This window comes from Ammospiza nelsoni, chromosome 16, assembly GCF_027579445.1.
Source record: "Ammospiza nelsoni isolate bAmmNel1 chromosome 16, bAmmNel1.pri, whole genome shotgun sequence".
NCBI classification, from domain to species: Eukaryota; Metazoa; Chordata; class Aves; order Passeriformes; family Passerellidae; genus Ammospiza; species Ammospiza nelsoni.
This window is the reverse complement of record NC_080648.1, coordinates 12506355-12786647: the sequence shown is the minus strand read 5'-3', so window position 1 is coordinate 12786647 and position 280293 is coordinate 12506355. Positions and strand designations below refer to the sequence as shown.

The window sequence follows — 280293 nt, the reverse complement described above, 5'->3', positions numbered from 1 at the left end:
TTAAGTGGCTGCAGATGTGTGGGAAAGTCTGGGGCGAGCGGAGGCACCGCTATTAGTATTCACCCAGGAGCTGCCGCTGCCTCCCGGGGCTCTGCCGAGCACATTTCATACCAAGGTTCGTGCTGGGGGTGAGGAGGAGTGCGTGGGACGGGGTCGGAATGGCCCCGAGGTGGGGAAAGGCAGCGGGATAACATCGTCCTCTGGCTGCTGCCTCCCCCAAGTGCCCCAGGAGTGTAGGGAAGGGGCCAGCCCCATAGGGACACAGCACCACACATGTGTACAGCCCAGAGTTACCTCCTGGCACCACTGGCACCCTGTGGTGTCCATGACTGTCCAGCACTGGGGTTTCCAGTGCTGCAGGAATGTTCCCACTGGTGGGGAATGCTGCAGGATAGTCCCCAGGATGCTCCCCATCATGTTATGGGCGTACACTCACTTTGGAAGAAGCCCAAAGTCTGCCTCCCCTTCCTCCCTGGGCACTGGTGTCACCCACCCAGTCCCAGCAGGACCACACACACACAGGGTACAGGCTCCTCTGAACACCAGGGCACAGCTTTAGAGATGCTGGATGAATCCCCAGTGCAGCTCCCTGCAGGAGCTGGATGCAACCAGGAGCATGTGCTGGCAGCTGCCACGCCAGATGTGCTGCCCAGATGTGGGGCTGTGCTCCCTGGCACCCACCACTCCTCTCTTGTGGTCTGTGGCTTGACACCACTTCAGAGCAATGCTGGAATTCCTGGGCTGACTTGGAATTGATAGAGACTCTGAAAAACTGAAGCTGTAGCAAATCTGGCCCTCATCAAACCTTCAGAGAAGTGGGGTAGGCCAACATCTGCTGCTCCTGTACCTGCCTGTCACCAGCTGGTGCACAGTACCTGTTGCTGGCTCCAGCATGGCTATTTCCACCATTGTCTTGGGTACCTGGTCTCTCTCCTTTATGCCAGGGTTGGGATATGGGCTTTTCTCTGGGTCCCAGCTCTGCCTGGGATGGGGCAGGAGTCTGGAGAGCTGCTTTGATCCATGTGATGCCAGAGCAGACCTTGGAATGTCCTGTCTCAGTGGCTGGTTTCCCTACCAGAGATGCTGCTCTACATGACCCCAAGCCCCCATTATCACTTAACAATGCTCACTGAAGCTGGAATTCTCAGCTGAGAGGGGTCTGGCATCCCACACCGCAGCTGTCCCAGCCCCAGGGGGACCACTGGGTCCTGCAGCACCACGAAGCACCAAAAATAGAGGTGAGCAGTGAAGGGCTGATGAGGCCAAAGCAGCAGAGCTGCTGCCCTCCACCCACACACTTGCACAGGCGAGTTCCTCTGGCTTTGGTGCTTCCTCTGAGCTGGCCTTTCCCAGGAGCTGCCGTAACCCCAGCGTGCTGTTCCTAAACAAAGTGTGCGCCTGTGGCTGCTCCCTGGGGATGCTCAGAGTGGGCTGACGTGTGCTTGCCGGGATGCTTTGGGCTCCCCAGGGCTCTCTCAGCATCCCCAAACAATGAATCCTGCCCTTTGCAGACTGGGAGGTTTTGTTTGCCAGATTCTTCCTGGTCCCAGGCTGGAGTGGGTATTGGGGCCATCTGTTTGCGAAGGACAGAGTGGGAAATATGTCCCACTTCAGGCTCAGGATGCTCTGCCCTCAAGCATGGTCTGTGTCAGCTTTTCCATGCCCTGCTCATCCCAGGTAGCCCATCCCCAGTTCAAGGGGCCCAGCAGGATTGCACCAGGGGGTTTCTCCCTCTCTCACTCTGCCTGGAGCAGTCACGTCCTCAGAGCAAGGACACTGCCAGGAAACAACTCTGCTGAACAATTCCCAGCAGCCCTTAGGTCCCCACACATGGACCCACCAGACACATCTTTTTGTCCCTTGGGAGAAGCCCTGGGAAGAGCCATGTGCACAGCACGTCCCCTCTGCCTCCTGCTCCCCACATGAGCTGCTCTCAGGCTCGCTGGCTCCATTTCTGCACAGGGGGGTGACAGGGCCCCTGACACAGGGCCACCACCAGGCCTGGAGCTGGGGGAATCCATCCAAGCCAGGCCTGCATCCCTCCTGCAGCTGTCCTGCTGCCAGGCATGGAGCTGGCACTCCAGCCCCATGCCATGAGTGGCACACAGGGATAACCTGGGTGCTGCAGCCTGGCTCTCCTCAGCCTCCACAGCTGCCCAGAATGAACACCTCCCCTCTGGTTTTCCATAGATACAAAGAAAACATGGAGATAATGTCAGATAAGCAGCAAATCTCTCGGGCTGGCCCAGCCAGGGAATCATTCCCTGTGGAATTGTGTAGGCATTTACTAGCTTGGCAGGAGGGAATGAGTCCGCCTTGCAAAAAAGGCAGAAACACAGATTTCAGCAGTGTTGTCATTATGGCGAGGGCTTTTTAATTCTTAAAAAGGAAAATTAAAGAAAGATGGGCAGGTATATTTTCAGGATAGCCAGTGCAGTTTTGCACTATTTCTTGTTTGGATCAGAGAGAAACAGAGAATGGTTAAGGTCTGTAAGATCATAGATTCCAACCCACCACTGCCATCTTCACCACTAAACCATGCCCCCAATGCCACATCTTTTTTTAACAGTTCCAGGGATAGTGATTCCACCACTCCCCTTTGCAGCCTGTTCCAATGCCTGACCACCCTTTAGCATCCAAAAGATGAAAATGGTGGCAAGAGCTGATGGATCAAAGGGCAGTTTTCATCCTGTCCCTTGTTACAGTGCTAAAACAAATTGAAAAAAAAAATGCCTTCTGGACACATGATAATGTTCTGCCTACTGAAAGTTTCTCAGAAACTTGATTTGAACTCGTTAAGATGCTGGGAGGATTTATAGCTGGTTCATCACCTGGATTCCATCCCCCCCGGGCAGTAGGGGTGTAGGACATCTGAGATGATGCCACCTCTCCAGCTCTGTGCCCTCAGCAGCCCCAACAGCCCCAAATCCCCAGCCAAACCCACCCTCTGCTGCAGCATCAGTTGCAGAAGACCTTTTATCCCCCTTTCCAAAAATGAAGAAGAGTTGCAAGGGTGAGTTGGTGGCCCCCAAGGGGCAGTGGCCAGTCGGGGCCAGGGGCCAGGAGCTGCAGGACCAGCAGAGCCCAGCACAGGGAGGATCTGGGGGAGCACACGGAGTCAGTTCACTGCAGGCCTTCTTTAATAAAAACATGAGTCAGCTGCTGGCGTGGGCAGTGGATTTTCTAAACATCCCCTCATATCCTGAGAAAGGGAAAAAAAAAAAAAAGAAAACGGGAGGGGGGGCTTGAGGGGAAAAAAGAGAAAGAAAATAAAAGAAAAAGAAAACAGGGGGAAAGGCCAGAATTGAAAGCAGACACAGGGAGAGAGCAGCTCCTTCCCTGCGGTTTAAGGAGGCGATAGTCGGGCTGCTCCGGGCTCCTTTTGTTCGCTGTTCTGGGCCCTCAGCGCTCGCCCCATCTCAGCCCGCAGCACAGCTCCCCTCTCCTTGCAGCCACTTTGGCTTTTCCTCCTTTTAATTTTTTTTTTTCACCCATCACCCTCGTCCGGCGGGCGTTAATCGCGAGTTGCGCTCCGCAAAGGGTCCCCACACAGGGTGGAGGGAGGAAGTCGGAGGAGCTCCGCTCCTCATTGGCGAAGCAGCCTCCCCCCTTCTCCTCCTCCCGAGGTCTCTTTTATTTATACACGCACGCACACACGCGTGCACATCCTCGGCCCCGGCTCCGAGCAGGCAGAGCCCCCTCCCAGCTGGGCCGGGGGCTGCTCAGGGCGCTGTGAGATGCACTAGAGCAGCAGAGCAGGGGCTTGGCTGCAGCCCAGCCTTGGCACAGCCTCGCCTCTCCTTTTGATTTTATTTGATTTTATTTTTTTTTTTCACTCCCCTCCTCCCTTCCACTTCATTTCTTTCTTTCCCTCTCTTTCGCCTTTAAGTGGAGAAGCCTTGCCAGCTGGGCAGGCTGGGAGGGCAGGGACAGCCTGAGCAGGCAGCAGATAGAGTTTGGAGGAGGAGAAGGAGGAATTTCGGAGCCTTCCCTTGGGACGTGCGGCGCTCACTCGGCTGGAGGGACCCTGCTCAAGGTAAGCTCTCATGTCGCCCACTCGGGGCTGACTCGCTTTCTCTGCCTCTCCAGATGGGACACGCCGTGCTGGAGCTGGTACAGCCCCAAAGGAGCCTGCCCTCCTGTCCCTGAGCCAGCCCGGCTGCTGGGAAGGGGCTTTGCTCCCCTCCAAGGGGCTGGCAGCCCAAAACACCCACCAGGCTCTGGGGAGATGGTGTGTGCTGGGAAACAGCTGAATTCTGCGGCATCCCATAGGAAAGAACATGGCATTAACTCTCACTGAGTCCTGGATTGGGACAGCTGAGAGGAGCACAGGGATGCTGTGGCTGTAGGACAGGGAGCAGGGACCCAGTGCAGCAGGAGTGGGGCCCGGGTGACCTCTGCTTCTCCCTGGATCAGGGGCTTGCCCTGGCTGGTGGGAGGGCTGGAGGGTGCACAGGGAAGAGGCTGCCCACCATGTCAGTGAGAAATCCTCAGAATGTGAGTGCAGAGCAGTGTCACCCCACTGCCAGCCTGTCCACACACACCCATGGTCATCCCTGACTGCAGGCTGCTCCAGGGACCCTGTCACCTCTGTTGTGCGCCATGGGGAGGGACACCTGCCAGCCCTGCCCAGGGTCTGTGCCTGCGAGTGCTGGGCACTGGAGAGGGCAGAGATTGGTAAAACCCTATTAGGCAGGGATGTGGGCAACTATGCTGTCCTCAAAGCACAAGAGCTGAGAGCCTCCAGCAGGGCAGAGCTGGTCTGCAGTGAGGCTCTGATAGCCCAGGGACAGGGGTGAGCATGACCTGCAGGGCTTTGGTGCTCACAGTGGGCTCAGAACATCCAGCTCCTGCACTCACCTGCCAACTGGGAGTCATTCATTGTGGTGGACAAGGATGTTGTGCTTCTCCATCCTGGTCCCAGAGCAAGTGGGGTTTATGCTAAAGCATGGGCAAATAGCTTAAAGTAGTTGGTCTGGTGTGCAAACCCTGTGCTGGCAGAGGCTTGGCATTCCCAAATCTTTTCAGGTCTCACATTGATGACAAGGATTAGCAATGTTGAGACCCAGTGCTTCCCAGAGGGCATTGAGGGGTGGCTGGGAGGTCATTTCCCCCTAAGCACCCTGCAGGACAAGATACTTGCTCTCCCATGACTCTTGGGAAATAAGTGAGTTTCATGTGGTCACCGTGATCTGGTGTCAAGGACGTGGCCAGGCTGGCTTGGAGGGGGAGCTGCCAGGCAGCTGCCCTGGTTGGCAGCCCTGACATGAAGCTTGGAGTCACTCCTTGACAGGGACGTCACCCAAGCTTGGGTGTGCTCTGGCTGCTGTGGCAGCCACCAGCCCTGGGCAGTGTCCCTGAGCCCAGGAACCACCCCTGAATCAGTCAGTGCATCAGGAGGGATCAGTGTTTGGGGCAAGCACCAAGTCACAGCAACCCCACTGCAGCATGCACAGGGCTCTTCTCTCTTCCTAAAGCTGCTGTCCCTTCCTCCAGCTCAGGAGCACGGAGGGAGAGCAGGCCAGGAGACAACAGACACCCAACTCCCAGTCCCTGGATCACCTCCTGCATTCCTGCCCAGGACTGGGAGTGGGGGGTGCCATGGTCAGTGTGCAGCAAGCATGGCCAGCTGTAGTTGTGCAGGCTGGGAGAAGTTAACCATGGCTTATTGTCCAGTCCTGGGCACATCTTGTGTGTTCTGCAGGGCTCTGGCCTGGGCTTGGTCCTGTACAATCCCTGCATGAACCACCTGGTTGGTGGCTGAGCACACATTCTCACCCTGGGGTAGCACCAAGCTGGGCGTGCATGGCAGTGTGGGAGGATCCCAGGAGCTGCAGCAGAGCCCAGAACCAACCAGAGTGGCTGTAGGGGACACAAACCAGGCTGCAGCAGGGTGCCAGGAAAGCCAAGGTGTTCCTGAGGGATGTGCTGGAAGATGCATGGCTGGAGGCAGCTTAGAGAGGCAGGGTGGAGGGAGCAGCTCCTCCCCAGCTCCAGGTGCTTCAGCAGGGACAGACATGGAGTGGATGGGCTCAGGGACAGCAGTGAGGATGATGAGAAGTCCAGAAGAAGCTGCAAAGGACTGGGAGAGGGGTTGAGGTGGGTTGTTGGTCACTGGGTGTTGTGGGAAGGTGACACACAGTCTTCATGCACAGGAAAAGTCATCACAGAGGGAAAAGAGCTTTTAGGGGAAATATCTGTAGGCTTAAAGACAGAAAGCTGAGTTCCTTCAGCCTCACAAGTCTCAAAGCACACGTCAGGGAAAGCTCTGGCTGGGAAGAATGGGCACAGGACAATGACACCATGATCTCTTTCAGCCTCATTTTTGATGGGTCTGGGACAGGATTTCCAAGGCATTCAGAACAACACCTTCAGGAAGAGGAGAGCACTGAGCCTGTCTGCAGGAGCACAGCAAGACAGGATTGTGGCATTGAACACCAGAGTAAAGCTGAGATTGAGAAATGCTCTCCAGCTGTGGGAGTGATGCCACGCAAAAAGAGACCATGGTGGCTGGATGTGGCTTTGGCCAAATGTCCAGCTGCTGCCAGAGGCTCCAGGCAGGGACTTCTCTGCCTGGTCCTCAAGGTTCCTTTGGCCTTGGTGTGTGATGGGAAGTGTGATGGGGTTGCAGTGCTGCCCACAGTGTCAGGCTCCAGCAAAGCCCCTTCCTGGGATATGGTGGCAGAGGTCAGGGAGCAGAGGGGCCGTGCTGAGCCCCAGGGGAGCCCTGGCAGCTGGGGCTGCCTTTGACCCAGAGCTGTAAGGAGCTGGGACCATGTGGGCTTGGCTGGGTCTGTCCTATCCCTGCAAGGCAGGATTGGAGCTGAACCCTTCGTGGAGTTTGTTTGTTTGTACTTTAACCAAGGGAAAGAAATCCCCTGGAGAGGAGCTGCAGGGGGAGGGTCCAGGCTGGGCATTGTTTCCTGAGGGGCTGGAGCAGCTCCAGGAGGCTCCTTCCGCTCCGCCAGGCAAATTGGACATAACGAGGCTGGGTTTAGGGGTCGTGCTCCCCCTCCTCCTCCTCCTCTCCCCCATTGCCTGATTAGGGTTCCCAAGCTCAGCTCACCTCTGTCCTGTTCTGCTGCCACTCAGACACCTCCTCCTGGAAGGGCAGCACGTTCCAGCACCACGGGGAGCCCAGAGCAGCCCCAGCTGTGACAGGGACACAGAGGGGTGCTGGCAAGGCCCATGTGCTGAGCAAGGGGGTCCCTTGGGCCCAGTGTCCCCCTGTGTGGTCACAGGAGCTGTGCAGTGATGGATGCCCCTCACACCCTGCTGTTCCAACATCCCTGGGTGCACACCAGGCTGTGGCACACCCTGGTCTGTGTGTGCAACCTTCCCTGGCAACCACAACCTGCAGAACCAGAGGACCATGGTGTGTGGAGCCTGTGCAGGGAGCTCACAGAACTCCCACAGAAAGACTGATGCCAGCAGAGCCAGGGCAGGGCAGTGTGTGGTGTTTGTCCTGCACCCATGGATGGACTTATCCTCCCCAGGCCATGCCTGCAGGGTCACCTGCTTATCCATCCAGCAATTGACTCACACTCTTCCTGAGGCTCAGCAGGAGCCAGTGTGTGATGGAGCTGGTGGGAAGCTGTGGGGTGCAGGAGCTGGGGCAGTAAGGGGTTGGAGAATGCAGGGATGTATCAGGGCACTGCACTAATTGCTAAACCCTGGAAATGCACCAGGAAACAGATGGAGCACCTTCTCCAGCCCCTTCTCCCTGCTGTGGAAGGGCAGGTTGGGCAGCACAGGGGTGATGCTCCTGAAGCAGCAGGGGATGGCCGGTGCTGCTCCTCAGCCCCTCTGCCTTCCCCCTTCCAGCCCAGCTCCCATGTGAAAGAGGCTGTGACTGAAATCTTAATGCTACCAAGAGCCAGCAATTGGCACCAATTAAATTGCTACATTCATGTTTGAATTGCTTTAACTGGCGAGACACACTGTCTTATTTATACAAAAAATATGTTTGCTTGTGGGTTTGTCTGAACCAGTGCCAGCAGAAAATGCACCATTTCAAGGCCTGTGCTCTGCAAGCTCATTCTCCTCTTCCAAACTGGAAGTCACCTTGGTTTCAGCCTTTGCCAGTCAATGGTGGCAGAACAGAAACACTGCTTTGCTCGGGGCTGGGCACTGCAGGCACCACGAGAGGGTCCCCTCCTCTCTGCCCACAGGCAGTGCCAAGTTTCCTTCTCCAGCCTGGGAGCTGTTTGGGAGAATATGGTCTGATTCAGGAGCAGGACTCGCTGCCCAGTTAAAAGCTGCACTCAGGGGGAGGGCAGGGGGTTCTGGCAGCTGCTGGTGCCAAGTCCTGCCTCAGCTTCTCCTCTGGAGGTTCTGTCAGGTTTTGGGGGTAGGGGCTGTTAGCAGAGCATGGGGGCAGAGGGGAGCTGATTTCTGATTTGTGACTGAGAGGGGAAGTTATAAAGAACCCTGCCTGCAGGTTGGCAAAAATGGTTTACCCTGCCTGGGCAGAGCATGCAGGATGGGATTATCTGTCTCTGCAGTCCTGGTGCCAATGCCACCATCCTGATCTTCCTGCCCCATGCAGGAGGGGTCAGAATCAGCTCACAGCACCCAGAGCTGCACCACAAGTTGCATTTTGCTCCCTCTCAGAAATCCAGAAAAAGGCCAGACAAAAAATCCCTCTGAAAGCAGCCTCTGCCCTTCACACCCAGCACTGGCTGCCTCCATCCTTTCCCACCCTGGCTACAGTGCCAGGCTCCTCTGCAGCTCCTGCAGACAGGCACAGGGTGCCCTGACCACAGACATGGTGAGTGCATAATCCCAGCCACGAGAGCCTAAACCCCCAGAACAAAGCAATTTAGCTCGGGTCCCTGGGAGGCAGCTGGGAGGAGCTGGTGCAGCCACGGAGATTATCTCCTCCTTCTCCACAGATCTCAGGGAAATGCTCACAAGAGGATCAGGTTGCTCAGCCTTTGCTGGGGTGTTGGACTGGTAAGACCTCAACACTCTGCCTGCTCCTGGGGCTTTGCAAAGCCCCTACATCCAACTGGGACTTTGGATGGTTCTTTTTCTCATCCTGCCTCCGTTGCTCTCCCCTCACAGCTTATTAATGGTTAATTAGAGCCAGCTGGGAGCTTTGGCTCCAGCCCTGGCCCCACCAGAGCAGCCCCCCTGGGTCAGTGGCTGTGAGCAGGTGATGGAGGTGCTGACTGGCTGGGGGCTGCTCTCCTCCCTGTGCAGACACCAGCAGAGAGCTTCCCTTGAATCACCATGGGAAGGCAGTCAGGGATTTCTGGCAGCCCCTGGGGATGCCAGGACAAGGGATAAGAAGCCAAGATAATCCCTGATCTTGGTTCCATGTTCCCTGCTTCCCTCATTCTCTGCTCTGGTGGGGAGAAGCAGCAAACAGCCCCTATCCAATCTGACATGCCCAGGAGCTGGGACCCCTAAATGTGCCAGTTTGGGGGTGGAGGGGTAGGAGAGCTGAGTCACTCAGCCAGCCCCAAGGCTTTGCTGTCCAGTTGGAGCAGCCAGGAGGAGGCAGGGAGATGTGTGGGTCCTGGTTTGGGTCCCTGCAGCAATGTTCATAACTGACATTGCTCACATGCCTGTGAAGCAGCGTGGTGTGTTCTCCCAAAAATGTCTTTGCTGTCACGAGTAATAGAAAAATTATGGGATTGTCATGGACGGCCCTGTGCTGGGTATTTTAAAACATATATTGGAAAAGAGCACTGGGAAGGGCTGAAATGCTCCCAAGGGCCACACTGCACTACAAGGGGTGAGCCCTGAGTCTGCACAGGGCTGCTCCCCCACCCGAGAGCATCCCCAGACATGCACAATGCCAGACTTAGGGCTGTGCTCCAAAACACTGCCCAGCCTCCAGCAGCACCCCAGAGCAGTCCCAGCCCCACCACGGCCCTGGTACACATTGTCTGCCCCAGGGACACTGAAGTGGGCAGGATTTGATCCGGGTGAGAAGCAGGGGGTGCACCAAGGGACAGCTGGGCATTGCCTGGCGCGTGGCAGGGGCAACCCCTCCCTCCTTGCCCAGGCCCAGGTGAAGCCTGGTCCTCACCCAGGGCTTTCCCACAGTCCAGGCCAGGCTTGCAGGCCCTGGGGAGCAGCCCACGGGGTCTGGCCTTTCCTCTGACAGCGGAAGCAGGGGAGCATGCGCAGCTGAAAGGGCCATGGATACCATCCCTGGGGCTAGGGGATTATTTATAACACTGGCACCTCTCCAAACAGATGTTTCTTTTTATTCTGAACTTGCACTAAATGGGTCACTCGTTTCCTCCGTCTCCCATGGGTTTAGAGCAGAGGGGGAGAGAGGAGGGGATATGGGTGAGAGTGCAGGGCTCGCCCTGCTCCCACGTCCCTCTGTGCTGGCTCCTCACAGTGTCGTGGAGAGCCCGTGGCTGGAGATTTGCTGGGTTCTGTGCGTGGACATTGTGGTCCCCCCTTGCTCAGAGCGGGAGGATGGCTGTGGTCAGACAGGGCTCCGTGGGGCTCCCCATCCCATTCCTCACGTGGCTGACCCCAGGGCAGCTGAATCACTCTGCTGGGGCTCAGTGTGGACTTGTCATCCCCCCTGGCAGCCTCCCTCCCCTGCTTCAGGGTCACAGTCCTCGTTTTCAGCTTTCTGTCAAAGCCTGTGTCAGGGCAGGGTGCCCTGGAGGAGGCTGGGTGTGCCACCTCGTGTGCTGGCATCTGCTGCATGCAGGACCCTCATGACAACACAGCCACGTTCTCCAGATGACACTGAGGCTGGGGGGTCCTGGGCAGGGGCTTTGGTCATGTCAGATCTGCTCCCTGATGCAGAGGTCATCAGGAGAGCCAACCCCTCCTGTGGGCACAGTGTCCCTGGGCTCATCCCTCAGCTCATCCCCAGAGGTGGCATCTGCCCATGCTTCTCCTGTCTCCTGGAGAGCTCAGTCCCTACCAAGGCTGGGCTTTAATCACATCTTCACAGCCAAGGAGCTCTCACAAAACCACTCAGAGGGTTTTGGCATAGTGACACTCCCTGTGCTTGCAAAACTTCACCTCTCCCATCCTGAAACACGCCCAGATCCAGCACACTGCCAGCAGGTACCCAGGCTCTCAGCATCCCCCGGTCTCACAGTGTCTGAGGAAAGCTTTGGGGCCCGCTGGGCACTGGCAGGTGGCCAGGTGAGGAGGGGTTTGCCCCCAGGTGTTCATCCTGGGGCAGGGATGGTCTGTGGGATGCAGGGACTCCCCAGCCCTGCTGCTCCTCAGTCTGGTTTCAGATTTCCTACCCCTGTGTTTTATCAGCAGCCGTTTATGGGCCTTGGGATGACAAGCTCCCCATGTGTGTGCCCTGCCTAATTCCAGCCTTTTGCTGGGAAAAAGAAAAAGGGCTCTGTGATGATAATCTGGCCTGTGAGTAAACATGGTGTCATGGGAGCCAAGGGACCCCAGAGGAGAGATGTTGCAACTCTGGACAATTCCAGCCAAGGGAAAAAAAAAGCCAACAACCACTCAGTTTTATTTAGATTAAAGGGTGGGAAAGAAGCAGTTGCAGAGGCCAGAGGGAGGGTGGCAGAGGAAAACAGGACAAGCCAAGGAGTTTCACTGCAGGACAAGCAGGGTTTGGGTTTCAGGGGTCATCAGCCTTTGCTCGGGGAGCTTTTTGCCTTCAGAAGCGGGGGATGGTGTCCATGGTGTCCCCCCTCCTCCTGCCAGGAATGCCTTTGCTCCCTGGCTGTGAGTGGTATTGATCATAGGATCCATGGAGGGAATTTTTTATTGCATATGGGCACCCATGATCTCACTTAATGACTCAGATGTGATTAGACAGAGAAGAAATAAAGTATATTTGACTTCCCGCTAATTTGCACCAGATGTCCCTTGCCTGTTTGGCAGGACAGCGGGCCATCAAGCATTGTGGGAGCGCCTGGAAGCGCAGCCCTGCAAGAAAAGGGGCTAGAAATAGAAATCCAGAGGAAGGGAAAGGATTGGCAGCTGTGTGAGAGCTCCTTCCCAGTCAGACCAGATGCCCTCGTGGGCAGGGCCAGCATCCAGCACCCCTGCCCAGCACCACAGGAGCAGCAGTGAGGGCAAGGAGAGCAGAGGGAAGAGCGACGTGGGCAATGGATGCAGGAATTGCCCCTGGAAAGAAAAAATAGAGTTTGCTGAGGGGGGGCTGTGCACCCTGATTTCCAGCACACAGTGCATTCCACACAGTCACACTGGTGACTAATGGTCAGTAGGGAGCAGAGCTCCTGCCAAGGTGGCTCTCAGGGTGACTGTGGCTGCTCTCCCTCTCCCCAGCATGCTGAGCCATCCCTTTGCCTGTGCACCAGCTCTGCAGGCTGGTTCTCAGCTCCCTCAGCTCTGGGGGTGCTTGTGGGATCCCCACACACACACACTGGTTCTGCACAGGGCACTGGCTGTGGAGAGGCAAGAAACATGGGCTGGGTGGGCTGGGAGGAGGGCAGTGGACTGGGAGAACACCCTTGTGTTCCTAACCCATCCTTGTGTTCCTAACCCATCCTTGGTGTTCCTAACCCATCCTCTTCCATGGTTTATGATGTTTACAGGACTGGAAACACCCCTGCCCTACATGATCCATGCTTGGGGATGGGCCGTGCCATGCAGTGGCTGCCATGTGTGCTCTGACAGGTGCTGGGAGACACTCAGCGAGCAACTGCACAAAAAAGGGGGTTCAGAGTATGGCAGGGCACACAGAGCAAAGTCAGAGGAAATTCTTGCCTTGTAACCCAAGAATAGTGAAGATTGAACCCACACAGCATATTTTGGGCATTAGCAAAGGCATTTTAGGCTTACTAGCATTCTTAAGCAAGAGAGAGGTCTGGAGTAGGGGAACATTATGAATCAGCAAGGTCTGGTGATGCTTGAGCTGCTTAGCAGGGCACTCTGAGGTGCAAGGAGCAGTAGAGGTGGCTCTCTAAATTCAGGTGGTACCATCCCCAGCAGAGGCTGGATGCAGCAATCCTTGTATCCACACTCCTGGGTGTTGCCCTGCTCCTGCTGCAGAAATTCCTGTCTCAGTTCATCAGCCACAGAGGCATCAGCCCCAGCCCTGAGCTGAGGAGGGACTGCGAGAGGAGGCAGAGGAGAAAGCTCAGCTGTCATCAGAGCTGGGATGCAGGAGAAACGGGAGCAGGCTGCTCTGGGAAAGCTGTGCAGTCATGGGATGGGGAATCATGAGACTTGAATCTGGTCCTGGTGTGGCGTGGCCCTGGCCGTGCTGCTTGACCTTTGCTCTGGCCCTGTCACCCGTGTCCTGTCTGTGGGGTCACAGGGCTCTGATGGCCTGTGCTCAGTGCTGCTCTGGGGTGTTGGGGTGACCCCTTTTATTCCATCCCCCCTGCAAGAGCACAAGGCTAGAGATGCTCAAGCAGGATTCCAGCAGTGCCTGACCTCAGCCAGCCCTGGGACACTCCTTTGCCAGCTGGGGAAGCCAGCAGCCCCAGGGTTGGCTCAGCTCTCCTCATCTCTGCTGCAAACTCCGCTCTGCTCTGCCAGGCTGCTGTGATTACAGAGGGGAGATAAGGACAGGCAGTGTCTGTGTCACCAGGCAGGGACAGTTGCCTGTATCTGTGTCTTGTTTGGACTCCAGACCCTCCCAGACGCTCTCAGTCCAGCAGTGCCCAGCTCTGGCCTCACTGGGGGTGAGCAGGGACATGCCAGCTGCTGGGACCAGCCTCCCCCACGGCACTTGGCCAGGCCCCAGCGTGGCCCCAGGACCTGAGCCCTGGTGGAGCTGAGCCCCTGGGGACACAGCCACCCCACAGGCATGTGGGGCTGCGTGTGCTGTGGGGCTGTGTTACCCCATTGCCCTGCTCCTGCTGCAGCCAGCCCCGCCAGCCAGCCGACCTCCTGTCTCCTCTCCCAGCCAAATTCCTCCTTTAGAATAATAAACAGTGTGGCTCAAGAGAAAGGCTCCTTTCCCTGCCTGGCTAGGACTGGTTTGCCTTCACATGGAGGAGCTGGAGAGGGGCAGAGGGAAGGACTGTACCAGTGCTGGCAGGGAGGGAGCTCTGTGGTGATGGGGATGGAGAGCTGGGACAGCACCTTGGTGGCTCTGCAGGTTGGGAGGCTGCCACAGAGCTGCAGGGCTGAGTGAAGGTGCTGGACCTGGCATTGCTGCAGGAGCTCCCTGGCCTTCGTGATTGTGCCTGGATGGGTGAAGGCAAAGGATCCCATGGCTTGGAAATACTCATGTCCTGGCTTGTGGGAAGGATGTAGGAGTCTGAGGAGTCTGTGGCACCCTGCTAACCCACAGAGGTGAGAGGAGGTCACCCAAGGCCACTGAGCATTGTGTAGGTGCCTGTGTTTAGGTCCCTGGGTGGGATAATGTCTGGGTGCCTGCTTCTGCACCACTGAGTGGGATTGCTCCTCCTCGTCTGGCACTCACAGTTCCTGCTAAGAACAAAAGCTGGGACTGAGGAGAGAAACAAGTGCTCTCAAAGCTGGCAGTGAGCTGGGTGCATTTGCATCCCTTGTGAGACGCCTGTGCTCACCCACATGTGCAAGCACACGTGTCCCCGTGCCAGGGAGGGACAGCCTTGTCCCTCTGTTCCTGCAGGACCGAGCTCAGCCAGTGGCTCTGAGTGTGCCTCTGCCCCGGCCGCAGCACACAAACAAGGGAGAGGTCAGCGCTCTCTGCGAGACGCTGCCACCCTCCCACTCTGCTTGGGAAGCATCTCCAAGAGAAACGCCTTTCTGCAAAAGCAGCAGCTTTATTAAAACCAGCTCTGAGCACAGCGCAGGCGGCCAGGGGCAGCAGGCGGAGGCTACGGGGCTCACAGAGCTCGCTGCAGCAGCACCCCTGCTAGCCCAGCACACCCCAGCTAGGCCAGGAACAGCATCTCTGCTAGCCCAGCACCCTGCTAGCCCAACACCAGCACCCCTGCTAGCCCAGCACACCCCAGCTAGGCTAGGAGCAGCAGCAGCACCCCTGCTAGCCCAGCGCTAGCCCAGCACTCTGCTAGCCCAGCACCCCTGCCACCCCAGCACTCCTGCTAGGCCAGGACCAGCACCCCTGCTAGCCCAGCACCCCTGCTAGCCCAGCACCTCTGCTAGCCCAGCTCCATCACCTCTACCAGCCCATCTCCATCACCCCTGCTAGCCCAGCCCCAGCCCCAGCACCCCTGTCAGCCCAGCCCCAGCACACACAGCAGTGCCAGCCCATCTCCATCACCCCTTCTAACCCGGCCCCAGCTCCATCACCCTGCCAGCCCAGCCCCAGCACACACAGCCCTGCCCATCTCACTGCTCCAGCAGGCAGGGTTTGCCCGTCAGTGACCCTGCAGAGATCGCTGCTGCAGGTTGGAAGCTGTCTGTCTGTCTGTCTGTCTGTGTGGGATGCCCGGCTGCAGCAGGACTGGCAGTGACAGCCAGGGAGCTGCACAGGCAGATAAAAGCTGGGCATGAGCTTGGGAGGATCTTAGGGCTCACAGGCAGGTATCTGGGGGCTGAGGTGGTGAATGCAACCTGGCTTGGGCAGGCAGGCAGGGAGGGGTCAAAGGAGAGGATCCCAGTTGTCCTTACAACCTTGAACATTGAATAATGGATGAATCACACACCTCTGTAAAGGAGAATGGGGAAAGGAAGGTGATTGTTCTCATGGCAGTGCCTTGGGGGGCAGAGATTAGATTGTCCTCCTTCACTCTTCTGCAGCTCGGTGCTCTGAGGGTGGGTGCAGAGAGGTCACATTCATTTACAGCCTGAATTTCACCTCGGTCCTTTCATCCTACCCACCCCCATCTCTTGCCCTAAGTGCTCTTATCCCCTCTGGCAAACGAAGAGAGAGAAAGAGTTACAGGGATTTTTTCAGGAGGAGGGAGACGGACGCTGCTGAATAAGCTGGAGACCTGGAAGGATTTGTGGTAGATCAGACTTCTGTTGAGCCAAAGCAAGAGAATAATAAAAACATCTGACAAGCGCTCGTCATTTAAAAACCATTTCCTCCTTAACATCAAGCAGGCCGGGAGGCCGCTCCAGGGCCAAGGCAGAGCTCAGTGAGAGCCTGGGGCTGCCTCAGCAGGTCCAGATTGCCACTACCCCTGCTCCAGCCTGGCAAGAGCTCCCCAGAGCCCTGCCAGCATCTCAGGGGGCTTCTCCTGGGGTCTGCCCTGGGAGGGGGCCCATGGCAGGGCAGCAGCTCAGCCTGGGCAGAGGTGGGAGGTTCAGCCCCATGCAGGAGCATCCCCGAGATCCCCAGTGAACTCATCTCCCCCAGGCACAGAGAAGCCTTTTCCTTTACTCTTCCTCTTGTCTGTGTGTTCATTTTGCTTTTCAGAAATGCTCCTTCCCACCCCTGCAGCACCACGGGGAGGGGTATCTGTCACCCCAATGCACAGGAGACACCCCTGCTCTTAGGGAGCTCTGGCCTCGTCTCCTTTGGCTCCCGCTTTGCATCAGGGAGGGCTTGAAAAGCTCTGTAGAAAGAACATTTCTTGAGAAATGTTGATTAGAAGAACTTTAAACTTTAAACTTTAAAAAACCCTCATAGATATTCTGTTAAATTTATGTATTTAAAAGTTAAATACAAGAAACTCGTTTTTTGGTGAAGTTTCTTCAGGCTTGTTGTGGTTTAACCCCAGCCAGCAACCAAATGCCATGACAAGGCTTCTTTTCTTTCATTGGAAGGAGCAAACAATGTGGGAGGGTTGCAAGGGGATCTGTTTTCTAGCAAGTTTTATCTCACAGTGACTGAGGGAAGAAAAACTAAGGAAAAAAGGCAAGTGGTAAAGCAGAGGAAGGGAGGGAGGGAGGAAGGCAGGGCTCTGCCGAGGGGGAGAGGCATTTCCAGCTGAGATGAGCAAAAGTTGACACAACTGCTGGAGCCTCCAGCAAAATCCCTGTTTACCAGTGGGAGAAGCCTTAGAAACTGCAGATCCAGCATGAGGGGGAAGCACCACTCCCCCAGGAGGGAAAGGCTGAAAACTGGAGAGATTGAAGGTTTCTGAGGTGGAGAAGTGAGGCCAGGGACCCCTGCCCAGGAGAGCCGAGGGACCCCTCCTGTGCTGAGTGCTGTGCTCATGTCACTTTGCTCCTGACAGGACTCGGACACCAAGCCCAGGGCCCAGCATGCCGTGCCCCGCTCTCAGGACGTGTCTCTGCCTCCTCATCCTCACTGGTGAGTGCTGTGCTGGGCAGGGTGTGTGATCCTGGGGGCTCACCTCGGGGTGAGGGGAGGGAAGGGGCAGTGCCATGGGGAGGCACTGGGGTGCACAGCGTGCCCCAGGCACATCTGTCCCTGCTCAGATCCCTGGGCTGACTCAGTCCTGTGCTGGGGTGGATGTGAGGTGCCCTCCTGCTTCATGGTGGGAGGAGGAGACCTCTCCACAGGCAGCAGTGCCAGGTGTGCTCAGACCTTCTTTAGCAGACACCTGAGAACCCACATTAGCTGGACACCCCACAGGGGGCATTTGGTCAGATCCCAAATATCCAACAGCCCCCCAGCAAGGCACCAGGGCTCCTGGCTGCACCTGGGCTATTCATATTCCTGCAAGTCCCTGGAGCTGTCCCCAGCTGTCCTGCCCATCTGTGGGGACACCAGAGGGGAATATGTCACAGCCCCATTGGGACATCTGGGCAGATGGTGAAGCAAGGAAGCTGGGAGAGACATGGGGAACCATACAGGAAGACCTTGCCTGCTCTATTGCTTCCAAAGGATTTCCTGCAAGTTTTTGCTTTCATTCCTTTTTCACTCTCTTGTAAACTGTCATTGTTTCAGCCTCATCTGGTCCTGTTTGACACTGTCTGTGTGGACAGGCAGCCAGAAGAACAAGGAATTGCCTCCTATCCTCCTTGGGGGTTCTCCACCCAATATTGCCACAGACAGCATGGGCTGCTTTGAACACTGCTGAATCCTGTCATGTCTGATTTGCTCTCCAGGCGGGGTTGTAGGAGGTACAGGGAATGAAGGTGACCCACCAAGGTCTGGACTGGCAGGACATTTTTGAGGAGACCGTAGGTTTGTCAGTGCTGATTACACTAGGGAAGGCAAACCCAGGAGAGTTATTTTTCAGTGTAAAGGCTGACACTGCAAAGCAAAGCCATCGCCATGAGGTGTGCTTCTCTGTGGATTGCAGAGCAATTCAGTTTGGTCTCACTTCTCTCTCAGGTCTGCTGGAGGTGACGTCTGGGGACCACAGGCTGCACATCGAACCCGGGGACACGGAGCTTGTCCTCAGCCTCCACAGCACCTTCTCCCTCCTGTGCTATGGGGACAGAGAGCTGCTCTGGGAACGGGAGGGGCAGCCCCTCAGTGCCTCGCTGGAGCACAGGGACGGTGTGTTTGTCAGCAATCTCACCCTCAGGAACGTGACAGGCCATCACACCGGGGAGTACACCTGCACCTACAGCCCTGAGCAGGCTCCAGAGCCAGCAGAGAGGAGAGCCCTCTACATCTATGTTCCAGGTAGGGGACAGCATGTCCTTGACTGTGGGTTTCCATGGAGTTTAGCAACCAGGAAAAAAAGGGCTTTGACTTATTGTTCTGTCTCCAAGCATCTGGAATCCCCAGATCCCTTCTCCAATAGCAGGAGAGCCCTCATGGTGGGTCTCTCTGGCTGTGGCATGTCTCTGGTGTGCCAGCTCATGGAGAGTGTGGTGTGCTGGGACAAGTGGTGTGGGAGCAGTGGTGCTCAGTGGTGCTGGGTCTCTCTCACCCTCAGATGACATTTGACAAGCACACAACAGCTCTACTTTCCCCAGGGAAGGATGGGAAGAAGCAGCCCACTGGCATGGAGTCAGGGCCCTGTGGTGGAGTACTCCTGGAGGAGCACAAAACAGCCCTGGTTAAGCTTCCAAACAGCATTCTCTAACCAGAGTTCCCTCTCTCCCACAGATCCCTCCCTGGTTTTCCTCCCTGCAGTCACCTCTGAAGAGGTCTTCATCTTCATCACGGGCTACACAGAGGCTGTCATCCCATGCCGTGTGACCAACCCACAGATGCAGGTCACCCTCTATGAGAAGAAGGTGGAGAACCCCATCCCAGCTACATATGATCCACAACAGGGATTTAAAGGCTTCTTTGAGGATAAAACCTATTTCTGCCGGACATTTGTGGATGACCAGGAGGTGGATTCAGACACTTTCTATGTCTACAGGATCCAGGGTGAGCTGACATTGTCTTAGCACACTTGCGCACCTGCTGTGGCTGTTTCTTCAGGCCAGTGGCAGGAGCATCAAAGTTCCCTCCCTGTCTCCTCAGTGATGATCAGTTTGGAGGCTGATGATCAATATTTAGTTCTCTATTAGAGAATGGGTTTTGCCTACAAGCCAGCTCCATCCCTCAGGGAAGACAGTTCCCAGTGGACCAGTTCACCCAGGGTAAATGGACTGGGTGCCCACTTATGTGGTATTCACATGCCCTCTGAATGGAGAGAAGCAGAGAAAAGAATGATCAAAACAATTCTTCTCTCATTTGCTGCTCCTGTGTTTTTGAATATGTGGAATGTGTTGGAAAATTGTTTACCCAAGGTGATTGCTTGATTGGATTCTGGTGTTCTGATTCATGGATCAGTTGGATCCACGTGTGGGTGTTAGGTCTGTTGGCTGACAGTCTTGAGTTTTCAGCGGTAGTTAGAAGTAAGTATGATGTAGTATAGTTACAGGATAGTATAATGTAATATAATATAGTTTTAATAAAGTGAGCGTTCAGCATTCTAAAGCCATGGAACCAGATGACAGTAATTTCCTTCTTTGGGGGTCCTACTTTTACAATACACTTATCCCTCCATAATTCCTTCCTCTCTTCCACCTCTCCACAGTGTCATCTGTGAACGTGTCCATCAGTGCAGTGCAGACCATGGTGCGCCAGGGGGAAAACGTCACCGTCATGTGCACCGTGAGCGGCAACGAGCTGGTCAACTTCAACTGGGACTATCCCCGCAAGCAGGTGAGTGCTCCACACCCACAGGCTGGGGCAGCAGCTCCAGCCTTCACCCACATGCGCCATGGCAATCACTCAGTGATATCCCATGGCAGAAGTTATGGGATGCTGCTGCTGCTGCCACACAGGGAGGTTTGATGGGGATATGCTTGGGTTAAGACTGTCTGTCTCAGGGGTCTCTCACTGGTGTGTGTTCCCTGTCCTGTGGCAGCCAGACTGGGGTACTCTACCACTTTATCCCCCCTCCCTGTGAGCCCAGTGGCCAAACATGGTTTTGGCTCCTCATACCATGTGTCCTGTCCCCATTTTGCAGGCAGGGAAGGCTGTGGAGCCAGTGACTGACTTTCTGCCTGGGTCCACTCATGAGATCCGCTCCATCCTCATCATCCAGAATGCAGAGCTGGAGGACAGTGGGACCTATGTCTGCAATGTCTCTGAGGGCTACCATGAGAAGACAGACAGGAAGGACATCACTGTCCAAGTGATCGGTGCGTGGCTGCCCACACACCCAGAGCCACCAAACCGTGTGGGCGTCCAGGCAGGATGTCCCAGAGTGACCCCACTCCTCTCTCACAGCCTCCAGCTTTATCCCCTCCTCACTTCTGCTCAAAGTAACCATGACAACAAGCCAAACCTCGCCCCATGTCACCCCTGCCTGCTTCTTGGCTTCAAAACATCCCAAATTTCCCTTCATGGCTTTTGTGATCCTTTAGGACTCTTGAGGGTATTGGTAAGAGCTCCTCTGCACTGTGCAGTGCCAGGGTGATGTTAAGACATGTTGTCTTCCATCTGCATCATGACCTTCTTTCATCTAGTTTGAGGGAAACTGCCCCATCTCCATTATCTCCACAAGATAACAGCCACATGCTTCTGCCCTGAGAGCTCCTCTGCTCCAGTGTGGCTCTGCATCCACATCCCCTCAGACACAAGCCTGAAGTCCTGAAGGATGGATCTGGAGCTGCCCCACCACTTCTGGGTGTTCAGAGAGTTTTGTTCCAGATCCATGTTTATCCAAAGGGCCAGGGAGGGGCTGTTCCCCTTTCTGACCACCCTCTTCCTCTTGCCTCAGAGCATGGCTTTGTGCAGTTCCACACCCACCTGCCCAGCACGGTGTATGCTGAGGTCCACAAGAGCCACACTATCCAGGTGGAAGTGGAGGCTTATCCCCAACCCAGCATTGTGTGGCTGAAGAACAACAAGACACTGACCATGGAGAGCAGCAGCGAGTTCACCATCACCAGCAGGAACCTGTCAGAAACCAGGTACGGGCCCATCATTCCTCACTAGGATGCAGAGATTGGGTAATTCACAAAGGAATCTCCAAACTGCTGGTTGGGCACACTTGGTGATTGAATAGCTTTCTGTGAGTGGATTTTGAGCACTCCTCAGGTGGGTGGGAGCATTACCAGTCCCCGGGACCTTCCCACAGCCATCACTCTGGGACTGTGTCTCCCCAGGTACCAGACAGCTCTGGTGCTGGTGCGGGTGAAGCAGGAAGAAGGAGGATTTTACACCATTCGGGCTTCCAATGAGGATGATGAGCAGGAGATCTCCTTCCATCTGCAGATAAATGGTGAGGATGGGCATGCACACACATGGCTGAAGAGAACAGGAGCAGCCTCAAGGGGTGGCACCATCCTTTGCTGCAGAACCCTCAGAACAAAGCCCTTACTCCTGTGGCTGCAGCTCCAGAGTGGTCTTGCTTAAAGAAAGAGTGTTCAAGCAACAAAAACACTTGGGTGAAATATCTCACACTTAGCCTCAGAGCAAGGGGGACAGGGAGGCAGCACAGACACCATCAGCTTGGCCCAAGGTAGTAGATGTAGAGATGACTTTACAGCTGTGATGTCCTGGGCTTTCCCCCATGCTCACCGTGCTCTCCAGTCAGGCTGTGTGGGGGCAGATCTCCTTCATAACCCCCTCAAACCTTACTCTTTTTGCTGTTCCCTTTCAAAAATAAACCACAATGGATGTGATGAGTCCCACCTCATCCCTAGGCTATGCCAGGGATACAGTAGACTCACATTCCCCAGTGAGTGTTCCCCTTCCATCCTGCAGTAAGGAAGGAAGATTAATTCCCACCACTGTCTTTTGGTTTCAGTGCCAGCTAAAGTGGTGGAGCTCAAGGAGAACAGCAGTGCCAGCAGTGGGGAGCAGACTGTAACATGCTCTGCTGAAGGCATGCCCCAGCCAGAGATCAGCTGGTCTACTTGCAGCGACATCAAATGGTGAGTGAGGGATGGAGGCCATGAGAACAGCCACACTTTTATTTGTTAGAATAGCAGGCTGTTATTTAATTGCATTCTGCTGGCACACTCACCTGGGCATCCCCTGGTGGTGTGTGGTGCCTGCTGGCTCTCAGGTGCCTTTGTCCTCTCTGGAGCAGGTGCAGCACCAAGGGCCAGCCCACGCGGCTGCTGGGGAACGAGTCGGCCGAGCTGGGCGTGCAGACCAACGCCTCGTACCACGCCGAGCGGCAGCTCTACCGCGTCAACAGCACCCTGCAGCTGCACAGGGTGCACGAGCCCCTGCTCCTCAGGTGCACCGTGCACAACTTCCTGGGCACCAGCTCCCAGGACATCACTCTGGTGCCACACGGTGAGGGCTGAGACGAGTTTTGGGCCAGTAGTGGGGAGACAGACCTTTCTGTGCCGCCAGCCTGGAAACCTGGGTGCTTCTGTCCCAAATGAAGCTTCCTTTGGGTTGAACAGAAAAGATTGTTCCAGTGAGAGTGTGGAGCCCTTATGTCCAATGGCCATGGATATGCTCTTCCCCCTACTGGCAGGGTCATCTCTCCAGGGAGGCAGGACAGGAGTGCCTGAGCAGGTCCCCAGTGCCTTGTTGTTAGCCCACAGGTCACTAGATGGTGCCACGGACTTGAACATCCCAAATATGAGGAAGGATGGTCTCAGCCCAGGCCCATGGCTGACAGCTCTCCCCCAAGCAAAACAGCCCCTCTAGATCTTTTCACGCTCCCATGGCCATACCTCTCCTGAGGCAGTAACAACCCATCACCCCATCATCCCTGGGGGCTGCAGGTGCTGGGAAAGTGTGCCCAGGAGGAGACTGTCCCTACCCAGAGAACAGCTCAGGGTCAATGTCTGGGGGAGGAGTGTGTGGGGACCTCTCTGCACTCCTCTCCCCTCCTTTGCCTGTCTGCTCAGGTCATGCAGGAGTGGAAGGGTCTGACTGCTGTCCCTGTTCTCTTTGTAGCCTTGCCGTTCAAGGTGGTCATCATTTCTGTCATCCTGGCCCTGCTGGTCCTCACTGTGATCTCTCTGATCATCCTGATTGTGCTGTGGCAGAAGGTAAGAGAGGAGAGTGTTCCCAGGCTGACACAGTGGTACCCCAGGGTTGGGGTGGCTGGGCCTGATGATGTCCCAGCTCACCGGGATCTATGGGCCTCCATCAGTTCCTGTGTGGCCGTGGCATCTCTGGGGTAGATAGGGAATGAGACAATGGCTGTAGGGACCAAAGGCTCCAGACACATCCCTCACACCCTCTCTGACTCCCAGCCTCTCAGATGACTCATTTTCCTCTGCTCCCTTTTCCAGAAACCTCGTTATGAAATCCGCTGGAAGGTGATTGAGTCGGTCAGCTCTGATGGGCACGAGTACATCTATGTGGATCCCATGCAGCTCCCTTATGACTCCACCTGGGAGGTGCCCAGGGACAAGCTGGTGTTAGGTAAAGGTTTTGCAGTCCCCCTGATGGATTCCTGAGGTCCTGGCTGTCTGGGGGTGATAATCCAAAAGGGACCTACCCAGAATCCAAGAGACCCCTGGAGATATGATGTGGTCCTGGGACAGGGGGATCATCTAGGACCATGGTGGGAGGCCAGCTTCCCCCTTTGGCATTAAGCATGTTATTATTCCTGGCTATTCCACCTTGAAGCTGGCAGTTCTGGGAACCAGCCCCAAACCCAAACACCATAGCTCGTGGCCTTGTCCATGCCCACCAAAATGACTGCAGCAATGCTGGTGTGGTTTCAGACAAGAAGCTGTATTTTCCAGGCTCCTCTCCTCACCTCTCCTCTAGAGCATTGCCAACTTTTCCTCCTGGCTGTCTCCTTGCAGGACGCACTCTCGGCTCTGGTGCCTTTGGTCGTGTGGTGGAGGCAACAGCCCATGGCCTGAGCCATTCCCGGTCCACCATGAAGGTGGCAGTCAAAATGCTCAAGTGTGAGTTCTCCTCCTTTCCCCACCCTAAAGCTACAGGAGCAGTCAGTGCCACACTGTCCCCTCCTTGCCCTGCTGCTCACGCTGGCTCCCCCCTACAGCCACAGCCCGCAGCAGTGAGAAGCAAGCCCTCATGTCCGAGCTGAAGATCATGAGCCACCTGGGACCTCACCTCAACATCGTCAACTTGCTGGGGGCCTGCACCAAAGGAGGTACATGAGCCCTGAGCACCCTGTCTCTGCTTCTCTGGGCTGTGCTTAGGAGGACAACTGTCCTTAGATAGAGTAATTCCTGTTTTTTGGTTCCAAATGATTCAACCTTCTCCTAAGAAAGCCATGTAGGACACTGAACAACTTTCTTCCAACCTGATTGAAACTGGGAAGGCCCAGTTAACCCTCATCTCCCTCCACAAACACAAATTTCAAATGCCAAAAAATGCTCAGTACCAGACAGGTGGCTTTTCCCTTTGGCCCTGCCTTGACACCGTGCAGTCTGGTAATATCCTTGTGCAGTGAAATTCACGGCCAGGGTGGCCAAGGCACGGCTGATGCAGGCGTTGTGTCCCACCAGGACCCATCTACATCATCACGGAGTACTGCCGCTACGGGGACCTGGTGGATTACCTGCACCGCAACAAGCACACCTTCCTGCAGGCCTGCGGGGACAAGGCGCGGCGGGAGGCGGAGCTCTACGGGAACACCCCCAAGGAGGACCCTGTGCACAGGTACGGGAAAGCGGCTCTCTCCTCCTCCCTGCTGCCTGCACAGGTACGGGAAAGCGGCTCTCTCCTCCTCCCTGCTGCCTGCCCCGTCCTAGCCCCATCACGGAAGGAGGCTGGTACTCTCAGGAAGGATCCTGCATTTCTCCGGAGCAGTGAAATAAACGCTGGCCCAGCACTGGGACACAGCTGGCTCCTCTGTTACCTTGTTAGACATGTGCCGACCAGTGACCTCCAAGCAGCTCCTGACAGCAAGGAGTTAGCAAACTGGAGCCTGAGTTTGCTAGCACACCTGCCAGCTGCTCCGTGCCAGTTGGGAATATTTCCTGGCATCATTAACTTTATTTGCATAACCATAGCCACGCACTGAGTGCAGAGACACAGGGTTTTCCAGCATGTCTTAACCGCTGGAGATCTCAGCTCTGCATTTCCAGGGCAGGTTGAGTTGCTACTGAGCCTAAGGGAGAAATGCTACAAGGAGGGCAATTGCACAAGAGGTGTCACAAGGAAAGGGAAATGGTCCTTTGTCCTTTATCTGGTTGCCAGCTGTAAGGGATGCAGGCACAGCAGTGCAGAGCAATGTTCCCCTGGGAAGTTAGAAAGCAGCACTTCCAACATACCAAAACAATAGTGAAATAGAGCAGTGTTACAGCTCCCCCCTGCCCTTTCTGCCTGAAGGCAGCTGAGATCTTCCTAAGCACTATTCCATTTGCACAGCATTTCATCCATGGTGCAGGGCTTCTCTGCCAGCTATGTGGGGCATTTCAGTGCTGGGGCTGAGGGTTTGGGAGTTTCAGACTCACAAATCATTGCCCCCAGCCCTCATGTCTCCTCCTCTCCTCTGGGTCTGAGCAGCCTCTTTGCTTCCCCCCACAGCCACCTCTCCATGTCTGTCGAGAGTGACGGGGGCTACATGGACATGAGCAAGGATGACTCCCTGGACTATGTGCCCATGTCTGACATGAAGGGTGAAGTCAAGTACGCTGACATCGAATCTTCTAACTATGGCACCCCCTATGAGCTGGACAGCTACTCCCCCTCAGGTAATAGCCTGGCCACAGCAGGAGGGAGAGGTGCTTGTGCTTTGGGTGCTGGATGCCTTTGCTTGCAAAAGTCACTTCTGGAACTTGTCCAGAAGCAGTGCTAAATGTCCTCACAATGAGAGCTCCCAGCTGTGTCCCTTTGTTTCTGGAGGCAGAGCATTCCCCGATGTGTCCTTCCACTACTGGGAGGCTCACCAGTGTGCTGGGTGACACCAACATCCATCTCTGATGTTGGTAACACCAACGTCCATCTCTGCTTGCCCTCCAGCTCCTGAAAGGACAGACCGGGTGACACTGATAAATGAGTCTCCACTCCTCAGCTATATGGACTTGGTGGGCTTCAGCTTCCAGGTGGCCAATGGGATGGAGTTCCTGGCTTCCAAAAATGTATGTATTCTGGCTGGTCTGTAGTGGTGGTGGCCAGCAGTGTGTTTTCTGCCATGTCCTGTGGTCAGCTTCCTCCCACTGTCCCTCTGTCCGTGCCAAACTCCTTGTGGGATAAGTGGCTGTGCAATTGAAGAGCTGCTGACCACTTCCCTTTGGAAACACAGTCCTGGAGATCAGCATGACTATATTTGCATGTGACAGCTAACCCTGGCTCACACTGAGCTTCAGACCTCAAATTCCCTGACTCTGTGCTCCTCCTGAGCCGTATTCAGCACAGCTGTGGCATTATATCATCCCTGTTTACTTGGATGGCCTAACAGCCTGCAGGCAGCTAAAGCACCAGACACTCTGCAGCACAGCAACTACTCTTCCTAGACACCCTTATTGCATTGCATGCTCTGAGCACCCCAGGGCTCAGCAGAAATGCTTGTTCAGTGGAAATTAAGCCACCATGGAGGACTAGATTCTGGAGTTTCCTAAGGTCTGGCTTAGCTCAGGGCAGGCAGTAATATAGCTGGATTGTGTGAAGCATCACACAGGGCAGGGCTAACAGAAGGAGTCAATGGCATCAATGCAGAGAGAAGTTCCTGGCTCTGTGCCCCCAGCCAGACAGTCTGATCCCTAAAAGTGCATGGTCAGTGCTCCCACAGCAAAAGTCAGGGCTGCTCATAGAGAAAACATCCAACATGCTGGCAGACTAGGAGGCACAAGCCAGCCTGGTGTAACTCTGATGTGTTCTGGCTGCTGGGCTGGGTTGTCCAAACAGAGATGGAGACACCCCCTCCTCCCAGCCCACCACATCCCCTCGCTGGGTCCAGCCCTGGCAATCCCCTCTTTGCTGGGGTGGTCAGGTTCCCCTGCTGGATCTGCATGGCTGATGCTGTCATGGAGGAAGCAGTCCAGGCAAACAGCAAAAATGTGTCAGCTCTGCTGGTGGTGGAGCCATGATTGTCCCTAGAGGTGAAGGAGACACCTGAAATGATGTGAGGTGACTCCTGCAGCCCCAGCTGTGGGCTGGTGCTGGAGCTGGGCTGTGTTCTCAGGCTGTGAGAAGGCTCCTCACAGTGACAGTGCTCTGTGTCCCCCCTGCAGTGTGTGCACCGTGACCTGGCTGCCAGGAATGTCCTCATCTGTGAGGGGAAGCTGGTGAAGATCTGTGACTTTGGCCTGGCGAGGGACATCATGAGGGATTCCAACTATATCTCCAAAGGCAGTGTGAGTACCAGTGTGAGCCTTGCAAGCTCCTTCTTCCCAGGGCTCTGGGTCTGGCACCCCCTCCATAGTCCCTCTGTGAGCCACCTGTCCACCAGTGTGCCCAGAGGTGGTGACAGGGCAGGACTCTCAGGAGATGATGTCAACAGCCAACCATCCTTCACTTTGTTGGCTCTGCACACTGTCAAGTAGCAGAATTGCTTGCTCACATCTCTTGGCTCTTTACAGAAGAACCTGAAGTAGCAAAACTCAGGATTGTCCCCTGTACTCTGTCCTGATCACAGCAGCAGTGCTGCACCCTGCCAGCTCTGAGTGTGGTCCTGAGCCTCAGGCAGGAGGAGGGCAAGGTTGGACAGCTTGGTAGGGCTGTAGTGACTCACTGACCACTCTGGGAAGAGATTCACAGGATTCTGCTCTAACCACCAGACCACAAGTTAAGAAGAAGTGTCTTCTTGCAAGCAGCTACTTTCCAGAGAGATGTCTCCAATCTTTCATGCAGGAGAGGACAAGGCTGTAATTGAGCTTTGCCAGAAAGCATTTCCTTGTGATTTTAACAACAACCTCTCCACTCCAGCCCTGAGGCATTCGTGAATCTCCAATCCCAAGGAAAACAGGCCATGTAATTCCCAGAGAAACTGAGGCTGAGAATGCAGACACGTGCCTTAAACCCAACCTTTATCTAATCTGCAAAGTTCTGCAAAGCTCTCTCATGCTTTCTCCCACGTGCTGTCAAACAGGTACTCAGAGCTTGGTCAGGGAGACCCCCCCAAAGAGGGGTTGGGGTTTTCAGTCCAGCCTTGACATAGCTGGTTTCCTGTCCAAAATGGGAAATGAAACTGAGCCCCTTTGCAATCCTTCCTGGAGATTATTTTGGTATTCATTGTGCAAGCAAATCCCAGGAGCAGCAGCCAGTTCTGCATACAAGCTGGACAAGTGAGGCTTTCGTTTTTATTACTCTGAGTGAGTAAGAACAGAAAATAAGCTGGATGTTATCTTTTCTGGTCATCCCTTATCCTCCTCCAGCCTGGCCTCAGGTTTCCAAAGTCAGGAGTCTTTGGTCAGATTGTGCAAGCCAGTGGCCTCCTTGAGAGTGAGGGAACAGAGAACACACACTGTGACATGTGTGCATTCATCACGGCAGGCTGGGATGGAAATGGACACAGCACATCCCTTCTTTCCTCCTGCCTGCTGGGTCTGTTCTGCACAAAGAAAGAAGCCACTGGTCCCTCCCAGAACTGACTGACAGCAGATGTCAACAGATGTGTTGGACTCACAGGCAGATCTGAAGGGTCTTCTTTGCTTGTAATTTCGGTGTCAGGCTCTTATCTGTTTAAACAACTGCTGTGGATACAGCTGAATCTCTTCTTGTTTCATTTTTGATTCTCTCTTAGACCTTCCTGCCCCTTAAGTGGATGGCTCCAGAGAGCATCTTCAACAACCTCTACACTACCCTGAGTGATGTGTGGTCTTTTGGGATTCTTCTTTGGGAGATATTCACCCTAGGTGAGTGCCCTGGAGATCATGGTGGTGTCTGTAGTTCTGATAGCATGTTAGCAGGATCCCTTCTAAAACAACAAAAATGCATTTCTAACCCCAAGTCCCTACTTTACCAGTCAGAGTAGCACTTAATTCCCTGTCTCCTTCTTCCCCATGCTCACATTGCATTTGGAAGTGAAATGAAACAAGAAAGGTAAAGAAATAAGAAAACCTTAGTGTGAAATGCATGTTGGCTGGAGAGTGGCAGGCAATCCTGCAGCCTAATTCCTGCTCTCCCTTTACCCCCAGGAGGGACTCCATACCCTGAGCTGCCCATGAATGAACAGTTCTACAATGCCATCAAACGTGGCTATCGGATGTCCAAACCCACCCACGCCTCTGATGAGATGTAAGTGCTGTCAGCATGTGTTTCCCCTGGATGTGCTCTACATGCCACAGCAGCAATTCTACCTGTTTTCCTCACCTGCTAACTCAGTGCTCTCCCTTCCCTCTTGGCAGCTACAGCATCATGCAGAAGTGCTGGGAGGAGAAGTTTGAGATCAGGCCGTCCTTCTCACAGCTGGTGGTGCTTATGGGAAACCTCCTGGTGGATTGCTACAGGAAGGTATGTCCAAAGGACCCTGTGCTGGAGGGACAGAAGAGGAACAGTGCCTTGGTGAGGGCCCTCAGTCAGGCTTTGGAGACCAGTGTTTAGTCTGGTCTGGACTTTCTTCGGGAGTCTTTGGTCAGGTTGTGCAAGTCAGCAGCCTCATGGAGAGTGAGGGAACAGGGAACACACACTGTGACATGTGTGCATTCATCATGGCAGAGGGTTTTGCTGTGACCAAGGCTGCAGTAGTTGGAGCAGCCAGTGAAGAGGGTTTGGGCATCCCAGGAACATTGCTGAGACAACTGCATTGCCAGACAGCAGCTGGTAACTCAGCAACTGCAGAAACCAGAACTGGGAGGAGATCAAAATCCTGCCCCCAACCATGTGGTATTTTGGAGCTGTGAAGTTGTGCCACTGATCTCTCCCTTAAGAAAGGTTCATGGTTTCTCTTTGTTGGAGTAAGGAAAGCTGAACCCAGCTAGGAGATGCCAGCCCCTCTAGAAAAACCTGGCAGGCAGGGAAAGGAAACCCATCACAAGTGCATTCTCCCTACTCACAAGACCTCTCCCTTTCTTTGGTCCCCTCCTGTGGGAGCAGAGGTACCAGCAGGTGGATGAGGAGTTCATGAAGAGCGACCACCCCGCGGTCGTGCGCACCAGGCCCGCGGTTCCCGTGCTGAACAACGCCCGCCTGGCTGCCAGCTCCCCCAGCAGCCACATCCTGTACACAGCCGTGCACCAGCACGGGGGCGAGAACGACTACATCATCCCCCTTCCCGACCCCAAACCCGAGGGGACCCCTGACCTCCCCCAGGAGGCCTCCATCAGCAGGGCCAGGTGAGAACATTGCTCCTGAGCGTTGTCCTTTCCCCCAGCTGTCCAAATCTGAAACGGGGACCTCAAGAGAAAATGGGGATGCTCTGTTGAAGCACAGACTATGGGTGGATGTACTGGGAGAGAAGGAGGGCAGTGTCACCCCATCTGAGGTGCTGTGACCTGCATGAGCCCACAAGGATGGGGATAAACCAGACGAGCTGGGACATGAGCTAAGATAGGGCACAGTGTCACATCCCTGCACATCAGCCAGCACAGCTGAGGACAAGCAACCTGACTCATAGGGAGGGGAGCAGGCAGGGAACCATGTTCTGTAGAACCCAGCCAGCCATGTGTTGTGTTTGAAGGCTGGATAGACCCACCTGGTATGGTCTGTTCCATTGGGGGAAGCTACTCAGAGTGGGGCTGCTGGGAACTCAGCACACTTCCCAGTTTCTGGGAATCCTCTCCCACCAGGACAGACAAGACACTCATTTCTCTCTCCCTCTTGTCTCCCTTCAGCTCTATGCTGAACGAGGCCAACACATCATCTACAATATCCTGTGACAGCCCTCTGGGCCTCCAGCAGGACGAGGAGCAGGAATCTGACCCACAGCCAGGCTGCCAGGAGCCAACCACAGCACACCAAGAGGTGGAGGAAAGTTTCCTGTAGTCAGAGCTGGGCTGACTTTGCATCTCCTTATGGAGAGGCCAGCTGAGGGGGCTGACCCAGATGTCACAGAGAGCCATGCTTGTGCTTGTACATCAGGACATCCCCTCCTGTCCCAGCATTCCTCCTTCCCTCCTGTCTCTCAGTGCTGGTTGGGGAATTAAAGACTTCTCCCCGTTGTCATCCCCTTCCCCCTTAAAAAGAGGTGGCTCAATGCCAGACACCCTCTACATCACTGCCACATCCTCCTCAGTGACCAAACCACTGCAGGAGGGAGACATCTCACAGACCAACACCTTTTCAAGTGGAAGACGTGGTTGGATCTCCACAAGAGGCCACTTTGTGCATTGCTAAGATGACATTCCAGCCTCTTCCTCCTCCATGGCACAGAGTTTCGTCTCCTCTGCACCAGCACTTCTCTGATGGTCTCAGCACCAGCCACACTGTGGTTCTGTGAAATGCCACTGGGACAGATCATCCACCTGGAGCCCATTGCTGGGCTGTAGAGAACCTGCAGCACCAACCTTCAGCTGCTGGAGGCCAGGAGCACATTGGATTCTCCTCCAAGCCTGAAGAGGCCAGCCAGTGTCTGGGAGGTACAGAATTCCCATTTTCCTCTCTTGGCAGTGCTTCCATGGTGGATGGAGCATCACAAGCACTACAGGTGTTCACAGCTCTGGGGCACAGCTCTGCACCCACCTGGAGGCTGTCACACCCTTCTGTGCCCAATGTGGCACCAGGAGCCCCAGGGACGTGCCAGGAGCTCCAAATGCCCTCACAATGACTTGGTTATAAAGCAAAGAGGGCAGTCACTGTTGTTAGTGTTGTCTGTGTGGACACTAAGCTAATTATTCTCCATTGAAGATTTAAAGGGAACAAATATATTAATCCACTAGCCAGGGCCAGTATAAGGAAGCAATATGGTTATTCATTAATCTACTGCCACTACAGCCAGCTCATCTGCTGGGAAATCATATAACCACGCCAGCTGCAGAATCCTTGTGCCTTATCTTTGGGAAGCAAAGGCTCACCTTTGATAAACTGTTCACCCAAACACCCCTTCTCAGGATGGGAGGGCTCACCCTTCCCTCCTGAGTCACAGCAAGATTATGGGCAGCAATAAGGATACCAGAACACCAACCCAGGCATAGCTCCAAAGAAGGAGAGGGAGAGTGGCTGGGAAGCTCCTTGGTCACAGCTGAACTGTATCTCACACCCTGGCACCTTCTGGGGTCAGTCAGAGCCACTTGCAGCCTGCCAGGGCTGTGAAATGTCACAGAGAACCAAGCAGGGCAAGAGGAATTGGGGAGGATTCCCCTCTCTTGGAGAGTGTTTTGAAAACTAAACGGGCCCAGACCTTCTCCCTGCTTCTGCCCTCCTTCCCCACTTCTCACCAATGGGTCAGGGGCTTCTTGTGCTCTCAGTTGGCACTGAATGAGCAGACCCAAGGCAGGAGGAACACCAGGCTTTGGAAATCAGTTGTGAGCCCCACCTCTGCAGAGATGAAAGCTGGACCCCCCAAACCACAGCTCTGACACCACAGAAGACAGAAGGTTTTTCTCTGAAATGAGTTTCACTTCACACAGAGCTCTGGTTCACTGCATGTCCCCTGCTCCCATTAACTCTTCCTTGCCCTACTCATGCACATCTCTCTGTGCATCCTACAGGAACTGCACAGGCAGGTTTACAAATTCAGAAATTCAGTCAGCATCTTGCTGGGCTTCTGCCACCTCAGAGTCACTAAGAATTTAATTTTCTTTTCAAAATATGGAACTTCTGTCAGAAATCCCCAGTAGAACAGCTTCTGTTTAAAGTTTTCTACCATTCCGGTTCTGCCATTTATGCAGCTAAAGGAGGAGTAGGTGTTTTGTGGGCTGATGTCCTTGGTAAAATGTGAACATAAGAAATAGCACTTTTATTGGCAGCCAGCAGAGGATATTTTCAGCCTATGTGGTCAGATTCCCCACCATCCATAGGAAACATACTGTGAATGACAACTGTTTTTCCATCCTCTGTTCCTCCTGCTTGTAATGAAGGAGCCATCTCCTGTGGCCACAGTTCATTAAATAATCCTCACTGCAGAGGAGCAGTAATTTATGAGATCCTTTGGGTCAGATCACTTGATTTTTTTTTTTTTTTTGACATGTAAGGTGCTTGGTAGGATCTGTGTTACTGCAACTTGAGCCCAGAGGATGGCACATCAGATTATCCTAATAGCCCCTGTCTGCACCAGCTCCATTTTTAATTCACCCTTCTCTACCAAAGGTGACCAGAAGTACCCAGTACTCCAGGTGAGGTCAAACCTAGACCTCACACAGCTCTGGCCTGTGCTGGTCTCAGCTTGCCTGGTGTAGCTTTGGATAATTTTGGCTTTTTCCCAGCCACAACATACTGAGAGCTTGGAGTCATCCTCTGACCCATCTAGGCACCTACGTCTTTCTACACTTGCAGCATTTCTAACCAAGCTACTCCCTCATGTTCCAGACATTGGGTCATCAGCAAATTTTGTTAACAAACTGTTATTTTTGGGCTGGACTGACTAATAAAAATATTAGATACTTCTAGCAACCAGAACAGTCTGAGAGAGCTACTTTTACTACCTACCTTCAGCCCAAAGATTTCTCTGTCTATTAACACCTTCTCACTTTCCCTTTGGCATTTCCTTATTTCAAAAATCCTGTTCTAAACTTCATCTTGTACAGATTTAATTGCTAATTAAATTACTGATTTCCCGCTATCAAATAGTTTCCAGAGTTCTGAAAGGGGAGATCTCCCTGCTGGGAGAGCTCAGGTGTCCTGTCCCATTAGCTGGGCATTAGCAACATTTGAATGCCTCTTGCATTTTGTCCTATTTGTAGATTTACTGCAATTATGATTTGCATCAAAATCTGTTCTGGCTGCTGATGGGATGCTACTCCCACCTCCCTATTCCTTCTTAAAGTAAGTATGCCAGACTTTGCAAAATGGTACATTCTGCACTCCAGAGGAATGTGACCAAATACTTGCCCTTGGCCCGTGATTTTAAGGGCTGAGTCTTGCACTTTGTGGTATTTTCCTGTCCTTACTCAACCTTTCACAGCACCTTTAGCAAGTTGCAGTGACCAGACCTTCTCAGCCAGGGACAAGCTGGCAGCTGGACAAAGCCAACATATTTTCCTAAGCATCTCTCCAAGAGAGGGCTTGGCAGAGCTAGGGATGACAGATCCAGCCCCACGCTCCCTCTCTCTCTAATCCAGTCCCTGCATGGCCTGGCAGGTGAGGGCCAGGAGAAAGGTTTGCCTGTTCTGGGCCCATCAGTTTTGTAGCCATAATTTCTCCAGTGAGACTCTGAAGGGAATTGATCCCACTGGGTTTTTTGTTTTGATAATCAGTATTTTTGTTTGGGTGTGTTTTTTGTGTTTAGAGGTTGGCCCAAACTGAGCCCCCCATGAAGGAACACATGCCACAGCTTGGGCCCATCTCTAGTGCAATATCTTTTTATTTGTAGATTATATTTTACTCTACAGCTGTTACATTGTTATCAGAACCAGTATATGCATAATCCTACTGCCAGTCACTATTTCATATGTGTATCCCAGAAACTAATGCAGCACTCTGGTGTCTCTTTCCACATTTAGGTGTTCCTCAGACTGATGTGTGCACAGGTTTTAATCCTTTTGTCCCTCTCAGTTTGTGTGTTATTCCCTTAAGTGCGAGTGTCACGTTTCATGTTTGTTTGTGTTGTGTGAAATCTAGAGCACAGTGGACTTTACTTGTGACTAAATTGTCTCTGTTCACCTGCCAAGGGGGCTGTGCCAGGGTCCCACGGGGATGGGGCAGAAGTGCAGTGCAGATGTGCGGCCAGGGGAAGTCAGCCAGAAGTGAGAAGCAGCTCTTCTCTTTCTTCCCAGCCAGGGCTCTGGGCTGTGGGGAGACAGCACCACAAATGAAGGGCACTGAGCACTCAGGGCTTGCCTGTGAGGAAGCCCAAGGTCTGTGCAGAGCTGGCAGATCTGAAATAAGGGGATTTCACAGAGTGCTAAGGAGACAAAGCCCCTGTTCCAACACACATGTGCAAGGAGGAGCCCTGGCTGGGCTCAGTGCCTGGCTCAGGTTCCAAAATGATCAGGGAGCCTGGATGCAGCCTGGATGTGCTCCCACTTGGAGAGCACAGAGGTTGCCCTTTGGTGGCCCTCAGTACCCTTTTGGCATCCTTTGCCTTGGGTGGTTGCCAGGCAGAGAGCATCCAGGGTAGCTCCAGGGCCACACAGGGCATTGCTGCAGCACATCCCAGCCCTGCCTGCATGCTGAGTGTGACACTGGAGGCACCATGGCATCTGCAGCACCTGCCCAAAGCAGGCCAGATATTGCTAAGAATACCTTTTCATAGCCCAGCAGATGGGTTGTTGGGCTACCAGCATCATTCCCATGTTTCACCTGGAGACCTGAACCCTCTGGGACAGGCCAGGGTGGATTTGGTTGGCTTTGGCAAAGGCAGGGGATCTGCTCCAGCAGCACTTTGGAGAGAGAACTCTTGCCTGGGGTGGGAGGCCTTCAGTGTCCCGTCATTCCTCTTCTTTCCTCCTTCATGGACTGATTGCACCAGAACTGCCAATCTTGCCCAAAGTGTGCCCTCTCCCCATCTGCTGTGCTGGCTTGCTGGCATCACACTGTTCCTCTGCAGCCTTTCTGAACAGCAGCAGCACCTATCTCCATGCTCTCTGTCAAAGTCACCATGAGGACAAAGGGAAAAACAGAGTTCAGACTAAGGTACCAAAGAGTTAACACTTTTCTAGGTTTACAGTTGTATTTGTAGGATTTGTACTATGTCACATTTATAGCCATGAGATATTATTTTTATGCTGTAAACTTTTACAAATACGTTTTTAAAGAAAGAGTTTAAAAATAAAGGTGTTTTTCATTTTGCAAAGTCCCATCTCTTCCTTTATTTGCCTGCTTTTGGTTGCTCCCACTCAGATGGGGCTGGGAACACAGCTTAACCCTGTGGTGGGTGAAAGATAAGTATGTTAATACCCTGTGCATGACCCCAGTGCTTAGTGAAAGCCCAGCTGGGAGCCAGGCGGGGAGAAGCACTGCAGGGAGCAGCTGAGCCCAGAGACAGGGTAAGGAAAAGGGGCAGGATCTGCCCCATCTCTGGTGGCTGTGCAGCTTGTGGGTCATGGGGATGGAGGGAAGGATACCAGGAGTTGTTCCCATGTGTATGGGGAATTGTTCCCAGGGTTGTTCCCATGTGTATCCCCACTAACTGGGGTTTGGGCCAGCTGTCCCTGCCAAGGACTTGGCCCCTTGGAGCATTGCTGGGTCTGTGCTCAGATCAGGGTGGGCGTGCAGGAGAAATGACAAACTGAGCAGTGGCTGGGCTGAAGGAGATGCAGATACCACAGCACTGATTTTCTCACCTAGTTTGATAGCTCAGGGCAGTGGGAGGGCCTGGAGGCAGCAACAGGGCAGGGCACCAGAGGAGCCACCCTGCAGCACACAGGGCCCCCTGCCCAGCTCTTCTCCCTTCCCTCTAGCATGAGGAATTTGCTGATGCCCTCAAAAGTTGCAACTCCAAAATCCTGGCTCCCCACACCACCACTCCCTCAGATCCACGTGCTCTCTGCTCCTGTCACCTTTCAGGGGCACTGAGGTCCCCCAGCCATGAGAGACAGGCACCCTGTCTCTCTTGCCCAAAGTTTTCTCCTCTCTAGCTCAAATGTAGCTGCTTCATCTCAAGCTGCAGAGCAGAGATGTTTGCACCTTCTCTGAGCCACGTGCTTGCTGCAAAGAGGGGTTTTGGTTAAATCATATCAGTGCTGACCCTGTTTTCTGGCTTCATGATGAAGCCCCACTGGTATCAGTTGTGCCTCCCTTAGCTCCTGGAAGCTCCCTGTGTACCCAGAGGTCCAAGGCATGGAGAGCAGCAGCAAGGAGGTCCAGGTTCCAGCAAGGCTCCCTTTCCAGCCTTTCCTGGGTTCCTGCCTGTCCTGGGTTGCTGCCTTTGCTCATTTTTCCAGAGTGGAGGTTTGCAGCCTTCCCTGACCAGGCTGCATTCTCCCCAGATATGCTCTGAGTCACCTGGCATGGCTCAGTCAGGGCATTTTTCTCCAGGAGCTGAATCAGCAGGGAGAAAAAGAATCCCCTTCTGTCCAGAGAGCTGCATCAAAGGCCTGGGGGGAAGCAGAGAGGGGGAATTGGCAGAGCTCAGCCCTGAACCCTGCAGGCTCCCACTGATCCCTACCCAGCAGACTTTTGCGTGTCAGCCTGTGCTGGAGTGGAGTCCTGGGGCTGGAAACGAGCAGGCCAACATGGGGACCCCCAGCAGGACATTTTCCCCACCCCAAAACAAGTCTCCTCTGCAGTGATGAGACAGACACCCCATGGAGGAGCTCAGGGAAGCAGAGAGACTGCAGTGACAAACCCAGGAGCTGTGGGGCACCAACAGGACACAGGTGTCCCACATGTGTCCCCAAACTGCTGCAGGGCAGTTCAGGCAGGGATGGCACTGTGGCCAGCTGTGCTCAGTGCTGGGGTCCCACAGGGAAACAACTGAGCTCCCAGTGCTCCCAGCCAGGGCTCACAGCAGCCTCCATTCCCCCTTCCCCAGCCAGTCTACCATGCACTGAGCACGTCTCATCCCATCTTGCACAACCAGCAGGGCCTCCACAGATACTCCTGAGCTTCAAGTTGTTCCAAGTAAGGTTGCAGCTTCTCTGAGAGCCTCCCTGCCCTGTGCTCAGAGCTGCAGTTCCAGCAGCACTCCTGTGGCTGAGCTGCTGCTTGCACATTAGATTTGGGGTGCAGGAGGAAGAGAGGGACACAAAAGAGGGAGGGACCCCAAGTTTGTCCCAGTGAGCATCCCCAGGTGTGCCCAATCCAGGCTGTCACCTGGGGGTCACTGCCAGCAGAGATGCTGTACAAGGGGCCCCCTCAAAGAGAAGAAGCAAGGCTGAGAGATTGTTTCCCTTCTCTCTATTAAACCTGTCTGGTTTAATACTTATTCACATTGGTGAGTCAGTTCTCTCTGAGCTGGCATTTGTTCCTGGAAAAAAAAAAAAAGCCTTAAAAAGAAGAAGGAGGGAAACAAACATCCTTTAAAAAGCCCCTTTGGCTCGAAAGGAGGAAAGAATAATCAAGCAGACATCTCCTGTGGCCCAGCTGCCTGACAACCCCCAGCTCTGGGCAGGAGCCCCCCAGAGCACCATGCTGCCTCTAATTCATGTTCTTCTTCCCTGCACCCTGCCAGGAAAAACTGCTGAGGGGAAATGTTCTTTGGCCAAAAGCTGCCTTTCCTTCTCTCTGGACTCCCTCACAGTCTCCAGCCATCCTTCTGGCCAAACCCAAGAGCTCTCCATGTTCCCATGACTCTTAGTCATCCCCAGCACAGTCAGCCATGCTCTCATCTCTTGGCCCCAGGGCCTTGTCCTGCTGGTGCCTCTCTAAATGCCCCCTTTGGAGCAGCCCATTCCCCTCCAGGCTCTGGAGGCTTTCAGGGCACTGCAGGTGCACATTCAACAGCCACCTCTGTGCAGATATTTTGGCACAACCAACCCATCTCTTTCTGCCCATGGTTTGTCAGGGGGTTCCTGTCCCCTCCCTGCTGTTGGGGCCGCAGCAGGGGCAGCTGGCAGAGCCTGGACCTTCCTCCCCAGCACTGTCAGGTGATGGCTGTCACTTCCCACCCCAGAGCTGCTGTGGACAGCCCTGAACTTCTGCTGCAGCCTGAGGTTATCCAGAGACAGAGCAGAGAGCAAGGGACTCCCTGTGTCTGACAGGAGCTGCTAATCCTGCTGGCTTGGGTGGCCCTGGGAGAACTGGCTGGCTTCAAGCCTTCCCTCACACCTGTTTTGGAATACCCACAGCCCAGTGGAGGGTTAACAAAGTATCTGATTTATTAATTACCAACACTGCTAACTGGCTAATTAGTGTAATAACTTCAAGGTGCCTGCCAGGCTGCCAATTACAGAACAGCTCCCAGCAGCCTCCCCACCAGCAGGGCAGGATGGGCTCTGGGGGAGGAAGGGTCTGTGCTTGAGCCCTGCAACTACCTGGGGGTGTCAGGGTCACTCTGAGCCCCAGGACTGGAGGTTACAGGAAAGACCAGGGGTCCCCAAGTGCCCCCAGCCTAGCCTGGGGTCTGCATGCTGGACTCCAACACCCTCCCTGCCAGGGAGGGGGTGAAGCTGGCATGGGCCTTGGGGGTGATTCTGCATGGCCGCAGGACCCCTCTCTGCACCAGGGATCACACTTTTGGTAAACACAAAATAATTTGGCATCTTCGCAGGTATTTTCCCACCTGGGAGATGCCCTGGGCTGAATTGCCTTTGTGGGCCTGTTGTGAGGAGTCTGCCATGTCCTGTGAGGGTCCTCTGGTCCCAAAGCCAGCTGGGCCTGAGGTGAGACTTGTCCTGCTGAAATAAAATGGAATCCACTGCCTGCAAGTGTGGGGACACTTTGTGTCCCCATGCGAGGCAAAAGTGTATAAATGTCCCTGGGGATTGGAGTGGCAGAAGCCAGAGAACACCAGGGTTCTCCCAAACCCCAGCATGGTGCAGTGGCCCCTGCCAGTGTGGGGATGGGCTCCTCTCTGGGAGCTGAGGGGACCCTGCAGCAGGGTGTGCACATGGCCCCACCTCTGCCATGGCGTTGTCACTGGTGACGTGACAAGGCATGGCCTGGTTTTTTTCCCCCTGTTTCAAAAACAAACAAAATAGGGAATTTGTTAACTTGTGGTCAGCCCAGAAAGGAGAAGCTCCTGAGAGGGGAGTGCTGGGGACGGTGCCCACGAGAAGAGGCACCCACTACTGGAGAGGATCCTGCAGCAGCATCGGCTCCGCGCTGGGGACACCTGGGGACACCCCGGGCCTGGGGACATGGGGCCTGCTCTCCTCCTGCTGCTTACCACAGCTGGCTTCTGGCATGGTGAGTACTCCCAAAGCCCCAGGTCCCTCCAGGGGAGCTGTGGGATGTGGTGAGGGTTTCCTGGGTGTCTGGTGTAAGTGCTCCATTCCTTCTCTGCTGAGGAGGCCTTGGTGGGGATGGGGCTGTGCTGGAGCTGGACTCACGGACACCTGGCAGCTCCTGCAGGTGGAGGGTGAAGCTGGGCTGGGTCCCAAAAGGCTGCTGTGGGTTGGGATGGTCCCTGTTTGCTGCTGCATGGAGTGGGCACTGCTGTGAGCAGGACCCTTGGCATGGCTGGGCAGAAGGTGTGTGTGCTCTGTGGCACTGCAGGGAAGAGACACCAGTGCTGGAATTCACTGCAGGCTTGGCTGTAGCAGCTTTCTGAAGGTCATCCAGAGCTGGCTGCAGTTATAGAGGGAGGCCAGTGGTGGAAAGAGGGTGTGTTGCTGGTCTGTGTTGGCTCTGGAGCTTGGCTTGCCCTTGGCTGCCTGCAGCCCTGCCAAGGCAAGGCCAAGGAGGATGGAGAGGTGCACAAAGCATAGGAGAGCCTTGGGGAGATAGGAAAGGGAAACTTCCCACTCTTTGGGTCTGGACAGGGTTTAAGATGAAGGAATGGTTCAGCAGAAACTGTGTCCTGAGGGAAGCTCTTTCTAAAATAACACTTTGCTCAAATGGGGAAGGAGCTGGAAATGTTTGGTCTGCAGGTGGAGAGATTGGGAATATCAGCTGCACTGGCACCTTCCAAAGCACCTCATGCCCAGCTGGAGTGTCTGAGGATTGCTGGTTTGCAGGGCTGTAGAGCCAGGGTGTGATGGAAACAACTCAGCCAGCCAAGAAGGGAAAGGTGAACACGCCTGTTTTTGAGGCTGCAGAGATGGCCAAGGAGCGACAACCCACCAACCTCAAAAAATAGTCTCTAAGCCTGTTTTGAGGTTTACAACCAAAGAGGTGGAAACCAGTATTACTCATATTGCGTTTTGAAGTGCAGGGAACCTCTCAGGTCCTGTGTGGCGCTCACCTTAATATTCCTTTTGAGCATGCTTGGGGACACAGTGAGACTGTGGTGGGGACAGCATTTAGCATGTGACAGGCAGCAAATCCTTCTTGGGCCACTGCAGGGCTCATCTCGTCAGCCCATGACATTTGCATCCTCCTCACTTGTTGTTTCACTTCAAGTGACATTTGCAACATGTTGAGCATCATTTTCTAGGTCTGCTGTGCTGGGAACTGGGTTGTAAAGGCTTCAGGGTTTTTAATTTCTTGTGGATTTTACAATAATAGGGACTAGGCAGGTTTAATGCAGATCTGTGAGAGATCATAACAACAGCTTTTAGGATCTCCCCAAAGGTTCCCTGAGCCACTGGCCAGTGCCAGATCATGAGCTGTGACACTTTCATGAGGCACTCTCTGCCATGCCAGGCTGTAGGACACACATTTGGGTGGGTACCAGCACTGCTGGCCATTTGTAGCACAGAGATGCACCAGGCCAAGGTTCTGCAAAGCAATAGCCTCCAGCTGGAGCCAGAGCCTGACTTCCTTCTCCTGCCTCTTGGATTGCAAGGGCATCTTCTGTGAGCACCCAGGGCTGATGTAATGTGATTGTTGTGACTGGGCTCTTGCTGAGGGAGGGTAAGGGGCTCAGATCAAGCAGAGGAAATGTTTTAAACCTGATCATCTTGCATCTGTGTTCTTGGCCATCTTGAGATGTATTCCTGGGAGGTTTGTTTTCTTATTGTGGGTAACCTAAACCTCTGAGGTAGAAGCCCCAAGCAGAGCTGTGATGAACATACTTTTCTCCATCCAGATACTGTAGGTGACTCTGGGGCCCTCAGAAATCAAACTTTTCCTTGCTGTCTCTGAGGGTGGGACAAAGGGAGCTCAGGTCTGGTATGGATCCCTTTGAGGACCAGACCTTAGCCTAGTTACTCCCCAGAACTAACCCAAAATCCTGGTGGCTGGCTCCTGTGGTAAGGATCCTGGGCACTTCTGTCATACCAGCCTTCACTTCTCCTTCCTCACCAAATGCTCAGCAGGGGAAAGCAGTGTTTTGGCTGGCATGGGAGAGGCAGGGACAGTCTGCAGCTGTGAGGAGAGGTCATGGTTACACAACCCAAGTGTGGTAAAACCTCTGGCCAGCAGTTACTGGCAGCGCTGCGGAAGCTGCTGGAGAGCAGAACAGAGACATCCTTGGGCTTCGTGCAAGATTGCACAGTGGTCAGCAGGGACAGAGCCTCCCCCAGCAGCCCTGCTTCCCCATTCTGGAAAAGGACCCACTGCTCTGACTCATCCCCAGCACACATGAAGGAGTGGGTGCTCAGTGACCTGCAGCTCGCCTTGTCCTGCATTTGGTGTCTCTGTCTTGTCTGTCCTCACTCCACCTATGTGGTGCTTCCAATGTGGATGTGAGGCTCTAGTGACAGCCTGAAGGCTTTTTCCTCACTGTTCTGGAGAGCACCTGCCCAGAGCCTTTTCTGGCCCCAGCACCTCTGTAATACCTGTGAGCTGATGACAACAAGGGTGCACAGTGAGATGACTCCTGTTTGTTTTGTTTTCTTTCCTTGTCCTCCTGCAAAAAGAGTCATTTTCCCCATGAAATGGTGCCAAAGCCTTGGCTGTGGATGGATAGCCAAAGCAGAGAGTAAGTGAGGGAAAAGGATCCAGTGACAAAGAGTTAAAGCAACAGAAATATCAAAGCCCACTAGAAAACACAGCTTAGCAAAAAGGGAGGAATATTTTGCCTCAGATATGTGGAAAATGTAGCTTTGCAAATTATTCTGGGATATGTTTTTCTCCACTCTGGGCTTCTCCTCTTTCCACAGAAAGATAAAAGTATTTTAAAAAAGGGGGAACAGGGAGATAAAATGTCAAATTTTCCATGCTCCAAAGATTCTTCCTCTCTGCTTCTCCCTTCAGGGCCAGTGAGTTTAATCTATGCCTTGTCTGAGCTTCCCCATGGCCACTGTGTCATTGACACATGCCAGCAACGCTCTCCAGGGTCTTCTCAACCCTTTGTTGCATGGAGGGAGTCATCAGCCCAGGATGGCTTAAATGCTGCTCCTTGGGCTCTGGAGAGCACAGCCCTGAGCGCAGCTGGCAGCCCAGCACACACATCTGTACCCTGGGCATTGCCTTCCTCCCCTAAAGAGCCGTGATCAGGGGTGGATGAGGATAGGGCTGTGCTCTGCTGGCTCTTACAGGGCCAGTGTCCATGGCAGGGGATCACTGCCTGCAGAGCAATGAATTGATGAATTGCACAGCTCCCTTTATGGTTAGTATTATTTGAATGAGGGTGTGTGTCCCTTTAAATGTGAGGTTGGGTGAGCGACTGGGAAAGAAAGCAGAAGTGGGAGAATAGCCCTGGACAGGGGCTGGGAGGGGGTGCAGAGCCCCCCAGGCACAGATAGCCATTTGCAATGTGTTTCCTGTCCTCCCTGAGGGCCTGGAGCGGGGTGGCTGCACCACTTCTTCCCCAGCCCTGTGGCACTGATTCATTTTGCACTTCCCCCCACCCTAAATATAGGAGGTGACTCAAAGAACTCGCTGACAGGGCAAAACTGGGAAAAAATATTTCCCTCTCACACTAAGGCTGGAGTAGGACCCTGGTTCCCCTTTATTCAGCCAGCAGAGCAGGCGTCTTCAAAGCAGAGATGCTTCAGAACTCTGGCTGGTTGTGATGTTCCTCTCTGCAGGACTGGTGTGTTGTATGAACAAATGCAGCTATCGGCTGTCATCAGCTCTTTAGGTTTTCCATGCCTCAGTTTCCTCTCCCAAATAGGAATAATAATGTTGTGTCATTTCATAATGCTTTGTTGGTGTCTGTGAGGAGAATGCAGCGTGTGACTCCATGATACGCATGAGGAGGTGTCCTTCAAAATCCAGTACTTGGCAACAAAAAGCCAAATTATATGCACTGACCTGCTCTGCAGGAGCCTTCCAGGTCTCTTCTAGCTCACCTCAGCCCCAATGCAATAAAGAGCTCCATCCACCAAACTTGGCTTTAACTCCCCCAAATGATGCTATGGGCTAACCCAGTCCATAGAGCGGCTCCAGCTCTGCCACAAAAGGAAAACTATTATAAGAAGAGGCAAAAAATCAGCAGGAACAATTGCCAAACTGGCATTTGCCCTAATCAGCTCCAGATGATTGCTTTTCCCGTCCCAGTTGTCTAAATGTTCAAATGGCAGGGAAGCGTGAAGGGTGGTGTTTCTTCCCTGAAATTCATTCCTTGGAGTATCAGGCCATATGTGTCTGGTGGGACAGAGAATGATGGAGTGATATGAGCCAAAAAGCCAGTCTGAATCCCAAGCTCAGCCTTTTCCTGATGCTGAGCTACTCCATTCTCAGCAGTGTGAACTCCAACAGAGGATCTTTAGGGATCATTTTTGCATTCTCACTCTCTCTTTCCCTTGCAGGCTCAGCATCTCCAGTGATCAGCCCTGACCTCCCTGCTCTGGTTGTCAACACGGGTGATCCAGTCCTCTTGCACTGCTCAGGAGAGTCTGAAGTTGCATGGAATAGCAAAGAGGTTACATTCAGAAACCGCACCAGCAGCACCCTCAGTATTCCCAATGCCACTTACATGAACACAGGCACCTATAGCTGTGCTTATGTCAACAGCAATGACAAGGGCATTGCAGCCATCCACCTGTTTGTGAGAGGTAATAACCCTGCTTGTCTCTTCCCGCAGCCACTGGCAGAGCAGCCTCCCTGCAGGGAGCCCTGCACAGGTGCTTTGTGCTGTGTTTGTGTGTGTGTGTGTGTGTGCCTGTGCCTGGGGAGCAGTGCAGGCTCCTGGTGGAGCCATACAAAATGGGGTCCATGGTTAAAGCACTGGGTTAAAGTATAGAGCTACATCTCATGTATTTGTGGAGCTCTCCCTCCTTCTGCTGTGGCTTCCCTTCCTGAAAAACAGTCTGTTCAGTGTTGTAATGAGCAGTGAGAAAATCAGAGAACTCTATTGCCAGTACCTCAGATAAGGGAGAGCCTCGCATGAATTACATCCTCCCAACATGACCTGAACCCCAAATATTCATTTATCTCAAAAGAAGCTGTGCTGTGGTAGCTCTGCCACTTGCCTTCACCCCTTCCCTTGTACCACAAGTGCTGCCCTGAGCAGGGAAGCCAGAGATCTCATAAGTAAAACTTTCACCATGGTGAAAAGTTTAATTAGAGGTATACATACTTTTCAGCCTCTCTTATCCATGGCCATTAGTGAGCTGGTTGCTGTGATCCCCTCAAATGCCTCAGCTGGAGCTGGGTTTGTCATGTGAGTGTTTGGAGGCTGAGTCAGGCAGGCTGAGCAGGGCTGCCCCAGCATCGAACTCCCACTGGGCAGCAGTGCTGGAGGCTTGCCTTGCTGGAATGTGTTTCTCACTTCAGTGCATTTTCTGACCCCTCTCACAAGGCTGTCCTGTCTCCTCTGCAGACCCCAATAACACGTGGTACACCCCCTCTTTCCGGGTCTGGGGGATCAAAGGTGGGAATGTTGATTTCCCCTGTTTCATCACGGCTCCCGAGTACGGATCCAGTGTGACTCTGATAAGGGATGATGGCTCTCCTCTCCTACCTGGGACCAACTACTCCTTCAGTGCTGAGAGAGGAGTAACACTCTACAATGTGCAGACCAAGCATAAGGGCCCTTACCGATGCCAAGCACAGATAAATGGAAAAATAAATAATTCACCAAGAATAAGACTGGTTGTGGAAGAAGGTAAAGAACAGGGGTTGTTGCTGTCCTAAGGGCCAAAAATAGCTAAGCTGGCACACTAGATAGTTAGGGAAAGACCTTCTGAACCTGCAGTTTCAAAAGGTTATTTAATGGAGGCCAAATTCCATCAGCCTCTGGCAATTTGGTTCCTTGAGATGGGTTTGCATGGGTTCAGCAGTCTTCAAATCTTTGCAGGCGCTGTCACAGACCATACAAAAATGTCCACCAATCTGTCCAAAGTTCTGCAAGTTCTCAGTCCCTGATGCTCCATTTGTAACCATGGCAAAAGCTTCTCCTTCCCTTTCAACCCACAGTCCTGACTGCTGTGCTCTCCCTGCCTGTACTGCTTCCCACAGACACGTGCTCAAAAGGGAGTGGTGATCTCTAGGGAAGGGAAGGCAGGGGGTAAAGAGGATGGAAAGGAGGAGGTAGAATCATAGAATAGAGTAATAAAATAGTTTGGGTGGGAAGAGACTTTGAAAATCATCTAGTTCCAACCTGCTAGATCAGATTGTTCAGCTCCCACCTAACCTGGCCTTGAACACTTGAGGATGGGGCATCCACAACTTCTCTGGGCAATCTGTGCCTCACCACCCAAGGTAGCCAGGTCCTGGGGAGTCCCCAGAGCACTTGGGCTCACTGGACAAGCTGACATGGATCTTTCTCTGCTTGCCTTTGTGCAGCACTGGAGAAGCCTGTCTATGTGGAGATGGACCCTGTGGACCATGTGCGGATCGTGGGAGAACCTTTCCAAGTCACCTGCAGGGTGACTGCTCCTTCCCACAAGTATGACATCAGATGGGACACAGCAGCAAAGAAAGTAAGCTGGAGGGTGGGGCTTTCCTGGAAAATGGGAGACACGGGGTGGTAAGAACTGCCCAGACCCACAGCAAAACCTTGAACCACCCAACCAATGCAGCTAGTCAAGCTGTAGAAATTTGAATATCCTTTCTTTGGGATGACACAGGATAAAGAAACACCTGCCTGTTGTCAAAACAGTCTGCAATGGATGAGAATGTGTGGTTTCAGCTGAGTTTATTGGACAGGAGCCACAGTACCTATTAAAGCAACATTTCTTCTCCCAGCCCTGCCAGGGCTTATAAAGCAGCAAGCATTTTCAGGACAGAGTTCTCCAGAGAAAAGATATGTCTGAAGAAAAGGAATCTATAATGCTGACTTCTAACTGCTAAATGGTTAGATGAGGTTTGCTAGAAGTCCTTATTATAACTGATGCCTTTATTAAGGAGATGAAACCACACACAAGGTATGTTTGGATCACACAGTGTAAGGCCAGGTTGCAGTCAGAAGGCTGACAATAGCTATAACCTGACTGCTGTGCAATATCTGCCCTGGATCCTTGGGGTTAATGTGCCTCTGGGTCTGCACACAGGTTGCTCTCAGGGACGAGCTCTCTAGCCCTTAGCAGGTGAAATGTGTTTGTTTTGCCCTCCCAATGTGTGCTGTTCCCTGCTCTCTGCCTGACAGGTCAACAGAACTAAAAGGTCTGACTTTGAAAATGGTAACTACTTCATCAATGACACCCTGTCCATTGCAGCTGTGACCATGGAGGACAGTGGCAAGTACATCTGCATAGCTAACAATTCAGTAGGATCCAAGAATGCCTCAACAATGCTTCAGGTAGTAGGTGAGTCCTTCCTCAAAAGCCTAGTAGGGCTGAATTATGTGCAGCCTGGAGTATTTGCTGCTTCTGCCTCCATTCTCTTCCTAGATTTGTTGTTGAAAACATTATTCTCACTTGTGCCCAAGGGCTTACATGGGAACTATGGAGCTGCTGGGAAAGGAACTGGTGTTCCCTTAGTATTTGAAGGAGCCAGAGGATGTTTTGGGTTCTGGATGAAAAATTGGAGTGCTAGTCTCAGTCTCTGTGCATTTATAAACAGCTTTGAAACAGTAAAAAGGGAGTGGGCAAGGTTGTGCTGGCAGACCAGGAAAGGCTGGTTAGAAGGAAGGGTGAGCCACATGAGCAGAGTATGGATCTGGTCTCTTCCAGCCACAGATCCACCAAAGGGGATTCAGGTCTGTTACACACTTGTTTGTATCTCAAGATGGAAAATTCATCCCTACAGCTCACAGGCTGGAGTTTGCTGGTGGTCCAAAGCCACAGCTCAGAAAGAAGGCTCTGTCTGTTATCTCCCAGTGAGAAGCCAGGATTTTAGCTAAAGGGCCTGTATTTTCTAAACAATTAGGAGATACTGTTTAGCCTGGTCACTTCCTAGGACACAGCATGTACAACTTCATTCCTCAGAGACTTCACTAAGATTTCCTAGCTCTCTTCAGGCAGTGCCATGACAAAGAAATAATTTAAAAGCACTCCTTTGGGAACATAACCTGTGTAATGTTTCACTCCCTCCTGCAGTCTCCCAGCTGAGGCTGCTCTTTCCAATAATGATCCATTTATGGCGCTGGTGTAGGGTTATTCCAGGTCTCTGGACCTGCCTTCTGACAGTCATGCTCTCCTCCACCCTGCAGAGAGAGGTTACGTGCACCTGACCCCAGGGCAAGCCACCAGCCTGGAGGTGGCTCTGGGAGACAATGTGGAGCTGCAGGTCCACATTAAGGCTTACCCAAAACTTCTCCACTGGGCCTGGGAACACAGGAATCCCTTGAAGCACTCTAAACCCACCATATTCAAGGGTGAAATGATCTCTGGAAACAACTGGTACGTGCTCTTTGTCTTCTACCCTTCTATGGCATGTTTCCAAGAGAGCTTTCCTTGAAACAGGCAGGCCCCATTCTACAGAAAACTCTCTGGTTTTAAAGAGGGAAACTGTTCTGCATTTCTGTTTTCTCTTTCCAGTATTATTAGCAAACCACAGTGTGATCACAGGGAGGACACCACCCTTCTCTAACTTGGTGGCCTTCTCCTTAGAAAGCCTTGTGGGAGTCAGTATCACATTTGTGATCTGCTTGTTCAATTCTGCACTCTCCTTGCCAGAAGAAATTGCAGGAGTGGATGAATAGTACAAAAACCTTAATTTCCTCACTGGCCCTTGGACGTATCCCCTGCTCTGAGGTTGAAAGAGTGTGCACTGAGAGGCACTGGGAACATATTGTTATGTGAATATGTTCTAACAGAGGGTACAGATCTGCTCTTCCAAAGCCTGCAGCCAACTGAGACCAAGGGGAAGAAAATAGTTCCATTTGTTGGGGTTTTGGGCAATTCCCCTTTCATTTTCTTAAAAACAAAAAACAATCCAGAAGAGGAACTGTGCCAGTTGGCAAAATTATGGCTTTGGGGTGAACTCTTTCTTGCACTGGGAGCTGAGCAATCGGCTGGGGGCAGAAGGGAGTGGCACTAGGGAGCAAAGATTCAAGGAGAAACTAATTTTGCCAAAGGCAGGAGGACCAGCATCCCCTGACCCTTGAAAGGCAATGATTTAGATGTTAAATTATTTCTGAGCATTCACCCACCTGTAGCCTTTCAGAAGTGCTGAAGTGCTCTTGGTGGCAAAAGGTATTTCCCCTGAGGAAGATCAGTTCCTCCCTAGTTCCCCCACAGAAGCAACTGGCAGGTTCCCTGATGGGCTGGGATCAGTGCTGGAAGTGTTCCAGAGCACAGAAGCAGCAGCATCTCACTGAGCAAGGCCTGTGTGCTCCTCACAGTGTTTCTCTCTGTGAGCAGGTACAACAACACACTCTCCCTGAAACGCCTGAAGGAGGGAGAGGGAGGCCTCTACACCTTTTATGCCTCCCACAGTGCGACCAATGAGTCAGTTACCTTCAGCATCTCTCTGAAATGTAAGTGCTTGTCTATTCTTTCACCCTGTTTGCCTCTGGGACTGCTTCCCAGTGGGAAAAAATAGTTGGTTGGGGTACCAGGGTGTCACAAATATCTTTTATGGAAAATCCTTTCCTTAGGATTTTTCCTCCTGAGAAGCTGAGAGGCCTCAGGAACAAAATGTAAACAATGGTTATCTGCTGCTGTGGAATGCAACAGGTGCATCTGTGATTGGTTTCATGTGGTTGTTTCTAATTAATGGCCAATCACAGTCAGCTGGCTCTCTGTCCAAGACAGAAGCCTTTGTTATTCATTCTTTCTTTTTCTATCCTTAGCTAGCCTTCTGATGAAATCCTTTCTTCTATTCTTTTAGTATAGTTTTAATACAATATATATCATAAAATAATAAACCAAAACTTCTGAAACAGGGAGTCAGATCCCTGTGAGCACGGTCACACCAGGCTGCTTCCAGCTTAGCACCCACAGGACTCACAGACCCACCCCAAAGCTGCCTGTGTGTAGCACAGGGGTTCCTCTGGTTTATTGTTGCATGCATGGAAAGGAAACCAGAGCATGGGGGTGTCGGTTTCTCGGCTGTTTAGGTGGCCTGGAAAGGTTCAGGGATGGCTTTGAAGAGCTGACGCTTCAAAGGACGAGAAGAGACTTCTGATCTTTTCTCGGTCTCGGTGTTTATTAATTGTTTATCTAAAAGATTTTCTTTTAGCTCAACAGAGGTCTGCACAGCAAGCTAGCTATGAGCACACTGCGAGCTCTCGGGGCGGTCACTTATCTTTATACTTGAAGTTACGTATACAATATTTATAATTTTTCTCTAATACTTTCTACTTTTATTAACCAGTGCACTTTTAGTAATAACTAATCTCAAAGTGCCACTATCACTACAGAAGATGGAGGCTAAGAAGAAGAAGAAGAAGGACAGGACACGCTTCAATTCTTCTATCTTACTTCTTTAGACTCTCCTGTACAGAAATCTTAAACTTTGTGTTTTACACTCTAATTAACTTATCTTTTCACTATTCACCTAGTGAAACTTTCTCAGTCTTCATACAGGTGTCGTCTTTTGTGTCGGATCAAAGTTTAGCTACCAGACACTTTTGGCAACATTCTAGGACTTCTGAGCTCCTCAAGGGTGTTCTCGGCCACTCTGCACCTCTATCTTGAGGTGCTGAGATCTCACATGGGGGTGTGCTCTTCCTCTGGTCACAGCATTCACTGTTTCTGTGGCTTCCCCAACAGCTTCTCCAAGGGTCTGCAAAATCAAGGTGCCAGCTGAGGACTCCAGCCTGCTGCAGTGCGTGGCCATCGGGTACCCTGCCCCACGCATCGAGTGGTACCAGTGCCCCGTGCACTCTGACAGGTGAGGCTGCCCAGGGCACTGAGCCCTGCAAGCTGTGCCCCTGCCCTGCCTGGCATTCACTGAGCAGCAGCACCACGTGGGCTCCTGGGCAGGCAATACAGCAATCCAGCCCAGTAACAGCAGCAGGGATGCTGCTGTGCTGGAAAAAAGAGGTTCTTGGGGTCTGCCTGACAAGAGGGAGCACTTTCTGTTCCTAAAGTCCTGAGTTTGAAGAGATTGTCCACCTGTGATTTATGCTCTCCCCAAGATTTTTCAAGGAATATATGGATCATTTGGAGAGGTGCCCTGGTGTATGCTGCTGTAGAGGTACATCCTGGCTGGCCCAGTCATCTTTTTGGGACTTCCACAGGTCTGAGGCTCTGCAGAGCATGGGTTTACTGAGCTACAGAGTCATGGGAAGCAACTGCAGCTGCCTGTTGTGTCTCAGAACCAGCCCCACTGAAGGGACTGATGGCAGAACACATAAAGTGTTAATTATGAGTGCTGAGCCACATAAAGGCACTCATGGCTCTGTCTAAGCAGGGCTGTGGCTGGTTTTGCTCTGGTCCCCACAAATCCATGGACTGAATTAAGGGAGAGAAAAATACTGCTGTATTCAGGGGGAGATCTTTAATTGGGCATAGAGTAACACATCTCACAGAGCTGCAAGCCTAATTCCCTGTGTCTTCTCTCTATTCTGACACAGCCCTCCACCTTCCCCAGCTGTGAGCTGCTGTGCTGCAGAGCAGCCCTCACTGTCCCCTCTTGCCATCCCTGCAGGTACAGCGAGGAGTACAGACTGATAAGCAATGACTCCAGACCCCAGGTGGTGAATGTGTTGCCCTTCCAAGAGGTGGAGGTGGAGAGCAGCATCCTCTTTGAGGAGCTGGGCGACAATTTCACCTTCTGCTGCGTGGCCATTAACGGGGAAGGGAACGCCTCTGACATGTTCCACTCCTTCACCATCACCAGTAAGATACAAACCATCAGCTGGGCAGAGTGGGGGAGGATCTGGGGGCTTGGAGATTACATCCTTTATGTATTATATCCCCACTGTCTGGCAAGAGAGCTGGGGCAGATTGCACAAGCCCTTTACCCTCACAGGTGTTGGGCTTTGGCATTTGCCAGTCCTGAGAAACCTGTGGGAATTTCTGGCTGGGTTATAGCCTGGAGCCACATCATGAGCATCTTATAACTGTAGCACTCAGCTCCAGGGCATGGTGCAGCCAGCAGCTTCTCAGCCCATGAAAATACAGGAGCTGCCTCTTTTGGTGGGGCTGTTCTTGCTGCACAGGTCTTAGTCCCCAGTCAGTTTGAGCTGCATCTGGTGCTGTTTGTGTGGAAATAGGAGGGTATGAGAACTAGCCTAGAGTTTGGCATCAAGACCTTTCCTCAGCTCCCAAAAGGGTGTACTGAGGGCTGTGCTGGGTGTGTGGCATACAGAGGAATCCAAAGTGAATAGCAGGGCAAAATGCTCCCAGAGTTGGGATTGAACTAAGAGTGTTTACTCATTCTCCTTCTTTTTCCTCTTCCAGGGAGTATCGTGGCCCTTCCAAACAAGCTCTTCAGCCCTGTTCTCTCCACCTGCATTGGGGCATTGGTGCTGCTGCTCCTCCTCTTCCTCTTCCTGCTCTACAAGTACAACCAGGTGAGATTCCCTGTTCAGGCTGCGAGGGCTGCCCAGCCTCAGGGGCACACAGCCTCTGCTGGCAGCCAGGCCAGGGACCATCCAGCTTGGAGGGACCAGGCAAGCTGCCTCCTTCACCTCCTCAGCCTCCCAGATTCCATCTGCAGTTTCCTGCTGCAGGGCCAAGCTCATGCACCCAACCCAGTGTGCTAAAACCTCCCCTGCCCTGCTCCTTCAGCCTTGCAGCCCACAGGTCAGTGTGGTTATTGTTTGGTGCCAGAAGAAGGTGCTCAGTCTGTGCTGTCAGCTGCAGCTGGTTTTGCTCTGGTACCCACAAAGCCATGGACGGAATTAAGGGAGAAAAAAAAAGGAGTGGTTTGCAGTTTGCATCTACTTTTTATTCTGCTCACTGCTTTATAAAAAACTGTTTTTATGGAGTAACAGGATGGTGTTAGAAGAAGTTTGTTTCCAGGAAGACTTGGTCACTATTTTTATATAAGAACTTGCCCCATTTTCTCTGCAAGGCTCATTTCCAGCATTTGGATTCCTTCTCTGTTTTTTCCACAAACTGAACCAATCAGTAGCACCTCTGCCTCATCAGTGGGTGAAAATCTCCTGTTTTTCATCTCTCCCTTTTGGCACCCTTCCTTTGACAGCCTATCAAGGCTGAAGATTTTGCAGCAAAGTTCTGGTGCTGGTTGTCAGAAGATCCATCAGAGCCCTCTCTCAGACAAGCACCCACAGCTCAGCAGGCAGAGCTGCCTTTGGACAGTGGTCCAGAGACAGACAAAGATGGATCAATGTGGAAGAACAGATCTGAAATAAATAGCTTTTTGGAAGGGCTTGCAAGCCCAAGAGAAGCAGGACATGTCTATAAATAACATGGTTACCTCTCTCAGTCAAGTCCCAGCCTTCTCTGCTCAAGGACTCCAGCTCTGCTGCTCTGCCTTGCCCTGTTACTTCTGCCATGACATTCTTGGAAAAGAGAAATTCTTACTTCTCTTTCTCCTTTTTTGTTTTACCCCTGTAAGGAAGTGGGGGTGGGCCAGCCCCACTGTTGTGCTGTGCTCAGCAAGCAGGGGTCCAAGGAAGGAGACACAGTGGAGACATCTCCCTCCAGCCCCAGCTGGGCACTGTCAGCCACTGCCCTGGTGGGACAGGCTGCATCTCCCAGCTCTGCCATCCCCAGTGATGGCAACAGGCTGCTTCCAGTGGCAGGAGAGCCTCCCTCAGTCACAGGTGATGACCTCTCCATAACTGCAAAGAGTCCAGGCTGTCCAGAAAAAGCCTCCCTCACTCAGCCAAGATTCTAAAGATATTTGATGGGCTGAAAGCTGTATCTTCCCTGTGCACCTGCAGAGTGAGCTTGAGGGGATGCTGGGGCTGGGGAGCCCTCCCAGCTTGGGGAACACTGAGTGACTGGAGCCCCTTCCTTGCAGAAACCCAAGTACCAGGTGAGGTGGAAGATCATCGAGGCCTGTGAGGGCAATAATTACATCTTCATTGATCCCACCCAGCTGCCATACAATGAAAAGTGGGAGTTTCCAAGGAACAACCTCCAGTTTGGTAAGAAAACCTTCCCTGATGCTTCCCTGGTAGCATGAAGCTCATCAGAGAGCTGAAACGCTTCAAGAGTCAGAGCCAAAGCTCTGGGGGATATCCAAAGCTGCATCCAGACATTCCAGCAGCATCCTTAACCAGCCCTTGCTGCTCTCTTCCATATGGGATGGCAAGTGGCAGGGTGTAGCCTGCCTGTCCCCGCTTTGCTCCAAGGAAGGCTGCAGGGGTCATGTCCCTCCTCTTGCACATGGGGTCATTCCTAAGGCACAGCCTTGGTGAGGCAAAGTTTGGAGATGGCCTCTTTCACACCACCTTTTCTCACTGTAGAGCTCCCCACAGATGTTTGCCAGCTCCTGACTGAGGGATGTGTCCTCTTGTGTGAGCCCAGCAGGCATCCTCCTCAAGGCTGTGTGCAGGACAGCTGCTCAATCTTGCTCTATCAAATGTCTTAAAAGTCCATTTTTTCTCTCTGCAGGAAAAACTCTTGGAGCAGGAGCCTTTGGAAAAGTGGTGGAAGCCACAGCTTTTGGGCTGGGCAAAGAAGATTCGGTGCTCAAAGTGGCTGTGAAGATGCTAAAGTGTGAGCACAGAGCAACTTGCAAGGGCTGAAATCCCCCAAGCTCCTCTGGGCAGGATGTAGAGTGTGTTCACCACATGTTGGTGCTCACAGGCTGCAACGGCTACTTTTTGAAGTTGTTTCTGTGCCAAGTACCAGATGTTGGAATCACACTACTGCCTTTTTTGTGGACAGGGGAGGCCAGAGGCACAGTTAGAGAACATAGTTTTCACTTTAAGTGTGTTTCCTCCTTTTGTTCCATAACTCTGTCTGCACCTTTTTCTGTCCTCTCCCTTAACCTCCCCTTTGTCCCTCCCTCACTCCTTGACACCATGCTTCTCGCCCCACAGCATCAGCAGACAGGGATGAGCAGGAGGCCCTCATGTCTGAGCTGAAGATCATGAGTCACTTGGGACACCACGAGAACATTGTTAACCTGCTGGGGGCATGCACCTGTGGAGGTAGGATCCCACAGCCCCCTGACAGGGCCCCTCCTCTTGGCACAGCTGAGCTGCTGAGCTGTGTGGGTTCTGCTGCCCTCCCGGGAAAGCAGTCCTCAGGGCAGGACACAGCAACAGCATTCCTTAATGGACCCTCTCTGCTGCTCTCCCAGGCCCAATCCTTGTCATCACCGAGTACTGTCGCTATGGAGACCTGCTGAACTTCCTCAGGAAGAAGACTGAATCCATAATTATCCAGGATTCTGCCCTGGACACCTCTTTGGACAGTGCTGCTGATTACAAGAACATTGAGCTAGAGAAAAAATACATCCGCAGGTAGGAGCAGAGCTTGGGGCCTGCAGGGCTGAGCAGCACAGGGCTGGGTGCTCACTGGGAGAAGTGTGAGGAGCACTGTGCTGGGGAGAGATCAAATCCTGCCTGGGGACAGGCAGGATATCAGGATGTAAAAGCCACAGGGGTTGCATGTATTCAGACCTGGTTATAATTCCAAGTTTTTCAAGGACTTTGACAGCAGTCATTGGATATCCCACAATAAATGCAGGTTTCAGCCCTGTCTGACCTTCCACAATTCAGAAACAAAACCTTTTGGTTTCTTGCACTATTGGGCACATGCATTTGGTAGGATGGAGCTGACTGCTCCCCATTACCCTTAAAAAAGGGGCCCAGGTCCCCTCTCTATCAGTTTCTAGTTTGCCTTTGCCCTCAAGCCCTTGCCTAAGTCACCTTCTGCAGGCAGGCATGTGGCTTCTGCTCCTGGTGGATATGGAGCAGGGCAGAAGGTGCTGCTGGAGGGTTCTGACAGCCTGCCCCCCTCTCTGCTGCTTCTTACTCAGTGACAGTGGCTTTTCCAGCCAGGGTTTGGAAACTTATGTTGAAATGAGGCCTGTGTCATCATCATCATCTTCAGCAGCATCAGATTCTGCGCAAGTCAGGGGTGAGTCAAAGGCTCATTTCTGTCATTTGTGATTTCTTTCTTTTGGCCATCCTGTCTGGTTTAGCTCTGGGAACCACAACGTGCCACAGTTGGCATTACTCACCAGCTTTGCAGCAAATCTAAATCTCTGCTCTGAATTTCAGGGAGAAGCTCGGAGGAGGATGAAACCAGGGAGGATCTCCGTCCCCTCAATCTCTCTGACCTGCTGCAGTTCTCCAGCCAGGTGGCCCAGGGCATGGCATTCCTGGCATCAAAGAACGTGAGTGCCAAGAGGAGCACTGCCCCCAGCACATCCAGTGGGCAACACCAGTCCAGCCAAGCAAGAGCCACCCAATCCTGGCTGCAGAAGGCTTGGGATGTCTTTGGATGGGGATGCCAAGCTCAAGCAAGCTGCTGCTGGACATGGGCCTCTCTGCTGTGTCTGTTGGGTTCAGACAGGCTGGGCCCTGGTGTCTGGTGTTCCCTCCAGAGCCTTTGCATGGAGGGCAATGTTACAGGGGGAACCCAGGGCTGTGCATCATGCTGGTCTCAACAGTTTCTCCCCTGCTTTTACACGAGGTCAGGAGCTTTGTTTTGAAGCTTTCTCACTTTGGCAGTGTCCTTGCTACCCCAGGGACAGGGAACTGAAAGTGGCTGTTGAGCTGACTGCCAGAGCTGGCTCAGAGTGTGACAGTCACCCTGTGACTGTTTCAGGGATGAGGACAGTGTCAACAGCCCCTGGTTCTGACCCTCCCCTTATGGGGAAGATGACAGCCCCATGAGTGATTAAAGAACTGAGCATGACATGGCATAATGTCTTAACACTGCAAATGAAGTGATTGAAAGAGAGCTACAAACACAGAGTTGACATGGTTCCTCAGATGGGGCTCTTCAAGCAATACATGCTTCCCTTGCCCCTACAAGCATTGTTTTGGTGGCAGGTCCAGGCTGTAGGGAATTTTTTGGGACTGCTGGGGGCCAGTGCCTGGATCTCAGTTGTGGTCTGTTGTCCCCAGTGCATCCACCGTGACCTAGCAGCCAGGAATGTGCTCATATCAGACGGACGAGTAGCCAAGATCTGTGACTTTGGCCTGGCCCGGGACATCATGAATGACTCCAACTATGTTGTGAAAGGCAATGTAAGTAATTGAAATGGGCACAAGAGAAGGCACAAGGGTAGGAGGGGCTGGAAAGGACAGACAGGGTGTAGCATAAGCTGCCAGCTTGTCCCAGTCTGCAGGACTCTCTGCTCTTCCAGGCCCGCCTGCCCGTGAAATGGATGGCCCCAGAGAGCATCTTTGACTGCATTTACACGGTGCAGAGTGATGTGTGGTCTTATGGCATCCTGCTCTGGGAGATCTTCTCCCTTGGTAAGAAAGCAAGCTTGCAAACCCCTTTTGTTTTCTGTGGCTCACTACTGCCCTAATGTATCTGCAGAAAAATTTCCAAGAAAGGAGGAAGGTTGACAAAAATCTATTTTATCAGGGCCGTAAAACACTGTGTTATGTTTCCAGAGGGACCATTCAAAACAAAGAATCCCACATCATTTCCTCTAACTCAGACCTCCCTGGTGATGCTCCAGGCCGCCTCTTTCCACCCCTCAAGGCTGGAGTGTTGAACCCTGTGGTCTGAGAGCCACCTCTGCTCCTTTTTCTGTCACAGGGAAGAGCCCCTATCCTGGCATGGTGGTGAACAGCAAGTTCTACAGCATGGTGAAGCAGGGATACCAGATGGCCAGGCCCGACTTTGCTCCCTTGGAAATGTGAGTGGATGCACTGAGATTCACACAGCAGTGACAGGGGGGCTGGCAACAGGCAGGGACAGGGGACAAGGCACAGGGACCTTGTCCACAGCTCTGCCTGCTCTTCCCGGTGTCTGCCTTGGGGTGAAGGATGGATCCTACCAGGCTGCTCCTTGCTCCTGTAGAAAACAAGGCCTGGGGCAGTCTATCCAGCATCTCCTGTTTAGGGACAGGAGAATGGGAACACTCACATTACATATCTACATTTCTGAACTTGGTGGGGGTTTCTTTTTTTAGTCAGCTTTTTTTGACTGTATGATTATGAGAGGATGAGCCTGAGTAGGCTACAGGAGGTAATGAGAGTAAGCCTGAAGTCTTGATGGCATAAAGCTTCTTGTTGATTAGTTTGCTCCATCCACTGCAGTGCTCATCATTCCCTGCAGCACTGCACTCACCATGGGTTTTTTGGAAGAAGGGACTGCTCAGTTCTGTGTCCCTGACATGCAGAGTGCTGCAGGGAAAGCCTGGGGTTGCAGATCCCTCCAGCAGCACCATGCCACCTCCCTGTCCCTGTGTGGCCCTGCAGGTACAGCATCATGCAGGCATGTTGGAGCCTGGAACCCACACGGAGACCCACCTTCGACCAGATCAGCTGCTTCATCCAGAAAGAGCTGGAGGTGCATAAGGAGCAGGTGAGGACCTCTGGAGAGAAGGGGGAGGATCTTTCCCCCTATATGAACACAGCCTCTGGACACATTTTGTGTGATATCCCCTACCATAAGCTGATGGGAGCAGTGTAGTGTTGGTGGGAAGTGCAGAGGCATCCAGCTGAAGGGTTAAGTCAAAGAGGGCTGCACAAGGAAGCACAGCTTCTTGGCAGAAACCTCAATGTGACAGCCATTCATGCACTGCCAGCACAGCACCCTGCCCCATTCCCCTGGACCTGCAGTGAACTCTCTCAGGACTAGCTGTTCACAAAAGCACAGGCACATGCCTGCCCTAGCTGTGAGCCCTGCCCCGTGGGCACAGCAAAGGGTGGTAATTCAGAGTGAGCACATCCCCAGCTGGTCACCTGCATGGGAACGTGTGTCAGACATCAAAGGGACCAAAACACACTCAGGGTGTTGTGTTTCTTCCTTTTCTTTCAAGGACTACACCAACCTCCCCTCCAGTGCAGAGGAAGACAGTGGCTGTGACACCTCTGGCTGCTGTGAGGAGTCCTGCGAGCAAGAGGAGAGTGGGCAGCCACTGCTCAAGGGCAACAACTACCAGTTCTGTTAGGTGGGACCTTCACCCTGGGGCTGATCCTTGTCCTGGCTCGACAGAGCTCACCCTAGGACACAGACACCTTCTGCTTTGGCCTTCTCTGTGCTTGCTGAAGTGTGGGTGTTATGAACTCTCTCACCAAAAGGAGAGCAAAGACACCTTGGTGTTCCAGAGTCTTATCCCACACATGGCATAGAGCTGTCAGGATGGTAACAGGCTCCATCTCTACAAGGTACACAGAGGTCCCCAGCAGCCACCTCCCCATGCCCCAGAGAAGGCTGTGGGAGTTTGGGTTTTGTAGTTTTTAAAAAAATACTAGTCACAGCCAAGTAAGACATTTCCAAGTGTCACTCACATTACTGAACCCTTGAGTTTTATAAGAACATCTTGAATTATGTCTTAGCACTGGAACTGCTCCATACACTCCCTTTTTTGATGGTTCTGCTCTCTTCCCTTTGTCAGTCTGACCCTGGACATTGCAGTGTTTAGAAATAGGTAAAGCTTCTACATAGCATTAAATATGCATTAACCCTACACTTCCTTGTGCAAATCCACCTCTCTGCAGCTGATGCTTCTGCAGGGAGTGTTTGGGTGAAGTGAGCCACAGAACCAACCCCAGGGTTATGTGAACTTGTGCCTCACTAACAGGACAGGACAGCTCTTTCTCAGGTAAAAGACAGCAGAAAACAGTGCTCTTCCATGAGAGCCCTGAACACAACCCCAATCCAGGAAATAATGGCAGCTTAAAGAGGTCTAGAAATGATCAGCATTACACATATCCTACAGAACTTCTGAGTTACTGAGCATGTAGCAATCACTGCCTTTGTCACTATGACAGACTTATACTAAATTTCCTTAATGTACTTTTAATAGTACAGCTGAGGTGATTTTTTTTCATAAGCTAGGGCCTAATACACTTCAACCTATTCCTCAGCTAGCTCTTGCTCAGGGTTACTACTGCCCTGGCCACCCAGTCCTGTGCACCTACCAGAAGCAGCTAAAGAACCTTCTCAGCTTCACCTGACTCGGTGGGTAAAGGATTCCTATTCCAGGTACTGGGAAACTGCAACTGACAGGGCTCAGGGAAACTACAACTGCACTGCAGGTGGCCTTTGTCACACTGAGCAATTTCACTGTGGGCCATTTCTGATTCTATTAAACCTGGTTTTATGCTAACACAAAGTGATTCATTCTTCCTTACTAAATGAAAAGCTAATGTAACTCTGTCAGCATTATAAAAAATAAAATATGTTTAACAAAATGAGTCTCTCCTAGGGCTCTAAGGACTGTTCTCAGAGGGGAACAGCTCAGAGCAGGGGTGATGCACTGGCCTACCCACTCACCCTGCAACTCTGTTCCTCAGTACCAGTTCTCAAAACCACTCATTCTTGTGTAACAAAAAAAACCGATTAAAAGCAAGGTTTTAAAGCTCTGAAGTAGTCCCTGTGCATGGATATAATGGAATGTAATTTCAGTTGTGATAATGGAACATCTGACAAGTCACCATGTGGCACATGGCAGCAGTCTCTGGGGCAAGTGCAATGGCAAAGGCAGGGCAAATGCAGAAGAGATTCAGCAGTGTTTGTGCCTTTTCTCCTGAAGCCATCCCGGTCTTGTACACACACACACAAAAAAAAAACCAAAAAAAACAACCCAAGTCACTTGACCACAGTTTCACCCCCAAAATTGGAGATAATTTATTAAACTTTCTCACTGACTGAAAAAAGTCACTAATGTCTCTTATAATAAGTTAATGTTCTTAACAGAAAAACCCCAAGCCATGATTACTGCATTTGCTCAGACTCAATACATTTACTTTAACAGTACGGTACTCAATAGGTTCCCCTTCACAGAAGGGAGTTTTCAACCACACTGCAAGCCTCAGAATCTTCCCCACTGCTCACTCAGACAAAATAAACTCCCAAGATGGCAACTTTGCAGTCTGGCATCCTACTTGTTTCCTATGTGTGTCACAGCAAACACCTTCACCACCAGCCATGGGCAAAGGGAGCTGCAGCAGCCACAGCACAGCTTTGCACCCACAGCCCCAGGTGTTCCTCAGGTGTGCTGCACAGGCAGAGGTCTCATACTGACTCCTCTCAAGGGGCTGACAAAGCAACCTGGGCAGCAGGAGACTCCTCTAACCCCCAGAGTGCTGTGGGAACACGGGCAGGGCAGGTGTGACACCTGACAAAGTGATGGCTGCAGCTCTCCCAGCACGTCCGTGAGGGTGGAATACAGAACCCTGCTCGCTCTGGTGACACTGCATTCATCATTCCTCCTTGACCCCTCAGACAGTGTTTGGATGTCCCTCCCCTCTCCACAGCCACCCCCTGCATAGCACTTAAACCATCCTCCAACCCCTCAGCTGCCCTGGGGCTCAGTTCTTACCTTACTATACAGAACACTCTCCTCTCACTGTACCTTTTGGCTTCTAAATTATTAGTGCTCATGTGAAGGGACAAACAATTCTAGAAACTCCCTGCAGCCAAAGCATTCACAATCCTGGACCAAGAGTGCAGCCTCCAGGGAAGCTCCCCAGATACAGCATGTTAAAGCAGCACAGCTCCTCCTCCTCACGACTCCTTGCAGCCAATGCCTGTGAGAGCTCTGCAAGTTTACCAAGCAGGAGTCAGTATCCTAAATTACCTATTCAGAATGTTTTGGGGGAAATCGTTGTAGCCATCTACCGTTTACGCCTGGTCCCACACCCCCAGCCCTGCCACCAATAAGCACAAAGAAGTCAGCAAGCAAGATTCAGAATTAAATGACCTGTGTGTGCTTGACCACGCACACTCCCTGCTACCAGCAACTCCTCTGCAGGGAGGGCAACATCCTACAGCCCTGAACAGCAGGCCCATCACATGCCTTGGAGGCAGCTGCAGCCTTCTGCAAGGGGGTGACAGACCCGTGTGCAGAGCAGCTATCACGATCCTATGGAAGCACAGAGCTCTTTGGTCAGTAACAGCAGTCAAAGCCACCAGCATCACATCTCCAACCTGTGGAGGTTGATAAAATAAAATAAAAAATAAACTCTCAAACCAGACAGCTGCAAAAGCTGGCTCAGCCCACCCATCCACACGACCAGAGAGAGAAACCAACTCAGCAACCTCCATCCTCCTCCTGCTTCCCCTCTTCCTCCTCCTCCGTCTCCGTTTTGATCTGGGCCACGCCGAGCCGGTAGAGCGCGTCACGGATCACCACCTCCCCGGGCTGGCAGCTCTGCACGATCTCCTGGATCTGCCTGTTGACGATTTCCCTGCTGGTGAGGAAGTCCATGAGGCGGTTGTAGAGGTAATAGTGCGTGGGGTTCTCGAAGGTGATGGGCCGCTGGCGCACGGTGCTGGTCCTGCTGTCGCCGATGGCGGCGGCGATGGCGCCGTAGGGCTCCAGCTCGCGGCACAGGGCGATGCAGCGGTGCCGCGCCGTGGCGTCCCAGGGGCTGCTCTGCTCCGCGCCCGCCTGCACGATGCGGCGCGCGCACGACTTGGTGATGGGGTGCTGCAGGGAGGGCTCGGCCACCGTCACGTCTACGCTGTAGTGCTGGTCCAGCAGCTCGGGGCAGGACACGTACTGGGGGAGACACACAGCAGGTGGAACAACAACTTCCCCACAGCTGAGGAGATAAAAGTACTGGCTGGCCAAACTCCAAGCAACACTATGACCCAGGACAGATGGAAAGCCTAATGATCCAGGCTTCCCCTACATGCCACAAGGATGGTATGTACACTCCCTCCTCACTTGTGTGCCCTCAGATAATCCCAAGGGACTGGGAGCCATCTTTCTCTCCTACTTGTCAAGGAATAGCAGTAGTCTGAAAGAAGTGAGTTGCTCTGTCAAAATAAGTGATGTGCTCCAAAATTCATGATCTGAGCTGTTACAATGCACTCCCAGCACAGCTCTTCCTATTCTAAGGACAATTAATCAAACACAATCTCCAGGCAACACCTAATACATTCTGCTATGCTTAGGACTGATGCCCTGGCAAAGCTTAAATCAGGAGATACTTATCAGGTCAAATTCACTCGTGGCAGTGCTCAAAACCAGGCTGGATGGGCCTGTGAGCAACCTGACCTAGTGGAAGGTGACCCTGCCTATGGCAGGAGGGTGAAATGGATGAGCTTTAAGGGCCCTTCCAACCCAAATCATTGTGTGATTCTACAAAATTATCTCAAGCCACAATGCAGATTACATATGGGGAGAGGGTGTTAACTTTAATCTCCCTTGGTCTCCCAGCAGCTTTTCCATGCTGGACTGGCACAGCAGAGAGATAAGACATAACTAACCGTTGGAGGTTCCATGGGGTCAGAGAAGCAGCCCTGGTTCTTCCCCCACATCTGGGAAGTCAGACCAGGCCAGCAGAGGTCTGCACACAGTGCCACTGAAGAGGCTGAATCAACAACATACACTGGAGGCCAGTGACGTGAGGATACCAACAAGTCCACGTGATCCCGAGCATTTTCTCCTCTTACTATGTACTTGGAGCCACACACAACCTAGAACAAAGAAAGGATTGACATCAGCAGCACAATAAAATTAAAAACTTACAGAAAAACAATCTAGTCTTAAAAAAAATCCAGCTGCCTTTCACCAAGCAGACAACTACTTTCTCTAAAGGTACTCTGTTTCCTCCTCACACACATTCACCTTGTCATGGGGAATTTTCCAAGCCCTGAGGAACAGGTTTCATTCCCAAGGCTCAGAGAAGCCCATTCCATTGCTTCTATTCAATAAGGAAGTTCCATGCTGTTAAGTCAAATAATGAATAGCCAAGGAAGAAAAAATCCACTGTGGCTCCAGTCTTCCCTACCTGATGTGGACACACTTTGTAGATTTTCCCTCCTGTGTGATGAGCAGAAGATGGTGTAATGCTTGTCCCATTCTGTACAAACTCATAGAGAGCCAGGAGGGAGTAGCAGAGCTCATCCTAAAAAAGACAGGCCCCAAAGAAAATTACTAGAATTAACAGACTCCTGCAGAGAGGGAAAAGGCAGCATGCAAGGTCTCCTAAATCCTAATTTGCACTTCATCCAATAACTTCCTAATCCCACACTCAGCACAGTGAGGATGACAACCAATTACACAATGCTGAGCCGGTGACAAGGTAATTACAGGCTTCCTTTCTTCTAGCCCACAAAGGTTCAATTTATTTCACCATGTGTAAATTATCCTATAACCTGCTGGCACCCATCCCTGCCCTTAGTGCAGTCAGATGAGAAATTAATTGTCTAGGATGGCAAGAGTGGATGAGGGGAAGACAGTGAAGAACAGCTCCACTCCTGCAGGCTTGTCTGTGGGCAAACAAGCCATTACCTTGGTATGTGATGCCTCCCAGGGGATGTCACACTGTGTCAGAAAGCTCTGCAGCTCTTCCTCACTGTAAGAGTTTATCAGCTCAGGCCTGAAGACTTCTTCCTGAAGGAGCCTCACCAAGGCACTCCCGTTACCTGCAAAGGCAGGAAACAGCACTCAGCAGTCTCAGCACTCATTCTCAGGAAGGGAACTTACCAAAATAATTTCTTAAGAAGATGACAGAAGCAGAGATTGCACAACCCACAGCCAGCAAGAGAGAGCTGTGAACAGTCCTACGTGCAGAGCACATCACAGAGCACTTGTCTTGAGCCGTTCACGGCTGAGGTCACCAGACTGAGCCCAGCATAGCTGCAGACCCCATAAGCACTCATCTATCCTGTCATTTGTAACCTTTAAATGACTGATGGGAGGACAACCAAGTGAAGAAGAGCAGAGATAAATGTCACTGCAGCCCTTGGGCTGAACAGCTCCAGGCTCAGCCTTCACATTTCCCTGGCTCTTTCTCAGGAACTCCACTTCCACAAGAGCCCACACAGCTCTTCTGCAGCCCAGCTCTGAAGCAGCTGCAGCCCTGTCTGCAAAGCCAACTCACACACTTGCTAAGCCTGGAAAGCCAGTCTTCCTTCCTATACACAACATCTAAATTCTTAAGGGAACCAGGTGCTAACTGATCTTAGCTCTCAGATCTGAGATTATTCCTCTCACTGCTTCTTGTTCCATGCAGTCAATATGACAACTCTGATCAGGACTACCACACCACTCTCCTAGTTTTTTCTCAAGTTCTGCAAAAACTTATTCACCCTTTATTGAGATTGTAACACTGTGATACCAAGCACTACCAGCAACTTCCACACTCCAAGTATCAGTCTAACATGAAACAAACACTGACTGGCATTCAAGATGTGCATGCATCCCTCTGCAACCAGACTCTATCTCACCTGGGGTGCAATGCTCTCATGTCCCCCATGTCTCAAATGCATCAGAGCCCACCACTGCATCCAAACTTCACAGGAAAAGCCAAGCCTCAAGTAATAAAGTAGCCTGAGAACAGCTGAAATCACTTCAATGTTCCTGTCTTTTCTCAGCACACATGACTTTTAAAGTGTCATGCAATCAGCTATTCTTAATGTTAAACATCACCAAGACTGAAGTCACCAACGCATCAAGCACTCCCTTAATGGGCACAACCTGAGCCATTACCTGGCACTGGCTGTGCATGCAGGTTCTTGTCCTTCTCTGTATTGATCACCACTGCTCCTCTCATCAGTGGAGGGAAGAAAGGAGCAACAATAGAGGCATCAAACTTTGTGATGGGGATGCTAGAAGGAAAAGCCACCTGCTCAATCACCTCTGTCTCCATCGTGGACCAAAAGTCTTCCACATTCACTTCACTTGATGGCAAGTATTCTGGCCAAGTAAACTACAGAGAGAAAGAAAGAGTGGTCAAATACAAAACCCACAGTTCATTTGATAGCTCTGTGTCAGTCTCACTCATGGCATGAGGACTATCCAGGAGAGTGCTTAGCTCAAATATAACAAGATGATTTCAGTCTCCTAAAGCTTCCCACAACCACTTTGCATTGGGTAAGACTCAAAATTTACATATTTGACATAAAAGTCAGACATGCTACATTCTCCTACTAGGGCTTTTTTCCCCATTAGAGAAGACAGCACCTCAGGGAAACTTGAGGAAAAAAAGAATGTGTTCATGTCAAAGGAAGACCAAATTCAACAACTTCCATCCAAGGTTCCTCCTACCCAAGGCTGCTGGACAAAAGCTGTGGTCCAGGGACAAAGGATCTCATTTTCCCTGAACTACACATCAACACCTCTAAGAGGAAGCACAGACATTGCTGCTCCAGCCACATCCTCTTGTCAGGCATCAGCAGAAAACCACTCACAAAGGTCTCATGTACTTATTGTGCACCATGAAGACCAGAGTCAGCAAAAAATCATTATGATCTGCTTTGAACACAAACAGGATGTGAGCTGTGGGAAAAACCTACCTCTATATTTTTCAGTGCTAGGACATTTTCCGTATTCCTCTGGGCTATTTCCACCTTGGGGGTTATACCACAGATTCCACAGATCATATCATTGTAATCCCGGACTGTCAGGCATTCAAAAGCCCAGTAGCCATTGCACAGCAGCTCCTGGAGCTGAGCCTGCTCATCAGGGCTCAGGCTTTTATCTGAAAAGAGAACATGCCACTGTTACAGTTTTCACATCCTGAAGCCACTGCAGAGGTAGTAGGGCTCTCCTACACAGGTTAAAACCAAACCTGCCCTCCAGAGAATTGTTATAAAGGACTGGTCAGAGAGGTACTGTTTGGTTTAGGAAGTTATTTAATAGAAACATACACTAAAATAGGTGAGGTTTGCCTTTTTATAACCTAGCAATCATCATCAGGTCACAGTTTGGTATGTTATGGTAAAAAGCAAGAAGGAAAACTCACCAGTTTGCTCCTGAACAGAGTCAAGGATATTGCCAACAGCCACTCTGGGATCCTCTCCAAGTTTAATATGGTTTCGGATTGCAAACAGAAGATCCAAGCTCACTAACAATTTGTTACCCACATTGAAAAGGCCTGCAGTTAAAACAAGATAGTTATTGTCTGTAGAGTTCCAGATCTTCCTCACAAGGAAATTTATTCCTTACTGATACACAACACACTCATGAGTACAGTTTAGAGGATAATGGGAACACCAACAGTGCTTCTGCACCTCTGAAATGCAGAGTTCCCTGCTGAAACATCAGCTCCTTTCACAGACTTGTCTGTTGTTAAAAAGCTACAAGGAACAGCTGTCAATCTATCTCACTAGCCAATGCCACCAAACAGCATTCTCCAGAGATGTCTCTGACCATGATCTCAGGGGCTGCCTTGCAGAACTCAACATTCACAGAGGCCTACACCAGGGAATCAAGGCAAGGTCTTCCTCACCAGAGCATTCATGTGTTTTCACTCACAAATATAGATTTACTTGCAGAATAAGCAGAAGTGATTAAAAATATTTAAAATTTAGTACACTGGGGAAGGGAATAAGCTTTTCTAGTGCCTGAACAATGCTCTGATACAATCCCAAGGCTTCAAAAGGGTTCAGACTGTAGTCATGCTGTATGTTCACATTTCTCCTACCTGTGTAAATGTCAGTGAAGCTATGGAGGGCCAGACACTGCAGGTTCAAGCACACTTTGACCTGAGCTGTAACCACCTGTAACCTATTGGCTGTCAGCAGCCAGCACTCCTGAGGACCAGCAAGGGAACTGCAACACACAACAAAAAAACCACTCTGAGTGAAGCCAATGGGTTTTTTAGTCCAACCCTGCAGTAACTTCACACAGTCTAGTTGACATGAGTTCATTATTATGTAAATCTAAGCCAGCTCACTACATCGTATCACACCAGAAGAAGTTACATTTTAAAACAGATTTCCCAGGCAGACGCAGGTCATAGCTCACATTCTTTTAAACAGCACTAGAGCATCCCTTCAGCTCCATACACTGGGAACCTACTATTGCAGAGGTGGAGAAAACCCATGGCCCCAGCTGCCCTGGGAGAAGTGGCTGTACCATTGCTGTGGTGATCAGTAATACATCCCACCAGCCTGTCCTGCACACAGACTCAGAGAGATCTGCTCCTCTGCAATGTAACTGACAAGGGGGAAGTTCAGACAGGAGAGTGCCAGTGGCTGAAATACTGCTGTCCACCTGGGAAAACAGGAACCAAAGCCAAAGTCTCCTCCTTCCCACCGGCAGGGCTTCAATTAGAGCCTGTGCAGACACATGGGAGAGTCCCACATGCAGAGCACTGCAAAGCAGCCAGGCACAGACAAGGATTTACAATGCACAGGCTGGTAAGACCCATGGTGAGAGACAGGGTGTGAGACTCCTCTGTTCTGAAAAAAATACAGAACATAAAAAGCAACTCTTCTGGAAAGATCTCAATTAGTGCTAGCCTGACCAAAGCAAATATCCATCCTTCATATCAATAATTTATTTGTGGAAGAATGAAACAACATTAAACTCCCTGACATTTTGTTGTAGGAAAAATCTTAGATCATATTTTCAGCAACAGGAGAATGTCTGGCAGACTAAGGGAAGAGATATCCTACAGGCTTTCATTCAAATCTAGTTAAGGCAATCTAGCTTATTTACTAAAAGTTTCTTAAAGTCTTTCAGGTTTCAATTTGGGTATTTGTTCCAAAAAGCATTCACTCAAGCACATGTTAAGAAATGAAAGGAATGAAAATATCATAAGCAAAAAGACCCACAGAGGAAATACTCAGACCAGGGAGACAGAGAAAAAGGAAATCACACAATGCACATCTGTAAACACACAAGTTTTCCTCTCTTAGCCTCAAAGCATCAGAATGGAAAACAAAGAGGGGATGACTAATGAAAATACTGTTTCAATAAGAAAAAAGTTACATCTGGACTTTGCAGTCACTCTTTGATCCTGCCAAACCCTTTCCAACACATCTAACTTACTCAGTGTCACTTTCACCAGCTTCACTACCAGGGGCCAAAGCAAATATTATTTCAGGCAGACTCAGAACAAAGAAAATCAGCATGAGTTTGAAAGAGTCAAAATGCAAAGCGGCATCTTACTTGTGTCCCCCTTTGAACAAGGGGCTGTTACAGAGGAGGCACTGCACGCACGGAGACTCGTAGTAGTTGGACCAGGAGGTCTGCTCGATGGTCACAGTCTCCTCACTCACGTTGGACAGGATGAGCCTGGAGCTGTTGAGCTCGTGGATGAGGGTGAAGATCTCAGCCAGCTCGGACTCGTTCTCGGGGATCTGCATCACCTTGCGCAGCAGCTGCAGCGTGGACTGACGCTGCGTCTCCTTCTGTGCCGGCGTCAGCGGCTCGCTGGTGTTCAGCACGCCCGGCTGGCCTGCACTCACCTCCTGGGGAGCAACACAGCCCAACAGGCAAGCATGGGGATGAAATATTAGGCCCAAAAAAGTCATAAAAGGCAGCAGAAACACAGCAGCCTTTGCTCTCAGTAAACCTGACTTCTACACTACTGCTGAATCATTGATGCCACTTCAAGCTCAAATTAACAAAAATAGTTTATTACAGTCCAACTCCTCCAGTGCCAAACCATCACAGATTGGCCATTAAACTCTTGAGTGCAGGGATTGGGGATCCAGAAGATGAGGATAACCACCAACAGGTACACTTCAATAACCCTCATCACTTGAACCTCCAGTTATCACTGTCTTTCTCCACAGGTTATCAGGCACAGGCTCAGGGCAGGCTGCACAGCTCTCCAGAAGCTGGAGGAACCAACTAACAGAGAACTGGGCGCTGTGATACACAGAACACACTAATCAGTAACAATTGATCAGTCTACAATCTACCCTTCTCCAACACATACTACCACAACAAAATGCCCAAAGACAGGAGAACCAAACTCCAGGTTGTGCCAGGAGAACAAAGAGAACCCAAACAAGCTCATTTGTTTAATCCCTGAAACTCTTGTGTCAACATTTCAACCTGGTTTTCTGACTAGTCCAGCAATGAGATAAATGATCAGTCAAAAGCCCAGAGACAACAATTAACTGTGTGACAGGAATGTTAAACTGATCTACAACCAGAAAAAAAGAAAAAACCTAAATGAGGAAGAGACAAGCTACATGCCTCTCAGAATGGAAGCTGAGCTAAGCACACTGCTGTTCCTTACACAGCTGTTTGTGTGAGTTTCACACAGGCCATTTCTGTTTGCTTGCATCTTTAAAGCAAAAACAAAATCACTAAACAAAGTTGTGTTCTTCAAAATAAAAAAAAAAGGCAAGTGGATGAGTCATTACTCCACAGACTAAAATTCTGTCTATTTGCTGAGTAGGCATTTCAGCTAAGAGCAAGAAGGCTCCTTTTTTTCATTTATTGTTTTAAAAACATTACTATTCAGTATGAGAAAAGCTAAGATCTGAGGCTGCAAAGGGAAAAAAACCCTCCAGAATTAATTACATCCACATAGTACAGCAGACAACTGAAAACATATTTATACATCAGAAAAAAACCCCTACATCCAGAAATAAATTCAGGTTGGAAGTAAAATTGCTCTACAAACCCTTAAAAAAAGGAAGCTCTAATACAAGATGTACCAACTTAACTGACACCAGCCCCAAACTGCTCACAAAGCAGAGAGACTTGGGAGTTTCTTGATGAAGTCTGAAGTTCAACAAAGCTGACACAGCAATGTGGTGACTTCAGGGTCGATTTTCCCAGCATGTACTGACACAATAGAAGGATTTTTAAGTTCAGGAGACACCCAGTGGTAGAATTGGGTGTGCTCATATTCTATCAGCCTGAAGCACCACTGCTACAGGAATTCAACAAACATCATCACAGATATTTTAAATAGGAACCATTCTGTCAGAAAAGTTTATCATAATGAAAAAAAAAGCAAAGCCCAAACCATGCTTCCATAGGGACTTGCAAAGTTCCCTGCCCAGCTCACAACAGACATGTGATGAAACAAGCCAGCTTGAACCTTACCAGGGATTTTGCTGTTTTCTCAGTCCTGTCTTTGGCAAGGTTGTAACCACAGCTTGGGCAGATGCGTGGCTTGTGCCTGTTTGTATACACATAACTGCAGGAGGGGTTCTTGCATTTCCCTCTGCCACGTGAGGTTGCCAATCCCAAATCCTGAATGACACAAAAGAGATGCTTGCTTGTTGGAGAATTTTGCTCAGAAATGGCTTATAGAGTTTTGTTCAGACATGCCATAATCATATACAGCTGATGGAAAAGTAAAAGGCAGCTGTGAGGAGCAAATTCTCACAGCCTGTTTCTGTAAACAACAAAGTTCTCAGGCTGTTTTTTCATAACAGGTAAACATTCTGTCCTTGGCTGGTATGGGAAAGCAAAAGTTGACAAACATGGAGGCCTTGAGAACTTTCATAACAGGGTGAGAAAATAAACCTTGGTTTCAATAACAAACGACAGGTACTGAAAACAAAAGGAGGGGTTAATGTTTAATCTGTAACCGATGATGAGCTCGGGTTTTGCAATATGTATGAACTTAATTAACACTATTATAAAATGTGCTTGGTGGATCAATAAATAGGAGTTCGATGCTGATCAGAGGATGGGTTGTCTCCCTTCACTTTCTACAAATGGTGACCTTGACTTTTAATAGTTGGACTCCATTATCTTAAAGGTCTTTTCCAACCTGAATGACTCTATGATTCTAAGCCAACAAGATTCTAAAAGATATTCTTATATGTTTTACCTCCACTTTATAACATCTTGTTCAAACATCAATAGCAAGCCCTGTCACTTTGCACAGAATCCTGTAAGTAGTACTTAATCATTCTGGGGCCAGTTCTCCAGATCAGAAGCGCATTAAAAATTCATTCAGAAACCCCTGATCCTCCCTGCTGGGCATGAGGATTCTGCATGGGGACATGAGTTAAAATCCATCTCTTAACAAGGCCCTGCACAGCCATCCTGGACTAGGTCTAGAGATGACATAAAGCACAGATTATTTAATGTTAAAAATGAAATGTATTTGTGCCAGTCAGTAAAACAGAAGTCCCACATAATTCTCACCCCAGAGAGGACACTCCCTGTGGCAGAAGTGAAATAGTTTTTCACACGATTTGAAAAATTCTCACCAAAGTTACGGTGCAACTGTACTTGTAGGAAGGGAACATGTCTGGTTTGACCTCCACAACTTTAACCTGAGATGCCCTGCTTGTCACAGAACTGTGGAGCTAGAGATTGAAAGCAGAAAAAACAACACACATCAGACACCTATTACTAAATACATACATGCACCAATATCAATATCTATTAGCATTACTGCCCCTAAGTGATTGATTAAAGTTCATTTAATATCCCAAATACCATAAGACACCATCTTGCATGCAAAGGCATTACAATTCACAGATTCAGCCCCTTGGCATACTGAGTCATATTTTACAGGTGAAAAGCTCAATATTCAATATTGCATGTCAGATTATCAAAGCACCAGCAGATCCTTAAAGCATCTTCTGGAAGTAGCTGGGAGGTTCCCAAAGTAACCAACAGCAGGATTGTCCAACAGCATCTCTCAGCTCAGTTCCCACACTCAGCCACCAAGAAGTCATTCTGCTATCCAGCCATATCATAAAAACAGCCACTCACAGATCTCATCATCATAAGGCAGATACATTTTTTGTTCTATTTCTCACTCAGGTCATATGACTCCTTGGGAGAAAAAAAGAAAAAAACAACAAACCAAAACCCTCCCCCCCCCCCCAAAATCCAGGAAAATAGTTTGCATTTGAAGAACAACCTTTTGTTCCTCAGCAGTTGGTGGCTGCAGAACTGACTGGCCCAACTGTTTCAGTGTACTGGGCTTCAAGCCTGATGTTCTCACAGGAGAATGCTTGTCTAGAAGGAGGAAAGAGATGCATCAGGTTAAATGTGAGAAAACAGGTTCTGTTTCTTTCTGACATCTTTGTTAAATGCCACTATAGTCATGTGAGATCTTTCCTCTGAGCTTGAAATAACCCAAGCAGGTGTTTCATGGCCCATTTACTCCACTCAGGCAGAGACAAACTGGTTTTTTCCTAGCATTAGTAACCACCTCCCCTGAAACCTATCTTATTATTGGCAGACACCACTTCAGCAAGGTGAGGAAAGACAACAGCTCCCAAAGCACACAGAGATGCTGCTTTTACCAGCACTTGCAAAGGCCTGCCTGCTGCTCAGCTGCTCTGTGCTGGCTTCTCTCCCCACAATGAATGGAGCAGGCAGAATGGCTCGCATGGGTCTGGCTGCAGCCAGCAAGGAGGGCTTGGGTCTTGGTTTGCTCTTTGCTTCTTGTCCCTTGTGTGTAGCAGCTGTTGCATCAGTTCTGAAAAATAAGAGCTACAAGTGGAAAAATATTCCATCTATTTCCCCTCAGCTTCAGTTTTCCTCTTTTCCCTGAATTGTGCTTTGTTAGCACACTAACCACAGCTATTGCAATAGAAAGAGAGACAGTGCTAAGGCTGCATCTGCCCTGTGACTACAATCTGTCACTTAAAGAAAAATATTAGTTCTGATGGACAAAGACTCAAAGGAACAATCCTGAACTGGCACAAAACAGACAGCAAACACAGTAAGTTTTACAGGAAGCACTGCCAACAGCCTTCAACTTCTTGGACTAGTCCCATGAGCACACAATAGACATCATATGCTCCCATAACACACGGAAAAGTGACTCACCCCACCACTGGCTTTTTCACAGAGGCATTTGGACTCAACACCTCAGAAGATGTGGGCATCCCCTGCCCTATGCTTCCTTTCTCTGCCTGCTCTGAAGAGGCGTCCGCTTGCTGCTGGGCACTGCTCCTGTCTTCAGCAAGCACATTATTTGGGAGAAAGTGGCCCTCAGAGATGATCACTTCCTCCCACTCCATCTCAGGCATCTGCCCTCCACCAGGCACAGCACTCAGCAGCTGGCTGACAGCTTCAGAGCTCTCCAAGGCAGACTTGGAGGAACTCTCACTGGCGGCTGTGGGTTCTGTGAGGGCTGACTGCTGACCTCTTTTAGCTGCTGGAGTTTTGAGAGAGGTGCCTGAATTTGGCTCAGATTTGCTTTTTGGTTGCTTTTCCTGGAAACAAGGAGAGAGTCACATTTCAGAGCTTTCAGCTTTCACAGATAAGCAAGTCCCCTGCATATGCCATGTTTCCTGTGGCCTATTTAATGCTGGAACAAAACAGCAGAATTCGAAGTGTTTAAGCAGTGAATTGTATGGGAGTAGACAGACAGCATCTCCTACAACAGCAAAAGCCCTGCTAACATTGTATCTGGCCTCTTGGCCCTTCATGTATTATTTTTAGATGCTGTTTACTTTGAAGAATCAATCTTTCTTAAACATCCTTATATATCACCATTAGCATCAACAGTACAAAGTCACCCACCACCCTCTGTAGCAAGGGCCCACCTCCTACGCTCCCCTTTCATGGCTTCAGCTCTCTGATGCTGTCTGCTCTTCCACATTATTGAGCCATCAAAGGGAGTTAAGACAGAGAATCTGCATCTTTTGGATATAAGCTTTCAGAAAAGCAAGCATGTGAGCCAAGCAGAAAACAGGATTACTTAGGAAGATTTTCTGACTTTAGGAAAAATGTTAGTTCCAAGACTAAGGCTACAAAAATCATTGTACTGGATTCAACAAAGATGCAATGAACACTGAACTGGAATATGGAAAAAGATATCAGAAATGGAATCCGGCAGACCAAAGTCTGAAAGACAAAAAGGAAAGCTCCCTCTAAAACCTTTCAGTTCTAACCAGAGTAAGGTTGAACAGCAGCACACATGCCCTGCTCAGGCAGAATCCAGAAATACTCTTTGCATTCAGCCATCTCTCTACCTCAGCAAGTTTACCAAACAAAAGTGAAGATGTCACCATCACTATTTGTACCCTACCACACAGGAAGCTCAGCCTTCAGCTCAGACACCACAGAGTCTGCAGGCTGCCCAAAAGAGTTCTCATCCCTGAATGTTTAATGGATCCAGACACAAAACAAAGGAGGTTCAGAACAAATCCACATAAACCCACTGAATGCCAATGCCAATTTTCACACTGAGAGCATCCTTTAAATTGTGCCTGAGGAGTCTTGCTTCAGACAGAAATGCACATCTGTTCAGAGCTGACTAATTACCAGGATAGTGCCAAGGTTTAAGGATCAAGTGTGTTTTTCTGTACACAGCTAGCAGAGATGCCAATAACTTAAGAAGAAGAGGCATCATGTGGAGAAAGACTTTTCCACTCAGGCTTTACAACTCTACCAACACCTGGAAACTTCCTTCCAGTCAGTAGTGAGAATATCATGATCAGACACATGGCCATGAGACAACAATACCCAACAGCACTTCAGCCTCCACTAAATCAAATTTATTAACAAGCTCCTAAAGGATCATACACCTCCTCTAGTTAAGAGTTATTTCTCCTCTCTGTTAAAAAAACAATGTTGAAAGACCACAGAAAACTAAATTTGTGGAAAAACTTCATATGTTGATATTAATTACCACAAAACAACTTCCCAAGCTTAGTTGGGGCTGTAGCAGGAGGAACAGGCAATGCCTTCCAGTCACAGGAGCTGTGCAGACAGAGGGCCAGAAGCATGTGTATCCTCTCAATGAGAGATATTTTAGCAAATGCAGCCCCACGTATTCTAACAGATATGAGCAGCATCTTTACCCAAGCTGTGGTGATTTCAGGTCTCACCTTAGCCAAGTGTCCTCTGCAACAGTGACTTGCTCCAGCACATGCACTGGAACACGAGTGCAGAGATCATTTCTGGTGTATCTGACCTCCTGTGCTAGATCTACAGGTCTAGAAGTATCACAGGCATTCACAAAACCAGCACTTTTCGTCTCAAATTCAGGAAAAGACAGACAAATTTACCTTTGGAATCCACTTCCCTCCCAGGAAGTTCCCACATGTTGGGCATTTTGGTGGCTTATGCCTGGTGACATAAGTGAAGGAACAGCCAGGATTGGTGCAATTTCCATGTCCCCTGCGAGTATAGGTGGTTGTCTGAAACAAGAATTGTCAAGAATTTGTCTACAGACCTGGAAACCACCACAAAGCTGTGCTGATCACTTCTTTTTCCTCATAAGCACCTTACAAATGCTATTTGGCAAATCACCAGCATTCCACTATTATTCATTTTACTGAACAAACACCACACAGCTGGGTCAGCACCAGGCGAGTCAGCACCACAACTGTGACTCTGAATGCTCAGTCTACACAATAGCCTCTGGTATTACCTGAATTTAGATCAACCTGCAGAGCAGGGATGAACAATGCACATAACCTTCTGGAGAAACTAATCTTGCATTTACAGTGATGTGAAAGTTCTTTTTGAACATGAAAAAGTCACAGTAAGATGGCATTAAAATGCTTCTAACAGCAATCTACAGTAAGACAAGATGTGATTAACACTCATGGCAACACAGCAAAAAGACTTGAAGAGAAGCACTCATGATGCAAAGGCAGTTTTGTCAGTAGCTTTCTGCTGTATGGGGTGGTCAAGTGTTCCCTGGTCCTTCACTGTAACTTGCTATGAATTACTGAAACACAAGCAGCATCACCAGGCACTATTTATACAGACAACTAAAGTAGGACATGTCATCTGTGCCAGGACAACTGCAGCAACACACTTGAGTTTTTGTCAGCACAGCACTTCCAATATCCTGTTCCCAACACTCCCAAGAGAGCTGTTGTACTGTAACTCCCTAACTAGGTACAGATTTTTTTCTAGAACTGCAAGTGCTGCTGTCAAGGAAATGAGTCAATTTTAACCAGATCCTTCTCAGGCATAAAAACCTGAGGTATTTCCATTCTCCCCAGGACAACTGGAAGAGCACCACACTATGCACCACTATAAATATCTGCAGTGTTCCACCAGCTGGAAGCATAGAGAACCTGGAAAAAAGGATTGGATGCTAGCTTACATAACACAAGGAGCCGCAGTACTGACTGTACAACGAACTCCCAAAATGGCTACAAAAACAGAGGTGGCTGGAGTGGTTAGATCAGTGAAATAATACTATTCTTCCTCATGCAATAGGCCACAGCCTTTAATATGGTTTCTCAAAACCTCAGGTCATTGCTCCCCTCCTGCCAAAGCAAGAGCTTTGGAGTTCATGTTTTCCTGCCATAAGAGCAGATATGCTCTTGTCCATCCTCAAAGGGATGGACACTGCTTTTTATGAAGAGAAATATGCATTCAACTCGTGGAAGGCTACACAGGAACTGCTGTTGGCCAGATGTGTTGTGATAGCTTTATCTATTCCACCTGTTTCCAAGAATTCCCTGAGGAAGAAGGCAGAAGAAATAGGCCCTGTAAGACACTGTAGAAGTCAGAGACCCTCTTAGCCTATTCAAGACATAACACAAGAGACAAGAAATACATCGAGTGATACGGCAACTCCAAATTGGATTATCTTTAAAAACTGAACCATGAGCAAATCCTTCCCTCTAATATCTTTAAGACAAATCTATGACAATAGATCCAAACTTTAACTACCATACAAGACTCTGAATTTCTTACCAATTTAATTGACGCTGGGTTCTCCACAACAGAGTGAGCTGGCAAAGGTAACATGATAAACTGCGTTGCAGGTGTGGAGGAGCTACTCTCTTCAGTATCCTAAAATGAAATCAAAGGGAAAATGCATGCAGAAAACAAGACACGGTGACCCATATTCCTCCCTCTCATGAACATTAATGTGTCTTAAGGAGCAATGAGAGCAGAATACAGGATAGAGCAGCAATCATTTCAAAAGCAACCTTACCAGATGTACTCTGGAAATTACCAAACTCCTCAAACAAAACAGAGAATCCAACTCTTCACAGACTAAGGTTTCTATGACTGATCCCTAAAACTCCAGCTTAAAAGGACTCCCTTCTACCTCTCTACAATCAGGAAAACAGCTATCAGGAGCACAGCAGTAGCATTTTTTCTTGCCAAAATCTTGCAGTGCAACTGCAGAACCCAATTACTGGCACTGCAATACCTCAAATATTGTTATAACAAACAATTAAAAGAACTCAGTCACGATAAGACAATTGATATCACCACAGGGCTGAGTCAATCTGCAAGCAGAGACAACTCAGTCAAGGAGTTACTTTTATATCATTCGTTACAAAAAAGAGGTTTTGTTCCTCTCAGCATTGAGCATCAGCAAGTTGGGCAATCACAGGATCTCAAGTAAAATGGGGGAAATAGCACTCAGATGTTTCAGGTGAGATCTGGCAGGAGCCTGAGTGGCACCGGACCAACTTACCCTCCCAGTGACCACGGTCACCACAGACAGCCCATCGGGCACCTGGGGCCGGGCCACAGCGATGCCCCCGTTGGAGATTTCTGCGGAGCTGCTCACCAGGGTCTCCTCAATAACCACTCGCGCTGCCTGGTACGGCTGCCCTTCTATTTCCAAAGAAGCCTCATCCAAGAGGATCTCTCCAGCCACTTTCTCTGTCACAGGCCCAACGTAGTGAGAGAGAACCTCTGAGGTAACAGCTTCTTCTGCAGCCTCAGGCTGGGCAAAGGCTGCCGTGTCCTCTGCCAGCCCCTCGATGGCGATGCACTGCTCCGAGACGCCGGCCCGGCCCGAGTCCACGGAAAGGATGCTCTGCACGGTGTCACGGGGTACACTGGTGACATTCCTGGGAGCTGCCAAGCCTTCAGATGCTGCTGGGCTCTGTGTCACACACAGCTCCAGAGACTGCCTGCTCCTGTCCTCCTGAAGACTGGTTTTGGGAATAATGATATAATTGGAGCGGGGAAGAATCTTGCGGAAGCCTGGAATGTCAGGGACCACTGCAGTTCGACTGGATGCCTTGGAGTTCTGTGGGCAAAACCAGAGGATGGAATAAATTCAAATGAAAAAAGGAAGAGATTCAGTTCTCAATCCTGCTATTTTAGTGCCTAAGGTTCAAATGGTTTCCTGTAGTTTGCTGGTAATTTTTCCATATGACAGAGCCTGCAGAATCCTGCTCAGTCCTGCTTTATCACCTACCTTACCAACACTCACTCTGATGAAAGGACACAAAAATATCTGCCATGAGCAGGTACCAGACATATTCATCCTGGATTACAAACCATCCTCCCTCAACTGAACAGAAGGCAAAGGCAAAAGGCAGTGGCCTCACACCACTTCTCTAAAGACTGCCCTGAGCAAGGATACAAACTGGAATCTGCAGTTAAACAACTCTCCCACACAGGGCTATGTAAGCAGGGAACTGCCTCTCTCCTCAGCAGCCAAAGAACTTCCAGGAAGAACTCACCGGGTCCAGTCCCTCTTTCTCTAGCTTGGCTTTCTCCAAGTAGTAGCTCCTTTCAGCCACACTGAGCAACCTCCAGCTCTCACTGATCTTTTTGTTGATTTCAGACTGAGGGAGGTGTGGAAGCTCTTGTTGTACTTTCAAGTAAATGTCATAATAGTAGAGAAGGTAAGCAGATCTGAAACACAACCAGAAATTGAAATATTACGGTTGTTCTACATAAATTCCTTGGGGAAAAATAAATGCACAAAGTTTAGGTTTGTCTCAAGGTCATGTGACAAGCAAGTTACATTTAATGCATTTTTTAACCAAATGAAAACTCTCTGAGGAGAACCTCAAAAGAAAAAGAGAACCTCTAAGGGCCAGCCCAAGGCAAATTATGGTGGGGTAAACAAACTCTAAACTGAACAACAGTGGCACCTGTAAAGAATGTCTGAGCAGGCCCAAAGTGCCAGGCTGATATTTCATATACAATGCTTTACACTATGAAGTACTCCAAATCCACTCATGTCAGAAACAGGGAAAACTGCTCCCGTACCCTACAAAGGAATCAAATGAAGGCAGAAAGAACTTACCGCGGTTTCTTGGCTTTTTCTCCATGATCACCAGTACTTTTATGTTTCTTCTTCTTCTTGGATGGCACCGGAGAGGTGTAAGTGTAAGTGCCCTCTATCTCCTCCATCACCACCGTGACCTCAGCGCCATCATATGGAGCCTCCATGGCTAAAACACAATCTGGGTTATGCTCTAGCCAAGTTATACAATGTTTCTCCCAACAAATAGCGCTTTTAATCACTTCAGTAAACTGACAGCAGCGTTGGCATCTAAGTCTGACTCTAATTAATTCAATGTAACTATGTGTTCTCTATGTATCTAGTTTCAAAAGGAAACTTTTTTTTCTACACCCTCAATACCATCAGTTCAGTGTGGATACATTAATCCGCGTTTCCACAGCTGCAATTGCACGGGGAACTCTCAGGTCAGTTTGGTGACCCAGAGGAGACGCACACTCAGAAGAGCTGAGTGCCGCATCAGGGCCAGGCTGCACAGGCACGGCCGGAGGCTGCGGGAGCCCCGCAACCCTCACGCACCGCCTGCTCCCCGGGGCTCCCCGCTCGGCAGCGGTGACAGACGGCTCTGGGAGGCGGGGAAGACACGGGAGATAAAGGCAGCAGTACCTACGGCAGCACAGCCCCGGCACGGCCCGCACCTCGGTCCCCGCAGCCGGTGATGCTGGGCCGTTACCCCCAGCCCCGTCTCCTCCCCACCGCCCGGGGCCAAGCGGAGCGGCGCGGCTCCCTCCCGTTCAGCTGAACGTTTCCGCGGCCCGCTCCCAGGTGTCCCCACTCACCGGACAGCTCCGCGGCCGCGCGGGCGGACAGGCGGCGAGCTGTGGTCACGTTCCCGCCGGGGCGCGGCGGCGTGGAGGAGGCAGCGCCGGGGCCAGGGGCCGGCCGCGCAGGGGGGAGCGTGCGTGCGGGCGGTGCGGAGCGGGCGGGCTGTGCGGGGCGGGCCGCCCCGGCATGCTGGGCCGGCTGCGGGCCGGGCCCGGGCGGAGCGGGGCTGTACCGGGGCCTCCGCGCCGGGGCCGCCGCCGGAAGTGACCGTGGAAACGGCGTCCGGGGCATGGCGGGGCGGGACGGCGGCCGGGAGGGGTCAGTCCTCCTGCGCGTGCGTCGCGAGGAGGCGGCGCGCACGTGCGCGGTTCCCGCTGTTTTCCGTGAGGGCGGCGACGCGTGAGGGCGGGGCGGGGCACGGGCAGCACGGCGCAATTAATACTTAATTAGCGTTTAATTAGCGCTTGGTTTGTAACGGGCTGGGGCCCGCCAGTGAGAGTGCGTTCTGCGGGAATAGCATCGAGCTCTTCCGTTCATCAGTGCGTGCAGTTGTAAAAAATAGGTTAGAAAGTGTTGTAGAATAGTTGATAATTGTTAGCATTGTTAGTTTGGTTGTTATATTGTAAAAGGGGTTAAAAGGGTCGTTATAAGAAATATGGTACTCAATGTACCGTAATACACCTAAGTAAAGTGCACCAGCCTGGACAGAGCTGTAATGGAGAATCAAGCGCCTTTAACCTTCATGCACATGAAGGATCCAAACAGAAACCAATCCAAAGGGACAAAAAACAGGATAAAAAGGGGGCTTCTGACCCAGTGAATTTGTGCTGCTCCACCTGGAACATCGGGGACATCACTGCTCAAGAAGCCCCAGTGCCAGTGCTGCAGCACCCTCGACGGGAACGCTCCTGCTCGGCCTGCAAGCCCCCATGCTTTAGGCCTTTTTTTACTATAATAAATGCTGAAATTACTTTAGTACCAGGAGTGTGTTCCCATTTCTGCACTGTCTTCACGTGTTTCTCTCTCCTGCGCTCCTTGGAGCAGCGCTCCAGGCCTGGCCCTTGCTCTGGTGGAGGGCAGCACCCGGAGCAAAGCACTGCTCCAGGCTCTGGGGATGGCATCCAGCAATCACAGAATCACAGGTTGGAACAGACCTCTGAGATCATCGAGTCCAACCCATAACCCAACCCAACACCACCATGTCAAACAGACCATGCGTGTGCCATGTCCAGTCTTTCCTTAAACACCTCTGAGGATGGTGACTCATCAAGCAGCCCATTCCAGTGTCTAATCATGTTTTTTGTGAAAAACATGTATTCAACATGAGTTATTAGGGGAATGTGAGTCAGAATATAATACCCCGACCAGTATTTTATAAAGAAGGCCCATATTAATGCATGCAGGCTAGTACAAGCTCTCAGAGCTATTAATAAAATAGTTTTCCAGGGGGGTCAAAAACAAAAGTAAGAATACAACTGAAACCTGACTGGTAAGGCAGAAACAATATACTTAAAAATGAGAAGCTAGGAAAGGGTTAGAAGAATTAATAGGTAAATTTGTGAAGAAAATCCTCTTGTTGTTCATCCTAAACTTCCCCTGGGACAGTGTAAGACTAAGTCCTTTCATTGTGTTGCTGGTTATGTCACTGTAATACATATAGACATAATTTTAAAAATCAATTAGAAAAGTTAATCAAAATAATTAATTAGGGACATTACATAATTTCCAAGGGTTACTTGGGAACAGAGGCTGACCCCCACCTGTCAGGGACTTGCAGAGATAAGGTCACTCCCAAGCCTCCTTTTCTCTGGAAAGTTTCCATACACAACAAAGCAATTGTTTTCTCAGTTTTCATGAATGTTAAAACTTAGTGCTTTGCTCCTCAGGAAACAAACAGCCCCATTAGACTTTCTACCCATAACCCTCTTCCTCTGAACCTTTTGGGAAGCAGGATATCGTGCAGCTATTGCTTGAACACGTTTTTCAAATTACACATTTTTGATTTCTTTCTGTATTCATGTCTATTTCTGCAATTTACATCATGACTTCTAACTTTAGGTTAATGTAAACCACATCTATCTCGTGCCTCCTCTGATTGTGGAGGAGCAGAAAAAGGGCTCCTCTCACCGAGCCAGTCATTAATAAACCCCACAAAGCAGTGATACAACAGCCAGTATTCAATCTGCAAATGGTTATTTATTCTCCTGAAGTCCTGCAGTCATTTCTGTGCTCTGCTAATGTTTATTTCTGATAATTTGAGGCAAGCTGTCTGTTCTGCATCAAACACTCCATCCAACCCCTCTACTTTTCCAAAGCTCCATACTTTTAATCAGATCAATACACGACCACTAGAATTTTCTTGGAATTATTACCTAGCCAAATATTTGGAACAAAATGGCTGGTTGACTTAACAGAGCAACTAAAGAGAGCATTTTCTCTTAATAATGTAAGAGAAAAACACTTGAAGGAAAGCAGCCACGTTTCACTCATTGTTCATGGTGGAGTTCTGACCCTGCATGCTGAGGATGGCATTAGAAACTCAAATTCTTTCCTAAATTGGGCATTTTGACTTTTCCATGGATGTTTACATGGCTTTATCTCAGAAAAAAAAATACATTAACAAGATGTAAATTATTTTAACTGCACGGCGCTGGCACTTTGAGGAGCAGGGGAAGCAGCTGTGTGTGTTGTGAGCCCGAGGAGGGTCACAAAGCAGCCCCTGCTGTGTCAGGAGGGGAAGGGCACTCTCTCCCCAGGACACTTCGAGCATCGTTACCTCGGGAAATGAAAGGTATTGGTGGAGATTACACAGGGATCTCCCTCTTCATTTTCCTGACAAAGTACAAGGGCCTCTTTGAAGGAGTTCAAAAGACAGGCAGGCGCACAGAACTGCAGCAGGTACCACCCTTTACTTCTGAAGAGTTGACTTCAGAGCCTGCTTAAATAGACCAGAAGTTGTAACAGATCATTCAGCTATTCAGTAGCAGTTCATGCAGCTCCAGCTCCCCCACCTGCAAACCTCCCAAAGCTCCATCCCTGCTCCAGTTCAGCCACCACGATGTTGTCGATGTTGTGTGAGTGCTGTGAGGCAGACGTGTCATCTCAAAAATGTGATTTGACATCATCTCTGTGTGTCACCTCAAACAGCATCACTTTCCAGGAGGCTTTCGTGACCCCATCCTCTGAAACAAAAGCCAAATGAGATTGAGACAGCGTGCCAGCAAGGAGAAAAACACTGCCCAGGGCTTGGGGGGTTCATCTTCCCCATGGAGGTGGAGAGCTTAAACCCCCATGGGACCTGCTGTGGTGAAGAGGGTGTGTAGGGGATTCAGGAGTAGCCAGAGGGAGCTGCTGTCAGCTGTAGTCACCAGGCACAGTTTCCATGAGTCCTTCCAAGCTGCTTTAAACCTCCTTGAGATCTGCTCTGACACTGCACTGGTGACTGTGGGCACTTTAGCTTCCTCTGAGAGTAAAACCCCACTGAACCTGCCCCTCTTTCTCTGCACACATCTGCTACAGCTCCCATGTCATGGTGCCATCCATGGGCTGTGTGCTGGCAGTAACTGCAGGGTGTGAGAGCAGCAGCCAAAGGACTGGAGACATCTGTCTGACTGCTGAAGGGTAAAGGAGCCCCTTTCCCTCAGAAGTGCTGCAATAAAGATGTTACTATTTTTAAAATGGCACCAGTGGAAAAGCAACAAAGGGATTTGTTGCATTTCTGATGAATTCTGGTCTGTTTGAGAGCTCTTTGTGATAATAAACACCAAGGATCTCAGAAATGTTAACATTTTCAGTGTTTCTGGTTATATACACAGGTTTTGGGCGGTGGGAGTAACAAAACAAAACTTGGGCTGTTACTGAACTCACAGCACAAAATCAATAAGAAAAGGGACCAAAAGTGTAACATTCGGTTTAGGCATCAAAAGATCTCTTATGTTATCCAAAACAAAGCATACATTAAACCAATAGAGTTATTGCACCAGTCTCTCATTTAATCTTCTAGGATCATAAAAATTTCAATTTCTCTGTGAGACCATTCTAGCCACACACAGCACTTGGGATTTTTGTGTTTATAAAACAGAACCCACCTCTCCTTTGAAATTGCTTTGGCTCCTGAGTCACCATCCAACCAATCTCATCCTCAGCAGGCAAACAAGCACATATTTTACAGTCAGTGAAATATTTTTCTTTCAAAAAGGTTACAGAAAACATTTTCTGGACATTTATTCTTTTTATTTCCTAAGTAATAGAAGAGAAGCAATGATTCATATGACTTCTCTATTTCAGTTGTTTCAAAAAAACTGTTAACAAGGCTTCATATTTTAAACAGAAATTTGATCTTTACAGTTTTCCACTAAATGAGACATAAAAGTATTATATGTTAGGTGTTGAAAATAATGAAAGCTATCAGAAGAAGCACAGTTTAAAAGCCTGTCTGTAGAGACTTTATGAAGGAGAGAAACCTAGTGATACATTTGTGTAAAATAATGAACAGTGCAGAACAGGCCAGGCAAGCGTTCCCATTTCTTCTTTATTGCTGATAAAGGAAAGGGGAGAGCTTTTGAAATTGGAAATTCTAATTTTGTTCAGATTTGGAAAGTGAAATGGAAACATAACCATTCAAAGCTCAGAGGAAGAAATCCCTCCAGCTTTACTGCCAGTTGATCACAGAGCAGTATAGGATATCTGCAAGTATCCAAAACCCACTAAAGCTTCCCATGGATAATGCACCCATCTAAAAAACTGTGTCAAGATAAAAAAACACAGGAGCTGAACAACTTCCCATCTACAGAATAAATTCATCACTGTCTAAAAGACCAGGACAAGTTCCCCAAGGCCCTGTGTCACCCTAAGAGTGTATTAGAGAGGATTGAATACAGAGCTGGTGGCTATTGAAGGCAAAGTCTTGATGAAGTCTGACTCTTCATAGGATCCAGAACATATTTTCTTTGAGTAAACATTTCAGTCCTACTCATTTCTTTCCTCAGGAACATCAGGAATAATGTGTCGTTATCCCTGATTAAGCTGGAGCTCTCCCCAGTGAACCAGAAAAATGGCCTTGCCTCAAGAAACAGATTCTGAGTTTTCTCCCACAGTTTATACGTTGTGTTCTCTATTTACTCCCACAAATCCCTGTGGAGCCCTGAGCATGGTCTGTCTGTGGCACACTCATGACATCTTCCTGAAATGAATCAGGATAAATCCCTCCTTCCTTTTATGAGCATGTTGATGCTTTTGATCCATGTTGGGTGTTTTTCACTGTTCCCAATGCAGTGTGTTTGCTCAGGTCCCTTTACAACTTGTGAAGTACAGAAATGTGTTTCACTGCATGGGCAATCCATTCATTAATAAGGAGCTGCCCCTTATGAAGACATCACCAGGTGGAATTAGAGTGTTCTTTGTGCTGAGCCTGTTCACTATGACAGGCCTGACTTGGTCTATGTGGTTTGTGAAGGAGAAGCTACCCAAAGCTCTGGCACTTGAGGGTGCAGCTCTGATCTGGGACTTTGCCAGCAGCAGCAGTGAAGCCTCCTCAACAACAGTGCATGTGATGGGAGGCAGGAGAATGCTGCTTCTCACTGCCCACCTGAATGATTTAAAAATTGAGGTATAAAGAAATTTTAAAAAATACCTGAAGATGGAGATCTCCCAAACCCAGTAGAGTCACTCACTATTCAGCATCCCTGAAAATTCATAACAGTCAGGCATGATTTTTGGGATGCCCTAAAATACTCCCAGCCCCAGAGCAGGGAACTGGATTGAGATAAATGTCTATTCCTGTCACTGTGAAACTCCATCTTCCAGCACAGCTGTTACCAAAACAGCAGGACTACAGGGTGACCCCACACCATAACTTAATTTTTTCTCAGGAATGTAGAGCCAACAGGGAAAGGGAATATTCAGATCATCTGGCTGACACTGTCTGAAGTCTCTGCCCTACAGGCCCACACATCACACACACAGCTGTGCCTTCCCTGACACAGGCAGGGATTTGGTCACGGTGCAGCTGCAGCAGCAGGGACCCAGGGAGAACAGGATAAGGTTCCTCAGGAAGGCTGAGCCTCACCCTCTCCCAGCAGTGCTGGTCCTCACCCCTGCCCAATAAAAGCTTCCTCAAAAGGGTGACAGAAGGTATGGACACAATTTCACTGTGACAGCAAGGGGCAGCACAGTGCCAGGGGTGAAGGCAAGAGCCAACAGCTTCTCTCCTGGCACAGCACAGCTGGTTGTCACAATAATGGAAGAGCTTGACTGGGTAGGGACAGCAGAATCCTCTCAAAGCTGATCTCAGAATGCAAAATGAACACGATCCCAGGACCTGGGATCCATGATAAATTCCACTGATTTCTGGTCCCAGAGCAGTGAAACTGTTTTTTCAATCTTGCCTCCAACAAGATAATTAAATACATATTTTTTAGAGAGAGCCACCAGAGCAAGCCACTCCTTGCGCTCACATCTTCCCCTGGAGATGCAATGAGCAACAGGAGAGATGTGAATCATTTAGTGCTACGTTGGAAAGAGCTCATTTACCACTAGAGCTTCTCTGAGATATACAGATCACATCTGAATCCCTCCAGAGTCTTGCTCATTCTCCTGCTCTGCCATGTTTGTGAAAACAAGGAGTCTCAGGTGTGCTGTCCAGTGTCATGTCTGAGGTATGTCTGGGATGCTGAGTGTTGCACCAGGGCTGTACAGTCAGAGCGCAGCTAGGAGAGAAATGTTCCTCCAGTGGAAGCTGCTGGCTGACACCACACTCCTGCTCTGGGACAGGTACTGCAGTGCCACTCCAGCAAGGAGGCATTTTGCTTGAAAACAATAACCAGCTCCAGCTGTCAAGTATAAAAGGTGCAATCCTGGCCTCAGATATTCATCTGGTTTCAAACAGAACAAACTGAGTGGACAATCAAGTACTCACACAGTGACATTCACAACAATTGCATCTCCTGGTGTTTTGAGCAGGGTAATGCCATTACTCAGCACAATGCTGTAATCTTGGCTCCACTCTTTCCACTGAAAGAGAGAACATCAAAGCTTTAACATCTGCACCTCCTGCCTGGTATCTGTCTCCTGTCTCTCTCCTCTGGTATCTGTCTCCTGTCTCTCTCCTCTCCCCTCCTGTTCCCTAGTCCATTTTAGCTGAAATCCTTGCCTTATCACATCCAGCAGTTGTCTGATCAGTGCAGGAATTAAAAGAACTTGGAGCTGCATCTTGGCTTGCATGACAGCATTTCTAAATGTCTGCAAGTCTCTGGCAAGCAGAACTTGGTGCCAGGGTCTCTTTTCATGTAATACCTTGGGGTGACTTGGCATATTCATCACTCTGGAGGGTCCCTGAACAGACATTCAGTAGAACAGTTTACTCAAAGAGACACAGGCAAGCTGCCTCCAGCCTTCAGAGATCCACTGTCTCAGAGAGGTTTTGTGGACTATGAGGTAGGATGACTGCCAGGAATGAAGTCCCATACCCCATGCTTCCTTCCAACAAGCACTGACTTGTTTATGCCATCCCCTCTGATAATATACTGCTGGAAAGTCCCAGCAAAATAATTTCCTTGTCACACTGCAGGGCTGCACCTGTTTATTAATGCCCAAAGGCATCTATCTCATATTTATTGGCACAATGACCTGTGAATAGAAGGAATGAGGTCTGTATAGCATTGTGGTAACCATGAAACTCAAGAAGTCCTAGATGTTATAAAAGGGCTATAGACATCCAAGAGAGTTTATTAACCAGCAAATTGAGCTACCCCAATGCCTACAGTACAACAGAGATAGGGATTTTATAATCAAATAGACTGATAAGAGTGCATGCCCATGTAACTCTGGATTGAAAACATCAAATCTGCACTGCATTACAGTCACTGCAACAACAATGTTATATTAAATTCTGTTTAGGAACTACATTTGTAACTTGCTTTCATAGATCATCAGTTATCTGAATGCAGCACTGAAGAATTTTTGCCACAGGAGTGGTTTTTAAGTGGACACAGGGAAAGGTGTGCATGCAAGAGAGTTTATTAATTTATTTCTCCTAAGATGGTGCCGGGTACAAGAAATATCAGAATACATGGGAGTGTGACCAGACCTGATGAGAGCATTGTAACAAAGGAGAAATATGTGCTGAGAATCAGAAAGCAGCTGCTCATCATCTGTGGAATGGCCCCATAAGGATCCAAGGGGAATCCATGACTTGAAACAGAACTTGAGGAGACCAAACAGTAATGAGTGCACTGGAGGGCACAAAGAGTCTCTGCCCCAGCTCTTCCATTTGTCAGGACACCCGTGGAGCTGCTGCCATGACCATTAGTGATTGGTAATGAGAAATCTCAACAAGAGAAAAAAAAGCTGCTGAAAAATTCCAGGCACTGTCACCACTAAAAACCTTCCCACACCTTGATTCGCAAGTCACTACTTTTTTTGAGTGTCTGGAATAAATATTTACCCCTGAGAATTCAAAATTTGCTTTTCTCTGAGTATTTAGCAGCCCTTTCCAATAAGATCTGCCTCCTAGATTCCCAGCTGATGGCAACACAATCACTGTAAGATGTGTTCAATGACAATGGCTTTTGCTGCAGCAGCACAGATGACAGGATTTACAAGCCTCTGGGTGCTGCACTTGTCCTGCCTCATAGAAGAGGAAAGCAAGGCACAGCAGTTTAAGATCAACTCATCAGGGATTTAACAAAACTGGAAGAGAGAGCTAGCTGAAAAAATTACACTTTCTATCCAGAAGGAAATATAATGTAAGCGCTGTTCTTCAAGGGAAGGTGGAAGAAGTAGCAATTAAAGATTGCCTGAACTTAATTAATTAAAAGAGCTACACAGGACAGTGAGAAGTGACTGCTGCACTCACAACAGGCATGGGGAGTGCAGAAAGGTGAAGGCAGCACAAGAAATAGTCCTGAGGTTGACTCAGAGACAATTTGTGAGGTTCCTGAGGAAAAGCACGTTTGGACATGATCACTGTGGCCTCCTGTCACTTGTGTCCCTCTGTCCTAGAGAACCATGGTTATACTGCACACATGAGGCAACATCAACAAAGGGAAAAGTGAAAAACTCAGCATGACTGGTGCAACTTGTGGGGAAACTTTTGCCTCATAATTGTTTTCACCTGTGAGGGCTTGAACAATGCAGCAAATGCTGCTGCTTTTACTGGTGTAGAAACAGCCGTGGGTGAGTCAGAAAATGGAAATAGCTCAGCTGACAGGGAAACAAAGGGCCTGGGCTCCTGCCATAGTGTAGAGGCAGTCACTGTGTTTGGAGAAGAGTAGTTTCCAATTGTGCATTCCAGCATACAGAACAATCGTTCAGAGAACCCAGCATTTCTGTAGGACATTGTTACCTCCTTCAGCCCTTTTGTTCTCTGCAAAACTTCCTTCCAGAGACACTTTCACCCAAACTGGCACATTCCTTTCCCTTTTTCAAAGTGCTTGCAGAGCTTTTTCCCCACTCAGCTCAAACTCCTTAATCAGCTCATTTTTCTTCTGCTTTTCTGCCCAGTACACACTGGGAATGACAAACTTGAATATTACTTTGCACTCTGGACAGGACTTGATGATGGATTTCTTGAACTACTTGGCACATCTCCACTGCCAAATGTAGGACAAGAAGTGTGAGTGGTTTCAGTTGGAAGGGATCCCAAGCCTCCTCTCAGAGGCTGGTGGTTTCTCACACAGCACTTCCACACAGATGCTGCACACCTTGACCTGACAGGCCTGGAAAGCAAAGGCCTTCTCCATATCAAGCTCAAATGTTGCCATGCACATAACCTTGTGATCTTTCCTCTGTTCTTGGTTGAAAGGGTGAAGCATTTGCTGCCCACATATCTCACCCATGACAGGCAGCACTCTCCCAAGTGCCACATTCCCCCCACCATGGATGGACACAGCTGCTCCCTGTCACCACAGGAGCTCCCAGATCTTCCATCCACTGCAAATTGCTTCCAAGTGGTGATGGGGCTTCACTTCCAGATGTTATTTTGGTCACTGCAGCACAGCACCGCTCTGAGGGCACTGGGCTTCTGCTGCTCTTCACTCCAGCCACACAGATTTCTGTCCCTGAGCCTCCTCTTGCTCTGTGCTCCCTGTGGTGGTGGGACCACACTGGGGGGCAGTGGGGGACTGTGAGCCTCATCTGATCACACCTGTACCAGGCACTGTAGGCACACTGTCCCTTCTGGTAGTACTGAAGGTGGTGGAGGATTTACTTGTAGGCAAATCATGTGAGAACACACACTTGTTTGCCTCCCAACACACTCTCTGCACATGGTACCTGCGCATCACCTGCTCTGTGCTCCTTGGGGCAGCACTGCCTGGCCCCGGCCCCTGACTTGTGGCTGTTGAGCACAGAGAGTCCAGAGGACAATGGCAAGAACAACCAGAGGTACAGCAAATGAGCCCTGCAAGAAGGTACAGAAAAAAAATTACTTGATTTAGTCTGGGGGAAATGGAAGAGATGCATGATGATACCCTTCAAACAGGTGAAAGTGCAATATAGAAGGTAATAAACTATCATCTGTGCCTGCCAGGGGACAAGAAATGATAGGTTGCAGTAAGAGAGATATATTGGTTACAGTTAGGAAGGGCTCACATTAGACTGTGTGGGGAGCAGATGAAACACCATCACAGGAGCCTTGGAAGAGGTGAGACACCTGTGACCAGGAATGGTTTAGCCAAAGTTCCATCTCCTTCACATTTATTTCCTATGATCTTTTGTTATACTATGCACATGATGAAAATGCCCCAGAACCTCTCCCACTCTCTGGGAGACCTGAGCAGTGCTTTAATATCTGTGCCTCAGAGACAGGTTCTTGCCAGGCTGTTCCAGTGCTTGGGCTGCACTGAGATCAGCTCATGTCCTTTTAATGATGTAATTAGAATAAACCAGGATTCCAAATGAACTACTGAGTATTAACAACCCAACTGCCATTGATTTTACATGAAGCCAACTGGAATTTCACAGGACAGACTGCAGTGCCAGGCAGACCTTACAAGGACTGCAATAAGACATTTTTGCCACTGTAACAATCTCTTTCCTTGAAGCAACAGACCATTTCAATCAGTTCTTGCCATGGTAGTTTTGTTATCTGATTTTTACTTAATTGGTTACTGCAGGGTTGTCTTGGAGACTTAAGATCTGCTCTTTGAAACCACTGGATTCTTATATGCAACCTAGCAAGAGAAATGGGATTTCACACAGCAAAGTTGTCAGTAACAAAGCTGGACCAAAAATGCTGAACCATTGCATAAATGCATTATCTGGTGTCCAGCAACACAGCAGTCTGCTGAGCTCAACCTTGGAGATTGGCTCCCAGCAAGTGAAGCCCTAAATTATTATTTTAATAATCATGTCTGAACTCTTGTCTGAAGTCAACTGCTACTGCAGAGGGCAAGTCAAACTTTACCCTGGCCTTGTTGCCTGGCTTTGCTATCCCTGTCTGTGCATTCACCAGCCCTGAGGTTTGGTTGCCCCCTCCCCAGTTTTCACATCCAGATCTCTTGCTGATTCCTCTTTTGAAGGTTTTTGTTTCTGGCGCTCCAGTCTTGGCTGACAGGAGTGCAGCCATGCTGTGTGCTGATTGCAGCTGGCAGGTGGATTAGAGCCCATTCAGATGGCTGTGAAATGCCTCTGCGAGACAGAAATGCCAGAACAATGGATTATTTCACCATGAAGAGCCCAGAAACTGATGCAGACGGTCACGTGGAGGAGACAAGCTGAGGATCATGAAGACATAAAGCAATTTTTGCTTCCAGAAGCCCCACGAGATCTTTCCAGCTCAAAGTTTTGGAGATCTGCTGCCAGCTCCCTTCCTCCTCACCTAAGCTGGTTGATTTCTCTGAGGTACAGGATGTTCTCAATTTTTTCCAAAATATGTGGGAGCTACAGTTGCCAAGTAACAAAACCTCATCATTCTTTTCCTGAAATGCATAATTCCTCATTTCTCGGTTTCACAGAATGGACAGATGAAGCTGTGATCAATGACACTTGTTCGCTATCAGGATCATTTAGACTCCAATCTTGCCCCTGGATAGATCTATTGGATAGAGAGTTCAGGGTGAGGAAGGGATCTGACTGCCCTTTTGTCTCTCATCTTCAAAAACAAAACTGGGAATGCATTTCACGATTCACTGAACTGACTCAGTGACCAGTGTAATGAGATTTCATTAAGAATTAAGAATACAGCAACACTGCAGCCAGGGAGAGGCAGCCTGACATTTTTTTTCAAGAGATGTCCTTCCTCCTCACCTACTGAAAAGCACTCATATGATCAATCCCAAGCAAGGTCAGAACAAAACTGATGCATCCCACTCCTTCACAGGAACTGGGAGCAAAATCAGCTCATTGCAGTATTTGTGGAACGAAAGGAGATCCGCAGAAGGACAAACAAGATGATGAGAGATGAAGAAACTGGCTTAGGAGATGTGAATTGAACCAGGAGAGAAGAATGCTGAAAAATGAGGACAGCAGCAAGATTTGTAAAAGGAAGAAGGCCCTAGGTTCAGCTGGTTTTGGAGATGAAGCTCTGGCTCAGGTGCTGTTCAGGAAGCCCTGGAACCAGCAGGCATTTGCTGAATCTAACAGGGGGTTGGTTTTAACAAATAAAAGGAAGTGCTTTTTCACATTGTGCAAGTGCACTTCTGGAGCTGGCTGCCCTGGGAAGCAGACAGAATTGTCAGAGTTAGGCAGCAATTAGACAAAATCACAAGCAAAAAGCCTAGACATGGTCACTAAATGCCCTAGGCAGGGATGCCCACTTTAACATAGCTGATACAACAATTGTGGCTGTTGTTAGAGGAATGAGGGGAATGGACCACTAAAGTGGCCAAGCATGTGTGCTTTCCCTAAATAGCATCTTTTATTGCCTCAATCTGCAACAGAGCCCTGGACATGATGGATCCAGGTTTGCTGTTATTTCTTACTTGTCTCTAATTTGATAGAGGCTCCATTCTTCCTGCACCATGACAGAGTTCATTACCTTTGATCCTGCTCCCAGAAGAGCCAACAATCTACCCCAGCTTACATAAAGAACCATACAACCTCCAGGTTTCATCCAAAGGTTCATCTTCTCCTGAATATCTTGAAATCTTTGTCTGTCCCCTAATTTCCTTCCTTCCACACACCAGCAAGAAGCACCATGTGGCTGAGCTGCTAGTGAATCTTGAAGATGAGCAGTGTCTGAAAATTTGTGACACATTAGCAGAGCAACACGGTGACAACTCCATGTCTGTGCACGTCAATAAGCTAGTTATAAACAAGAGGGTTTCTCCTCTAATGTTCCCAGTCCCTTGCTACCACACTGGAGAGGACTGGACTAATGAAGATTTCCTCCTGTGAGCTCCATGAGGCATGTGCACTATTCCTTCTGAACTCATTACAGCAAACAGAACATACAGCAGAAAAAGCATTTTTTTTTTTGCTGGCTATAAATCATGAGTGACACTAAAGTATTGCTATTAGCAGGAGAAAAATGCTTTCCTCCCCCAACCTCATCCAGCCCTGTGTATGTACAACACTATGGCAAAGGGTGATGGGGTGTCTGGATGGAAAATTAAATAGAGGTTGTGTTGTCTGAAGATAAATTGGTACCTCCCTTGACGTGAGTGACTTTGTCTTTTTCTGATTTGTCTTTTAACTTAAAAAACACTGAGACTAGAGATAAGGATGGGCTTTAAAACCCTAGCCTTTGTCCCCTCCCAGGCTCTCCTGAACAAGTCCTGTCTCTGAAATGAGCTCAAAATGAAGATAAATGTTCTGGCAGTAATATGCAATATTATTTTTGGCATTTGAAGAATCCCAAGCTAGATAAGGGAAAACTGAAAGGAAAACAAAGCTCTGTTTTTTTCAAATGCAAGCGACCAAATTCTGCTTGCCCACATGAACCCAGAATCCTTTCTTTTTCTTTCCAGATTATTGCAGTAATTCCTGATTTTCACCAGAGTAGCTGATTATGGGGCCTTATTTAAAACCCAGCACATTCAGAGACCCTGGTGGAATCACACAATAACACAACTGAAAGTCAAAGGCATGAGAAGACAGTGCCAACTCCCCAGCTCCTGCCCAAAGGCTAATTTGGTTTTGGACTGTGTTAGCTGTAACAATGATAAGATTAACACCTGATATCAAGGGAAAGGCTGAACTGTCTGAGACCTCCTTCAGCAGCACTGAACTCACTCCAGCTCCTCTGGCACATTAGCATATGTTAGAGGAATGGCCTCTTTCCTGGACTGGTGTGTATTTCCCTATAGAGCCTTTGTGCAAAGCTCAGAGCAGTGTTTCTGCTGATACAGTTGTGGGTATGTTGAATAAAACATGTGCCATTTGACATTGTTTGCTTGGGCTTCCATGGAGAATGGGAGAGGGCACCTGTTACTGTAAGGCAGAGAGCCATGAGAGGCTGAATCTGGCCTTTCCAGGAGCAGGATGAAGCCCAGGCAAATGCAGGAGCATGTCATGTTTTTGATTCTGAGAGAGCCCTGACCAAAGGACACAGCTGACCCTGCATTGATTGGAGTGCCAGCTGAATGTGTTACCTTAACAAGGAAAAGTAAAAAGCCAACAATACAAACCTTTGCTCTCTGTACGTGCATTGCCTCATTACAGACGTGTATGCTTTGGAAATTAAATGGGAAGGGATTTTCAGAATAAGCCAAGTGTTTTAGAGGCAAAATTTCTAGTGCTTAAAAGGCTCCTGTGTCCAAAGGACAGCCTGTGCTCTGCAAATTTCAATGTGCTTTGTCAAGACTGGAAGCTTGATAAGAGACTCTGGTTCTCAAGAGCTCTTAGGGCATCCTGTTCTAAGGAACAACAGCTATTGATGCTGCTGGTTTTAAACTAAGAAGTTGTCACATCTCAGCTGTTCTTGGATTTGACTGGCATGTGAGGAATGGTGGCATGGAATAGCTAGAGGCATTGCCACCTGTTGTGTCTACTCAAAGTTAATAATTTTCTAGGCAATTAAGAACTGTGCAGCGGTACATTTTATAATACAAGATTTGCATGATGTGACCAGAAGGAGCATCCTAGCATAAGAAATAGGATTCTTCTAAAGGAATTCAGAATCTCACTCCTAAAAGCTGTGAAATATTCTCAGGTCAGTTCAGAGAAGCAGCATATTGAGAAGGATGTCAGCAAGAATCAGGAAGAGCCCTAGGGGAAATTCGTTTGGCCACCAGGTACAACACTGTCTCCCAGATAAGCTTTGATGAAACACTTGTTCATTTCATTTCTGTCACGGTGTTTCCACTCTGTAATGAAATGCCTCATCCCTGGCAGCTGTTGTGCTGGTGACAGGAGTTGTTCTGTCCCTCGTCAGTGACACCAGGGCCAGCTCTGCAGACAGGAGAGTCCCTGGCCAGGCAGTCACGGATGTGCCTTTGGCAAGGAACAGGCAGCGGGAAGATGACTCCGAGGTTATCTGTAAGTACTAAAGGACGTGCCCTTGACACCCCAGAGCAGGGTCATGCCCTGCTCTGAGCCCTAAATAGTTCAAAAGCTGAAAGAGCTGCCAGTCTTTGGTTTCACTGAGCTGATCATGGCAGTAAGGCCGTCTTTAGCAGGGTATTAATATTTGGGGAACCTTCATCTCCAAGAGATTTCTGTTTCATGGAAACAAATTAATTCTTGTCTTCTATGCAGTCACAATATTCAAAACATACTCTTTATCTACTCTGACACCCTTTGTTAAGCAGCTTTGCTTCCTTGCTTGCACCTTCTCTTGTTCAGTTTGGTACTGGACACTAAGGATCCTTTCCCTCAATAGAGGCATCACAGTTTTCCACAGGAATACACACAGTATGCACCACTAATAGCTGGTTTCCTTGCCAGCAGTGGGTGTGCAAGGTTGTAACTTTTTCCAATGGCAAGGACAAAACAGCAAGCTCACTGGCACAAATCTATCAGTGAAGCTGCACAAGTGTATTAAACAGAGCAAACAAGAACTTTGCTGTTACCTTTCAAGTAAATAGTTTCTCCTTCTCAGTTTGCTCCAGCATAAAAATGCCTCTGCCCTGTACATGCCACTACCAGTATTTCTTCTTTAAGAATTTGGATCTATTTATTTATTTATCCATATTTAGTTTAAAAGTCTGGGCTCAAAATTAAACAGTCATTCATAATGTCATTATCTGCCTTGCTCTGCAGTTAGATACTGTGTGTGGTGTCATAGGACAAAACCTTTGGCAAGGCCTCTAGAAGAGCAATTTAGCTCCTCATCCATCTTGCCTGGCAGCATGATTGGCTTCCAAGCTTGCACTGCTAAATTTGTTATTTTACTCTGACTTATATTATTGAGTGTTAAATCACTTTCTGAAGTGTTTATTGGTAATAGTTGAATTCTTTCCACCCATTTGAACTACTTTTAAAACATAAACATTTCCTTGCATCTTGGAGCTTGATGGAAAGGTGGGGAGAGTTCCTCAGGAGGATGGGCTGTAGAAATGACCAGCTCTTTAAGTAGGGACAGAATTTACCAGTGCTGTGGAGGAGAATATCCTCCCCCTTCCATCAGGATGGAACAGGAAACTCCCACTGCCACTCCACAGCACTCACATGAGGAAGGTTAACTTGTGTCTTGGTTCTCCCATCATGGCTTGGCCTGTCAGGAAGCAGATGACCTGTTAACTGGAACCAGTGAGTTCCTGACAGGATCCTTGTAGATCCTGAATCTCCCTGGGCAGAAGGCCAGGCTGTGACCTGTAGGGCCAGGTGCTGAGGAGGTTATTAACACCAATATGCTTCCAATTGTGAAGTGTGGTCTGCAGCCCCTCCCTGGCACTGAAGTCTCTTGGGAAGGAACCAGAAACAACTTTCTTATACCTATTTAGGAAAATGGAGCAGAGATCAGAAATAAACAAAGAGCTTAAAATCTACTGTGGCAGTTAGAAGCTGAGCTGGAGAACAAAGGCCAGAGGCAGGTAAAGCTAGAGAGAAGGCAGAATTTCAAATAATCCCTCTGGCAATTGATCTCTTGAGGACCCAGATGTGACAGCCCAGCAGCCTGATCCAGCCTGGTGTACTCAGTATTGCAGGTCCTCTTACTTCTTGCCCTTGCTTCAGTGAAGACCTACAAATCAAAATTTTTCTTTTAATTTTATTTTTCATGAGGAGATCTGTTTAGTCTCTTTCCTGCATCTGGGAGTTACTTTCCAATCTGATGAACACTGACTTTTAGAGATGACACCAAGATCACAGTAGCAATCAAGACTCCTTTGATGGCAGAGCTAAAAATACACTCCCCAGCTGACAGAAGCCTTCAGGAGGAGAACATAGAGTTTGGTTTGAAAGAGCACATCTTCCTTACTCTCCATGTCTTCTGCAGAGGACACCAAATCTGTGAAAACCATGCAAGCAGGTTACATCTGAAAGGAAGCACCCATATACAGACCTACACTACCTTCAGCCTCAGCAAGGGGAAAGCTTTAAACTCTCTGAGTGCCTTGGAGAATGGTTTCATTGGCAGTTTTTTGCCTCTCTGGTCACGTTGTCAAGTTATTGCATGGCAGGAGCCACATCTTTATCTGCTTGCCCTTGACAATCCCTTAGGAAAGGGAAGATCTGGGGCAGCTGATGGACAGGACTGAAACTGAACCTACTTCCCTTCCTGCTCTCCTCCCTGCTAATCCCAGGGTGCTGGCACACAGGCCCTGGCTAATGAGGCATTCCCAAAGCCCTGCTCCTGCACTTGGAGAGGAGACTGTGGTAAGTAGTGCCACTGCCACCTCCTGGGCTTTGGGAGCACTTTGAGCACATCCCGTGGGTTGCAAATGCAGATTTATGCAAACGTTGGGCAAGAGATCATGGATTGCCCAGCTTCAATCTGTGCCAGCCCACTCTCTCCCCAGCTCAGAGGAGTGATGGCACTAACAAGCAGGAGCTTGCAGAACAGAGTGCAGGTCTCTCTCCCCTTGGAGGCATTAGCTAAGATGGATCATTACGGCTTTAGGGTAGGAGACGTACAGATGAACAATCACACACAATATCAGCTCCACATTTGTAATGTGTAATGTGTCAGGGGGTAAAAGGTTGAGCAACCCACTTTGTCAAATAGAAATAGCAAAAAGGGTGTATTTTTCTGGTGAAATAAAAGCCTTCTCTGTGTGTTATTTTTTCTTGTGTCTCCATGCATAACTTGAACGCAGTGAAAGGAAAAATTAATTTATTTGCTCAGACAAAAATACACCAGATTTATTGTTTTGAGAGATACAGGGGGTATTTCGTATTTCTACATGGCTGCTGTGGCTATAGTTGGCAGCACAATGTTCTCTCAAAAAAAGGCTTTCACCCAAGAATGTCTCTGGGCCCAGCCAGCCTCAATCCTGGAGGTGATGTCCCATCCCTAAACCTCTGTGGGCAGTGCTCCATTGCCAGCAGTCTGTTTGATGCTCCCATTTAGGGTGTTGGCCCTGAAGATGTAAGACCTCCCCCTAACTGAGCCTTCAGTGTGGATGCTCTCGGGCTTGTTCTGGCAACGGAAGAACATAAGGAACCCATTCCTGTAGTTCTTGTTCATCCATCCATAGAGCAGGGGGTTGACAAACGTAGAGCACATGGCCCCAACGTGGAAGACAGTGTACAGGAGTTTGTACTCATGGAAGATAAGAACCAGATCAAGATCAATGGCAAGCTGGAATATGTGGAAGGGGAGCCAGCAGACTGCAAACACCACAACCACCATCACAAGCATTTTGGTTGTCTTCCTCCTCCGGCACTGGTTTTCATTCCTAGAAGTGGGACTGACATGGTTTTTCAGCTTGAACCAGATCCTGGTGTAGGCATAACAAATAATGGCAAGAGGAAGAACATACTGCAGGAGGAGCATGGACAGACTGTAGATGGTGGCATCTCTGTTGTTAGCAGAGGGCCATTTTTCTGAGCACACAGCCATTTTGAGGTTAATGGACGGGATTTCCTCGTACCGGTACTCCCTGAAGATGGCCAGGGGCCCTGCTAGGACAGCTGCTGCCAGCCACATGACAGCTATGATGGTGAAGCTGAGCCTCTTGGAAATCCTGCTGTCCAGGTGGAAAACAATGCAGCGGTACCTGTCCAGGGCAATGACAGTCAGGGTGAGAGTGGACACGTGGACACTCAGAGCTTGAGCATAAGGAACCAGGTGACAAAGCACAGCTCCAAACTTCCACTCGTCCAGCAGGGTGTACACCAGGGTGAAGGGCAGGCAGAGTGTGTCCACCATCAGGTCTGCCAGGGCCAGGTTAGCTATGAAGAAGTTGGTGACAGTCCTCATGGTCTTGTACTTCACTATGATGTAGATGACCAGGGAGTTGCCGATGAAGCCCAGCAGAATGATGAGGGAGTAGGCAGCAATCAGGATGACCTGGACCCCCAGGATCTTGGTGCTGTCCATCATGACACTGCGGGACCCAGAGAGAGCATGGGTGGGAGTGACAAAGTCCTTGGCAGGCCAGCCCTGTGACAGCTTCTCATCTAAGGTTGTCTTCTCCATGGTGAATGAGCTGTTGGCTCCCTCCAATGGGCCCATGCCTGGCCTGAGACTTTCCATAAGGAGGAGAAGGGGGTCTGGAACACAGACATAGCAGAAGTGAGAGCACAGGTTGCACTCATCTTTGATGAGATTTACTCACCTACAAAAATTCCCTAACACCTTAAGAATGAGGAAAGGAGAGAAACACAGCACTCTCAAAGTCAAGGTGTTCTCCACCTCCCTGTGACAATTTATTTATTTCCAGATTGCACACTAGGTTTTTTTCTGTTTCTTATTTCTCACCTCTCCAGGTGAAAATATCTGTCTCCCTTGCCTCTGCATGTCTCTGCCACTGCTCCTGCTAGTGATGCTGCCACTTAATCCCCCCAGTACTGTCTGCTCTCCCTCCCAGTAATGTGGGTAGCACAGCTAATGACATTTCATGAGCCTCTCTCTGTGATCAAATGTGTCTCACAGCCATTCCCTGGCCCTCATTATCAGGCTCTCAAGGCCCTGTGGAACAACTTGACAAACCAGTTTTCTTCTTCCTTCCCCTGCCAGTCTCAGGGTTCCCAGGCATCAGGCAATCCTGTCTGCCTTGCTGGCTTTGAAGGGCACAGGCACCCAGCCAGGCAGGTGTGTCCCCATCACAGGAGAGGGAAGTGTGACAGCACTCAGAGCACAGGTACAAGTCCTAAGGAAGGAGCTGCTGGACAGTGACACCCATGAATCCTACGGCCAGGAGACATCTCCACCATCCTCTGCTTTCTCCAAGGGTTCAGTGAGTGGCTCATATTCCTTTATAGGATTTTTGAGTCTAGATTATGATTGTTACAATGATACAACAAACCATGTATTAGGATTTGGCCCAATCTGAAGAGGGTCCAGGTGATTATAAATTATAAATTGAATTATAAATTCTGTATTACTTAGGTGATTATAAATCATAAATTATTTATAAATTCTGCATTTTGCTATTTGTAGGTTGTACTAGGTTGATTCTCCTTGTAGAAATCTTGTGCTGTTTCAATCATAAATTCAGCTAATCATAATACCCTGATAAAGAAACAAATCTTTAACTGTCACCATGATTTAGAGCCATCTCCATTCTGCCCAGGATCCCTAAAAGAACCTCTCTGTCCCTCTCAGTGTTGGTGACACCCAAGCATCCTCTGGCTTAGCAGAGGAGGAAGCTCCTACAGGGACGTGCATGGGCAGGGCATAAACCCCTGAAGCTGTGAACAACCTCCCACAGAGCTGCTGCTGAGCACCCAGGCACAGAGAGGCCGAGAGCCACAGCCCCAGCATCCCTCAGCCTCCTGCCATGTGGGGCTCAAGAGTCTCTGTGGCAAAACATTGTGTTTTCTCTGACCTGCAGAGAGGGGGGGAAATGCCCTTTCACTAAGGGAGGGAGGCAAAGAGCTTAAATGAAGTGAGAATTAGAGGCAGACTGCTGGGTATCTTCTCAGGATCCTTGAGGAAGGAACTGGCTTTGTCTCAGAAAAGATGTGAGCACTGCTGGGTGCTGGTGGGCTTCCTGCAAGTCCCATGCAAGCCAGCCTGTCCTTGGGAAGGGAGAATGCTTTGCAACTGCATTTCCACCTAAGCTAAAGCATCTGCTTGTCCTGTCATCCCTCCTCAGGGCAAGGGTTGTGATTCCCCCCAGGAGCTGCTCCCAGGAATCTGTCTGGGCATGTGCAAAGCCAGGACCCTGCTGAGGCCCAGAGAAGAGCTGCCTGCACTAAAACCACCCCTGCTGGACCCTTTCCCTCTCCCTGCCCAGTGCCTGCCTAACATCTCACTCTGCAGACTTGATTTGTGCCAGTGGTTCCTGTAAATGAGGTTGTTGGGCTCAGACACTCTGAGATAGGGGACACCATGTAGCTGCTGCCAGGAGGGTAGGAAGCAGAGTGAAAAATGGGTGGATCTGCTAGGGTCAGGGTTTGTTTGAGGGTGATCTCAGACCTCCACAACACCCCTGCTCCAGCCTTGGAAAGACCAAGGGGAATCTCAAGTTCTAAGACAGGAGAGAGGAGCTCAGAGCCATGCCATGCAGTGGTGCAGGGGAAAGCAGAGCAGGGGAACAGGGCCCTGGGAAGGTGGCACAGCCACAGCCCCTTTGGCTGACACCTGGCCCTGAGCAAACCCCACTGCCCAGAGCCAAGGAAACAGAGCAAGCGCTGAGGACACTTTCAGTGACTGCACTTTCCCTGCTTGCCACTCATCTGGGATTTAAACCTTCTGGATTGTCCAGTATTATCACTTGTTATTGCCTTTTCTGTGGCTTGCCTGTTCCATTTATCTTCAGCACCAACTCCTGGCACCAGGCCAGTGGACACTCCCTTCTCTTTTTCTCCATCTCATCCACCAACTGGCTGCCAGTTCCTGTGCTCACATCTCAGCCCATTTCCCTTTGCTGGAGACTGGCAGCTGCCCACCATCTGAGAGGAGCCAGGAACATCATGGCTGCTGGAGCTGCTTCCCTTCCTAACAAAATGGCCTTAATGGAATCACTATTTGATTTTGTTTGTTTTGGTTTTTTTTCTCCAAAGGGGAATGATTACAAATCAATTAAGACATTTTAATTAAGAGACAAAATGATTATAATAAATGTTCCCACTCCAGGGGCTGCCTGGAGGTCGCTGGGATGCTGCTGGGAGTGGACTGAGGTCTGTTCCAGCAAGTAATGAAGTACTGGCATATATGTAGGCTGCTGTCAGGCCCCATGCCTAACAGGCCTGCCAGACATGATGAAAAAATCCTTGGAGCTGAGAGACAACTGTTTTTGGGACAAGACAGCAGCAGGAGAGACCAGGAGGAGGCAGAAGCACTATCCAGGACCCTTCCTCTGTGCTGAGTTGTCATGAAGGGATGCAGAAACAGAGTGCTGCCTATTTCAAGATAACCCTCACCCTCACCTGAGGCAGGGCTGGGACCCAGGGAAGGCTCCCAGTGAGACAGAGCTGCCCCCTGTGCCAGCAGGACTCAGCCTTTGGGAAGAGAGGCACAGAGGGGCCCTTCACTGAGCACACTGCTGTCACTGACTGGACAGTGACCAAGTGACAGCTCCATTCCTGCACAGGGCCCAGAGCAGCTGCCCTGGGACTCATCCACCTCTGCTTCCTGGGGCACCCCAGCTCCCTCCATGTCCCTGCTGCAGCCCCAGGCATTCAGCCAGGCTGGAAGAGGCACACCCAGACCTGGCAGAGCCATCTGTAAAGGCTGGCAGGGTTCAGAAAGCAAGGCTGGAGGGGTGGTCAGAGGGCTGGAGAAAACAGAGCTTGCTAATTAGAATTTCTCTTTTTTGTCCAAGCAGTGAGGCTGGAGTCCATGGCCTCAAAAGGAGGGAGTGAAGGGACTTGGGCCAGTTCTGCCCTTTGGTTAATGACAAACTCTTTCTACAGCAGTGCTGGGGTGTGAGGGCTGAGACTGATGGATACTTCCATGGCTTGGCTCACTGATTTATTCCATGCTCAACTCCACCAAAGCCCTCAATTTCCAGCAGCCCAGTCAGGAGCACCGACTCATCTCCTCCCCAGACCCATATCCAGACAGACATCCATGACAAGGAGGTCTGAGACCATCCCTCATCACGAGAAGCTGGTGGTCACCCTGGGACAAGCCACTTTCTACCACCTTCATGTTCCCTTCAAGAGGCAGCAGAGTTCAGTGTCCCTGCATCCCACAGCACTTAAGGGAGGACAACACAATAAATGGGGGTATGGATGTTAACCAGCCTGCCAGACACAACACAGCACATCCATGAGGGCTTGGGCAGAGCCCAAGGTTTCTAACTCCAGCCTCCTGGATTCACCAGCAGAGAGGACTCTGCATCTCAGCATAAAAGCTGAACATTGATCTCAGGAACTGCATGAAAATGCAAAATGTGACTGATGGAGGGGAATGAATTTTATCTTCTCTGTGCAATGGGCAGGTTTCAGGACAAACAGCAGCTCTGGATGATTTCCTGAAGCCAAAGCACAGACAGAAATTATCCCAGCTCCTTTTGTCTCCAGTGAAGGGATGATTGCCTTGTTATGATACTCCAGCAAAAGAGAAGACCCTCTGACCAGCCCACCATCTGCTGCAGCTTTGTAAGTTATCTATCCAACTCAGGGCCACTGCTGCAGAAACCTCATGGCATCAGACACTCACTGCCACCCAGAACTGCTCCTGGGGACCCCAGTGTACAACTGGCACTGGGAGACAAAGTGCAAGGATGAGGAACCACAAAAACACCAGGGAGTTCTTGTGGGTCCTCACACTAAATATTTTCGTGTCCCAGCCTAGCTGGAGCCATGGTAGACTCTGAAGGGGACAGGGCAATGAGGATGCCATAATCACCCAGCTCAGGACAGGATGAAAAAGGAGGTGGTGAGATCTGTTTGGCAGGCATACATGCTTTCTCATGGGAATTTATCCTACAGAAAGCAGGGGGGAGTAGTGCAGGGCCTTCTGTCCTGTGGGATGTGCCATGGGAGCAGAGCAAGGCTGGCTGGGACACCAGGATCAATGGGTGACACTGAGATAGAGACACACCAGTTGTTGGGGCTGCAGAAAGGAAGAGACAGCGTGGTGGATGGATCCTGGTTAACCTGGGGAACCTGTTACCTCCTGAAATTATGGAGTCTGGGATAGGTGAGGCAGTGGAGCAGAGGGAAATAACAATTCAGTGACAGAACAGAAAAAACACAGTATCCTGCTTTGGGACAGACCAGAAACTCTGTAGGTGAAATGCATCTGCAGCAGGACTGTAAGAGGATTTCTCTGTTCCAGGACTAACATGCAATGGGTGCTGAGAGAAAGCAAACACTGATTTTCCTCCTCCATATCCCCTCTGCATCTCCCTCTCTGAGGACCCTGATCTGTGGCAGAGAGCCGAGTGCCAGCAGGGTGTGCAGCCCCAGCACGGAGGAGCTGACGGGTTTGTGCCAAACCACGAGGAGGCAGACTCAGGAGAGATCAGGATTGCTCAGACAGCCTCACCTGCACCTCTGGAGCTGCAGCACCCTGGAGCTCTCCTGACTGCTTTCACTCAGCATCCTGCTTCCCACACTCCTGCTTCTGCTCAGGGATCTTTCAAAACTCTCCTGTCAGTATCTCGTTTGCTTTCTCTATTCCAGCTCTCAGGGCTGTCAGTCCCCAAATCCAGTTTCCCACAGATTCTTGGACCTTTTTTGCCCAAACCATCTGGCATGGACAAGACCTGGCCCCCTCTCAGCCCTGCTGCTCAGATGAGCCCCCCTTGACCCACCTGCAAAGGCCAGAGCTTCCTCCTCCTCCTCCAGGAGCCGAGCTGCTCACTGCAGTCACTGCCTCATCGCTGGCCAGGACGGAGCGCTTGGTCCTCTCCGCTCTCTGGAAGTCAACCTGTGGCAAAGGAGTGAAAAGCACTTTTCTGCAACTGTCCTCGGAGAAGAGAGGAAGTCAGGTGAGGATCTGGGCTGCTGGAGAGTGTTTCATGGCCAGGAGAAGCTCTGGCACCCCTCTCTGAGCAGGCTGAGCCCCTGTGGCAGGGTGACTGACAGCCCTGTCTCACGAAGCTGGATGCTGCCTTGGCTCCTGAATGAGAGAAAGGCAGAGAGCGTGTGTTTAACAAACAGCAAGGGAAAGGGGGAGGGAGCCTGCTGCTGCTGTTTATACAGTGTTCAGCCACTGAGGGGCTTCTTGCATCGAGCAGAGAGAAGCTTTGCCACCACATCCAGTTTCCTCTCCAGAGAGAAGCGCTGGGAGCTGGAGCTCTGCAGGCTCCCTGTCCATACCACAGACCTGGGCAAGTGTTGTCTGCCCTCACCCCACAGCTGTCCCAGATCCTCAGGCTTTGAGCTCATTGGGACTGGCACAGTCATGTCCAGAGGGGGATCTCCCCTGCAGCAAGAGCTCTGCAGGTCCTGCAGCTCAGCAGAGCTTTCACAGGCCTCTCTCCACCCTCCTCTGTCCCAGTGTTTGCACAGGGCTCAGAGCAATCTGCAGCTTTGGGATGGGACTTCAGGGACTCCTGAGATACACACAGAAGTAATACTGAAAAATTTTAGCCACTTTGCAGTGGCTTGGTCTGCTCCAGAGCCACATTCATTGTGGATGTGGAAACCACATGAATGACTTTCAATTTTAGGATGCTCAGCACTGTCCACATACCTGAAGTAAGAAATAGGGAGGGACAGAAAAGCAGCATCCTCATGTCCAAATCTGCAAAAGGAAAGAACTCTAAAGGAACACAGGGAAGAGATAAGCACAGATAAGCCCCACCTGTTCAAAGATTTTGCCCTCAAGGAGAAGTAGTGTATTCTTAGCATAAGATTTCCAACCGAGGCAATGTGTGAATTTGCAGCTCACCTGGGCTGGGAGATGCTCCCAGAGGCTGAGGGGAAGGACAGCTCTCCTTGGCTTTGAGTACCTCCAGCTGGAATTTTATCAGAGAAGTCTTGCTCTTTACCCCCACAGTGAACTTTGGTCTCCTTTGCTTTGTGAGAACGGAAACAGGGAGGCTTTTCAAGCACCCCTTTGTGCCAAAAAATCACAATACACCAGGAAAAAGAAAACACTCTAATGGCTCAGCAGAAAAAGAGGAATGAGAACATTCCTGACATCACATGGAAAGTGACACTTGAACCCAAGACTTGGACAAGAGTCCTTATAAGTCCCATCTTCCCCCTCATCTCTCTATCTCCCCTTCAGAAGGAAAGGACTAGACATGAAATCCACCAGCTGTGCTAACTGGATTTTTGTGGGAGTTTCATGTCTTCTCCCCCCTCATTTCCCCTAAGGCTGTTGATTTAGCTGCTCAGGAAAACTGGGAGTGGAGGAAAGCAGGACAAGACAAAACTGCTTGGAGAGAGCCATTGCTGTCTCCCAGGGGGTGCAGAGAGAGGGAAGGAGCAGCAGTGAGTGGAGCATTCTGCTCCCCTGTTCCCAGTGCATGGACACTCCTCCTCTCCAGGGTCCTCAGCAGTGGATGGTTGATTTCAGCTCAAAATTATTTTTCCCTCCTTTCTCTTCTGTGTGAGATTTTCCTTTCTTGTTCCCCAGATTCCTTTGCCACCACTCCCCTCTTCCCAGGGCTGAAATGAGATGCCTGGGGAGAAGCAGTGATTGACAGGAGAGAAATTTGTGCAGCCTGGAGCTGTGAACCTTCATTAGGACCATGGGGTGAATTCCTGTCATTTTTGGCACGTGGTCTTTGCTGGATGATATCAAATATATCAAATGCAAGCTCTTAAATCATGGATTAGTCAGTGCAAGTCCCCAGAATGTCCTGTCCCACATCTCAGGGGTCCAGGGGAGCACCAAAACCTGCTGTGCTCCCAAGCATCACCTCAGCTCTTCAACCAGACAGAGCAGTGCAAAAAGGTGCAGCTGAGCCCTCAGCACACCTGGACTGCCATCCCAAATGGCACCCACCAATCTGGAGTTTGGTCCCCAGTCCCTGGGTGCTGCCCAGCCCTGTCCCTGGGGTCAGGCTCCTCTCACAGTGCCACAGACAGGGCTGCCTGCCAGTCTGCCTAACCTCACCCAACCACAGCACAATTACAGCAGCAGCAGGTGCATCACTGCCTAGCTCCTCCACAGGACAGGGACACCTGGGGGCTGCAGTGCCAGACCCTCTCACTCCTGGTGGCTTCAGAGGAGCAGTGGTGGCAAAAACTGCAGCACCTGAACACCAAACAACCTCCCCACACAGCCTACAGATCCCAAAGCAGCTGAGGTCTTCCCAGCCCCAACCAGCAACACTCTGAAGAAGGAGGATGGGGGAATACAAAGATGGTGCCTTGCATTGTCCTGGGATGTGGAAGCTGTGCAGCCCCGAGCAGAGATGCCAGGACCCACTGCGTGCTCTGTTGTCACCTCCAGCCTGGGGTATTCTCACACACAGACTGGATACCCACAAACGCCTGCACGGGTGTCCCAGGAGCCTCATGTCCTTCCAGACACAATGGGATCATTCAAAGCATCTTTGCAGCTCAAAAGCCTTTCCCAGTGGTTGGGCTTTTATTAGGCAGTGAGTCTGCTCACCCGTGCTTCTGAGAAATACAACAATGAATTTTGTACTCCAGGGAGCAAAAATGATGTCAAAAGGCTGAGAAATGGGGCAGAGAAGAGAGCTGGCTTTTGGCCTGTAATCTGCTGTGCCTCTGTGAGCAGGCAGGTTCTCAGTCTGACCACCCTGCAGCTGTAAGCCATCTGCTGTGGCTTCACTTGTGTCAGAAAAGGAAGGTGGATTATCTGTTCACTCCCTGGGAGGAATCTCTAAGAAAACTGTTACCAAGGCTTCCAGATGCTCTGGTTCATCCTGCTTCATCTGGAGCAGCAACAGTGACATACTTAGAAAAGCAGCTTTTCATTTTTTAAACATCTGTTTAATTCCACCTGCATGTAACCAAAACATTTCCACTGCTCCTTCCTGAGGTGTCGTGCCTGTGTTTTCCTGAGCAGCTTTGCATCAGCAAGTTTTGGTAACACAAAAGCCCCTTTTCCATCTGAACCCCAGAGTTCACGGATGCAGTGGATTTGGGAGTCTGATGCATTTGGGAACTAAATCAGCCACAAAGAGACTCAGGGGTGGGAGGGCGGATGGAAGCTGTCTGTACCTTCTCTGAATTTAAAAACAGATTCTCATTTCATAACAGCTTTTGTCCCTGTGTGAACATTCCTGGAACTAGTGAAGGAGCAGAGCCACCATCAGGGGCAAGGTTTGGCTAAAATATCTGAGTATCTGACACTGATAGTGTCAGGGAGAGGCACTGGAGAAGCAGGAGGAGAGATGAACCATGGGTTAGCCTGGGACTGGCCTGGGTCTGCCACAGCTCTGCTCACCCTCAGGGCAGGCAGAGGTCAGGGATGCTGGGTATGTCTGCAGGATGAGGGTCAGTGAGTCAGGAAGGAGATGGTCATATGGAAAAAGATTTATGGGATTTGTCCTGCTGAACACATCACACATCACCACACCTCCGCTCCTGCCCCACTAGGGGCAAACCCACAGGGCTCCTCTGATTAAACAATTAATGCCCAGGAAAGTTTACCCCTTTCAGCCCCTTCCCACCCCTGGATCTCACTCTGACACACAAAACCCCCTTGATCATCCTCACATCAGGACAGAAGGACTCCAGAGAGTTTGTCCAGGCAGACATGAGCACTGCTGAGCCCAGAACTGGCCCCTGCATTTAGCTGCCATTTCTGCAAGTCACTGCACTCAAAGCTTTGTTAATTTATTAGAGGGTTGCTTGTTGTTTGTGTACTGAGCCAGGTAGAAAACAGCTTCTGCAGAAGAGGATAATTGCAGTCAGATAAGCTCTTCAGAGCCGGGATTGCAAAAATACGATACGATGTAGACCAGCAGTTGTCTGGGTAAAACAGAAACATGGATGAGATTTTGGGTGGGAATATGTTTCCCCCATCACTCACAGACTCCCTGTCTACCTTTGGGCAAGTCATTTGATGTATATCAGTTCTCTGTACATAAAAAATGTTATAAAAATGCTTCACTCTGGCAAACTCACCCCTGGAACAGAGGACCTGGTGCTCGGGTGTGCAGCAGAGGCAGCTGCTTTCCCACTTTGCCCTGTGGCATTTCTTTCTAAGCTGCCCATCTCATTTAGGCAGCATGTTCTGTCATCAGGGTCTTGCTCTCCCAGACTGGATACTCCTGCTGCACAGTTCCACAAAGACATTTTTGCCCAGGCTGTCACTCCTGAGATGACAAACAGCTCTATAAATGTTGGATTGTGCAATGAGAACAGCCAGAGCTGGATGGGCTGATGGCAGCCCCAGCCTAAACTCTTCCAAAGTGTCAAGACTGAAAGTGATGCAAGTGGCTGGAAAATTCAGAGCATGACTTGACTTCTCTGGGCTTGGTGTTGCCAAAAGGCACCAGGTACCCAGGAGCTGGGATCCAGGTCTCAGCACCACCGTGGCAGCAGCAGGATCATGTTTGCTCCTTCACTGCCTCGTCCCATCTTTTCTGGTCCCGTGGGGACCCACAGCAGCTGTGGGCAGGGAGCAGGTTACATGTGGGCTGGGCTGGGCTGGCAGCACTGTGTGAGCAAGGAGGGTCAGATCTACTCCTGATTTAAACCCAGGGTTTTGGCTGAAAATCCATTTGGCTGCTTGCTCCCCAGAAACATGACTCACAAGCCAGTGTGTGACACTCAGAGATAGGTATGACACCGAGTGCCCCACGGGGAAGAGCTGTGTCCCCAGGGTGTGAGCAGAGCACACAGAGCTGAGCAGGGACTGTGCTGGAAAGCACAAAGCCTTATAAAGGCAGAGCTCTGGCTTTGTCCCTCTCCCAGCTCTTCAGGCGATGAAAAGGACGACTCACAGCCCTAATTAACTGGAACATGCTAATACCACTGAGCTTCCCTGGCCAGCAAATTTGGCACAAGGCATATGGGACTCTTTCCAAACAACTGCTCAGGGGAGCGCGTGCCTGCAATTTATTATTGGAGGAGCAGTTTCCTCTCTGCCTTCGCTGAAGAGCTCACACCAGGCACGAGGGAGGTGAGTCTGGAGCCTGCAAATCTACTTTGAAAGCCATTTCGTGCTGAAGAGGGAAGAGACTTATTTCTCCCCAGGCATTTAAGATATTTAAGGTATCAAGGGAAATGTGGCTTTGCACAGCATTTCCTCTGGGAGCACTCAGTGCCTTCGAGTGGTGCAGCTCACAGAGCTCAGATTCCCATGGGGAATACCACGCTCCTTCAGGGTGACATTCACTTTGGGCAGGAGAGGCAGGACCAGACAGTGTGCATTGTTATTTTGCAGAGTAAAGCAGAGGAGCACAGCCAGCCCAGGTAGCTGGAAAAAACTGGACAAAAGATAGCAAGGGCCCTGCTGCTGTGTCTCCAGCCATTCCCTCTTTTGACAACTGTCCTGGGCAAGGCAGTATCCCAGCTCATTGCCCTGAAAAAGGAGTAGGAAGGAGCCTCCTCATCTCCTATTACAAATAAATCAGTTTGTGAGTTTGGATGGGAAGCAAAAGGCAGGACTTTGTAAAAGATCAATTCATCCCTGTGGTAAGATCATCACTCTCAGTATTTTCTGTACTGCCAAAACCAGAGGCAGGAGCTGCAGCCACCCCCCGTCCCTGTCCCCTTCAGCCTGGCTCCCACGGCAGCCCTGGCCCCAGGACAGTTCATGGCAGCTCTGACACAGGGTTTGAGTGGCACTGAGCTGCCCAACCAAGCACTGCCACAGCCTCACCCCACAGCCACTGGGAACAGCTCAGGTTTGTGCAATATTCCCAGGACTATGCTGGTTTGCCCCTCAGCCCTGCCATCCCCTGTGGCCATCAGCTGTGGGGCTGGGCAGGGACTCTGTGCTGACAAAGGGCACATCTCCCCTGCTCCCTCCCCACTGCATCCTTTGCAAACATTCGTTGTTATGGTGACAGCTCCAGAAGGAAAAGCTTTTTGAGGATTTTTCAGATTTTTTAACAAAGGTACAGCCACTTCAATTGTTTTCTTTAAGGGAGATGGTTATTTCTCTCAATGGCAACTGAATGTCTTCCATTTTGTTTCTGGTGACCACTTTGGTGATTGTCAGGCTCCAGCTTTCAGTGTGTGGCTGTGAGAAGGGGGAGAAGTAGAGCCAGGTTCTAAAGAGCTGCTTTCAAATCCTCTTGGGAGCACAGGAGGTGCCTCCAGGCTGAGGCTGCTGAGCTGCAGGCAGTGTGGAGTCTGAGTTTCTCCAAAATGAATGAGATTTGGGAGCACATCTGCATCTTTCTCAGATAGAAAAATGTGAAATGAATAGCAAGGGGAGACATTTATGTCCAACAACCTGTGCTGTGTGTGAAATGCTGCACTGAGAAATACTGTTCTTGTGGAATCTTCTTCTGCAGAAACGTCCCTTGGCTTTTGAAAGCTGTGTAATGGTAAATGAATTCTCTCTGTTTCCACCGAATGGGCAGAAGACTTTCATATGTGACATCAGGGAGAGGACTGGGCTCTGCAGATGTCTCTAATGCAAGTAATGAGTATAGCAAACAGCCTCAGCCCAGGCAGGAGAAAGCAATCTGGGTCTGTGATGTGACCACAGGCAGGGGTTTCATGGCTACTGTGTTCTGAGCCTGGAATGTGGATCTAATGGACAAGACTCAGCAACCTGAGCAGCCCAGCCCGTTTCTGTAAGATGAAACAGACCACACCCCTCCTAGAGAGAGCTGAGGTCAGAAACCTAAAAAAAACATTAAAAATCAAAACCTGCAAGTGCTTCAGGCTCTGAAGGGGCAGCTTAGCACATCTATGAACACTCAGCACCCTGAATCAGAGATCCAAGTGAAAGGGAGGAGCATTCCAGGCATCCTGCAGGCAGTGACCAGCAGGATGGCTGGGGGCTGACACACAGCCCATCACAGGGAAGGCTGGGAGGACAAAGCTGCTCTGGCCAAGCCCATGCTGTGTGTGGAGTATCAGAGAGGTTTCACACACAGCTCAGAGTAAACAGGCACACAAGTGGCAGCCAGAAATGTTAATATTTGCAAAAATCTCCTGGTTTTGGCGCCTGAGTTTGGAGAGCTGAAGGATCTGGTGGAATGCAAACATGATGGATTCTTGGCTGCCCAGAGGGGTGGCATGGGGAATCTCACAGGGCAGGACAGACTGCCTGACAGGCCCGCTCATGATTGTTCACACGAGGAGTCCTGGAGAGCGACACTGGGCTGAGAAGTTCAGTAGCACATGAAACTGGTCTCCGGGGATTGAGTTATTTGAGCATCCCTAGAAACAAAAAAACAAAAAAAACCCACCAAAACAAACAAAACAAAACAAAACAAAAAAAACAAGAACAAAAAAAAACCACCAAGAAAACAAAACAAACTATGATTAGGCCATGTTCTTCCTCCTTTGCCTGTTTCAGACCTTGTTTCCCTCCTTCCATGTAGTAGGAGATGGATTTGTCCATGCTGATCCCCAACCCTTCTCCTGGATACAGGAGGGCAAAAATGACACAAACGTTCAGACTCCTGCCCTCACTTCACCTGGGTCCTTTCATGGCGTGTTTAGGATGGTTCGAACCTGCTCAGCACCACCTCTACAGGGCTTTCACCTGGACCATGGCTGCCACTTCATAGTCAGACAACTTCAGAGGCTCCAAAGCCTTGAAGGCTCTGGCTTTAGCAAAACAGCAATATCATTTGGGACTGGGAAGAAAATATTGGCAAATAATGGCCACCTCTGGTCACCTTCCTCCTGCAGCTATTTATCCAAAGATACCATATCTCAGAGCATTGCTTCATTTCCTGCTCACCTTTCTAACCGAGGCCTCTAAATCACATCCCTGCAGCTGAGCTCACGGAGGGAAGTGTAATATCCATTAGCAGTGATGCTGCTGTTTCTTTGATTTACCTCCTGCCTTTTTCTTTCACTCTTTTCTTTCTGTTTACAGCAATCCCTTTCCACTCCTTCCCCCTCCAGGTCTCAGTGCAGGGAAGAGCTGGCAGGAGCCCACAGAAGCAGAGTTTCCTGGGATGCTTTTGGGGATGTGGGGAGTCTGGGGGTTTCCCTGGACCAGCAGCACCCCACTCCTTCCTGACCAGAGATGCCAAGGGCACTGGGAAGGGCTGGCTTCAAGCTACCCCATCCTCACCCCAATGAAGTCCTTCACCTGGGACTTGTCCAGGTCAGCACGTGGAAAAGATCAACCCCAATTTACCCCTCGGTCCCTCTCCTGCCCCACAGCTCAGGGAGAGCCACAAGATCCTCCAGGACAGACTCCAGACAGCAGGATCCAGAGGAATCAAAGCCCTCGGAATGTATTTGCACTCAAACCAATGTGAAACAGGGAAATCAAAATGCAAAACTTCTTGTCCCCTGTGGAATTTCCCTGCCTGCATCTGGAGAGCCAACACCAGGGACTGACACTGGGATCAGTGGTTGCTTCCCCTTCCCCTCGTGTTTCACTGGCACCCAGGGAAGCTCCCAGACCCACAGCACTTCCCACTTCATCCCCCTCCTCCAGCAAGGCCAAACAGCTCCTCTGATGCCATCTCCAAGAATACACATTTGCTGTATGGGATGGAGAATGGTGAAGAGGTTTGGACCCAATCCATGTGCTTTGAGCCAAACCCTTCCCAATCCATCTTATCCTTCACCTCCCCAGTGCATAATCAAATTCTCCAAACACAGCGTTCTCAGGTCCCAGCCCAGAGCTTGGATCCCTCCAAGAGGGATGTGCTAAAAAAAGAAAGAAAAACATTACATTGCCAACTGAAGTGAGTGCTGAAAGGAAGGAGATGCCAGGAGCTCTTAAACAGGAATCTGAGACCGGGGCACGCTCGGGTGTGTTTTCAATCCCCAGAAGGGAGACGTGCTCACTGGGAAATGACTGCACTCACTGCTAGATTTAGCCCTTGTAGCTGATGTCCCAGAAAGTGAAATGACCATGACAAAGACATCCCCATCTGTATTAGAACTTTCTTCTTGGATTGATGGATTAGTGCATGGTAAATGGTGCCACTCCTCCTTTGGCTCCAAAATCTGCATTTGCAGCTCAAACCTGCAAAGATGGAAATAAGCAATTTTACATGAGTGGCAGGTTCTGTTGGCAGCAAGAGGAGTTATTTGGGGAAAGCTATACATCAGGGGGTCTAGGACTCTGCTGGATGCTGAAGGATGTCCTGCAAGGAGCCCAAACTGGCAGCTCCACACCCTGGTGCAGAGCATCTCTTCCAGGAGAGCAGCATCCCATAGCCCAGTCCTGGGCAGGGTATGTGCTGGCACTGCCCAGCCTGGTGCCATGCCAGGGGGTGCTCCTGCTGTTCCCACTGCACAGAGGGATCAGGACTAGGCTCCAGCTGGGGCTAAAAGGGGAAGTTCAACATCAACTGAGCTATCCCAAATTCTGCTGTTTCAGGGTGACACTTCAGTTATCCAGCTACAACCTCTCCAAACACTGGGCCCACAGGTGCCCCTGCGAGGCTGTCACCTCCTGGGCTCCATAACAGGAGAGATGAGCTCTGACCACAGCACAGATCTGATCCACAGGGACACCTCCCAGTGCTGTTGGCTTGGGCTGCTGGGGGAGTATAACCTTCCACAGCACAGTCCAGATCTCTGCTAAAAAGCCATTATTGACGCTTTTACCTGTCACAAATAAAGGATCACCTGGTCCTCCCATGACCATATGAGGGAGCATCCTGGTTCCCTCTAGACTGTGTGTGTGCTGGGGTCTTGTTTGTGTGTCTGTGCATAGTTTATAATGTCTCCTGGAGGAACAGTGGCAAAGCCAGGAGGACATGGATAACAAAGCCATTTCCCTCTCAAAAGGATGCACCTAAGCAGATGATTCAGCTCCCATCCAGAATCCATGAGCTCAAAGCCAGCTGTTCCTCAGGATTGCTGGCACGTGGCAGGAGGGTGGGAGGTAACACCAGCTGTGATGGGCTGGCACTGGCGCTGCTCCCCTTCAGCCCTGGCATGTTCTCAGGGTGAGAGCCAGCCTAGTGGAAGCACAAAGATCTAAATGTGGGGACAGGTTTTGCTGCATGAAGTCACAGCTGAGAGGGGATTGTTCAGGCACCCATGGAACCCAGTGTCATCATCCTAGTGATGCTCCCAGGGCCACTCTTCTGTGTTGTGCAGTGGAAAGGATAAAAGGGCAGCAATGGGAGCAGGTTCAGCCTGCTGGAAATAATCCCTGCCCAATGTGTTCTTGTCCCCCTGTGAGCAGGGGAGACTGAGCATCCCTGTCCCAGAGCCACCATGGGTACTGGAGCAGGAGAGGGCAGCCAACACCCACCTTGCTCAGAGAGCAGTCCTGAGCCCCCACAATAACTGTGTGGAGCTGCCAGCCCATTTGGCCATGGCCTGGCTCTGTTGGTGTCCATGGATGTCACTTGTTTGGCCACCCAGAGGCCACGGGGTGAACCTCACTTGCCCATGGCCAACATCCCCCAGGACTGATTGCTCCTCATGCATGCAGTGCTGGTCCAAGCCCAAAGATCAGCACAGGCCTGTGGCTGAGCGTGTGAGCCCAAGGGGCTGCTGGGGACACGGCAGAGGCCTTGTCCCCATTGCCTGCAGGCAGAGCTGCTGTGGCCACATGCCAGTGACCAAGCACGCACAGTGTGAGAGAAAGCCTGGGAAAATCCCTCAGACAAGCAAATGAAGATGGGCAGAAACACTTTCTGCACTAATTGAACTGCTGTAACAAGCAAATAGAGCACCAGGAGAGGAGGGCAGTAGCTGGACAGTGCCTGGCACATTGCCCATTTGGGGGCATGCTCCGGTTCTAATGGTCGTGAGGAAGGAGACAGATGGTCCATGCAGCTCTTGTGAGTCCCTGTGTCCCCTCTCCTCTCAGTTTTATTTGTTTTTACTTCCAGTATTGAAAGTTCTTGTGATTTTTCACATGTCCACCAGCATCTGCCACTTCCCACAACATCACAGGGCCAGCATCAGGTGACCACACAGGGATGAAAACCCTTCTTTCATTCTTTATTTTGCTACCAAGCCTGCAGCCCTCGTGATTTCCGAGCATTGACCAGAGCTGTGTTCTGAAGACACCGTGAGCAGGGGAGAGGGAGGGAGGCTTTGGCTGGAGCTCATTTCTGCTCTCTTTACTGAATGCAGCGGTGGGGCGGGAGCTGTGCAGCGCAGGGCGGTGCAGAGCAGCGTAAGGCCAGTGCAGGGGAGGTGCAGGGCCAGTAAAGGGGCAGTACAGGGGCAGCGAAGGGACAGTGCAGGGACAGTCCGGTCCGATCCGGTTCGGTCCAGTCCGGTCCGATCCAGTCCAGTCCAGTCCAGTCCAGTCCAGTCCAGTCCAGTCCAGTCCAGTCCAATCCAGTCTAGTCCAGTCCGGTCCACTCCGGTCCAGCCCAGTCCGGTCCGGTCCGGTCCGGTCCGCTCCGGCGCTCTCCGGCCTCGCACGCGCCTTCCCGCGGCCGGCGCGTGAAGCCTCCAAAGCTGGCCCGGGGCGCTCTCGCACGTGACCGCGTCACAGGCCGAGACCCTGCCCCGCCCCCTCGGCGGAAGCCTGCCCAATGAGCTGGCGGGTGCGCGGCGTGTCCGCACTGTGATTGGTCAGGACGGGCGTCAGTCCGCGGGAGGGGCGTGGCGTGGCGGAGGACCCGAGTTCGGGGGGCCGGAGGTGGGAGAGCGACGGGGGTGGACTGGACAGAGCTGGACTGGACTAGGTTAGACGGGACCGAACTAAGCTAAACTAAGCTAAACTAAGCCAAGCCGTTTTAGCACGGTGGGGGTCCTGGGGCGGCGGGCGGCCGGGGCTGCGCTCAGGGGAGCGGGCGGTGCGCGCCGCGGGGCTGGAGCCGGCGGGGACCCGCACGCGGCAGTGGCGGTGCCGCACCCGGAGCCCCTCGGGGTGCGGGTGGGTGCAGGCAGCCCTCGGGCCCGGTGGGGACACAAGGCTGGGCCCTGTCAGACTCACTGAGCAGTGTTGGTGAAGTGACGGAAAATTGAAAGTTGTTACTCCAAAGGGAGTGACCTTCGGCCGGGGCTGCTCTGTAACTCGGGGCTTTCCAGCCCTGCACACACCCGCTGTACAGGCCCTGTCTGGTAACCAAGGTCTGGTAACCAAGCCCTGTCCCAGGGCGGCGGAGCTTCGGTCTCCAGAGGGCTGGGGATCTGTGAGGGAGCTCAGGGTGGGACCGTGTGCCCGCAGGCATGGCCGGCAGCAGCCAGGAGCGCAGCCTGCGGGAGGAGCTGACCTGTGCCATCTGCTGCGAGCTGTTCAGCGAGCCCGTCATGCTGGACTGCATGCACCACTACTGCCGGGGCTGCATCGTGCGCTACTGGGACAGCTGCGCCCGCGGCCCCTCGTGCCCGCAGTGCCGCCGCAGCTGCCCCGGCCGCGCCTTCCGCACGCACTACCTGCTGGCCGGCCTGGTGGACAAGGTGCGGCGCTGCGGCTCCCGGGAGCACCGGCACAGGATGCAGGTGAGTGCCTCCTGCCAGGCTGAGAACAAGGGGACAGGTGCCACATGAGCCCTGTGCAGCCACCACCCCTCCTCTCACAGGCAGTTCCCCCAGTGTGAAGCCTCATCTGACCCAAGTGCGCTGACGTTTGCGTCTCTTTCTTCTCCCTGTTTCCTTACAGCTGTCTGTTATATTTTTCTTTATTTTTCTTTCTTTCTTTTCTTCTGCATTTATTTCCCTCACTGCTGTGTCTGATTCCAACCACAGCTTTGTGATTTCTCATTTAAGGATGTGTTCCCTAAGTGAGAGGGGGCTGAGGGCTGCTTGGGCCAGGTGCTCTGCTTGAGGGGATAGTCCCTTCACAGCATGCAGCATTTAAAGCTTGTGCAAACAGATATCCCAGGCTGGAGCTCCCAGTCTTAAAAAAAAATTGGATTCCTCACATGCACCGATGCTTAATTCTCAAGGCTGTGCATCAGGTGCTTGCTTCTCCTTACAGCCCTTATATGAGATCCTGTTGTATTCTCCTTCTGATGCTGACCGTAGGAATTGGGGCTGTTCCTGAATCAGAGCACAGTGCTGAAATGGCCTCCTTACCTTTTTCTTGTTCCTGCAGAAGCACCTGGAAGATGCTTTGCAGGCCCGTCAGAAGGAGCTGGAGAAGTTGCTGCAGAGGAAGCATGTGGTGCAGGAGGACATCTGCAGCCTGACGGTAACACCCTGTGGGAGCTGCTCCTCAGGCAGCTTCTGGGCAGTGTTCACAGAGGATGTGTGTATCTTCAGCTGAGGTCTAGCTCAGCTTCCTGTAAGAATCTAGATGAATAACAGTGGGGATCTACACAAGCTCTCTTGCATGAAGGCCCAAGCTCATCACTGCTGGATATCCAGCAGAGGTTTTGGGAGGAGCATTAGCACTCATTAAATGCAATGTTTGCAAAGTGCATTGGTGCAGCAGAGCTGAGACATGGTGAGTGGTGAGAGCTGTGGGCAGCCTGCTCTGGCCCTGCTGTGCTGCCTCTTTGGGACAGCATTAACTCCTGGCAGATCTAAAATCCTCTCATGTCAGAAGGGATGGCAGCAAAGCTGAAGGAACTGGGTCACTGGCAGGGTTGGCACTGCAAGAGTGGTGGCCTTGCCACAAGGACAGTGTTGGGATTCGCTGCAAAGCTCTGAGGTGAATGAGGAGCCTGAGTGCTCTCCATGGGCACTTTGAGAGGGACCAGGCTCCCTGTTGGTACAGATCCATGAAGTGAGAGCAGCCACAGGCTGACTGTGCTGCTTTCTTGGGTGGCATAATAGTGTTAAAACCAAGGAAGGGTAGTTAAAGGAAAATGGAAGTAGTTCAAAGATGAGTTAAAACTGACAGGGGAAAAAACCCCTGTCTTCTGACTGGAGCCTCTGGTCCCCCAGCCTGCTCCATTTCAAACCTCTGTCTTCTTGCCAGATGTGGAATAGACCTTTGAGATTAATGAAGAAGTATTAGCACATAAGCATGTGTTTTCCTGTTGCTGTGCAAGAGCCAAGAGGTGTCTCAAGAGTAAAGGAGCAAATCACTGACGTGAACAGGGAGGCCCTGCACCTCCTCTGTGGTTCTGGTGTGTCAGCACAAACACCTGCTAGAGCAAGAGGAGGCTGGTGAAGCTTCAGATCCCTTAGGGAGATGGGTTTCCTGTGAGGAGAAAGGGATGTGCACTTCAGGAAGCACTCCTCGAGAAAGTAATGAGGGCTAAGGTTGCACTTGGAGATTAAAAGCTTAAAGATTTAAGGAAAACAAAAAGTCATTGGCTGTCTCTTGTAAACAGGCAGAAAGGCAGTGAGAACACAACAAGGTTGGCTGGTGAGTAAACAACTGGAAAAAAGTGACCTCTGGATAGAGCTGAATGGGATTTTATCAGCCTTAATGACAGAGATTAGGTTGTGCAGCTTGCCCATCAGGCAGCTCTGCTCAGGGCCTGGAATGATGTGAAATAAACGCAAACTGACCTGAACAGCCGAGTCTGCAGCTCCACAAAATTTAAAGAGCACCAGTCTTGCCCACAGGCAAATTCCTGGTGGTGTGGGAGAAGGCTGTGGCTACATGTAGTTACAGTGACCACACCTTTGGTGGAGCTGGTTTTTTGTGTTCGTTGTTGTATTTTCCCTTGGCTCTGCAGCCTTGCAGGTTGTCCATGTGTCCTGTTCTCCATCCAAAAACTCATTGCTATGTCTAAACCTCAAATTTCCAGGGCTCTGTAAGCAGAGGAACAGGCACAGCCATCCTGTGCCCCTCCTTGTGTGTTCTATCTGTTGGCCTCACCTTCTGCCTCTTCCCTCTGCTCAGAAAGTGTCTGGGGAGCTGAACTTCAAGATTCGGGCTGAGTTTGCTCGCCTTCATCAAATCCTGGAGGAAGAGGAGAGAGCTGTGCTGGCAGGGCTGGGTGAGCAGGAGGAGCAGTCCCTGGCCCAGCTGCACAGGCAGGTTGGCCAGCTGGAGGAGGGGATGGCAGTGCTGCAGAGGGACATTGAGCACGTCAGGCAGACCCTGAGCAAGATGGAAGATGTGTCACTGCTGGAGGTGAGGTGCTTTGCTGACTCTGGCAGGAGGCTGAGAGATATTTCAAGAGCTCAAATTGGGATGGGGGTGTCTTAAATGACAGCACTAGGCTGTACCCCACAGTTATTCTCGCTGCCATCCCTCTGGATTATCTACCCCATCCCCTGGATACTGGAGATTTTAGCCACAAGGGATACAGTGGTATCAGATGTGGTGGCTCTTGGGAGCCTTCCTCATTCTCCATCCAAGAGCCGAAACAGTTTTCTCCAGGCTGCAGTTTCTGGTAGCTTGGTTTCCTCTCTCTGTGCTGTGTGGCAGCAGGAGGGAGGACAAGGAACTTATTTGTGCAGCTGCATGAATTAGAGTTGCTGCTAATTCTCTCTGCTTCTCCCTGCAGGTGGAGAGCCTGGATATCAGGTACGTGTGTGGCATGAAAGAAGCTGATTCCCTTTTCAGGAGCTTATCTTAGTCCCTGGCTGGGACCACATGGGAGAGGCACTTTATCTCAAGTTTTAAAAGCACCACAAAGTGTTCAGGAAGTTGCTGGTGCTGTACAAGGTGGAGGTTGGTCCCCAGCATACACTGGATGCTCTTCCTGGGGAGCCTCCTGTGTGTTGACATGGCTGGAAGTGTGGGTAGAGGAGAGAGTGGAATGGGTGCAAGAGCCATGTGTGCTGCAAGAGGGAACAGACTTTGGGTGCCTCATCTTCCCCCTGCCCTTCCTTACTACTCATGAGGCTGCCAGAGTGACACGGAGGTGCAGATTTGTCTGAAGTGGGAGTAGTTGAGGGCCAGAATTGCCATAGGGGAGTGTGTCCCTGTCCCCTCCCTCCCTGGGATGCAGCCTGACTCCACAGGCCTGCCCAGGAGTTCTATTGGGTGTGCTGGGTGTGGGTTTGCCAGGAGTCACTGCTCCATGGACAGTGCTGCTGGCTCTGTGTTGGACACCTCTGCCCTGAGCCACTCACTGCACTGGGGCCAGAGCAAGCAGAGACATTTGTGTCCTGTCTTTACCGAATCTGTCACCTGCAGCACTGGCCTGCAGCCCTGCCCGTGCTTTCCCTGCCTGCACTGGCAGTGCCTCAGCAGACGGATGACCCTGCCTGCCTGCCTCTCTCTGCCCCAGGCCCTCGGTGAGCGTTGAGACCCAGCCTGCCCTGGACCTGCAGCACTACAGGGACAGCCACAGTGGGCCCTTGCAGTACATCTTCTGGAGGCAGATGCTGCGCTCCATCTGCCCTGGTGAGCACGTCCTGGCAGGGATGGCTGTGGTGGGACAGGGATGCTCTGCACAGGGAGTGTACAGCCAGTAACATGTCACACTTGATGTCTCTGCAGCTCCTGCCCCGCTCACCTTTGACCCTGAGTCAGCCCACCCCAACCTGGTCCTGTCCAGGGATCTGACAGCAGTGACAGAGAGGGACCGAGCCCAGCCTGTCCCCGCCAGCCCTCGGCGCTTCCGCCAGTGCGTCAACGTGCTGGGCTCGCAGGCCTTCGACCACGGCCAGCACTACTGGGAGGTCTGGGTGGGCAGCAAAACCAAGTGGGACCTGGGGGTGGCTGCTGAGGCCGTGGACAGGGCAGCCAAGGTCAGGCTGTGCCCAGAGAACGGCTACTGGACGCTGCGCCTGCGGAACAGGACCGAGTACTGGGCCAGCGCCAGCCCCTGGGTGCGCCTGGCTCCCCGCCGGCCCCCGCGCAAAGTGGGCGTCTTCCTGGACTGCCAGGAGGGCACCGTGGCCTTCTTTGATGCTGGGGACATGTCCCACCTCTTCACCTTCCACCAGGTCTCTGCAGAGAGATACTGCCCCTTCTTCAGCACCTGCTTCAGTGACGGGAGGGACAACGGGGAGCCCATGCGCCTCTGTCACCTGGCGCTGTGAGGGACGAGGGTGGGCTGGGGACACCAGCCTGGCTCCTGCCCGGGGCTGTGCTGGGGGCCAGCTCTGCACACACAAGCCTGAGGGTGTTGGAGGAGCTGGTTTGTTTTGTTTTGGGAGGAAGGAGGGGATGAGTCTTTTCCCAAGTCCTGTCTAACCTCCCTTCCCTGTGCCGTGGCTGTGGTTGCCACAAGGCATTCACAGGGGTTGCTGGCACCCCTAGCAGAGCAACCTCCCGTTCCTGAGCCCAGCAGAGTTCAGTAACAGCAGCCACGGGGCTGCAGGGCAGGGGGCTGTGAGTTGCTGGCACCTCCTGTCTCTCTGTGCTCCCACCCATCAGCCCCGTGGAGGAGGGCAGCGGTCCGGGGCACCATCGGGTGCCTCTCAACCCCACATCCCGACCATCCATCCATGCTCTGCTGGAAGGGCTTCCCGGGGCAGGGCTGCGGGCCGGCAGCAGAGGGAGCTCGGTGCCCAGCTCAGGGACTGCAGCGCGGCTCCTTCACCTCGGTTGCTATTAAAGCTCATTAGAAAGCCTCTGGTGCCTGCTGGGGCTGCTCGGGGCTTGTCTGCTGGGGGGTTCTGCTGCTCTGGGGGGTGGCACAGCCTGGGGCACCCAGAGCCCTGCTCCAGCCCTGGCTCTCCTGTGCCTGCAGCACAGGAGGCTCAAGCAGCCACTGCTCCCATGCATCTCCTTGGAGTGCTCCCTGCACATCTCACAGTGGCTTTTCACCATCTGCTGTTCGAGAACAGGGTAGAGATGCTCTGAGCCTAGCCCGGATCTTGGGCTACAGCGTTTTAAGATTTGGCCATTTCTGGCCTGGCTGGGTCTTAAGGATTTTTACATGTGGAAAATGCCAAGTCCCAATTCTTCCCAAATTCAGCAGGAACGTGGCTCTTTTTTCCTGTCAGCCCCCTGTGGCCCTGCTGGCAGTGCTGCTCCTGCAGGAGGGAGGGCAGCGTCCCTGTGGGGGCAGGTCCAGGGGTTTGGCTGCTGTGGTTGTGACCAGGAGGTGCTGGCAGTGTCTCTGCCTCACAAGTCAGCAGAGGTGCTGGGATGGGTCCAAGCCTGGCTGATGGAATGATGGGTGGGAGGGAGGATGGCAGTGCCTGGAGTGGGTGGACATGTCATGCTTTTCTCACCCAAATCCATTCCAGGCTCTAAGCAGAGGCCAGAGCTCCCCAATACTGTGTAGTCCCAGTGCTGGCTGGAGCCAGATACCTCTGGCAGAGGCTCAGCTTTCTGTGGCATGGGAAGGGCCAGGTGTGAGGCTTTCCAGCTCCCACAGCTGGGCACAGGCACGCTCCCTTCACTGCCCATCTGCCTGCCCAGCAGGGATGGCACAGGGGCCCTGTGGTGTCACAAGGGCCGTTTCCTCTCCTGCACAGCCCTGCTGCAGTGTGCCAGGGCTGGGGGTGCCTGAGGGCAGGAGAGGAAGGCAGAGGTGAGGATGTCCTGTGCAGGGCTCAGGCAGATGTGTCCTGTGCAGGAGGGCTGAGCAGAGCCCAGGGCTGCTCCCAGTGCCTGGGAAACCTCTGCTCTGTGCAGCCTTGCTCAGGGGCTGGGTGTGGAGGGGATGCTGGTGTTTGTGCTCCCTCCTGGCCCCTGGTTGGCCTTTAGCCAGTGAGTGCTGAGCCCATAGGCTGGACTCAGCCTCCTCCCAGCTCTCATCTCCTCCTCTCACTGCCCCACAGCCTCAGCTGCAATGAGAGTGGAGAAGAAAGGGCTGTTGGCTTGGAAATGCAGGGCTGTGTTACCCCCTGCAAGGGAGCCTCTGGAAAGGTGAGGCTGGTCTGATCACAGCAGAGAAAGCTGAAACCCATCAGCTCCCCAGCCTGCCCCAAGCTGCAGCCAGCTCTGGCTGGGCAGCAGCAGGCAGTGTCCCTGAGGTGTGACAGGTACTGGCAGGGTGAGCACAGCCAGGCTTTGCTGTGTGCCAGCTCCCACTGCCCAGTGCTGCTGTGTGCCCTGTGCTGCATGGGCCAGCGTGATGGCACTGCCAGTGTGTGCCACTGCCCTGTGCCACATGGGCCAGCGTGATGGCACTGCCAGTGTGTGCCACTGCCCTGTGCTGCTGTGTGCCCTGTGCTGCGTGGGCCAGCGTGTGCCACTGCTGCCACCTCCCACACCCCGTGCCCAAGGCCGAGCTGGAGAGCAGCCAAACCCACTTGTCCCAAATGCTCCTGAGGGAGCACATCCCTTTCTCTCCTGCTGGGCTGTGTGTGGTGGCCATGGTGTGGCTGCTCCCAGGCAGAGCCACATTTGGGGTATAATGTCCTTGCCTGGCCCTGCTGGTGGGGCAGGGCTGGGGAGGCAGAGCAGCTCCTACATGCAGGGAAAATGCTGCTCTGGGCTGCCAGTGTTAGCCCAGTGAGGAAATGCAGTCTAGATGCTGCCTGAAAAACACATTTCTCTGAGAAACCAGAGCACTGTGGAGTAGGAACCATAGGCATGAATGCAGTGACTACCTGAGCTTGGCCTGGGTTCAGGCAGGAGGGGATAGGGATGGGAGAGTGGTCATGATGGGGTTAAAGCACCTCTCACCCCAGCATCCAGACTCTGCACCTGCCAGGACTGGCTCACACCCATCTTCTCCCAGGTCCAGGCTGTGTTTTTCTCGTGGGTTACCTCATTGCTTTGTCCCTGGGTGTTCCCAGAGCCACCCCAGTGTCCCTTTCCCATAGTTATGCTAGGGCTGGGCAGTGTCCAGCAGCTCCTGCCTTGGCAGCCTTCTGTCATCTGTGTATGTCTTTATCCAGTGCTTTGGGGAAGCCTTTGCTTCCTCGGGTCCCCCCACGTGCTGGAATGGGGACAAGATTTTAAATTAAGATCCTTTTGTTTCCCAGGGCCACAACAATGGAAAGGTCCCATCGGTCCCACAGTCGCCCTGCGTTTGTGATGGAAAATTCCCCGCCGTGGCGGGGCTCGCCCTGCCCGCTGTCCTCCTGCCTTCACTACCGTTAGATGGCAGCATGGACGGGCTGGCCCGCACCGTGCCACCTTCGGGCTGCGGAGGATGCAGGGTGCCAAAATCCCTTGATTTTGGGGTGCTAGAAGATGCCTCTCCCCTCAACCACGGGTCAGACCCTCTGCTCCTCTCGCACTCAGCGTCTCCAGGCACACTCTGGCTGTGCACTTCGGCAGCAGCTCAGTGGTGCCATGTGATTCATTCACTGTCCATCTCCAGCTCCTCACCGCTCCCCTCTCAGGGGCACTGACTCCGGTGCTGTCCCCAGCGTGGGGCACTGCGTGGCTGCACCGTCTCTGATCACAGCCCCTGACACTGGGGAGGGGTCTGATCACACAACTTCAGCTCTTCACTCCTTAGTGCTGGGCAGTGACACCCTTCTGTGACATTCCAGCTCTCCCTTGTCATGGCAAATTTTGGAAGTCTCTCTTCAAACTTGTAGGGCTTGTACACCCACCTGGGATGAAGGGACATGGCCACTTGCGGCTCTGCTGAGATTCAGGAGAGAGGTGATCCAAGATGAGTGTGCTGAAGAGTGATGGAGTTGGCTCTCTGGGTTAAAATTCACTAATCAGGAAGGGGAGAGTCGGGTAAAATAAATTCTGTGACTTAGAGTCCCTCTGAGGGTTCCAGTAGAGGAACAGGGTGATTTCTTCTGCGGATTTGGCAACGTGAGCAGTTGAGTGCACCAGAACTTTTCCTGCCTTTTTGAAGCCATGAGCACATGGCTTTCATTCAGGTTCTTTCTTCACTGCCTAAAAGTGAGCCTAATGAATAATCCTCGGGGGCGCTGCGCGGGCCGCGTTAATTTATCCGTCCAGCGCTCGTTGGGTGCACGGGCAGCTGGCCAGGGCTGAGCCGGCTGTGCCCCCGCGCTCCCAGAGCTCTGCCATCGCCTCCGTCTGTGCCGCGTTCGCAGCCAGTTCGCTCCGAGCCAGCGCCGCTGTCGCTGGCGGTGGCAGCGCTGTGGGGGCAGCGCCGCTGGCACCGCTGGGGCGGCACCGCTCGTCTGCCGGCGCCACGGGCTGGGTTCGGTGGGTACCCCAGAGAACCGTGCGGGGTTCGGTGTGTACCCCCAGAGAACCGTGCGAGGTTTGATGTGTACTTCCAGAACACCGTGCGAGTGCGGTTCGGTGTGTACCCCCAAAGAACCGTGCGGGTTCGGTGTGTACCCACCAAGCACCGTGCGGGGTTCGGTGTGTACCCCTAGAGAACCGTGCGGGAGTGGGTTTGGTGTGTGTCCCCAGAGCACCGTGCGGGGTTCGCTGTGTACCCCCAGAGCACTGAGCGGCTGCAGCACCGAGCGGTGCCGAGGGACAGCGTGGCTGTTCGATGCTGCTGGCACCGCACACGCATGGAGGGCGTGAGTGGGGGACCCTGCTGCACCCCCGCTGAACAAGGGTGCGAGTGTGAGCACACCCAAGTCCGTGTGTGTCTCTGTGTGCCCCGGGGAGTGCGGGAGGAGGGGGTTCAAGGGGTGTGTGCGGGACTGTGTGCCGGGGTGTGTGCGTACAGGTGTGAGGTGTGGAGCTGAGAGGGTGCACAGGCATGAAGGGATGTGTGCAGGCAGGTGCGACATGCGTTCCATCGCATGAAGTGCATGTGTGCTGTTGTTGAGAGCGTGTTTGTGTGCATTCCCTCTGCTCCGAGAGGCCGGGATGTGCACCCAGGCACAGACAAGAAACAGGCGATGTGTGGGCATTCTCACACAAGTGCAGGGAGACACACGGAGTGCACACAGGTGTGAAAATACACACAGGTGTGGGGGTGTCTATGTGCCCATTGGTCAGGGATGATGCAGAGCCACGCACACGGGTGGGGAACACAGTTTTCCCCCTGATGCAGGGGGTGCAGACTCACACACACAGGTGGAGACACCCAGGTGCGAAGGGATGCGCGCACCCCCTCTGTTGCGGGGAGCGCGGATTGCCCGTCGGTGCCCGGAGCCGCAGGTGCGCTCCCCCCAGCCCCCTCTGCCTCCCCGCCCGCCCCTCCCCGTCCCGCCCCGCCCGCCCGGCGCCCCGAGGCTCGGCGGAGGGCGGCGGGCGGCCCGGGCGGGCGGAGGAAAAGGAAGCGGCCCCGGTGCTCCCCGCCCGCCGCCGCCGCGCGTCGCCGCAGCTGGGGCGCGGCGGGAGCAGAGCTCGGGCGCGGGGCGCTCGCACCGCTCCGCATCGCACGGACCTGCCGGCAGCCCCGGAGATGAGGAGAGTTTGCACGCTGCCCCTCTGGCTCTGGCTCGGCATTGTCTCGGAGGCAGGTGAGCTGCCGGGGCTGCGGGCTGCGCTGTCCGCTCTGATGCCCGCTCCGCACCTGCGGGCGCGCCGGGCACGGGGCTGCTCCGGCGGGACGGGACGGGACGGGACTCGGCGGCTCCGCCCGCGTGTCGCCCAGACCCCGCAGGGACCCGCTCTGCCCGCCGCGGCTTCCCTCGCCAGGACCGGGATGTGCCGTGTCCCGGCGCTGCCCGTCCCGGGCTCCCCCATCCCCGGCGGGGACCGGCGCTCCCGGTCCCGGCGACCCCAATCCCCGACGGGGAGCGGCTCAGTCCGCCCCGGGGTGCCCCGTCTCCCACCGGCTCAGTCCGCCCCATCCCCAGCAGGGACGCACCGCGGTGCCCGCCCGGGTGTCCCCGACGGCGGTGACAGCGTACCCGCAGCGACAGGACGGGACGGGACAGGGGGACCCTGCCGCGGTCCCTGGGGTGCGCGGCCGCGGGGAGCCCACGCCGTGCTCCTGCCGCGGATGTGTCCCTGCGAGCGGGGAGAAGCCCCACGGGACACTCGCGGGAGGGATGCCACTGAGCGGGGACGCGCCCGGCCGGAGGGCAGGCTGGAGGCCAGTCCCGGCTCTGTTTATTTATTGTTTCACGCACAGAGCCATTAATTTGTGTGCGCCGGGGAGGAAGGCGCGAGGAGGAGGCGGGGGTCCGTGCGAGGCTGTCCAGCCTGCCTGTCCCTGCTCTGGTCCGCCTCGGAAGTCACCGAGGCAGATCCCAGTGAAATGCTTTCCCTTCCTATTGCACTTCTATGGCAAAAGGCTGTTCGGGCAGGGAGTGCAGAACCACGGCAGAGATTGGAGCTGCAATGCCCTTCTAGCAAGCAGAGCCCGTGAGACGGGGCAGAGCTGCGTGGGCGCTGCCAGGGCAGTGGGGACAGGACACCCCACCAGATACCCCCAAAGGAGCTCTTGCTCGCACAAGTAAAGCATTTATAGCCCAGATCAGAGCAAGACTGAAAGAAAGTTAGTAATGGTGGAAGCTTGCAACGTGGGGATGAATTTTGGGAGGACAAGTAGAATACTCTGTAGCATCAGCTCAGTGACTCGCTATCACCAGTGGCATTTGCTGCTCTCGTTGAAATGAGCTCACAGGAGAGCTGCAGGTGTGGCATCACCAGCAGTGTCACTGTCAACCTGCTCTGCCCAAAACCCTGCTGATGGCTCTGGTGTCCTGGGGCCAAAGAACACAACGGGTGGCCAGAGCTCAGGGGATGCTCACAGAGGCTGGGCAGAAAGGAACCTGCTGCTGGTAGCATTGCAGCAGGAGCAACTGTTCAAAGCTCTCTTGTTAGCTTTGTAATTTGTAAAGCACAGTGTAGCTGCGCCTGGGTTCTTTCATCTCCTGGAGGTGCAGGAGCAGTGCCTGGGAGGCTCTGGCCAGCGCAGCTGTGTGGCCTCGCCGGCACAGGGCTGAGCAGAGCTTTGAAGCTCTTGGTGCTGCCTGATTAGTGCAGTGATGAAGGGCAATGCGGAGCTCAACTGGGGGATGGTACCACGGGGATTTTCTTCCCCTCCTTCCATCCTATCAGTGAGGACAATTTGTCAGCGTGTAAAGGACCCACAAATTTCTCATTAACCATAATCCCAATGGGCTGCAAATATTTGGTCCCCTTGGAAGCAGGTATGTGTGTGTGAGACTGCTCCACCTGTGAAGGATGAAATAATCATCTCAGGATCATGAAAGGTCTGCTCTGGCACCACTGTTCTGGTGCCTGTTTAAATGGGCCAGCATTAGAGACTGCTGTGTGTAAGAGCACAAAGCTCTTATACATTCCAGCTCCATGGTGCTCTCAGGATGGAGAGGAGCTGGGGAGCTGCCCTGTGCAGGCAGTGAGATGGGGGCAGAGGTTCAGCCCCAGCATTCTAGATCATCTTGGCCTCTCAGGGTAACCCTTTGTGAATGGTGAGGGACCTGTGCTCCCCGAGCCACTATCTTCTGGACACAGAGCAGTGCTGAGCCCCCCACAGCCAAACAACCCCGCTGGGGACACTTCCAAGGGTGTATGGCTGTGGTGTGAGGGAGGGGCCCGTGCTTGTGTAGGACCGGAGCCGATTGCCTTGGCTGCTGCTGCCTGCTCCCCTCCCGGGTCACACCGAGTCCCGGCCGGGGCTCGGACAGCCCCCGCTGGCCGTGCCAGCAGCAACAGTTGCCTGTGCAGCTGGGATTTGAAGCAGTTGCTTTATTGCAAGTAATAAACATGGGCCATTTCAGCAACACCCTTTCATTCAATAGCCCTGACTGCACAGCAGCCCCAGCAGGCTCAGCCACAGCGATGAGCCAGGGCCTCCAAGGGGAGTGGGTGTGTGCAGGGATGCAGCCTGCGGTCCCTGGGGGCTGCCAGGGAGGGGACAGCCACAGCTCCTGTGCCCTGCTGTCTGCTTAAGGATGATTTCACATGAGTGAGCTGCAACTACCGCCCTGGGATTTGGCTTGGGCAAGTGAGGCCGCGGCTCAGTGCCTGCACAAACACCCACCAGGGCGTCACTGAGCTCACACTGACGTCTGGTCAGAGGGACACTCCTCCAGCAGCACAATGTCCCCAGCCAGTGCAGGCAGGGTGGCCGGGGTTTCCTCCAGTGTATCCCATTCCACTCTGCTGCCTGTGTCCCATGGGCTGCTCCATGCAGGATCGCTGTCCCCAGGGTTTCTCTTGGCCCTGCGTTGCTGCGGTGCTTTCCGGGGCAGGCGTGGGAAGGGCAGGTGCTCCCAGCCAGCCAGGAGGGAACAGGCTGTTCCCAGCATCCCGAGGCAGTTCCTGGAGAAAGAAGGGGAGAGCGGGATCCCACGGGAACAGCAGCAGGAGGGAGGGGACCGTGGCCAGGGAGCAGTTTCTCTAAAACCATGGGGGACACCCACCATGCTCAGGAGGTTGCCTTGCAGAGCAGGAGGGACTCTTGGTGGGTCCCCAGGTCTGTCCAGCTCTCAGCAGCCTTGGGGAGCAAGCTGAGCCCTGGGGATAGCACCTATCTCACCCACCTTTCCCTCAGCCACTCCAGCTGGCACAGTAGAGGTGACTTTGCCATTTAACCTGCTGGACTGAAACAGCCCACAAGGATGGGTGCAAGGCAGGGGACTCCTCACTCCCAGTTTGGGGGGGGGGCTGTGCATTTAAACCAGGTGGGGGGGAAAGCTGCAACGAGCTGGGGGTGATGGGGAGGTCCTGCAGGTGCGGGGAGAAGCAGAAAGCCCTGTGATGGCTGGAGCCCACAGGCTGCACTGCCCAGGGAAGGTGGGGAAGCAGCAGTGCTGGTGGTTTCCATGTGAGGAATGACTAAAGCTGCAGGGCTCTTCTGCTGGGATTGACAGGCTGGGGCATAGTGCCTGAGGGCTGCAAAATCACAGCTTGCCTGGAGAAGGCAGCTCCTGGTGGATTCCTGTGTTGGGAGGCTGGTGGATTGTTGCACACTGCTGAGCAGCAGTGGAGCTCACCTTCACAGGGCCTTGGGGGTATGAGATGTTTGCCTGGGTCTACGGGCAGTTGTGCATGGAAAAATATCGGTTTGCAATGGGTTTGCAAGGAGAAAATCCGTGGTTCAAGCTGAAAACCCCCCTTTCCCACCTTGGACTGTGAGCCAGAGGTGCCCAGTGCCGTGTTTTGCCTTGACCTGCCCCAGCTTCTCCTGCAGCTCCTGCAAATCTCCAGCTGGGCGAGGGGCAGCAGCCAGGTACATGTCCCACTCCTGCTGTGTGCTGTGGGGGGAACATGACCTCCTGGTGCATGCCACGGTTTTCCGGGGAGACCAGAGCTGAGCCTTGCCCTGGGCCAGAGCTTTTGTCCTTCATTAGGAAAGAAATACGGCTGCAGCTGCACTGGCATCTAGTGACTGGTTAAATGAATTCCAGGGGTTTTATTGCCTCTGGCTATCCCAGACCTTTGTTTCTCGTTTCACGTTGTTAAAAGAGGGGGTTAGCCAGGTCCCAGGGGGGCTTTTTCTCTTTGGTCAGAATAGTTCTGATGTTTTCGGCGCAGCATTATTGCCCATCTGCGGTGCCTCATTGTTAAGGCAGAATAGTGGAAGCGGAGGTGGCCTGTGGTCAAGTGGGCGAGGAGGCACAAGCCCTGAGCCCAGCGTGGCCGCTCCTTTTGTCCAGCAAATCACTCCATCTCTAGGTGCAAGTTCAGCAGAAAGAGGGTGAAAAACCTGGCCCTGCAGCAGCCGGTGCTGAAACTCCCACTAAGTTTTATAAGCTGAGGATATTAAGTGGGGAGTCTTGGAGTCTCTCCTGGAGTCGTTTCCCTGCTGAGGTAGCAGAAACAGGTCTCAACCAGTGACTTGTATTTCACCTTACAAGTTCTCCCACGAGTGAATTGTTTTTCTTGCTGTGTTTCTGCCCCCTCCTTCCAGGGCAAGGATTCCTTGCACAGCCTCTGCGGCCAAACCTGGAGGTGCCGTGGGACGGACGTCATGTGCTAATGAGGGAGGATCGGTTTAGGGGGTCAGGAAAGGCTCTTTCTGGGCAAACAGGGAGGACACAGTGAATGGGGAAGGCAAACTTAAGTGCTATGGTCTCCTGTATCTGAGCATGTAATAACAAGGCAGATGCTGCTCCCCTGCCTGGGTTCTATGCAGTGAAAGACAGCAAAGACTCCAGGGCTGTTGACAGGAAAGACCAGGAGAAAGGGGCAAGTGGATTGCAGGCTGTCCTGGTCCCTGTTACTGATGGGCACAGCCCTGGAGTGAGCAGAGAAAAATGAGATAAAATTTTACCTGTGTGCTGGTTACAACTCCTGGCAGAGCCTGGAAAACCCCAGTTCTGTTTCAGAGGAATTGGTGAAAGAATAAGCTTGACTCTTCTCCTAGTGTAGGTGCATGCAAAGAGGGAAGCGATGGAGCAGCTCACCGATGTTTCTGGGACCTGTTGTCTCTGTGTGAGGTGTAGCTGCCCACCCATGTGCAGGTGTGGAGGGCTTAAGCCTTCTCCTGGCTGGGAAAATGCCAGCCAGTGCACCGAGTGTGCCTGCCGTGGTCTGCAGTGCCAGCAACAGTGACACAGCGCCCAGGCTCTGTTCCACCATGGCCACACCGCCCTGCCTGGTGAGACCACCTGCTCAGCAGGCTCTGGGGGCCAGGGTATCCCCAGGGAAGAGTTAAGCAAAGAGGAGCAGTGCCAATGCCAGGCTGGGTGTCCAGGTTCTCCCTTGGCAGAGGTCAGTGGTGGTTCATGGGAAAGGAAAAATTGGCAGCTGGGCCGGATGTCCCTGCATTTCCCCTCTTCCTGCAGCCGCCTGAACGATGTTCCTTATTTAGCTTTCCTGACGGACAGGAGGAATCTGATGGCGGAAACTGTCACTGCCTGATAACAGTTCAGGGACCCCTTTATGATGGGCGGCACGGCAGGGAACAGGGCAGCGCTGCCCTGGCTGGGAGGGGACAGCCAGGGCTGCCCTTTGCTCCGGGTTCTTGGGGACGGCCAGGCAGGGTGGGAAGGGCACTCGCAGCCTTTCCCTTTATGCTGCTCTGTGTACAAACCTTCCCAGGGCTACTAAAAAGACTCTGAAGACCAAGAAATGATGGTGTGTGTCTCTATATCTGAAATACTGGCTATTTTACCTTCTTTTTGGTGAGGCATCTGAGCTGGTTGGAAGGGGCCATGGACAGGCAGAGGGGAGGCATGGAGCAAAGCCACCCTGCCAAGGTCTGAGGTCAGGTACTTTGTACTCACTGGCAATGGGGATGTGAAGGGCAGCTAGGGTTGGGATGCTTCAGCAGGAGCTGGGAGGGATGACCAGTGCCACAAGCTGAGCACACACATCAGTACTGGGAGCAGATCCCATACAGGAGTGTGCTGCCGAAGCAGATGAACACAGCAAAGGAGATGTTCCTCCATGTTTTGTCCCCAGCTTTTTCTCCATGGAAGATGGCATCTTCTCAGTGTCTGAGCCATTCTCTCATATGTGCCCATGGTGACCAGCCTCAAAACCACAAAAGTCCTGAAACACATCTTGTATGTCAATGTATCCATTGATTTTTGCCTTGCATCTGTTGGGGCCACCACTGCCATACCAGTAACAGCATTGTTTCCATGGCAATTAATGTACTTTAGAATGTACAGCAAGACTATTTACTCAAAGGCACACCCTAAGCACAGCAGCCCTTGCCACTGGCCAGGGCATTGTGCTCTCAGTCTGTGGAATGCCCAGGTTGGCGTTGCTGTGTTTTGCCTTGGGATGCAGGACATGGTGAGCTGGTTCAGCCAAGGCTGGATGGCACAGGGCTCCCACAGACCTGTGCAAAGGCTGTGCCACAGCCTGGCACCTTGAGACCACCATTCCTCTGCTGCTCAGAGTTCTGTGTTCCCTATGGTGGTTAGAGCTGCACACTCCAAAGTGAGCCTCTGTTTCAGTCTTAGCTGAGGAATGCTAAAAATCTCACTGCAAGATGCAAAACCTCAGCAGGAACTCACAGGGGTTGTGTCAGTTCTCCCTGAGCCATCTGCTATCTGACCATGTCACCCACATGAGCATCCATGAGTTCAAGACTGAGGTTTGGATCATCAAGCCATGGTGGCACCTCAGCACCAAATGCTTCTTGCTTCAGCCGAGTGCAAATCCCTTTTGTGGTTGCTTTTTGCCACTAAGCAGCACAGGCAGGGAGACTGGTGCAAAGGGAATTTCTGTATCTGACTCTGTGTGCTCCTGTGCTGCTGTGTCAGTGTCACACGTGTGTGCAAGGCTGGCGGACTTGGCAAGGAAGCAGGAGCTCCTGCTCCAAACCCCAGTGCACATTTCAGATGGTGATGCTGAGGATGAGATACCCTTGGGGAATGACAGGGATTTGCATCCTCCTGGCTGTTTCGAGGCAGAAAAAGCAGCAAAACTCATTTTGCAAGTTATTTGTTTAAAGTTATATGTGTTTCTTATGGTGTCACTTTCTAGCATGTGTCATTGCAGTGAGATGAGTTAACTTCCTGCTGCACTTTCCTGGGCAGGAGTCATCTCACCCATTCCCTCACATAAGTTTGGTGCAGAGCCCAAGGCATTTGCTCTATGCTCAGCAGGGGGAAGAAAGGCTTTTTTGGAGATGCTCCAGCCTGTCCTCAAGGAGGCATTGAAAGAACTGGGGAGGTGATGGCACAGCCAGCTCCTACCCTGCACAGTGTCTGCATGCATCCATGGTCCCAATACTGGCTCTGTGCCTCAGCCAGGCTGTATTTAACCCCACAATTTCCCCCTCTTCCTCACTGGCCAACCAAACTCCCTCCACCTCAGCTGCATGAGGGGACTGGCATGGTCTGGCTGAGGGTAAAATGAAAGAGCAACATCAAAACAAGTGACAGCCCCAGCCTCTAGAGACAAGGCCAGGAGGGGCTGGGAGGCAGTGGGATCGTGTGGAGTGAGCAGTAGACAAAGGAAGGAAGTTTTTATTACTGGGCCAAATCCTGAACTCCTTCAGTTGTATTTAGGCCAATATCTCAGTGACTTCAGTGGAGCTTGGTCTGAGTAGAGAGAAGGAAGAGCTTTAGAATCTGGCCCCTGAGTTATTGTGTCACGTGGGAAGTTTATAAAGAATTTGCAAGCTCATGGTGCCTTTGCTGAGCAGCTGGTGGTAGGCAGTGAGCAGTGCCCCTGGCAGCTTCCCCTGGTCACTGTCCCCTTCCTCTCTGGGTCCTTCCCCATCCTGCAGCAGGTTCTCCATGCCAGCTGCTGGCAGGGCAAGTTGGGTTTTGGCAAACCTTGCAGGGCACAATGAGGTGCCCCGAGCTGGGCAGTGGCTCCACAGATTTATGAAGGGCTGTCTGCACCTTCACAAGACTCACGAGTCCCATGGAGGGTTTTGGGGTCATCATCCTTCTGAGTTTCAGAGGCACTTGAGCTCTCCATGTAGCAGGGAAATCTGTAAAAGGTTTACTGGTTTTATTTATTCCACAAAAAAACACAGAGCCATGTAGCAGAGCCTGGAAATTTCTCCACAAATTTCTCAAATTGATTGGGGGCACCATATATATGTCTGCACAGACACACGTGTGTGCTGATAGTGAAGCTTGGCTCCAGGCTTAGCTCCTCATCTGTAACTTGTTTTCCCCATTTCTGAAGTACTGATGTCCACTGAGATGGATGTTAGATGTAGTGACCTAAAAAAATAAATACTGACATAAGTGTGGGTCAAGCCAGTAGTTTCCATGAATGACAGTAAATCTTGACATTTACTGAGGCAAGAATGTTGGGCACAAACAGTGGATTATACTCAGATTTGGAAACTGCCAGCTCAGAGTGATGGCAGCAAGTGAAATGGCACCCAGCAGAGGTGACGGCATCCAGCGCCCACAGAAATCCATCACTCACACCCTGCCTCGTCCCAGCCCCAGCAGAGTCCCCAGAGGGACATAACTGGGTCTGAGTGGCCATCAATCCCCTCCCCACACTGCAGCCTGGCCCTCCCTCGGGAAGCAAAGGGCAGAGGTTTAACAGCATGTCTGAGAGCATGGCAGCCAGCTGCACAGTGGGATGCTCCCACAGGAGGGGCACACATCCACACCAAGGAGATCACTCACCCCTGGGCAAGCAGTGCATGCTCCTTGTGCTGGGATGAAGCACAGGGGAAGAAACTGCCTTCAAAAGGAGTTACCTGGCCATGCCTTGTGAAGCAGTTTAGTTAAGAGTGTGCATCTGGGCCTGGTGCCTCCTCACAGGGTTTGTTGGCTGTTGCCAAACTGTCAGACTTGGCAGATGCTGGGCTGTAAGTGCTGGCTCTGGCAGTACTGCTGATGCTGGGATGGGATCAGGGCATATCCTGGTCTTTCATCTCCCCTCTGTGCCATGGCATCCCACAGTGCAAGGGAAGGGCAGCTGCAGCACATCCTGCAGTGCCCTGTTCTGGGCAGGCAGGCTCAGACCCAGGATGTGTCCCCTTGGGTGACAGTGTTGAAGCTGGATTCTCCTGACCATGTTTGCTCACTCCTGTGCTACAAGGACTGACAGGGGCACCACTGTTAGTGCTGCACTGGGTGTAGCATGGTGTCCACAGTTTAAACATGGGGATGGAGTTTGATATTCCTCAAAGCCCCTGTATTGTAGGGATCCAGGAACCTTTCCAATGACATCAGTCACACCAGGACTGTGTCCAGCCCAAGATGAAATCCCTGCTGCCAAGGTGCCTGTGCTGCCCAATCATGCCGCTCCACAACGTCCAGCATTTCACAATATTTATGGCTGTTCCTCACCCTTGGCTGCTTAGACAAATAAAGCTTGATGTAGTCTGAGGCTGTTAATCCCTGGCTCTCCAGCCTCCCAGCAATAACAAGGAGTGGGTGGCATTTGAAAGAATGCACTGGGGGAGAGGGGGAGTGCTGGGATCTATTTTTTATATGGAGGGGGAAATCCAAGCCTGCCTTCATTGAAGATAAGCGACGTGGCTGGGCTGAGCTCTGGCTCAGAGGTTTTAGTGGTGATAGAAGGCAGGAGACTTCGCACAGCGTTGGCCCCACCGTAACCTTTGCCAAAAGAAAAACACTTCTTAATACAATAGTGATTTAAAAAAAAAAAAAGAAAAATAAACAGGACCCCACATGAACTTAGGAAACCTGTTCTGGCATAAAGAGAGATGTGTATGATGAAATAAACCTGAGTGGCACTTGGAAGGACTCTGGCCTCCAGACACACATTTCTGGGAGTGGGGAAGGGCCAGTGTCTGTCCCGGCCCCTTTGGTCCACTATGGTGCCAAAACACCCCTACTCCCAAACAGCTTCTCCTGCATTTGTGGACCAAGCCAATGTGTTTTTCCTTCATCCACACCTTGAATTTCCAGGGAGCTGGAGAGGCCATCACCAGCATCACCCCACAGCTCTGAGCATCAAATGCCTCATGGTGACCAAAGAGGGAGAGCCGAGGAAGTGGCGTGTTGTTTCCTTAGCACCATTTCCCTGTTGGTGCTGGTGCTCCTTGGCTGGAAGTCATTAGCATGTGTAAACGCTTCCTCCCCAGCGCGTCCGCTTGCGTGCTCTTCCCACTGCGCTGCGTGGCAAGGGAAGCACCTTGGAGCAGGAAAACAACAGTCAGCCTCTGCCACTAACAGAGAGTAACTGCTTGTTTATGCAACTTGGTCACCCTGGGTGTAAGCTATTTTTAAAAAGCAGAAGAAGGAGGTTTAGCTCATTGGCCTTCAAAGAGCGTCAGAGTCCTCTAGTGCCATTTAGGCTGGGCCTTTCATTGTAGGAATTGTGCTGTGATATACAAAGTGTGACATTTCCAGCTCAGCCTTTCTTGGAAGGGAATTAAGTTAGTTTCATAGCTGCACAAGGGGTGTTATGTGGAGGTGGAGAGAGAAATCTGTGCAGATGTTAAACAGCCAGCTAATCTCAAGTGACGCGAATGCCCCAATACACTTTGGCTCTCAGAGATGATGATTATCATCTCCTGCTGCAGCGGGTCCTGGCTTGTGGTCACAGCTCTGTGCCAAGAGAAACTGGGAGCGTGTGCATCTGTGACTTGCCATCAACGCCCTGGACAGCCCCACAGGGCCAGGCCTTCCTCCACTGCCCTGAGTCTCTGCATCTTCAAGTCTCTGCCCAGCAAGGAGCAGATGGGATCACTGACCCAGGGCTGAGGTGCAGCCCAGCAAAGTCCTGTGTGGGGGGAGAGCTTTGCTGTGCTCTTTAGAGCCCATCCCTCCTGGGGATTCTGCAGAGAACAGAGTAAGATTTCATTAACCACATCAGGGAAGGCTCTGGGTTTGGGCAGCTCTGGCTGCTTTCAGGAATGGCAGAAAGCCAAGCTGAGCTGTGCAGCGGAGAGTTGAAATTTCTTACCTCCAACGTGCTGTAGGTGCATTTACCCCAGGGATCCCACCTCCCGTCCTGCTCGCACCGAGGGCTCTTAGATCTGCAGCGAGCGCTCAGAACTCCTCCGTCAGCGCTCACTGCTTGTGTCTGACCTCGTACCTGAGCCTTCCTTCCTCTGCCGCTACCTCTGATGACTAATTCTGCTTTGAAGAGTGTGTGCTGTGATCTTCCTGGCCTTCCTCGTGCCCACCCCACCCAGGGTCGTGCTGATGCTCATGTGTGCGTGTGCAGGTGTGCACGGAGAGGCTACGCAGGGAGGAGGGCTCGTGCTCCCCAGGCAGCAGCTCTCTCTATGCTCCTGATCACTCTTCTCTTTGCTTTATTATTATTATTTTTAGATTATATTCCATGCTTGAAGCCCCCTCTTTGATAATCAGGAAGTTTAAATTCCTCCTGCATTTTGCTTGTGCTTCCTACTTTCTACGCCCATCCTCATCTAACGTAGCTTTTTCATGTTGCATTGACTCTGGGCTAAATTAATTTTCTTTGTTCCTTGTGTACCTTTCATTAGAAAGAATAAGGATTCCTCCTTTCTTGCACCAGTAAACATTTTTCCAAGCCAGAGCAGCCCAGTTTCTGCTGCCCTTCCCTCGGTGGCTCAGGCAGGGATGGAGGTACATGGAAGCTGTATGACAGCCTGCCAGGGAGCCAAAAGCAGATGGGGAGTTGAATGCAGGTTTTCCAAGGCCAAGATAATAATCTAATTGCAAAACTATTTTTTCCCCACTTACTCTGTTTATCAATCAGCTTCACTTGCACCTCACAGCTGCAGATCAGCTTGAGGGTGGGTTATGCTGCAGAGGACAAGCACTGCCAGCTCCAGGGCAGCTATTTGGTTTGAGGGCTCTGAGTTGATTTCAGTTCACAGCTAAGTAGCAAACATCTGGATGAGACTCCAGGGACATGAAGATGGGGGAGCAGGTCTTTTCCACTTGGTACACTGTCTCCCAGCACAGCTGCAGGTCTTGCAAGACCCCTGAAAAAGCCCAGCACAGTCAGTCTGGCACAGCAGGCTGGGCAGGAGGCAGGCAGGGCATCCAAGGCTTTGCTTACAAGGGTGAAACCTGCCCTGGGTGGCATACAGGGTTTTTTCAGTGTCCTGCTTAGTTTGTCCATAATCCAACAGTCTTGGGAAGAGTTAAACTTCAAAGGCCAGCAATTAAGCCCACACACATCAAGGAAAAAGCAAACCTGTGATTTGTTTTTTTCTTTCCAAATGCTACTGCCCTTTTCTCTCTGTGCTCAGTGCCGACCCTCGGGCTCTGTCTGACTTCCCGGTCAGCTGCCTCTGCCTCCCCATCTCCCAGTGAGAGTTGGATGCTGAGGCCTCACATGGCTTGAACTCCATCTTCCCCCAACAGCACACCTGCAGTTTGCTTCAGCAGGAGTTCACCTGATCCTCTGGAAATGGCTCATGATGGAGCTGTAGTTGATGATGTTGAATCTAAAAGTCTCTCTTTCTCAGGCTTTTCCCTTTGCGTTCAGGCAGCAAAGTCCAGGTGCTGTGGGTAGAAGCCTTTTCCCAGGGGCTGAAACGGGTCTTGGCTTTGCTGGACTGCCAGCAGCACCAGCAGGGGCAGCTGGAGCTCTGGTAAAGGGGATGTTGCCCTGGCATGGACAGGAAGATCCTTGATGTATCCACTCTGTTGTAGCAGTGGGTGGTTTAGAGACTGCTGGACCTGGATGTCCAGGAGCATGGAGTATAAGAGCTGGTAGTGACTTCTCTTCTGGGAGCTATTTCTCTTTGGGAATCTCTCTGTGGATATCCCACAGAGAAAAATCTACAATTTAGCTGAGTTGCATGGAGAGGCACTTGGTCATCTGCCTCGTAACTCCACAGGTACAGTGTAAGAAGCAGCGGGTTGTAATTTCATTCCATCATTTTCCTTTAATCACTGATGGGCTGCCATTCCTTCTCAATGGCCAAAGATGTGTCCTTAGGGTTCCATGGGTTTGTACTCACTGCTGCCAGAGGTACCTCAGCCCAGCAAAGCCCCTGGGGTTGCACCTGGATAGTCACAAGGTAGAATTAACCTCTGAATCCTGCAATGGTCAGGCAACCCCCGAGCAATCCAAAGAGATGAACTGGAGGGAGCAGCAGTACCAGCCTTTCCCAAGGCACTCACCCAAAGATCCCAGACCCCCAGGGCCCCCAGGGGATGTCCTTAGCCCACCCTGGCCATGCATTTGTGCTGGCATTACCTTATGCCAAGTAGTGGACTTGGACCAACACTCGTTTCACACAAGCTATGGACCATCCTTTGCATCCCTTCAAGTCAGAGATGTAATGAACAGTGTTAATTGCTGATATCAGTCCCCTAAAGCCATCTGATCCCTCTGCTCCTTCTACACCACGTTAATCACACCCTGCTGGGGCAGAGAATGTGAGCAGGGCGAGATTTTGAAAGAAGTAAATTAAAACAGGAAGAGAAGCAACCTGACAGTCCTTAAGATGTGGGAGGATAATTTTAATTGAGTTTTGCAAGGGTTTAGCCATGCAGTTAATAGGGGCCACTGGAAGAGGGCTGGTTATGTATGCAAAGCAGGACAGCTCGCCCAGTGCTCCTGCAGAGCCACGGCGGTGGCAGAGTGGGAGCTGCCACAGGCTGTTGGGTAGGTCTGAGGATTTCTGCCCCTTAGGGAGTGAATCCTGCGGACAGAATAGGTCCTGTTCCTGTCCGAAGGCGCTGGGCTCCCCCTCCCCTCCCTGCGCATCCCGCTGAGCCGGAGCTGCCCTCTGAAATGTCAGGGAGAGGAAGCAATCCTTGGCTTGTTAGTTTCTACAAGGAAATAAAACACACAGATGGCTCGAGCATCCTCTATCTCAAAGGCAGGAAAAGGATTCTCCGGGCAGGAGCAGGCAGCCAACAAACGCGCAGCGATCCGGGGAATGGAGGACCAAACAAAGCAGCGTCTGGCCAGGCCTGGCCGCAGCAGAAAGGGTGGGCCGGCGGCCACCGGGGGGAAGCCAGCCCTCTGATGTGCCGGAGCATCCCTCGCCGGAGCGAGGGCAGCAAACAGGCGCTCCCCTGGGGCCCGGGGAGGCTGCTGACAGCAGAGATCCTGGAGGAGGTCTGCAGGGTGGCCCCGGCTGACCCGCTGCCCCCGGCCGGACATGTGGCTACCTGACACGGGCTAACTTTGGCTCAGGACGGAGCCTCTCGGGGAGGATGGAGCGGGGAGCGAGCGCGGGGGGGCGCGGGCAGGGAGAGGAAAGACGGCAGGAGACAGAAATGCAAACATGGCCTGACAGCCGTGGGGCAGGGGGAGGGGAGGAGGAAAAAGCAGGGTAAACCTGGCAGGATGGAGCAGGAAACCGGGCTGGAGCGAGCAGGGCGATGGTGAGATAGTGCTTCCTGCCAGGGAGAGCGGCAGACAGATAAACGCTCCCAGACAGGCGCTCGCTGACCCCGCTTTGGGATGCTGTGGGATGACGTGGGGCAGGACCCTGGGGCACTGCAGAGTCCAAAACCAGGTGAGAGCATGGTCAGGCACTGGGTGTAGCTGTGCTCTGCTGCCCAGGGCAGCTGGCTCGGAAATGCCCTGATATAAATCCCTGCCTGGAGGCACCGAGGGACCGGAGATACACGGGTAACTGCTCCTCGGGACAGCCCGTCTCTCCTGAAAGTGGTTTCTGCTTTTGAGCTGCTCTGTTTCCCTTCCCTGACGGACACCCAGCTTGGAAGATGAAATGTTGAAGGAGCCCAGAGACCATGTGCCTTTTTTTGCCTCATTACCCATTAGTGCAGGTGGTTACAAGATACCAGAAAAGAACCAATTAATTAAAGTTTATCACCCATGAGAGGCTAAAGAGACCTGTTGGGGTGCATGCGGTGAGGCCAAGCAGATTTTCAGACTGAGGCCTGTTTGGCCAGAGCCACAGGCCCTGGGTGTGCAGCTGTGCCAGGGGCTGGGGAAGCAGGGAATGCCCAGCCTCAGGGTGATGCTGCTCTGGCTGTGGCTTCTGAGATGATGTCTCACACTTCTGGTGCTGGACAGGAAGGATCAGACACCCTGTAATGATGGTCACCTCTGTGTTTGTATTGACTGAGTTTCTATAATTATTTTTCCTTTCTGTTCCCTGAGAAAGGACACTGGTGCTTTGGGAACGTCCCCATAAAATGTTAAGGATACAATTCTACCCCACTTTGATTTGGTGGTGTTGCAGGGCTTTGAGGTCCATGGACAAAAATTTGTAGACCAAAGGACCAATGCCTTGCCATTGGCACTGCCCACTGTGAGAAGGGAAAGGAGCTGCCCAAGGCCTGAGGGAGCCCCTGGTGTGTGGGTTCAGCTGTGGGGTGTGTGGGACTGTGATGGGGGTGTGGGATCAGAGGGGCTGGTCCTGCACTGAGAAGCACAGCCCCTCTGTTTAACCCTTCTGAGGCAGGTCTGAACTGAGGGTCAACCCTGAGTTATGGGACAGGGAACATGAACCTGAAAAGGTTAATAAAAGAAGGGGTCTGCTCTCTTTGTCCTTGTGCACACACATAGTTTGGGGGCGATTTTCAGTTTTCTATCATGATCTTTTTTCATTTGTACATTTGCCTGTTTCCATCTCTGTTTTCCTCCCATCTTCACTGTGGGCCTGGGTGGCTGTCACCCTACCCTGGCAGTCTTTGGGCACAGGCTGCTGGGCAGAACCTGCTCTATTTTGGTGTCAGTTCCCCCCATTGTCTGGGGCTCACTTTGCCCACTGTGAGTTTGGAGAAAAGACACCTGGTGTTTCATCCCTACATCGGCTGGAGCCTGACATTTATTTCTCAGCCTCGTGTGATATCTCACCTCTCTGCAAAACAAGCCTTCCTCCCTGCTGGAGAGCACTGGGAGGAGGAAGAGGAGGAGCTGACAGCCCTACTTCAAATTTCCCCTGCTGCTCTGCCAGCTGCCTGCTCCTTGTGTGACGTGACACTCACGCTTTGCCGCTCCAACCCACAGTTGGATGCTTGCCCCGTGCATGAGAATGAGCTGCTCTATGGGGGAACTTCAGCCCTGTAGGTGGGAATTGGCCTGGCTCTGCCTCCAGCACAAGGACTTCCCACACGTCTGTGGGCAACCATGGGTCCTCCAGAACAAGGGCAGTGAGTTGTACCAGCACAGGGCAAGTGGGGAATTGTAACTGGAGTGGGGGGAAAATGGTACCTGAGGTGCTGGAGTTAGTTCCTGTGGGGCACATGCAGTTTTGCCAGAAAATGCTGCTAATTCAAACAAGTCCAGCTTGGAAAGCAGGAGAAGTCTGCAGAAAGAGCAGAGCAAAGCTTCTCCTTCTGTCCCAGTGCTAGCTACTGCTGCTCTTTTGAATAGTCCCTCTTGGCTGGAGAGGTACCAGAATTTTACTGTTGCCTGTTCAGGAGCAGAGTTTTACTCACATAGTAACTGGCACAAAAAAAATTTTCCTTTTTAGAAAGTGTCCAAATCTTGAGTTCCTGCATTGCTTTGTTGGACAGATGCTCATTGTCTGGGAGTTTTTTCTGAAAACAGCAAAGTAGAGGTGAGGCAATAGCAGGGTCAGGGGAGCTTTTTGGGGGAAAGGACGCTCTTTTCCCTTCCAGCCTCTCTTTTGCCCCAGTACAGCACTGGGGTGGGCAGGCTGGGCTGGGCAAGGTGCAGGGAGACAGGCTTCACCTGTAGCAGCTTTGCTTTGTGCATGTCATCTTGCAGCTCTTGTCACAGGACCCCAAGGTGGGGTGGCAGGAGCATGAGCTGGGGCCATGTGATGGCTGTGAGCAGAGTGATGCAGCCCAGTGCCAGGGAAGGAAGTCAGAGAGAAGGACAGAGTGTGAACAAAATCCCTGTCCGGAAAGGCCCCGTTAATCAGTCAGCAGGGCCGACTCAGCAGAGAGGGAGGGAAGGGGAAGCAGAGAGGGGCTGAGGTGGTGTGTGGGGGTTTGGGGGAGGATCCGGTGCAGGGCTTCCTGTGAGTGGAAGCAGATGGAGAGCAGGAGCTGTGATGTGCCATTCTGCACCACACCATGCTGTACCTTGTCCCACACACAGCCTTTGCTCTCTTCCCAAAGCCACAGCACGCTGTGGCAATGCTGGCTCTGGCACCAATGCTGCTCTGCAGGGATTTAGCATTTGCAGCTATTGCAAGGCAAAACCAGACCCCGTGCAGGACTTTCCCACATGCCCAAGGGTGGAGAGAAGAGGTCAGTCTGTGAGATGCCCTGGGATGGATAGTACTTTCCAGGGTGAACGTGACTTCCCCACGAGGCAGGGAGAGCCCTGGATGCAGGATGCAACTGAGAGCAGCAGTGGAGACAGGGTGCAGAAGGAGGTAGAGGGGCCTGAAAGTGAAGCAGCCATCAGTGATAAGAAGGCCCTCAGTGCAGCCTGGCCCCTTTCAGAGCCATGCTCTGCAAGATCAAGGCAAAGAAAACTGCTGGGAAATGTGCTTCTCTGGAAATAGACAAGGTGTGACTGGCTGTGGGATCCTGCTTCCTCTCACCGCATCCCATCAATCCCCCTCTGTTTATTTTAATATCCTGCTGCCAACTTGCTTAAAAAAAGCTGCAACCATCTTGAAAAAACAAAGCCAGAGCTGCTGCATGCCTTTTTAATTACATTAATGCTCTCCCTGTGCAAGGGCAAAATTGGGTGTACGGGAGAAAGCGGGAGCTGCTTGGAGGGCTGAGGAGATAAAGCATCACAGGGGTTGGAGGTGGGGAAGGAGGGACTCAGAGGAGAGGAGACAATCCATGCTCTGGAGACATCTCCCTCGCACCCTGGGATTTGCCAGAGACACAAACCATCTGTGTGTCGGTTAGCAGAGATTTTATGGCCAAACCCAGCACCAAGTTCAGTGCTGGGGAGAGTGAAATGCAGGAGAGAGCCATGGCAGGGCACACGCTCCCTTGGGGAGGGAAAGGGCAAGGCCAGCAATGGGGTGGATCCATCTGGCAAGCACAGAGTGATAGAGAATTTTTGCAGGGAAAGCTGATGGCTTTGAAGATGATTTTGCAGTCTGGGAATGGGTCTGTGCATCCCTTTGCCTGTCCTGGATGCCATGGGTGCCTCTGGCCATCAGCATCCCAAGATGCCAGGCATCAGCGTGAGTAGTGAGTCCCCAATGTGAGCCAGTGCAGGGAGTCCCCAAAGTTCCCAGCAATGTGGGGCCAGTGAAGAGGCTGGGTGGCAAGGAGAGCTGGCCCAGCAGTACTGCCAGCAGCAGGAGTGTCCCCAGCCCTGCACCACGGTGCTTTCAGAGTGAGCAGTGGTTCCTTTTCCTGTTGTACTCACGGAGGGCCATGGACAGGATGCATCTGCAGGAATCCCACAGCCCCAACCTGCACAGATCGTACTTTTCCTTTCTTCCCCTCCACCCCCTGGTGTTGTTTGCTAACAGGTCACCAGGCAGCACGTGAAGGGAGGCAGGGGGTTATTTCTGCCACCATCCTGCTCCCCCCAGCCCCGGTGGTGAGGCACAGCATTGGCCAAGAGACTTCTGCCACCTTGGCACTTATTTAGTTGTTCAAGCAGAGGGACCATGCCAGTTTTAAGATCTAATTCAGTGCCTGCTGCAGCCAGCCCAGAGCTGGCCATGCCAGAGTTTTGGGGATTATCTTTCTGCTTGCTGCCCCAGAGCACAGACAGGATGAGAGGTTTTGCTGTCCCCAGCCAGCCCTGTGCAAGCCAATATCTTCTGCATTTTGGGCTGAGCACTGTGGGGGGACAGGCACCCCCAGATGCTCCCGGGGACGATGGGCAGGGGAGCTGTGGCCATCTGGAGAGCAGTGTTTGCACTGGGATAAGTGTGTCCGGCATTAATAGGAAACGCAGCTTAGCCAACAGATTCCTTCCCCCGCCTCCTTTTTTTAATAAACCTTGTTACATTTTGAAGGGATTTTACAAAAAATGCGGTCATTTATTTTCACAGCCCCAGGGCACATTTTTTCTGTGTGACATCTGACGTCCCCTCCTCAGGGGAAGAGGAGGTTGGAGGCACATGGCGGGGTGTCCTCCATGGTGGCCGAGCACCACGCAGCCCAGGGACCACAGTGACCCGTGTGTTGAGTGACAAGTGATGCCTGTGCTGCTGCTGTTGTTGTTGAGGGAGAGGTGTCTGTAGGACAGGCCGTGGCAGGGGGACACATACACAGGAGGGGGCCAGGACTGCCCCTGGGCTGACGCTGCTTCGTGTGGGTGAGTGGAGGCGAGGCGGGAAATGGCGTGGGGGGGGGGAGATGGGGAAATGGCTGTTGCCATGGGGGCAGACATGGGGACACCACCTCCGGGGGGAGATGGCTGTCACCCTGCTGTTGCCATGGGGGCAGCCATGGGGACACCACCTCCGAGCCGGCGCAGGCGGGAAGGAAGTGGAGAACAATTGGGGAGAAGGAGGCCGGCAGGCCGGGCCTGGCAGGGCTGGCGGTGCCGCTCCGCACGTCCCTCACCGCCCTGTCCCTCACAGCAGCCTCTCCTGGTGGCACTCTGGCTTCTCCACGAGCCTGGAACCCACCCATGCCACTCCTGTGGCTGAGAAGCTGGTGGCCATTTCTTGTCTCCTGGGCCTGGGTTCCCCATAGAGAATCATGCCTAGAATTATTGGATGATTAAAGTTGGAAAAGACTTCTAAGATCATTATGTCCAGCCATTAACACAGCACCACTGTGTTCACCACTCAATCATGTCCCCAAGTGCCACATCCACATGTTTTTTGAACACTTCCAGGGATGGTGGCTCTACCACTACCCTAGGAAGCCTGTTCCAATGACTGACTACCTTTTCAGTGTAGAAATTTTTCCTAATGTCCAATATTAACCCTCCCTTGTGCAACCTAAGACCATTTCCTCTCATCCTGAGGCTCTCAACCTGTAGTCCTCAGGTCACAGCTCTGAAGGAAAGGTGTTAGTTATAGCTGCTTGTGAAACACGTGGAGACACCACATCCCTGAGACCTCTCCAACCCTGCCAGATCTCTCTGATACCTGGGTTTGAATGTTACAAGGCAAGGAAACAGACATACACAGAACACAGTTGCAAAAAACCTCATGTTTTTGTAGAAAGTCAAGCCAGCAGCATATTTTTGCATTCTTTTCTTCCTTAGCATTTAGCACCTACCTGAGTCACAGCCTCACATTCCATAGCATTTTTCCCCCTCTCTATTTCTAGTTAGTTTGCTTGTTTTTGCAGTCAACAAGACTTCTTTTGAATTATCTCACATCTCCAGAAGCCGGAGTTTTAAGATAAAGATCATGAAGTAATGACAGTTGGCAACACTGTGCTGACAAAAAACAACAGTAGTCTCTGAGGGTAACCGGTACTTCGAGATGTTTTGTCCATGAGGAGCTCACTCAGGTTGCATGTCTGGCATGCCAGAGATGCAAACACACAAAAAGTGGGACTCTCCCTGAAAAAAGCTGGAAGAAGAACATGAAAAGGTTTAACTGCCTGTCCCTGAGCCTGGATAATTTCACTCCTGGAATGCCTGTCTGGTGGTACAGGGAAGGGGCTGCTGCAATCCACTAAGGTTGGTCCTACTCAGGTGACTGCACCTGAGAGTGCACCACAGGAGAAGGGCACTCCATGAATGCCTCTTTGCTCTGGAAAGCATCTCACACTAACACATTCGTGGTATCTGGGCATCCCTGATTTGTGCCTCTGATTACAGAAAGCTACATGTGTATGGAAAATCTCCTGCCAGACTCCTTCTGGTTAGCAGAGAGAATCATTTCAGAGCCCTAGTCCAAGCAAGCCCAGTATCATTCACCTGGTGAGGAATGGCTACAGTTGAATTCCCCAGTTTCTGGTCTTCCATTCTTTTTCTGGCCCTCATCCGTGCTAGGCTGTCTATCAAAGCCCAGGGGCTGTCTGGCCCTGGCCCAAGATCTGCTCACTGGAGCCAGAGGGCTGCAGGCAAATCTCTTTTGTCCCACTGAGCCAGCATTAGCTACCCTGTGGGAGCAGACCCCAGGGAGATCGAGGCTTCAGGAGCCTCTGCCCCTCTCTGGGCCCATGGCACCAGGATCCCTGCTGCCCACAGCGCTGGGCCCAGGCTTGGGCATCCCTGCATCATCCCCTGTCTCCTTTCTCTCCACAGATCTGGTGAGCAGCTATTCTATGACCCCTCCTACTCTGAGCATCACTGAGGAGGAGCACGTCATCAACGCCAAGGACACGCTGACCATCACCTGCAGGTAGGCACCAGCAAGTGGGGCCCTGTCTACTCTTACCTGGTCAGGGTTGGAGCACCAGGCAAGGAGAGCCCGCCAGGGACACCATGGCTGCAGTACTCCAGCAAATTAGCATGTCTGACTACAAACCTTCCACATGCCCCAAGTGTGAATTCATCTAATTAATTGAAAAAGAAGCAAAAGACGTCTCAGAGGATTCAGTGATAACCTCTGCTCTAGTCTTTCGGAGAAGAAGAAAGATAAAGAAACATTTTGCGTGATTTGATAACTTTGCTATAAGCTCTTCAGGGAAACTGATCCTCCTGACTCTCCTTGTCTTTCTCTGATGTTGCTTATTCTCACCTCACTGGGGCCACTGAGATTGAAGTTCTGGTTTCTAAATCTAATGGGACATTAGGGGGACACTGAGAAATATCCATGGGAGAAGGCAAGGCTGCAGTTAGTGGTAGTTATGAGAGGGCTCCAGCATTTCTAGGAAGATGGGATTTAATGCTCTCCCTTCATATATGTGGGTGAAAAGAAGCTCCAGCCAGGCCAGGTGAATAGCTGTGAGAGGAGCTGGAGAATATCTGGTTGCTTTGGGCACTGTGGCTCTGAGAAGGTGGTGTGTCTGAACTGATTTATCTATGCTGGGACACTTGGCTGTGCATGTTTTCTGCACTGTCTCCTGTCTCAGAAAGCAGAAAAAAAAAAAACCATAAACAAGTGAGAGAATTGCCCAAGGTCAATTTTCCTGGAGTTTCCCTTCAGCTGCTGAAAACAGATCCATGCTTGGGATCTGAATGCTGGGTCCAGTGGGGATTAAATTCAGCATGGGCCTCAGATGGGTGTTTCTCAGTGTTATATATAACCACAGAGCAATTACTGCAAACACTTGGCTGGCATTGTGCTCATGTCTTGTCACAAACATATTTAACTTTTCCTGGAACAGATGGCATTGCTTTTCCTTTGTGAATCAGTTCATAACCAAGGGAGAAGGACAGAGGAAAGGTTGTTGATATTAATTACTGAACTGCTTTCACTTGGTCTGGGAATCTGAGTGGTTGTGGGCTTCTTTTAATCTGGTGACTTGAGGAGCCATCATGAGTGCTGAGATGTAGGAAATGTGTGAGTTGGAGATCTGCCCATGACTGTCCTGGGGATCTGTGGTCAGCCATAGAGCCATTGTGGAAGCACAGAGGAAGAGAAGGGAGTTTAGGGATTCCAGTGCTCTGCCATGGTACTTTTCCCCACAGAGGGATGTGGAAACTGACACTCTCTATTAAAACCTTGGAAGAGGTGAGACTCTCTGAGGATATTCTGAATGAGTTTAGAATCAGAACAGAACCTTTCTCAACAGGAGTCCAGAAGGAGACACAGAAAGCACTTTCAAGACTGTTGTCTGTAGATTGAGCCAAGTTTAAAGGACATGCTGAAGTTAGAGGTGTGGTAAAAGAAAGTTTCTTCTGCAGCTATGACAGACTGAACTGGCCAGCTGAAGTGCCCAGGACCATCTGCAAACAGCACTAAAACCCATATACCCTCTGCCCATGTTGTTCTTTGGTTTTTCCTTGCCCCTGCATCCTGCTGTCCCAGATGTGCTCCCTGGGGCTGTGCCGTGTCCTTCACACCATCTGCAGATAAGTCTCAGTATCTCCTGATGGCTCAGAGCATTCCTCTTTTCCTTCTGAGCTCTCAGTCCTGTGTTTGTCTGTCTTGAGGAGAGGACTTTGACTGCAGGACACTTATTCATTTGAATGAAGAGTAAATCTTTCCTGGTCCCTGGATCTCTAATTACACCCAGCTGCTTCTCCAACCTCCTCTGGACCACGGCCCACCCGGGGAAGACCTGGCTTGTGTTAATGGGAGCTGAAGGGAAAAACATGCAGACCACCAAGAGAACAGGCAAAGGAGAGGGTGGTGGGGCAGGGTAGGGCAGAAACAAATACAAAATCAAATCCAGGATTCAGGGATTTCCTGCTGAGCATCGTGTTGGAGGTGACTTCAGTTTGACCCTGGTCTTCCCTTGAGAGCAATGTCCTCTGGCTGCTCTTCGAGCTGCCCTGGAGCCAGGAGCGCAGGCTTGCTTGAAGCAGTGCTCCAGCAGAAAGATGAGCTCAAAACCCCCGTGTGAGACTCCCTGGAGACCTTTCAAGCTTCACCCACCGAGCGTGAGAGCCATGCAGCCAACTGTGCTCTCAGGCTCCCTCGCAGCAGCCTGGATCTCAGACACCCCCTGCTCCTGCTCCACAGCCCACCAAGCCTCATTGGTGACCAGAGCCAGACCATGGGACAAGCAATGCCTCTGGAGCTGGGCATGCTTAGCAGATACACAAAGGCACAACACACACAAGGAGTCACCAGATGCTGGGACTCTGCTTTTGCAAATGCCATCCCGTGCAGTCCTGTTCCCTTGTCACCCAGCACAAGGCACCCTTGAGAGGCCCAGACACAGCAGGGGACCAGTGCAGGAGCATTCCCCAAAACAGAGATTGTGCCAAGGCTGGCTGAGAGCCCATGGGATGTTTTGATCCAAGCATGTGGCAGAACAGGGGGAAGGGGCTGATGCCCAAATGGACAGTGCAGCTTTTATTAGCTCCCATTCCTAGAAGGAAAGAATATTGTGAATCTCTGCATTCATGCCCTCAGCAGCCTGCATGGGGGGAAAGCAGAGAGCTTGTGCTGTTCCAGCTCATGAGCATTGGAGCAAATCCCACAACAGCAAAATTGTATGGAGGGATCAACTTGGTCCTGTCTGTGCTATCCCATCCCATCCCATCCCATCCCATCCCATCCCATCCCATCCCATCCCATCCCATCCCATCCCGTCCATCCCATCCCATCCCATCCCATCCCATCCCATCCCATCCCATCCCGTCCATCCCATCCCATCCCATCCCATCCCATCCCATCCCATCCCGTCCCGTCCCGTCCCGTCCCATCCCATCCCATCCCATCCCATCCCATCCCATCCTGCAGTTGCTGGGCACACAGGTGGGGAGCAAACCAGGAAAAAGAAGGGCAAGGATGTCCTTTGCTGCCCAGTGACCTGTTCCCAGAGCTGACTCACAGATGTGCAAACCCATCTGTGGCAGAGAGGAAATATTTGACCCCGGAGCCCTCTTGGCTCCCATGGAGGAAATGAGCAGTGTGGCAGTGCTGAAGGAGCCTGAGGATTATGTGAAGCCCCACAACCACTGCTCCAGAGCAGTGTCCAGGAACACACAACACCTGCTGATCTCTCCTACATGTGTTTGACTGCTCTGAACATCCTCCATGGTGCTGAGGGGAATCTGGTTTATCCCAGCTAAGCCACAAAGCCACAACCAGCTTTGCCCATCATACCACGCATGGGAGTTTCAAAGAAGATTGAAGAAGAGTGGTGCCAACTCAAACATCTCCCTTGAAGTGCATCTATCCTGAAAAGATTGAGGAAAACAGCTGTGGAGAAGACTACAGTGCATTTTTTTCCAGCTGGCATCAGCAGGCTCCATTGCCAAGAGGCAAATTACCACCAAGCTGAAAGAAAACAGCTTGGGAGTAAATCTTGGAAGGTGGCAGATAGGAGAGAAGGAACTGTCCAAAACTGCTGCTTGGACCCTTCCCCAAATGCAGGGAGTAGATTCAGAAATAAATCCATGTGAGCCTGGCCTACCCTCATTCCTGCCTTCTTCTGGTGCTCTTAACACACCAGTGACACTAACTTGGACTCACAGTAATGTCCACATCTTCTGTGTCCCCCCAAGCCTAAGGATATATGAAAGGAAATGAAAGCACATCTGAAAGGAATGCCTGGGCTGAGCTGCCCACGGGCTGGTTGGCATTGGCCCATCCATGTTTATATAAATATGTGTCACTCAGCTACTGCAGGCCTTGATGGTTAATGGAACAAGTGGATCTGATAATGTGTGAAAATCCCAGTGGGTAAATAAACAGAAAGAGGAAACACTGGAGACTTTCACAATTACCCTCCTGCAAGTGGAGTGCCAAAAATGCCTGGTCTGAAGCTCTCAGCTCTGGGCTGAAAGCAGGGACAGCCCCATGGTCTGTGCCAGTGCTGTGGGGCTGTGGACACAGCAGCAACAGCTGTGGCAGAGGCCACCAGGTGGTTTAGTGATCAGTTTCACTGTTATTTTCTGAGTGCATGAATAGGATGGGAAAAACTCAAAATTTAGTTCTTATTTTTATTGAAGTGTTCATGAGACTATGGTACTTGGGAGAAGCTTACCTCTGCTTCATGAACACAAGCTGCCAGAGCTGTACTTACAGTTCTGCCTCAGGCACTGATGGCATTTTTAGTGAAAGCAGAAGTTTGAGCTGGGTAAGAGGGGCTGTGTGTCTGTCCCCAGGGGCTTGTCACTGCCTCCAGAGCCCTTGTGCTTGGCAACACGGGAAGAGTGCAGCACACTCTCTCCAAACTCATCTGCAGCGAGCTGGAAGAGAGCAAAGTCTGCTCTATCCAGGGAAGATAAATCAGCTGCTGAAGACAAACAAAAAGGGGCAGGTCTTTCCCCCATGCTTGGACAGAAATCCTGTCCTCATTGCATCTGAGCCATTGTGCCCTCTCTTCCTCCTCACTGTCCCTTTCTGTCTGGTGATAGTCACAGTCTGCCTCTGCTTAAAAGCATCTGCCCATGGAGCTGCCCTGGCAGAGGTGCTGCATGTGCCAACATGTCTATTCCCAGCTTGCATAATAGATTAACCCAGTTTCCCCTCACAGAGCTGATGGTGCTGACAAAAGGCCATTTTTACCCCACAGCTGTCTCTTATGATGGCTTCTTTTCTCCCCCGTTTCTTTTCTTTTTTTTCCACACGTGCTTAAGTGACTTTCAGCTATTTGGCAAACTTTCAAGTGGGGGTTAGGCCTTCCTCTGAAAGGGGCTCTGATTTCACAGAAGGAAACTTCCAGTGTGGAATAAAAGCTTGTTTTGTTTGTAGTAAACAAGTGCAGTTATAACAAGCTACGGTGGCACGTGTGTGCACATGCAAGGTCCCTCTCTGGAGATCCTCAGCTATATATAAATACACACGTGCGTGTTCTGGCTGCGGCTTTCTGGAGTTCCTGGATGGACTTTTCTGTCTGTCCTTGGGCTGCTGGTGAACAGGCTTTGTGGTCATGCCATCAGAGAGGTGTCTGCAGCCCAGGGTCTCTGCAGAGGTGGGAAGGGGAGGCAGCCCCAGGCCAGCTGGGGTTTTGAGGGGCTGCAGGGTGCAGAGCAAGGGGAACCCCCTCCCACAGCAACGGGGAAAGGAAACAGCTGGCAGCTGGCCAGAAGGCAGTCAGCTGAGCCTCCTCTTGTTTTCCCCTTGCTGTCTTTTATCCCTGACTCCCTCCTGCTTTTCTCTTTCTCGCTTTCTTTCCAGTCTGCTCTCCTTCCCCCATTCTTCTTCCCACTCCATTCATCACACAATGAGCCCCAGCCAGCAGCTACACTGAGCCAAGGGAAATCATCACATCCATGTGTTTCCCTAATAGCTCTGGACCCTTTTAATAACGAGAGGGAATAGAAAATAAATGGAACCTTTCCCCCAGGGCCCTGTGTGTTTCCCGGTCCTGGCATTCATACCAGTAGGACAGTGCCATGGGACAGAGGGGCCTGCTTGTGAGTAGGCTGATATCTTACAGCTTAGCATGGCCAGAGAGGTGACCTGGGGAAGGGGATGAGCCTTTGCTTGCCCAGCACTTAGGGAATCTGCTTGCCATTTCCTTGTGCCTGTTTTTTCCCTTGGACAATGGCCATTTCTCCAGCCCCAGGCCCAGACTGGTGGCGGGCTGGGTGCAGGTGTGCAGACAGTCACACAGAGCAACAAAACCACCATGCTCAGCCCAAAGCTAATGCTGCTTTTCTTTTTCTGCCCCATGTCTAGAGGTCAGCACCCTTTGGAGTGGTCGTGGCCAGGAGGCAAGGTGGATCCTGCTGGGAAGGAGGAGACTGAGCTGGTAGCCTCAGCAGCCCCCAGCAGCGGCCGGGCAATCCAAGAGGAAGAGTGTGAGGGGACCGGCACCAAGCCCTACTGCAAAGTGCTGCTGCTGCCGGAGGCACAGGCGAACCACACGGGTTACTACCGCTGCTACTACAAGTACATCGAGGCCAAAATCGAGGGCACCACAGCAGTCAGCACCTATGTGTTTGTGAGAGGTAAGAGCTGTCACTGCTGTGCACCTGCAGGCTGCGGGCCTCAGGGCAGCCAATGCACCAACGTAATATCTGAAAGATGAAACATCTCAGTGTGCCTCCCAGGGCAGAGTGTGGCTGCTGCAGCTGGGAAGGGGGCTGAGGGATGATTCCCTACAAGTGCAGGGGACCAATATCCGTCCGTGGCGGCAGCACCTGGGATTCAATTATGTCCCATCCCGGGGGCATCGATCCAGCCAGGCTGGAATGCAGGAATTCAAGGAGTGAGAGCCTGGCCTCAGAGGCACTCCAGCACTAAAAAAAGCACAGGAGTTATCTTCTGGGCAGCTTGGGGCTCCCTGAGGTGCTGGTGGCCAGGGGTGGTAGTGTTTCATAAAGCTGAGGCTGAGAGGGAGAGGATGAGTGGTACAAACACTCCATGTGCAGCCTGTTCCCAGACCTGCTGCTGGCCTGAGCTGCTCCACAGTGACAGATCCAGATGCCCCTCTCCACATTGTGCAGGGGCTGCCTGTGCAGGCAGGGTTATGAGGTGTATTTTGGCAGAGGAAGGATGTTCACCAGGCTTGGGGCTGGGCCCTCAGCTTAGGGAGTGGCTGCGGGGCCAATACTCAGCATCTCCCTGTCCCAGGGGTTCCTCCTCTGTCCTCTCCCCTACTGCTCACAGCAGGCTCCAGCAAGATAAATGAACTCTGTCCTCTGGAAACAGTTGGCTGAGCTATTTCTCTTTCTGCCCCCATTTATTAGTTGGTGCAGTTGTCATGAGCCAGGCAGGTCATGACATATAAGATGCATTTTTCAGAAGTCCCGGGGCAAAGCCAATTTTGCCTCTGCAGCTATACAGAGAAAAATGCAGGGGCAAATCAGAAAAGCTGGGCAGCTGTTGGAGAGGAATTGAAGTCTATTTAGCAATTGCTTCCTCTTTCTGTGGACTATGCTGCCCACCCTAAAACAGGACAGAGCCTGCCTGGGTTTCAGACATCTGTGAGTTGGACAGGGGTGTTCAGACACTCTAGAGGGCTGTATCAGGACAGAGGCAGAGAGCTTCTTAAATACACTGAAAATGAGTACAACCCCACAAGCTCACATGCAGGGAGTGCTTTTGCAAGAACTGATTTTCTTTGTGATCCAACAAACATCACTTTGCCCCCTGATCCACCATCTCTCACCTCCAGCCTCTGCAGCTCAGGAGCTGCTCTACTGTTTACCAAAGAGTGCACATGGTGCAGGTTGGGGGCAATAAATCCCACACTGTCAGGGCCCATGGGACTCACAGTGCCTGTGGACAGCGAGTGTGCAGCAGGTCCTGCCAACAGCCAACAGCACATGGCTGCACAGCACATGTTCATACTCAGTCCAATCAGGCTGTCCCCTCTTAGGGTTATCAAACACCTAGAAAACCTCAGAATCTGCCCTGCCAGACCGGCTTTCAGGCAAGAGAAGGGACATGTCAGGAGAATTCAGGCATATGGTAAGCACAGCCATTGCAGAGCATTCAGATAAAGCCTGTTCCTGCTGAACTGGGCTGCAATGTGAGACTGTCCCTGGAGAGCTTGGAAGGGCTGATGTAAGTGTTGGGGATGTTTGGAGACAGGATGATCAGACCACAGGTTTATCCATCAAGCTCATTTCTCATGTTAAGGGCTTGGTGAAATTGCCAGGAACAGAATATCTGTGCTTGCCTGGAAAAATGGGTTCTTCTGTATTTTACCTGCAATTCAGTGGTCAAATGAACTCTCCATGCATGTGTCTCCCTCCCATGTGTCCGGTTAGGTGTGTATTTTATTACAACTACAGATAGCTCTGTAGACACAGAATGCCTCATCAGGGTAGGACAGGCTATGCACAGCCCACATCTCATAAAGCTTAGCCTGTATTAATGAAGAAGATGCTAAATTATTCCCATCCGACTCATTAAGGCAGTCTTAAGGAAATTTGTGATGTTGTCAGAGAGGGGAGTTAGTGCATGAATCACAAGATCACTGGCAGCTGGACCAGCCCAGTAAATCAGTTCTTGGCTGCCATCTGAGCTTGAAGGGGACCTCATAGTCTCTCACCTCTGACAGCTATGCAGCTCCTCCTTCTCACATGCCCAGGGTTTGGGAGAGGAATGAGGAACTTCTTCACACTGGGAAACAAATCTGTGGTTTCAGAAGTCAGCAATCCTGTGGCAGCAAAAAAAACCCAGAAGATAAAGAAGAACTCACTGGGCAATCCATGTTTTCTTAAGAGGTGACCAATACAGTTTTTTGAGTGTGGGTTGCTTCACCTACTCTGTAGAAAAAGTGCTCCACACACAGGAGAGGCCTTTGCAGCATGACTATCACTGAAGCAGCAGCTTTACAGATCAAAAATGAAAGGTTTATGCACTTCACAGGGGGAGCACTGGGTTGGATTGGGTTGAACACAATGTGACGTGAACAACAGAATCCTCAAGTGAGGATCATTTCCAAATTCATCTTTGACTTGTCCCTTTAGATGGGTCTCTTTAGGAGTTGGGTATCAGAGGGAAAGAATCTCAGGTTGTACAAATTGTTGTGCTTGTGCTACACTCCCTTGAAATCAATGGTTTAGCTGAAACACAGGTGAATAAAACTAAATGTAGTCCATTGGGATAATTTGGTCTGATTTCAGTGTACCAAGAACTGTAAAATCTCCCCTAACAGGATGCTGAGGCAGCCCAATGTCTCCCAGATGCAGACCCATCACCCCCTTATAAAGCCCCCTTCTCCCATGGGAAATTTCCATGAATAAAGCCAATCATGACCATGTGCTGGGCATTTGCAGAGGAGAGATGCTAGCAACACCATGCCTTCAAGACACCAGGAACCAGTCTGTATTCAGAGCATCCTGTGAGAGCAGGAATCCTGTGGAAAAGGGCAGGCAGGGGCTGATAGTAAAGAATAAATCATCTGTCACTAAGGCCACCAAGCAGTCTCACAATTCCCTGTGTCTTCCAATTTTGTCTTCATCCCATTTACTCAGCCTGGGTCACTGCTCTGCACAGAGTTTGGTGTAACATCCCCAGCCTTGCCAAGTCATTTCATAATGATTATTTCTGGGTGGTTTTGCTCTTCCTGTCAATATTTGTGCTTGCAGCAGTTGGGGGGCAGTGGGGTGGCAGCCCTGGAAAGCTCAGCTCATGTGTTTATCTGCCGGCCGGGATTCTGCAGGATGACATCTGCATTCCAGCGCGCCGCGGATCACTCCCTCGCCCGGCAAGGTCGCGCTGCCAGCCCTGCGCGGGGACACAGCCACCAGCTGGGCAGGCGCCGAGCCCGGGACACTACACACTGCTCTCACAAAGGGTCAGGCTCAGGCACAGACCTTGAGGGCTGCAGGAAAGGGGAGGTCATTTCCCGCTCTGCCCAAATGTCACACAAGTGTCGCTGCGCTGGTGCCGTGTTTGGTGCGGAGGAGCCGGCCGGCTTTGCATTCCCATCTCCAGGTGTCTCCTCTGACTGTCACATGTGACAGAACAGCTCAACACCACTCCCTCTGAAATGCTTGTGCTGTGTTAAGGAAATTCAGGAAGCCTCCTTTTCTATTGGTGGTTGCCTTTTCCCTGTTTTTTTCTTCTTTGTTAGTAGTTGTTCTCTTTGTATCTTTTCTACAGATTTTGAACAGCCATTTATCAACAAGCCAGAGACCCTCCTCATCAGCAACAAGGAGAACACCTGGGTACCATGTCTCGTGTCCATCCCAGACCTTAACATCACACTGACCTCGGTGAGAGCTCAGCTGCTGGGAGGCTCTGCACTGAGATGTATTGCATTTGTTCTGCATTTGTAATTGCCTGAGTGGAAGCATGACAGGCACTGCCAGGAAAGGAAAATGCATGGGATACATTTTCCATGGAAAGTACAAGCCACTGGCTTCCTCGTTTTATTTGCTGGTTGTCCAGTTCCCTTGGGCAGATCCCACGGGTTTCCTGCCAACCTTGCTTCTCTTCCCTGGAGCTCTATGAAACAAAACAAAACTTTGTTTTAAACCCGTTTCCCCACAGCATCCCCTATTTGCCTCATCTCTGTGATCTACACCCCTCTAGGTGGTCAGCATCCCCACAAGGGAGGAGGCTGCAGCTCTGGGGCTCATGACTAAAAACAGCTCTCTTACCAGTTTGCTTTTGCTTTTGCTTTCCCCCCTCCTCTTTTTTTTCTTTTGTTTTTTTTTTTTTTTTTTTTTTTTTTTTTTACAATGCAAATACATCCTTCCAGGATGAGTGTTACTATTACTGTTACTTGTACAAAGGCCTCCAGGGACACTCTGGGGGCCAGGGGCCTTTCCCTTGCCCGGGAAGGACACTACCCAAGGTCAGCACTCATCCCAGTGGGGCTGATGTTTGGGACATCAGCATCAGTTTCCTTAGCTATCTCTAGAAATTTCCATTCCTGGAAGTCTCTGGCCCACTCTGCAGACAGGGAGGCTCATGGTGCAGGATGCAGCTCCTTGGGGTAGAGGGGAGGCCACAATTCCTAGATGGCAAACCCTTGGGGGGAGAGGGCAGGAGGCCAGCACAGCATGGGGCTGCATCATTTCTTCCCACAAAAGGGATGTGTTAGCCAGCATAAAGCCTGGGAGGGGTGGAGTGGAAATGTTGTTACCCTCTGATTTCAGTTGGCAAAATGTTGATTTTTCCAGCAAAATTTCTTCATCCACCCTGATGGGAAAAGCACCTTCTGGGACAACAAGAAGGGAATGCAGGTACCCACACACTTGATCAGGGACTTATTGTACGTCCACTGTGAGACTGTAATCGACAAGAAGGTCTTCAAATCCAATTTCTTCATCATCCATATAGCAGGTGAATATTTGGGAAGCTTCAGGGGAGCAGTTTGGGTGGCTCTGAAGTCCACCAGTGTGGCTCATGGGATTGTTATGGTCCTCTCTAGCTACACAGACTCTGCATGGTGCTTATATCTCTTCTACTGTGTATTGGACAGAGATACACCATGCAGCAGGAGGTCATTCCCAAACCTCCTGTAACTGCACAGTCTGAGTCAAAGAGTTGACTAGATCAGAAATCTCTTTTCATTCCCTCTTCTGCATCAGGGAGTGAGCTGTATGACATCCAGCTGTATCCCAAGAAAGCCATGGAGCTGCTAGTGGGAGAGAAGCTGGTCTTGAACTGCACAGTGCAGGCTGAGTTCAACTCTGCCGTCCAATTCCACTGGACTTACCCTGGCAAACAGGTACCAGCAAGCCAAGCAGCTCCCCATGCACTGAACTGTGACCCTCTGAGTCACCCCCTCCTGACCCTTCATTGTTCCTCTTCACATCATTGGCAGGGCTCTGCTTCATACTCCAAACCATGCTGTGCCCTGGACCTCTTGTCAGAGTGTTCTCCCATTTTTTTTTCTCCTGCAGCAGAAGGCAGACAGAATGAAGACCCCTTTTCCTCACAGAAAGCTCCCTTCCTGCCAAGGTGTTACTGCTCTGGGGTTCTTGAGAAAACACTGGCTTCACTTTCACTAGTGCAAATCCAGAGCAAATTTGATAGGTTTAAAATGAACTATTCTAATCATAGAGCCCTTGTTACCAAGAGCCTGCAAAGTGGTCCCTTCCCCACTGTGTTTTCCTCCTTTTGTATCTTCTGGCTTTTTTGAATGGTGTGACAGGGGAGTCCCTTGAGAACACCACTCAGTTCATGGGCTCCCAGCCTGGTTCCTGGGCTACAAGAGCAAACCATGCTAGAGATCTGAGCCCAGCCTCAGGCAGTCAGTATGCAGAACATATGCCCTTCCACCCCTGAGGATGGCAGTGAGTAGTGCAGAAACCTGTCCAGGTAAAGGCCGGCACTGAGCATCAGGAACCACAGCTGTGAAGGGCCCATCCTCACAGCCTCATCCCATTGCTGTCTTTCATCCCCTTCTCTCTGTCACCTCCCACAGATGCAGCGAGCAGTGATCGACTCTGAGCGCCGGTCCCTGCAGACATACACAGAGCTCTTCAGCAGCCTGACCCTTCACAATGTCAGCCAACAGGACCTGGGGAAGTACACCTGCACTGCCACCAGTAGTGCCCAGATGCTGGAGGAGAGCACTGATGTCATTGTGCACGGTATGGCACTGCCAGTGCCCTGCAGAGCCACAGCCAGAGCCCAGCTGCAGCAGAGCCAACCCCTCGCTGCTTGGGCAGAGTGGCTCCTGAACCTCCCTCCACTCTGCTTTAGTGAAACCCAGCCCTCCTCCAGCCCCTCAGCCTCCTGTGTCCCAGCACCATGCTGGGAGCAGAGTCACGTTCAGCAAGGTCCCAAAAGGAGAGAGATGCCAACACCAAACTGGGCCCAAATGCAGTAGAATGGCAGGACACACTCATCTTGCAGCCCTATGGCAAATGCAGTGCCCCTGTGGCATGCCTGGCCTGAGGGACACCAGCTGCTTTGGGTGGTCATTTCTTGGCAGTAGAAACTCTCAGGGCAGCCCAGCCTTCCTGCATTCCCAATGGTTCCCATGAAGGAGACAGGAGCTGCCAGGATCTCAGCTACATTGTCATAACACCCTCATGTCCTTGGTCGTTTCTGTTGGGTCCTGTGGAGAGCAGCAGAGCTTTGTGACACCCTCTCTCTTTGAGTTCTCCTCCATGGTCCCTTTTTTGCTTGCAGAAAAGCCCTTCATCACTGTGGAGTGGAGGAAGGGCCCAGTGATAGAAGCCACTGCAGGAGACGAAGCTGTGAAGCTGCCAGTGAAAGTTGTGGCTTACCCCACACCAGACTTCCAGTGGTAACTCACCTTTCTTAGCTTCAGCCACCTTCTCCTTTCCTCCTTTCCTCCTTTCCTCTGTCAAATGGGGAAGCCTAGCCTGGCTTCCTTGCTGGTCTGTCACCAAGGTTGTCACAAATGTCACTTTTTTCCACCCATGGGGTCCATTTCTCCCATATCCTGGCTCTCAGATGCACAGCCTGGCTTGGCAGCTCTGCACAGCTGGAAGGGCCAAGTAGGGTTCCCACAGGAGCTGTCCCTCTTGTCCCTCTGCTGTGGCAATCACAGCTGCCCAGAGGAAAAAGGTAGTGGGATGGGTTGTGCACCTCTTCATGCTGCACTTCCATCAGAGCTGACTGGAGATGGGAGCTTTGCACCCACTCACTGCTTAGGCAGAGCTACAACACCCCCAACCCCACACACAACCATAGCACACAATGTGCAGACCCATCACCTGGGTCCAGGGAAGGCCCAGGGGTCTCTCCAGAGAGGTCCTCAGTGCTAGCAAGGGGCACCTTGGCTGCATTCTTGTGGGGACCAGCAAACCCTTTGCCCAGCTGCCAGTGGGACACTTCCTCCCCATGGCTGCATTTTCTCTCTGCCTCCCTGCAGGTACAAGGATGGAAAGCTAATTCCCAAGCAATCTCAATCTTCAATGCAGATCAAGGATGTGTCGGAGCAGCATGCTGGGACTTACACGCTGGTTCTGAGGAACAGGCTGGCAGGGCTGGAGAAGCACATCAGCCTCCAGTTAATTGTCAATGGTAAGGGGGGGCTGGAGCTGGGGGGAGAGTGCTGAGCCTGTGGTCCCAGCCTTTGGGCTGCTCCAAGACCAAGTCCCCACTGCTGTCCTAAAGCAGTTGGTACCTACATCACCTCTTCCTCCCCCATGGCACAATTTTGTTCCTGGCTCCCTCACTTTGGGCAGGATATGTCATTGCTCAGGGGCCACTTCCCAACTGCAGTTGGAGATGCTGCTGAGGGTGACCCTGACTGATGTGGACTTGAGAGCAGGGCAGCTGCCACACAGATAAAGTCTTGATTGGAGTAGTTCCTCTGGGTGGGAATCCACTATGGAGGTTTCCCACAGCTGGTCCCAGTCATGCAGGAAACAGATGCCAGCTAAAAAAGTGCTGGAAGGGCACTGCTGCCTCGAGATGTGTCTCCAGCAGGCTCTGTGGCCCTGTGCTTTAAGGCCTGCAGCATCCAGACAGTTCCACTCACCAGAAAAAGGAAAGACTATGTCCCTTGAATCTGCTTAGGTATGACCTACTGTGCCTTGCAGGCCTGAGCTGCCCTGAGAGCCAGAGCTGTAGTGCCCAGGCTGTCCATAAACGGGCCTGGGGAGGGCTGTGCCAGGCCTGGGGATGCAGTGCCTGAGCCTGCAGCTGCTCACAATGTCACTCTGATCCTTGCAGTTCCTCCACGCATCCATGAGAAGGAGGCCTCTTCCCCAAGCATCTACTCCAAGAGGAGCCCCCATGCCCTCACCTGCACTGTCTATGGCATCCCAGCACCAGAGGTGATCCAGTGGCAGTGGAGGCCATGGATGCCCTGTCGGATGTTCTCCCGGCGTAGCCTGTAAGTGCCATTTCCTCCAACACTTGTGTCTTGTCAGGACACCCCCATGGTGTTATGGGCTTCTTGTGACCACGGCTGTGCTCCCAACCATGTCTCACTTTTGCTCTCCCACCCACAACATGGTACCTTGTGGGAAGGCAGAGTGTCTCCAACACTTGTTGTCCACGTGGCAGTTTTGCCCAGGCTGGCTGGTCCCAGACACCCACAGCTTGCACAGCATCCTCTGCATCCTCAGTCACCTGCATCTGTCAGTGGATGTCCATGGCCCAACCACACCTCACAGCACCTTCAATGAAACCACTGATCACTGTGCTAATGGGGAAACTGAGGCAGATTGCAGGAGGAATTGTCACAGCCCCTTGGTAAGACCTCAGGACAGCAGCTGGGGTTCACACCATTTCTGCCCTGAGGTCCCTGTGGTTTTTCTGTCCTTTCTCTTCTCCTGGGAAGCAAAAGTGCTCATAGGCAGCTGCTGCTTGTGGGGAAGAATTGCTGAATCCTGGGGCAGTGCCAGATCTCTGCCAGCTGCTGGGATGATTTGCCAGCAGGGCAATAGGCAGGCAGGAAGGGTGCATGCCCACAGCCTGTGCTCTGGGAAGCTGAGGCAGCATCAGGCAGGGCTGCAGTGGCATTTTTAATGACAGTCTCACTGAAAGAAGGAAAAGGATGCTGTGGTGTCATAGCCAGAGCAGTCAGGGTGGAGGACATCAGGGTGCCTGGAGGAAGCCAGGTCCTGCAGCTCTGTGCAGGCTTTTGCCAAGCCAGGGACACCAGAGTTTCCATTGCATGCAAGTGCACTGTGGCCCTCTCAGGAAGCAGAGGGGCCCATGAATTATGAGCACTGTCTCCCAAGGCCACCATATTTCTGCCTAGCACAACTCCAGAGGATGCAGGAGGCTTCTTTCTAGCTTCCTGTTGTTTACACAGCTCACCAGTGTGTTTGCCCCGCCAAGTGCTCTGTCCCACACTGCCAGCACACACCTTTGCTACAGCTCCTGGGACATCAGCTCCCCTCTGCTTCCCTGTCACTCAAAGCCTCTCCCTTCTATCCCAACACACACTTTTGGGAAGACCCTCCCACCTTCCACCCCAACCCACGTTTCAAAAGCACCCTGCAGGCTGCAGCACCCCAGGTCCCTGACAGATTTGGCCACTTCTCCCCACCCATCTGTCTCAGCCTGAAGAGGTGCCATCATTCCCCTATGAGACACCAGCAGCACCTCTGTCTGGGGAGGTCTCCCTCCTGGCTTTTGTTAAATTGGGGGCAGCAGGAGCACCCCTGGGTGTGTGCCCTTGGGTGTTGCCCCACTTGCTCTCCAGGCCAGCACCAGCCAGTCAGTGACACCCCTGACTCTCAGTCCCAGCAGGGCTTTAAGGCCTTGGTGCTGAGCAAAATGACATCAAGAGTTGTTCATGGCACACATGAATCAATTTCACCCCTGCCTTTCTCCACCCTTAGCAAGGAAAGATGAAGCCCCAGGCCTGCAGGTGAAGACACTGCTCGTGACATCTGTATCTGTTCCCTGCCTCAGCTTTCACACCTACAAATTTCTGCCTCACTGGTGGTTGCAAGGCACCCTTATAAAGCACATCAGAACTGTATAATTGAAAGACCCTGAAATTTTGCAGTTATAGGAGGGGACCATCAGTTCTCTGACACAATGCTGCTTTTGCTGTATTTTTCCCAGCTAACCTTCTCTCTGTCTCTCTCCTCTTTCCCCTGCTCATCCCTGGCTGCTGGATTAGCAACAGCAGGCACCGGGCAGCAAGGCGCCACCAGAGGGACCGGATGCCCGAGTGCAAGGACTGGAAAGATGTGTCACAGCAGGACGCCGTGAACCCCATCGAGAGCATTGATACCTGGGTGGAGTTCGTGGAGGGGCGGAACAAGGTGAGGCTGCATCCCAAACCCATCCTGGGACAGGGAGCTGGAGACTGGCACGGGACTCCTTTGCAATCAGCCAGGAAAAGTGGCCTGGAAAGGGGCCTGGCACAGACAGATTTGGGGAGGGCTTCACACCTCTGCTTCTAAAGTAAACCATCAGTGGCAGTTCCCAGCCCTGGGGCTCCACAGTACCAGGCAGCCCTGGAGCGAGGGAGAGCTGTCATCCTTGAGAAATTACCCTGTGTCCAGAGAGGCCCCCACTGGGGCTGGCTGCACAGGAGGGATTTCATGGATTGCTATTGAACACAGGACATCCAGCTAGGGAAAACTGGAACAGGTGCTGTGGGGGTCTCATGGCCTTTTCTGAGTATTTTGCATGAGCTGTTCTGTAAAAATCAAGCCCTGCAGAGCATCCTGGGCAAGAAATCAAGAATCACAAACCGCCCAGGAAATCTCTGGCCTTGGGAAGGTGCCTGTGTCTGGTGGGGCATTTCATCCAGCTGTGCCCATCCTGGTGGGGTGAGGGTGGTTTGGAGAAGCTGGCATCCATCCGCTGCAGCTTTGTGAGTGGGAGCAATGCGTGCTCCACAAAGCCACTTCTCCATCACAGCATTTCCTCTCTGGAAGGAACATCTCTCCCTCACTGCAGTGTGTGACCTGCTTGCTGCCTGCTTCTCTCAGTCTCCCGGGTAGCCAGGAGTGTGAGGTCTGTGCCATGACGAGGTTCCTGTCCCCACTGGTGTCGGGCACCAGCCGCTCACAGAGGGATGCAGAACAAACAAATGGGCCCCTGCTTCCGAAAGTCACTTCCTGTTTTCCTACACACCTCTAAAGGCACTTCCCGTCCCCTGGCCTGGCCGGGAGTTCATCACTCTGCCAAAAGGGTGGCAGGGGCAGATGATTCTCCTCCCAGAGCAGCTGAAGGGAGGTTGAGGGATTGGTGTTCCCCAGGGATGGAAGCAGGGGTGGGGGGAGCTCTTGGGTAAGAAGCCCCCACTACAGATGTGACACTTTTATTGGTCCTTTCTGATCTTCCCCTATTTTCCCCATTTTCTTCCTTCTATTCCTCAGCTGTGTCCTTCTCATTCCATCTGTTTGGTTGTAACTGTCCTTAGGTTGTGCATCCCCACAGACGTGCAAGAGCTTTGGGAGAAAAGAGCTTTTCCATTCACGGTGGAATGCTACATCCTAAAATCTGCTTTCTCTCTCTTTCCTTGTCCTTTCTGCCTGTCTTCTCTCACCATCCTCCTGGTTTTTATTCCATCTGTAAAGGCCAGAATGAGCCACAGGATACGCAGTGCACAGTCATGCACTGCAGGCAGCAGGATGATGTCAGATCAAGAAACCCCAAGTCAAACATAACACTGTAGATTAGAAGGAAAATCCCCAAGAAACAGGAAAGGCAGCACACAAAAGTGCCAGCAATAGGGTCACTCTGGTTGTATGAATAACCCCAAGAAACGGAAAAGGCAATGGACAAAAGTACCAGTAATAAAGTCACTTCTGCTGTGTTGAGTATGCACTGAATGAATGGCTGTTCCTTCTGGTTAACACAACCTCAATACATTGCCCCTCAGAACGGAAATGCTTCCCAGTCTATGGGATTATGGGATGTAAAGGCAAAGAAATTTCCCTGTAGGAGCACGTTAATTTTGCATTTTAAACACCATCTCATTAAAGGGAGTTTTTAACTTGTCATTTAAACTGGAGCCTCAAACTGCAAGTCTCCTCTAAGGGGAGTGCTTGCAACACTTTCGGTAGCTCACAAGTGTGCAATGTGAGCCAGGAGGAGGAGGAGAGCAGCTTTATTCCCCAGCTGCTTTTCTTGGCTAATTTGGAGGCAGCATCCCCTGGGTCCATGCTCCCAGGATGGCAGCCTGGCTGTTTGCCCAACCTTAGTCATGTCTTGCTGGAGGGAGAGAGGAGGAAGCTTTTAGGACCGTGTCTGTGTACACTTGGAATTCAATGAAAGATGACATCTCTTTCTGAAGGGATGAGAGCTGGGATATTTTCACAGGTTTGATTTCTCCTTATGAATAAAAGGAGTGCTTGCAAGTCTGTAAGTACCTGTAAATCCCACTGAACGCTGTGGGACACTAAGTAGTCTCTTAACTGCGGAGGGCTCAGGGAATCAAAGCCCTGGTGTCCTTTCCCTTTATTCCCACTGTTATAAATAAAGCTTGGCAGGAGCTTAACCATCCCCTCAGCTCTGTATCCTGTTACTGTCCCCCTTGCTGAGCACTGTCCCCATTGTGACCCCGGGGGCTTAATAAGAAATTTGCTCCTATGGAGAGGCATCTATGCTGACTGGGCTCTGTAAAAAGATGCAGAGATTGGGAATAAAATAATGTTATTATTGGTAGAGCCAACAGATAAAGCTTGAAATGCACAAAGGGCTGTAGGATAAGGGTCTTGTTTTGCATAACCCTTTCCTAGGGTTATGCAACAACAGCTATTGGGGGCTTTGCTACCTGCCAGAGAGCAGCAGTGATTCTACTTCTCTTCCCTGTTCTCTTCCTAACTCTTCCTTATGTTCTGTTCCCCCATCAGACAGTCAGCAAACTGGCCATCCAGGAGGCCAACGTCTCAGCCATGTACAAGTGTATTGCCTCTAATAAAGTGGGTCGAGACGAGCGGCTGATCTACTTCTACGTGACCAGTGAGTACTGTAAAATGCTCCCCACCTGCACCAGCCAAGCTCTCTGCTTGAAATAGGCAGGTCCCTAGACCTGTCAGGTCCTGCCATTCACACTTGGGATCTTCAACAATCCAGCAGGAAAGCAGGGCTAACCCAGAGCTCTGCTGGGTGGCAAAAGCCTGAAGCACAGGCAGAGTTTGGCAGGCAGATCTGGGAATGAGCCAGCACTGCCTGTGCCTGGGTCCTGAAGCAGCCCTGGCAGGTCCTGGGCAGATCCTGGGCTGGGGACATCCCGCTGGCTCAGGCCCAGGCAGCTCCCTGGGCTGGGGATGTGTCTGGTCCAAGAGCATCCTCTAGTGGCACCGCTCGACCTATCCCAGGCCAGGTCCCACTGCCTCAGCCCCCGGCAGTGATCCCAAGGGATTCTGGTGATGGCAGGAAGCTGAGTTTGTAGGAACCAGAGCCCCGCGATGTGGCCTGGAGTCATGGACCATAGGGGGCTGCACGAGCCTTCCGCCAGTGGTACCCAGTCCTGGCGGGAGCCTGTCCCTGTCTGCTGAGAAAGGGAGCCCAGCAAGGGCACTGCAAAACCTTATCCTATAGAGTGAGAATTCTATAATAAAATTCCCAGCCCAGAAGGAATAGCCCTTGTGATAGTACCTGTGCTGTCAGGGCCACCAGCTGTTGTGAAGAAAGATGAACACCTTCAGTCACTACTTCAGTAATGCTCTCTGCGTTGCTGTCCAGGCTGCTGTGTCACTGCCTGCACATGTGAAGGGGGGCATTTGTGCAAACCAGAATGCTGCAGCTGAGCTGGGAGCAGTAACAGCCTAATTCAAACCTCCATGGCTTGTTTCATTTGTGACCCCATCTTAATTTCACCCTGGGACTTAAGCATATCCCCTGGCACTCGCTGGGCTTAAGCTGTGATTGCCAGCAGTTTGCACGTCACCGTTCTGGTCTACAGTGGTTTCCTTTACTCTGAGGACAGGCGGATCTCTGAGAGCTGAGCCCAAGGAGACAATTTCATTGTGTCTGGCAGCTCAGCCATGAAAACTCATTCACATGTTCATTTCCTTCCTGAAAGCCATTCCAGACGGGTTCGAGATTGAGTCCCAGCCCTCAGAAGAGCCCATAGAGGGGCAGGACCTACAGCTGAGCTGCAATGCAGACAACTACACCTATGAGAACCTGCAGTGGTATCGGCTGAACCTCTCCAAGCTCCACGATGAAGAGGGCAACCCCCTGGTGCTGGACTGTAAGAACGTCCACCACTATGCCACCAAGATGCAGGGGGAGCTGCGCTTCCAGCCCGACTCCAACGATGCGACCTTGCTGCTCACCATCCCCAACATCTCCCTGGATGAGGAGGGGGATTATGTGTGTGAGGTGCAGAACAGGAAGACCCGGGAGAAACACTGCCACAAGAAATACATCTCTGTGCAGGGTGAGGGTCCACAGGGCTGGCGGGAGTGACACAGGAGAGCTGGTGCTCTTGCTGCCATCAGCTTCCCAGGCCATCCCCAGGGGAAGCCACACAAGCAAGCTAAACTCAAGGTGGCAAAGGCAGGGCACATGGGTTCTCAAGACACCTTCAGCAGGGGTCAGAGACCCAAAGGCCCCCAGGAACACAGATATTCTCTTGATCAATCAGTTTCCCGTTTTCCCCTCCTCCTCTTTGTGCTGCTCCTCCAGCCCTGGAGATCCCCCGCCTCAAGCAGAACCTGACAGACATTTGGGTGAACGTCAGCGACTCCATTGAGATGCGCTGTAAAGTGGACGGCAACCACGTTCCTGAAATCAGCTGGTACAAAGACGAGAAACTGGTGCAAGAAGTGTCAGGTACAGTGGGCTGGGGGTGGATCACAGGCAGGGCAGTTTGTACAGCAGCTGGAGAGCTGAACACTGCTGGGTTCTGGGACTTGCTGTCCCCAGATAAAGGCAGCCGTACTCTGAATCAGCCAGAGCCTGGTTTTAATCACATTCTGTCCTAATTTGATGCATTCTCACTGGCCAAGTCTATGCCCTAGGGCCCAGCTCAACACTGTCTGTGCTTGTGCACATTCAGCTGGAGAGCAGGGGGAGAGAAATCATTCATGTTCTTACTCTCAGCCCAGTGCCTGGTGTCTCTGATTGTGCAGGCACCGACCCAGATTTCATGGAAAGGACATGCGAAGGATCCAGGCACATTGCAGAGGGAAAGGAACAGGTTCTGAGGGTGAAGCAGAACTTGAGACACCAACTGGACTGCCTGGGCACTGTCCCTATATTCAGCATGTTCAGTGGGGGATTTGTAACCCCCATACACTGCCTGGGGAGAGGCCCTCCAGGTTTTTTCTGGGGCCATCAAGAGAAGAGTCTCTACCAGCTGGTGTGATGTCATTCTGCCATCTAAAATGAATCAGCCAAAAAATGCTCATGGACTTGAGCCTGAGACCAGTGCACTAATCTTCCCTCTCTGTCAGTGACCATGACAACCCTCTGTGCCTTACAGGGATCGACCTGGCAGACTTCAACCAGAGGCTGAGCATCCAGAGGGTGAGGGAGGAGGATGCTGGGCTCTACCTGTGCAGCGTCTGCAATGCTAAGGGCTGTGTGAACTCCTCAGCCAGTGTCTCCGTGGAAGGTACCAGCAGCCACAGCACCCCTGGGGATGTGAAGGGGTGGAACAGGAATTATGGCCAAGCTCCCATGCCTCTTCCCTGTGACAGTGGGAGGCAGTGAAAGCCCCCTGCCCTTGCTGGTGGCATGATGCTCTCATAGGAGAGCATAGTGCAGAGCATGTTTAGCTCAGGCAAACATGTCTCCAGTCACCCCACATCCTGCTGCAGGCCATAAGGAATGGCTGAGTTGGAGCATAGAATGGGAACCTCTGAAGCTGTGATTGCCTTTCCATCCCACAGGCTCTGATGACAGGACCAATGTAGAGATTGTCATCCTGATTGGCACTGGAGTTATTGCTGTTTTCTTCTGGATCTTACTTATCCTCATCTTCTGCAACATCAAAAGGGTACGTGACTGTCACTGCCCCAGGCAGGGAGGGTGGCATATCAGGGCTTGGGGCAACACCAGTGCTGTGATGTGGGGCTGCATGAGAGCACCTGGTAAAAGGAGGTGATTGAGTGATGCTTCCAGTGCTCTCACTGCCAAGGACAGGGTGAGTAAGGGCTGAGGTAAAGGAGGTGATGGGGGATGGCCTTTGCTTGAGGGGGTAAGAGGTCAAGGCAGGCAAGGAATCCAAATCCCATCTGGGAGTCAGCACCCAGGGCAAGGAGGGCACCTCCTCACCCTTGGTGTTGGCTGGTTTCCTGCAGCCAGCCCACGCAGACATCAAGACAGGCTACCTCTCCATCATCATGGACCCTGGCGAGGTGCCCTTGGAGGAGCAGTGCGAGTACCTGCCCTATGATTCCAGCAAGTGGGAATTCCCCCGAGACCGCCTGCGCCTGGGTGAGCCAGACCCTCCCTCCCCCTGCACGCTGCAGCCAGGGCTTCCCACCAGCCCTACAAACTCGCCCTTCTTAACACACCTCTGTGCATTTCATGCCTTCTCTCTGCCTCAGGCTTCCCATCCTTTTCCCCAGGCTGTCCCTAAAGCCCAGCTGTGCCTGGGAAATCTCTTTAGGACTGACTGTAGACAGGTCTGAACCAACTGTTATCCCACACAGATATTGGTGAAAACAGGAGACCCCCGGGCATAGTTTAAGACACATCCCCATATTTTCCAAGTGAGAGTCTGGACAGAACAGCCCAGTTTACAGCAGGTACCCCAAGTTCAGGACCAGGATTGCATCCATTATTTTCCTCATGTTGGGACACCTACCTGCAGCCTCTTCCCTTTAAAGAGCAGCAGGCTACCTTTGAGGCACAGAGCAGTGACATTAGTCCTGGCTGCTGTGCTGCCAGGGGTCATTTACCTTTCCCACACACAACAACTTGTTGCTTGAGGACAACAAACAGCCCCTCACTTCTGCATGGCCATTTCCTTCCTCTGCTTTGTCCATGCCAGCTCTGTCTCAGTTCCTCCCATCGTCCTTTCTCTTATTCTCACCAACACAGCAAGCAGCCACCTGAAAGGGCACATGTTCCACTCCTTCCTTTTCCTTTATGATGTTTTTTCTTTCTTCTTCCCATGATTTCCTGTTGGGATTTTTGTTTTCCTTCATTCTATTCTCCCTTTTCTGCATCTGCCTTTCTTCACATTTATTCTCCTTGTCCATAGGTAAAGTCCTGGGTCATGGTGCCTTTGGGAAGGTGGTGGAAGCATCTGCATTTGGGATCAATAAAAGTAACAGCTGTGAGACTGTAGCAGTCAAAATGCTGAAAGGTATGGGAACAGTGAAGCAAAACAGGCAATGTGTGTAGACAGCAATTAATGAGGCACCTGCCATGGAACATTCACCCTGTAAATGCCTGGAGTTAATTTAATGGCTTCTTGGCCTCAACACAGTTGATCCTCTTTGGCTCCATTCAGCTGCACTGAGGGGCTGAAGTGGCAGAACTGACAGCAAGGACTTCTGGAACTCAGCTTTCAAGGAAATTTAGCTGTCTGCAGAGGCAAAGAATAAAATCTGTCTCAAAGGCCTAACAAGAATCCAGAGTCCCTCTTTGGCATGCCACTGAAAGAAGTGTTGCTCCCAATTGCCTTCTTCCAAATTTGCCTGTATTTTGTGTTTATGGGTCAGATCCAGGGCTGGGTAAGGAAGTAGGTTGCAGCTCTTATCCAGTTCTGAGGGCTAAATTGGCTTTGCACCCAAAGCCTGGTCTATCTAGAGTGAGATTTTAAACTTTTATAGCCATGCTTTCAAACAGGCATCCAAAACATTATTCTGTAATCTGGCACCAAACAAAATACTGAGGAAGTCTCTGGCCAGAAGTAGCCTGTACATGGAAATCATGTAATGGCTCATCTGAGCAGTATTTGCTGTTGTAAGTGTACAGATCATCTGCACAGCAGTGGGGAGCCTGGGGAGCAAGGCTGCTTTACAATTTTTTGAGGCAAGGCTCTCACCTGGCCCATCAGCTGCAGCTCAAGAGGATACTTCTTCCAGGATAGTCTTCCAGGCTAAATTTACAAACTCTCAAGTAAGACAAAATGCGCATGGGGAGGGTAAGAAGTATGAAAAAGGCACACAAAACCAGAGAACACACCCTGTGTAAAACAGAGGTCAAGAACTGATGGACACTTGAGAGAAGATGCAGTACAGAGATATGGCAGGAGCATGACACTGTGTTTGCTACTGAAGAGAAATCATCAAAAGATATCTGGGTTTGAGTTGAGACAGCTCCTATCTTCAATTGTGATAAAAAGAATCAGATATCTTTTGTTCCTAATTTTCTTTCAAATTGTTTCATGGCTCGTTATCTCTGTTTGGAGGCCAAAAGGGCAGAGATTCAAACGGGTGCATACCAATGAAAGTCTCAAGTGATGTTTTTCACTGCACAACTATCATAAAGAAAAAATTTGTTGGACACAGATTATGTTGTTCTTTGTTCTGGGTCCCTGCATTTACAGAGAGCACCCCACATGTTACAGCAGGGATCCTGGGATCTGCAGACAAGGCTCAACATTTCACGTGGGAACATGCAATAACAAAATGTTCCGAGGCTTTGAGGTCACAGCCCCCTCAGCAAGACTCATATTAACATGCTGCTAGAGGAGAGTGGTGAGGGGGAGTGAAAAGTCTGAGGAGGTGTCATGACATGGTCTGTGTGTTTCCAGAGGGAGCTACTGCCAGCGAGCACAAGGCTCTGATGTCAGAGCTGAAGATCCTCATTCACATCGGGAATCACCTCAACGTGGTGAATTTGCTGGGTGCCTGTACCAAACCCAATGGTAAATATCCCAGGGCAGCAGGCTGTGCTGCTCCCAAAAATCAGAGCTTGTCCCTTGAGTGGTTTTGCTGTCCACGTGTGAAATCACAGGGACCTGGGGGAAGATATTGGTGTGTTTGTGTGCACTTAGAGCAGTTGTCACAGCTCAGTAGGGCTGCACATAACACAAGTTGTGGCAAATTCTGACCAACTCAAGCCCTTACTTCTAGCCTTAACCTTTGGTCTCTTCTCACCAGGTCCACTCATGGTAATTGTTGAGTTCTGCAAGTATGGAAACCTCTCCAACTACCTGCGGACCAAGAGGGAAGGATTCAGTCCTTACAGGGTGAGTAGCTTCCTTTGCCCCTAGGGACCTGTCCCATGTCTAGGGAAGGAAGGCATGCAGCCTAATAGATGATCTGACAAGGTGACAAAGAAAGGCTCTGTCCTTCTTTCTGCAATGGTAGATGCTTCCAGGCCAGAATTACAGTATAAGAACAGGAAGAGACTGTGCAGCTCATGGATGCAGGGGTTACAGTGTGCATTGCCTGCTGAGGGTTTTGGTTTGTCCCCTGGCAGGAGAAGTCTCCCAGGCTGCGTATTCAGGTGCAGTCCATCGTAGAGGCAGTGAGAGCAGACAGGAGGAGCCGCTCGGGGACCAGCGACAGTGCCATCTTCCACCGCTTCCTGCTGCACAAGAGCCGCCCAGCGCTGCCCATCCAGGAAGGTAACACTGCAGCCTTGGCACCAGCTCCCCACCTGGACCACCAAAACCATGCCAGACTTGGCCAGCTTGGGGAATGGGCAGGGAATATCAGTGGGGAGTGGGGCCCCAGCCTTGGAACTGATCACTGTTGGATGGAAATTCCCCAAACAGGGCTATTGTGTCATCTGCTGTGTCTTCTGGTGTCAAACCCAGAAGGGAGAATTAAATCCCTTTGGGTATTTTAGCCTGAAGAAAGGAGAACTGAGGGGGATCTTGTTGAGTCCTCCCTAGGACAGAAATACTGAGCTGACCTTCAAAGCCCCTTCCAGTCCTGTTCCCCACAACTCTGTCTCACTGACATGTGCTGGAAGCTGGACTCTTTCTCCTCACATTTGAGCAGGTTCCTGCTTTGTGCCTTCTGCCACATAAGCAGAAAATCTTGGAGTTGAGCTGATTACTCCAGTTAGGACTGAGAACTGTGTTTCACTGAGAATCTGTCTGTATCCTGCAGTCCCAGAGAGAGGCAAGGAGGACAACAGATTGCCAATTGTCTAATCATTTTCTATTACTTCTGAACAGTGGATGACTTGTGGCAAAGTCCCTTGACAATGGAAGACCTCATCTGCTACAGCTTCCAGGTAGCACGTGGCATGGAATTCCTGGCGTCCCGAAAGGTGAGTTCAGTTCAGCCTTTCCTTTGCTCACTTGATCTCTTGTGCATGCCTGATGAGAGAGACCTTACCACAGCCACCTTTTAGATGACACACAGAGAGATTCAGTGATCTGCCTCACACTCCTCAAGAAATCTGAGACAGATGTGTGTGCACAAAGTTGCATTTCAACCTCTTCTTAACCAGCCCTTTTTGAAATTTTATCTTTAGCTTCTTTCCATTTCCACAATTCTCCCATTACAGCTCAGGTTTATGAGGAAGGGAGGTGCTGGGCACTTTCTGATTGTGGTTTCTCTCTTTCTCATTTTGTCCCTTCCTCTTTGTGTTCCCTCAGTGCATCCACAGAGACCTGGCAGCTCGCAATATCCTGCTGTCAGAAAACAACGTGGTAAAGATCTGTGACTTCGGCCTGGCCAGAGACATCTACAAGGACCCTGACTATGTCAGGAAAGGCAGTGTGAGTGCCATTTTCTCAAACCCTTTACAGTTTAGGGACCCTTGATGAAGAGATGAAAAAGCAGGAATGGAATTACTTGCATAGCTGGGACCAGAAGCCATTGGACCAATGACACAAGTCCTGTCCTCCTTCATCAGCAGATCTCTGTCTCCTTCCTTCTACCCCTCAGCCTGTCATTAACTTACTCTTCCTTATACTCTTTCAACTCCTTTTCAGTGTCTCTGTCCCTCTCTCTGACCAACCAATTCCTCCATGGAGAGAGGAGCAGGGCTATTGGTTCTGATTTCCTTTCATCCATTTCATCCCTTTGCTACCAGAAGGGCTGTCCTGGGACATGTTCCCAACTGAACATTTGTGCCTTGCCTCTCCCTCCTGCAGGCCCGTCTCCCACTGAAGTGGATGGCTCCAGAAAGCATCTTTGACAAGGTCTACACTACCCAGAGCGATGTCTGGTCTTTTGGGGTCCTCCTCTGGGAAATCTTCTCACTAGGTGAGTCCTAATGAGGGTCTTGTGCTGCTCAGGGAGACACCTCTACCCACGTAGCAGTTTGTGGGTGAGTCTGTGCATGACAGACATTCTGAAGCACATCTAAGGACTCATGGGAAGTGACACAATGTAGGCAAAAAAAATGTAGAGCTATGTCCACCCATGAACAGAGTGATGGGGACACAAGGATGCAGAGGTGGCCTCCAGCTCACTGAGGCAGAGAAGCCTGACTCAGGCAGCACCAAGGATTGGGCTGTGTATGAGTAGTGACCACACCTCTCAGTGTTCTGGGATGAAGGGCAGTCTCAAAAGGACTGGTTTCTGATGGCACATTTCATGTTCCCACCTTTCTTTGAACCTTTTTTAGGGGCATCTCCATATCCTGGAGTCCAGATCAATGAGGAGTTCTGCCAGAGGCTCAAAGATGGTACCAGGATGAGAGCCCCAGAGTATGCCACAGCAGAAATGTGAGTCAGAAACCTCAAGGATTCCAGCATTGGTCAGAGCAGGGGCCTCTGTGGGAGGGCAGAAACCTATCACATCCCAGCACAGAGAGAACAGGCCCCTCTCTGGGATGCCTGACCTTTAGCCAGGATATAGGATGAGCCAGCACATCCTTCCCTCTAGGCCATTACCTGGAGAGCAAGGCAGGTGGGTTCTGATCAGGGCTCTCTAGTGTCCTTGCATGCCTGTGCTGGGATGGGTCTGTCAGTGTGCACTGTGCTTTCCTGCTCTGAAGGGCATCAGAGGGGTCTGAATTAGCTCCTTGTTCCCTGTTATAAGTGCATAACAAACCAACACCCTGCCAGTAATTCCACCTGGCCAGTGTGCTGGGGGGCCAAGCTTTCCCTCACAGTGCAGGAACTGGCAGTGCCAGTGGACACCATGTGGGTGGGAGCTGTGGAGTGGGGCAGGAGGGGATTTCTGTGGTGCAAAACCAGCATCTCTTCTTGGCAGCTACCGTATAATGCTGAGCTGCTGGCACGGTGATCCCAAGGAGAGACCGACTTTCTCCGACCTTGTGGAGATACTGGGGAACCTTCTTCAGGAAAATGTCCAGCAGGTGAAAACCTCTCTGTGTCCCTGCTCTGCTCCAGACAGCTCTTTCTTCTGTCATCACCAGCTCCCTCACTGTGCCCTCAGCTGACTCCATGGTCAATGCAACACATTTGTGTAGGCCAACAATAACACAGAGATTCCAGGGTCAGAGGTCTATTTCCCAGAGCTGTTAGAGAAGTCATTTATGCAACAGCCTTTTAGCTGCATCCTCATAAAACTCTGCTCCTTGCAGGGCAGAAGTCCTCTCAGTCGTCATTCTAGTAACTTCCATCCTAATCCCCAGATGATTATTTGAAATTCTTCAGCTGAGTCAAGGCCCTCCCACACGCCTGCATAATGAAAACCAGGACTTGACCAGGGTTTCTGAAACTCTGTCCTCAGATGGAAATGTCAGGGCCATGTGAAGCAAACAACTGGTACATTACAGCAGTCAGTAATACAGATTTCTTTGAATGCATTACTAATCACTTCCATGTGGTAACTCACCAGGACATTTAACTGTGATGAGCGTGCAGCTCTGATTTTAAGTTTTTCTTGATGTTCTCTTTCAGAAAATGATAGCTAAATGCTTGTCTCATCCTGATGTTCCTGACTTTAACCTTTCAGCACTGGTTCCCAGCACAGACATGACTAAGCCACAAATGACATTGCCCTGGAGCACAGTACTCTGCCCATGTAAACTGGAGAATTATGGGATTATTATGGCAGTTGTTCTCCTGCTCACACACACCTCCATGCATCACTCACAGCTACTTAACACAAAGGTCATAAAAATCTTCAGGCAGATATTTTGTCCTAGAGAAATAAAATTTATAAACCAGAAATTTTCCTTCCCAGCTCTTACAGCTTCTGCCTGTGGAGCCTTTTCTTGTGGGAAAGTCTTCCCCTTCTAGTAAGGCCGTTTACTGTTCTTCCTACCAGGAAGGGAAAGATTACATCCCGCTGAACGACTCTCACAGCTCAGAAGATGATGGTTTCTCCCAGGTGCCTTCCTCTGCCCAGCAAAACTCAGATGAAGAGGACTTTGACATGAGGATACGCTGCCACAGCCTAGCAGCAAGGTGAATCCCCTGCAAAAAGGGCAGAGAGAGCCCAGCAGGCAGCAAGCAGCCTGGCCTGTAAGGGAGCCAGGGGGATATGGGGAGAACCCAGATGTTTGGAAAATCCCAGGTGGTAAGGTGTGATCCAAGAATTTAGGCCATAGCTTCTTGTTTATAGAAGCAAAATTACTTTATTTTGCTCATGAGGAAGTGCTGGTTTGTAAGCCTATCACATTCCTTCTTCTCCTCCAGCAATGCTGCCAGCGTATCATGTAAGGAACTTCACCCTATCTGTTCCTAACTGACCCAAACAATTAGTCCCAGGCCTCTCCTCTCTGATGAACTATGAAGATGTGATGCCTGGGATCTATATGACATTTTCTCCTTATCGCATGTGGAGAGGTTATTGGGGCCTGATTCAGTCAGTCTAGTCTTCACTGCAGAAGTAGTATGGGGTTAAGAGGTCTAAGGTGACCTCATTACCCTCCCCACATCCACCACTTGGGTCATCCTCCTCCCTGCATACTTTGGTTGCCCAGTGAGGAGGTTGAGTTCAGGTTCTGTTCATTCAGGACATTGACTCTTGCCTTTACTGAGTCCTATGTGCTTCTGTTGGCAGATACTACAACTGTGTCTCGTTCCCTGGTTGTTTGACGGGAGGAAATCAGATCAGGTGTCCATCCAGGATAAAGACATTTGAAGAGTTTCCCATGACACACACAATGTACAAGGCACACCCGGTGAGTAGGTGTGGGGATTTGAGTGGGGGGCAGTCTTTTCTGACACCTTTACGGTTAAGACTGTGGAGGGAAGATCACTTCTATTTTATGTCAGTCTGTGTGTCATTCCTGTTCGGTCCATCCAGTCCTATGCACGTTCATTTCTTCATCTGGCACACAGGGGTTTCTCTTAGTGGGGAATAGGGAAGTTAGATATGCAAATGGGGGGACTATAAAGGACCTCAGAGAAGAGCCTGCTCTTCACCCTCTCAAATCTGTGAACACAGCCTGATTAAGCACACTGAAATCCTGCCAGGACTTAGGAAACCCAGAGTGTTTATCTGCAGCTCCAGTATCTTGATCCATATGGCAGTGAGCAGTAGGGACCCTCCAGGTCTCTCTGGACTGGACTGGTACTGATATCTCCTCTAGCAGCAGAACTGAAGTCATAGCTTTTGTCTCAGAGGAAAATATCACCTCTCGCAGATTTAATGGTAATACATCTTACAGACAGGTAGCACTCTTTTTTTATTCCCCAAAAATGGCACTGAACTATGCACACAAATCTTACCTTTTTATGTTCTGCTTTTAAGAAGGTACCTAAGAAAATCAGATACAGCAAAACTATGGAGCATGCTGGTAAAGTGCTCCTACCCCTTTTTCCCCATCACACATACACAGGATCTCATCTCCTGAATGATTTCTCCTCCCTTCCCATTCTGATCAGTTGACAGGGATGTTACTGATAACTCCTGTTGCTTCCTTCCAGGACAATCAGACAGACAGTGGGATGGTTCTGGCATCTGAGGAATTTGAGAGGATAGAAAACCGACACAGAAAAGAAGGTGGATTCAGGTACTCCTTAAGCCTAGCCACTGCTGCCAAAGGCAGTGAGACCAGGAGGCAGCTCCTGGTATCTTCCCATAGGCTGCACTGCTTGGAACTTTCAGCTGTGGGCCCTGAGCCAGATAAGTCCATGCACTCCTTAATGAGAGGCAAAACACAGGAAGAGCAGACAAGCCTGCTGTTTTCTAGGGTTTAAAAATATAAACTGTGCCCATCAATGAGAATGTGCCTGTTAAGATAATGAGGCACAGCAGAGTGATGGTGTTAATGAGACTGTTAATGCTTATTGACATTTTCTGGTGAAATTTATTAGGGCTTGCTCAAGCAGTGGCAGATGGGATGGGCAGAAACCCTCCTCCCTCAGCTCTGACCCATGGGGTACAGGGTCATGATGTGATGGTGCAAGGATGGGGCAGGTCTTAGGAATTCCCACATGCTGACATGGAGTCTGGCAGGTTGAGCTGGCACTCTCAGGGCTGAGGATGTTATGGATGGTTATGTCCTTGACCCAGGCTTTGAAACTGGGTGAGAACCTGTACAGCCCATCTCTGCCAGAGCAGGCTGAGACCTTGTCTCTGTGACAGTGTGTTGAGCAAGCCATGTCACCTCATATGTAGACAAGGCCAGTCCCAAGACTCTTCCTCACCTCCTCTGCCTCCCAACATCAGATTGGACTGGTCATTGTCTTTTCTCTTAGCCATAGCCCTGTGGCCTGTCTGCTCTTGTATCAAACCGTCTCCTGCTTCTTGTCTTTGTCCTCTTTTCCCTAAGGCATGTTCCTGTTGTTTCAGACACTTGGTATCCCATCTCCTGGAAAACACTAGCCTTAAACTTCTTGAGTGTGTCCCTGCCCCTGCTCTTGTGATTTCTTGACAGTCACCTGGTATTGGCAGGCACTGAGATGGGACATAAGACTTTCGTCCACATCTTCATCATCTTCCTTTGTTTCCTTTCCCCCATCCTGGCAGTTGGTTTGTATCAATTTCTGTTATTCCTGCCAGGTCTACAAGCAATTAATGTAATGTCTCTTGTCTCTCCCTACTCATTGGGATCCCAACCCTTCCCTGTATCTAGAAGGTATCACAAAGGTATCTGGGACAGCTGAAGTAAGTGTTCCAGGATATGTGTAGATTTGTCACAAAACAAACAGGCTGTGCTTATTGGAGCAAGGCCTGGTTTTGTGCTTTGAAATGGAGGTGCAAGTCCATTCCCGACCCTGTCTCTGCTGCATGCATTAGAAGATGAGATTTTCAGAAGCTGGGATTTCTCTAAGCAGGACAGAGGCTTTCTGGGAGTGCCCAGGTTAATTCTGTGTCTCTCTACCTCACAGCAGTAAAGGACCCAGTCGGACCATGGAGCTGTCAGGGGAGCAGTCAGACCTGCGGGGCAGATGTCGGCCGTCGTACGGGTCCCAAGTCGGAGGCCAGACTTTTTACAACAGTGAATACGGGGAGCTGTCGGAACACTCTGAGGATGGCAGCTGCACCCCGCCTGGAGAGGGGGCCAGTCCCCCCACTCTCCACGCTTCCTTCTTCTCCGAGCAGTACTAATGGCACCAGGCCCTGGAGGCAACTGCAAGGCCCTCCAGGCATGTCATCAGGGTCACCCAGAGCTTCTCCTTCAACCTATGCCCAAACCCAACCGGGAACCTACCCCAAACGGACGGGGAGCACCGATGTCCTTGGAACCGCAGCATGAACCGTGCAGCACCTCCAGCTGCAGCTTCCCTGTGCCACAGCTGGAGAGAGCACATCACTGATTCCTCATATTTCTTTTATTGCTGCACCTCAGACAGATGCATTCTGCTGAGAGTGGGTGCCTGTGTTCAGCACTATGGCACCTTCTGCCTAACATCCAGCCTCCGCTCAGATCAGCTTCCCATTCAGAAAGCCCATTTCAGGTCAGATATAAATAGATCTGTCTTAGTCTCAAGTTTCTTCCTGGTGTGCAGCCTGAATGTTTTTCCTTGGATTGCTTCCTCCTCCCCTCATCATGATGTCAGCTGCTGAGCTGTGGAGCAGAATCAAAGGGAAGAAATCCCTAGTGGTATTAGCAGCAAGAGCAGGACATTTTACAGAGGTGTACAGAAAGATCCCGAGGGATCTTTGTAAATGTTCATGCATGCTGCTCATCCTGAGTAGGTGTCAGCCTCTCCATCTCCTCTGCAAGCAACACCCACACCCCTCTCATATCTGCTGGGGGGAAATCTGCCTTATCACTCGGATTATTTTAGCCATCTCAACACAGCTAGTGCTGAGTAGGTCATCAGCAGATGGCTAGAGTGCTGCAGGTGAGATAAACAGCAATTTTTTTGCAGGCTGTGTGCAAAACAGGTTCTTTTATGATCTCTGCTGGGAGCAGGTTACTCACAGGTCTGCTGCTCTTGCCTTCTCCTTCTCCCAGATTGGTGCTGAGATCATTTGTTGCTCAAGTGAGAAATTAAAGCAAAGCTAGGTTAATTTGAGCTGGCTTCTAAACATAGAGTTTGCTGGGAGGAAAAAGATCAAAAGGGCAGGGAGTGAAATGTTTGTTTTCAAGCTGCTGCAAAGCATTTTGGAAACAATGGAAGGAACAGTGCTCCAGCAATAAGGTGCTCTGGGCTGTATCCCCTTATGTGTTGACATCACTGAACACATGGAGCCCAGCACCTTGCCAGGGTTCAAGCCCTGATTCTCCTGGATGGACAGTTTGCACCATGATTTTTCCTGTCTCTCAAGTTCCCTGACTCAAAGGAGGCACTCTCTATCCAGTGGGCTCCTCTCCAGTTTCTTTTGCAGAGCTTCCAGCAGAGCACACCTGACTCCAGAGGATTAAGAAACAGTTATTTGCTGAGGAAACATCTCCTTACTTTGTTCTTCTATTTCTAAGAGATACCACGTGAATTCAGAGCTCTGGGGAACCTCCACAGCCCCTCTCTATAGATTTCTGTACTGCTGCCTCACCACTTCCCACCTACTTCTTTCCATGCTGCTCCCAATCCAAGAGCTCAGCCACAGAGCAGGGTTACATCACCGCCTCAGGAGTCTGGGTGAAAAGGCTCCTTGGAACAGCTTGTCATCATCTCTTCTCCCACATGCCCGTGGCTGGCAGAGCTCTGTGCACCAGGGCATCTCAGCACCAGGGAATTACTGCTTGTGGGCCACACCTCTGTCACAGAGCCAAGGGTTTGGACTTGTAAAACTGTGTTTCCTGTCAGATGCACAGCTTTCCCAATCTGTATTTCTTTCCCAGCAGAGGGTTTTACGCGTTTCCCGACGTAAGCCTGAAAGTCCTTGTGGATGAAGTTGCCAAGTCTTAATTATAGCTCTCCACACAAGTGTAATGGGGAGATTTATTTAGCACATGGGAAAAGCATGCCTGTCATTCAGGTTCTCTAAGCCTGTGCAGCTTGTTCAATGTTCCACTCCCTTTTTGTGTCAGAAGGATGACATGGCTGCAATTTCCATGGCAAAAAAGAGGCACAAAACCAGACCAGCTTGAGCCAAACTGGCTCAGGATGTGGAATTGGAAACTGCATATTACAATGAATTCCCTGACTTCTACTGGTGTCCCCTGAAGCTGCCAGGAATTTAAGCATCTTTAAGTAATTGTTATGACTCAGTAAGAATCCTCTGGCAGGAGCTGCTGGAGAGCCAGGACAAGGAAGTAGGACAGCCAACAGGGTGTAGGCCAGATCAAATTCTCCTGCCCTCATCTTGCCCTGCTTTTTGAACTGGTGGTTCCCTTGGCTGAAGGAAGGCTGCATGCAACTTGTGATGCTCCTAACTGGCATTGGCAGGGGTAGAAGGTGACCAGCTGAGCTAAATTCAGGCTACTCACTGGGTGATGTGCATCCACAGGACCCAGACTCTCTTGTTTCCAGTACTCCATGAAGAATTCTCTGCCTAGAAACAGCCCCATCTGAGAGAGACCCCAAGAACAATATAATAGCTCAAAAACAGAATTTCAAAGTAGCTGTTAGTCCCTGTCCATATGTAAGGGATAGGTATGTGCCAGCAAAGCATGACATTTGCTGGGCATGGCAGGATTCCTCAGCAGAAAGGGAACAGAGGCATCTTAGTGCCCAGGCTGGTCATCAGCATGGACATCCAGCCAGTACAGCTGCACTTTTTCTCTAGGTGTAGCTCTAAATTGCTCACAAGTATCCTTGTGGAGAAGGGCTATGTTGTTAGAACCATTGCTAATGATCCCCTGCATCACCCTGGAAAAAGCACTTCTATGTCATCTGATTTTTGAACATTCAACTCCACAGAAGTTTATTTTCTCTCTCTTGCACCACCTAGATGTGGGGAGGAATCAGATCCTATTGTGTCTGTGTCAACAGTATTGCATGAACAATGCAGCCTGATAGGAGCAAAATCTGGCTCCTCTTCAGACACTCCTGCTGATGAAGAACAACTGAAGGGTAGGATATTGAAGAGCTGTTGAGAAAACTGTACTTTTGCTCTCTAAAGGTATACTAAAATTAGATGTGCAAAGTTGATAGCCCTTCCCATTCTCTTGAATTATTTCTGGCTTTTTATTTTTACAGTCTCCAGATAAGCATGAAGTGAAGCTGGTCTGTTTTGGTTTTAAGATGTGAGAAAGAATGTCTTGTGTTGTCTCTCTTTCCACAGCAGCAAGGGAGTATTTCAATGTTTAAAACCCAGGGTTTGATATTTGTGCCTGCTCTATTCAAAATGCACTCTCTGTTTCATTTTGTTTGGGCTTCTTACTGGAACTCAACGTTGAAGCTAAGCTATTTATCATCATCACCTTCCTTTAAAATGGCTCCTTCCACTCTGTGTTCAGTCTCACTTTTCTTTACAAAGTGCTGGTGTTGAGAGGACATTCCTCCCTCCTGAAAACAAAGTGTGGGGTCCCCTACTTGCAAATACACGTGTGTCTCTGAAGAAAAACCTGTGTATCAAGTAACACTACATTTATATTGCAATATTTTAACCTGGTACCTGTTGTTGCTCTAGCAGCATTCAATGTTTCAGTGGGCTGCCTTTGAAGCAAGTAGGCTAAAACAGGGGTTTTGTGTGAGTACAAAGCATGGTCTGTGTGTGTGTGAGTGTGCTGTGGGTGAGTGTGTGGGTATTTGCACGTGAGATTTCCTACCAGTGAGCGTTATGTGAGTGATTGTAACTCACGTTGAGTCCTGTCTCTGGAAGTTCACAGTTATATATCAAACCAGTTAGAACACTGCTTCCTTTCCTCTTCTTCTATAGTACTTGTTATCCTTTGTCATTAAGAGTTTTGTTGTAATATCTAAATGTGAAAATGAATAAAGTCATAACTGGCAGCTGCTCTCTGGTTCCTGGGGCCACCTCTGCCCCTGGGGCAGCCCAGCCCTGGCCCAAGCCTTCAGCATATTTTGGGTTTATTATTTTTACTTTTGTGTCCGTTTGCATTTCCCTGTGTCCTCTCAGAAACAGCTGGATCTTGTGGCATTTCCATCCAGGATGAAAGTCTGTATTTTCTCATGGTGAAGTCAGATTCTCTTTGGTGCAGCTTGCTGGCCGAAGGAAACACAGCACCCTGCCCTGTCCCCAAAGGATCCACGATCGTCTCCTGTCCCCTTGGCCCTGGGGGTCTCAGCCCTGGGGGTCTCCAGCCTTCCTATCCCCATTCACCACACCAGGGGAATCGGACACTCCCTGAGCCCCCTTCTCAGGGAATCGAACCCTTTCCGGACGCCTTTTCTCAAGGCACCAACACCCCCCGACCCCTCTCCTTCTCCTCATGGTACCAAAACCCCGCAGACTCCTCAGCGCATCAACACCCTCTCCCCAGGACCCCTCTTCTTCTACGGGCACCCAACCCCAACCTCGGTCGGTTCTCCTTATGGCACTGACCCTCCGGACCGGACCCCCTTGTCATCATTGCACCAAATTCCCTCGCAGTCCCCTTCCCCTCACAGCACCGACCCCCCGGACCGGACCCCCTTGTCATCATGGCACCAAACTCCCTCCCAGTCCCCTTCCCCTCACGGCACCGACCCCCGCCCCGCGCGGGCCCCTGGCGGTGCGGCCGGCAGCCCGCAGGTGGCGCCCTGCCCCGGCGGCCGCAGGCCCCGCGGGAAGATGGCGGCGCGGCTGTGGCTGTGTTACAGGCGAGCCGAGGGCGGCACCGCGGCTGAACGAGGCTTTCGCTGGGAAATGGGACACGAGTGGATTCATGAGCGTTCCCTTAGAAAACAAATCTCCGGGAGTTCAAGGAACGCTCAGGCACAGCTCCCGCGTTACCCCTTGTGGAGCTGTGAAGGCATCAGCACCATTTGTCTGAGTAAAATAATGTCCCCTGAGGAGCCGTCAGTGGCAGAGACACAGCTGAGGGGACAGAAGGGGGACATCTCCACTCCTCTCCATCATCACCCCCTCATCCAGCTCCACCATGGGGTGAAAGCATCCAAAAGGACCTTTTAATTTTCCTTACCCCATCCAGGGGCCTGCCCATCTGGGCCATAAGGAGATTGAAGCTGTTCTACTGATGAAATATCCTATTTTGGTGCATCCTGGAGCAGTGCTTGGCTGCTCCTCTTCTGGGGCCATGAGCGGTCCCCTTGGCTGCTCCTCACCTTCTTTCCAGCCCATCCACAGGACAGGCTGGGAGGTGAGGAACAGCTTACCAGCCGTGTGTGTGGGGATGGGGATGGGATGGGGATGGGGATGAAGATGGAACCAAGAAAGCAGCCTTCACACAGGCATCGGAACACCTCTCTCCATCAGAAGCACAGCCCACAGGAAACCAGACAGGGCAAAATAAAAACCAGCCATTTCATGCGGTTAGTAAAGAACTGGGGATGCTCTGGCTGGGCTCCTTGTTTTGCTTCTAACATGGCCAGTGAATCCTTCTTCAATGCTTTTCAAAAGTGCTTTGACATCCTTCTCTGAAGGTCAGCACGGTGATGGCAAAAGCTCCTCAGGCTCCTGGGACTTGGCCCCTTCTGAGGACATTTCAGCAATAAAGCACATGAGTTTGCATCAGAATGATGCAGAGCTCTTAGTGCTGAGAAATCAAAGCAAGAACAGCTCCAAAACATGATCTGCACACTGCAGTGTGTCAGCCCTCTGACTGGGGTGAAAGTTTGGGTGAAATGAGGAGACAGTCAATAGCATGTGGTTCCTCACCCAGCATGTACCAAGAATGGCAAAATTAAATTTAAAAAAAATGTAAGCAGAACATTCAGTTGCTGCTTCAGAATAATTTCCTGGGTTGTATTGACATTTCTACAGAGCTTTGCAGAAGCAGCTTCTCAGAGGATTTTACAGAGCCACACATGTCTTTAGCAGAGCTTGTACATCCCTTCTGCTCCAAGATGCAGGTTTGGAAGCGTGCTGCTTTCCTTGGAAAAGGAATAGGTTTCTCCAAGAGCAGGATAAAATTACTTGTATCTCAATGAAATAAACAGACTGTGCTTCAACAGTGTTATCTTATGTGTGTGTGTGAGCAAGTGCATCACAAATGAATAAAATACAAAAGCTCTCAGAAGAAAACAAGTTAATAAGATGCATAGGTTAAACACCAAACTTATCTGAGGGCCTTCCCGTGCAGCTGAGGAAGTCACCAAGGAGACCATATCTCAAAAGAACAGCTCCACAGCTATTTTTGAAGAACTTAGAAAATATCCTAACAGTCTTGCAGTAATTGTTCTCTTTGCTGTAACTAATTTTCAGTTAGTTTGTCTTCCAAAATCCAAGGAGGCCATTACACTATTTTGTTACATCTCCCAAGAGGCTGAAATCCTTAAAACTATGTTAGTTGATCATTCATCAAACCCTGTTTTACAGTATTTCTGGGGATTCATATTTATTAACAATACTTGAGTGTTTGTACAATTTCCCATTTTAGTACGTCAGAAGCGAGTAACACCAAATAGGGTAAGAATGAACTGACACAGAGGCTGTGCTGTTCCTGCCCCAAAATCCCATTCAGTTCTACCTGGACAGACTGAATACATCCCACCTAGTTTTCACACACACAGCTCTTCCACCCTCTATTTCTGACGTGCTTTAAAACTCTGTATCTTTTTGGCCCTCAGCATTCCTGAACTGGAAATATTTTTCTGAGAAGATGCTGAGGAGCCATGGGAGCCTGTATGTCTGTGTGTCCCAACATCTTAAACTGCCCCAGGGAAGGTTTAGGTTCGACATTAGGAAGACTTTCTTCACGGAAAGGTGATTAGAATGGACTGCCCAAGGAGGTTTTGGAGTCGCCGTCCCCGTAGATGTTTAAGGACAGACTGTATTGCCATGGTCTAGTTGACATGGTGGTGTTTGGTCACAGGTTGGACTCGATGAGGTCTTTTCCAGAAGGTGGTTCTGGACGCTGTGATCGAACTCCTCGGGAGCCAGGGGTGACTGCAGCCCGGTGTCGCCAGAGCCCGGTGTCGCTCAGACCAGTGTCACCGCAGCCCGGTGTCGCTCAGCCCGGTGTCGCCGCAGCCCGGTGTCGCTCAGCCCGGTGTCGCCGCAGCCCGGTGTCGCTCAGCCCGGTGTCGCTCAGCCCGGTGTCGCCGCAGCCACCGCCGCGCCAGCTCCCACCGCCGTCTGGCCACGCGCACAATGACATCATACACTATTGCCCCGCCCTTTGTTCGGGCCCCGCCTTTAGAGGGCGTGGTGGAGGCCGAAGCTCCGCCTCTCGCCCTCGTGGCGCGGGGCGGGGCGTGCGGCGCCTGCGCAGAGCGCGGAGCTGCAGTCGAGGCGCGGGCGCGGAGCCGGTGGCGGAGCCGCGGAACGGTGCGGGGCCCCCGCCGCCCTTAGGGCGAATCGGGCATGAAGCGACGGCTGCCGGCTGCAGACGCCGGGCTGGGCATTGACCTGCGCTGCCTGCCGCACTAAGGCGGCGACGAGCCCCGAGGCGAACCGAGGCGGCGCGGCGGGCCGAGTCCGAGGCGAGCCCCGCGGCTGTTCGCGAGCGCGACTGAGGCGGCAGCTGCGGCTTCTGCCGGCAGCCTCCCCTGGGCTGGCGAGGGGCTGCGCGGGGAGGGGGCCACGGCACCGCCCCCGCCTCCTCCCCTCCCCTCGCCCGGCCGGAGCTCCCCCGCGGCGGCGGGCGGGCGGTATGAGCGCGGCGCTCTGAGGGACCGGCCGAGCTCGGCTTCCCCCGAGCAGCCTCCCCTGGGAGCCGCGGCGGCACATCGGACTCGGCTGGGACCTGCCATGACTCCCCTGGCTCCTCCCATGGCATGAGCCCGTGCTCTCCTCCCCGCTCCGCCTGCTTTTGGTCTCTCTCCGCTCCCGGGCTGTCAGATGGGATAGGACACACCCGGGCGTGCGGGGCTCGACGCTGCCGGGGGGGAGCGGCGGAGGCAACCGGTGACGGCCGTCGGCTCGCCTGGGGTCGAAGATGAGCTGGCGGTGGGCTCGCCAGCACTGGAACGGCGGCTCCTCCGTGCTGCTGCTGCTGCCGCTGCTGCTGTGGCACGGCCGGGTCCGGCCGGCCGGCGCCGACAACGCCAGCCAGGCGTACTACACCGCGCTCATCAACGTGACCGTGCTGAGCCCCGAGCGCGGCGGCCCCACGCTGCTGCGGATCGACCGCGGCCGCTACGGGCAGGACTCCCCGAAGGTGGAGGTCAAGGGGCTGCTGGTGACTCCCGTCCCTATCAACGGAGGTAACGCTTCCCTCGCTCGCTGCCGGGTGGTTGGTCCTTGCCTGGGCTGGGCAGGCTTTCCTAGAGAGCTCTGACAGACGAGGAGGAAGAGCTTGCCCAGAGGCAAATAAAATAAATCCGTGATCTGAGAGTGTTGGCTTGAATATCGGCTCAGCAAAGCATAATGTGCTTTCCAGCATGGATCCCAGTAGATTGGGTGCATTGAGCGGTGAAGGTGTTATTCCTTAACTAATTACAGAGAGTGTAGCGATAGTTGACAGTATTTGGTTACAGCGTTGCCTTGAATCTCAGAACAGCTGCGTAGCCATCTCGCTCTGCATCTGGATACCTTTGCAACTGCATGAAGTCACAGGTTTTCACTGTGCAATTCCTAAAACACTGTTTAAGCTGCCCATCAAGACTTTGAAGGACTGAAGCTACTAAGCTGTTGCCCTTACATAGCCTGCCCAAAATGTGGTTGCTTGCAGTACTGAACACTGGCTAGAGTGTCCAAATCAGTTTTCTTTTAATTAAACAAAGCCATTGTCCATCAGTTTTTCTTTTGATATATGCTGGGGTTTATAGAGAACAGTAATTTGAACAGCTTAGAGTATTGTTATGATTTTTGCCTGAAGTGAAACCAGTATCTTCAGTAATAGTGATGTAGTTTTAGTAGTATCTTATTTTGAAAATACATTCTTGACATTATCTAAACTGCCATCTTGAAGAAATGGACCACTTGATGGAATGCAGTGGTCCCAACCTGCCTCCTGGACAGTAAACATCTGAATAATGTATTAAGTGAAATACTGTAGTCAGTTAAAACTAGAGTCTTAAGTGGTGAATACTAAGAGTGTTTTAGAAGAATTGATAGCACAAAACTACTGTGTTATTAGAAGCTTTAGAGAATTTGCCAAATCTTAAGATCAGGAAAATACTTTGATGCTTCTTCAGAGCAAATGCATTCTGCCAGGCAGCCTCTGTCAGCTGCTGGTCGGGATGGATCAGGTTGTGCCTCAGCAGGTGCTTGCCAGTCTCAATGAAGCTCTGCAAAATATAACTAGAATATATTAATGGGGTACATTTTGGGGAGGAAGGGTGAGGAAGCAGAAGTTGTTGAGGAAGTCTGCTCTAAAATGATTTTTATTTGTACTTCAAATCCTGTCCATCAGCTAACATTAAATATGTTGCAGTCGTTGTGCTTCCTGATATTCTTCACATCCCCACACAGCCCCCTTGAAATCAGGAGTCTGTCCTGAAAGTTTTAGGCATGTAAACACACTGCTACTGCAAGTAGTATTTTAACAGGTTTTTAAAGGTATCAAAGCACTTTATTTTTTTTTTTTTTTTTGAGCTGTGTTATTTGTCAGGAAAAACTTCTGATACTAATTTCTTTTAATCTGCCTCTGTAACTTTTTCTGCTTTCTTTTGATATGCCTTTACTAAGGTGCAGTTTAAACACTGAGGGAGGCTTTGACAGCATTTTCACAAGCAGCTGATAATGAGAAGAGCTAAATAAAATTATGAGCAGTCTATAAACAGTATTTTTATACCTACTGCTAAGTACTGTGATGAATAACTTTCTTGAGAAAGCACAGCAGGATGTGTGAAAATGTCAGACCTGACATGGTTTGACATAGTGCAGTGGTTAAAACTCTGTTATCAATTTTGGGGGAAATTCAGTTTTGCTTTTCTGTTTCATAACAGACAGCTTAAAGCAAGCACAACAGCAGTTGTTTTCCTTATTCTTAGATACTCTGAATTGTTCTGTGTAGATTGTTATATATTTACATTTTATTTGAATTTTGCTGATGTGCCTGTGGTTTAAAAGCGTTTCATTTAGTAAGGAGGATTGGAATATTTTATGCTTTTAGTTAAGCTGTTCTTGAACATCTGCTTTTTTATATTCAGATTTGATAAAAGATGATGCAGTCTTACTGAAAGTAATTGCTTTCATGTTTTTTTAATCAGCCTGTTAATATTGCTGGTGAACTTGTTTGCAAAATTTTTTCTAATAGCTCTAAACATGAGTAGCTGCCAGCCACTGCTTAGAGCAGTAAATGCTGTTCCTCAGTTTTCATGTATCCTCAGAAGAAAATGACTCTACAATTGTTAGCAGCTTTATTTGAAGGTACCTTGAATTTGAAACTGCTGTGATGTCAAGCATTCACCCATTTATGGGCTATCTTTGAAATTTTCACAAATGTGGGTGATCTGTTAGCACCTTGATGGCATGGACTGTTTTAGAGCTGAAGTGTCCTTAATTTCACAATTTTGCATGCTCTGTGAAGAATCATAGAATCACAGAATGGTTTGGTTTGGAAGGGACTTTGAAGATGATAAAGTTCCAACTCCCCTGCTGTGGGCAGAGATGCTTTCCACTGGACCAGGCTGCCCAAAGCCCTGTTCAGCCTGGCCTTGAACACTTCCAGGAATGGGGCATCTTATCACATCCCTTACTCATTGCCTGCAGGGAAAGAAATGAGTTTACTAATTGAAGATTCAGGGCCAATGATCTGCTGCTGACCACACAAAATTTGTAATTTTAAGCGTTTTGTGGTGGTTTTGACTTCTATTCTTGAATGCCTAATATTTTATGTACTGCTTTTTGAAGATGCCAGCTCCATGTGGTCACCCATCCTTTAAATCTCTGTGCAGCATGATAGGCAATCACTTCTGTTTCTTTAGCAGGATTTCTCTAATGAAATTCAACCTTGTCATGTTAATACATGTATTAAAACCCTTTCTGTGTTCTTTTTATAGGGCTTGCATGAAATTGATAGGGGCTTTCAAAGGCAGTGCTCCCCTGGGAGTGGGGTGGCAGTAACTGGCGTGACCGCCTGTGAATGTGACTTGTGAAAGTGCAGCTCCAGCGAGCTCTTGGTCACAGTTGGCTGCTGCCTGTACATTCAGCAGCTGTGTGGGGGTTTTTTTCCAAGCACATTAAATGCATGATAGCAGCATAGTTTCTTTATTAATCTCTCTTCCACTGTTCTGCTTTGAGTTGCTTTTCTTACCTCCTCTAACTTGTTCATCTCTTGTCGTGACTTAATTTTTTATTAGAAGAGCATTTTAAACCATTGCTACACATGAATGCTTGCAGATTCCAAAAAAACCCTCCTTTTGTTGTGCATGGAAGGATAAAAGTGAAATGTGTCTTCACAGCTTGATGCAGATTTTCTATAATTTAGTTCAGGTTTATAGTATTCCTTCAGTGAGGTTCCAGAATACTTCTCAGTCCCTTACTCTGTTATTTGTGACTTTGTGCAACCAGACATTTTCAGAGAATCGTAGAGTGGTTTGGGTTGGAAAGGACCTTAAAGATTGTCTAGTTCCAAGCCCCTTGCCTTGAGAAGGGACACCCTCCTCAACCAGTTTGGTCAAAGCCTTGTTCATCCTGGCCTTGAACACTTCCAGGTCTTTTCAGCCCAGTCCTCTCCCAGCAGCTGCCTGAGTGCTCCTGGATGTCTGTACATGCACCCTGCAAGTGTTCAGCCCTGTGCCACTCCAGTGACCTGTGCTTTTACTCTTCTTTGCTACTGGGTGCCTGACCCCAGTTGTGGTGCAGACCTTTAAGTGTCATGGATATTCCTCTTGCCATGGCAAACCAAGCTAGAAGCCACTGAATACTCACCTTAATGGTTCTTGGGAGAAACTGCAGTGCTTTGTTGCTTAATTCCCTCAAAAACGTTCTCCATGGGGAGCAGGACTCTTTGTGGCTGTTGAATCTGGGTTATTGCTTTTGGATTCCAGTGTGAGGACTGGAAATTCAATTTTGTGTGCTCTGAAAAGTCCCCTTGCAGGACTTGCTGGGAGGGAAGGTTTTGTGCACCTTGGTTGGCTTGGGAAGCAGGCAGGATGACCAAGACTGGCAGTGGAGCTGATAGGAAGGGAAATTGCAGCAGAGTCAAACTTGAAATGTTAAAATTCACTGAGCCAGTAGGTCAGGAATGAGTGGGTGAGGAGGGGTGGAAAGGGATGGAGCCTAAAGGGCTTGTAGGGAGGTGGTGGTTGTACAAAAGCTGCTTTGGAGAAAGGGCTCACAGAAAGGAGAGCTCTCCAAAGGGATTTAAGGGTCAGGGCTTGGCAAGGAGACTGGGAATGTGAGGAAAAATGTATGTTAGAAAAAGGTGAAAGTGTGGAAGAAACAATATTGGCTCAGTGTTAGGAAGGAGGTATATCTTGTGCATGGTGCTGTAACTACAGCATTCTGTAGCATCTGGCACTTCATAAACATGTTGTGTGAACAAGTTTTAGCTACAGAAGGTTTGAAATGCCAGTTTCCTGGTAAGTGTGGAGCTTTAGGCAGCATTCAGACAGAAATTCTGGCCCAGAATCCAAACCAGTACGGCTTATGAAAATGCAGCAAGCAAATATATCAGTAGAGTAGGGGAAGAAGGATCCTGTAACATGCTTCTGTCCTTCATGATTGATCTTTGTATTCAGCTTAATTAGCAGTCATTAATTGATAGCAAAAGTGGAGGTTATATATTGGAGTATATAGCCATAATTGTAGAATACTTACTGAGCTAACAAGATTAAATCTGAACTATTATAGGACTCTTCTAAGCTTCAGTGATTTTCTTTTGTTTAACTTCCTCCTGAAACCAGATTACCTCTTGTTCAAAGAGTTTCTTTTCATACTAAAGCCAGCTTTAGTCAAAGCAATTACCTGAAAGAGCTGTTGAAAGGAAAATGTTGCTGTACATAACTCAGTGATTCAATGGCACCACCTTATAAAGTAGAAATTACGACTGGCATGAATAAGGGTTATATTGATAATAACACCAGTAGTAATGCATGGAAAGAAAATATGTCCATTGCATGTATTAAGCCCTAATGGGATAGAAAATAATCAGTACCATTCCTTGAAATAATCCATCAGCACTGCTGAGTTGCCTCTGTGAATTTCCCAGGTGAATTCCTTTTCTGGAAATTTTATCACAGGATTGTAATTAATGTGTTGCACAAAGCTGTCTCGTTTTACCAGTCAGGTGTTCCACATAGCACCTACCTGGGCAGCAGAGCTGTAGGGAGGGAATGCTTTGGGGTGCAGCCTGCATGGCCCTGCACCTTCCTGTGTTCCTCTGTGGTTTCTGTACCAACAAGCCTCTTGATGTGCTGTCCCTCAAAATACTGGTGGTGTCTCTCCATCTATTGTATTACAGTGATTGAAGGTCAGACTTTAAAATGATTTCTGTATGGGTAGCTGAGACAGACCAGCTCTGGCAACTGGTGCTGGATTTACAGAGTACAGTATTAGCTAAGATGAAATCAATAGCAAGATATCTGACCTTTTGAGGGAAAAAAAAAAAAGAAAAAAAGCCCTGCATGGAATCAAATGGTTAATGCACAGAGAGTGGGATATTTCTGTGAAAAGGGGACAAAGTCTGATAACAGCCAGTGCAGCAACCTTGGCTGAAGTGGGGGTGTCACAGTTTTGTTCAAAGCTGTGCAACAGCAGCAGGAACACAGTGTGAGAAAGAGCAAACCCAGGCACAGGTCAGAGCTAGGGGACAGTCTGCATTCAGACAGGTGTGCACTTGTGACGAAGCTGCTGGGAGCTGCCCTTTTTGTTTCATTTTTGCTCCACAAAATGGCTCCCCTTCCTATAGGGAGAAGGCTAAAACATGGTCAAGCAATTGGAAAAGGAAGGTGCTGTGAGCTTGCCACTACTTCTTCAGTAGCTGAGGAACCTTGGTTGGATCTAATGCATCATTAACTATTTTTTCCCATGAATCCCTAAAATGCTTTCACAAACCTTAGTCCTTCAGCAGAAAGGGGTCTTGAATTATAAAAAATGCTCAAAGAACAACAGTTCTACAAATTGAGCAGCCCTGTGTATTTTGCAAAAGGAAACTGAAGCTCTCCTAAAGCAAAAACAAACATGTGCCTAATGGTAGGTACTTAAATCACAGCTGATTCTTCTGTAAAGAGGCTCTTCTGAGGTGTTGGGACTTATTTTAGGAAGGGAGATATTTACAACAACATTGTACATAGCTCTTTAACCCAGCAGGCTGCCACTTCTAAACCTTCTAAACCAGAAAATTGGGGTTTTGCCAGCACATGATGCATAGATAAACACAGAGGCAGGCAGGGTAAATAGTTTATATTTCAAACAAGCCAGAACAGTAGCACACCTATAGGGAAACTTACTTAAATGGCTTTCTGTATGCTTATATCCTCTGAGCTTCCATGAGTAGCTTCTGATCATATCTTTCTCTGTGCAAGTGATTTGTTTTAGAATAATTTAATATGAAGTTGCTTTTCATTCTTGCAAGTAACATCAGTTTTGGGCATCTCACTACAAGAAAAACACTGAGATAGTGGAACATGTCCAGAGAAGGACAAAGCAGCTGGGGAAGGGGCTGAAGCACAGGTCTGATGAGGAGAGGCTGAGGGAGATGCAGAAAAGGAGGTTCAGAGAGGATCTTGCTGACTAAAGCTCCCTGACAGGAGGGTGGAGCCAGGTGGTGTTCAGCCTCTTCTCCCAGGTAGCACAGTGAGAGGAAACTGCCTCAAGCTGTGCCTGGAGGGAGTTAGATTCAATATTGGGAAAAATTTCATCACTAAAAGAATTGTCAAGTGCTGAACCAGACTGCCCAGGGCAGTGGTAGAGTCACCATACCTGGAGGGATTTAAAAGTCTTGTAGATGTGCTACTCAGGAAAGTGGTTTAGTGTTGATCACAACAGTGCCAGATTACTGGTTGGACTCGATGATCTAAAGGTCTTTTCCAACCCAAACAATTCTGTGATCATCCAGGTAATGCTTGCAGCCCATGTGTTGTTGATTCCAGCTGAACTTTGGATAGCAGATCATCGAGGGCAGGGTAGAGGGGAGTGGCAGAGGTGATTCTGGCTGACCCTGTTTGTGTGTGTCCCTTCAGTGCCCACTGATGTCCCTGACACCTGAACTAATCAGAGGATATTTTCTTGTAACCATCTCACTCTTCTAGAAGGGTGACTGTGATTTTAAGACTTCCACGCTTTTTGGAGTATCTTCAGTCTATTGAAAAGACAAGCAGAACACCCCACATTTTTCACTATTGTTTCTGAATTTTATTTAGTTAAAAGTGAAAAGATTACTTAACATTTGTGTGGTGTAATAGAATGCTAATGCAGAGAAAAGTGGGTTGTGACTTTTTATTAAATCTCAAGTGACTTGCAGACAGTTCAGATTTATCTAAACCAACCAGATTTTCCTCAATGTTTTTGCATTACTTAAATAGTACTGAGCTAATGTTGTCAGCTGTTAAATTTTCATCAGGATATACTGAAGACACCTCGTCAGGAATAACATGCTGTAAGCATTTGAGTGGCGTTTGTTGGTCTATATCTGGAAAGCTTTAATCTCTTAATATCTTGTTTCCTAATTCTTTTCCTTTATCCAGTAACATTTCATAGCTCTGTCCACAGCTGAGAGAGACTTTGATCTCTACTGTGGTAGAAAATTTTGTACTGCTTTTCCCACCAATGCAGTTTCTATTATCTCTCACCGCTTTTTCTGTTGCTTTTTAAGCTAAAAATTTTCAAGCATACAAATTTCAAGGTGCCTGTATGAATTTGGAGAATGCTTCTTCCTCATTCAAGGTGCTCTTTGTTGCTTTTATGGTTTTTTCACTGTAATAACTCAACTGTGGCCATTTTTGTTTTCACTTCATATTTTAGTTTTGATCATGATTGTACTGAAGGAAACAGTCCATAATATGTGGGATTGCTGTTTTTAATATTCCCATATATTTTAGGTAAATTTATGTTTGCCTTGTGTCCACTTTCAGAGTTATTTTTGGCTGTTTGAGGGGATTCTGTGGAATTGTGGCCATTTAGAACATGGTATTTTCCAACAGATGTATCATACCTGAAATTCTTGAATATGATTTCATGGGAGAAGGATGGGATTTTTCACTTTCAAGGCTTGAGTAACTTCCTATCACAGTCTACTAGTGCTTTCCCCCTTCCATGTTTATGAGTGGAAATGTTCAGAGCAAGGGGGAACCATGCATTAAACAGCTTTTGTCATAACAGAGGGCAAAAAGGTTGATGGCACACGTGCTGTGTCGTGATTCTTTGTTTTCAAAAAGGACTGTAATTCCTTTCAAAAATACATACTGTTTTCAAGTTTAAGATTACAGAGACAAGCTGCAAAAGTGCAGTGGGCATTAATTTGCCCTTGTGTGATTGCTGGTGTTTGTGATGGCCATCACCAGTGCTGCAAAACACGTGTGGATCAGTGCTAGCTAGCAGTTTCCACAAGGATTGGAGTAATGATGTCAGGGTAATGGAAGAAAACACTCTATAAAACTTGGCTTCAGGCATCTGTATTTCAGATTTTCCCTGATGCCTGGATGAAACAAAAATACAGCAAATAGCCCTCCATGTCTGAGATGTCTAATACAGGCTTGAAAAACAATTGTGAAAAGGATGTGCTGGTATCTGGCTCCCCACCCTCCTTCCAGGGGAACAGGGAGAGGCACTTCTTGTCCAAATTAAGAGATGCAATAACTTCCTGTGTGTCTGCACAGTATAGATTCATCTGCACTAGCTTTCTTCAGGCAGGCAGAAGATTTTCTTTGTTTCAGAAAACATCTTTAGCTCTTTGAATCTCCTTTGTTACAGATTTTAACCTCAGCTATGTTAAACTGAGAGTGTTTAAAAAGACCTTTTGTTTCCAGCTAATATATTAAACTGGATATTTTTTGGTGGTAGATTATTTTGCTGAAATCTCATAGTTGTGCTGAACTCACTTCTTGAAAAGGAAAAAAATTATGGGAGACTTTTGCTCTTACATTGCAGAACTGTAATGTTTTCTGAGCTATTATGCAAATAGATTGGCTTTTTGTCTTGGAAAAAAAGTCACTGTTTATCCCAACTATTTTTAGTAGCCAAGCCAAAGATTATTATACTCTTGGCATTCAAAAGGATAAATATATTTGCATTATAAACTATTGTTGGCTCTAAATGAAAATCCTTTAATGATATGACCAGTGTGTCAGACTAAACTGTGTTTGCAGTTGTGCAGACAGATCTGTCTTTCATTGGTTTCAGCTGCTGGGAAGTTCCTTCTGCCTTGGATTTTGTGTCTTTTGTACACAGCTCTGTGGCTTTGGGTTGTTCCAGGATGTGTTACACCATCAGAAGGGACAAAAGAGCTTTGCACACTGTTGAATTCAGACATCTGGCATTTGCCATTTCTGTTACTCTTCCTTTATACCATCTATACCTGTTTAGCTGACAAGTGCACTGTGTTTGCAAACCCATTTGTTTCTCTATGAATTTGAATACATTTCCTTGTAGACAAAATGTGCATATGTAAAAAGCTGATGTTGGCAGCTGGAGTTTTACAAGATCAGCTTTTAATGTTGTCCTTTCTTACAGTAGCCTGCACATGGCAGATAACTCTGAAATCTTGTTTTCACAACCTGCTTTGTTTAGTTGTACTTCCCACTGCAGTGATCTTTGTGGCTGCATTAGGAAGAAAAAAAAGACTTGTACTCCCCAGAATGACTGATAAACAGCTGTTTTGTAAATGCCTATAGCAGATGAACCATATTCTAATGTTTTTCAGCCTCTAGGCAGGTATTGATTTGAATGTGAATTCATTATTCTTGCTGCACTGGAGTTAAAAATAGCTTGTGTTAGTGAGCCTAATTCTTGGGCACATAGTCACAGCTTTCAATGCGTGAGACTTCTTTTTTTAAAATCTTATTTTCATAAGAATATGGTTATCTTTAGACTTTCTTCACAAGAGAATAGTGGCTTCCTAGTACATAACATTTAAGTACTTCAGCATTTTGGAATTAGGATTTTTCTTTTTTTCTTTGTTATGCCTGTGTAAATTTGTTTCCCATTTCAGTTGCAGATCGTCTGGGCTGTGACCCTCGAACACGTTTCCAGGTGCCACCAAACACCAAGCAGTGGATTGCTTTACTACAGAGAGGAAATTGTACATTTAAAGAGAAAATACTTCGAGCAGCTTCACATAATGCCACAGCTGTGGTCATTTACAACAATGTATCCAGTGAAGAACCTGTCACAATGACTCATCAAGGTAAATAAAATGTAATCTCCTTCACTGTAATACTTTTGCCATATAAACTATTGCTAAAGAGCTCTTGGCATTGGAGAGATGGTATTGGAAGTAGCCATTCTCTAATGATATTTGCATGCATGCAATATAGTGAAATAAGCCAATAATTCTGCAAAGTTATTTTCCTTTAGCATTCATTTATCCAATGAGGAACACTTTCCTCTGCAGTGAGGATGTGGATGTGTTGGAGGGAGGAAATGCCTGTAAGAGCTGAGGAGCAATCTTTCAAACCTTTCTGCAGAAGAGAAGCTAAAGTACAGATAAAATGGGAGAGCTAGAATTTTACAAATCTGAGCCTGAAGAATCCTTAGCAGCACGTCTTCAACCCACTGCTCTGATGGGGACCTTCAAATGTTAACAGCTGTGTTTTGGGATCTGAGCTTGCATGCTTTTTTGATGACAGTTTACAGAGGATTCTCTTTCTACAGTGGAAGTCTGAGTGCCATGCAGGATTCAACAAAACAATGATTTGGATTTGCCTCTGTAAATTGTCCAGAACAATGCTGGAAGTCTGTTTTTCTAGAGACTTCTCTTGTTTTACAGATGCCTATGTGTAAAATTTTACTGTTCCTTGTGACTTACTTTTGTTGCTGGAAGCTTCATGTGTAAACATTTTCCTTGGTTAAAATTATTTTTGCAATTCTGATAACTACCTTTTTCATTTTCCAGAAGATTTCCTCTTTTTGGAACTATTTAGCTTAATCAGAAAAGGCATTTCTCTATATTTGGTGGTGGTACTGCTGGCTGATTTTTGATTTTTTTGTTAGGATATTTTCAGTCTCTTTTAGCATAGGGGGTTGCTTGGAAACTAGAATTTCTTAATTATTGTTCTGCATATTGTCACACAACTAGAACTGAATTCCTTGACTAAAGAAATGCTATGGTTCTTTCTTTCTTTTTTTAACAAGGAAAATGTTAAAGAGGTTTGACCTTCCCAACTCTGTATCACAGGAATTTTGCAGGAGGATTTTGACCTCCATGTAGCAATTCAAAGCCTGTTGACAATTGATTTTTATCTCAGGTACCTTGCTTAGACATTTTTATAAGCAATCTGCAGGTGAGAAGTCCCATATTCTAATGAAACATTTTTTGCCAGCTTCCTCGTTTTTGTTTTGGGTTTTGTTTTTTTTTTAATATCCCCCATTTCTCTCTATAATTATAGTGCTCTCTTAAACCTTCTACTCTGGACTCTTTGAACTACCTGTAAGAATATTTATATAAATATGCTCTATTTAGCAATGCTTGTAGTTTTCCTGTGGTGTGGAATATCTCAGTGTGTGAGGAAAAAGGCTACTGATACAGCTTTAGCATTGTTGGCTCTGTTACATGTTAAATCATATCATGAGTTTGATTATAACTTTAATACTCTCTTTCTCATAATGTGTGTAGATTTGGTAGTTGCTTTACAGCACTAAGATGGGGTCTGTCTTTTATTAGGAAATCCTTGTTCACTCCCTGTTTCAGCTCAGAAGATCAGTGTGTTGACTTTGAAACTTTATCAATAGGCCCAGTAGTTCTGGTAGGTTGAAATACCATCTAAGATGTAAAATCTGAGAACTGCAGCTGGTAAAAGAGTGTCTTGTAAGGTAGCCAGGCAGCTGTTTGGGTAGTTGATATTTGGAGAAAAGACCAATACTGTCTTCAGCATGTTGAATTCCAAAATATTTACTCTTACTTATGGCAAGCTTTGAAAAAAATGCAGTTGATGCATATTTTAGCTTTGTGTATTTGAAATATTGGGGTTTAGGTGCATGTGCTCAGTAAACTCTGGGATCTGCTCTGGTTTGGGCTGAAGGCTCTATCTCAAAATTAATGTTGGATTTGAAGTGTTCAAAATACATGACAGGCTAAAAGGCATTTTTTAGAACTGAAGTAGCACCTGGAATGAAGAGAAATGTTGCTCCACTGCCTTTGTTTTGATTGTTATGGACATGTGAGGGATTTCCTCAGCAATCACTTTGCAGAGCTTCCTGCAGATAACTTCCTGGTGGGCTGATGGAGGAACTGTAATTGTGTGTAATTGAGATGTAGCCTAGTCCTTTGGTGTTAGCCTCAGTACAGGGAGGGTTTGGAATCCAGCATTCCCCTTCTTGAGAGTTATTCCAGGGGGGAGACAGATTCCTGAACCTCTGCTTACAGGATGAGTCTTTTCTAACACTGTGTAAAGCAGATCTGCACATATTCAAGCCATTCCCTGGTGTTCCTTTTTCTGCCTTTTCAACTATAGACTGCTTGTGTGCTTTTTAGGTGGTGAACAGTCATCTCAGAGGTCTCTTCCAACCTAATTGATTCTGTGTGATCAGCTAATTAGATATTCCAGTGCACTACCTCACTTCTCTTTAGTGTTTTCTGTCCCTAAAGGTTGGGAGGAGCTGACCCTGTGTATTTGAGAGCTGTTCTGCACTGATTAAGTTCATGTGTTGGAGCTGATAGCAGGTGAGGATGGAGGTGAGCCACCAAGCTGGTGTTAGCTCCATAGGATGTCTATTGCTGTGCAGTATTCCTCTTTTCTTTAAAAATACAGTCTTCACAAAACAATTTGGCAGCTGTGTTGAGGACCAAGTTGATGACTCTATATTTTCTTTCCATAGACCAAGGAGAAAATAGACCTTGTGTTATTTTATATATGTAACATAATCTTTGTACTGCTCTATATTAAGCTTTAGAAATATTCTGTCTTCCTGGTGAAGCAGAGAGGAAAGCAGCAACTGCTTATAATGCACACTATGAGCTGCAAGCTTTCCTGCTTGGATATTTCCATGAATTCCAATCACCCTCTTAGACAGTGTCTGTGGTAAAAATAAATAACACATTACACAGATTTTTGTGTGTTGCCCACCTGCAGAGAGGTGATTCCCTGTGAAAAGAGCTTAGGAAGCACTTTTCACCTGTAGGATTAATATTTTATCCAAGCTATTTTATGCTTGAATACACATTTGAAAATTTTATTCTTATGGAAATTTGTTCATACTGAAAATGTTACTTAGCAGAATGGCAATTCCTTCTGGTGGCTGGATAACAACTGTCACTCTGCAATCAGTCTATCATCTCTGTGTCAAATGAACACTTTCTGCTCTAATAGCAGAATTTGCTTTCTCTTGTGTCATAGTCCACCAAGTCTGTGCCCTTTCATTTTCGCCTTTGAGTTTTAAAGTAGGTAATGACCTTCAGGAATTGGTCAGCTTTTTTTTATAAATACCTGTACTTCTGTTGATGCTATTTGCAAGATTATTTTCTTTCCTTTGTGCATATCCTTGTATATGTCAGTGTATACTTATTTTGCACAATCCTGTAGATGTCTTCTATCAGCCTAAGCAAAGGACACCCTTCCCAGCATAGGTTATGTTAGACCATGACATCACTGGCAGGAAGGCAGTTTTATGAGTGGTTTTGCTTGCTGCTTCTGTTAAAGCAAAACTGATGCTGTCTAATGTAAAAAAGAGCCTGTGTGGTGAAGAAAATATGTGGTAGCTGTCTCCTTTATAAGCAGTTATGGGAAAAGGAAAAAAATTCAGGTTAAATAACATTTGGATTTTTTTTTTTTTTTGTTTATGTGTGGTAGAGACAATCCTATTAAGTACAAAATACTTAAACATGGGGAGGTTGGAACTGGGTAATTTTTAAGATCCCTTCCAAGCCATTCTATAATTTTATGATACTGAATTTCTCTCTTTAAAATCTAGACTTTTATTTTGATTTATAGAGAAGAATATATTCCAAACAAGCCTTTAAAGTTCAAATTTCCTACTAAGAATTTATGGAAAAAATATAGACAGAAAAAGAGAAACACATATAAAAGACATGAAAAGAAATAAAAAAAATGAAGTTGCTGGATTCCAGTAATCATGGTTTATCAGCATGTAAAAATTTCCAGAAGTTTATAAACAGCTTTATCGGATACAGGTAAATCTTTTAAGATCTTTTGAACCAAGATGCAGACATATCATCAAGATCAGTCCTCGTTGCTCTTCTAAAGAATCACCTCATTAATTTTCTGGAGGAAGGTGTTTGTGTTCCATGGTGAGCACAGGTGACATTCTCCTGCCATGGCACTGTGCAAGAGCTGTCCAAGATGGGCTCCCAGACACAGGTCCCTTCCAAGGGAAGGATTTTTCATGGCCCTCTGTTTGCTTAAAAAGCACACTGGTGTGGGAAGGAAGGGTAGTGCTTGCTTTGAACTGTGCTAAATCTGCCTGTGTGTTCTGTGGGTTGTTTAGGTCAGTGGGTCAGAGGCAGGAGGGACAGGAAGCAATTTGAAGTTGTTGCCACCTAATGGCTGTTCCCCGTTCTTGCCCTCATTCCTAGTGGGTACAATAGAGCTGGCAGTCGAGGTGCCACTGTCCTCTCTTGTGGCACTGATCCCTGAGCACCTCATCTTTTAACTCTGCTGCTTGCCTTTTTCTCACAAATGTCTCTTTATGTAACTCTCAGCTGAAGTGATGCATGAAAGCTCTGGTGGGGTGCGCTGCAGATTATCTTGCACAAATGTGTGCTGATGAATGTTTTAGCTCTACACCAAATCCACTTGCCCTGGATTACTGAGACCTACTTATAATTCACAGGTCCAAACTAATTTTATTTTATATTACCATATTGTTATTAAATTGTATTATTAGTAATTTATCTTAGACTCTTAGTGAAAAAGAGCTGAGTTATTAAAGCTGAAACCTTTATAAAAGGCAAAGTAATTAATAGTTTAAGCTTTGTTTACATCTATTTGATCTTTTTTTGTTTATGTTTGCTAATTGAAAATATTGAAGATGAGTGTCAACAGCTTTGTTGTTGATCCCATTTCCCACTAGATTCCTTGGAGGTGTATCAATAAGGCAAATCTGTCACACAGTAGATGGAGGTGTCTGACACTTAAAGATGTGGAGTGTTTGGGGTGCTGATTGTGGACCATAAGGAAGCCCTTGTCTCTTGAAGGCAATCCAGGGAAACCCCTTTACAGAGCCATCATAGCCTTGGTGCCTTGCAGAACTGCCTACCAGTGTTTCTGTGTCATACATGCCTCATCCACAACTGAAATAACAGCAGTCAGGCTCATTTTAACTCAGCCAGCTGAAAGGGTAATTAGTTCTGTGACTGTGAAAAGGCCCACGGGACTGTTAGTGACTGTAAGTAATTACATTCTTCTTCTTATCCAAAGTCTGAGCTGCAGCAGCAGAGTAATTCCCCATATCTATGGACTCAGTAGAACCAAATTTATGATACTAATCTATGAATATGCTATTTATAAATCTCTCAAAGTGTTTTGTAGTGTCCTTGGGTAAGGCTATCTTGCCATTTCTCTCTGTTGCTTTGCTGAATTTTTTTTGAGTGACTATCCATGTCCAGATTGAGAGATGTGTACAGAAGTCTATAGAAGAAAATACATGAGCATGACAAACTGCCCTTTTTTAGAAATCCCTGGGTTTTTTAGCTGCACCATCCATTAGTGGGAATACAAACTGCTATCCAGAAATGGCAAAATGTAAGCCACCTGCTAGCACTGGTCACACTATGGAATGCAAGAGACAGTTACCAAAATCCAAGTGTGTCTTACATTGATGAATGGGTCAGTGAGGTCTACACTGCATTAATACTATTGAGGAATCAAGAATGTAACACTGTAACAGATTTTGGACATTGTTTAGAAATATAGAAAGTGAAGAAAAGCTGTTTTCAAATTAGCAAAAATATCTTCTTCAGATAGGCAGACATAGATATTTCAGAAATGTGTTAAGCTGTGACACATTTTTTTCAGTGGTGTGTAATGTGTTAGGATTACCCCATTTCCCTAGTCAAAACTTAAAGTGATCCTTCAGCTTTTTATTCATTTGCATTTGTTCAAGGTTTGAATGTAAAATTGGGTCTCCTTTGCTAGCATACTAATACCTTAAGAATACAAGTATTAATGCCTTGAAAGAGACTGCAAATCAGTTTACTTGCCATAAACGTGGTTAAATGCCATGTAAAATGTGAGTAAAAGAAAAAAAATCTCTGCACAGATTGTGTAAAGGGGATGATCAAGTGATACATTTCTTGTGCCAAGCTTTTTTTATTCTTCTGGCATTATTTAGGTGGAATGTCCATTTCCTTTAAGAAAGATAAAACTGTAGTGCAAGCAGATGCAAAGAAGCATTGCTAAGAAAATGTGAAATGTCTGTAAAGGTCTCTGCAACATCTGTCTGCTTTTCCCATTCCTAGGCTTGGTTTTTCCTAGTGTAAAGAACCCAAAAGATCACATGCACAAAAAGATATCTATATATATATTAATGTAATTCCCAGGAGATAAAAGTCCTTCCACAGAAAGGGAATATGTGATATATGTGGAATTATCACAGTGATTCAAAGGAGGGGAGCACAAGAAGCCCCAGGTCCCCAAACCCAGTGTCCCTGCTATTCTAAGGGAACTCTGCTGCAATTCAAATTCCAGGAGTTTATAAAGTCTCTCCCCTTCTTGGCCCAGCCATGGGTCTGTCCTCCTGCTGCCCATCAGAAGCATTGAAGTAGCATGTTTAAAGACTGGGCAGAGATTCTGGGACTTGAGGGACTCTAACAATAAAGAGGTGGGTGCATCTTGTTGCTTTATAGAGGATCCTAATTTTTCTAGCAGTGCTTAGTGTCATATGACTTGGGATGGAAGGTAGAGGAGCTCCTTGGGTGAGGAGGAAATGATCTTCAGAGAAGCCAAAGCCCAGCACCTTTTGTACATTCTGATGTTGTGTTGGATCTTTGAGAGGCTGTGAGTGTTGGTTTTCTGGAGTGGGTTGGGTGTAGGACAGAGACAGCTTGACCTTGACAAGGCTGAGGAAATCAGGGGTGTGGCTCCCCAGCTCACGTGTATCAGCAGGATTTGGACTTGTGAATGAATCAGGATGTGGCTGTGACTACCTGTTTTGATTGCATGCAAATTCCTCCTTAAGAAACGTTTCCCTGAGTGTCAGAACAGAGCAATTGGGTTATGAAATAATGTGTCAGCAGTTGTCATCTAAATACAGCCCAACCGTTTTCTCAATTGATTTTGCTATTTGGTTCTCCTTTTAGGAACTCTTGGTCAGAGTAGATTATAAAGCTGATCAAAAATACAGCAAGGACATTATACTGAGGCATTGCTTCTTGTTTAATGAAGGTGGATGGGCTTATAAGTTTATTATTTATCACTTATGAACTTAATGTGCTACAGACTAGCACAACATGAATCTGATTAAGCTTTAATATTTGTTTTGAATTTAATTGTGTCACACCCATCTTTGCAAAGCTGCTCTTGCTGTTTCTGGTTTTCTAATCATAAGCCTCAATCAATGCCTGCTCTTCTTAAAGGAGCAGAGCTTTGTGATCCATCATGTCTGCAGTACGGCAGTGCCTGGCATGTTGCAAACACTGAAATGTGTGTAATTATGTTTAGAGGGCACAGAGCAGGACCCTCTCTACCTGACAGACTGAAATCTGTTGAAATTCTTCTTGCTACAGAGAAGAGTTTTGAGTGTTCTTCAGATTCACATTGACAGTATTTCATAGAAGCCTTTTCCTCACTGAACTTGAAATATCTACTTCTTTGCCCTCTTGAGCTGGGAGAATTCAAGTTTTAATTTTAGAAGCTTTTTTATTTAGGTTATTTTGCATAGGTTTGTGCAGCAAAGAGACTTTTGATTTCTGAAAATACCTGCTCAGTGTTTTGGGATAGAAGGTTGTTCCACTGGTTGTATTTAACTGAGCACCTTGTAAAAGTCTGACTTTTGGGTAATAGTTTCAAATGCTGCTGCCCTTCATGATTTTTCTCATGGTAATTTAGTAAAATCTGTTCTGGTGTCTGAAACTACATAAAATAGGCATCCTAAACTAAATGTTTACATACAGGAAATAATTCAACATTTTCAATATTATTAAGGCAACAGGAAGACAAATGTTTTAAAATGCTACTAGTCTCATTTTAAAATTAATGTATATTCTTGGCATTAAATTCTTGTCTTGTTTAGAATGCAATAACTGTCAACTATTATGGTCTTTTTCTGTTTTCAGAAGTATTTGATTTGGGACATCTCAAATAACATATTCTAGTCTTGAGATTGCTCATGTGTTGACAGCTTGGATATGCTCTTGTTTACTTTCTGATTAGATCAAAATAAAGATATGTGCAGCTAGACCGGTTTTAATGACTGAAGATATGCCAAGGCTCGTCCTCTTGGTGTCTGCTTTCCCATAAACCTGTTTAGAATGCAAGAATTATTCTTCACAACACATTTCTTTCTTTTGCATCAGACAAAAATGTTAAGGTACCGGATAAATGTGTGGGTTTCCCCACTGTTGTGCCATGGAATTTTTATTTGAAAGCAGTTCTCCCCAAGCCTGCTTTTTCTAGCAGCACAGCTTTGCACACAGGTCAGATGCCTTTCCCTTACCCTTTATCTCACTGGTTCCGTGGATTTTATCCTCTGTGGCTGAATTCTTTCCCTTGTAGAGGTGATCTTGATTCCACCTCTGCTCTCATGCAGCTCAGATATCTTCTGGTGTCTTCACAAACCTCACAACTGGTCTCAAAATTTCATATACAGCCCTAGCTTTCATTAGTGTTTTCCTGCTTTCTTTGTCATTTTCTGGGATCCCAAATTCTGTTGGAATGGTTTCACTGTTAGTTGATGTTATTCCAAGAAATCTGTCGCTCACAGTAATAGGACTGATCCCTTTCCTGGGTACTGAATAGTAGGTGTTGCTGTCATTTTCTTTCTGATACACTGCATTCAGAAATGCTTAGCACACAGCTGCAGGATTTCAACTGAAGAATAGAGAAGTAATAAAAGAGTAGGGAAGTCTGGCTTTTGAGGATGGGCAGTTCTATTTCCAATTACATGATGATGATCCTATTGCTGTACTCAGAAAGGCAGTAGCATTTCACTGTGTGAATCCATCTTTTAAGTGACTGCCTGGACCAATCTTTACCTTTATCAGGGAATGGGAAATTTGTGTTTTCTAAGGAAGTACTCTGAAATTTTCACCAGCAGAATTATTCAGGTAAATGTGCTATGTTTAGGTTTTTCAGAAAGAAGTGATGAAAGGACTCAATTGTAGTTAAATTTTCTCTGCTATTTAAAGAGAGGACAGTATTCTTTCACAAGCATGAGATTAGTGCAGTCTGTGTGCTTCATGCTGTGTCTGCAGCATCAGCAGCCACTATCAGAGACTTATTGCAAGGACTTTAGCTTAAAATATCAGCCATTAGCAAATCACTGACCTTTGTTATGAGTATCTGACTTAATCCTCAGTTCTCTGCAAACCTTGTTGCATCAAATCACAGTAGTTCAGTGCTTCTTACAGGTGGTCTGACACTTTGAACACTCGAGGTGGGATCTAAGGTTTTGCCCTCCCCATGTACAGAAGGCAGCCGGAGCATTGCAGCCCTGGTTGGCAGCTGCATTTTGCCAGGCTGCCATTCCCTGCACCCCCAGTGGATGTTGGGAGGATTGAAGGTGTCTGAATTCTGCTCTTTGAACCATCCCTATCTTCAGCTTCAGCCTGATATCCTGGACATAGTTAACCATATTTTAACCTTCAGATGAACATTTGGTAGTCAAGAATTAACAACAACAAGATGATAAAAAAACCTACCAAAAATCCCAATGCCAGAAAAGCACCACAAATATTTGCCTGTGATGACACTTGTAACATTTCTTTGAGATGACTTTTTATTGACTTTCTGAGCATGCTCTTTTAAAATTGCTAGGGGATGTGAATAGGTCAGTGAGAGAGCAAAGCAGTTTCCTTATGAGCTCTACAGGAAACTCCTGGATGTTGCTGGTTTTCCCATTGTCCTGTTTTTACTGTCTTCTAAGCTTTTAATTTTTTGTGACTTCTCCTCTCACAATGTAACATTACACAGATTTAATGATTAGTCACAACTTCATCCCTTTTCATACACAGAGTTGTATAACTATCCTAATTAAACATGCACATGGTAAAATTGCAAGCTCGAAAGAGCTGCCTGGGCTTGGATGATAGCAATTAAATGATTTATGTTTACAGACATCAATATTTGTCTTATGCCTACCGTCTGTCCTAGCTTGTCATCTGTGGTTCCATGTGTAGTTCATTGGCTTTAGTAAGCAATCCAGATTCTTTTCTCTGGACACTGTGTTCTTGGCTGAGGAGAATATTGCTTTTCATAAGATCATGGAGTAAGACCATATTCTGAGTTTCACAAACACTCTTAGTCTGTCTTCACCTGAGGATTTTTTCTGCTAAAGTTTCAGAAATACAAGGTTTCAAGGTGCTTAAAATAAATGAGTCACTGTCTCCTCCTGCCCCCAATTGTTCTCAAACAGGGAGTTCTTGCTAAAATTATTTAGGGTGATGCCCCTGACAAAAATACGGATGAACCAAGTCCCAGTTTCCACTGAGCTTCAGTATGTTAAACAGACACAATTTATTTTTCTTTTCTGCAGTTCTCCTTGGCTCTGGTGGGGTCAGAAGCAGCAGTAGCACTTTGGCTGTTCCCAGTTGAGTCATTTGGAATGCAAATCACTTTGCAGTGATGCCAGAGGTTCCCATTGTGCTGGGCTTTATATAAAACACGTGACAGATTGTCAGCTTTGTCACATTCCCTGGGCAGCAGGGAATAGGTAGAGCCTTCAGCTTTGGATTCACATAGAGCTGGACTAGTATCAGAAGATCTTTGTCAGCTTTGCTTTGCAGATAACTATAAATCATGTTACAATATTACACTGAGTGCTTTAGCTTGATATTTTGATACTAACATAATTTCTCAGTGCAAATAAATTCCTACTGGGGAAGCTTAGCAGAACATGTGCTCTGGGGAATGCAGTCTTCCTGTACCCTTCCCTGCTTTTCTTCCCTGTCTGAACTAGATATGAAGAGCAGAAGTGAAGTCTGGGGAAAATATCAAGCAATATAAATTATCTGCTCTTGATGGATCTTGCACTGTCTGAGCTGCAGGGATTTGGGGTTGCAGGAGCATGTGCTGCATCTAAATACAGGATCTTGCAGGAAGGATATCTCTTGTGCTGTAAAAATGTGCTGCAAGTCTGGGCAGGAACCATCTTCCCAACCAGACAAATAGGAATCTGGGTAGATGTCCATGAAAATAAAGCTAGTGATGGACTTTTACTCTAAGATTTGCTGGCTATTAAATATCTTGGTTGCTTTTGCATGAAACCAAACTTGGTACTGAAGTGTCTCTTGAGAGCTGGATTAAAGTTGATCTTGTGTGAATCTGTGCTATACTAGAGATTAAATGCATTGTGTTGAGTTTTCATTGCTATTCAAAGCTTTTGAATTACTGTGGCACTGTTTCAAAAATATTCAGAAGGAAACACTTTCTTTTCCTATTCAGTCCCATGTTAGCAGGACAAGGCCTGAATGACTTTGTCATTTCAATTTTAAATAAAGTTTAAATTTCTAGAGGAAAGCTATTTGAGGGCTGTGGAAGGTTGGTTTTTTTTCAATTATTGTGAAAATTTTAATTTCTGATATTATCAGTTTTGATTCTTTTGAGTAGTTCTGTCAGCACAATCCACATCACCAACCTTAGTGAACTTAATAGAAAAACTGATGATAGTGACTCTTAATGTTACTATTTAACATGGTAAATTCAAAGAGTAACAAGGGAGCATTTAAGGCTCTTGCACAACTGTATTATAAGTCCCCATTTTGGAAAATTATGTAGCTGTCAGCCTGAGTTATTGTGCCCAGGGTTTCAAAGGTGCTGCTCTTTTGGCTCTTGAACATAATTTTGTGGGTACAGTAGCTTCTTAAAAATTAAGTTGTGATTAAAAGACTTTGAACAAATGCCTTGTGTTAAAATAGGACCTCATGTTCTCTACTGTCACACTAGGTTCTCTGTACTTAAATCCACTCTAAATCCAGAATCTTGGTGCTGAAGTCGTTTGCCTTATGCAGTTCCTCTCTGAGGGAATGTGAGTTGGAGCAAGCAGATGGAACAAGCAGATGAACAGATTTTGCAAGCATTTTGAAAATAGGTCTTGAAATGGTTTTTAGTATTGGAAGCAAATAAGTCTGGATGAATAAGAATGAAACTTCACAAGTTTTTTTTTTCTTTCTGGCTTTGGTTTTTCTAAAACTTTTCTTTCTTTTAACTTAGAATTACCTTGTGTTCAAGATCCTCTTTTTTTAATGAGGTCTTTGCTTTAAAACATAGGTGCTCTCTCTGCTCTATAGGTGATTTTTGTTCTTTTTCAGCAAGGCTTATTGTTTTCCTATTATCCTTGTACCAATAATTTTCCCTTTGGGACAGGAAATAGTCTAGAGGCAAGACACTATGAAAACAGATGGGCTGCACACTGAAAATGGAGCTGATGAAGCTGACAGCCTCTTTGAGATCCTATCAAGCGTGTCTTTGTATGGGTGATAAAATCAGCAGCCAAACTTCTGCCAAGTTTTTTCAATTCTCTTCTACTTTGCAGCCACGTAACCACACAGGGAACTTGCATAACTCTCCCCAGCAACATCCACAGCACTGCCTATGCTGAGGGTACTCAAGCAATATTCTCACTCATTCCTGAATGTTTTTCTGAGAGTTGCCTGTTTAGGTATTCACAGCTTCAGATCTGGAACAAATGTACTTTTGAAAGCTTGTTCAGACTGCACACAGTAATGACAATGTGGGAAGTACTGTGTACCAGCAGTAGAGATCTGTTACTGTGTGTGGAGCTGCAGAGGGTTTAGGCAAATGTTAATGCCCTAATTTGAAAATCTGGGTTTGAAGGACAAGGCATGAGTAGAGTGCCCAGTAGCATGTTCATGTGCCACAGATGGCTTAGATTGAAACCTCTTGAGTTGTCAAATGGCGTTGCATTTGGAAAATCTTGTGAGCAGCATGCCATGTTAATTTGAAATAGAAATTAAACTTTTTTTCCCTTTTTATAGGAACTGGAGACATTGTTGCTGTCATGATTACAGAGTCGAAGGTTAAGGAGATTCTGAATTACTTGGAAAAGAACATCTCTGTGCTGATGGCCATAGCAGTGGGGTCCCGTGTTCCTCCAAAGAACTTCAGCCGGGGCTCTCTAGTCTTTGTGTCAATATCATTCATTGTTTTGATGATCATTTCTTCAGCATGGTTAATATTTTACTTCATCCAGAAGATCAGGTACACAAGTGCACGTGACAGGAATCAGGTAAGGGGTCTCTTCTCTTAAGTTATGGAGATAATATTTCAGTATACAATAATCAATAGGGAACAAATAAGGAATGCCAATCAAACTGCTCCCAGAATCTCTTTGTTCCAAGGCAAAGCATGTTGCCAGAAAAGGATTTTTATGCAGCAAAGTGTTTTCATCCTGAGCAGCACTGGTATAGATCCTATTATGTGACAGGAAAGAATCAAACTGAAGCAAAATATTTAAGTTTTAGTTTGTCTAAGGCCAAAATTCAGAGGGATTCTGTGTTGGCTGAGTAATACATACTGGATGTATGTTGGGAATGAGGAGGAAAGTTAAATTGAATCAACTTGTGTAGTTTAAACACTGAGCAAATGTTACAAATTCTCCCCATGCTCTTAAGGATATTTTCTGTAATGGTTAACATAGTTCAGAAATTGTACAAAAGTATTCCCACACCATAATCTGTTATGAATATTAGGGTAAAAAATCTAAGGTGTAGAGCTGCCTAGTGATATGTGTTAACTTTCAACTTTGTTTAAGATCACCCTTGGTAAGGAGTGCCTAATTCTCCTGGTCATGTATTTTAACAAAAATTTTGTCCAATATGCCTTTCTTACATTTTTTTTCAATTCTTAATTTGTTTAAGTACTGTGTTATATATGGCCATACTCAGAGATCTAGACTAAATCAAGCTGCCAACTAAAACACAAATAAACTTTAGAAATAAATGTTTTACTAGTGTGGATTTAATGACCTTCCACAGTGTGCCTTGGCTTTTATTGAGAAGGGTCAGTAAACCTCAGGAAATGCACAGTGCCCTCTTTGCCCTGTCTCTCTGTGAAGGCTAACTTAGAAACCTCCTGACCTCTAGTCACTGTTACCCCTTCCCCCAAATTACAGCTGATACACAGCAGCTGACTGTGGGCCAGTTTTTTTTTGTGTTCTGTCAGACCTAAAATAAATCCAAACTTACAAAACCTTGGCTGTGGCACAGGATTTCCTTTTCAGTTACTATTAATAGTGTCTGATGCTGCAGGTCCCATGGGCATCCTGTAGATTTTCTTAAGGATGTCATTCTTAAATGACCACACTGTAGCCAGTACTTAGTGTGGTCCCTTGGGATGGTGAAGTTTAAATATAACTCTAACTTAATGAATGTCTGTGGAATACTAAATTGTGCCTTCTCTATCCCCTACATGGCTTTAGGCTCCTTCCCAATGTCCACGTTTCAAAACAGTTGCTCCATTGGGAAAGGGCTCTTATGACCTTTTTTCTTTCTTTAGATTTTTACAAAGGTCAGGAGAAACTTGATGAAAATTTTATGTGGTTTAAAAAGCTGAGCTTATTAAACTTTAATAAGAAGGTGGCGACAGCTACAGCTTATTTTTAAAGAGCTTTGAGAGCTTTCACAAAGACTGTACTGTTAGTGATGAAATAACTTGGTTTAGACTATGATCTTGTTTTTAAGTTATGTCAAGGCACAAGTTTTTCTGGTTTTGAAATCAAAGCCATCAAAAACTTGCTGTGTTTTGTAGATAGCACAAGCAGATATTGGTATTTCACATCGTCGTTCTTGCGCGCTTCCGCTGGAGGCGTGAAACTCTTCTGCATGTGGAAGTGACCTTTTCCATCCAGACAGTTGTGGGCTTTAAAAGCAAGCATATGCTGTGTGCCTGTGCCCTAACTTAGCAAAATAGCAAATCCTGAGCATTTCCAGTGTTAGCATGAAAGAGTATTTGTTAAAATTAGAAAATGGAAGAGGTTGACCTCTCAAATGGAAGAGATGGAAGTTATTATTTAGCAAATCTATTTACGTAAAAGAACTTCAATATGTTGGAAGAGTTCTGCTGAAATATTATGCTTTCAATGGGAAAGTAATCTTTAAAATTTCTTGTAGTGCATATACAGTCACATGCATATACAGTAGAAGGAAATACAGATACTACCCACATTTACTTAGCTGGTGGAGTTGAGCATTTAAGTTAAATGCCATTTCAGCCTTGTTCCTCTCTTAGTAATCATGCTTTTGGTTATGCAATGGTTATCTACTCCAGCAGTGTGCCCAGTGTGTTCTGTGTCATTCAGTACTCAGGCTAATATGCTTGTTCTGGAGCATGTAATTTAGATTGGCTTAAATTGACCAAATTCTTGCATATTGAAGTTAGGATGAGATTTCTGACTGTAGCAAGCATATAATTTCCCATCCCAGCTCTGCTTCTGATGCTGTGCTTCCTACATGGATGTACTTCAGTAGCTGAGACTGTATATCTGATTTTTTCAAATCCTTGTTCTAAAAAATATAAAATAAGAGCTGCTGTTCTGTGAAAATCACAAGGAAGAAAAGTGCTTATGTAATTCTAGAATAAGTGGTACAGTCAGTTGTGATACAGACTTCTGAGGTCGCTGTGTTTCACAAATACAAGTAACTTTCATTGCAGTTTGCATGTGGGGAAATGTGTGATACAGGAGGCACACCCTATGAAGGATTTGGGTTTCAGTTTTATAGAAGGTGGGCACAAACCTCCACACATTCATTGCAGGCTGCAGGAGAGGTTTTGAGAGCTGCATTCTGAGAAGCAGCCCATCTCTTTCAAGGGCAGAGTACTTAGTACAGGTTGGAGGGGAAAGAGAAATTACATCACTTCTGCTTTTTAAGTCAGTTGTAAACCAAGTCTGAAGTCTCATGTCCCTGAAGGAAGATGATGGGATCTTTGTTTCAATCAGTGCCCATCTCTGGGACCCCAGTGGGAAAACAGTGACAAACAGCTGTTCTTTATGAGCTGGGCATTTCAGTAGGAATCAGCACTTGGATGTCAGTAAAAACTCCTTCCATCCAGCTGTGGTGGTCATAAAGCACCATAAACAGCAAAAAATTTGGCCTCTGCATTCAGATTGAGGTTATCTTCAGTATTAATTTCAACTTTATTTAAGTCTGTGTTGGCTTATTTAGATTTCATGACCCATCATTTTTTTCTTTTATGAGATCCTGGTGATTTTGGGTAATAGCAAGAGAGAAACTAGGTTACACTGGGAAGATTTTTGCATCTCAGAGTAAGATCAGCCTGCTCAGAGTGGAATACAAAAATAATTCAAGCTTAAGAGAACAAGCAGTATATTACAGCACACTGAATAAAAACCAGTATGAACAGAATATAATGGAAATAACTGGGAGGGGACATTGCTTCAGCTTTTGTCCTGCAGCCTGGGTTTGATTAAGTTTGCACATCACTGTTGATTCACTTCTGTGGATTTCTATACAATCCATGAGTTTGATGTCCATGCTTGTGGGAGAGCATTTGAGGATTCAACTGTTGGCTATTTTTCCCTCTCAACAAATCTCTGTGCTTTGCTGTGTTTGCATTTTGTTTTATGTGTTGGCCTGCTGCCATAGTGTGTATTGCAGTGGTATTATTGAGTCCAAATAAGTCATTGTAAAGGACACTAATGAAGCTTGTTTATCAGGGTTAATTTGTGTTCTCTTCTTTATCACTTTATTAGCGTCGTCTTGGAGATGCTGCCAAGAAAGCCATTGGTAAATTGACAACCAGAACAGTAAAGAAGGGTGATAAGGTATAATAATAAGATTTCAACATGATAAACTTGAACATCATGTTTATTTTTTTACCGGGGAAACAATCTCATTTTTTTCTTTGTGTTTCTGATTTATGACTTTGCCTTTCTTGTTGGAGGCTTACTTTGTCCTGTGGCACAATATTTTGTGTAACTGTATTGATGTGTGCTGTATATTTCAAAGAAGGTTTTCATGCTTAAATACTATTTACACTCCATCTGGCAACTGTGACTGAGGGTGGTTCTGTGTGCTGGCTGACTGGGAGGGTGTCCTGGCATGAGTAGATAGGACTGGCATTTTTTATGTGGAATTTTAAAGCTTAGAGTCTTATCATATGTAAGTTCTGTAAAGGAAAAATAAATTTAAAAGACAGGTAATTGAAGATAATATCTTAAGTAAAATACAAATATTCAGTAAGTTAAGGGGGAGAGTAAAGAGGTATTTCAGTCAAAGTTACTCCAAGAATATTTCTTGCTAGTATACACACTAAAATATATGGTATGTTATATCCTAAGCTTTTCCACTTTTGAGAGCAGTATTGCTTTATTTTTGATTCTGAAAGGAAAAAAATAGTCATTTAATCTTGCTCAATTTTTAGCTTTAATTTTCAAAAGGCAGGGGAATTCTGGCTATGGTTTGATTTTTAAAATATTATTTCTTAGGGCCTTTTTATTGTGATTCCTTTTTTCTTTCTTATCAACACTATCAGCAGTGGGAGATTAGGAAGTGATAGGAAAATTTGCTTCCGGAGAGAAGGCAGAGCAAATGTCTTTCTGTTCTTCCTCCCTCCCTATGTAGTTCTATTTCAAAACAACCCACTGCACTAAATCTTTTGTGGAATGGGAGAACATAAAAATTAGAGGAACCTTTCCATGTAAAACAGTGCTGTTGTCTTGACAGCATAAATTCAGAGCTGGCAAGTGCTGTGTGGGTTGCAGTACTGACAGCATGAGGTGCACATGCAGGTGAACAGAGTGGGAAAAACCTTTTCTTCCTCAGAGGAGCCATCAGGATTCTCTGTGTGCAGCCCTGGCTGGTGCTGACCAGGGGTGGCTGGGGCTTTGCTCTGGTCCCTGCCTTGGTGTCTGGCTTGTAGCTGGTTGGCATCAAAAAGAATAATGAAGTTGAGCTAAGAGAAGGCACAGCCTGTTTTGTGTCACAGGCCCAAACATTTTAAATATGTGTTGTTGATGCCATATCTATATATAAATGAAGTCTCCCCTTTTTTCATTTGAGATTTTAAAATCTCATATTTTAAAATTTAATTTTTAAAAATCGTAACTTCTGGAAAACAGCAAAGAGAGGAGAGCTGGTCAATCAGTGATCCTCATTTCATGTCATGAGAATTCTGCAAGTAAGCAGCAGACGTAAATATGGGACTATGTACTAAGTAAAATATGCTCCTTCTGGCTGTAAAAATGAGCCCCAGAATTTTTATTCTGCCAAAACAAACAAACAAAAAAAAAAACCCTGGATAAAATAGAAACGTTTGCTGTAAACTGGATGGAAAAAAAAAATGAAATCTAGGAAGGTCTGTACTATATTTTATAATGATTTCACTGAACATTAGAATCATCTTAGGCCTGAGCTTATGTATGAAATTATGATTTACCAGCTCCAAGAAAGGGCAGTTTTGCATGTATGAGATGCTTTTCTTGCTTAAGTCATGTTGGAATATAATTATCCAGTCATTGGGTTTATGGTTTAATAACAGCCACTTGGCACAGTGCTGTTCATGTACCAGTCACAACTACTTTGACATTTGTCATAGCCTCAACTCTTGACTTGAATTCTCATTCTGTTCATTTTAGGAAACAGACCCAGACTTTGATCATTGTGCTGTCTGCATTGAGAGTTACAAGCAGAATGATGTTGTTCGCATTTTGCCATGCAAGTAAGAGAATAAAGTTGCTTTGTTTGGAAACTGTTCTCTTTTGCTTCATTTAATGTAATGGGTGCATTGTAATTCACAAATGCATTTGTTGGATGTTTCCAGTCCTAATTACAGACACTTTATTTTAGACTGTGGTGCCAGAAGGTGTGAAGGTGGGTGCTGGCACTGTTAGGACAATGGATATTAAACAGAATTATATTAAAGATATTGGTAATGGAGCTATTGAGGTTGCATTGAGGTGTAGGGGTGTAGGTTTAGGGACCAAGTGATGGGCAGACTCAAAAAACTTCAGTATAATGAGCCAGGTACAGCTGCAGCATTCTGCACTGTAGATATGCAACAACTGGCTACTGGTTTTGGAAACTGTAGGGAATGGAAATGCAGTCTTTGCAACCTTCATACCTCCTGACATTAGTCAGCCACTGTGCTGTCATCTGTCTTTGGTCTCTTCAATGCAGTGTGATCTTGGCTTGTGTCTGAAGATTTGTACTTGCTGGTGATTCTGCATTACTGCGTAAAATGTAACAACTTCCTCCCCTTTTTATAGCATTGTGTTGACATTTACAGGTTTTTAGTTTGCTTCCATTCTTGAGTTGTTTTGGGACATTTTCTCTTTGAGATGCTTTTAAATACTTTTCCACCTGGTGGTTGATTTTGATGAATCATACATTTTGGTGGCATTAAGCATTACCAAGGACATCTTTCCCTTGTGTTCTAAAATGCAAAGCGTTCTCCTCATCTCCAGGCACAAAACCCACATGTAAATTAGGTTGTATATCTGCAGCAAGATCCAATAACTTGGCTTGTGCTTGGTACATAAATGGTTCTGCATGATACTCCAGAAGAAGCAAAGTCATGTGTTGGAGTTGATCTCCAGTCAGGCAGCAGCACATAAGGGCTCATTATAGTCTTCTAAATCCTCCTGCAGGCTGTTCTGAATAGTTTGAATATCTTCTAATGTGCAGGGTATTTCCATAATCATAAAAGGAAAACAGTATTATTTTATTTATTATTTTCTATCTTACTGATCAAAATATGTGTGCATTATACTTCTGTAGCCAAAAATCTGATTTGCTGTTCTCTGTGTTCCTTACCTCTTGGACAGCAGGAAACAATGACCTGTTTTAGATTCTCAGTGTTGTTTAGCTAAAATGCCCTACAACTGATTATTTAGAAGCTCTCAATAAAATATTTAGGAATAGAAGGTCTCATATTGGAAAGATTTAGGAGCCTTTGGTCATGTGGATGTATGTGCATTTCTTTTTTACAATTCAGTCATTTTTACTCAAAGTTGATGTCCTCTTGCCCTGAAAAATGTACTCCCTAGTGTAAAGTAAATAGTTCAGAGTTACATCATTTATTGCAATCTCAAGTGAAGTTTGTATAGGTGAATTAAGCCCTGCTCTTTTGATATGTTATGCAGAAGGTTATTCAGAAATTAGAGGAGGAACTTCTGGAAACTGCCCACCAGTTTTGGACCACTGAGATGATTGTTTTGTAAACTGCCTCTTAAGAAAGCTTCTCTTGTGTAGTTCTACTGTGAGGCTCAAGGACATGGAATGAAAGGTCACAAGTCCCACTCTTCTGTGCCTTTCTCTTGGTACTGAACAGAGGGCAGGAGGAGCCCTTGCCAGTGAGAGAGAATGACTCTTCCCTCGCAGGAAAACAGCTGTTCCCACTGAGCACAAGGCAGAGTTGGGATTAAAAGCCAATTTCCTTAGCTAAACAGCTGCCCCTTTGCAAGCAGTGGAGATGTTGCTGATATCCACAGATACAATACAGACCCTTTGAACAAGGTGATCATTGATTTATTTTTTTAATTATAAAAAAATATAAGAAAAGTCCTTTTTCTTCAGACACCTTTGTTGAGCTGCAGTCCTGCAGCCAGGAAGCTCTGGGCTCTCAGGGGTGCTTGGGGCTGCTCAGGGAGCTGCATGCAGGTGCACCTGGCTGCCACCTCAGCACAACCTGCCCCAGTGCAGTTTCCCATGTAAAGGAGAGATCAAGGCTCTTGTGTAGATCATTTTCTGTTCTGTTTTTCACAAGAAGGTAAGGTCAGCAAAGACTCAGATTACATTGCTGCCAAAGGCTGTATGACAACTTTTATGTTCGCTTTCTACTTCATTTTTACATCTCAATTTTCATTTGCTGCAGCCCAGCTTTTAAGTTAAGTGCAAAACCTTCTAGGCTAGACACAGTGAGATGGATGATTTCCACAAGACATTTTTATATTTGTAGATGAAAAGCCAACTAGTACCTTCAAAGATGGGCCCAGTAAATTTCAGATTCCATGTGAAATTTTTCAATCTTCAGTAACTGAGATGCTTCTCCCCAAATCTTGTTATGGAGGTTTAACTCCTTTCTGCTTCCTCATATTTCAACCTTCTATTTTAGTGCAGCATGCAATGTTTGGTTAAAAAAAAAAAGAAAAAAACAGCACACAGACAATAAAACAAAGCCTACAAGAGAGTTTCTAAGACAGATGACAAAATAGATTGCAAGGAAACCATGGAGAAAATCACTTGACCAAGAGGAAGCAAATAAAAGGCTAGAAGTTCTCACTGTGCTTGTTGTAATCATTAGACAGTAGGAATCACTGACATGTGACATCTTTGCTGCTTTCATCAATTTAAAAGTAGCCTTTCCCTTTAGTAGCACAGTTGTTCTCTGCAGTTAAGTATGGTCTGTCACACTGTGCTTCAGCAGAGGAATCTGCTCTGGGCAGACACACAGCAAGCAAAATCTACCAGCAGCTGAGCAAGTTGCACCTAAAATTCTGTAGTGAAACACCACATTTGTGATATAAAGGTTAGTGACATGTGGGAAATTGTGGCCAATTTAAAAATAAACTAAAGTGAAATGGTAGAAATTCAACTGCATTGTTTGCAGTAGTACATTTTTGCTTCAGAGAGAGGTGTTCAGTACCAGCAGCCTGTGGACATACCTATAGCTTTAGTGCAGAGAGGGACAAGCAGCCATCTGTTTTAGTCTTCCAAGCTTGAGGAATGTGTCTTTTGTGAATGTCATTATGTAAGTGAAAAGTGAGTAGAGGAAACAAATGTGAGAGGGATCCTAGCAAAAGACAAACCTCATGGACAATTTTCCTTATTCAGATAACTTTATTCTGCCATCACACTGTTGCACCTAGGGGCTGAACAGGCACTAGGTGAAAAGTGATCAGGAGTGGGTAGTGTGAAGGATTAATGAGAGATAAGGGAAGGGGAGAGCAAAGTGACAGGTTAGAGAAGAACAAAAAATGACATTGGAAAGGGCAGAAAGATGGCCAAGAAAGGAAGGAATGAATTAACAAGATAGGAAAATAATTAAAAGAGTAGCAAATACTATAAAATAAATGGCTTTTGAAAGTTTTCATTCCTGTCCTGGGCAAGAAGGAGGAAATTGACAAAAGTGACTAAACTAGATTTTCAGATTTTCATATTTGATTCTGTGCTGCTGCAAATAGCTGCCTTTTTAAGACCAAATTAACATAGAGTCCTGATGGCGTCCTTTCTGCTTCCTGCAGTGCCTTGGACCCCAGAGCCAGGAGAGCAGCTGCCTCCAGCAGTAGCCAAAGAACCTGCTTTGTTTGCAGCAGCAAAAGTCCCTTTGGTGGGATGCTGCACTGAGAGCAGGGAAGGGTAGTGAGCTCTAGGGAAACAGAACTTGTAAATCATTCAACCCTTCTCCTTTTGTGATGTGTGGATTTGAAGACCTTACACCACCAAAAGAGGTTCCTAAGTCACTTTCTCCCCCGTGAAATGCTGCAAAGAAGCTGTGTTGTACAAGAGTCAGTGTTCTGGTGTTTATTACCAGCTGGAGGGCAGCTGGATTGGGTGTGCTGACAGAGTGGAAAAATACCTGCAGGTCACCTGCCTGGAGCTGTGCCTGCATGGGAGACTCAGTCAGTGCTGCCAGCCTGGCTGCTGGCCCTGCTTCCTCCAGCCCCAGGCAGTGTCACCCCTGGCTCCCAACGTGTGGCTCCCCAGGCTGTGTCACCCCTGGCTCCCAATGTGTGGCTCCCCAGGCAGTGTCACCCCTGGCTCCCAACGTGTGGCTCCCCAGGCTGTGTCACCCCTGGCTCCCAACGTGTGGCTCCCCAGGCAGTGTCACCCCTGGCTCCCATCCTCCAGCCCCAGGCAGTGTCACACCTGGCTCCCAGCTATGACTCCTCAGGCAGTGTCACCCCTGGCTCCCAGTGTGAGGCTCCTGGGGAACATCAGCAGCTGTCGTGACCAAGAGCAGCTGGCTGGGAACTCGTCACGTTTATGGTCTTGGAATACCAATTACAGAAGTAGGAAGATGGAGGAGGTTTATGAGAGCAGAAATTGCAAGGGCTTACTTTGTCAGGGTGAGGTTTTGAAATCATTCTTGTTTGCTGTCGTCATTGCTGTATAACTGCTTTTTAACTCTTGCAAACAGAGAAATCCAGACAGAGGCTGAGCCACAATGATGCTATCAGCAAACTTTTTAAGAGGTAGAGAAACTGTAAGTAGTAGCAGAGCCATGCTTTCTACATCAATAACCTTTGGAGAACTGCACTTCTTTGAAACACATTAATAAACATCCTTGAAGATTTAGGAACTAAAAGCAAAGAATTAGGAGGTCATAAGAACAATTGGGCTGTGTATATAAATATATCAAAGTGCTAATGACTTTTTAAAATAACTCATAATATTTAGTGGATACATGTTGGCATCTATATCAGTCTTGATCTGAGTGCTTCTACAGCACTCATTAGCCAATAATGATGTAATAAAGCTGTTTTCATATTTCTGTGGAGTCTTGATGTCTGCTCTTGCCCAAAATACTAGATTTTCAGGTTTGTTCTACTTTAAAAAATAGACTCGGGAGACTTCAAACATAAGTAAATAAAAGTAATAATTTACCTAACTTAGAAAAATAGTATCTCTGTATGTTTCAGAATATTTCAAGCCTTTATGTATCACCCAGAGTTTCTAAACATTGTTTCCTGTAGTTTTGTGAGTGATAAAGGGAATGCATTAAGACTTAATAATAATGGAAGTGAGTCTGTTTAGGGTGATAATTTAAACAGAAGGCCCTGTACATACCCTGATTTTGGGATTACCAGCTTGCTAGAGGACACAGACCAGCCAAGTGGCTAACTGAGGTCCTTTTAAGTTTCTATTCCTGCATTATCTGGGATAGAGATGAGCAAAATTATTTTCCTACCTGTCCATCTTCTGTTAATTATTTTACACCCTAATTCTGCATCTTTAGTTAGTACAGGTAGGACATACAGCTGTAGTTGCTTAGAACTTCATTACCTTGATGTTCTTTAGTCTCTCCATCAGCCTGAGTAGGCATAGACTGTTATATGATTATATACTGTCTTTTGTCATGTTTAACAGTTTCAGAAGGCCTTTCAGGTTGCTTTCCAGAGATTTGAGAGAGAATTATCTGGTAACATGCCTTATTTGGTCTTAAAATCCCAAGGGATAGGGAGCAAAGAACTCCCAGATTCCATGATGAGCTTTCTCAGGCACAGAGCATAAGTGTAACCCGAGCAAGGATGGGACAGAGAGAGTATCTCAGCTTTTTGCTGCCTTGGGGCACACATGGCCACCTCTTCCAGACCCTGCTGATGCCTCAAATAGATGCCAAGACCTTCTTGTTCTTCCCCTGCCCTTTCCCTGCTGGCTCCAGAGCACAGCTCTTTGCTGACTAAGCAGCCCTTGTAATTGCTGATCTTTGTCATGATCACCAGTCTGTCGTGTTTGGGTGTGCCTGCTCTTACTGGCTTCTTGCTCTGCAATCAGCACCACTGGAAATGAAGGACCAGGGCTCTTATCATAGGAATTAATATAGGCAGTTACTCAGATTGGGTTATTATGCATATTTGCTAAAGCTATATTGGGTAGACAGTCTTGTGATACCCATTCCTGCCATGAATGTGCTCTGAAAAGTTCTTTGCCTTTTGAAAAGCTAAGAGGGCATTTCCTTAACTTCCTTTCATTTGTATACCTTGTTTTGGTCTTTGCATAGTCCTTTCTTGTTATACTGGTTTATATCAATCCCAACATTTACATTTATATCCATGGATGTTATTAAGATTTTGAATGCAATGTAGGAGGCAATTCAGACTGTTGCCTATTGCAGAGTTCCCTGCTTTGCAAGTAGGAGCCCAATTTGCCTTTCCATCTCTGAAAGCCCAGTTTGCCTTTCCTTTTATTTTTATGACAACCGTATGGTGATGGACATGTTTTCCCTCTTGATATCGAGAAATACGGATGGCAGGGAAAGGCTTCTTTCTGCTTCAATGTGATAATTATAAAAGCCTTTTCAAAGTCAAGCAGGAGTGTGTTTGGGTTGGTTCCACTGACTTGTGAACAAAATTGACAGCTGATGGGTCTGTGCTCTTCCTACCAAGTTTATGCTCAAGATTCTGCATCAGAACTGAGAAAGGACTGTAGGCAAGGTTATGGTGGAAATGGCATTACCTTCATTCTTCTACTTTACATCCACTACTCATATCCACAATAAAATGGGGAGAGGGGTGAAGGGGGAATGAAAATCAAGTGTTTCCTCCTATTAATAAAGAGAGAGACAACAACAAACAATATTTTTAATTTATTCTTTAAATTACTGCAATTAGCACAGAATACTGGCAATTCTAAGAATTGCATGTATTTTAAAATGAGAAAAAAAAAACAACTATCCAACAGTTTGAGTAGTTTTCATTGTATTAAATAGAATTGTTTGCAAATTATGTATGTGCCTTCTCTGTTCTAGGCACGTATTCCACAAAGTCTGTGTGGATCCATGGCTCAGTGAGCACTGTACATGTCCAATGTGTAAACTGAACATTCTGAAGGCACTGGGAATTGTGGTAAGTTGTTTGGTTGTGAGCTCTTCCTCCCATGTCTGAGACCCAAAATAGAAAGAATAATTGTATGGAGAGTGGGGGCAGGGTGTTCCAGTAGCCTTACTCAGAAAATATTTGGGGGTTTTTACATTTCTTTGGTGCCAATTTGTTGTTTTTCCTTCTTTCCCTAGTTGGTAGTTGAGAATATATTGTTATATTTGCATTTATGACAAGTATCTACTGGAAGTATGTTAGATTCTCTGTAATCTTCCTTTTTCTTAAGTCCTTTCAATTTTTCTTTTTAAATTTACTCTCTGAAGTTCTTGTTCTTGTGGCTTCCTGTAGGCAGTCTTAAATTTGCACATTAAAAGCCCTGCCCTAGCCAAGGCCAGTGAGTTTTCCTCAAGCAGCTCATGTCCTTAGGGATCCCCGAGGACTTCTTTCATTGACCAGTTCACAAAGGGATAGCAGTAAAACCTCAAAGCAGATATTTTTAATCTTTCCTGTATGAAGGAAAAATTACAAAGTGGGAGTGATGCTCTTTTCAAAGTAAGAGAAGACCATATGGAGAGACTGTCTAAAGTGGCTTTTTCTTCAAGACAGTGAGAATAATCAGGCCTCCATTTTTAGCTGTGTCAGTCGCAAGTTTGCACATTTCCTAAGAAATAGTAGCAGATATTTTGTGGATGACCTGTTTTTGCAGTTAATAACATCCCTGGGTTTTTAGAAGATGATACAGAATTCAGAGTTTTCATAGTTGTGGTGAACCATACAGGCACAGGCTATGATATAGGTATATTTGAGTTCCTTCCTTTTATCTCAGTCCTTTTTTCTGCTTCTTCCTTCTCCTCTTTAAGAGGTAGTATTGTATATGCTGGGAATGCCCTGATGAAGGCAGGAATGATCAATCTGACTCCATGTTCTCAGAAGACTAATTTATTACTTTATAATACTCTATTATATTAAAGAATACTATACTAAACTATACTAAAGAATACAGAAAAGACACTTACTAAATGCTAAAAAAATAATAATGAAAACTCATGACTCTTCCCAGAGTTTCAGCACAGCTTGGCACTGATTGGCCAATGAGTCAAAACAACTCACACCCCAATCCAATGAAACAATCACCTGTGGGTAAACAATCTCCAAACACATTCCACATGAGCAAAACAGAGGAGAAGCAAATGAGATAAGAATTGTTTTCCTTTTCTCTGAGGCTTCTCAGCTTCCCAGGAGAAAAATCTGGGCGAAGGAATTATTTCAGAGCATGTGAATGCCACAAGGTAGAAGTTGTTCATTCATGTGTTTCTCACCTGTGTGACGTCAGAACAGCCAGAGCAGCTGAACAAAGTGTGTGTGTGTGGTTCCATTCAGTGTGTGGGAGTGCTGCAGGTAGAACATTCCCCAGTGTAACGCAGAGCTGTGTTTTTCCCAGCCCAACGTGCCGTGCACAGATAACGTCGCCTTTGACATGGAGAGGCTGACGCGGGGGCAGCCGGCGAGCAGGCGCTCGGCGCTCGGCGACTTCGGCACCGACAGCTCCCTCAGCCTGGAGCCCCTGCACACCTCAGGCATGTCACAGCTGCCACAGGACGGGGAGCTGACACCGAGGTCAGGAGAGATCAACATTGCAGTGACAAGTAAGTGTCCTTCGGCTCCCGCACCGTCTACGGCATCCGTGGTGTGTGTGTGTGTGTGTGTCCCTCTGTGCTGCAGGGCCCTGGTGATGGATGTCCCTGCAGGGACAAAGGTGACCTCTGCGTCTCTACAAGAGGCATATGCTCCTTATTGGAACCAATAACTCTGGGTATGACAGTGCCAACACTTCCATTATTAATGGTATATCCATTTAGATCCGCGTACAAAGAACCCAGGATGAACTGAAATGGCACCAAAATAACCTTCCTGAATTTGGTAACCAGCACAACAAGCTGGATTGCCAAAACTGTTATTTATCCCTTCAGAATACTTTACATGCCATAATTTATTAAATATAAATATTTTAGCTGATAGCTATTTCTGCAGACATTTTTTCCCCTGAGAACATTGCTACTGGAATTCTGACATCACTTAGCAGGTGTTTTTTCTTACAAAATTTGTGACTTAAAGAAGCGTTTGATGTGCCAACATTTAAGTACTGTCCAAGTGTTTTATAACATCAGAAAACTGTTCCTGCACTGCTTGAAAGCTCTTATCTGTTAGAGTAGCATGGAAAATTTCCACTTACTGGAATTTACCTAGGGTTTTTAATGTACAATAGCACTATAATAAATTCCACAAAGATTGGGTGGAATTGCATCAGTTTTCCATATGCTGTACAGTCTCAAGTTGATGCATGTATGGTTGTTTTTCTGGCTGAATTGAAAAATAGAATCCTTGCAGTACAATAGTCTAATTTTCTGTTTGTGTTTTGTTTATGTGCATCTGTGATCTAGATTTTGAACTTAGTGACACTGGTTGCCACTGATACATGTATACAAGGCAGTGAAACCAATGCAGTTCATAAAAAGTGTTTCTTTAGGTGATGTAGCTAAGTAAATGTCACATTTAAAAAAAAACCTCATGTCATAAGAAACATAGTCCATATCTAGAAATGCCCTGATCTGAGAGGGAAAAATCCACATACAAAATCTGGATTCTCCACAAAGCCAGTAAGTCACTTTGCCATCCAGTGTTCACCTTGTACTCAGTTGTGTTGAGGAAGAACAGATCTGTTCTGTGCTGCTTCCTTGTCATGGGTGGGAGAACTGTAGTTTTCACTTTTTACTAATTGCCTATTCAGAAGGTGTTTTTTACTGTCTTTCCCAGCTGTAGTGCTGCTTGTGCACAGATGGGATGCCAGGGTAAAACAAGAAATAACCACCAACAGTTCATTCTGACAATGTATATAAAGTAAAGCCTTAGAAAGGGCTCTTGAAATGTTTGTATTTATGGATGACACATGCATTCTTTGGTGCATCAGAGTTAAACCAAAAGCTGTTCAACAGCAGAGTTTGTATTCTGAACTGTTACTGTATGCCAGGTTGATCCTGGAGAGAATTTGGAATAGTGAACACTCTTTGATAGACTTCTTTGTATTACTTTCTATTTAATATGTGTTTGTGTCTACCCTAGTATTGAATTTATTTTTCCGTGGGTATATCGGTCTCTTAAGTAGAAAACTGTAGTTATGTTTTACTGTTGAGCAATCTATCCTGATTTTTGTTGGGTTTTAAATAACACTATAACATGAATTCAGGAGGGAGGGGGCCAAGACACAGTTGAGGTGTGACAGTACTTGGGGTGTGCTTGTGTGAAACACTGCATCTCACCAAACCTAACCCAGCCTGACAGTCGTCTTTCTGACCTGGGGATGGACAGAGTTCTCATTACATCTCCCCTTGATCCTGCATTTCACTTTACATTGTTGAGTAACTTCTTTATCACTAACCCTTGGGCTCAGGCAGGAAATACTGTTTGTGCCATGCTTTTTTTCTGCACCTCTCTCCACTTCTTCTTTGCTAGCCTTCTCCAGTCAGTAACTCTGTGGCTTAACCTCCTTCTGCTTCACCTCCTGGGGCCAGTCATGGCTTAGAAGCCTCTTGCCTTCCGCCAGTGGTGTTTGAGGGAAATATTGGCATCGCTTTCTCCCACGAGTGATTTCCTCCCTTTCCTTTGTCAACAGAAGAATGGTTTATTATTGCCAGTTTTGGCCTCCTCAGTGCCCTTACACTCTGCTACATGATCATCAAAGCCACAGCTAGCTTGAATGCTAATGAGTAAGTAAATACTCAGATGTTTCTGTGCATTTCTGGTGGGTGTGTGTCATGGACAACGTTGGGAATAAAAACCAGCAGAAGGGGGAATATGGAGTTTTCAAGGAATCAAATTCATTTCCTGCTTTTCTCAAATAGAATGTCTCTGTTAACAGCAGGTTTCAGGGTGACATGTAAAGGCCCTCTTAATTTATATTTAGCTGGGTTGTCTGAGGAAATCTCTTTGCTAAGCAGAGACATGAAAAGGGGAAAACAGAATATTTATGATCTATGTTCTAGGTAAACATTAGATTTCTGCCATTAAATTCCTATGTTCAAAATTCACCTGCCAGAGCCAAAACTTACTACCAGCAGTTACCTTTTACAGTTTCCACCTCAATTTTATAGTCAAATTTCATATTAAAAAAAAAATAATCCTGTATTCCTAATTTGCACATTTTCAACCTGGAAACCCCCAGCCTCCTTTCAGGCAGGCTGGACAAGAAATTACCCTAGCAGATGACTTTCAGTCTTCTTTTTATAATTCTGTGTGTGGCCAAGTATAAATCTATTTTGCAGATCTGTTGACCAGGTACATCTAGTCATTTTTATGTAGGTGTACATGGGCTCAAGATGTATGTTTAATCTTAATTTCATTTTTTATTTGGGAAGGCAAAGTGTCAACATCTTTCTTTGTCTCTGAACATCTTGCCACAGCTGAGTTTCTATTAAAGTGCTGATCTCTCTACCAGACATGGGGTGAGATCCAAAGAAATGCAGCTGGGAAACGCAGCTTTATAAACATTTTCTTTGTTTGTTTTTTTTTTTTTTTTTTTCTTTGAGATAAGAGAAGGGGCTTGGATTTTTTTTTTTCCCTTTTTTTATTTGGAAAGTATAAGGTGTCCTCAATAAGATGGAAATATGTCTAATAGTCTCCAGTGTAAAATTATAGGTATCAAAGAGTCTCCAGTGTAAAATTTTAGGCAATCTCAAGCTAATGATCTTCAGGAGGGTCCATAATACTGGTCATCATGAATTTTTGATTACCACTAATTTGCAAATCTTCCTCCTCTTTTCATATGCTGATTCCAAAAGGGCTTCATGAAGAAAACTTTAGAACTTCAAAAATCCCTATCAAGTCTACTGATTTTTTTTTTCCATTTGTCAAAATCTTGAAGTTGCAGCCATCAATCAGCAGCTTGGTGACAGAGCTGCAGCTGAACATAGTTAATCTTTAATCTGCCTGGAAAAGCAGCTTGGGAAAGCATGGGGCAAGATGAGGTGCAGAACAGGAATGTCTGCATTGCTGGGCACTTGCACGTCCTTGGGAAAGGAGGAGAAGCTGGAGCCCATGAAGTCTCATCCAGATATGGGCACTGATAGCAGCTGCATTTCTGCCTTTCCTTGCAACTCTTCTTTTTGTTGCTCAGTGGGATCTGGGACTGTTTTTACTGCAAGGACAAGCTGCTGCACATTGGCAGGGACTTTGGGCCTCCAGCAAAGTGTTTTCACAGTGATGTTCCCTCAGTACAAACAAAGGGTGTGCTGATACAAGGAGAGCTCCTGTTCTCAGTGATAGGAATTGAAATGCAAGCACATCAAGTGTGTGCTTGAGACAGACTTGAGAAAACTCACAACCCAGCAGCCAGAGCTTCAAAAATCACTTATTTGTGTAACTGAGGTTCTTGGCTATGGCCTTTAACCTCAGCAGCTCTTCATCTGAATCCTTTGGGATCTGAGCAGCCTCCACAAGTGCTGCTGGGTTCAATTACTCATTTTAGACTCTTTAAAATGACACTAATGCTAAGATTTATTGTTTCACTGACACCTTCCCAGTGCCAGACAAAGAATTTCCTGTGCTGATTATCATGCCAGATATATGGCAGCTCCTTCTCATTGCATTTTCTATTAAACAGCATACCTGCTTTTTATGCTGCTCTCCATGTAAAAAGCAATGCTGGCATATCCTGCCTTTCTTATGGTAGTGTTTCAAGAGGACTCTGAGGGGGTTTTCTTATTGAAAAACAACAGTAGCAAGAATGTGGCCATGTAATATGCTGATGCAAGTAAAAGACCGGAAATTCTGCTTTAAAACTCACCTAAAAACATATCCTGTACCTTTTCTTTACTGTGTCCTTCTCACAGCTTAAACATAGTTATTTAGAGCATTAGTTCTGGAGTTGTGAGTATATACATATTTAACTGTGAATATGTATGTTTGTGTGTGTGTATAATTATACACACATGCATTTTTAAATAGTTGTGATAAAATTAAACATTGTCTAAGTGATAAAATAAGGAACAAGCTGCTTTCTCTAGGTCTCAAAATACCCTTACAGCACCAGTATAACAAGTTTTAGGCAGTGTTTGAAAGGAACAGAAGCAGCAAAGTTTACCTTGCTTCCTAGGGAACAGTCAGAAATTACTGTGTGAGTGTGGGTTTGAACCCAAAAGCCCAAAGGTTGGATAGCACCACTTAGAGAAAGTTTTCAGTAGCAGATGGAGTGTCCTCAAAAGCTTAGAAGTGCTCAGACCTCTTGTTAGATGCAGACATCTCTTAATGCTCTGGCTTTGTATAATTAGTCATTTTTCACTAACTTACTTTTACAGGATTTTTTTTTTAGTATTGGCACTATTAACTTTAACATAAATATTTTTGTTCCTTTTTTTCTGCCCTGCAGAGCAGAATGCTATTGAAGAAACGCTTTCCGGCCGATTGCCTTGGAGAGAGACACCTATTTTTATGCATCATTTATCGATCATGCAGCACAAGCAATTATTTAGTACATTCTATTTTTTCATAAAATTTGCTGATGCCAAAGCTTTGTATTAAAGAAAAAGTGAAGAAATAAAAAAAAACTTTAATTATGAAATCTTACTCTGTGAGAATTTCATTTTTCTTGGGCTTTCTGTGTTAGTACTCAAGTCTGAGAGCATTTTGTAAATTTTATGAGGTGCTTTATTTCCTTTGAATGATTTTGACTGTGCAGATCTCTATTATTCTCCATTCATTTGGGACACAAGCTAAGTAGTGGAAATCTCATGCAGTGCCCTTGTTATGATGCCAGTCAAGTGACTTAACTGCCACTGAAGTGACTAAAAAGTGTTGTTAGCAATCATTTGACATCAACTTGTTCAGGAAAAAGCTGGGTCAAGCCGTCAATTCTGCTATAATGGACTTACCTTGACTCCAGCTGAGAATTAATTTGAAATAAGAACATTTTCTCAGTTTCTCCTCCTGTAACACTCCTGGTTGCCCTGGGAGCACTGCAGTATGATTTTTGCCTTGAGGCCAGGCATTGCTGGAGATTTGCAATGCTGTGGTCTCAAAACACAAATCGTAAACTGTTTCTGTATTTTACTTTCACCCTGCCCTCCTTTTGATAAAAGTGAAGCCGCTCTAAACCACTTCTTCCTTCCAAATAACAAGTGAAAATGCAGCATTTCCCCTGCTGCCATGTGTGAAGCCTCCTTTCCTATCATTGGCAGGGGTTAGTTTTGGTTCAAATTCAGATCATGGAAGATTGATAACACTCTTTAATGTAGAAGCTCTGTGCAAGCATGTCCTTTCTTGCCACAGCTTCTGCACTGATGAGGAGACAGACGGAAAACATCTCCCCTCACTGTCCTCACTCTGGGTGTTTCATGCAAGTTATGCAAGCGCTGTGTGAGTAATTTCACAACAGTCAGTTAAAACACAGGCCTGAGTCGCAGCCAAATGCTAATGCTTGGCTTAATGAGATGGGTAAATGAGGGTAACAAGTAGGGAAGGAAAAAGTAATTGACAGAAGTTAAAAACTGTTCTGCATTCAGTTGTTTTTGTTGTTCTCAGATCAAGATGTAGAAAGTGAATGCTTTCTAATTTAATTAAATGAACAGAGAGAAGCAATTTTGCTGTAGATTTAATTTTTTTATGTACTGGGAACTAGAAGATTTAATTTAATTTTATTTTTATGTATAGGCACTTTTAGAATTTAGGAACACAGCCAGATGCTACATTAAAATAGTGTCTTAATTCTTATTTGTCCATCAGGCTTCAGCTGAGAAGGCAGCTTTTATAATAAGCAGTGAAGAATGTGATAGCTTCAGTGCATTTAATAGAATTCGTCTTCAGTGTGTCCTTGTGAAATTCTGAAAGAAATATGGAAACAAATCTATAGAGCAGTAAGTGCATTTTGAAAGACTGGAAAACCCCATTGGACTTACTCATGAGAAGAAAAAAACCCTCAAACCTTCTGTGTTTGAGGGCTGTGTGCTTCTAACGTACTGCATGTGTCAACCGAGTGTTGTTGCCAAAAGTGGTGGAATGTGGTTAGAGCATGATTTAGGGAACAAGCTATGATACATGTTTTCTTCACTCATCTCTCAACAGCAGTAGTAAAACTGATAAGTTTGTGCTTGTCTCCTGAAGCAAAATTCCATAAGTGCTATTTAATGCTGTTGGGCAGGGACCGCGTGAGCAGTGCAGTGACCCAGATGCAAAAGGCACCATAATAGTTCCAGTTCATGTTTCTGATTCAGAACAGCAGCAGAAGGAGAAGTTGAGTGATATTTGGAACAAAAGGGTTGACAGGACTTTTTAGTGCATTTCCCTCCATGGAAGATTTAAATAACTCAGCATCATCTTTTCCAGTTTTTCTTTTGAGCCTCTAACAGTTGTCTCAACAAAGTGTTAATAATGATACAACTTTTGATAGGTTACTTAGAGGTCAGGCAATCAGTGCATGGTTATTTGTTAATGAAATAAAAATGTTCAAAGATGGACTCTATATCATCCCAGAAACTTTTGTTTTTTTACTCTGGATAGAGAGAAGGAAATCCCCAAAGTTTTTCAAAGAATCATAGAACCACTTTGGTTGGAAAAGCCCTCTATGATCATCAAGTCCAGTCATTAACCCAGCACTGCCAAGTCCACTACTAAACCCCAAGTGCCACATCTGTATCTTTTAAATACCTTGATCCAGCCTATCCAGATCCATCTGTGAAGCCTTCCTGCCCTCCAGAAGATCAACCCAGCTTGGTGTTGGCTGCAGTCTGACTGAGGGTGCACTCAATCTCCTCATGCATATCATTGATAAAGACATTAAACTGAGCTGGCCCCAGTTCTGAGCCCTGTGGATGTAACTCCATTGCCCTTGCTCTCTGGGCTGAGCCATCCAGCCTGTTCTTACCCCATGTGTGGTGCACCTGTCCAAGCCATGGCAGCTTCCAAGAGAGTGCTGTGGGACAATGTCAAACTCTACCAAACAGCAGGTAGACACATCCACAGCCTTTCCTTCATCCACTGAGTGAGTCACCTTGCCACAGAGGACCAGATTGGTCAAGAGGACCTGTTTTTCCTAAACTCACACTGGCTGGACCTGACCCCCTGCTTGTCCTGGATATGCCATATGATGGCACTAAAATTATCTGTTCCATGGCCTTCCCTGGCACCAAGGTCAGGCTGACAGGCCTGTGGTTGCCCAGACCCCCCTTCCAGCTCTTCTTGTAGCTGGGTGTCACATCTGCTGACCTCCAGTCAGCTGGGACCTCCCCACATAGCTGGGACTGCTGGTAAATCATGGGAAATGGCTCTGTGAGCACCACAGGGCTACCCCAAGGAGTCTCCTCCCTTTCTTGTCCCTTCTGAAGAGTTTTTAGCCATCTGTTGCAGCACTCCGGTTGTGCCAGTAATCCCACCATGTCTTTCAGGACATGTGCTTCTTTCTGAGGAAGCACATCCCTGCTTTACAAGGCTGTAAATCAACAGCCAGCACCAAGTGCAAAACTCTGGCCTCCCCCAGCCTTGCTCAGACTTGACCTCATTTATCTGAAAGAGCCACTTGAGTGTGACTGTTCATGTACGTGGAAAACAGTGCTTTAAAGTCTTCCTGCGAAGCTGGCTTTGAGGAAAGGGCACTTTATGAAATAGTTCCACTCTGTTCCTTAACTGAGAGGGTGTCTAAAACAGATTAAGGTAGGGAGTGCTCTGATCAGATTTCCACAGTAAGGAGTCTTTGCTGGAGGATCTGTAGAAGGGACTGCAGCTTGTGGCAGAAGATGGCCCTGATTAATGACTAAGGGCATTAAGATACTTTCAGATGGAAAAGGAACACCAGGTGATACTTAATCCTGGTGCACCTGCAGTGCTGTGTCTCTTTGAGTTTTTGGCCTTGGTCTTGTCCTCACTTTGGTGGCATTCTATGATTGGTATAAAGATCAGTTCCAGGGTATAGATTTATTTTCACACTAAATGCAAGTTATCTGAAAAGTTCTTTTAAAGCATTTAATGAAGAATAGTGGCAGAGAGCACTGAAGGATTCATCTTCATGTATTAAAACTGCATGCAGCTTTCCCATTTGTTTTCTGTACCTAAGGGATAAATCTTGATCTTTCTTGGTAAGTGCAAAAGAGGAAGAACAGATTCATAGCTGAATTTGGAACTGCGGATGTTTTTACTTGTCCTTAAAATACATTTATTCAGTAAATTTATCAGCTGGACCAATTCCACATTTTTAAACAAACAGTAGCAATTTTCTGCATTAAGAGGAGCATGGCTGGGTCACTGTGCCCTGCTGCTCCAGCCATAAGCTGTGGGCAATGCTCCTGACCTGGTTAATGGAGCACCTGAAGATTGAGTGGTGGAAAACACTGAGCAGCAGCTGGAGTCTCAGCTCTGGGCTGGCTGCACTGGATGGGAGAGAGGACAATTAGGAAAAGAATGAACGATGTGTCTCAGAAATGGTATGGAAGCCAAGAGATGTCTATCTGTCTATGGAAACATGCAGCCTTCCTGGAAGTGGGTGGTTAAAATTTCCTTTGCCAAGAAGGACAAAAACATCACAGTAAAGAATTTTAGAGGTGTTTGACATACACTGTCTATTTCCAGATTTATATTAAATACTTGTTGTCAGATGACCTGCTCTGCCTGTTGATTAAATCTCTCCCTCCAGCCTGCTAGAGTGGAAGTCTGGGTGCACACAGAGGAAATGACAGCCTGGGCTGTCTGCTTCCTAATCCCATGTTTGATTTCTGTGTAATAAAAACAAAAGCAGCACCAAGCTTTTAGAATTCCTTTGCTTTATTTGAGCATTGGTTGTGTGTAACATTGCAGCAGGTGGAGGAAGGGGGGATGAAATATCCAATATTCACAGCTTATTTCAACTGCAAAATGAGACTCACTCATCAAAAAGTAAATTATCCTGACCCATAACACAGTCTTGAAGCCAGTTTTTTCTGGTATTATTTCATTGCAGGTTCAGGGTTTGGGGGGTTTTTGCTGGGATCATAGAATCCTTAAGGTTGGAAAAGATCTCTAAGGTCATCAAATCCAGCTTTTGGAAACAGACCATGATAATCTGGAAGTCACAGTTCCAGCTTTATGTTTCCTTTAACACTCAGCCTTTATGTATTTATTTGTTTATTTATTTATTTACTGGCTTTTATTTTAAACATTGCCCAGTTTTAGAAACCTGTAAATTTGGGGGACAGTTCAGATCCAGATTTATCATTCCCCACCAATTGCTTCTGGAAATATATTCCAAGACATCCCACTTGTTCCAAGTACCTGAATACAAGTTCCTGGCAGAGTCAACAATCCACTGCAGTGTAACCACTAATTTCACTCTTGTTTTGGTTAACTACAAGATCAAAAATTAATTTGCTTATGACAACTTCCCATTCTCATTGTAAATGGTGGAATGAGTGTGTGCACTGACTTTTGCTTGTGAAAGAGGAGCAGATCCATTGCCCAACTCCATTTTCCTGCTGGGCCCTTGTTAGCAAAGGGCACACAAAGTCTATCTTTTGAATGAGTGGGAAAAGAAAAAAGGAATTTTGGACAGTAGCAGCTGAATTCTTATTTTGTTACGTCTTCTTTAAGGTCTTTATTTCAGAATGGGATAGGCTGGGCTCAAAATTTGGCAACTAAAATCTGCCCGGGCTAAAACTACAATTCCCTAAGCATTTTACTTCACTGATGCCTGAAACTGGAGGCACCTCAGTTTCTTGAATGCCTTTTTGATGTACTTGGAAGCTTTTCAGTTGCCTCCAGTTTGGCTCATGTAGCTGTTGTAATCTAAGCAGCCTTGCTCCCAGCTAATCCCCCCTGGGATCGAGAAACCAGGTAATGAAGTGTTTTGGCCAAGGGCCTGATCTGATGATAGATGCTTTCAGAGAGAATCGTTTGTACAGCAGGAGGGCTGGGCTCCTTGCAAAAACACATCTGTGGATTCAGAGAGCCACAGGAATGCCAGGCCACCTAGGAAAAAAAAATAGACTTCTATTCCCCAGTTTATCAACAGCCGCGTGGTGCTTGTTTCGGTTATTGCCAGTGAAAAGAGGGTTGGGTCTCCTTGGTTATGTGTAAGGAAATCCATAGGTGGCTGTTTCTAGAAGGTGACTCGTGTGCATGGAGTTTGCTGAGCTCTGGAGGAGGTCAGGCTTTGGTGGAATGATCCCTGGAGGATCCCTCATTCTGCCTGCTCCTTCCTTTTGACCCCGAGCTGAAGCACTTTGTGCTGGTGCAGGACACAGCGCTTTGGTGCTGACCACAGATTTCAGGGTCTTCTGGGGAAGCACATCCCTGCTTTACAAGGCTGCAAATCAACAGCCAGCACCAAGTGCAAAACTCTGGCCTGCCCCAGCCTTGCTCAGACTTGACCTCTTATCTGAAAGAGCCATTTGAGGTGTGACTGTTCATGCATATGGAAAGCAGTTGCTTTAAATTGGCTGGGGAGCAGAGGAACAGAGGTGAAATGTTTCATATGTTTGTAACTGCTTTGTGTGGAAGGCTGTCTGTTTTTTCCCTGTGTACTGTGTTTGTATCCATCACACAGGTATGAGGATGCTTCACTCAGTTCGTGTGTGTTGCTAACGTGGTTTTGTTCTACCTCTTGCAGGCAGTCACTTCTTCCATCGTAACTCTCTGTCCCCTCGAAGCCTGGTCTACGAGAGCGAGTTCTCAACCATCGAGCCTGCCTTGGACATGTACGACGAGAACAAAACCTGAAAGGAATCCATGCTCCTTCCTGGCCCTTTTTCCGTTTTTTTCATTTCTCATTCCTATTGTTGTGTACTCTTTCCATGGATCTCCTTTGTCTGAAGAAGAGCTGCTTTTTCCAGAACACGAACCCGCCTTCTCGTTTGCACAGACGAAGACCAGCTGTGGTGGATTCTGAGGGTGGCATCTTTGAGGTGACAAAGAGCTGTGACAAGCAAGGTTGTCTGATGGAAATTGCTGAGTAACAGCATGGGGAGCTGTGTCGGCCCAGCCGCGGCGATGCAGGAGAGGTTTTACGGTGGCCCTAAGAGTTTGTGCTGAACTGCAAATGCGTCTCTTACACAGGCATCTGCTGTTTCTGATTTTTTAGTTGTCCAGATGGTTGGGCAATGTCAGAAAGGGAACTGGTTGTAGAGGAGATGGCCAGTGACTGGTAAAAGCACTCGTATATCTCGGTCAATCCATAACCTTACTGTGAAATAACCCCTTCTGGGAGGGACCTTTATAAGTGCATTGAGTTTCCTACAACCCACTTAACCCCGGACAGTGGCAAGCCAGTCTGATGTTCAAGCTGCAGAGAGGACCTGCATTTGCAGAAAGATTTCAAGGAACTTGGATTTTTTTCTCCAATTTGATTGAAGCAGGAGAAAAATGGTATACACAGAATATACTTTTGGTCCTTCTGTGTGCTGAAGTCAAGTGAGTCTCTTTCTGTAGAGAGGACATTCACAGAACCAGCACTTGATCTACCTAAAAACCATTAGACTTTTTGAAATATGCAGGAATCAAATTAGCTTTCTTTCTCACGTAACTTTTTTTTGGGAGGATGGGGGGGTAAAAGTCCACCAAATTTTTCACTGAGATTTTTTAAAAGCCAGCATGTTGGCATTGCACAGAGAAGAAAAGAGGTAAGCTTCTTATCCCACTCTCCTGTTGAGATCTGCAACAGTTATTTAACAAATACGTTCTCTGAGCTGTGCCCTTTCCCACTGACATCAATAACGGGAATGCAGAAAGCAGGAGAAGAAAGGAAAGCAGCTCCTGCTTTGACACACTGCAGGAAAAATCAATTTTTACCAGCATGTGACAAAAGCAGTGGGGAAATGGATATTGTTTGCAAGCTTCTGAGAGAACAATGCAGAAATGGAGAGCGAGAGAGGAGCCTCTGGAGCTAAGTCATCCACAGCGTTCCTCAAATGAGCCGACACGGAGGAGTGAGCGCTTCTGCTCCACCGTTTGCTACCAGACAATGCATAGCTGTTAATGAATGTTTGGATTTTTCTCCATTGCAGTCTAAGTTACTGTAGGTGTAGAAACTCATTTGTGTCCTTGTAATGTGAAACACAGTTTCACCCTCTGTATAGGAATCTTGAGAAATCAGTTAAGCCAAAAAGAAAGGTAAGACTTATCCTGCCATGCTTTAATTTCACCTGCTTTTGCAAGCAGGGGAATTTCCCCTTCTTTATAATGTTTTTAATTGTATAGCAATCTGCTTAACATATATCCTTTTCTGAAGTGTGATTCAGCTGTGTATTTAACATGGATGTTCAAGAGAAAAAGAAAAACCCAGCTCTGTAAAATGAGGAAATGAGCCTCTTTGCCGAGCATGCTTTGACTTTTGTTGCTGTGCGTCAGCTTTATTTAATCTGATAATTCAAGAGTGGGTGGCATGAAGTGTAGGGAGGTTTTTCTCATAATACCCACATTGATATTTACCAAATGCACTTTTATTGCCATTCAGCTCGCTCTGGAAATGCACTGAAGCCCCAAACTTTTGTAAGAGCACAATTTTGACACCCACTTTCTCCTCCAAAGCAGAAGTGAAGGTCACAGGAAGTGCCACAGGGGCTGGGGCAGCAGCTGGTCGTGGTCAGCATCCCTCCTCTGGTGCAGGGCAGGCAGCGACAGCTCCGGGCACCCCCGGCGAGCCCAGGCACAACTCCCCATCCCAGCCCAGCTGAGCGGCACCCGGGCCCAGGCACAGCTCCCCTGGCTGAGCTGAGTCTGGACAGGGCTCAGGGGCAGCACAAGGGCTGGTTGAGCAGCCCCTGTGTTTGTGATTACATCTGTGAGAGCAGCAGGGACACGTGGGAGCAGCGCCTTGGGAACGCAAACGCCCGAGAGGAAAATCACCGTCTCTCAAGGATGTTATGGGGCTTGTTTTTATCCATGAGGGCAGTCAGGTTATGATAATCCCAGATACCTGGGTTACCTGGTTAAATGCCAACATGTCTTAGTGTCTTCCAGCCAGCACAGAGCTGCTCCAGTGCAGGTTTTGGGTAGGACAGGCTCTTATAGCACTGCGTGGGCTGCTGATGCCCCAAGCAAAGCCTTCTCACAGGGGCTGCCCCATCCCAACACAGGGATTTCCCCTGAGGCCACTGGGAGTCACTGGGGCACAGTTTCAGCACAAAACCAAACCTGATGATTTCTGACCTCCAACTGAGCCAACAAGCTGTGTGCCAGAATATATAGAAAAGCTAGAAGAGGCATGGAAATTAAAAATTAGAAAGCACAAATCCCCTAAAGACAAAATAATAACTAATGTAATTTGTATTTTGCTAAATCTTATTTCTAACTGAATATCTTGGCTTTAAGCTGGGGGAGGGCAGGTTTGCCTCAGTGGAGATCAGGGTCTGGCGCAGCAATGTAAAAATGGATTTGTGCTGTAGCATCTTGGATAGGGGAGCTGGTATTTGTAATTGACATTCTGGATTTGGGACATCTTGCAACACTGGAAAAATTAAAAGCTTGTTCAAGCAATCAGTCCCTACGTGCATGCCAGGACGTGCTGGAGCAGGCCTTCCCCAGTTAGTCATATTTAAGATGGGGAAGAGGCACCACAGCAACATGGGTGATTTTTTTCTGGGCTGTGCTGGTAAGTTTGAGGTTTTCCTTTTATATTAATCAGTATATAAAAAAAGCTTGATGAGCATTGTTGTTCTTGTTCTGCTGCAGTGGTGCTGTGTGTGGTTGAGTCATTTCACAGAAGTAAAATATACAGCAACCTACCAAGCACTGTAAGTGCCAGTAACTTGGAAAATCATTTCCAAGGTTAAAAAAAAAGTGCTTCTTTTAACAGGAAAACATTCAGTTTATGACTTCTACATATAAAAAAAAGCTTTCGATCTCCAAGTATTTTCCTCAAGTATTTAAACCCCAAAACTTTGTCTTCTCTTTCTCAGCTTCCTCTTCTATGAAAGTTTTGCATGTTCCCATTAGACATTTGTAAAATCAAGGTTTGCTTGTGTTCTTAGAGGATAATTGCCAGTAAGAAACCAGACTGTAAGTGTGCTTTTTACCTATAATACACAACATTAATTATTAAATTTGAAGCATGTTAAAGTTTGTCTAATGACCCTCACAATTGCTCCCTCCAGTGAGCTCATGTGTTGGAATCTGCATTGTCCCTTTGCTCTAGGATGCTTGCCCTGGCACCTGAGGATGCTATAGGAATAGCCAGGTATCCTGCATTAGCCAAAGAAAAACCAAAACCAGTTTAATAAACATGTCTAGGACTATGTTATGAGACTTTCACACATCTGTTTTCATTAAACACATTCATGTAAAATAGTGCAAAGGCTTGGGAGAGCCAAGAGCTTTTCACCAGCTCCTGGAAAGCAGAGGGAATTCTGCAGGAAACATGGGTCACACTGAGGCTCCAGGACTTGTTCAGTCCAATTTAGGTTTGAGGTAGTGCCACAGTCAGTTCATGAGCAGAAGGATGAAGGCACCAGGGTTGAGCTGAAGTTCAGGGAGCTCTGCAGCCTGATTACTGGCAAGTGAGTTGACTTAATTATTAAAAATATTTGTTATTTTGCTTAGCTAATAGTAATTTGTTTTTTACAGCGCAGGAAACAGCAGAGCAGCTCAGAAGCCAAGGCACAGTGGGGCAAAGGCAAGAGCCACGGGGCTGCTGCCAGCCCTGCAGGGTGGGGAGAGAAGGACAGGAGAGCTCAGGAAACACCTTCAAATTCCCAAGGAAAGCTTTTGCTCCTTTTTCACCCTATGTTACCCAGCCATACTTGACCTAATTTTCCAGCCTGAGCGGTGCAGAAGAGTGTGTGATGTGCCATGACAGCTTGCATATGTGTTGTTATATTTAAAGATATCTTCACTTTTTCCTTTCCCTGCTAGACTCACTGCACCGCAGGGCAGCCTCAGCTCTGGCACACTCGGTGGAAACTGGTGAGCAGGGGAGGGAGTGAGAGAGGGAAAGATGTTCCAGCTAAACAGACTGGGGGGAAATCAGGGGAGAGGTAGACAGCACTTCAGTATGCTGGTGCTCATATCTGCTTTTTTCCCTTGTCTTTGAAATAATTAAGAGAAAAAGCTCTGCTCCCTACCCCTTCCTTGTGGATGCAGTGACAAGAGCAGGACTCCAGGTGGGATTTTGCTCCTGATGCAGAGCCATGATGCTCTGTAACCCCCAGCTAGTGATGTCCTGAGATGTTGGCCAAAAACCCCAAATTCACAAGGCCATGTCAGGTTTACCTGGTGCTTGCAAAGTGCATTTTTGGGAAATGAAATCTGGTCACAGAGCCTTTGTAAAGCACCACTAATTGACACCTTGTTATCCGTCTTTCATTAACCTAGCCTTTTTTTAAAGCCTGCAACACTTCCAGACACTCTTAATTCTAATCTCACCCTTTCCACTCCACCAGTTACTACTGGCTTCCTCCTCCTCTGGAGAGCTGGGTGAAGGTCCCTGTTGTGCAGGCACTGCTGTCCACTTGTTCTCCAGCATCTTCATCACTGTGCCATAGCCTCACTGTGCCATCACCATGCCAGCCAGCCCTTCCAAGGGGATGCATCACTCCAAACCAGTCACAGTCTGTGGGAGCCCAGAGGTTCCTGGTGGGCTGTGCTCAGCCAAAGCAGGGTGTGTGGGATCTGGGCTCTTGTGGGATGCTCATTCTCTGGATCACTGAATGGAGCATCCTTTTGCTCTTCTGCCCATTAGCCTCATGAAGATGCTCAGAAATGGATGTGTAGGTTATGCAATAACATCTGAATATTTTTTCTTTTTTTACTGCAATAATGTCCAGATGTCCAGGGTCTCTGGGCTTTGGGGCCCTGTGGTAAAAATTGTTGCCCAAAAATAGTCCTTTTCCTAAGGAGTTAATAATAAGTATTCATATTCCTACAAAGTAAGAACTACACAGTGTTTTATTGAAAGTTGAAGCTGCTTAGAGTGATTTCAATGCCAGGCTGAGGTATAACATTAGCTGGTGTCATACAGCTGGGACTGGGGGTTTGCAGCCCAGAAATCAGATGGACATGTACGTGGAGCCTCCCTCTCTCCTGCTGGGCTATTCCTTTCTCCACTTGTATCCAGAAGCCTCTCGGGAGCCAGGAGCTTTTATTCTTTTCCCTGAGCTCAGCTGTGTGCATTTATGTGCCATTTGCCTTTTTTTTTTTTTTTTTTTTTTTTTTTTTTTTTTTTTTTTTTTTTGCTGCTTCTCACATACTCCGGGGCTCGCCTTTGCTTGGCTCTGACTTGATCTTTAGCTGCCCAAACCCCTCGGGGGGACAAGAGCCATTAATTCCCAGCAGAGCAGCTCTGCAGGGCTATGTTAAGGCATAGATCATCAGATTTGCTGTGGATCCCCTGTGCCTCTGTCTGTCACACCCTCACACTGTCTTGGGCAGTAAGAGCTGTAGCTGCCTGCTCCTTACTGGGCTGGTGACCCAGACTGGGCTGCACTGGGAGGGAGGATCATACAGAAAACAGCTCAGCAACCCTCCCATGCTCCAGCACAGGAAAGTCTGGGCGTGAAAGTAAACTTGTTCTTTGCTGCTATTAAGCCAGGCATGTTTAATAGAGTGTTTGGGGCTGTTAAAGCAAAGCTCCTGGTGCAGGTTCATGAGGTCCCAGCACGGCAGCGTCCCAGCCTGTTGCTTTCTACTTGTGCTGCAAGGTGCTACATGAACAAGAGACTTTCCCTGTGCCACCACATCAGCAGGCAGACTTTCCCCACCCTGTATGTCTAGGCTTAGCTCCCAGCACTGGTAAGGTCTGCTGCACTGCTCCTGTAAAGGGGAATAACCTTTTGGAGCAAAAGGAGTGGTAGCATTGCCCTTCTGCTTGTCCCATCTGCCCTGCTGCAGTTTGCAAGTAGATGTTAAATCCTAAAAGCTTCTCTGGATTGACCCGTGCCTGTCCAGGATCACCTGCTTGAGGCCATGGCTAACTTTGCACTGACTCCACCAAAACAGGATCATTTTATCTCAGCAGAGAGGGGACCCCCCGGCCTTTGGGCACAGGAGACTGCAGCAAACAACAACAAAAAACCCCAATTTGCGTGCGTGTAAAATGAAGAGTCTGTTTGAACTGGCTTGCTGCCAGGTGGGTCACACCGGTGTGACCAGGTAACCTGAACACGCCAGCAGTGCCAGGGGTCTGGGGACACTGTGGGGACACAGGGACACACAGTGCCCTCCCGGCAGCCAGAGCTCCCCAGCCCCTGTGGAGGTGTAGCTCGCCAGCAGCAGAACTTGTTGACATGTTTTGATGTAAGTATAACACTGTATTGTAGTTACGTGGTATATGCCAGTATGTTCATAGTGTATACCGACTAGTTAGGGTTTGCTAATGTACTACATTTCAATAAAAAGCAGTTTAAAAATACAGAGTTTGTGAGTTTGGTGTCTGAAAATATGGGAGAATTAAAGCACCACCCAGTGACTCCAGTCCCTCCAGCATTTCTTATAAATCTGTCTTAGAGGGTAGTGTGGAATAACATTGTCAATAGATCCATTTTCAGAGAGGATTTTTCCCACTCTGGTGTAAATTTTGGTTTTTATTTTGCTGTACTACTGCCTAGAAATCCAAGGCCATTGAGGGCCACATGGTTCAAAGTGGCTTATGAATCTGCTGGAGACACAAATCCATCTTCTCACAGTTCTTGTGACCTTTAAGATGGGACAGAGTGAGCAAGAACAGTAATAGTTAAATAGGGAAGGATCTTTTCAGCATCTTCTCCCAGTGCTCAAACCCTTCCCACAGGACACCCAGCCTTCAGAAACCTCCCTGCTGCTCCCCAGAAACAGCCATGCCGTTGAGGTGAAGGCACAGCCCTGCAGGCTGAGCCAGCTAATAAATATTTATATTAGAGTAGTGTACAAGGGCTCCAGCTGGGATTAGGGCACTGCATTAACGAAGATAGATCATCCAGGGTTAAAGGATTTAAAGCCTAAAAAAACCATGGCATTCCTGCCTTCCTGGGAGCTGGGCAATAAGCACAGAGATGGCAGATGTCAGTGTTTTCTGCAGTGGTTACACTCTCAGAGTTTGTCTGGAGGCTTTCTAATGGTTATTGAAACAAGAATAGTGGTTCACTCAATTACTGGGAAGTTGCTCTGGAGCCAAGGGATGAGAGGGAGCTGCATCTCCCCCTGTCCTGTGTGCTGTGAAGATCATCCTTGGGCTGTGCCACAAGCTTTGAGTGGGCTCCAGAGCTGCGAAGCGAGGACCGAAATGAACCAGCTGCCAGGAGGGGGACGCCAGGACCCCACACTGAATTCACGAGGCTGGGATGCTGGAAGGGCATGTTCTTTACAGCAAAAAGGGCAAATTAATGCCCATCTTAATGTGGGAGATGGAAGCATCGCCAGACTGGACAGGAGTGCTGGACGGTCTCTACTGTTCCAGTGCAGCACCACTGGGGTGGATATTTTTCCAATATCTAACCTAAACACCTCCCTCCCCGTTTGCGACACAACTTCAGGCCGTTCAGTTCAGGTCTCTTCAATGCCACAATGTGCCACCGGAGGCAGAGGAGCTATGCAGAGTGCGGCGGCGACCCTCGGCTGCCCACCACGGACCGTCCCGGGAGGCGGCTCCGGGCGCCGTCCCGGACTCGGGGCTCGAACCCGCGGCCTTGGCGCTGCGGAGGCAGTGAGGGGGCCGGGCCGCCAGAGGGCGCGGTGGCGGCAGGCGCGGCGTGGGCCCCGTGACCCGGCCCGGCCGCTCCCCCCGCGCCGCTCCCGCCCCGGCCGGGCCGGCCCAGCCCCGCGGGCCGCTCCGCTCCGCAGCCCCGCCGCGATGTGGCTGGGCCCCGAGGAGGTGCTGCTGGCCGGCGCGCTGTGGGTCACCGAGCGCGCCAACCCCTTCTTCCTGCTCCAGCGCCGGCGGGGACACGGCAAAGGGGGCGGCCTCACGGGTGAGGCGCGGCGGGGCCGCGGGGAGGCTCCGGCCCGGAGCGGGGTCCGTGAGCGCGGGGCGGGGGCTGGGAGGGCCCGGCGGGGGTGGAGAGGCGCGGTCCGCCCGTGTGCTCGCTGTGTGTGACCCCCGGAGCCCCTCGGCCTCGCGGTGTCCGCCCGGGGCCCCTGTCCGCCCCTGGCCGGGGCTGTCAGCGGTCAGGCCCGGGGAGCTGCTGCTGCTGGGGAGGACACACAGCTGATGGGATGCCTGGGACCGGCTTCTTCTCTTGTCAAAAATGGCTTCTCAGCCCTGCTCGCGTTGGTTTGAATTATTAAGGTGGTTTATTTGCATATTTTGTATGTCTGTGTGCCTTTTCAAGATGTAGGGGATGACAGTAAGACGTGGTTTATAATTAGTAGTAGTGTGGAAGTTGTGCTGTACATGGGCCGGGGGTGAAGCTGTGTGGGTGCAGCCCAGTGGAAAATACCGCTGTGTGTGGGGGCCAGCCTTGTTTGTGACATAAACTGCTAAAATAACACGACTGTCACCAAAGCACGATGTTAACAACAACAGCAAATGCCCTCACTTTTAAAAACCCCATTTATGTGCAGAATGCTTTCAACTATGTCCATTTCAAAGATGTCGATTTCACTTTTGTCAATTACACGTAGCAGCTGTCGTGTTGTGCCCTTTTAGACAAACTGGTGCAGCTGATAAACATCATTAGCATATTTCATCTTTTCATAGTGTTCAAAATTATTTTGAACTGTTCTGTTTGATGTCACCTAACTTGTGCAGTTTTGCGTATAGGCTTATACTTGTATTCTACAATTTTCTAGTTTTTCCCAAAAAGAAACCACGCCTGGTGCTATTTTGGTAACATTTAAACTGATGTGTTGCTGATGGGTTGAAGCTTTGAGCTATGTTTACTTTTTGAGCTAGTGTGGCTCAGTGAGAGTCTTCTTCAGAGCTCCTGCAGGTTAAAAACCACGTGTCCTTAAGGAGCTGCGCAGTGACATCCCAGAGCTAGAGTGGGATGTTCAGCTGAGCTGGAAAGATTTTTGAGTTGCTGTCAGGCTCAAGTTATTAAACATCTCATTATGGTCTGTGTGTCAATATTTGACACAATCAGTATTGTCACAGGATGGATTCCAAATTAATTTTTAATCCATATCCTGCCTAAAACTACACAAGAAACCCAGAGCCCAAACAGATCCTGCTGTGCTGGTTCCATACGTGCTTGGTTTTGTTTTGTCACATGGGCTTGCTGTGGGTGATGTTTCTCTGCAGGGACAATTGGTGGTATGATCTTAATTTGTTAATTGCTACATAGATAGCCAGGAGAGATAAGGGAGAGGAAGTGGCATGTTTCTTAATAAGGAATGAGGTATGGATGAGTACAGTTCAAACAGGCTTACCCAAACCATGAGAGCTGGGAATTGTAATGACCCCCCACAAAGTCAGAGCCCAAGGAACAACCATGCTCCCTCTCCACGGTCTAATAATAGAAAACTTTTAATCATGAGTGTGTTGCAAAGTTAATTTGCATTAAAGATGTTCATAATGCATTGTCTAGAACAACAAAGCAAATCATCACCTTAGATATCTGTTTTATCTAATTGAAATAAAGGCTTCATTGAAGTAAATTGATTTGCTTTACAAAGTCTGGTTCATCAACATTTACTCTGGAAGTGTCTCCTTTCTTATTTAACATCATATAAAAATATTTTGACTTCTGTATTACCAAATTTTGAGTTGCTGACATCTTTGTTTAATCAAAGTACTTCTGGGAACATCCTTGAAACATCCTGTGAGCACCAGTCTTTCTAGATCTACCTGATTCCATTTGGACAAGTTACCTACTTTTGGCATTGGTGATTCTGAAAAATACAGAGTTGAAGACTTGTCTTTTAGCTTGGTAGGCTTAAAAACCACCATTAGAAGAAAAAACCCCACAGAGAAAAACACATTTCACTTTCATTAGAAAACTCTTTTATGAAGGTGGGGGTCTGTAGTGAAGCTTAGTAGGCATTTTAATTGCCATCCAAACTTTGTCCATTACTAGCAGGACAGGCTGCAGTTAGTTTTTAGGGAATTTACCTCCAGTGACTGGAGGTAATTTCTGAATTTTCTGAACCAAATGCCGCAGCTCTTCATCACAACTGTTCACAGGCTGTGAGCATCAGCATTTTCTGCAGTGATCATCCTGTGTTTTTGCTTAAGCCAGTTCTTTGTTTTGGTATGACACTGCTGTAATTTCTGTCTCTTTGTTCCCTAGGTCTCCTTGTGGGAACTCTAGACGTGGTTTTGGATTCCAGTGCCAGAGTTGCCCCATACCGGATTCTGCACCAGACTCAGGACTCCCAAGTGTACTGGGCAGTGGCCTGTGGTATGTGACTCTTGTTGGGGACTGGATTTGAGTTATTCTCTTGTCTTTTTGGTTCAGATGACAGGTTATCCCACATAGGAGTATCCTATGACTGTTCAGGACACTTCCCAAGAGCTTCCTATGGGGTAGTGGAAGATTCCAAAAATGACAAATCTCAGTGTTGTTTAAACTGTAATTAAGGAACTTGAAGTTCTGCAAAAGCTTCTGTTTCTGCAGATGTTAGAAATTTTTTTTCTTCCAAGATGTACCTTGTATTTGCAAGGTTGTAGTCAGATTGTGCAGAGAGTAACACATGCTGGTTTTGGTGGGATGATGGGTGTTGTTCTGCTGCTTACCAGGAGCATGGCACAAGATGGGAACATGTAACATTGTTCAAGGTACCAGAGGTACTTTGGGGAATTTCTTGGTCCAGTTTATGTTTTTTCTATTATTTCTGGCCTGGAATAGATGTGTATATAGATCTGTAAAAAGGACTAGAATAGTATTTTTTTAACATAAGGATCCTTGGCCTCTTTTACTTGAGAAATGTAACTACTGTTTTAGAATATCATAATGCAACCATCTGATGCCTGTTGGGGAACTTTGATTAAAGCTTTAGGTCCTAATGCTTGCTAAAGAGGGAGTATCTCCAGACATATTTGTTAGACCACCTTTGTTTACAATAAGAACATTCACTTCTCACTTTGTGGTAGAGGCATAAAATCTGATCATTAAGGAATCATTTGCTAGGCCCACAAAGGCTGATGTCTTGTTTTTCCTCTTCCCACCTTCTCCCCAGGCAACAAAACAATATTCTCCCTTGCAGAGCTACTTAAATTCTGCAGAGGAGAGGTTTAGATATTGCTATGTTTCACAGAAACTCAGGTTCCCCTTTGAGGAGGGTGGAGGCAGAGAATTAAGAAAAGCAGAAAACAAAATGGCAGGTCAGGAACTGCATAGAAAAAAGGAGAATATTTAGTGCAGATCTGTAATTTTATGGTATCTTGATACTCAGTAAGTTATTTTTGTTCAATTTCAGGAGTGTTTTAGTTGATACCCTCTGTATCTCAGTTACTTTTAAACAGTGAAGCATGTAGAAGTTGGATGGGCTGGGTAACACCCAAATGGAGTTTGATAAATTATTGTCCTGGAGTAAATATGTTGTCTTCATCCAAAGTATTTTTTTTAATCATACCTGGTTCTCCTTCTGCTGTCAGAGTACTGGCATTCCTTTAACATTATAAAATATATACTGCTCTGTAGTTGAAAAATGCAAATATTTTATTTACAGTTCACTGTGTATAAATACTAGTGGGCAGCAATTTGGTCACACATGCAGCTTCAGCTTTTCAGCACTTTGTTCTTATAACCCTCCTTCTAGGAATCACAAACTTTTATTCCTTCATGTATGTCACTCTAATATAGTTCTTACAAAGATGTCAGGTAGTGAGGCCAGGCTTATTTTAGCAGTTTGGCTGCTGTCACTTGGTAAGAGATGTAGCTCATGAAACGAAACAGGACACAGACTTTGTTCCACTGCTGTTGTTTCTGAACCTGTGGGGTTTTTTCACAGTCAAAGCATCCTATAATTGATAATTCTGTGCCTTGGAGTATCCTTGGTGACACTGGGCATAATTTATTAGAAACATAATGTTGGTGTACATAAAATACCCTTAACATGCACACAGTTGGTGTGTGTGATTTATCCTAGTCACTGGTTAGTAATTATTAGTTTCCTGCTGTGAACTTGGAGGAAAAAAGATCATGTTCTAATTTTTTTTCTTTGCTCTTGGCATCACCTTTCTCCCCTTCAATTAGGATCATCTCGTAAAGAGATCACAAAGCATTGGGAATGGCTGGAGAATAACTTACTGCAGACTCTGTCCATCTTTGACAATGAAGAAGATATCACCACCTTTGTCAAGGGCAAGATACATGTAAGTGACCTGTTTCCCTGAAGGACTTCCAGATTCTGAGAAAGGACAAGGGAGATGGTTGTAAGAATTTTTTATCCTTTTCAGTCATACATAGGTATGAAAGTGTCATGGAATGCATCCAGCACTGTCAACATCCAGTCAGAGCAAATTCTGAACAAATATATTGGAAGGGGAAGGGTTAAGAGCAGTAGATCTCAAGGAACAGCCAGCTTGGGATGTTCCTTCTAATCCAGATATAATACCTCTTAAAATCATTGCCAATTCTGCCTTTGATGGAGGGAGAATGGTTTAACAAGGGTTCATCTAGCAGCAAATGGAGGAGAGAGAATTGTAGTTCACGAGAAATATACTTGCACCTGGGTTGTAAAGGAACTGCACCCCAGCTTCCACTGACTTTGGAGTCAGGTGTCTGCTGGTTTTGCAGTTAATACACTTCAGATTCCCAGCCCACAAACCCTCCAGAGCAGAAACTTATAAATACAGTTCTTTATTGAACTGCAGGAAGTTGCATCTTTTTCAGCTGTCCTGTCAGATTCTTCATGTTTTCCATGTGTGTCTGTGCATGAGAGAGATTGTGGCCATTTGTTTTTCCTTCTGGCCAGTCAAGAGCTGACAGCCTGCAGAGTTCTGCCCTTCCTGGCAGATGATCTTCTTCCAGTTGGAGAAACAGGTGTGCAAGTGCAAAGGGACTTCAGTTCTCCTGCAGGGTGTTCCAAGTCTTCCCAGGCCAGCCATGAGGAACTCAGTCAAACATTAAACATGAATGCTTGTGGCACGTGTTCAGGAGTGGATCCCAGACTCCCACAGTACCTGACTGCCCTTTCTGCATGTCTTTGCTGTTTCTGATGTGGCAGGATAAATGCTCTGTCCTGTTCCTTTGTGCCTTCCGGATTGCTGCTGTGACCCTTTGCTTTGTACGTTATTTCTGTCAGCAGGCACCTTCACTTCTGTTTCTCCTCTCTCCTCCCACATCTTTCAGGGCATTATTGCTGAGGAGAACAAGAATGAGCAGCCCCAGAGCGAAGAGGATCCAGGTAAATTCAAAGAGGCTGAGCTGAAGATGCGGAAGCAGTTTGGGATGCCCGAGGTGGAGAAGTTGGTCAATTACTATTCCTGCAGCTATTGGAAGGGACGTGTCCCCAGGCAGGGCTGGCTGTACCTCACTGTCAACCACCTCTGTTTCTACTCCTTCCTGCTGGGCAAAGAGGGTGAGTTATGAGCCTACAAGTTGTGTTTCTATCATTTCCCATGATCTTTTCGATGCAGTTGATCTTTTGTGTGAACTCCTTTTTAAGATGACAGGTTTTTTTACCTTTTAGGAATCCTTGAGCTCTCTCTGGCTCAGCACATAAATCAGTTCTTGCTCTCATAGGCACTTCAGTGCTGTTTAGACTGAATGCCTGAGTCATTTTTTAAAACATTTCCCAAGTTGTACATCTGTTTTACTCAAACTGGGTTACATTTTACAAGTTACACTGGGTTAGAGAACCAAGCAGTATTTTTGCCTTGGTAAGTTTTATCTGGAGCACCTGCCAGGACCCAGTATTTGCAAAGCCCCAACTCCTGAGTCCAAAGCTAATTTGATGGAAAGAAAAATGAAAACTTGAGTAATTGTAGTTGAAAGCATTTATTGGATGGAAGATAGTCCTTTTGGAACTGCATTATTTCTAGTCTAGTTAATCCCAAAGGTTATTTCCAAGTATTTTTGGAGAACTCAGTAAAAGTGTGAAGAAAAGAACTGTCCATGTGTAAGAGGGGAAAAATGCTGCTCCACTGAGAGCTTTCAGGCTGCTTGACCTTCATTTCTGTTTGGTTGTTGTTTTGCCTCAATTGTGCTAATAGTATTTTTAATTCTTTTTTCAGTTACACTGGTGATCCAGTGGGTGGATGTAACCCAGCTAGAAAAAAATGCTACACTGCTGTTCCCTGAGTGCATTAAAGTAAGCACAAGGGACAGTGAACTCTATTTTTCCATGTTTCTCAACATCAATGAGACGTTCAAGCTGATGGAGCAGTTGGCCAACATTGCGATGCGGCAGCTGCTGGATAATGAGAGCTTCCTACAGGACAAGTCTCTCCCAAAGCCCAGGAGGCCTCTTAAGAACATCTCTGCATTAAAAAGGTATCATTTTTCCAGCAGTGAGAAAAGAAGACAGGTAGTGGGGGATTGTAAAAATAAATTTGCATTATTTTGTAGCTCCTAGGTGCTGCTGGGGTTTTCTTGCTCTAGGGCCTGCATCACTTACTTTATTCATTAGCCTTCTGCTTGTTCTCTCTTTTTCCCCATCTCAAATTGGAGCTGAATTCATACACATCCTCATGTCTTTCTCATGCTTGCCTGGGCACTGTCAGAAGGAATTTTCAACTAGAAACTGCTGAAATTCATATATAAAAAAAAAGTGAAGGAAGAAAATTACACCAGCCCCTTAGTCTGAAGTTAAAGATTTATAAAAAGAAACAGATTTATATTGTAATAAATCCTCCCACTGGGGACTGTTCTCTACAGTTTCAGAATCTCATGTAATATTTCAGTTTTGCAGATGCACTTGCATATTCTATTTTGTATTGCAGAACATACCTTGTCAGAGAGGCATGTCTGAAGGCTGAAAGAGGAGTCAGAGGAGGGGTGGCATCTCAGTTAGAGAAAGGAATACTAAGAATACACAGCACAGTCTGAAGGTTGTGATTGGAATGAACATTTAACATTAGTATTTGAGTGGGTTTTTCAAGTGAGTAAGAAAAGGATACTATCCTTTTCCCCAGAGACTTGGATGCTCGAGCCAAAAATGAGTGCTACCGTGCCACTTTCCGTTTGCCCAAGGATGAATGCCTGGATGGACACACAGATTGTACCTTGTGGACACCATTCAACAAGATGCATATTCCTGGCCAGATGTTTGTTTCCAACAATTACATCTGTTTTGCCAGCAGAGCAGAGGAGGCCTGTCATCTCATCATTCCTCTCAGGGAGGTGGGGATTTCTTAGCTGTATGTTAAGACTACAGGCCTCTCTTCTCTTTCGTGTCCTTCTGTCTGTTGTGCTGTGCTTTATGGGTAATGGAGGACATGGCAGATGCAAATGGCCCTTGTCTTTGTGTTCTAGGTGACAATAGTTGAGAAAGCTGATAGTTCCAGCGTGTTGCCCAGCCCTCTGTCCATCAGCACTAAAAGTAAAATGACTTTCTTCTTCGCCAATCTGAAAGACCGGGATTTCTTGGTTCAGAGGATCTCTGACTTCCTGCAGAGAACGCCGTCCAAGAAATCCTGCAGCATTGACAGGGAATGGAAGTGGAATGTGGCTGATGCCAGCAGTGAGGTACTAAGGAAATAGCTGGGAGGAACTTTAGCAACTTTTCAGAGCAATGCTCCTTACACTGTGTTTGGAGTGCTTGTCACCAGCCAGTGCTGTCTCTGTCAGGCCATGAGCAGAGGAGGGAGCATGAGCTCAGACATTTTCTGTTCTCTTGTCCAGGAAGTTCCAGAGCTGCCTTCCAGCAGCCCCCTGGCTGTCAGCCCCACGTCTGCTCTCAGCCATCGACCCGTCAGCTTCTGTGCTGGGCAAGTGCCAACAGCCTCACAGGGACTGCTGAAACTCTTCAGGAGGAATTCTGAGGAGCTCTCTGGACCCAAAGGGGTAAGTGATATTTTTATGTAAAGCAATAAAGTATAAATAGTTTGCAGTAGGCTGCTGATTTCCTCACCTGCTCTAGAATGGAAATGCATTTTATCCCAGCTCAATATCATTGCTGTATATGTGTCACAGTGGTAGTGCTGCATGGAAGTAACTTGACTGGCAGCTTACGGTGTTTGTACTGACATACCTGAGATACTTGACCAGAGGCTGAGAGATGAGTGTTACCAGTGTTCTGGGATGTGGATTAATGGCTGTTAAGAACAACTTTTCTTCAGAGCAAGAAATCAGGGAACTTGTATCTCTGCTTGCTGGTTAATCATTGTGATGCATGGTTCTGCTTGCATTTATGTGGAGATTTGCATAGTTGTAAAGACTCGACTTTAAGCAAGGTCATAACAGGGTAGATTAGTATATATACACTCTTTTCTTCAGCAGAAAGAAGAGAGGTTTTAAATGTCACAATGTATTTTTCCTGTTAAGTGCAGGCCTAAGTATACCCAGAAATCATGTGTCCTACAAACATAAAAATGCAATAATCTCCTAAAATAGCCATATTTGTTTCTGTGAAGGCAAAGGAGAAGATGAAGGAAGAGTCTTGGAATATTCATTTCTTTGAATATGGGCGAGGGATGTGTATGTACCGCACTGCCAAGACGAGGGAGCTGGTACAGAAAGGAATCCCAGAAAATCTCCGTGGAGAGCTGTGGCTCCTTTTCTCAGGTAGGATGTTGTGCTGACAGCAGGAATAAACTTCCTGCACATCTCAAAGGAAGGGGTATGAATCTTAGCCCATTTCAGAAAAAAATTAATGACAGGTTAATTTCATCTGAATGATACTTGGTGGTGGCTTGCTTTATTATCCTAGTATCTGTTTGGCCTCTTTTGATTGTGTTTCAGTGTTGGGACCTAAACTCTAACATGATTTAACAATGAGTTTGTTGCTATATTTTCACATCTGTTTATAGTTCATGAGTTCATGCAGTGCTTCTTGGCTCCCTTGTCTCTGAAACTGGGAATAAAATCTGTGTTTCAAAGCACCAGAGGTAAAGCACTGTTTGTCATTTCAGGGGCTTGGAATGAGATGGTGACTCACCCTGGTTACTACGCAGATCTTGTGGAAAAGTCAATGGGAAGGTACAATCTTGCTACAGAGGAAATTGAGAGAGATCTGCACCGCTCTATGCCAGAACATCCTGCCTTCCAAAACGAACTGGGAATTGCTGCCCTCCGGAGAGTCTTAACAGCTTATGCATTCAGAAATCCAACAATTGGGTACTGCCAGGTAGGAAAGAAGTCTTAGACTTGTTAGTCCTACACAGTGACCATGATTGACTTGGACTTTTTCTGCAGTTTTTTTGTTCAGTTTCAAGCTTTTCCTTTATGCTGTCTGTGTAGTGGTGAGAAAATAGGAAAGAAGTTATGGTGCATCATCTCTTAAATATCCTTTGAACATTGTATTTAAATAAACTTTTCACGGTGCTGTTAGGTGTAATGTTAGTCTTTAATAGTTTCCTGCCAGAGCTTTCCATAGTTCAGCAAAAACATCTTCTGGTTTCATTAAAACGAGCAGTTAAATCAAATAAGTGATGTTGCACATGGACAGTCTATTGAAAATGTAGCCATTTGCTGGTTTGTGAAACAACTTAGTGGAAATTCAGGTTAATTTTGTGTATTGCTGTGATGTTACAGGTTCTCGTTATGGTGTTCTGTTAATGGCCAAGTTCTTACAAAGATTTTTATGAAGACTTTGACAATTATTCTTGTTCATGTTGTTTACTGAAAGTGCATGACAAAAGGTCATCAAATTATTTGCTGCCTCATGAACAGAGGAACTGAAAACAGGAAGAAAAATTGGCTTAAGGTCATCTATTGACTCAGATGCCAGTAGAAGCTGGAAATAGATGTGACTCTTAGTGACAGCTTGCTATATTCATGCTTTTAAGTTTAGCTAATCTGTAATAGCAGAGCTTTCCTGAAGACCTCCATGTTTTTCTCCTGTACCTGTGTGTTTGCTGTGCTGGCTCCTAGGCCATGAACATTGTCACCTCAGTGCTGTTGCTGTACTGCAATGAGGAAGAGGCTTTCTGGCTCCTGGTGGCTTTGTGTGAGCGAATGTTGCCAGATTACTACAACACAAGAGTAGTGGGTGAGTCCTTAGCAGATTCCTGCTGCATTGTGGATTTTCAGCTGCACCAGCATCTCCCAGAAACATTTTGTTTTTCAGAATTAATTAAATGTGATGCGTTTTAAAGATAATGAAGTACAACTCTGTTCCTTTTAAAGTGGCAGGGCTGTGATGGAGGCATAGGAAGAGACACTACAGGCCTCCAAGGTAATAGTTCTACCTTATAGTAACAAGGAAGATGAAGTCACCAAAAATTGGTATTAGGAGGGTCATTAGCAGTAAGGAGGAGTAGCTAGAAGAACATTACTGGGTTTTAGTTTTCCCCATCTGAATGACATGTTAAATCTGTGGAACAGGCTCTCAGGGAAGGTTAGTCAAAGCACCACTTAATGGGTTTTTAAAGTTCATTTGTATAAAATGCTATAATCTGGTGTAAATACCATAATATCAGTAATCCTCCATTCAGGGCAAATGCACAAATGGATGAAAGGTTCTGTGTCAAGAGGTTGTGTCTGCACGCTCTGCAATGTACAAATAGTCTCATTGGTTTTATTGAGAACAGGGTAAAAAATTAATGTCTTCATTTTAGTTATGATGTTCAGAGGAAATTTATATGAAATTTGTATGAAATTTAGTGAACTCATACTGTTTTGTTTAATAATTGCTTAGCTTGGTACATGACACCACCATTTGGAGTTCTACCATTGTTTTGTTTGTCTGTTTCAGGTGCGTTGGTGGACCAAGGCATCTTTGAAGAACTTACACGAGAGTATCTTCCACAGCTGTCAGAAAAGATGCAGGACCTGGGAGTGATCTCCACCATCTCCCTTTCCTGGTTTCTCACTCTCTTCCTGAGTGTGATGCCCTTTGAGAGTGCCGTGGTCATTGTCGACTGTTTTTTCTATGAGGGAATCAAGTTTATCCTGCAGGTGTCATTGGCCATACTTGATGCCAACATGGAGAAGTTACTACAGTGCTGTGATGAAGGTGAAGCCATGACTATTTTGGGCAGGTACCATTCATTGTTCTTATTTAAAACAAAATAGTGACAGTGGCCTTTTAGTCATCATCTCCTTCTACCTAATAGCAGGTCACAGATAACACTCTAGGATGAAACTTCTGCTCCAGAGAAGTTTGCTATTGCTTTCTGCAAGAGCTGAAATTAATTGTTGGCTCAGTTATGGAGGAATCCATACTTCTGGAGCTGATTTGCATCATATTGAATTCCTGCATCTCAGTTTGAATTTGAATTCTTAAAGGTTATTTATTTGAAGTTTGCATATGAATTCTGCTTTACTATTTAGAACAGATTCTGGCAGGAATCACCTTCTAGAAACTTAAAACATTATCAAGCAGACATCTCCCAAGTCTAGTAAATGTAAGATTTTCTTGTTTGAAATGAGAATTTCTTCTATGTGCAGCAAGATTTTCAGCATGTGACTAGAAGCCTACTTTTAAAAGAGCCAACACCCCCAAAATAGGGTGAAAATCAACTTAACTCCAAGTACATTGAGGGTAGCATTGCAGATTAGATGGAAAAAAATAAATTCTCCTTCATGTTTAGAGACAGAAAGAAGTTGGGAGTAATGCATATAGGATATTATTTCTTTTTCTGGACACTAATCCTGGAATCTTGTGTCTGTTCTCATTTTTGTACACAGATATTTGGACAATGTAGTTAACAGACAGAGTGTCTCTCCTCCTATTCCCCACTTGCATGCACTGTTGACCAGTGGAGATGACCCCCCACTTGAAATTGACATCTTTGAACTCATCAAAACTTCATATGAGGTAAAGTTCTGGCTTGGTATTTTGCCCAGGAGATTTGTTCTCTACTAACATCCCATTTTATGCATTGTGCAGCCAAAATCTGAGCTATGTTCATAGATTGAGATGCTTAAGGAGTGCAGGCTGAAGCCATTGTTCCACCTGCTAGGTATGAGTGGAACCTGACAGTGTTGGCTGTTGCAGATTACAAAGAGTCTGCCCAACACCAGTGGGACTAAAATGAAGAGTGCAGATAAGGAAGAAGTTATGGACTAGGGATTTCTTCCTGCTTTGTCAAAAATGTCTCCATTATTAATTCCATTTGAGGATTTTCAGTGCTAAGGAGTTAAGGAGGGAAATTCAGGGTAAGAATTGTGAAGTACTCTGTAGAAACATGGAAGAATCTCAGTTCATGTGCATAGGAATCCTGTTCTGTGAACCACATTATAGTACTAGGAAGGTGACCCCAGAATGGTACCAATGCTGTTAAAATATCTCTGCACTGATAGAGGTGTTCCTCACAATTCATACTGAGAACCAACTCATAAGAAAATTGATTCTGAATGATGGAAAGAACACAGGCGAAAGAATGGATGTTTGGCAGTTCTCTGCTATTCTCTGCTAAGTGGAGAATCATTTCCCTCTTTATCTCATTTTTCATCCCATCTCCTTCTTGTTATTTACAGTCAGGCAGCTGTCATTTCCTGGGTGTTTTGTGTACTTCTTCAAATCTGCCATCGCTTTTGTTCTTGGTTTCTTTTCATAAAAGAGTGTCACTGAACTCATATTACTTGTCTGACCTAGTCCATAGAAAAGCTTCTTGACTGTGGTGTTTCTGGCTGAATCTCATGGGGGTCCTAGAGGAAAAAAATGACAGGACTGGAAGGAATGACTGTCTGTCTGTTGTCTTATCTCTGCCACAGTACAGGGCCTGCCTTTCTGTCAGTCCTGACAGATCCTTCTTCAGCTTTTCTGTAGAGACCTCTAATGTTGGATTTCTCATGAACTCTGAATTACTCCTCTTGCAGGACAGGAGTGAAGAGGGAATAGAGCTCAAGTTTTTTCTCATCTTGCTGCTTGTAAAAGGCTTCTAGTGGGTGTAGGTAATCTCTGAGGGGATAGTACACTTGTTAAAGAGCGTGTAATTGAAGATGCGTTCTTCTCTCTTCAGGAGATGATGTTGACCTGATCTGCTTCCTTTCTTGTAGAAATTTGGCAATCTGAAGGCAGATGACATTGAACAAATGCGCTTCAAGCAAAGGCTGAAAGTGATCCAGTCTCTGGAGGATACAGCCAAGAAGAGTGTGGTATGTGACTCCCAGACTGAATGAGCTACCAAATGGCACCTTCTTGGAAAGTGTCTTGCTGTGAGCACTGAGAAACTTTGTGCTGTAGCAGACCAAGTTTTAAGTGACTGAAAGAATGATTGAATGAGATGTTGTGCATGGAGGGAGATAAAAAACACCTGTAGGTTATGACATAACCTCCCATGCCTAGTTCTGTCTGTTTTACTGCTTGCCTGGAATCTTTAAGAAAAGCTGGCTAGCAGATAATTATTTTACTGCCATTTAGAGAGTCCATTAGGGAATTTTGCTGAAGGGTTCATGGCCAAAGGGGAGTGTCCATATTTACTGCCATTATCTCCCATGTCTAGGTGGAGAATCTCATCAGGGTGTTTATTTCACTGTTGCTCTTTAATGCATCCAAGTCAAACATCTGAAGAAAAAAAAAAGATGGAGGGGTGACACAATCTGCTCAGCCAGGTCTGCAGAAACAGGAAATAAGCACAGTAAACTACTGAAAATGTCAGCAGTTTCTGCTTGACTGCAAAATACCTTTCTGATTGGTTTCCAGGGGTATTAGAATGTTTTTCTTCCCATTCTGTGTGATATCTCCTTGCACTAGTTTTCTTCTCTTCTGTATTGCACATATTTTTCAGTGAGTTGTATTAGATTTTTCTACTTTTGAAATAAATTGTTCACTCTGTTTTATCTGTAACTACAGGTCCGAGCTGTGTCTGGTGACATTGGTTTCACTATGGAAGAGCTAGAAGAGCTGTATGTAGTGTTCAAGGTAAGAAGCCTTCCTTGAGGGTGAGGAAGAAATGTTGTCACACACAGTACAAATAGCAAAGTTGAAAGGCAAGCAATGACTTTGCTTTAATTCTTAATGTGAGATACCAGAAACTGGTGTGGCATTCTGTTACACATGGTGCCAGTAGGATTGGCCCTGTTACTATCTGATTAATTATTTTTTATCTTTTTTTCTCCCAAAGGTGGCCAAAGCACATTCACAGTATTTGAATGATACTCAGAAAGAAACTGTAGAGTCAATGGAAGAGAATGTAACAAAGCCCTGAGAATGGGGAGCTAGGGTTGACTGTACCACAGTTTTTAATCTCAGGTTTCCCATTGACCTCATCTGTAATTGTGACAAGATTACTTAAGGGCTTTGCCTCTATTTGTCAGCATGCATATTTTTAAAAGAATGTTATTACCCAACTGCATTTGCCAAAGTTGGTTGTGCACTGTTGTAGCCTCAGAAGGAGAGGCTTAGTTCTAAAACCTGCATGTTCCCTTTGCAATAAAGCCTGAGTTACATTTTGTTAAAACCTGAAATCATGTTTTACACTTTTCACTTTAAATAATTCCTTGTTTTTCCTGAAATCTGTGTCTCTTCCTTCATTTCATATTATTTTGTAGTGAAGTAACACTAGGAATCACAAGGCAGATAATGTTTCCTGAAATGTCTCTTGTTTGCTTCCTCAATGCTATTGTTGAGCTGTGACAGCCTCCCCTCCTGTGGAGCAGCATCATCTGCCCTGTTAATCCTTTCCCTGCACAGGCCAAGTACCTGATGAGCTGTTACTGGGGCAACAACCGTGCGGCCGCTGCGCGCCGGGACCAGAGCCTGCCCTACCTGGAGCAGTATCGCATAGACATGGAGCAGTTCAAGGAGCTCTTCAGCAGCCTCACCCCCTGGGCCTGTGGGGCACACACCCCTGTGCTGGCAGGGCGCCTCTTCCGCCTCCTGGATGAGAACAGGGATTCTCTCATCAACTTCAAGGAGTTCGTCACAGGAATGAGTAAGTGGTGTTTTTGGAGAAAATGGAATGCTGCAAAAAATGTGTCTGTCCTTTTCCAAGAAGAGAACTGAAAGGAGATAGTGGTGTGCTCACTGCCGTGAGGAGGGAGGGAAGCCTCAAGCTGGACAAAATACATCTTTTGGTATGGATTTCACTATTGATTCTGCACAGGACTTTGAGCAGTCATTGTATGGGAATTCATTCTGGTTTGAACCTGTAAGCAGAGGGTGATTCTTTATCATTAAAGTGCTATTTTTCTTAACCTTTTTTTCTTTCCAGGTGGGATGTACCATGGTGACCTCACTGAAAAACTCAAAGTACTCTACAAACTGCACCTGCCTCCTGGTGAGTGACTGCTTCTGTGTACTGCTGCTATTGAACACAAGCTGCTCTGACATCAATTGACATGGGGTGCCTCAGGAGTTTTGCTAATGAAGTGGGTCATACTGCTGTTCAATTAGAGATTTTAACATTTGTTTCTCTGTGAATACAGCTCTGAATCCAGAGGAGACAGAGTCTGCTTTGGAGGCCACAAGTTATTTCACAGAAGATGTGACAACAGAAGGTAATGCAACACTGCTGCCCTTACCTCTCAGTTAGGCAGAAGTTGCAGCATAGATCCAGGTGCTCTGAGCAGTGATGTTGTGCAAGGCATGATCTCATGCTGGCATGTGTTAGGATTGCCAGTGTGTTTGAGTTCACTGTCTTTGTTGCATGATGGGGAAGAAGTTTGGAGCTAAAACTCCTCGGTGTCCATTCCATGCAGGATACAGCATGCTCTGAAGGATGGGCACAGACTGCTGAGGAGGAGCAGTGTGCTTTTACCAGCCCCTGTCTCCCACCATGATTTAGGTTTTTCATACAGGTCTCATTGTCTCTCTTCTTGTTTTTGTTTCCTTCTCTGTGTCTGTCTATGTCTGACCTTTTCTTCTGTTTTATCTGGAATATTGTCCCCTCAACCCTTTTTTCTGCTGCTCAAGTATCTCCTTTTGTCTCAGAGCTGGATATCTGCCTGCACTGTGAGTCTCAAGGTCAGTCCATGGGTTATGTGCATGCATTGAGCATGGCTGTGGTGCTGATACCACCTGCCAGCCCAGTGTGCTGATGTAAATACTCTGAAATTATTGCTGCTCCTTGGTCATGACACTCTCACTATTAATAAAGTGCTATAAGTAATTAAATATCTTTCAGTATAATCTGCCTATTGAGTTTCAGCCTTGGTCAAGATAGGTTTTGTCTGGCTTCTTTCAGTGGAACTCATCTCATCCTAGAAAGTGGTGGTCAAAAAGATGCTCAGAACAGAATGGGGGGTGCTAGGCTTGCTGGCCTGGGGAGGTGAATCCTGTGCCTACTCCACAGTCCTCCAGTTTAAAGGAATAAGGATGCATGCCACTGAATTGCTGAACTGTTGGTAGACTAGTTGACTGCATTTCTTAAAATACAACATTAGGAATTGTCTGATAGGAGATCAAAGTATGTCAATCATGCTAAACATTTACCAAAATACAACGATGCCCAAAACAATCTGAGTAAGTACAAGAGGTAATTGTGCAGTTTGGTGCTAGGTGGCTGATTTAACAATCTGAGTTGAACCAAGACTTCCTGTTTTCTCTAGTGACAATATAGGGAATCAGAAGTGCAGTTCATGAAGTTAGACTGCAAATTGCTCCCAAAATGTCAGTCCAGGCAGTGAATAATGAGGAGTGTAGGCATTAGTCACATATGTGCTCTGTAGTGGTTTGGGTTTTTTCCATTCATTATCTTGCTTTGGATGACATCCTTGTCTTTAAGCCATCACACTGCTTTTCTATCTTCCTTATCTGTGTTTCCACATTTTCTTTTAAGACCTCTGCCCTCTATCTCAGCTCTTCAACCCACTTTTTGAGTGTGGCTCTTTATTCAGCTCATCCCATCAGCCTCGTGCTTCCATTCTGTTCTGTTCAATCCTCTAACCATGATCATGGGAATGTGAGATCTAACTTCTATTAAATGTACTCTTGTATAATTTGAATTTGTGTATTGGGTTGTCTTAAGTTCTTTGTGTGTTGTATTACTGAAAATCAGCTAATAATTATTTTATAATTCCATAATTCTTTAGAAACCCAAGAAGATAAAGGAAGAAGAAATGAGAATGGCCCAGAAAAAGGTAATTTCATCATCAATAGACCACATTCTAATCTCATCTCTCTCATATTATGACCTGTTTATTGTCTCATGCTGATCAAGGAGACCTTGCAAAGTGTCCCTTGTGGACAGAGGTAAAGCAGAAGGTGAGCTGGGAAATCAGCATCCCTTTATGCTTTAATGCTCCAACTCTTTTACATACCAAGATCACAGCATTTGTAAATCATGTTGGGTAAATTGTCACCTCACAGAGTTTGTCTGTGAGAAATCAAGCTGATGCAGCTCTGTTAAATTATTTGCTCTGCTGAGCTGCATCAGATAAACCAGCAGAAAACAATGCAGCCTTCCTGGCAGATGCTTTCCTGGGCTGTCAATAACACCTTCTTCAAGCCTGATTTTTGTTGTCTCAGCATTCACTTTTTAAGTCTGAAACCATAAACCACCTGACTAGTGGCTTGTTCTTGCCTTGCAGAGGAGAAAGGTACCAGTCCACAAGACTACAGATACTATCTAAGAATGTGGGCCAAGGAAAAAGAGAACAAGAAAGAAACCATTAAAGATCTCCCCAAAATGAGCCAGGTAAGAAAGGAGTAGGAAGGTTTCCAGTTGGATCATTGGCAGCTTAATAGAATAATGCAGTATGTGCAGCCACTGTGCCAGTATGTTCAGTCCTTGCCCACAGCATTCCCTGCTGTTCTGGTCTGGTGAACTTTAGGACCTCTGATTCCACAGATTTCTGTTGAATACTGCAGTGGATATGGACAAACTGCTTTGTATCAACCAATCAAATGTAACAGATTCACTCAGCCTCACAGACCAGTTTTTCCATAAGAACTGCACTCAGTTTTCCCCCCAGAGCAGGATGTTTCAAATATGCCATCAGTCACAGAAACTTGTTCAGCTTTTTTAGTTTTGCATTGCTTCAAGTTACATCTGCTTGGTGGGGAGTGAAGAATGTGGTTACAGAAGAGAGAGTCAGATGACTGGTGTGATCTTTTCTGTCTGTAATTTCCTTGATGGGTGCTACTTAAGCCAGTTCAGAAATGCTTAGAAGCTGACCACAGAAGGATAGAAGTAACAATTCGGGTTTTCTTAGCATTAGTGAATATGTGACTATTCTGTTCATCTGTCTGCAGAAAAGCCACCACTATTAAATTGCTAGCTGTGTCTCAATTTAGCCACAACAGAGAGGGGGGAGTTTGTCTGTGTCAGACTGTTCTGAATCAGTGCACTAAGTTGCCACTTGGTGGGGAGGCAAATAAGCAATGAGTCATTTGAGATGGTGCCCGTTGCTTCATCCACCACTGACAACTTTTTTCAGCCTGATAACATGATTATTTGGTCTTTGTCTTTTAAAGGAACAGTTCATAGAGTTATGCAAGACCCTTTACAACATGTTCAGTGAGGACCCTGTGGAACAGGAGCTGTACCATGCCATCGCCACTGTGGCCAGTCTGCTGCTGAGGATTGGGGAAGTTGGAAAAAAATTTTCCAACAGGCCCATGAGGAAGTCTGAGGACTGCAAAGCAAACAGTGGCCAAGATCCTGTGAGTGAAGAGGAGTCACCAACATCTGAACAGAGTCAGAATTCAGCAGTGGAGCAGCAACCCCAAGCTGACCATGAGGACAAAGCCAGCGCTGATGCTCAGCCTGAAAAAACCCAGCAGGAAAACCAAACTCTAGGAGATGGGTCAGGGGAAGGACAAGGCTCTCCTTTACAGCTGCTATCAGATGATGAAACCAAAGATGATATGTCCATGTCTTCCTACTCCATGGTCAGCACGGGCTCCCTGCAGTGCGAAGACATCGCGGACGACACAGTACTGGTGGGCTGTGAGGGCAGCAGTGCAGCTGCCAGGTATGGCAGCACCATTGACACTGACTGGTCCATCTCCTTTGAGCAGATCTTGGCCTCCATGCTGACAGAAACAGCCCTTGTTAACTACTTTGAGAAGAAAGTCAACATTCTTCAAAAGATCAAGGATCAGAAGAAGGTAGAGAGGCAGTTCAGTTCATCCAGTGACTATGAACTTTCTTCTGTGTCAGGGTGAACTCAAGAAATCAGGAGTTGTCTTTGGGAGATAAAACAGAAAGATAGTGTGGCAGATGGCAGGATGGTTTGGTATTTTCTGTTGGGTTTTTTTTTTTGTTTATTCAGAGACCAGTAACTACACAATTACAATAGAATCCAGTTGATAAGGGGCTCCTGACAGTGACTGTGTAGGTGTTTCTTTGGCTACTCTGGCTGAGAGAATTAGATTTACATTTTTGAGAGCCATTAGAACCTAATAGCCCCTGACATATAGAATTACCACCATAAATTATGCATGTCTGCCTTTTGCTATCTTTTATTTCAATGAAGTTTTATTTCAGACAGTAACTGCTCCTTGCCTGCCCTTGTTTGCTGTAGGTTCCTGGGTAACTTGCACAGCAGATGCAGCCTGGCTTGAAACCATGCTCACCTCTGGCTGCCAGTCCGAGAGCTAATGCAGTGTAGTCAAGTGCTGTAGGACTCTGACCTATAAATAATCCTGTACGTTCTTGTAAGCTGTTCTGTGACTCAGCAGCTGTAAAGCAAATGTGCCCCAGTGCTCCTAGCACCCTGAGATCTAAACACAGACATTGCTCAGACCTGCAGGTTTCTTTCACATGTGATTTGGCATTTTCATAGTGTACAATCACTTACTTTCTCCTTCAGAATTCAGGAATTTTCAGGCAAACCTGGTTTTCTAGCATTTGCTTTTCTGTTTCTTTGAAAGCTATTGTTTTTAGTTTGTCTGGGAAGCCACAAGCTCCTTGACTTCAGTGCAGAAGTGATACTGAGTCAATCAATGGGCCCATGATGGTTATAATGAGGGAATAAGTTCCTAAAATAGAAGTCAGTGAATCAGCCTCAGCTTTCCAGGGGAGTGGCACACTGGTCTGCTGGACTTTCCTTGATGATACATTGGCTATTTAGTGCTGATTCCCTGTTTTTCCTAGCTAGAGATGGGTCCCCTAAGGAGGACCTCCTAGGAGGAGGACCTTAGGGGCCCTTTAGGAGGACCCCTAAGAATTATCTGGTCAGTCAGCCCTCACAAATGCTTGGGGCAGAAGTTGTGCAGGAGCACTGTGCCACCCACTGCTGCTCAGTGTCCTTTCTTGAGAGTTTAACAATGACTCTTAGAAACTACTGCACATCCAAGGGCATTTGACCTAAAGGGGAAGAATTCAGAGCAGCGTGGTTCTGCCAGCAGCCCCTTGTGGGAATACCAGAGCTCATTCCAGTAAGAGACACAGTAACTGGGAGACTTAGTGAGTGATCTTTGAAATTAAACCCAGAGGAAACTATGAGTAGCCCTTCTGGTAACAGGGTGTGTTCTCCACAGGAGGAGAAGTAATGCTGTTACTGCAGATAAACTCATCTCAGCAGGGAGGCAGTGGCCTTGCCAGGGGCAGGACCAGAGACTTGCTGCTCAGCCAGAGCAGACCTTGCACTGAAGGCAAGGTGTGATCCAGCTTTTGGCTGGCACTTGGGATCTAAAGGTAGGAAGGACACATGTGGATGTTCCCATTTGACACTGCTTGGTGTGCTACTCAGTGTTAATTCATCCTCATGACATTTTTGGTCTGTATTCACAGCTGGTACATACTTCTTATTTCTCTGCCTCCTCTGTCCTGTACCACTGGAGAGCAGCCATTAGTAAAACTGCTTTTACTAATTATTCAGTAATTTATTGTAATTTTTTTAAGTACAAATAATACATGTGATTTTACACTGTCTGTCTTACCTGTCATGTATTCAATAAATGAATCAGAATCCTATAGACTATTTGGCTATCTTTTATTTCTCTCTGAGCTTGTGGAATATTGCTGGTTCTGTACCCAGTTATCAGAAAGAATGTGTCACCAAAACTGTGTCACCAAAACCTCCAACAACATTTTTAGTGTCAGAGAATCAATGCACTACATTATTCTGTCCAAGGTGTACAACAGAAATCATTTCAGCCACGCATAGCCTGGCTGTGCAGAGGAAATTGTTCCATGACACATGGCTCTTATACTTACAGAATTAAAACCCATAGAAATTCATTTGTTCAATGTTCATTGATCCCAACTTACACAGTTCTTAGTATTTGGTTTCTCTTGGTTGTGTATTTCTTCACCTCTGATGCTAACGTGGCCCTCGTTCCTTAGTTCTCTTACCGGTCTTTTCTGGACCAGGTGTCGCTGACCATGCCAGGGGTGATGTTTGGAGTTGATGGTCACTAATGGTCGTTATCTTTTGTGTATCTTATGTGCTACTCTCAGTCTGCTGAGATGTTAAGCTGACATGCCTTGAGTGATGAAACAATCCTTTGTAAAGAAACTTAAAATTTATTTCCCCGGGGCAAAGGCGAACGAAACCCCTGGCTAAAGTTATATAAAAAATTGTTAACTTGGTATCTTTTCCAACAAGTGGACTAGGTGTGACTGCACTATGACTTTTCTTTCCTTCCTTTTTTCTTTAATTTTTTCTTCTTTTAAATTTATTTTATTTTCTTCATATTGTATTTTTTTCTCTTTTCTCCTTTCCCTTTTTCTTCCCTTTACTTTTTTCCTAGTTTATTCCTTTATTTTCTTTCCCCCTTTCCCACCTTTCTTTGCCCTCTTTCCCCCTTTCTTTTTCCTTTTTTTCCTTATTCTTTTTTCCCCTTTTCCTTATTACTCTGTAGATTGACTTTTTACATAATGCAAACTGTTAAAAACGGGAATCACACTCCCGGTACTAAAAGTGATTTCAGCATTTGTTACATTCAGGTCTAAAGCACAGGGACCCGCGGGCCGAGCAGGAGCGTTCCCATCGAGGACGCTGCAGCGCCGGCGCTGGGGCTGCTCAGCAGGGATGGCCCCCATGGTCCAGGTGGAGCGGCACAAATTCACTGGGTCAGATGCCCTCTTTTTATCCTGTTTTTTTTTTTCCCTTTGGGTTGGTTTCTGTTTGCATCCTTCATGCGCCTGAAGGTTTAAGGCGCTCGATTCGCCCTTTACAGTTCTGTCCAGGCTGGCTGGTTTCGCTCGGAGGTGCTGCACTTTACTGAGGTATAACACGGTACATTGAGTGCCCTATTTCTTATAACGACCCTTTTTTACAATATAACAACCAAACTGACAATGCTTAACAATTATCACCTATTTTACAACAGTTCCTAACCTATTTTTGACACAGACCAACATCTCCAGGTCGGTGCAAACCTGGCCGGTGCCGATGCGGCTGCAGACACGAAGGTCACGCCCGGGCAGCCGGTCCCCGCAAAGCGGGGTCTGGTCCTGTGAAGGGCGCTCGGCGGTGACCTGATGTGTTTGGTTTGTGAGAGGGGAGAGCCCGTCGCGGTGCCGGTGTCCCGGCCCGATGTCCCTGCCCGGTGTCCCTGCCTGGTGTCCCTGCCCGGTGTCCGTGCCCAGTGTCCCTGCCTGGTGTCGCTGCCTGGTGTCCCGGCCCGATGTCCCTGCTCGGTGTCCCTGCCTGGTGTCCCGGCCCGATGTCTCTGCCCGGTGTCCGTGCCCAGTGTCCCTGCCTGGCGTCGCTGCCCGCTGTCCCGGTGTCGGTGTCGCTGCCCGGTGCCGCCGCTGAGGGGCGCCGGCGGCTCGCTGTGGGAGTCACGTGACCGCAATGGCGCCGCGGTTCTGGGTTCTGAGGTGTTGCTGCTGCCGCCGCTTCCAGGGGCAGCAGGTGGGGACGGGACGGGACGGGACGGGACGGGATGGGATGGGAGGGACGGGGCGGAACGGGAGCAGTGGGTCCCGGCCCTGACCGACCTCTCTGTTCCCTCCCAGGCCAAGCGCAGCGGGCGGTGGAGCTGCAGCGTGTGCGGCCAGCGGCAGGCCGTGCAAAAGGTGAGGGCAGCCCTGCACCCTCAGCCGCGTGTGCTGGCCCTCGGTGACACCTGGCCCTCGGTGACACCTGGGCTGTCGCCTCAGCCCGTGCTGTGCCCCTCTGGCTGCTGCCTCAGCCTTGTCCTCATTCATTCTGTGCAGGTTTATGGGCAGGGCTCGGGCCTGGAGTGCAGGCGCCACGTCCAGAAGCTGAACTTGCTGCAGGGTGAAGCAGAGGAGGCGCTTGGTTGGACACCTTGGTACGGTGTTTAACCTTTACCTGCTCATTGCTTTTGATGTGCTGCAGCTGATTTGCACCTTCACATGCCCAGTGCCTGCTGGCCAACCCTAGCATGTTACAGCCAGGTTTTCTGGCCTGTGGAGAAGCCTTGACCCTGCTGGTTTTGGCCTCACCTCATAGGAACAAGCTCTGTGTTTGGGGTTTAGTGTCCCAGCATGTCTCTTTAGATAAGGATTTCTTTCAGATAACTATAGGTGATCAACAATTGGTCAGGCCTTTATTTGTTCATATGTACACAACAGAGTTTGGGTTTGTTGGTTTTTTATTTTTTATTTAATTCGGTCTTTCTTATGTACTGTTTGATGAGCTGACTGTGGAGATGTCCCTTTTACACATTACATCCTCAAAAAACATCCATTTGAAGAAGTTGCTGCCTAACTGTTGGCATTTAGAGAGTTCACAATGTGAATCGGTTGAGTAATCACTGCTGCTAGTGATAAGAGACTTGTTCAGAGCAAACACTTCAGTGTAATTCCTGCTGGGCTGGAAAATCTGAGTAGCACCTTCCTGTTTATTTCATTTCTGAATCTGTTTATAAGTCATGTAATCTTGAAATGGTCTTGAACTCGTCCAGCCTCCTTTTTACTCAAAGTTATTTTCAGAGATCAGTCAAGGGTAGTTATATAAGTTGGTTGTGACTACACAGTGCTTCACAGTTAGGCTTGGGGAAGAAAACTCATTGTTCACTTTATCAAAAAGTGTTGCTATTTTTATTCTCAAAGAATTGTGAAATTCAAAACATTATGAAACAACTTCCCTTTTCCTTGCTTTCATGGGATAAAATGAGTGAGTTTAAACTGTTGTAGCAAATGAGCACTGTTATATCCCTCGTTATGATCAATTAAAATTTATAATTTCATAATTAGTGGCTTTAGATCAAACTTGCAATTTTGTACAGCAACAAGGAGGGCTCTAACTAGAGCCTGTAACTAGATTTAATCAAGTATTTGTGCAATGTATCTTGTAAATCATTCATTTAGCATAAGTTTTTCTGTTTTTTCTGATATGTCTTCTATCCAGTGTTCCTATCCATGCTTTCTATTCAATCCCTTGTGCTATGGCTGGGTGATTTGAAGCCTATAAATCAACAGACAGGAGTGTGTTCTAGAAATTGTAGTTTAAACCTCTATTTTAGGTGTGTAGAAGACTCTGTAAATGACAGCAAAAATAGAGCAGCACAGCATGAGGACAGTTCAGTCCAGCAGGTAAGATCCCTGCAAAGCTGAGGTAAATACAAACCCATTCTGTCCTGGGTGAATCCTGGTGAAACCAGTGACCCCTTTATGTGGTTCAGACAGCTGAAATGGTGTATCAAATCAGATAAACTATTTGATAAATCCTGGGAACGACACAGGAGTGCCATCCTAAACTGATTCATGATTTGAGGCATTCAGCACCTGTAACAATACCAAAAATGAGAACCCCCATGTTTTGCTGGTTTTAGTAACTCTCCAGTGTTGTAGGAGGGAAGGACAGAAGGCAGTCGCTGGAGTAAATATCTGGACCAGGAGAGTGAGGATCAGGAAGATGAGGAGGAGGCAGCTCTGGAAAGGCAACAGTTCTGTTCCCAGAGAAAGAACACTGTGGGAGAGCAAAGGTACAGAGAGAACTTGCTTTTGCAATTCCTGCCCCTGAGTGGTGACACTTGATTTGGAGGTGTGGGAGGGAGCTCAACTCAGATCTGAGCTTGGGTGCAGGTTGCAGTGTATGACCTAAGCTGAGGGATTTGGTATTTGGGGACAAAGCCATCCATTTTATGAACCTCTCCTGTGAAAAGAGTCTGTGAAAAGAATCACAGTGGATCTAATCTGTCCTCTTTGGGAATGGTTCTCTTGGCCAGGAGACACCCGAAGCGCTTCCTCTACAGCAATGTTCCAGAGCACGCAGAAGAAAGTGGAGTTTCTCAGCTTATCTATCAAGCCAAAAAAGTTAAAACCACTGAGGTATTTTAGCTATAGAAGATGCTCCTGACCTCTTTTGTATCATCATGATTTTGAATTTTTGTGAGTCTTTCTCTCTTCTTCTCCAAGCAAGCCAATGAATGACTGGGGAGGAAAAAGAATGTGTTGGGGGTTTCTCTCTGAAAGGTTTTATTTAGGCAAAGCTAATGCCACCTTTAATGCTTCTATGCTGCATTTATAACCAAGTTCTCTCCTTTCTTACAGTGCAAGAAATACTCTGTAGCAGTGCCTGATGGAGATGCTGGTTCTGTGGTTCCTGCTGTCTGTGAGACTGTAGTGCCTGAGGAGAATACACAGCCCCCAACAGCTTGTACCAAACCATCCAAGTGGGGAAAATATCTCTCATCATCTGACAACTCTAGTGGAAATGCTGCTGCAGTGACCATGGCACTGCAGGAAGGCAGTGGAGGTGTGGAGCTGGACAGCACAGCTGCTGGTGGGGCCTGGAGGTGCTCAGGACAGGCTGGAAGAACTCTGCCTCAGGGTACAGGTTTTAAATTCAAAAAGTCTGTTTCTAGCACTGAGGATCTGGCCTCAACACTGCCCAGCAGCAGGTGCTCAGTTGAGGATGTGCTCAGAGAGTCTCACAACCAGATGTTAAGGGTGGGATCTGCTGCAGAGAACACTGCAGGAAGGTGCTGCTTGGCTACCACAGGGAGGCCAAACACCCTTGTGAAATCTAACCCTGGACCAAAGCTGAGCAGCATTTCTTGTGAGCAACTCTTCTGTACAGGTGAGGAGTTTGATGATGATCTCTGAAGTTCAGGCATCTTTGGCATGTCTTTCTTGGTTCTAATGTATTTGAGGTGTTATTTACTGAGACAGTTTTGAACTAAAGGTGGTTTCACTCAAAGCCATAGAGAACTGCACTATTAAAGTTGTTTACTTGCTTGATGGTTGTTTGGGGGGGAAGGGAAGGAAGGGGAAGAGACTGTTGCTCTCAGGTTACAGGGTTGTCTAGCAACCTCAGCAGCTAGAAATAGGAATGGAATTAGGTCAGCTTGGGGAGAGAAAGCTCCCAGGCTTTAAGGATTCTTGGCCTGTACAATTAAATTCTGGGATTAACTCCTCCTTGCAAACTACAGCTCTGTTGAAATCTCCCATAACCCTTTCCTCCAGAGCTGTAAGCAAGCTCCAGAGCCAGCAAAGCACTGGATTTCTCTTCCTAAGTGTAGCCCTCAGTGTACACCAAAGATGTGCAGAAAGCAGTCCTGGGCTGCTTCATGCTGTCATGGTTTGACACTGGCACAATGCCAGTGCTCTCATGAAAATACTTTCTTTTCAGCCCCATCCATAAATAATGTAGCTGTGATACTGAAATGTTCCAGACACATGACATGCAGTAGTATTTATTTTTCCTCCATTCTACAAGCACTTAAGAACACGAGACAGAAACCCAGAGTAGGAAGAATGATGAACCAAAATAGCTCGTGCTGCCTTATCTGCTTTCAGCTAGAAAAGTGCTTTTTGTTACTACTACAAGTGAGGTGGCTGCTTAGAATACTGGATGGCATCTAGTGCTGCCCCAATGTCGCAGTTCTTGGTCTGCAGGAGCCGAGTGAGCCATCCACCCTCATCAGAGAAGCCCATGGAGAGCATCTGGGACAGAGACTCGATGAGGCGAGGGTCAGCTTCTGTGGGGAGAAGAACAGAGTTCAGCTATTTCATGTAATTGGAAAACCAGGCAAGGCTTTAATAGCACTCTTTGAGAGGAGACATGCTCTTCTTTGTCTCCCAGGAGTGCAGATGTTTGAGATAAACAATACATAATCAGAGCTAAGGAAAGTGCTTAGTCAGGCTCAGCTGGCCTTGCTGTGGGACTCTGGTGCTGCTGATGTCAGTTGAGGGGCCTTGGATACTGTTACTGGCTCCCACAGCAAAGCGATGCCCTAAAGCCACAGGATGTACTGGTCCACATCCTGCATTAAAAGGTTCTCTTGAGCAGTACACAGCAAGGACATGATTGAGGACAGCACCTATTTTGTGTGGCTCAAATGGCATTTTAGCCCAAGGTCAGATATCTGGCTAAGACTTAGCAGCCCACATTCAGGACAGGAACCACCTGATCATCTCCAACAGGGTGCAAGAGCTGCCAAACCTGCTCAAGTCAGGGACAGGTTTAGCTCTATCTTACACAACCTTTGTTTTTACCACCTCTAGAACAAGTCTGCTTGTGTCAGGCCAAGTTGGCAGTTCCCAAGGCAGAGTTACAGTTACTCTTAGCTCTGAAAGCTGCTCCCACTCTCCTACCTGGGGGCAGGTGTGGGTAGAGAGCAGCTTCTCGCAGTCCTGTAGGGCCTGGCTGGGGAGGATCCCGAGGCACATCCAGGGAGCTGGGACCATCTGTGTCTGGCATCTGCAGAGACTGCAGTTCACCTGTGGAAGGATCCACTTCTTTGGACGATAAGTGGGTCCAGTCCTCCTCTCCCCCTGATGAACTGCTAGACTCACTGTGTTCCTAGAATGGAAAAAAAAGGGTCCAGGTGCTGTAGTGCTTTCCAGGCAGTATGCACATTCCTACTATTTGCCTTTAATGTAAAGAATTACATCCACAAGAAGTCCCACCACTTTTGCTGTAAATCTGCAAAGGTGCTGTGTATCACTTAATCTGCTCTCATCTTAATATTCACCCCCACAGTACATGCTAAGTGATTGTATTCAATTACTGTTGTAGTTCACGTACCTGGGAGTGGAAGCTGCCATCTTCCATTTGTGTGGGCACAGGATCTACCACCATGTCTTGCATCTGTTCTGCAATGACATTTACTTGTGCAGCAGACTCTGTGTTATTCCAGTCTGCTTTGGTCTGAACATTCTGGGTTGGAGCACTGCTGGTTGCCTCAGCACTGGTCTTCTCTTGGTTGGCAGAAGTGGGAGTCACTTTGCTTCTCTGTCCTCCATGTTCCACATCAATATCAACTTCAATACCTAGAAAAGCATTTGAGGTAGACAAAGTCTTAAGAGGTTTTTCCAAAGCACAGTCCTAAATGGATCAATCCTGCTCTACACTCTTAAAGTTTGTCATTCTACAGTCTGCCATGTAACATGCAGGAATTAAAATGCATAGCCTTCTTTAATAATATGTCCACATAAACCAGGCAAAATCCAGAGTCACCACTGACTTGAAGTTAGTGTTACAGTGCTGACAAATAAATGAAATCTCTCCTCATTTTTTCTCAAAGAAAATGTACTGAGTGGCTGTTCTAAGCCTAAGCAATATTAGTATCCAAGTGCAAATTAAGCCTTTGAGGCTTAGGACACAGGAGGCAGTGCCAAGACCAGTCACAACTGACTGCTGCTCCTGCTAAACAGACCTGTAAGCCAGTCTCAGGGACTGGTAACAAACTGTAGGTCACTTACCCAGGGGACTCAGAAAAGCTGCAACACTCTCCCCAACATTCTTTAGGAAGGTGACATTGGGGTCCTGAGGCTGGCTGTTAGTAGAAGCTTCTAGAAAAACAATTTCTGTTAGCACACACAAGCTCTGAGGGAAAGGGCACCTGCAGAGGGTGTGTCCCCACAGGAGCTTAGTGCTCATTCCTGTCACTCATACACTACAGAACAAAGCACTACAGAGAAAAACTAACTGAGCTACCTCTGTAGAAGAAAGCCAGCATTAGCATTGTTATGGCTCATTACCCATGCTGAAAGGCAGATCTGGAGTAGAATAGTGACATGCTTGACCTAACAGCTCAGCTTGGTTGGGTTCCAGATACTTTATCTGCATCCTCATTGACTGCACAGACCCAAGCACACCTTAAAGTAATCACACTTAGTGCTGAAAGGTGCCAATTATTTCAAGCAAATTAGATTCGTTCCTTTGTTTGTCTTCCCACCCAGACTCTACCCTGTCCTGCAGAACCTCAGCTGGTCTGAGGCTCCACCACCACCTTGTCTACCAGGGCATCTCCTCTCACCTTCAGCAGCAGGTGCACTGGGACCTGCAGTGGTGGCTTCAGCTTGCTCCGAGTTCTGGCAGGGAGCTGCAGGCCCAGGATAGCCCCAGCAGTGCATCCATGGGAAGGGTGGAACTCCATGGCGCATTTTACGGAGCCAGCGTCCTCGGGGAAGCCACTGTAAAGGGTGACACTCATGTCACACTGGGTTCTGAGCAACTGAAACTCCTAACTTGAATCTGGAGAATCTCTCACTCATCGGTTACCCCTGAGAGATTTTGCTCACCTCAAATGGATTAAGCAGTGGGCTTTGGAACATCACCATGTTGTGCTCCTTGTGGATGCCCTTCCCCTCACAGGTGCTGCACAGGTCATAGTCTGGACAGACACTGCACTTGAACCTGGTGCCCACCACAGGTCCCTCACAGCCGTCACAGATGACGTTGGGGTGCACCATGTTGCGGGGAGGCTCCTGGCTGCACTGCGAGCGGTGCTCCCGCTTGCACTCCTTTTTCTCTGTTAAGGAAAGGAAACTTCACATCAAGATCAGGTTACTATTTACAGCCTGGAAGTCAGGCAGAGGAGGAAGCACAAACAGCCCATCAGAGCAGTGCTGACTTAGTAGGTCAGTTTATTTTTACTGGCTGTCAAACCTAAGCCAGGCTCATGTAAGAGACCTTAAACCACGTGCAAAGAGGTCTTGCAAAGATACCTTCTCCTGAAACCAAGCGTACCTTTTCCTAAGTATCTCTTGGCATGCTTATTTTAGATTAGTACCACCTCATCTGGCTCCTCGTCCTACCTTCCCAAGCACTGCAAGAACAAAATGTTTCTGGAGAAGGAGTTAGGAACGCGGATGCCAGGAAGCATTAACATGAGAATGGGGACAACAGGTGTGGCTCATTATATGGACTGCAGATAAAGCTTTGACAGCTTCTACCTGAACACAAGGGACTGGGGAGAAACTATGCCCTGGGAAAGTGGAATTAAGGCTAAGACGTTGTTGTGAATAATTAGGATACCAATGCCAGTTTAGCGTATCCAGGGAACGAGAATGACAACAGAGCTTCGCACTGGGCCAGCTGATAGGGCTAGGAGGAAACCTGTGGCTTGTTTATCCCAACTCAAATTCATGTTCTGTCATATTACACTGCCCTTTATTTAACCTCCCCCGCAGAGGCCGCAGTTTGTACCAGGCCCTCGAGGACACGGGGAAGGGCCAGGGCTGGGCTGGCTCGCCCGCTTTTAGGAGCGCTGCCAGGAGGCGCTCAGCGCTCAGCCGAGCCCCGCCGTGCCATCCGTACCTTTGATATAAACACGGAATACGCCATCCCGCACGTAGGGCATCGCCAGCTCCAGCTCCTCGTCAGAGGAAAAAGCGATCAGGTCCCCGTCCTCATCTGGAAAGGGCGAAGCACAGGATGAGGGGCCTGGTCGGGTGTCACGGGGGGTAACGGGGTACCCAGAGCCCCGCGCCCCGAGATCTGCCACCCCCGGGGCACCCCCGGGCCCGGCCCCAGCAGCGGCCCGAGCCCCGCTCACCCTTGTAGTGCATGCGGAAGGCGGGCGGCGGCCCGGCCCGCAGCAGCCCCTGGAAGAGCTCGGCGACGCGGTCGTAGATGGCCCGGTAGCGAGCGGGCGGCGGCAGGGTGAAGCGGCGGATCTCGCGGGCCGTCTCCTCTTTGCCCAGCAGGTAGGCTTTCACCGTCAGCGCCGCCATGGCTGTGGCGCAGCAGGAATTGCGGCCGGGAGCCGAGACGCACACAGACACCCAGGGCGGAGTGAGCGGCGGCGACAGTGCCGCGGCGGCTGCGATTTTATAGCGCACGGCGCAGGCCGCGCCCCCAGCAGAGCGCGTCCCCTTCGCTCCGGCCCCGGCTCCGCCCCGGACCCGATCCCCGTTCGCGTCCTGCTCCGTCACCGTCCAGGGCGGACGGGAAAGCGCTCAAGGCACTTTTTCCTGCAGCCAGGAAAACCTGTGGATACGGCAAATGCCCCTTGTGTCTGCTCCCTGCCCTGCTCGGCCTCGGGTTCGCGTTTGGCGGCGCGGGGTTGCTGTGGTCTCCAAAGAACCAGCGGGGCCTGGGCGGGGAGGGGGTGTGACACAGGGACCTCCTGGGTGAGCACCAAGACACTCCGGTGGGGCAACACCACACCACGGGCAGCGCTGGGCTGCACTGGTCCCGTCACCGCCCGGCAGCGGCCACCGGGATCCATGTGCCACCACGGCTTGGCCATCCCGGTCCTGCCTGTCCCTGCCATCGTGGCAAGCAGGGCGAGTTCCTCTTGGCCATGCTGGTCCTGCCTGTCCCTGCCATCATGGCAAGCAGGGCCCAGCTGCCCTTCCCCATCCTGGTCCTGCCTGTCCCTGCCTTCGTGGCAAGCAGGGCATGCTTGGCCAAGGAGCAGAGGTGGGAGCCACGTACCAGCCCCGCTCGTGCAGCACCGACCGGAGGGGTTTGCATGCCGAGCATGACAGGAATGAATAACTCTTCCCCGAACCCCGTGTTTCGGAACAGGGGCACTAAAAATAAGGTCACTGGTGTAAACACAACTGACATTAAGGAGGATGTGCTGTGGCCTTTCCAAGCTAGTTGGCAGCAGTATTTTTTTGCAGATCAGATACAGTTGACAGGCATCTTAATCCAGCCACGGGAGGGTTCAACTGGCAGAACACACCGTCTGTGCTGTCCAAGCATAATTAAATAATGATGGATCAATGATTATTAGGTTCCTTGTTGGTGTTAATTTCTTCTCACCCAAGGGCCTGACCACTCTGACTCTCGGTGCTGTATTTCTTAGTTTAAGATATTTAGAACTTAGGAGAAACTGTGTCATGATTTATCATCTTCTGTAATCAAGAGAAGCATAAATTTTAATTTCCACGATGGGAAGGTAGTTTATTTCTTGACATAAAGTATACATGTTAAAACACTTGGCTTTTCATGTAAAGACATTTTTGGTACATGTGTGACAATGTTGAAATTACAACCCTTTCCTGGAAAATAGTATTTACAGTGGAAAACTTTGCCCCATTTAAGTTAAAATACTTTCTAGAAAATTCAATTTCCAGGTATGACATGGCTAATATTTCCACTGTAAAGCAGTGGGTTAAAGTTTAAACACCAGCAGACTCAGGTGCAAGCATGGATGATGCTGTGTAGAAAATGATTCAGCAGCTTTTACACCAGGAAATACTGAAAAGTTTGGGTAGGCAGCAAAGCCATATGGTGTTCACCTTCCCTTTTGCCTGTTTGCAGTATGTACCCGTATGTCTGAAAATGTCAGTGAAAGCTGATGAGTTGACATTGTTGGTTTATGTTTTTTCTCCATAAAATCTGATGTGGCACCAGGAGAAGCAGGAGATGCAGTACAGGACGCTCTGGCAGTGTTGGATGTGTCTCACCAAGCAGCACCTCCAGCATGCCCACCTCATGTCCTGCTTCTGAGGACCCCAAGGGTCACCTTCATCCCATCCATAAAGCCAGAGACTGAATGTTGAGACCCAGCTCCAGCACATCCATTCCTTAGGTTCCAGGCTGTCCCAGACAGCTCCAATTCCTATTCCCTTCTCCATCCCTGCCTGTGTTTGAGGGGTGTTTGAGGCACAGGGGGTTGTCCTCAAGTTGCTGTGTCTTTTGACATCAGTTCTGTTTCCAGGCTAATTGATCGTTGCATTTATCAAGCAATGCACTAAAGTAAAATCAGAAATGTGAGTTTTCCCCTGTGTCCACTTCAATCCATTCTCCTGGTGGGACATGCTGAGTCACGCTCAGCCTTCAGGGTGTGACATCATGCACTTTCACAAAAAATAAGGCAAACAGGCTTTCACCGGTCTGTTGTTGGCTTACCTCACCGATCACGGGACGGGGGTGACTCGGTGAGTCTCCTCCTCCTCCTCGAGGTCGGGGATTTCCTCCCAGCAAGCCCTTCCCCAGCTCAGACCTCGCTCTCCCCATTACCCCTAGCCCCTGCCCGGTTCCTCAGCCCCCTGGAGAAGCCATGTGAGGAGCTGTGCTCTGTTCCCACATCCACTTGAGAAGTTTTTCCTTCTGTCTGTAAGTGGATCTGGATTTTGGGATTCTCAGCATGAAGCAGTGGCTGTGTGGATATTTTCTTATGATTCCTTAGGAACCCCACAGCAGCACAGCAACCCCCTGCCCAAAAAAAGTGCCTTGTTGGCCCTGGGGTGCTGAGCAGTCAGCTTCACAGATGGATGTAGCAAAGGAACAGCAAAGGGAACAAGAAAAAAAGCTGTTGGAGTTTAAAAATTCAAGTTAGAAAGGAAAGGCTTAAAAAGGAGCAATTAGCATTCCTTCAGTGCTCTGCTTTCTCTCTACACCCACTTCTGCTGGGAAATGTTTTAAAAATATTTGGTGAGGTTTTTGTTCTGAGGGCACAACTAGCAGAAATACTCCTTCTGTCCAAACCTCTTATGTTTGCAATAAAGCCTTGGGGGGAAGAAGGTGGGGTGGAGGAGGTGGAGGAGGGGAAATGTCCAATCTTTTCCTTGCAAAGGAAATGTCCAATCTTTTCCTTGCTAACCACAGCAGAGGCTGATGGGGAAATTTTCCAGAGGAAATTTTCCCCCAAATCATTTCTCCATCCTGAGGCTCCCAGCACTGTCCCAGCGCTCCTGGTGAGGAGGGGAGGGTTTGGCCCCTGTGTCCCCTGGCTCTGGCAGGACAGTGTGTGGGGATGGAGGGACCATGCACGGCTCTCTGGGCTGCACCAAGTGCCCAATCCACACACAGCAATCCCACACACTCCTTCCAGAGGCTTCTGGAGAGGTGCAGGACTTTCCAGAGACATTGGGTCAGACACCGGTGACTCAGCCCGGTCCCATGACCTCTGCTTTCCTCCTCTAGCCCAGTGAAAAGCCTGTTCATGCCTCGGAAGCAGAACCCTCCTTCCTCATTGGCACAGGCAGAGCAGAAAGCTGAGCAGGGAGTTTTTTGCTGTCTCATTTTTGAGGCTGAGCTTTCCTGAAGTTTGGCTGTGCCACGTCAGGTGTTTACACAGGCTCAGCAGCTCCTCGCTGCTGTGGTGTGGAACTGTTAAAGGCAGAAAACTCTGCCACAGTTTTTTCACTGAGGCACAGGAGCAGATAGGAAGAATGGGTGGAGAGCAGGCACAAAATACAAGCACACTTAGGGGTGTCATGCAGCTTCATAAGGATTTTATGTTCCTGGGGGTGAGAAAGTTTTTTGCAACCTACATGAATTGCTTGGGGCAAGTGCTGCTTTGAGAATCCGACTTGTAGCTTTTGCCCTGAGTTAAAGCATCAATATGTCAAAACTTTGAAGATAAAGCACCCTGTTGTCATTTTCCTCTCTCATGGTTAAGGAGATTTGGAAACATTTATATTTGGAAACATTATATATATATGGCAGTGAAGCAAGCCATCGTGATGTTTGAACACAGCAGCCTATAAAACACATAGAAAATGAAATTATTTTGTATCTTGCATAAAGCAGCCTGGGAAGGATCAAGCCTAAAGATGGGCCAAACTCCAGAGCCAAGCTCTTTAGAGCACTAGATAAAATCAGCTATAAATCTGGATTACATTTTATACCTAGACCTAATAAATGTTTTCTCTTTCTAATTTTTGTAATGGCCTCAGGACCTGTGGATTGCTATGGGAGTGTTTCCCATGAAGGCCTCTCATTTCTGCAGCATGCTCAGCATTGCCAACATCAGCTGTACAAAGATCATGAAACACCTTAAAAAAAACAACCCCTTTTCTCTGTATTTGCCATTTGCTGGGGGTTTTGTTCTCTGCAGTTCACATTTTAATCTTTGCACTGCAAAAGGACCAAAGTTCAAAACTTGCTCAAAATTTGCTCAAAACTTTAAAAACAGAATAAAAGACAAAACTGGGAAAGAGGAATGGACATCAAGAATAAAAGAGACCTTTGCAGATCTGAGAGAAAAATGGCAGGTGCTACAATTTAGTTTGGTCCCTCATTTTTTCAAGAGAACCCAAGGTTTTTGTCATGAGAAGGTGCTATAAAGCTCATTAATTTCTTCAGACTTTTATGAAGACAAAGTATAACAGCAGAAATTAGATTAAACTTTATCCTTGGGAAAGAGTCTAATTAATTGTCTTGGAGAAATTATTAATGTTCCTCTCTTCTCTTCGACTGCAGACATACCACATATTCTGAGTGGTGGGAGCATTTTGCACCTCTGAAAATAAACAGCCAACATTTAATGGAGTACAACGTTTCCCCACCAGCAGCTCTTACTTGTCTGCCACCTTTGGGGGCGAGGCTGCCATTAATTCCCGTGGAGCTGCTGCTGGCTCACGTTCTGATGGAGGTTGCTTGGGCAACGCTTTGTAAAATCCGGGTCAGGATGCACAGGTCCAGGTCCCGCCCCAAGGGGTTTTTTCAGCGTTCCCAAGAGGTCTGCTCGGGGTGCTTCCCTGCCCAGGGCATTTCCCTGCTCGGGGATGTGGTTTGTGCTCGGCCTGTAGCTCCTCCCTGGCTCTGGCAGAGGAGGGAGCAGAAACTTTTG

The 280293-nt window shown here is 48.5% G+C and overlaps 10 protein-coding genes and 1 pseudogene across 18 annotated transcripts; 7 read left to right on the top strand and 4 right to left on the bottom strand.

Moving 5' to 3' along the window:
• Nucleotides 1-3684: 3684 nt before the first annotated feature.
• On the top strand, nt 3685-35867 carry PDGFRB (platelet derived growth factor receptor beta). The gene is made up of 23 exons (XM_059483394.1): nt 3685-4036; nt 17013-17089; nt 18080-18376; nt 18806-19075; nt 19731-19858; nt 20166-20340; nt 20922-21114; nt 21310-21425; nt 21954-22080; nt 22239-22450; nt 23066-23160; nt 23407-23539; nt 23929-24033; nt 24132-24242; nt 24601-24754; nt 25625-25791; nt 26060-26178; nt 27271-27393; nt 28782-28893; nt 29176-29275; nt 29386-29491; nt 30074-30312; nt 30811-35867. Exons 2-23 carry the CDS (start codon nt 17041-17043, stop codon nt 30959-30961), a joined length of 3282 nt encoding a protein of 1093 aa, XP_059339377.1. The 5' UTR covers nt 3685-4036; nt 17013-17040; the 3' UTR covers nt 30962-35867.
• A 3366-nt stretch (nt 35868-39233) lies between these two features.
• Nucleotides 39234-60200, top strand: CSF1R (colony stimulating factor 1 receptor). 3 transcript variants are annotated; one of them, XM_059483386.1, is made up of 22 exons: nt 39234-39336; nt 39655-39862; nt 44254-44499; nt 45267-45551; nt 46232-46368; nt 47034-47193; nt 48039-48228; nt 49192-49307; nt 50545-50665; nt 51425-51615; nt 52180-52292; nt 53711-53837; nt 54307-54411; nt 54738-54848; nt 55001-55163; nt 55700-55782; nt 55926-56041; nt 56778-56900; nt 57020-57131; nt 57424-57523; nt 58089-58194; nt 58652-60200. In XM_059483386.1, the coding sequence occupies exons 2-22, from the start codon at nt 39814-39816 to the stop codon at nt 58781-58783; spliced, it is 2886 nt and encodes a 961-aa protein (XP_059339369.1). In that variant the 5' UTR covers nt 39234-39336; nt 39655-39813; the 3' UTR covers nt 58784-60200. The 3 variants fall into 3 exon arrangements, with proteins under 3 accessions (XP_059339369.1, XP_059339367.1, XP_059339368.1); XM_059483384.1 differs by having other exon boundaries at nt 39235-39336; nt 55682-55782; XM_059483385.1 differs by lacking the exon at nt 39234-39336 and having other exon boundaries at nt 39648-39862; nt 55682-55782.
• Nucleotides 60201-60695: 495 nt separating this feature from the next.
• On the bottom strand, nt 60696-80338 carry HMGXB3 (HMG-box containing 3). The gene is made up of 21 exons (XM_059483383.1): nt 80216-80338; nt 79440-79587; nt 78868-79042; nt 77865-78428; nt 77129-77227; nt 75478-75609; nt 73289-73677; nt 72760-72935; nt 72372-72469; nt 71710-71808; nt 70589-70738; nt 68690-68991; nt 67218-67345; nt 66537-66668; nt 66088-66272; nt 65282-65501; nt 64082-64215; nt 63579-63695; nt 63055-63264; nt 61879-62341; nt 60696-61767 (listed from the first exon to the last, which is right to left on the bottom strand). The coding sequence occupies exons 2-21, from the start codon at nt 79583-79585 to the stop codon at nt 61727-61729; spliced, it is 3960 nt and encodes a 1319-aa protein (XP_059339366.1). The 5' UTR covers nt 79586-79587; nt 80216-80338; the 3' UTR covers nt 60696-61726.
• A 2851-nt stretch (nt 80339-83189) lies between these two features.
• On the bottom strand, nt 83190-91767 carry LOC132080665 (E3 ubiquitin-protein ligase makorin-2-like; annotated as a pseudogene).
• A 6768-nt stretch (nt 91768-98535) lies between these two features.
• LOC132080594 (neuropeptide Y receptor type 2-like) lies at nt 98536-99782 on the bottom strand. Its single transcript, XM_059483830.1, is given in 2 exon segments — nt 98536-99728; nt 99731-99782. Coding segments are annotated over 2 exon segments (1245 nt in total).
• A 16946-nt stretch (nt 99783-116728) lies between these two features.
• LOC132080517 (zinc-binding protein A33-like) lies at nt 116729-122381 on the top strand. Its single transcript, XM_059483721.1, has 7 exons — nt 116729-116773; nt 117259-117533; nt 118129-118224; nt 119833-120066; nt 120443-120462; nt 121172-121287; nt 121384-122381. The coding sequence occupies exons 2-7, from the start codon at nt 117261-117263 to the stop codon at nt 121926-121928; spliced, it is 1284 nt and encodes a 427-aa protein (XP_059339704.1). The 5' UTR covers nt 116729-116773; nt 117259-117260; the 3' UTR covers nt 121929-122381.
• Nucleotides 122382-127027: 4646 nt separating this feature from the next.
• FLT4 (fms related receptor tyrosine kinase 4) lies at nt 127028-184156 on the top strand. 4 transcript variants are annotated; one of them, XM_059483461.1, is made up of 30 exons: nt 127028-127151; nt 147991-148087; nt 153932-154203; nt 157814-157926; nt 158839-159001; nt 159250-159389; nt 160089-160257; nt 160802-160919; nt 161511-161662; nt 162317-162479; nt 164232-164370; nt 166915-167023; nt 168090-168449; nt 168698-168844; nt 169497-169628; nt 169906-170012; nt 170317-170452; nt 171225-171329; nt 172725-172838; nt 173074-173162; nt 173396-173543; nt 174102-174196; nt 174528-174650; nt 175029-175140; nt 175505-175604; nt 176095-176200; nt 177118-177257; nt 177856-177976; nt 178725-178810; nt 180132-184156. In XM_059483461.1, the coding sequence occupies exons 1-30, from the start codon at nt 127094-127096 to the stop codon at nt 180349-180351; spliced, it is 4134 nt and encodes a 1377-aa protein (XP_059339444.1). In that variant the 5' UTR covers nt 127028-127093; the 3' UTR covers nt 180352-184156. The 4 variants fall into 4 exon arrangements, with proteins under 4 accessions (XP_059339444.1, XP_059339443.1, XP_059339442.1 ...); XM_059483460.1 differs by having other exon boundaries at nt 164226-164370; XM_059483459.1 differs by having other exon boundaries at nt 164226-164370; nt 177034-177257; nt 180135-184156.
• A 3360-nt stretch (nt 184157-187516) lies between these two features.
• On the top strand, nt 187517-230488 carry RNF130 (ring finger protein 130). The gene is made up of 9 exons (XM_059483618.1): nt 187517-188405; nt 198239-198433; nt 211355-211605; nt 215089-215160; nt 216973-217055; nt 223806-223902; nt 225317-225521; nt 227546-227639; nt 230297-230488. The coding sequence occupies exons 1-9, from the start codon at nt 188138-188140 to the stop codon at nt 230310-230312; spliced, it is 1281 nt and encodes a 426-aa protein (XP_059339601.1). The 5' UTR covers nt 187517-188137; the 3' UTR covers nt 230313-230488.
• A 14093-nt stretch (nt 230489-244581) lies between these two features.
• TBC1D9B (TBC1 domain family member 9B) lies at nt 244582-265585 on the top strand. 3 transcript variants are annotated; one of them, XM_059483353.1, is made up of 22 exons: nt 244582-244760; nt 247020-247130; nt 248928-249046; nt 250026-250254; nt 250910-251168; nt 251810-252017; nt 252150-252362; nt 252519-252680; nt 253250-253400; nt 253748-253962; nt 254709-254826; nt 255532-255817; nt 256467-256596; nt 257781-257879; nt 258577-258645; nt 259417-259657; nt 259937-260002; nt 260151-260222; nt 260638-260688; nt 261756-261803; nt 262254-262360; nt 263140-265585. In XM_059483353.1, exons 1-22 carry the CDS (start codon nt 244643-244645, stop codon nt 263830-263832), a joined length of 3765 nt encoding a protein of 1254 aa, XP_059339336.1. In that variant the 5' UTR covers nt 244582-244642; the 3' UTR covers nt 263833-265585. The 3 variants fall into 3 exon arrangements, with proteins under 3 accessions (XP_059339336.1, XP_059339337.1, XP_059339338.1); XM_059483355.1 differs by lacking the exon at nt 244582-244760 and adding an exon at nt 245031-245077; XM_059483354.1 differs by lacking the exon at nt 260638-260688.
• Nucleotides 265586-267413: 1828 nt separating this feature from the next.
• MRNIP (MRN complex interacting protein) lies at nt 267414-270742 on the top strand. Its single transcript, XM_059483693.1, has 7 exons — nt 267414-267473; nt 267578-267637; nt 267779-267876; nt 269053-269122; nt 269381-269514; nt 269758-269860; nt 270083-270742. The coding sequence occupies exons 1-7, from the start codon at nt 267414-267416 to the stop codon at nt 270635-270637; spliced, it is 1080 nt and encodes a 359-aa protein (XP_059339676.1). The 3' UTR covers nt 270638-270742.
• Nucleotides 270743-271200: 458 nt separating this feature from the next.
• Nucleotides 271201-275555, bottom strand: SQSTM1 (sequestosome 1). Of its 2 annotated transcripts, XM_059483691.1 has the most exons (8): nt 275317-275555; nt 275079-275174; nt 274061-274290; nt 273796-273952; nt 273239-273328; nt 272562-272806; nt 272129-272336; nt 271201-271512 (listed from the first exon to the last, which is right to left on the bottom strand). In XM_059483691.1, the coding sequence occupies exons 1-8, from the start codon at nt 275492-275494 to the stop codon at nt 271355-271357; spliced, it is 1362 nt and encodes a 453-aa protein (XP_059339674.1). In that variant the 5' UTR covers nt 275495-275555; the 3' UTR covers nt 271201-271354. The 2 variants fall into 2 exon arrangements, with proteins under 2 accessions (XP_059339674.1, XP_059339675.1); XM_059483692.1 differs by lacking the exon at nt 273239-273328.
• Between the last annotated feature and the right edge of the window lie 4738 nt (nt 275556-280293).

Coding starts and splice junctions, on each gene's coding strand:
- PDGFRB (XM_059483394.1), top strand. CDS start 17,041: ATGCCGTGCCCCGCTCTCAGGACGTGTCTCTGCCTCCTCATCCTCACT. Junction 24,034..24,131: donor GGCAGTCAAAATGCTCAAGT/GTGAGTTCTCCT, acceptor TCCCCCCTACAG/CCACAGCCCGCAGCAGTGAG. Junction 25,792..26,059: donor GGACAGCTACTCCCCCTCAG/GTAATAGCCTGG, acceptor CTTGCCCTCCAG/CTCCTGAAAGGACAGACCGG.
- CSF1R (XM_059483384.1), top strand. CDS start 39,814: ATGGGGCCTGCTCTCCTCCTGCTGCTTACCACAGCTGGCTTCTGGCAT. Junction 48,229..49,191: donor ATGATCTCTGGAAACAACTG/GTACGTGCTCTT, acceptor CTCTGTGAGCAG/GTACAACAACACACTCTCCC. Junction 55,164..55,681: donor GAGAAAAAATACATCCGCAG/GTAGGAGCAGAG, acceptor CTTCTTACTCAG/TGACAGTGGCTTTTCCAGCC.
- HMGXB3 (XM_059483383.1), bottom strand. CDS start 79,585: ATGGAGGCTCCATATGATGGCGCTGAGGTCACGGTGGTGATGGAGGAG. Junction 77,228..77,864: donor TGACCGTGGTCACTGGGAGG/GTAAGTTGGTCC, acceptor ATTTCATTTTAG/GATACTGAAGAGAGTAGCTC. Junction 73,678..75,477: donor GAGGGAAGTGGATTCCAAAG/GTAAATTTGTCT, acceptor CCTTGTTTCCAG/GAAAAGCAACCAAAAAGCAA.
- LOC132080517 (XM_059483721.1), top strand. CDS start 117,261: ATGGCCGGCAGCAGCCAGGAGCGCAGCCTGCGGGAGGAGCTGACCTGT. Junction 117,534..118,128: donor AGCACCGGCACAGGATGCAG/GTGAGTGCCTCC, acceptor TTGTTCCTGCAG/AAGCACCTGGAAGATGCTTT. Junction 120,067..120,442: donor AAGATGTGTCACTGCTGGAG/GTGAGGTGCTTT, acceptor TTCTCCCTGCAG/GTGGAGAGCCTGGATATCAG.
- FLT4 (XM_059483458.1), top strand. CDS start 127,094: ATGAGGAGAGTTTGCACGCTGCCCCTCTGGCTCTGGCTCGGCATTGTC. Junction 168,450..168,697: donor GAAATACATCTCTGTGCAGG/GTGAGGGTCCAC, acceptor CTGCTCCTCCAG/CCCTGGAGATCCCCCGCCTC. Junction 170,453..171,224: donor CCGAGACCGCCTGCGCCTGG/GTGAGCCAGACC, acceptor CCTTGTCCATAG/GTAAAGTCCTGGGTCATGGT.
- RNF130 (XM_059483618.1), top strand. CDS start 188,138: ATGAGCTGGCGGTGGGCTCGCCAGCACTGGAACGGCGGCTCCTCCGTG. Junction 198,434..211,354: donor TGTCACAATGACTCATCAAG/GTAAATAAAATG, acceptor CCCTTTTTATAG/GAACTGGAGACATTGTTGCT. Junction 217,056..223,805: donor GTTCGCATTTTGCCATGCAA/GTAAGAGAATAA, acceptor TCTCTGTTCTAG/GCACGTATTCCACAAAGTCT.
- TBC1D9B (XM_059483353.1), top strand. CDS start 244,643: ATGTGGCTGGGCCCCGAGGAGGTGCTGCTGGCCGGCGCGCTGTGGGTC. Junction 250,255..250,909: donor CTTCCTGCTGGGCAAAGAGG/GTGAGTTATGAG, acceptor TTCTTTTTTCAG/TTACACTGGTGATCCAGTGG. Junction 252,363..252,518: donor TGGCTGATGCCAGCAGTGAG/GTACTAAGGAAA, acceptor TCTCTTGTCCAG/GAAGTTCCAGAGCTGCCTTC.
- MRNIP (XM_059483693.1), top strand. CDS start 267,414: ATGGCGCCGCGGTTCTGGGTTCTGAGGTGTTGCTGCTGCCGCCGCTTC. Junction 267,638..267,778: donor AGCGGCAGGCCGTGCAAAAG/GTGAGGGCAGCC, acceptor CATTCTGTGCAG/GTTTATGGGCAGGGCTCGGG. Junction 269,861..270,082: donor AAAAAGTTAAAACCACTGAG/GTATTTTAGCTA, acceptor CCTTTCTTACAG/TGCAAGAAATACTCTGTAGC.
- SQSTM1 (XM_059483691.1), bottom strand. CDS start 275,494: ATGGCGGCGCTGACGGTGAAAGCCTACCTGCTGGGCAAAGAGGAGACG. Junction 273,953..274,060: donor CACTGCTTAATCCATTTGAG/GTGAGCAAAATC, acceptor CACCCTTTACAG/TGGCTTCCCCGAGGACGCTG. Junction 271,513..272,128: donor CTACCCACACCTGCCCCCAG/GTAGGAGAGTGG, acceptor TTCTCCCCACAG/AAGCTGACCCTCGCCTCATC.